We start from the raw sequence: 267,310 nt of genomic DNA on the forward strand, positions 1-267,310 counted from the left end.
TCGCTGACCCTGTGAGCGTGCTGCTCTGCCAGAGAAAATGGGACCTCCAACAAAGGCCCTCCACAACCACAGCCGCCTTCGGTTCATACAAAATGCGGAGCGGAAAATTTATCAAACTACGGATTTTATAAGATTTTGTTAACATTTCACCTCCTATCTTTTTCACACCCCCGCTTGCAACAGTTCTGCACTTCCAATCTCCTGGCCCACCTCCTGAAGAAACTCACTGCACTAAACAACCTTATTCCAACTCTCCCGCTGTCCTCCTCGGGTTGGCTTGTGTTGACTCAACAAGGTCTCCCCGGGTCAACAGAGCCAGAGGTCACACTATCATTGGTAACCCCCTCATATCCAGGCCGTGGCCTCGGCTGCAGGGAGACAGACAGCGCGGGGTCCCGAGGCCACAAAGCACAGATCAACAGGGATGAACGCTACATTTGATCACTTCACAGATCTTTGGCCTGCACACATCAGGGTCAAGCTTTATTCAACCCGGCCTTCAGAGTCCATCACACAGCTATCCTCGGCCTTTACTGGCCACGGGTCATCGCCACAAAGGAGTTGCTTCAGGTTTTAAAAGCATCCCTGAAACTGTCACATGGATCATGGCCGTGACACTGATGTGTGTGAGAGGCATGCGTGAGTGCTTAGTTGAACAGGAAGAAGGTTTAAGATACGGCCCTCCTCCGCTTTGTTGCCGTGAAGTTCAGGCATGATTCTTGTTCGCCAACAGATCCCTGTTTGCTTCACATTACTCCTGCCGCCCGACTTATTAAAGAAGCTAATATGTTGTAATCCCTACTATCGCTCTCACCTTCCCAGTGGCACACCTCTGTTTTGGGTTGTGCGACTGTGTGAACCAGGGGTGCGCAGGCACGGTTGGTCTTTTGCTGACTGCCTGATAATTGAATGAGCGATTATCCCTCCCATTAATAGACAATGATACAGAAAGCACTGCCATATGTACGGAATATTAATGAGTGGCTGCAGCGGCCTAGATAAGAGAAGCGCCATGCAGTTGCTGTAATAGGGGTTAAAACAATTTGCCCCCCCACCATCCTATCCCTCCATGCACACAACACACACACAAACACACACACACACACCCACACACACCAGCTCCCATGCTTTCCACTGAGCTAATCCTCCATCCTCTCACTAACTAAGCAGGCCGCCGCTACCAAACAACAGCCCCCTATGGCCTGGACTTGTGCTTGGCGCTGACCCCAGTGCGAGCTGGGGTCACTCGACAACAGAATGACATGCTAATGATGGGGAGCGGCGGGTGTTTAGTATTTATGTTATGAGACATTTTGCACGAGAGAGCAGGGAAACGCATTCAGCCGTTTTTTTTCCAGAGAATGAAACTCACAACTCTTTTTTTAGCTAGCTTGTTTCACGGCAGAATCTGTCTTCGTCTTCTTTCTGTAACGCAGTAAAGTGTGTGTTTTTCCTGATATTCAGGTAAAGGAAAGATGAAAGAGCCCACAGAGCCACAAAGGTCTATATCCTGCATCACCTTCATCACATTTCTTTAAAAGGTTGCAGAGTCAGGTGGGTGAAACAGTTGGGCCACACTTCTATACAAATCACCATGCCAATCAATATCTAACATCTATTAGCATTGGAAAGCAATATTTCCACTTTTACCTTGCAATAATTGTGCTTAATGCTGTGAAGTACCTTATCATAGGTCTGACGGCGAAAGAAAGGCCAGTTACCATGGCGACTGTGAAAGCCATTGGTTTCCTTTTTAGCAGAATAATGAACTTCTCTCCTCCATGTGTCACTCTTCCACTCCACTCTCAGCCTCTTCGATTAAATTGGAGTCCACGTGTCCTTGAAATCCCTCGTCTCTGCCTTATAATTTGACAAACAACAGAGAGAGAAAAAACGCAGAAAAAATGTTCAAGGCTCAACAAATGCATCACTTTAGGCCGAGGCGGGGGTGTATCTCACAATCAATATAAATGTATTTAAGTTGAGATGTACTGACAGAAATATGTCCTCCCTATTAAAAGCAAATATTTCTATACTTCAGTTTATATTTCATATTTTGATGATGGAATGTTTTACATTTTCCTTTGACTCTGTTTCAGTGACATGTGAGATTATAATAAACCTGTATGCATCCTCTCCGATTAAATAGCTCTAAAACAAGGGGGTTTAAACAGTCAAAAATATGTTTAAGGTCCTTTATAAATCAGCAGCAATTGTTGTTATTTTTTTGATTTAGGGTTGTATGAAAACTGTAAGCTGATGGGAAGCTTGTCAAACGTACTTATCGGACTCTGTCCCATGTAATAATGATGGATGCATGGAGCTGACTTCTCTCAGTCTGAAACGCGCTGCTCAAAGACATGTTATGTGTTTCTATATTTCGATCATAAAAAAATAATAAATAAAAAAAACACCGTGCTTCTCATGCCGTGAATCCAATCATTGATTGCACTCGCTTTCCACAGCGTCCTTGAGCACAGACATCCTCACTGCCCGAGGACATAAAGTGTCTTGTTCAGTGCTGATGTCTGGAAGCTGGTCGATGAAGGGAAGAAAAGAAAAGTCTTGTAACTAAGTCAAGTAAACATGGAGAATAGACGCACACGCAGATCTAAATAAGTCCATCAAATCTTTCTCTTTTTTTCCAAACGACTGCATGGTTGAGATGTTTCAGAGAATAAACGAAATCTACCCCGTCGCGCATTCTTTTGATATTTTTGATGTGATCATTTCACGTAGTTAATTCTTAAAGGGGTTTATTCAGCTACTGTAAAATTAATACATATATCTAATAAGTTATGTAAAAAAAAATATGTAATGTCGTTTTCGATAATAATATTGTTAAACACATTAATACTGCTTTGTCACAATTAAAGCGACAAACACTAAATGTACTAATTAAGATGAAATATCTCCATCCTAAAATTAAAAATAAATGTGTACCTTCATTAACATGTCTCAGTGTCACTTGTATAGACTGTAAACGACAGACTCGGCAATGTAATGCTTCTAATGCGTTTTCACGAAGTAGCAACACATGTAGAACATAAAACGGCAATTAGAGGAAGCTGCTGTCTTACAGGCGTCGAGAGGGGCCGTGGTCACATATACCACTGACTTCTTCTGCACAATCTTAAAACTGAACAAAAGGAAGCATGACAGTCAACTCATATTAGTTCTCTGGTAATCTCAAAATTCCTACTGGATAACATATTGTAGCAAACGAAAAGCACATAGCATCCGTTTAAAATTACATTAAAGTGAAGTTTATCTGCAATGTTTCACTTCGCAATATAATAATTACAGTGAATAAAAAACAATTTCTTATTATCTTTAAGCATTTTGAAGTTTCAAGAGAACAGTTTCTTCAGATTCATAAAGCAATGTGTCTAATCAGACCATACAACGCACACACTTGTGTTCACAACTCCGGACACGCGAGTCACCAACATATCTGACGTCATCATTGTAATTATTTAGATGAATATTTGATTTTATGAAATTATGCCTCCTAATGGACAACCAGACACATACAAATGAAGGTTGTAAATCACAGAATAGCAGTCATGTGGTAAATAAACTGTAGGAAATCAGCCTGATGGCGATGCGTCTTCAGTTTGTCTGAGTGGTTATTAAACTGTTTCAAGAACCCAACACAGGGAGATGTTTCTGAGCTTAGAGAGGGGGACATGTAGCTCAGCATTCGGCGTGACACAAAAACATGAAACATCACGAAAAGATGTAATGTAGCTTAATTATATTATTCAAACCACATCTTCTATTCATCCTTTCAGGATAATTTTAAGACCACCAAACTTTCATCAAAAGGGCAGAAAGCAGGTCAACAATACAAACTGAAAGGATCAAACTGAAAGGATGCAATTTATTTACCCAGAGAGATTATTCGCCATCTTCTTTGCACGATGCACCGAGCAGATCACATGGGTTATCCTGCGAGTGACAAACAAACTAAATACTTTGCAATACCAGGATGTATCTGCTTTTCTGTGTATTTTAATGAGGTTCGCCCTCCCTTTTGACCCTCGTCTGCACTGTGTTGACACCTGCTCTTAAAGTGCAACTTGCAAAGACACTTCCTACTTGGTGTCACCAAGAAGACCGAGCTCATAAGCTGCTGCAGATACGATCAGACACAATAAAAGAGCCTTTACATACACGTTTGCTTTTTGATGCGTGCACGAGCTCTCGCGTTGGCCTCTGCCTCGGGTCTGTGTTTCCAGGGTTAGGTTATATGCAAAATACTTCAAAATCGCAGAAGGGCAGAGAATTTGCTCGGCAGCTTTGCAGGTTTAATATGGCCATCTTACCGTGTGTGTGTCGTTGCGTGCTGCCTTCTTCTGGCCTCGTCCTGTGTCTGTTAGACAGCGCGTAGGGCCTTAAAGCCCACAGAGCACTGTGCACGCACGAAAATTAGATTTCTTGAAAAAAGAAGAAGAAAAAGGACAAAATCTTTTTTGAATTTTATTTACCTGCATAAAGTTTTCCAACTTATTTACTTGAGACAGAAGCTGAGCCGTTGAGCTCCCTGACCTGCTGCTGAGTCAACGTGTCACCACAGGGAGGCGCTCACGAGCTGGCATCCCGGAGAGAAACCGAGGTCAAACGTTGAAAAGGGCACACAGAGCGGACTTCTTCACAAACAGTTTGAAACCTTGGATTCATTTGAATTTGTAACAATGAGATCACGTGTCAAATTAGCAACTTCTTGTCACCTTTATCAGTATTACTTTAACATGCGGGATGCTGGAGCACAAATGGGCCGAGTGTAGGCCTGCTGGTGGAAGGTAACATGTAGATCAATACAGCACTACGGTTCATATTCATTTGTTTGTATTATTATAATTGGAAAACGTTCTCTTTGAATGGTTACAAACTCAAGTTGACAAACTTAGAATTATTTTTAAATGACTGTCAAATATATATATAGACCTATAAGACCTATTAATAATAAAGTGGCGTTTGGGCTTTTTTTTTAAATTGTATTTATTTATTTAACCTTTACTTAACCAGATAAGTCAATTCATAACCAGTTCTCGTTTACCATGACGACCGTGCCAAACCGGCAGCAACAGGAGCTGTGAATAAGCGCTGGAACAAGCTCACATCAGATGTGCATGAGATTGTGTCACTGTCATTGTTGAAGTACTGTGTCGCTTTTTATCATTTTAAAGTGACTTCAGTGATGTGGGGGAAAAAAATAATCAAGATTCAAAGGGTTTATCCTGTTTGGGGGTATACGCATTGCTATTATATGTACAATTGTGTGTAAGACATACTCTGCTTTCACTTCCCAAAATCTCTATTTGGATCACTATTTTGGAACTAGTCTCAAGTCTGGCTGAACACGAGTTGTACAGTTTGTACAAATGACAGAGTTTCATCACTTGACATCACGCTTTTCTTGAGGCTGAGTTGGATAAGAAATTTGAGCTTAATGGTATCGTGGGTGATTTCTCACTGGTATTCATTGGATAATCAGCTGATCATATACATACAGTAAACACAAGTACTCATGATGTAACACTTTATGATACATACCAAACTGCAGTTACAAAAACATCTTCGTGCTCGTACTTATCACAAGAACCATAATACACACAGAGCTTTATGAATACATCGGCTCCAGCATTGGAGGGTGGAGGGACGAATGCTCTGCAGCATTTAGTCAAACTTTCCAACACTGCTTTCACATCTGGAAAAACCATCAAGGAGTTCAACCTAAATTGCTGTTTTAAAAAGGGGCTTTAAATTCCAAGTATCAATCCCAAAGGTAAAACAGTGAAAAGGAAAATCTCCCTTATCCCACTACTGAGGCGTGGGTGGTTTGAAAATATCTCCCTTGTCCCAAGCAGCCGCTTTGCTTTTCTCCAACAGTTTAGCAAAAGACAGCTGTGAATGTTGAAGGACAAAAACAGCTGGGACCCGGCGCTGCACTGGCTATCTGCAGGCATTGTTGATACAACAGGAGGGAGTGCTTCATAATTGCCTCATTTGTGACACAATAGCTAGGCTGTTTGCCATCTCTGATCGGATATGAACTAGAATATTTGGATCAATGAGTGACCACTGACTAAATATTCTATGGATTACTTGAATTAACCTGTGACCGCCAGTGTCAAACTCTGTCACCCAAGTGTCTCAGATTCTGTTCCAATAATGTAAAAGTGAAACTATTCTTCTGCATCGCCACCAAAGAAGAACCGTATACAGCAGTTTGATGTAATCTACCCTTTGTGGTAGGAGACTGTCCACTAACTCTTCCCCTTTTCATCTTACGAACGCAGTATTCTTAAGAAAGTGAGAATTGAAACATGGTCTTCATGCCTGTTGAACACAGGAATTACAGACGTTTGATGGAGTGAAGGCATTTACTGTCAGTGAATGTCACAGTGAACTGATTCTCTTCATAACCTGCTCTCAGTGCAAAAAAAAAGAAAGGTAGGTAGCACTAGGTGCTTCTGCATGTGCTATTAGAACTGTTAGCTTAGCCTGGAGCAGACATATTTAATACATGTGTTTTACTTTAGTATTCTGCAATAGATGTCCCGCTATCTCTTCAAATCTTCACTGGCTGGGTTCTTATAGACCAGCGCGATGTCATGGGGGTTGCTCCTCTGTGTTCGCGCCAGTTCAGGCGCTTGGCTGCTTGCCCTCTGCCTTTTTCCCGTCAGAACAGACATCATTTTGGACCGGTAGTGATCCCCGGCCAGGAAATACAGAATTGGGTCAATGCAGCTGTTGATGCTCGCCAGCGGCCTGGTGATCTTGTAAGTAAAGTTGACGATGTTGAGGAATTCACAGTTGAGGTCTAACACGCGGGAGGTGTAGTAGAGCGTCCGGGTGACGTGAAACGGGACGAAGCTCACAGCAAACACCACCAGCACCACGATGATGAGCTTGATGGACTTCTGACGCGAGGCGCCGCCCTTCTGGACGGCAGATAGCCCCTGTCTGGGCCGGCACAGGGTCCGCGCCATCAAGCAGTAGCACACCACGATGACTAGGAACGGGATGCCAAACAGGAGCACCATGACGACGGAGCTGTAGTCCACGTACTCGTCAAAGGCCTCCTGGCTGGTTGTGTCGTGGCACAGGGTGTCATTGTCCCTCATGGAGGTGGTGACGAAGATGAGGTTGGGCACCAGGCACACGCTCACCACAGCCCACACCATGCCGCACACTAGGTGTGCGTGGCGGGGCTTCACCATGGTCAGCGCCTTGATCGGGTGGCAGATGCCCAGATAGCGGTGCACGCTGATGCAGGTGAGGAAGAGGATGCTGCAGTAGAGGTTGGCATAGAAGAGGAAGCGCACTATTTTGCAGGTGGCCACCCCGAAAGGCCAGTGGCTGCGGTTGGCGTAGTAGTAGATGAGGGTGGGCAGGGAGAGCACGTACAGGAAGTCGGACATGGCGAGGTGGAACATGAAGACCGTGCTGGGGTTCCACGGACGCATCTTTAAGAACAGCCACAGCGCTGTGGCGTTGAGCACCAAGCCGACCACAAACACCAGGCTGTACGACACCGGTAGCAGGATGTATTTGAACTCCTCGTTGAAGCGACAGCTGGAGTTGAAGATCGTGATGAAGGTCGACGACTGGTTGTGCTCGCCAGAGCTGCTGATGATCGTTTCCATAGTGATGCAGGTGACCAAACCTTTAAAGGAAGAAGAAACACTGAGATATGAGACTTTACAGTGTTTAGAAAGAAAACACACACTTAGATTTACTAAAACTGAAAAGATCAGTTGATTAACTGATAAATTAATGAACACCAAATTAATCTGCAATTACACAAAATCATAATTATCAGATTCCTGCTTTTTATCATTATAAACTGACTCTCTTTGGGTTTTTGACTGTGGGTTGGACAACTGATAATGTCACCTTGGGATATAGGAAATGGAAAAAGCCATGTTTCACTTTAGAATCATATAGAAAAAAATATTCATCAAAGATCAATCCGTCTAAGGTCACACATTTAGTTTCTGTGTTGAACAGTGGTGGAAGCCTTTACTTCAGTAAAATAGTGCCACGGTGTAACAATGTGTGTTTCCTACATTTGTCCTGAAGCCGCAGAAATATATACTAAAGCAGTGGTTCTTAACCTGGGTTCGATCGAACCCCAGGGGTTCCGCGAGTCACTCTCAGGGGTTCGGCAGGGGTCAAGACACACACAGTATAGCCCGATTCACACGAGCGCTGACATCTTTGCTCAAGTAGTTGCAGATCTGATTTCAAGCCCAGCAAAATTCAGCTTCCAACTCGACTCCACCGGCGTTTCCAATCTAAGCCAGCTTGTTGCATTTGTGCACTATATGAAAGATGACGAGATAAAGGAAGATTTTTTATTTTTAGTCAATGTGAAGAAACTCATTGATGACTTCAGAGACAATGATCTTTCGTGGAATGTGGTTTCCTGCCCTGCCGCTGGTTTCCTGTGCGGCTGGTTACCTGCCCGGCTGGCTGGTAGACATGAAAACTAAGAAAAGGAACAGACTTTGTTGCGAAAATGATATGAGAGTGCATTTCTGAACTTGTATCTGAAAGGAAACAGCAAAATGCACATTGATTTGCAATAAATATTCATTGAGTTATGTTTTTGTGTGAAATTCATGTTTTGTTGGTTTTGTTCTTTGAACACAGTGGTTTTGTGTGCAACTGATGCATGGTTCATTTTGTGCACTAACACAATATATACCTATGTTTTGAAGAAATCATATTTATTTTTTCCAATTACGAAGGGTTCGGTGAATGCACTGATGAAGCTTGCAGGGTTCAGTACCTCCAATAAGGTTAAGAACCACTGTACTAAAGTATCAAAAGTTAAACTAGTCACAGCAGAAAGACCCCTTTCAGAGTGCTATATGAATACTATATACAGTGTACTATTGGGTTATTAAGGCGTATTAAGGTGGAGCTGCTCAAGGTGGAGCTATTGTAACTGCTATATTTACTGTTGAATAATGCTACATTTAAGTAACTCTGCACTACATAGCTTTAAAATAAATGTAGTGCAGTAAAAAGTTGGCTAAACTGTTTCACTCGGACAAATAGAGGAGCAGAGTTAGTGGAAATACTCCTATCGTAATGCACAAGCAAGGACTCTTTGCAGCACGGTTGTTTTTCTGCAGGTAAACATCGTCGTCCTCGGTCACACGGACATGAAAAGCAGAGTTATCGTGACTGCGGCTACTCACCCCAACCGGGACACTGAAAACAAAACAGCGCTGATGAGCGGCTCTCGATCCCGTCGTCCCCGGGAAGTCGTCTCACTTTGCGGCTGCTCGCCTCACTCACTCACTCACTGCAGCCGGCGCACATTAGACACGCACGGAGAGGAAAGTTGTGTTTCAGTGGAGCAGAGTTGCTGGAGTCCATGGCAGCGCCGCAGAGACGGGCAGCCCCGAGCTGGAGGGCTGAAGTGGGAAGTCTCTCTGCTGAGTAGACACAACTGCCGCCCCAAAACTGTCCTCAGCGTGTAGCTCTCTTTCCAGCTCAGTTACACATTAACACCGTGCACGAGATGCACTCGTTACAACTATGGAATACTATATAAACAGACACACTTTTAAAATACTTCTTTACATGTTAACTAGTGAATAACCACTTCACTTCTCTTCACAACCAGCTGAATAACTGAAATATTGATACTTTTTTATGTATATATTATATTATATATTGTTGTATGAATATTAAGTAATATATGTGAGTGTGTCTTCCACCATTGGTATCATATGACTCGTTGCTCCTCCATTTAGTGAACATCACCCAGTTCAAAGGCTTTTTCTGCTCTGTGGGAGGAAGAAGCTTTGTTGTAAGACCTGGAGTCCAGCATGGATGTGTGATGTCATCACTGTTGTTCAACCTCGACTCCTCAAGGCAAGAAGATGTGATGGACCTTCTGTTCGACCATTGAAGACCTTGACCTCCTCTCACATGTATACGTACACGCATTTGCAAGAAAAGAAACCCGACTCCAGTTCTGTGGACAACAGGTGATGAAGGACAGTAAAACCAGAGTCATGCCCAATCAATACACCAACAATAATAACAAAGGAGCAACAGGTGTTTGGCAACACTGCTCCTTTCACCTAGAAAGCACCATCTACCACGATGAGCCAAGCCAAGGCTGGATCAATACAAACCTTCATGAGACATTTAATTCAGCTGACGCTTTAATCGAAAGCGACTTGGGTGGACTGTAAGAGGTGTTAACCAGAGAAAGGGGGCCTGACTTTAAGCTTTCAAGACAAAGACATTCTGAAAATCAGCAGATCTCTTTGTGCCTGCTGCCGGGCAGGTACCGATCTACGCCGGTCTGCTGCCCGGTGGGGGGCACTGGGTCTCTGTCTCATGGGATGTATTTTGTGTAGTTCTTAGTATGAGTCAGTTTGTAATTGTATTTGCTGTACTTTTTATATAAATCATTTGTGTTATAACTGGAACCATCTATTCGGCTCTATTTCTGTGGACAGATCCCATGGCCAAGGGAGATCTCCTGAGGAAGGCCGAACACAACACCTTTCAACACAAGCCAGCATTCACACACACACACACACACACACACACACACACACACACACACACACACACACACACACACACACACACACACACACACACACACACACACTGGTGGCAGAGGATACCGTACAAGGTGTCACCTGCTAAACATTCACACACATATTTTGGGTTCAGTATCTTTAGCCCCCTGATTTAACTCCGCCCTCTTGTCTAATTGTGGCAGATCTGGTGCACCTGGAGCAGCGGGAGACCACCTGAAATACATCAGGCAATCAGTGGGCTGGTGATATGGACACCCAGATCCAGTGCTCTGTCTCGTCCTCTCTGAGCTGCAAGCGGTCGGACTGGAGCTTGGATGGTGCCAAAGTGCAGGCTACCATTTATGACATTTTGGGGGAAGCTGTGTAGGGGTTCTCTGCCATTTTTGTTGTCACTTATGTTTTCTCCTGTTTTGTGGCTAGCCAGGGACCTCAGTATTGTTGTTCCACGATAGGCAAGAGATACTTTGTTTTCTAGCTAGTATGGGGGGTTTTGTTTGTTGTTTTGGCCTTTGACACCCTGAGGCCTATTGCTTCCATTTTAGTTCTTTTACCTTTTTGTTAGCTGTCAATAAATTATATGTATTGCCGCTTATCTCACCTGCCTTGATATTTCCGTTCCTGGTTCCACCTTTGCCAAAGCTATTTTCCTTTTGTGTGTTGTGTTAGGCCTGTGTACCCCTAGGCACACTAGGCAGGCCGTAACAATCTTGCTCAAGGACACTTTGACATGTAGACTGCAGGGGCCAGGGTTCAAACCAACAACCTTCTGTTTAGTGGAAGTCCGCTCTCTCACTCAGTCAAAGCCACCCCTTGAGGATACATTCCATACTCAAGACACACAGGTGGACCCCACACGGCAAAAGGAAGCCTATAACATGATGCTGGACGACTGAGAAATAACTCCAACTCCGCCGACAGAGCGGTGCAGACGGAAGTCAATCAGGACGCAATGGGGATGAGTGAGCGAGAGTGATCCCCATGACAACACTTAATGGCACTCAATGCTGATATGTTATAGAAGTTAATATTTGCACAGCTGTACAGTATTCTACACAGCATTTGCTCTTTGGGACTGTGAGGGATCCACAGGTGCATCCCTTTAGTAATCTGTGTCATCTCAGGCTTTACTGTCAGATTCACATGATAAGGCGTGGCATTATAAAGCCTGATCGTAAACAAATAAACAGGGGCAATGAGCAATGTGTGTGAAACTGAGGTGAGATGAGGCGGTCACTTAATAAGTTACTATAGAAGCTCAAGTTTGATTGACCCACTCCAACAGCCCAAAGTCTATAAACACATTTAGTTGAAATGACCTTTTTATGATCTACATTGAGATCCATATTGACAATAGAAGGAAAACTGCAACAAAGACATCTACATTTTGAAGGCTAAATCTTGGCAGTATTTGGAAGTTAATTTAATATATATGTTTAGAATAGAATACTTTAAATCCTGATATGGTAAATTAAGTAAGGACGTGTGTGTAGCAGTGCGAGTTTCTGTGTCCGTATTTGGGTTTCTGTGGTAATGGATGTCTGGAATGTGAGTGAGCCACTGACAAAGCATGAACGTCACCAGGAACCCAATCAAAGGACAGTGTCGGTTTGTTTTACAGTGAAAACAAAAGGAAGTGTGCTCAGAGTTTAAATGGTGTCTTGGTTTGTGTCTGAAATGCCATACTAATGTGCTATTTTTTCAGAATTGTGTGCATATTAACTTTTTTTTTACATGTATACAATGGTGAACATTTATAATACAACACTTTTTTTGTCACCACCGACACCCAGTTCTAAATACTGTACATATGTATACATATATAAATTGCAATACGTTCATCCGTGGGCCGTGGACTCAGTTACCAATGGGCTACCTCCTTTCAGCGATATAGGGATTTAACAGACATCTATTTAAATCGGATTATGAACTGATGAACTTTTTTTAATGAAGTTCCCTTCCATTCTAAAATGTGTTTTAATTATTATTTATTCCCTTGGATGTTTGACCTTCACTGTGCAGAATGATATGCAGGAGACGGTACTTTCACGTGCAATATATTGAAATGTCTCAACTGGGTTGCTTGGTCCATTGTGTACTTTTGAAAAGGGTGCTGTGAAGAATTGATTTTTCAGTGAAGTCAGAGCCATTTAAATTAAATTTACTCTTGAAAAGACAGAAGCAATTTTCATACATTCTCATTTTTCAATGAGGGAGGAGGATGTGTAATTTTAAGACTTTTGACAAGGTTATTTTGGAGAAAGAAAAATCTAATTATTATAAAAGATGAGTACTTTGATATCTGGAGGGCATCTTTAGACTTTACTATGTCAACATAATGTATTTACTAAAATTTGCTGCTGAAAAATCACAAACCAACTATGTCAATCTAAAACCTCGTTTCATTAAACACCTGAGGTTTAAGTAAAAAAAAAAATCAAAACTGTCCCACATTTTCTTCTTCTCTTTGCAAGTTGCCAAAAATTCCCAGCAGCCCTTTGGGCAATGGAATCACTACAGTCAGTATATACCTGCTGTCAGAGGACAGAGGGATGTGTTTGGTCATGCCTTAATGAGTAACTACCTCAACTAAATGCTACAAGCAACAGCACAGACACTCACGCAGAGGAATATTGAGTTATTTTAGGTTGGCTGTGGTCTGTGGTCTGTTATTTAACTGAGCTGACAAATGCAGCTTTCACGTGTTTGTTCATGGACTTGGTCATCGTGTTAGTCACCATGTATATTCAAGTATAACTAATGCAATCATATTTATGGAAGTTGTTTAACACTGGCAAAGCATTGATTCTCAGTTATCCAGACCAAAGTTTTTCAACCTTTTTGAGCCGCTGCACATTTTCTACAATGAAAAAATCCCACGGCACACCAACAACCAAAACAAAATGTCACATTGTAGCATAATTCAGCATGTAAGGTAGGTAATTATTGTGCTACGTAATGGCATGGAAGAGTATTTCATTACTTGGCCAGCCACTATATTGCAGGCTCAGTCGCTCAACAATGGAAAATTATTTGCGGCAACTAAATAATATTTCTTTGGACCGATTAAGTGAAATTGGACATTTTCCCACGGCACACCTGGCGATCTCTCACGGCACACTGGTGTGCCACGGCACGGTGGTTGTAAATCACTGATTCAAACTAAGGAAGCTAAAAAACAAGAACAACTTGTTGTAACTTGATCAAAATTATTCTGCGTGACTAAACCTAGCTAGTAACACAAAGTGTGCTGCCACTTGAAGAGTAGAGTCATCTTTTAGCTATGGATATGCAAAGTATTGTAGGAAATAATTGCCCCATGAATTACATTTTTTTTTTTTGGAAAGTATTGTTGCATCTCTGGCTTTACAAACTCTCTCTTCTTTCCACCCATAGGCCCTGCAGTATTAGACCATTAAGTAGTCTGCGCCTCAGTTAGGTGACAATAATCAGCATACAAGCAGCATGGTAGGATTATGTGATGTGAGCACTGAAACAGAACTGACTCAAAGTGATTTCTCTGTTTCCAGCTGCTCGATAGCATGAAATAACACTGATTGCTTGGTGACAGTAAAGACTTGCTTTATGCACTTTACAAAAGGTTGCATAAAACATGCACAGTGGACATTGGTACTGATTAAGTGACATGATAGCAACAGTATGAGACAGTAAACAAAATGAGATATGGCAGGTCCTTCTATACCAACTTTACAGACGCTGTTCCAGTAGATATGTACAGCTATGGATGTTATGCTCCATAGGTTTAATAGTGGGCTTTTACAAGCTCAGATCCAGGCTCAATAATAGCAGAGTAATGGAAAGCACACAGTTGAAGGGATGAAGGTGAACAGTAAACACCAACCTTGAATGAACACTGGGAATTGAAGGACTATATTTTTATAGTCATTTAAAATTCATTAAAACTAAATCAATGAGTCCTTGATACCATAATCAATATTTGTATATTTGTCGTTAACTGCAGATACACATCAAGGTTTTCCATTCATACCAGCCACCGCTTTTATGATCTGTCAAGATGGATAGATGAATGAAGCAGACTGTGGTACGAGTACTTCCTGCGCCATGTTCCCTTTGCTGTGTTGACACAGAGAAACCTTTGTTACAGTATTGATTGAGTAAATGAAAAAGACGGCAGGGCTGTGGTAAAGTTCAGCGGATGGGATTGATATCCAATCAGTCTTTCCACCTTTCAGGTCTCGGTTTGAACAGTTTTTTTCCAGTTGTAACTGATCGGACGACGAGGCTTCGTACCAGCAACGTTTTTCATCTCTGTGAGTCAGTTCCAGTTCCTGGTAAGATTCTCGAGGATCCTGCGTCGGTGCGAAGGGTTCGTCACTCCTGCGGCGCGTAGATCCTCCTCAGTGATGCCACTGTAGAATAGTGCAACAGCGACTATTACGCAGTTTCTAAGGTGTATAACATCATATACATATAAGTACAATTAGTCCCAATGTTATTAACCATAACTTGATTTATTTAAAACTGACATCATGTTTGCAACAGCAGGCTCAGGAGCAGCTTCTTCCCCTCAGCTGTCAACGTACTAACTCTGCACCACTGTGATAGCCCCCATCCCCGGTTACCACCAACTCCCCTCCCACACACACACACACACACACACACACACACACACACACACACACACGACACCTTCCTCCAGTGACTACTTACACACCGTACTGTTTATACCATATATATACTGTTTATATCTTGCATATCTTATCCACTGATCATACTGTTTACAGTATACTGTGTATATTGATTTACTACTTATACTACTCATACTTTTATTTATCCAGCACATTGCACTGCCCTTTTACTGCTTCTTTGCACTTCTGGTCAGATGCTAAAACTGCATTCCGTTGCCCTCGTACTTCTGAATGTGATGTTCAGTCCTCTCATTCAGATTTTATTGCGACTGTGACTTTTATTGCGACTGATTTTATTGCGACTGTCTTATGAACGCTGAGGTTTTCTCTACAGAAAAAATATATCTTTCTCTGTGTCTGTCTAGTAATAGTAGCCATATTATTTGTGTCTGTCAATGAAATGCAGTAACTTGAGCTTTACTAAGTACGGCTTGTGGAACGTGTTATTCAAAATGATTTTACCTGAAGTAATCCAGATCATCCCAGCCATTGAGGCTGAGTCCCAGGGTGTATTTTTGAAGACCCAGAGTACTGAGAAGCTCCCGCACAGTCTCTGGAGCACCTTGGAGTACAGACGCCTGCGTTGAGATAAAGCAGACAGATTTTTTTGTTTTTCTAGAGCACAAGGAGTTGTGCCTTTTTAAAAGTCTTTAAGAGCAGCGTCCTACCTCTTTCTCCCAGCTGTAGCCTCTATCTCCATGCATGGAGGGGCCGTTTCTATAACTTGGCCTGTGGTTGGGTATGGATGGGCCTCTCTGCACTGTCGGGAAGAAGTCCACTTCACTGAGGGACTTGGCCATTTGCAAAGCAGTGAGGGAGTTGTCTCCTGTAGGTCCAGGGGGCTGCAGATCCACCATCCAGGGAACAGATGCCTGAGAATGTGGTAAGTGAGTGGGGATGTAGGGGAAAGGTGACGGGACCTTGGTTGCCCAGAGAAGTTTGGTCCTTTCTGGGAGAAGCTGATGTTGATCCCTTCTGGCTTTTTCCCTGATGATTGCTGAGTGATTCATATACAAGTTCCTCAGGTTCTTCTCGGGCAGTATGGAGTCGTGAACAATTTTTTTAACTTGGTATTTGTCTCTGGGTTGTGAAGTCTGTTCTTGGTACTGTGGCATGGCGTTACTGGAGGGTGGCGGTATGGGAGATGGGGTTTTGGCTGGAAAAAGCTGATAGGAGGAGTTGGTGTGAGTGGAATGAAGGTCATTGGTTGGAGTGCATTGGGGCAGGACGGCTGGAATTTCAATCTCTGTAAAGTCTGATCTGTGACAGGGTCTTCTGTCGAAGCCCTGACGTCCTGAGATTTTCGGGAGCTGCAAGGCCTCATTTCCAGACCAGATCACCGGAGGGTCCCGACGCTGAGGGAGAGGCTCCTCCACCCTGCGAGCCACTGACACGCCTTCAAAGATGAAGTAGGCTGGATTGGTGTAGCTGCTCGGAGTTAGTTTGGGAGGCACTGCAAAGGACCTGCAATGAACAAACATGTTTTGAATGTTAAGTTAGTAAATATGTCCTCAATTCACATTTTCATCCTCACTTCAGAATTCCGTAATGTGTTCAGACCAATATTGGCACTGTGCTAAGGTACAAGGTCTGCATTGATTTGGGCATGTGGCTTCAGCTACCCGTGAGAAGATGAAATGCAATCTAAGGAGTCCAGTTTGAGAAATACACAGCAGCATTGAAAAACCAAGTAATAGTGTTAATGCGTAATAATTATTGGATGCCTGGTGTAGCCTCCAGAAGAACTTAGTTAAACAACTTCTCTCGTTCTCTGAATTTATTTTCCTTGATCACAAGTAAAGTAACAAACGCTGCAATCGCGATAGCAGGGAGTCGTCCAGTCAACACGCAGGTTGACTGTCCAAAAACACCCCGAACAGCCGGAAGTTCAGCTCTTTTATACACGGTTTTCCGTCATGAACATCTAACATTTCTATTGGCTCTAACAATTCTAAAAGGAGGAGAATCGTGTCCTCATCTTTTCTCACAAGACTGGAACGTGCAACGACCAGTCTGCTTCTCTAATGTCAATATACTGATAAACAGGTGTGAGTGTTGTGGTGCAAAGCGTGGAACCTTGAGGAACGTTTCTCACAGAAACACAACCTGAACTCTAGTAGACATAAGAATAATGGAATGCAGAATTTCTACAGAATATAACGATTTATATTACCAATAGCATTAAAAAGTATAAATTGTTTCACTATAATTTAGATCATTTCTACTGTATCACAGTTCCCAGGATTTGGGAAAATAACAGTATGCAATGGAAAGTGGGTCTAATTTTGAGCTTGGATTCATTGAAAAACATATAAGGTGAAATGTCAAAGACATAACAAAACTAAATATTTTTCTTGGAAAGGGTTTAAATTAAAATAAAAAAATTAAAATGTCCTCACCTGTTTATTGGTACCCGTGTAGTAGATGCAGGAGAGATATGTCCCATCCTGGGACCTTTATCATTTTTCTCAAAATGGAACCACTCTGAAAAAGTGAAATCACGGAAAATCAACAGGTGTCCTAATGAGCAAGACTTTCTCAAAGTCATGTGTGTAGATCAAAGGCCATGCCAGTTTGCAATCAAACAGCATAGTGGTGTTTGTGTGTGTTGTTGCAGTGCCTGGTGACATACCACTCATCTGTCCTGTTTCAGTGTCACAGGATGCATCTGGTCAGGGTCAGTCAATGAGGAGCCAAAAGAGGAAGCGGTCGATAGATACTAGCAAGTGTAAAGCCAAGTCAGAGATCATTGAGGAACCAAATAGAGGAAGAAATGTGGGACTCATGGGAGTCAAAGAATGCAGCGACAGTGGAGATGAAAGGTCAGTGGGAAGTGATAGTGCAAGCAAGGCCAAGGGCAAGAGAGGACCAGTTCCGGCTGACCCACCATAGGTCTTCTCTCGAGTCCCTCGTCTGTCCTTGGGCACATGGACCCTGACCCGTCCTCTTATGGAGCCCATCTCCTCGCCTCTGTGACTCAGAAATGTCTCAAACTGCTCCGATGCACCGGTGAGTGAGCGCAGAGCTACAGAGCATTCACCTAAACAAAAATGAAAGGTACATTAAAGGTCAACTGCATTTGATTTTGGAGGAAAATGTATATTTATGACACTAAATTCGGTGCCTTAAAATACAGTAAACCATCCACTTAATTGTGAAAATGTTCTTCCTTTTGGATAGAGATGATCGAATGAAAAAAGTATTTCTCAGCAGAAAATATTTGCCAATAAAAGTGCTTATAAATGTGTCAAAGATACCTTTTTAATGAACATATTTTGAGCTCTAGCAAAAAGCTCCAAAGCACATTAAAACGTAATGAAGCTACCAAGTTTAGCAGAAAGCACATGTACAAATATATTAATTTAAGAAAAAAAGAATAGAAATCCTTTCATATTTCGGATAGAATTTCTCTTTCAGGACACTCATCAGCCAACCCAGAGGAACGTTATGAATGTAGGAGTTAATGTGACCAACCGTAGGACTCAAACCCGTCACATGACTTGACAGACAACAGCAGGTGCTGATCCTGAAGATACTCCATGTCGGACATGATAGGAAGAAGCTATGACAGAAATAAGCATATCACAAGAACTTACTTTAGAATTTGACTTAAAAAAACTTTCAATAATTTCAACCATTTCCAAATGAGCCTCTTTAACCTTCGGCAGTTGTTTGAAGGACCAGCCTAGCTTGAGAAATCTGGGAACATCACAGCCCTGTGAGTCATTCTCACTCGAGCGTCGTGTCTCTGCAAAGAAAGGCGTGAATGAATCTTTGTCATTTGGCTGCATAAAAGCTTTATGTAAAATGTATTTTTTGTGTGGTACCATACCTTCAAGGCAAGACGAATGAAATTCAATAAAGAACTTTGCCTTGCTCGCCGTCTTCACAATGGCCTCGATGCCTTCAAGCTCTATCCAGGCCTTCTCCATGCTTGAATGTATATCTGTGCGAGACAAATGCATAACAATGCTGTTCACTTAATAAGGGGATGTAGTCATATTCCATCTGTTTGTGTCCACAATGACAGCACCTGTTTTGCAATTGAAACGTGATGTCACTCCCACTTGGAACGTGGCAAAAACAGGTGAGTGATCGCTTGTGAAGATGTCATCTGTGCAACCTGGTGAGAGACAAATCCTCCACATTAGTTTCCTATTAGAATTGCATTAACAACGCTAAGTATCTACAGTAGCTAAAAGCATCTTGGCCTATGAGCTGTCGGACATATTTTTCAAGATGTGACAAAAGAGAGATTTTGGAGAAAAAATGTGTTTTGCTACTATGCAAGACAAAAGCTTGGGCAGAAAGAGAAGAAATGACTCTTTTTCTTTATGGACCACAGACCAGGATGTAGGGGTTGACTGTTTTGAAGGCTGCTCTCATTTTGCAGTGGTAAAGAAAAAACCACGGATATCTAATTTGAGATTATGTTAAGGTTTAGGCACTGGCCTCTCTGTGCTGCTCTTATACATTTAGCCTATGCCTCATTTAACTGTTTACTTTGCAACTTTTTTTTGAGTATTTATTTTAATCTCCAGATCCTACCATATGCAGTGCAGATGATGTGCGTCTCTGGGTACGACTTCCACAGAATCCTATCACACCATGATGGAACATTAACTCGCACCTACAGAAAGAGATGCAGGTATAAATCAACAAAGTATTGTACAACAGATCCAAATACCAGATAAACAAACTGTATGCATAGAAGGATTACTTTGTTCCTTTTGTTGTGTGATAACTCTTAACCTCCTATTTTTATCTGCCATGGCAGCTGCTGTCAGTCACCTATCGAACCCTTAAATAGGCTTAAGTTATTTATAAGAATATCTTCAGTCAACTGTATATTTAGAGCGCTTCTAGGCTATGCTCTTTGTAGTTGTGCTTGGCTGATTCAGTATGTGTTTCATATTTAGCATCAGAGCCTAAAATACACAAACGTGCAGGCTGAAAGTATGACAACAATGTAATTCTGGGAAAAATATTGAAGACACAAAATACAACAAAGAGGCACCTTTATGTGAAGGACAATAACACATAAATGAATGCAATGCTGAGTGGCTCCAAAAGGAAACATCTAATACAAGAAACACACATTGTTTGGATCAATTTATCTTCATCTTGAACTTAATATAAACAAGACTAAGAGTCTACAGACATGGAAAAGCTGTCTTTTGAGACTCATGAATAAAGTTGAGGTGGAATAATTGACACATGTGGAAAGTTTGACTCACTGTAAACTCTTGACCTCCATCTCATTGTGTGCCATTGTAAAATAAAAACAGTTTAAATGAGTGTTTAAGTTTTATTTGCACTGCAAATATTTTCCGATGCTTCCCTTTCCCTTATTAGATACAAGTCTTCTTTATTCAATACATTATCCTTTTAAGGGGGTTGTTTTCTAGTACTGCTAATGTATGTTTGTCCCCCATCACATTAGTGTCTACATTGCATATGTTGCCTGTGTCATTTTAAAAGGTACTGATAGAAAAAATACAGCTCAAAGCCATGCTGGTGGCTCTGTGGGGCTGATCTTCAAGGTATTGATGGACTGTTTGTACAAAATGTCTTGGCAAGCCATCCAATAGTTTTCAAGAGCCATGAAGCTTAAAACCTTGATGAAGTCATTGAAATCGTAGTTCTGTGTGTCCAAACATTTTGGGGACATCTACTCAAAAGGTGCAGATGTTTTATGCATACACCATACTGTTTTTCCGAGCTGCTCTTGTGAAACAAGAAATGACTCACTCCCGAAGTCTTGTACTTCTGCCACAGGTAGCAGTCTCTGGAGCCCCGTTCATACCGATAGGTGGGTGGAAATGCAATCTTCTCTTCCTCTTAACCACGATAAGCAAAGAAAGAGTACAGAGTGAAGTCAGCAGAGCCAAATCAAAATTTCATTGCAACTATCTCTATATTTACCATTTATTTTGTTATTGTAAAATGTTAAGATATTACAGCGACCAATAAAGAACTCACTGAAATTGAGAAAGGCCTTCCTCTTTTGTCTCTCTCTGGTCAGCTGGTCTGCACACATGAGCTCTTCAAACTCTCTCTTAGATACATGTTTCAGGATGTCCTGCATCAGTGAGGACCAGAGAGAAGCAATAATTAATGTCTGGATATTTTCTCAAATGTCTTCAAGGGTCCTAAACCAGAGCACTTAAAAAAGACCAACGAACAGTACAGAAGTAGCCCAACCTGAACGTCCAAGTCGAGTCGGTAGTTGAGGTCTCCACACCAGAAGAGGTGGCTGAAGCGCAGGCTGATGTCGAAGGCACCGAGCTGTTTGTCGCCCAGAGAAAGCAGTCTGAGGATGTCCACAAAGTTTTGGTTCCTCCTGAACATGATGTACATTAAGAGACAGTTTTAAATCATTTTAATACTACATAGAAATATAACAGGAGCAGACTGATTTTGTGTTACACATATGTATACACCAAATGTACCTCAGGACCTTTTCACTTCCAGAGGTCAGGTGGCAGTTCACAAACCCAAAAGATGTTCCGTTGAAGAGGAAGGAGACCCCAACAGCTCCCTTGTTTCCTTGAACAACAGAGATACTCAACCTCAAACCTCCAGGTTAATAAACACAAATCTGGTTCTGTTAATCATGCAGTATTATTTCTGGCTTTCAGCCATTATACTCTACGTGTTCTGTAGTTTCTTTGTGTGTATTTGTGGTGGGGAGCCCATGCAGGGCAGCCTACCCAATGTGTTTCCCAAGCCTGTCTTCACACTGGCTGTGGTCACATGGCTGATGCGACTCTCATGCTCCGGCTTCACAAACACAGCCAGCCTCATATTCCACAGAGACTGTACTGCCACCTACAGGACAAAGCTACGCATTACAATAGACAGACGAGAACATATAATTACACATTTCTCAAATGATTTGACCCATTTCAGGAAACCCCAGTAACACAGCCTCTGAAACAGACCAGTTCTACAGCGACATGAAATGTTGCTTTCAATTTGATCCACAACAACATGTGTTTGAAAAAATACTCAAATCAAAATTACAATCTCTCATTGACTGATATTATCCATGTATATATACAGTATATATGAAAGTAGATAATTTTCCTATGATCTGAGACCCTGCTGAAACATTTTCCTTCCAATTCAAAAATATTTGATCCTTCACACTTTTATATACTAAGTTTACTTTCTACCAAATGTAACATGTCAAGGTTTACTTGAGGTTAGACGCCTTTTGAAATGCTCACGTATACAATACTTTAAAAGAAGCACTGATTTAGTTGAGGTTAAAATACAAGCTTTGTAAGTCTAAAATGCAGAATAGACTTGTAACTGTATACTTTAGGTTTATATATTGTAACATATGTATATTCATCTAGTTTGTCCAACAAATTACATAAATAATGTAATAACTGCTCTAAAATATAAGCTTAATGTTTTACCTTTTTTTAGTTTTAAGTTAAACCTCAAAAAAGTTTCCTTGTGATTATATTTCATATTTCAGGCTAGAGGCATTAAAGTCTTTGGGGTTTTACAGTAATATAAGTGTATGTTATACTAGATTATGTAAAGGTCGTATTTGTTTGCAAAACTGCAGATCTGTTTTGACAGCTGGGGGAATGTTTTTAGAACAACATTGATTTGGAGATTTCTGTGAGAAGATTAGTTTTTTCTTTTCTTCTAAGAGTCATATTGGTCCGTGGTGTTCTTGGTTTGCAGCCACAAAAGCTTTATACAAAATGGTTTTACATATGCAGTAGTTTTACTGTAAATCTACTTTGATGTATACCATCAGTGGAGTTCCCCTTTAACAATGTAAACTTGTGATTCTTTCTTCTGTGAAGATATGGTAGCTTTATGGTTAATGCACCCTATATAGACGTAATAATCACCATGAAGAAAACATTGAAAAAGAAGAAGAGAAGAGTTTTTGAGAGAAGAAGATCATTACTTGTTTGAAGTCAATGTGAGTATGACTACGAAGGGTTGCTTTGATATGTTCTGTCCAATCTCTCTCCCCCTGAGGATTCTCCTGAGTCCCCAAGGCGTAGATGTCATGAGGGAGAAAGGCGGTCGAGTCATCAGGGGTGTGCCCCAAACCACAGCAGGTCACCCACGACTGCAGGCTGCGAGGCGGAGGGGAACCACCTGTGCACACAAAACAACACAATCAATATTAATGAATAAATGATCCTTCTAATTCAAATTCTGCTTCCTGGCAGTGGAAGAGACTGTCATCACATTTATGGTTACCCATGTTCCAGGTGCCAACAAACACAGAGATCACGTCTGGCTCCCTCAGCTGAGAGTGCCTGGTTTTCATCATCTGGAGGAGTTGGCAGAAGGCATCACGCTTCTGAAAGAGAGGAGACACACTCAGTGAATTACAGAAAAGAAAACAGTGGATTCCAGTTAATAATAGAGCCAGGTATCTTTCCTTACCCGTGCACTCTCAAACGTCATTTCCCGTGGTGTGTTATGGGGACTGTCGACCACCATGCGTACCTTGGCCGGACTGCTCTGGAACTTGACAATCTGAAGGACTGATACCCAAGAAACATGGCAGCAGATGTATTTATACAATATATATTATGTCTGCAAGCAAGAGAAATGTCATAGGCACTAAAAAGTGAGTATTTTCTTACTTCTGTCATGTGAAACCCGCTCTATACCGAATGAACCAGCCTTCCTGTCAAAGAGCAGCACTCCTGTGTCCACATCTACAGAAACAGTCTGTCTGCCGTACCTCACCATCTTCACCTAGACGCAGCCAGGAAAACAACTGTTAAGATTTAAATATCAGGATACCAGTTGAAAAATGTGTCTTATTTTTCAAAGTCATATTTGATACAAAAATGACATTTGATGTACCTGAAAGGAGTGAACTGGCAGCTGTCTAGCATGGTTCTTGACAGGTGTTACATTGGTGGGTGTTGGTTCAGGAGGGGGTGGGTTCGGCTGCACTGCCAGATTGTGATTGGTCACCGCATCTTGTAATGCTTTTAATACCTTTACGATCAGAGAATTTGCAGTGTTACAATCTTACCACTGTTGTCCATCACGAACTAATTGATCTGTTTTTCAAAACCTCAACATCACTCAATAACCACTGCCACTAAAAGGTGCAAGACTCTGAGCGATAGTATTGCAAGAAATCACTTGTTACAAGGGAATCTTGCCACAATAGAAAACTTTGTGTAAATTCATAAACATACCTTTTTCTCCAACGAAGAAAGGAGGCTGACCAAAGCTGAAATCTTACACAACAGGCTGTCTATATCCATCTCGGGGCCCTTGTTCCAAAAATACAATACATAAAGCGCCATGAGTATATGGATGTGTAAAGGGGTTACCATATTATAAAAGTACAGTAACTTACTGCTCTTCAGAAAGCTTGCTGCACTGTACCTGTTTCTTGATGTGTGTTAAAGAGCAGCTCGGATGGTCGAAGACCTTTGCCAAGGTTTCCAGACTTGAGAGAGTCAGGTCAATTTCACTGTAGATCAGATCAATACAAAACCTTTGTTAATGACCATACATCTGTTTACATATGTTATAGCGCAGAACATAAATTGTGTCCTGTGTCGTATCAGTCTATATGTTTGCAAATTGCTCCTCGTTTTCACATTTGGCTCATCGTTAACAATCAAAGTATGCTAACCTGTTTAAGCCTTGGCACGCAGTACCCAGAGTACGCTTGAGGTGGCATAGAGTTGTTGCCCCTTTGTGCACATTCTCAACGTCAAGAGGCAGCTCACTGAAGAGGTAGTCATTGAGTAGACCGATCAGATCACCCGCAGTACTGTAAACAGGATAAAACAGGCAGAGTTCATTTAAAATGATAGAACAAGCCATTTCTGATCTCTAGATGTTCATTTTGCATGGGTTTGATCTGTTGGCAAAAAACCACAGCACTGTTTATAAATAGGCCCAAAAATAAGTCAAAAGAGGGTTTCACATGTTGCTTTATATATGCTTGATTGCACAGGTGCATATCTAGATGAGAAAATGTTGTGAATATGACAGATGGCTCACATTAACGTGGCTATACATCACCTCAAGTCACGAACCAATAAATAGGCACATATTGTCACACAGAATAAGCAGCTCTCAAATATAAACAGTTTACATGCCAAATAGATAAGCACTATGCAAGGAACGTCTTTAGCCAAACTGTTAACTACTTAGCATTGAAGCTGGATAATCACACCTGGATGTGTTCAGCTCACACAACTTATCCAGGAACAGGGCATGAGGGGTGGGTTTTGCTGGCGGTCCGGTCGAAGGCACCGTGTTGACCGAGGCTGGAACTGGAGGCGGCTTCTCGTCATCTGTGCATGAACGAAACATCAAATCAAACATAATAATACAAACAATAATGCAGCCCTGAAAGGAGCACCGTATTTCACAGGTATGTAATATTTTACTATGAATAATGCACAATATAGACTGTTTGGTGATTGTTTTGATAACAGATAGCGGCCCCACCTGAGCTCTCTTCCCCAGTGTCTGTGTCCCGGGGAACAGCGTAGAGCAGAGGAGTCACCAGGCCCTTGTGGGGATGCTGGTACCCCAACACCAGGTCCTCCAGTGTCCGAAAACAGTTTACCTGGACCCCCTGTGTTGTCTGTGAGACACACACACACACACGTCAAAAAGCAGTGAGTATATGTACTGTAGTAATCCCATAAACATGTATGTGTGTCATTGCTTTAAACATAAACTGGAAAGGCCACATGAGCGTTAAACAAATGCACTGTAGATGTTAAGAGACATTTTTTTTTTTAAAACTTGGTAAGACTACTATGCTAACTGAAAGTCTAAATCTAGCATAATATGAAATAAACTGAACATAAAGTTAAAAAAATGCAATTCTATCTTGCACACTGGTTATTAGCAGATGTTTCCACAATCAAAATATCGCTTGGGAGAACAAAACAGAAGTATTTATATACGCATGACAGAAAAAGCCACATGCAGATGATTTGCTGTGATAAAAATGATCCCGGGGGTCTAGAACACTCTGCCCTTCACCAAACCGGAGAGGTGACATCACTGAAAGCTACTTCCTGGCTGCAGCAGCAGTTGTCTGTCATGTTTCACTGAGTTTCAACATTCCCAGTCAGACTAAAAAGCCTCACATCAAAAAAACTCACAAAAAAAGCATACTCTCAAACTTTCCAACAAAAAACCTGGACAGCTACACTTCAGTGGCTCTCAAAGCAGCACCGGCAAAAGTTAGGATTAAATAAACACACATGCGGTGCACAGGTGCTGTGTGCATACATACTAACAACGCGACAGGTCACATGCATAAAATCAACAGGGTTCGCATTAGACCACAATACCAAGTAAACCCTTTTCCTGTGCCCCCTTTTATAGACGTTTTTGTTTTCATTTTGCGGTCGTTTTGGCTTAAGCTACACGTCTGTTTTGCCAGGAACTCTTTAAATAGTATTTTTTGTACCACAAGGATCTCTTGAAAAGCAATTCAAAAGAAATGACAAGCAATAACAGACAGCAAGAGAGTAGAAAGGGCCCCAAAATATCTCCATGGCCATCTTGGATAAGCAAAAAGGAAAGCCTGTGACGTGTGAGTTAGTGGAGCAAATCCAGTGAGGGAAAATACGTACTGGAGGTTTATACTGATGGCAGTGGAAACACAACTGAAATAGCAACAAGGTTTAAGGTCTTCATTTGAAAGCAGAGGACTTTTCCAAGTCAGGGGCTTAAAAAATGACAGTCAATCATAAATAAACTCGTTATTGGACTTTAATATGCAGACATAGTTTTTAAAAAAAAAGCCACAGATGATTTGCGGTTCAGGCCCTGAAACTGTCTATTTCCCTCACTCTCTCGCTTTATCTCGCCCACTGTCCGCGTATGTTCTTGCAGACTTCTATCATCGATTAATTAGGTCATTTGCTGACCAAATCTGTTCAGAATATCAAAAACAGACTCGTACCATTACTGGCTTAAACTCTTACCACATCCAACCAAACACCCCCGTCCATCCACACAACAAATAAGCACACCCATTGGTCAGTGACCTAGTGTGTGGGTTGAGTAGGAATCTCTGAGACATAAAAACAATTTCTCCTCTGTGCTGCTGCGCTTGTGATACAAGCATGAGGCCACATGGCAGAGATGCCATTCAAGCAACAAAGCTGCTGCCGTCGTCACAGAGCCTGCACAGAGAGGAAACACAAACATGTTCCTGTTCTCCTACAACAGACAATAACAAACCATTGTTTGATCTCTCTAGCTCCCTCTTACCGACCGCGTCTCTCTCTGCGTGTACAGTTTGTGCCAAGACATCCATTGTGTCTTTCCTCTGTTCTTCCTCGTCAGTGTCACACGGCGACGAACACTCACCTGAACCGCTAGAAGGCCGTCCGCGTCGGGAAGAATCCGATAGGTGTGAACATGACGTTGGAACCTTTGGAAACCCAAAAATAACTTTGTTATTAATGCCATGGCAAATTACTACAACACGCTTCTGAGCAAACATTCAAAAGGAAAATGCACTTAAATGTATTGTTTAAATATAGACCAGATGGCTAACTGTAGTTAAAGACACTGTAACTTTCTTTACAAGGCGCCAGTTGTTTTACAGATCACTAATGACGCGTCTTGTTTAGAGTTATAAAATGTGCGAGGGACACTTAGGTCATCATCTCCAGTCATGTGAGAGGAATTTGTTTCAAGGTAGCACGTATTGATGGGGCAATTTTTTTGAATCAGTCAGCTCCTGTGTGTTACCTGAACAAAGGGAAACCATGATAGCAGAATGACTGAATCAAATGTGTGGAGGTATTTAACGAACTAAAAGGGGGAATAATATATTGAGAAAAGAACGGAGGGAAAGAGGGAGCACTGCGAGCGCCCCGGCTCAGCTTTCAGGAATGTATCTGGCTCAGGCGGATGAGCAGTCAGCGTAGTGCGGTCGCTGGAGCTCCCGCCCTCCTTCAGGGGCCCCAGGGAAGAAATAGGGGTAAGAGAGGAAACAGGGAGTCCTGGGCCAGGGTCCGACTAGCTGGACGCTGTTCGGACAGGACAGGGAGACTAGTCTGGAGAGGGTGTGTGTGGGAGGTTGGCGCAGCCTGCACACAGCACTTAAAGTCGGTCTTTGCTGGCTGATGATGGTGAAAGTGATGGATAAGACAGGGGAGGAGTGAAGCCGCTGAAACAATTTACAGATGGGGACATTCTTCCAAAAAGTTGTGTTTATGAATAGTTTCCAACCCCAATTGCCAAGATCTAAACGTTTAACGAGATTAGGTAATTAGATATGGTTTTACATAAAGTAGAACAGTTTCTTCCCAGATCGGGCAGCGTTTACGACTTCAAGACATCCTGAGTGAATCATTCATTAAGTATTTCCAAAGAGGTGGAGCACATCATCAAATTAGACACACAAAGTTCAGTAACTTCTATAAAAAATCTTTCTGGGGAGTGAAGAGAGTCCCGTTCCCTTCCTTTTCTTTTAAGTTTGGATCTACACTTACAAATACATTTATAGAAAAGGTCCACAGCTGCTCTTACCGTCTAAGATAACATAGAAGCTTAAAGTACCGCGGATGGGCAATGTGTGTGTGTGTGTGTGTGTGTGTGTGTGTGTGTGTGTGTGTGTGTGTGTGTGTGTGTGTGTGTGTGTGTGTGTGTGTGTGTGTGTGTGTGTACTCACAGCAGGCACAATGCATAGGCTCCTGGCACAGACTCACTGTCTCTCACTAGGTAGCTGCCATCCCTACCTGCCCGTGCCAGCAAGTCCTCTGCATGCACGCGGCTGATGTCACGATGATACCATGCTGCCGTAGCCATGGCAATCAATATTGCAAGATATGTTCATAAAAATAATCCACATGAGGTGATGAACTTTACGTAACACAAATGTACCGTCGGGCTGGCATTAAGCTGGCGGAGCGCCATTCAAGTTGTCAGCGCCAGAGTGTGTTGAGAGCTCTACTTTAGTGTTTAGAACTTTCCCATGATCCTTTTCTTCATGATCAAAGTGTCAAGCAGACAACCCATCATCTTGTGTATGCCAGCAAGCACTTCCTGGGTCCCTGTTGGTTCCTTCAGGGTCAAACATCCTGTTGCAATGGAGGAATAAAAGAAGAGTCCACTCAAACAACAGGCTGCTCCTCAACAGCAGCTCCAGTCCACCTTTCTGGTAATATCCGTGTGGAGAGAGACCCAGTTTCAGCTTTTGGTTGCAAGTTGCTGCACCCAGGTGGGTGTGTTGCTCAAACAAACACAGACCATCACAGCGGCGCGAGGGAGGGGAGGTAGAGGAAAAACAGCGAGAGGTGCTGCACAGTCTGAATGAAGCAGCCACCCCTAGGCGATGACGGTGCCTCTAGCTTAACCACAAACACAAGCCCTCCTCTGGTCCCAAAACAAAAACCCCACATGCAAACAACAGGAAAAGAAGAACCAAGAATGGCAAAACAAACAAATTGAGCCGCACACACGGCACTCACACACGCATACGGCAGAGACAGAAACATACCAGATGGGACTCGGTCAGCACTAAAACCAGACAGGCATGCAACAGAAACCAGACTAATTCAAATGATTTCCCAGCTCTGTTGCCATATAAGGAAATAGGAACACCCTCCAAAAAGTTCAGCTGATGAATGCAGTTGTCTTTGCTTCGTCCAAGCCCAGATTCCATTGAGAGTGTGTCTTGAGTTGGACGTGGGCTACTCCGGGGGTCTCCCTTTCATGCTGGACGTGTGTGTGCTGGCGTGTGCGTCTTGTCAGGAGCGTCCCGTCCGCCCTGGCCTGGTGTCCAGCGGTTCTTCAGAGTGCTGTCAGAGCAGAGGGAGGGAGCAGAGAGGCAGAGGACAACCCCGTTAGAGCGCCGGGCAGACAGAGGAAGTGACTCGACATTCCAGATGGCGGACATAGCCAGGAGAATTCTTGTGAGGGTCTCAACTCCACCACCAGTGTGTGAAACAGCAGACTGCTTCCTTTTTCTCTCTCTTCTCTCCTCTCTTTATTTATTTCCTCCCTCTCAGCCCCTACCCTCAAATTCCAAACAGAAAGAAGAAGAAAAACAGCTTACCACACAGATGTGAGCTGCCAGGCTAATCCTCAGTTTCCTCCTGTTTAAAAAAAAAAAATCATCTTTATCTTCAGACGTTTCATCCTGTGGCAGGAATATTTACTTTCTTTCCCTGTGTTTTTCTCCTGTCCCAACCTTCTCCTTTTCGTCACTCTTCCTAAACTTTCCTTCCTCTCTTGCACACTCCTTCCCTCTGCAAAAAAAAGCAGCCTCCATATGGTTATGATCATCCTTCGCTTTCTTATTTTTGCCCTCCTAGAACATCGCCCTTTATTCAGCCCTCCTACTTCCCTCCTTTCCTATTAGCTGGAGCGTATAACTCTGTGGGAAGCTGTTTGATCCCATATTTGCTGTTCTGCCTCTCACTACTCAGCAGAAATGTGCCGACCACCAACCGCAGCCCCATAAAACAAATAGACACATGTCCGTCCCAATTTGATGACATATATATTCAACCCACAATCTATAATCAGTACTTCTCAACATTGCTGTGGGCAATCTACAGCACATCATTTAAAGAGATTCCATTGAGGCTGTACAGCAGTGCTTTAAGAAAAGAAATGCTAAAAAAAAAAGTACTAAACACGTGCTGCTGAATGTCATTATTTTGCAGGTATTTGCAGCAAGGCCGAGCTCCTTCTTGTGGCACTAGTGCGTGGCAGTCGTCAGTCAGGTGTCAGGACTGTGGCACCTCTCTGACTTCTGCCCCCCTAGTGGTGGCACCTCTCTGACTTCTGCCCCCCTAGTGGTGGCACCTCTCTGACTTCTGCCCCCCTAGTGGTGGCACCTCTCTGACTTCTGGCCCCCTAGTGGTGGCACCTCTCTGACTTCTGGCCCCCTAGTGGTGGCAAGTCTCTGACTAGCCGTGGCACTCCTGTGACAACTACTACTGGCACTGGCAGCTCGTGGCACCTACCGACACCTAACTACATATAAAGAGAAGTGGACATATTATTCAACTTATATTTATGCAATTTATTTATTTTCATTATTTTAGCGGATGGTTGTAAATTACTATAAAAGTAATTATTTGGAAAGAGTATATTTTGTTCCTTTTTGTTTCAAAACCAGCATAAAATGAATGTTAAACAAAAAAGGACAGGTTGCTCAGTTGACTCAACTAAAATCATAAATATGATTTATAGCAGCTGACCTGTGTAACAACAATGGGTGTTCCCAGGAAATGTGGCTCCCCCCACTTGGCAGCTTCTTTTTTTAATTTGTTATTCTTTATACAACAATTGCAACAATTAATTAATGATATATAGTTCCAGTTTTCTAACAATATTTTTTCACTGCTAATTTTAGGTTTAGTTTTCTATAACAACAAAACATTGACCTGCTTGTGGCTCTATGAGGAAAATCTGGGGATCACCGAGGTAAGTATGGTTCATCCTCTGAGACAATGAATATGTGTACCAAATTTAATGACGAAGGATTTGGTTTGAGCCACTGAAAAATATGCTGTTTAAGCTTCATCATAACAATAACCCAAGTTTTGTCTATATCTCTTGATAACATTTACCTAAACCGCAAAACTTTATCACTGGTAGCGAAATCCCATTCTTTAAAACAGCGGTTCCCAAACTTTTTAGGCCACGCACCCCCTTCTACATCCCGACCGGGTTCACGCACCCCCAATCCCCCACACCTTAAAAAAACAATGCAACAGAGCCTATTTATAGCCGCGTAAAATCGGACCAATGCGAGAACTGTTTGCTCGCGCGTGACGTTTGTTACAAGATTTAGTCCGCTGTATAAATTTCAGTTACACAAGGCGTCACTTTTAAAGAGCAATAAGGATGTCGAGGACACACGCACAGGCTCAGAGGCAGATTGCATTTCACATTTATTTACTTAAACACAGTAAGCCACGTAAATAACAAAGAGTGGCACATGCACAGGCTCAGAAACAGATATAAACAAAAAAGGAGGCGTCCATATGAGGATTTTCATATGCAGCGCAGGTGGCTCAGCCTGCAGAAAGAGAGATAGAGAGGGAGAGGGAGGGGGAGAAAGCTCACGTGAATGAGACTGCAATTGTTTTGGCTGTTTTGTAACTCTTCCAATTTTGATCTAAAAAATGTAAGGGGCTTCTGACTTGCACTGGCATGCTTGGTGTTCAGGTGGCGGCGCAAATAAGAGGCTTCAGACAGCTGTTAGCCAGAACCTCACTGCACAACACGCACTGTGGCTTCGGGCAATCTGCATTGCCAATCCAAGTGAAGCCCAGACCCAGATAATTGTCATCATATTTCCTCTTTTTTTTCCCAGTCTGATGCTCACTCTCGTTTCCTCTTTTTTCACCTTGACTCCGCGATGGGCCTCTGTGCTCCCGGTTTGTCTGTGATATCCCTTCCTCCTTCTCGGTCTCCTCCGTCTCCTCTTTCTTCGAATCCCGGTCGATTTCTTCTCCCGGTCTCTCCCCAACGCACCTCTCCGTTTCTTTCGCCTCCGGTTCCTCCCTCTCTCTCTGTCCCTTTCCTCTTTTATTACTGATAGCTTCAGATGTCCCACCTGACAGCTTCCCCGATTTCAGCCAGTGTAACATATTTTCATGGATGTTGCTGAATGAATGAAATGACGTTAGGTGCACAAGCTAGGCTAGCTAGTGTGTACGTAAAAGACAGTCTAAATTGTACGTTTTTAATTTTAAATTTAAATCTTACAAAGGGAATTTTTATAATTAAAAAATCCTACTTAATTTTTTTTAAATTATGTTTAATATTAATTATTACACCATTAGACCACCATTACATTTTTCCTCTCGCGCACCCCTTAGAGGCAGCTCGCGCACCCCCACACTTTGGGAATCCCTGCTTTAGAGAAAGATTATTCCTCTCTCTTCTCCATTCAGATCTAAATGCTGCTTATGCAAGCAGTGGTTTGGGCAGAATACTGAGAAAGACACTGAGACAAGATGTACTCCATTTCTAGGAACCGCCTGCTCACCTTCATCTTCCAGGAAGGCTGTGAGATCGTTTTTTGAATTTACTTAGCATTGTTTTAGACACCGGATGACAGAGAGGCTTGAGCAGCTGGAAAGAGCTGGAAAGAGACAACATTACTCTATATTATATAATCAAGGCCAGGCAGGAAGCCAGGACTTGATCACATAATATGCGAGCCAACAGTAAAGAGTATTGGAGCTTTCTATTCAGTTTCATTAAAAGCCTCCACCAGAGGACAACAAAACATTCCAATAATATTAGAATATGAAAAACTATTTATTTAGTTATACAATTATTAACCACACAATCCAGCGAGCCACGTAATGAATGAGAAATAGGTTGTGAATACGTGCTCTGGCTGTGCTCATAACAGATATGCATCTTTCCAACTGATGGCGACAACAACATTTTGAAGTTACAGACTTGCTTGAATATCAGCAGCAAAAAAGAAAGTTGGCTAAAGGTCATATTGGAGTTTCAGTGCTTCACTGACAGAAAGCTAACAGGTAATCTCCTTGTCTCACTGGCTTCATCCTTGTGTGTGTGTGTGTGTGTGTGTGTGTGTGTGTGTGTGTGTGTGTGTGTGTGTGTGTGTGTGTTAAAAGTGCATTTAGCATTTAAATCAGTAATGTTGACTTTAGTACTGTAGAACAACATAGTGACAGCACTTACTACCAGACCACAGTTCACCATCGGTCCCATCTGAGTGTGTCCCTGTTAACTACAAAAACAGCCTCACTGCCCCAATTTAGCAACACGCTAAAGACTGCGTTGTTAAGAAGTGGTAATACCATGGTAATGTAATGCACTGGGACTAGTCAGCAGTCCATTTGTGGGACGATGTTGACAGTCTATATAAAGAGCTTGCCAAAAGTGGCACCAGATTAAGTGTAAGGGGCTTATGTGGATGTATGTAACCTCACAGACCAAACTGGAAACAGAAAATCCAAGAGAGAGAAAATGAGATTAACCTTATTTTTTTGTGTGTTTAGTTTGGATAGCATCAAGTGTAAAACGAAAATACAGACTACACCATATAACAAACAGTGCATCACAATGATGATCAGAAATGTTGGTGATCGGGGTGAATTAAACTTCTGACTTCACATCATAAAAATACAGCGTATAAAAGACTGGTCAATACATTCATTCAACAATTACACCAACCTTAAACCTGTCTTTACCCTAAGAGACCTGAATAAATACATCGTCAGTATTGATTGTCTTTAGCATTAACAGAACGTGTCAGTTCACACGGCAAATCAATTGAGGTGTAAAGTTTCAGGCAAAGCTGTTTCCCCCAGATGTGGTTTTGTTTGCCCAGTGAAGCGCAGAGAGGCTGTGTCAGAATGACTGTTGATGCCAATAATAGAATAGACAGAATAGAAGAAGATAAAGCATTCAGGTTATCTATTAGATAAAAACAAAACAATTTGGTAACTTGATTACAGAGCAGCCAGAGAAGCTGTTGCTCCTGATCTTCAACAGAACTTGCATGGACAGGCCTCACATGTATTGACTCTATTATCTTGTTATGACCCGACACATCAGCTGAGAGCCCAGATAGGAATGAGGTTAAGTTATGTGATTATTAATATCTATGGACACACCTTTAACAATCGATATTCAAAGCTATATGATATTGTTTTTTAACAAAATAAATGCAAGTCTCAGGATCATTATAGACTCACACACAAGTACCAGTAACACATATGTCATCCAACTAATATTAGAAAATATGGGGTTTTCAAACTGTTTTTAAGACTGCTTTTTTTCTTTTAAACTTTTGCTGTTTTAAAATGTGGGATTATAAGTGTTGGACTTGAAAAGCCTGACCACGGTCAGTTTTCAGTTTGGGAGGCCATTTTTCTGCCCAAACTGTGGCTATGAGTTTTACATAAAAGCCTCATATTTTACATACAGATACCACTGCTTCCACAAATCACCAGTCACCAAAAGCAATTGTTTGCATAAATTCTTACAGTGACATCGGAAATACTACAGCAGTGTAAAGCATGCTGCCCACAGGTCCTTAGCTGTTCTGGATTTCATTATATTAGATTCATACATATAGGAGGGAATATGCATGTAATCTGTAGAGCACTCATGCAGAATGGTTAGCGGAGCCCCTTTAGTGTATTAAACGCATTCATGTTATATTGGCTGTGAACTCAGATGATCTAGCAGGGTAGCGTACAGCAGTTCTGTCCTGTCTGGGCAGCTTTAAAGAGATCTCAAACCGTGCCCTCCTATGACAGTTGAATGGAGTCCAACACACACATCCAACGATCTCATTCATTACCTTCAACTGTTGAGGTGTGACAAGCCCTCCATAAAACCCTTCATCCAGCTCCCTCATTAATCAATCACTTACAGCTGACTGAGGAGGTGAGAAGATCCTCCACCAATCCATCGGATTGACCTCATAGCGCTCTGTGTGTCAGTGGATCTTCTAAAGGTCACTGACAATGAACGTGGGTCCTTTGAAGGCCACTAAACCTGTGCCTCCGACCCAAAAGACAAACTTAAACAGTGGAAATGATCGGCGTGATGACCTTTTTACAAGTTGTGAAGCCTTGCTGCTTTCACAGCAATAAGTCGGCAGGTCACTCAGATTTCTGTAAACCTGCCACAAGCACAGATTGCACAAAGCTTGGTAAGCCATCTGTCGCCCAGGCTACCAACCAAAGTCCAACTAATACCACTCGACTCCTGTCTAAGCTATAAGAGAGGAAGTCCTTGAAACATTCACAAGTAATCCATCCTCAAGACAATCCTCTCACCTTAGTGAGGCTGAAATAGCATCCCACACCTTGGCGCAAAGAAGTTAAATACGTATTGCATCACTGAGCTATGCAAAAAAAGCAATATTTCAACCAAGTTTGAACAATCATAACCTTTGAAAAACATTTGCCCACCTTTTCCGCACAGTTATTCAATAATTAGGCTTCCAAAAAAAAAGTATTTTACTTACAGTGATATTAAAAACTGTATAGAGCCGGCTGGTGTTTGGTCATGATCTGGGGAGGCTGAGTTCATTCATTTGAATATGGAGGACAGTACGTGAAAAATGTTTAGTTCACAATGTTGTTCACATGCTGCTGCACATGAACATGTTGAAAACAATTAAATTAAATAAAAACAGACAAAGACCAACATAGTTTCACCCCATGGCCTGTTAATTACACTGTTTTCATCCCACCCACAAAACTGCCTGAGTCTCTGAGCTTTCAAAGTCACATACACTACATTATTTTGACCCACGTCCTGCACCTAAATAGTAGAAGTCTAATGAATTGATCAGATTTACTCGAAAACATGCCTCTTTGTCTGTCTGGGTAAGCTGCGGGGAGGGCTCCAGGGTTGGGAGGTCATCGTATAAAAGCAAACGGGACGCAATGATTGGCACTAACTCACACGGCACGCCGTCAGTCAGCAGTGACGGATTACAGAAGACAGCAGGGAAGACTGAGGGCACAGTAAGGGACTCATTGATTGTCTTACCACAACAATAATAAGGGAACTTCATTCGAGGTCTTTAGGACTAACTTTTTTTTTTAAAGAGTAAACGTTCTTCTCACGTAGATTCATCAATGTTTTGATAACTCTGCCTTTTCATCTTTTTTATTTGCAGACTGGATCCATAACTTTGCTATCAAAATGTCAAAGTGAGTATTCAGAGTTTTGACTCATTTGCTTATTAATTCAACAGTTTAGGACAAATGGTAACTGGTTTACATTAGAGGTTAAAATTCACACCTTTTCCAATTGATTAGGGCATTAACATGTCACAAAAAAAGACTGAGTCCTCTCAAACTGCAACAGTGAAATGAAATACCAAACGTTAATCCTTTAATTCTTGTAACTTAAGTTGAATTCAAGGCACTACTTTGATATTGTGTTGTAATAAACTGATTTGTGAAACTCGACTCATTCAACAAAAAGAAGAAAGGCACTGTGCCCGCACAGAGATTTAGTCAATAGTAACTTTACAAGAAAGAAGCCCAGTGGCTTATAAGTAACACTTGTCAGACGTGAAAGAATCTCTGAGACTCCTCTAACACTCGAGTCCTCCAGCATATGGATAATTCCTGATTAAGGTGGATTGTGTGGCTGGGATCTTAGAAGAGAGATTCACAAGACAAAGTAAAAGTTTACATTTTTTTAAAGGATTATTTGGAACACATTGAAAGAAGCAAACACCTCGTTTTTGTTTATGTCTCAAAGGGACCGCACTTGTAAGACTATGTAGGGCCAGGAATCTGTAGGGAGATGATAATTGGAAAATTGATATTGAGAATTCCACACGTTTGCCAAGAAATATTCACCATTTAATGTTACAGGTCTATTCTCCGCAATATTGATTTTCGAAAACACATTTATGTTGAATTTCCAAATGCAACCCCTTTCCATATTGAGCACGAACCCGAAGGGTGGGGGTGCTATCCTGTAATTGGAAATGGCAACCATGTGGTGGGCACAATGCCTTTTGTCTGAAGAATAAAATAAGTTATTGTAAGGAAGAAAAAATGACCAGATTTCTGACGTCTTGTGTCTTTATCAAATGCACTCAGTGAGAGAAGAATTAACCCTCTAACCCCACACCCTAACCCTAATAACCCTAACCCTAACCCCTAATCCTATTTATTGTTTAAGTTGTGTTTAGAGGTTGTACATCAGGATTATATATTATTGTAGCCCTGATTTTTATGTTTAATTTGATACCTAACATGTTTTTTTTAGGGCTGAACAGATTACATAATTCACTGCTTTTTTCTTCTCTTTTCAGGGTATTTAAGAAGACCAGCGGCAACGGGCATGTAAGTGGAAGTGGCCTCTATATAGTCATTATAAAGCAACCCCTTGGTCATAGGGAGGAGTGCATTTTGTGTGTAGCTATTCCAACTCCCAGAAATAACTTCGGAACTCTTGTAACCTTGGCCGAGGAGTAACTGTTTCCTTTTCTCCGTCTCTCTCAGATTGCCCTGTACTTGGGGAAAAGAGACTTTGTGGACAACGTGGAGTCAGTGGAAGTAGTGGGTGCGTGGCACAATATCTGTTTACACATCCTCCAATCAAAACATACAGTGCATGTGCCTCTTTGTGATCGAATGCTCATGGCTATTTCTCTCATTTGCAGACGGTGTTATTAAAGTGGACCCTGCTGGTCTTAATGGCAGAAAAGGTATTTCCATCTCATTCACTGTCAATGAAAAAAAGTAATAGTTCCTAAACTCAAAGACTACACTGAATATGTATCTTTCCATTGCAGTATTTGTCTACCTTGCTTGTGCCTTCCGCTATGGAAGCGATGACTTGGATGTTATTGGGCTGTCCTTCAGGAGAGACATCTGGATACAGCGCGTTCAGGTGTATCCACCTACAGGTGCAAGCGCAGCCAAAACACCAATGCAGGAATCCCTCATGAAGAAAATTGGAGAGCAAGGATGTCCCTTTTCCTTCCAGGTGAGGGATTATACCTCACTCCATTTTCATATAACATATTAACAGTTCTTCAGACAAACATTAGATTGATCAACCTAATATCTTTACTTCACCTTTACTAATGGTATTTATCAATGTGTTTCTACTTGTTTCAGATGCCACCAAATCTCCCATGCTCAGTCTCCCTACAGCCTGGGGACAATGACTCTGGCAAGGTACTACTGTCCATTTCCATGATCCCTTTTCACTCTTATATACTACTCTAAATGCTTGACAAACAACTTATTTATTCGGGTCTTCTTCTGTTGTAGGCTTGTGGTGTGGACTTTGAGGTTAAAGGATACATTTCCGACATAGCAGACAGCCCAAATGAAATAGAAAAAAAGTATGTTTGCCCAACGTGAAACCATTGATTCAGCCCAATCTTGTGTTGCATAAAAGAACACATAGAAGGGTTAAACTGACTCTCTTTCCCTGTGTTTTTTGTGGTGTTAGGGACACGTGCCGTCTGATGATTCGCAAAATACAATTTGCACCAGCTAACAACAAGCCTGGACCCAAGGCTGATATAGCAAAGCAGTTTATGATGAGTGACAAACCTGTTAACTTGGAAGCCTCCCTTGAAAAAGAGGTACATTGAAGTGTACATACTATATTTTGGCACAACATATATAAATAACTATTGCCATAATTATTCCAATTAAAATAATTCTTGTATTTAGACTTATTACCATGGAGATCCAATCACCGTCAATGTAAAAATCAACAACGAAACCACAAAGGTTGTGAAGAAAATCCAAATTACTGGTGAGCAGCAAGGAAAAGATAAACGCTTGACTGAAGTTAAATTCCTAAAAAATGTTGTCTGTGTTATAAGAGCGGGAGAAGAGAAAAAGAACATGAGTATGGGTGAAAGTATTTGTGTAAAGTGTGTGTGTGTGTGTGTGTGTGTGTGTGTGTGTGTGTGTGTGTGTGTGTGTGTGTGTGTGTGTGTGTGTGTGTGTGTGTGTGTGTGTGTTATACATTTGGAAGGATCATTCTCACAAAGCTATTTCTTCTTTTAGTTGAGCAGCTCACAAGTGTGGTGCTCTACTCATCTGATAAATACACCAAGGCGGTCTGCTCCGAGGAGTTTGGGTAAGACGGTCTATCAAAAGAGGCTCATTAGAAGGATTTGAGATCACATTTCATGAATTCATACATTTGCATTTTTTGATAAATTAGATATTTGAAAATCCTAGTAAAAAATGCAGTCTCACCTCCAATTGAATAAATTCCAAATAGCTTTTACTGAAAAATATGTTTTGTCTGAGTTTGGATTGAGGAAAAAAGTTAAACATGTGTTATTATGTATTTATTTTTATATTTCACTGCTAAATACAGGGAGACAATTGATGCCAACTCTACATTCGAGAAGTCCTTCCAAATAACCCCCCTGCTGGCCAACAACAAAGAGAAGCGGGGTCTTTCAGTGGACGGACGGCTAAAAGACGGGGACACCAACCTAGCATCCACTACCCTGTAAGCCCCAAGTCTCTCATCCATGAGCTTACTGTGAGACCAGGACTTTTTTCCATCCTCTTATGGAGAGGTGGCGATACAGCTCTACATTGTGTCATCCACTTATGGTGTCTTAGACCAAGTCCTCAAGCTCCGAAAGCTTAACTATTCCCGTCTTTTCACAGGAGTCAAGGAGAAAAGGAGATGCAGGGAATCCTCGTCTCCTATAAAGTCAAGGTCAATCTAATGCTGGCCGGCGGAGGGTAAGGCTCAACTGAATATTGAATAGCTACGTATAATACTTCAAATTGTGCAGACTAATGGTTTATTTTATTGTTCTCTCTCTCTCTCTCTCTCTCTCTCTCAAAAAGTCTGCTGGGTGGCTTAACAGGAAGGTAAATATTGATTGTCTTTCATCTGTGGTCACATGGTACTAGTGTGCATAATATATAAATTACTGTTTTATTTTTAATGATAAAACTTCCCATTTTCAGCGATGTCACTGTGGAGCTTCCTCTGACTCTGATGTCCCCAAAACCTGCAGGTGAGTGCAGTCTTTTTGCATGTAATTGCCATTTAAATATTTCCGGAAATATTCCACTTGAACAAAAAAGACGGCATTGATTAACTATTGTCTATGTTAAATGTCATGTCCTCTCCTTCTCTCCATTTACTGCATGTCATCGCTGTATCCTGAGCAGAAGTGTAAGTATAAACTAGTCTCTATGAATGTATTGTGGCTGTGATGTTGGTTACATGCTGCTTATATTTTTCTCCTCTGTGTGTTTGTGTTAAATTACCCACAGACAAATGGATTAAAGCCCTCATTCGTTTAGGAGAGGTCGCATCCAATTCAGTGCATTTTACAATGTTCACTTCTTCAAGGGCTACAACTCATCTGAAACCTGTGTTGTTAGATTAATATAAATCTTAATATATATTAATATATCGACAAAACAATGAAATTATTGTTTAATTTGTTAGCATAAGACATGATGGCCCTTGAATTGAGCGTTTCCTCCTAGAACCTTATTGCATTTGAACCCTTGTTGCTCCACCTCCAATTGCATTATGTTGTCAAGAATTCACAAATGCAGTTGCTGTATATAAAAGTTATCTTGTAATGTAATGTTGGACTCACAGAATCGGCTGTTTGTCCGTTTCATGCTGACAGGACAGAAATCTCACTTGAGGCCGTGGAGGGTTGAGATGACCAGCGGAGGAAAATCACCTATCTAACAGATAATACAGAACAAAAAGGAACTCAATACCAATGAAGACAAGCACAAAGTGTAATTCAATCACTACAATGTGTTTTCCTCCCTGTACATATACATGTTCATGAGGCATTACCACGAGAGCTGAAAAACAGTTGAAGATTGTTGTGACATTTCTCTAATTGCCATTATAGCAATGAATAGAAAAAAATAAGTATTGTATATGTTTCTTTGTCAAAAGAAATGTTTTGTAGACTTTTCTTTCCATGTGATATATTAAGATTGAATGTGCATAAACATCCCCAAAAACCTCCTACTTGTGTCACTATCTTTTGACAAGAAAAGTTAATAAACTCATTGTTTCCCCTCAATTATTCGATTGTTTGTTTATTTTTGCTCAGTATTTTGATTTCAAAGCTTTTTTTTTTTTAATAATATTTGTTCCAACAAAAGAATAGCCTCATAAAGGCCTTTTGTCTCCAACTGTGTTTAATACAATAGTTTCACTTTTATTTGAATGCTAGATGTGTATTTTATTTGAGGATTAAAATGAACAACCACTGACACAAACATTTCTCTGAAAAGTTGCAGAAAACTAGAAATAGAAGAAGCTATAAAATTAGCTATCTTTTTGCTACACATTGATGCGCTTTAATGGCCCAGTTGCTCCAAAACTGTGACCCAAATAGAAAACCAACCACTAGTTTAGAGAACCTTCCTCTTCACCTGCTTCTTCCTCTTCCATTTGCACCAAACATGCACCAAACACACCTTGTTACAGAGCTTAGTAAAGTGCCACAACAACAATATAACTTAATAATTCCAAAGTGAGATATTTGGTAATGTGCTTTTGGCGTGCAGGGAGCACTCCTGAAGTCCTTCTTCGACTCTGTGGTGGCATCAGCCATCTTCTATGGAGTGGTCTTCTGGTGCTGCAGCATCACGACAGCTGACAGGACTGAACAGAGACTGAACAAACTGGTAAAGAAGGCCAGCAGTGTGCTGGGGTGTCCTCTGGATACTGTGGAGGTGGTGGGGGACAGGAGAATGATGGCTAAGCATCATCCCTGATGAACAACACCTCCCACCCCATGCAGGACACCCTGGCAGCTCTGCACAGCTCCTTCAGCCACCGGCTGATTCATCCCCGGTATCTGAAGAAGAGGTACCACAAGTCCTTCCTTCCTGCTGCTGTCAGGCTGCATAACAAACTGAGCTCGCAGTAGACCACAAAGCACTTAATAACACTTAAATCACTTTGGCCACTTTAATCCGTTCAACTGGTGGACTTAATATCTCAATTTGCTATCTCATACTAATGACTTAGTATCTCATAATGACTTAATAGATCAACTTACTATCTCAAAATAATGACTTGGTATCCAATAATTATTACTTAATATCTCAACATGATGACTTAATACCTCAACTTACTATCTCATCATAGTGACTTAGTATCTCATAAGTATGACTTAACATCTCATAATTATGATTTACAGGATCTTAATTTTTTCGTCAGTGTAAATGGGCTTCCATAAGAAATAGTAACGCATCCAAACGTAAATATGGACATGCAATAGGTTTTACCATCGTGTGTTGCCTCTTGGTTGCGCTGTTTTCCTTCCGTGCGGTTAAGAAAACAACAGCGCGAGCTCGCTCGGGATAAAGATACTCGCTCTTCTCCGGTCTAGACGACACATCAGCAGCCAAGTCGGCTAGTTAGCAGTTTATCTTTTGGACAAAATGTCAACCACGACCGGCGGCGGAGAGTTTGGCAACCCTCTACGAAAGTTCAAGCTCGTCTTTCTGGGCGAACAGAGCGGTGAGTGAGGGACCGGCCGAGCCTTCGTCTGCTCGGATGTGGGGATTATTTGAGAAGAAGTGTGCTCAGATTAACCTGACGTTAGCTTGCTAGCTAGCAAGCTAGCTCCTCCTGCTAGTCGGCTGCTGGCGAGTAGGATAAAGTTATCCGCCGCCGATGAGACAAAGAGTCGTGTTATTATTCCAGTATTGGCCTAGTATTCAAGAGAAATGACGAAAAATAGTGTTCATATAGCTTTTTCTCATCGCTGGCGATGATGTCATTGTGTAGTTAGCTAGCTAGCTAATGCTAACTGTGAGCTACCCAAAACACCTAAGCGTTACACGCTCACAATACATTTGACATAACGTGACTGTTGGTGATTTAGCTAAACATGTGTGTATTGCCTGATTTTTAAACTAGTGATCACTGTCCTTCCAGTGGCCACTAGTTTGGGATGCAGCCTCTAAGCAGTGGACGCTAGCTGTGCTAGATTTAAATACTTCATCAGTATCGTTCACTACTTAATTAAAGCCCCGGTGTGGCTTTCGGGACTTTAAGAACCGTCGCCTCCCAACACGAGACTCCCGCATACATTAAAATAATTCGTTGAATTGATCCGTATGTCTGTTATTGTAGCGCTTTTTCAACTCCCTGCCGCTAACGTAGCTGTTAGCTTCTGACGGCAGCAGCTCGCGGAGCCACGTCGGCCAGTGGGGTCGAGACCAGTCGGCCTTTTACCCGTTAACGTCAGCTCACGGGGACACTGCCATTATGATACGTTGTTATTTTATAGGGAGGGGGGGGGGGGGGGGGGGGTGTCTCACATAGCAGTGACGGTCTCTGTTCACGAAACAAATATAAGAAGTCGAGCCGTTTTTTATTTCCCAAAATGTTGTGGCTCCACCCATATTGCCAGCTCAGCGTGTGGGTTCAGCGGTCCACAACGATTACAGCTCTTTACTCACCGTGTGTTGTCACGGATGCATTGATATATTTTATTTTTGTCATCATATAATACAAAATGAGATGTGATATTATATGGTATTTAATCTTTGGTGTTTTGTATTGGAATGCATGGTATTTGATCACCAGGATCAAGTCTTAACATGTCTGTTGCTGTGTTTTGCAGTTGGGAAGACCTCACTCATCACCAGGTTTATGTATGACAGTTTCGACAACACTTATCAGGTAAAAACACATGTTGCACAGTGTGATGCATAATCTGTGTCTATATGGCCTGTTCCAAAAGATAATTGTTATATGACTTGTTCAGCACAAGTGTAATCAATAACGTATACATTAATCATGACTGTTGATCGTCCAGCTCCACATCCTTTGCTAGTGTGCATGATGACATTGTTAATGATTTTAGCTTCACCTGTGCTGTTCATACTATGACATATAATGTGTATATATGTAATGCATTATCAATATTGTGCCTATAATTTTTTTTAATGCAGTGATTATCTTACAGGCAACAATTGGGATTGACTTTTTGTCAAAAACCATGTACCTAGAAGATCGTACGGTAAGCCCTATATTATTTTATTGTAATTCTCATCATTCCCATTGGCATAGTTTAAAAACGTCTAGAAAAGCTTAAATCATGCATTTGCTTTTTATGTAATAGCCATCATGTATTCCCCTTTCACCATTTCACATTGTTTTCACATTGTCCTAGATTTTACTATTCATTTTGTTCGGCATGCGATCATGTTTCTAGCTTCCATCGTTATTTTAAGTTTTTGTTTTCCTTCCATCCCCTGACTGGGCATGAAATGCCCCCCACCCCCTTCCCACATTCATTTCACGGCTGGCCACAGATTCGGCTGCAGCTCTGGGATACGGCCGGACAGGAGCGTTTCCGCAGCCTCATCCCCAGTTACATCCGCGACTCAGCCGCTGCTGTGGTGGTTTATGACATAGCCAGTAGGTATCATGGCCTCACTTCCTTGTCCTTTCGCTTAGAATGTGAAAGGGCAAAAAAAAAGAGCATTTACTAGCTGGGAAATCCCACTGGACAGCATGAGAGTATATTCCAGAGTGTGTGCATCAGCTAGAGTGATACTAATGCATTTCTCCGGCACTGTGCATCGGGGTGTGTGCTTTCTTAAATGCTGTTCCATATGAGGCTGATTTAAGGAATAACAAAACACTGTCTTCAGATGTCACCTCATGGGCAGAGATCCTCTGAAACAGCCTAATAATGATTCACCAGGGCGTACTTATACATGTCTTATCAGCATAACGCTGGTCATCTCTGACCCTTCTGCATTTGGATGATTCTCCCCATTCCTCCATAAATGGCCATTTTCATCTCTGCTGCTTGGCTTGCAGTTCCTTTATGACTGTCCTATTCTCCACTTTCTTGTTCTGCCTTCCCCCTCTTTATCTCCTTGTCCTTTTCTTTCCCTCCGTTCCAATCCTCAGGTCCGACTCCAGCTTTGGGACACTGCTGGACAGGAGCGTTTTCGTAGCCTAATTCCCAGCTACATCCGTGACTCTACCATTGCCGTGGTTGTTTATGACATCACCAGTGAGTCAGGGCTGTACTCTAACCTTTCTGTAGGGGTCTACAGCAGTTTGAAGGAAGCTATCTTGGCATAGTTGCTCCTTTATGTGCTTCTGCTAATAACCTTTAGTTTATTTTCCTTCTTCAAGCTTCTCCTCTTAATACTTTTTCTTACTAACACAACTACTCTACAAGCTTTTCTTTCATAAAATGCACTGCCTTTTTAATGAAGAATAATAGCTGCTTGAGCACACTTTTAACTATAGCTAAAATATCAAATGTTTATGTCTTTTAGGGCAACATGTGGTTGATGTGTGTACAGTAATTATGTGTTTTTGTTTTTTCATCCACAGATCTGAATTCATTCCAGCAAACCTCAAAGTGGATTGATGATGTTAGAACAGAGAGGGGAAGTGATGTCATTATCATGCTTGTTGGGAACAAAACAGACTTGGCGGACAAAAGGTACATGGTTGTCTGAGATGTGTGAAAGATTGTAATTATTTTATTATTCTAGTTACAATGGTTGATGAATAGACTGTACTTTTATATATTTACTACAATTTGAAAATTCATAGCATTAAGTATTTTAGTATATAAACTGCCAAAGCCTGGAATCCCACTTTTCTTCCCTTCAGTGCATCTCATCCAAATTTTACTTTTATCATCCCATAGCATTTAACATACATGCAGCCTTTTTTAGTAGAGATTTTAGTGATTTTTTATTTGTAATTTCTTATGATTTTACTATATTTCTGTTCTGCCTTTTTTCTTTTCTTTACTTTTTCGTTTCCTTTCCTGCTCTGTTCTCTCCATGTCATTTTGATTTTTTTTTTTTTGTGTGTGTTTCCCTCAACACCACACTCCACACCACTCCCTCCCCCTCCCTTCCCGGGACCATGGCAGGCAAGTTTCTGTTGAGGCGGCAGAGAGGAAAGCTCGAGAACTCAATGTGATGTACATAGAGACCAGTGCCAAGGCTGGCTATAACGTCAAACAGGTTGGTGTCCAGCAACAGCAAGTAGTAATACTGACAAATAGTCATGGCAGTCATAATGTCTTTTAGGTTAGGGAGACCTACCTGTGCCACCTGGGATGTACAACTCATCCATGTGTTCACTATATGGATCAGAGTGTGGCTGATGAATGAATGAGTGATCTCTGAGTCGTTTCCCCGCTGCTTCATCTTTACTCAGCACAGCAGCTTCTTTCCCTTCGTCTTCTTCTCCGTCTGTCCGTGTTATAACTAAACTAACCTCTCTCTCTCCCTCACAAAAAAAAGATTCTGTGTTGAGCTTCTTTGTTCTCTCTCTCCCTCTCTATCTCCATCTCTTCCCTCTCCTTTTGGCCTGTCCTCTTTGCGATGTTTCTTTCCATGTCTGTCTGTTCGTCCATATCCCCTTTCTACTTCTACCTGAGCAGACAGATCACCACGGAGGAGGGTGAGCAGAGAGCTAAGGAACTGAATGTCATGTTCATTGAAACCAGCGCAAAGACTGGCTACAATGTCAAACAGGTAGAGATTCTGCTCTCAAGGTAGTTTCTGCCCTCAAAGTCTACACTTAACTCTTTCTGCCTTCTTTTCCCCTCTTGTGACTCACCTTGATTTGTCTTGGTATTCCTAGTACCTACTGTATCAGTTGTCTCCCCCCCTCCCAATGAGCTTTGCTTTTAGATATTTCTATATTCACTTGGTCTGCCCAGGTTTTACTTCCACTGTGCTTACTTGTTCCTCTTTTTGTCTGATCCACTAAAACTTCTGCAGCTTTCAAAATGTGTCTTTTAATGGGTTTGCTCAGTGGAGGAGTTTAGCACGCCGACCTTCAGTTTCATGCTGTTATCTCAACTAGCAATTATAATCACATTTTGTATCGTTGCTTGAACGTCTTGTGCCTGTTATTCAATGAAATTCATTATTGAGGAATGACTACTTTGATCACTTTCTGTCTCTACTGTAGACAGCCCATGTGACAGGTGGGTGATGACTATGTATATGCTATATATTGTGAGGCAATCCCATGTTTCTGTTTATACTGGGGGAACTATTCCTTCAATATTGCTGGTTGTATTGGGCTCTTGTGGGAAATGAAGCCAATGACTGAGTATGATTGCATTATGGGAAAACTGGGATTATTAGGATTGTTTCATCAATGTAAAAAAAACTAATTTTAACCCAGGATTAGCCACAAATGGACATTACTGACTGATGATTTTTTGTATCTGCCATTTCTCAGTTTAATTGTTTGAACATTTACTATGCCATAATATAAGTAGATACACTGTGCTAGACGTTTTTATCCAAACCACTCACCCCTATTTAATATAATTTGTCTTTTTCTACAGCTTTTACAAATGTGTTTAATTGTTGAATCTTCTGACTTGTTTTACAGCTGTTCCGTCGTGTCGCCGCTGCATTGCCTGGGATGGATAGCACACCGGAGAAAAGCAAAGAGGACAGTATCCTTTTTAATGCTGCGTTCAACAGAAGTTATTATTATTGTTATTATTGCCACCATCAGAATCTGAATCATTTATTGGTCAAGTACGTCGCACATACAAGTAATTTGGCTCTGTAAAAGGTGCATCACAATAAACATAGACATAGAATAAACAATACAAATATAATAAAAGCAATACACATAAATTGATAAACAACAAACATTCCAGTACTTTCGCACTGTAAAATAGAAAAGCTGGTAACAAAAATCTCTGTAGAAAGTGTTCACTGAGAAGAAGACTGCAACCAGATAGCGCTGCAGAAAATACTGAAGTGAAATTTGCAAACTCATTGACGATGTTACTTAACACACAGTGATCGACATACAACTGGAGAAACAGCCAGAGATGACCGTCACCGAGAGCAGCTGCTCATGCTAGTACACCTCGCCCGGCCCGTCTCCTCCCCACCAACAGCTTGTCTCTCAGTGGCCACTGTCTCCACCCTTGGCACGCTGCCACTGGGACGGAGGACCTGTCTTTTTCATTTTTTTCCCCTTTTCAACTCAGTGACTTTTCAGAGTAACCGTGTGGATGTGCATTACTGTATTGAAACTGATAATCTGGGGGGGAAATGGTTCAAAAGTAAACATTTAAAACAAGGAATAAGTTAAATGATATGATTTTCCTCCAGTTGCATGGCATTATATAGGATTGCAGACTGACATAGCTAACCGCTCATGAGTTATTGCACAGTTCGGATTCTTAGTGCTGTTACTCTTGTCATTGTTGTAAAGTAAAACTACTTGGGATTATTTAAATGACTCTGCAAGGTTGAGTTCTCAACCCTTTCGTATTTTAGTTTTTTTATTTTTAATGGAGAGTTTGCCTACAACTATTCTAGCTCTCAGATGACTGATTATTTCTTGATTTTGTCTTATTTTGAGGAAGTAGAGACAGGATCTTACCAGTGAATTGACATCATTGCTAACCATCATTTTACCGCATTAGGCTCAAATGAAAGAGGGTCCTTCATTGGGTATTATTTATACCGAACACATCTTAAACTGCCAAATACAACCGTGTGTTAGCAGACCAAATATACATCATTTGAGACCTTATTTAAAACAGGGCAAAAGGGACGTGTAACCAAACAATGAGGTAATAGATCATCAAAGGAAACTGTCCCAAGTTCACTTGAATGGCTACTAACCTGAAGCTGTGTCTGCATTAAAACTAAAGTAACTGTCTTTCCCAATTGTTAAATTAGCTACACGTATACTAACATGTCTGAGGAGGAGTTTTCCTTTATTAGATGCACCTAAAAAAAGAAAAAGCCAGTGTTGAGTATTTCCACGCTGATGGAAAGTTGTCACTTTGGTTGCTATGATGTACCCACCATCTCATTGATAATTTGTGTTGTGTTGATTACACTATTGCAAGAACGTGAAGCATGCTCACCATGCAGGATTTATATGGATAAGAACACAGATGCCTTGCTTGTTTGTTCACCAACGTTGTGCACTGACTCAAGCCACAATATTGTAAAGTATAAAAGAGGCCTGCTGACTGGTTCATGGCTTCAATAGTTGTTTTGTAGAGCTGGTAGATAAGCGTTTGTCCTCAGATACAGCTAATGCTTACTAACACCCTTGCTGTAATACAAAAAAAAAGTGCAGAGAAGTTAGTCGCAGTATCCTTTGCTGTAATGCTATCGCCTGTGTAGGACCGTTGGTGTTATGTGTTTATTTATTTTGTTACTTGGACATACAGATAACATTGTATGCTTGACCAAAAGTACAGAATTTTACACGCATGTTGAAAATGTTTTTATTTTATTTATTGTTTATCATTTCTGCCGAGACTCCATCTAAAGGCGACACTTGGGCCTGATTAATGTTTTTCCCTGTCTCACACTATGTGTGTGTGGGGACAGTAGCTTGGTTTACAGTCGAGGGTAAAGGCTGCACTGTCTCCAGACACACACATACACAGTTTAACATAAACCAACTAATTAGCCATAGCACAACAAAAGACACTGGTCATTTGCTGAAGCTTGTTTTGAAATGTCAACGTTTTAAAATGGATTAAACACTTTATGTAACTGATTATATCAAACGACCATTTTAACATGAGCAGCTCTTCTATTACTTGTCACTGACTAAATACTCAGCTTTGTGCTATTCTGAATCGTGTCTGTCCATTTGAAATATGCTGTCTATTCGTCTTTAGCAATGTTTGTGTGAATAATGTACTATTACTATGTGATGTATAAAAAGGAGAGTTAATGAAACACAAGTGTAGGCCTATCACATGGAATAAAATAAAGATATTTCACCAAAATGTAACATCTGTGATCCTATTTTTCTGAAGCGCGTGCACGAGTCTCCTTTCCAATGCTGTGGATCCACAAACATTAGTGCTCTGTACATCCAGTCTATGAGCGAAACTACAATTCGTCAGTTGAATGTGAGAAACCTGTTGTGTCACAGGTCGCCGAAGTAGACTGAAACTCATTTGGCAATACATCAGAAGCATGTCGTGTAACCGGAAGGTGTGGCTAGTTATGGACGTGAGATTGCATAACACACTTGTTACTTTCTTGATGTACATCTTTGCCCAAAATATATTGAAAGCATGTGAAAAAACTGAATGTATGAACTGGGGTTTAATTAGTCTATTTACCAATATGCATACACACTGGCCTGTGTTCCACTGTGATCATTTTCAATGTCTCTTCAGTCCTGCACTCTCTTTTTTTTTTTAAGTATACAAGTATTAACATCAATATATTAAAGTACCAAAAGTAAAATCAGTTATGCAGAATGGCCCCATTTCAGAATAATAGAGTTTTTGAATTATTGATGCATCAATATGTATCACTTTAATGTTGAAGATGGTAAAGGTAGAGCTAGTTCAGTATTTCAGAAAACCAGCGTGTCATAAATTCCCAAGAGAGGCTTCCTCTGCATCACAGTCATCTTTTGAAGCAAGCAGATGCTTAAACTAACTGTAGACCCAGTCATTATTGCACCCTGGTGTTTTGTTCGTGTGCTTTTATTGTTTAACATTTACAGTCGTGATGTTACTCTGTATTCATCAACACTGAGCAATTCGCACCACCCACTCCCCTGAGCAGCCCACGGCGCTCTGCCTACCTACTATATGTAGCCTTTTGTGTATCTGTCACACTTTCTGACAACTACACACCACAACACTGCTCTTTGTAATGGACTGCTTTATTTAATTGGTGTTCCTCTGGTGCCCGCGCTCACCTGCTGTAGCGGTGTGGTCGTGTAAAAGTTACTTACTTTAGAAACTTTACAGCCTTTCTCGTCGTTACTTTGCGGTACCTGCGTCGCACACCTGGATTCCGGAAGGGCTGTGACGTCAGTGGGAGAGGTGCCTGGTGCTATGACTCAGGAATTCAACACACACGCACACACATAAAAATCCTGCTTGACTGGATTGGTGACCGGCTCGCATATAATCGGGTCGCCGGAGTCACAGAGCCGCAGAAACTCCGCACGTTGTTGTTTGTCAGATTTATTTTCAGAAAGAAAGTTATTTTTTTTGTTGCTGTTAACTAAAATATGTCTATTTTACCCGACAATGCGGCCTTTGCTGACTTCAGGAAGCAATGTCTATCAACGGAGAATTGGTCCAACAAGTATGATAAGCGCGGGATGCAAGTGTGGGTCGAAGGCTCGCTTGCAAATAAAGGAAACAACGTCCCGAAAGTGCACAAAATCAAGGTAAGTTCCTTTTTAATAACCGCAACTTCAGAAAAGTACCTGTCAGGACGTCACACGTGTCTCTGTGGACTCTAACACCTGCATGTGTGTGTGTGTTTTTTTTTTTTAGTGTAAAATGACAATTAAAGATGTATCCGCTGCCACCATGTACGACGTGCTTCACGACGGCTCGTACCGTAAGCAGTGGGACCCCGCCATGTTGGACAGCTTTGACATTGCCCGGCTCTCTGTGAACGCTGATGTGGGCTACTACTCATGTGAGGACTCTCTGCTGCACCTTGTCACTTTGTTCTGTGAGCGCGAGTCCCGGAGTTCAGGCGCAGTCTTTCCACTTGTTAGATAAACTCACTGACAAGGGAAAGTGAGTGTTTTAGGTTTTGATATTCTGCCTTTTCTACTGGAAGAATAGTGTTATTCCACTAGACAGTTCATGATTCAAAATCAGTGCTGATTTATTTATTTTTAAGATTTGAGTTGTTGTAATGTTTTATTTATAATGCACTTTTCAAACATCTACATTACAAATGCAGCAGAATGAAACAGTCAAGTCATAAATCATCAGTTTCAAAGAAAACAAAAAAAGGAAGAATAGGAAAAACAAACCTCTTTTTTTTAAAGGAATTAAAACACTGTTCAACGTACATGTAAAACTAAAATCAGGAAAGGCTCTCCAATATAAATAACATAATATATGTTTTTAAGAAGGGACTTAAAGGAGATCCTTCGTTTAAGCATTGTGTGTTCTTTTCGCTGAGTCATGGTGAAATATAAACGATGCTCCCATTATTCCCCTGTCAGCAATCACTTCTGTCCATATTTACATACTCAAACTAGATTTGTTTTTCTTTCAGTGCAATGCAGTGCTGTCTCCTATTTTCTTCTTTTTTTGACTTCTTCCTTTTCAAATTCACTAGAATCAGTTTCTTCCATTGACACGCTTGTCAGCTGCTGAAGCCCTCGGGGTTCCAGCTCAAGCGCCCTTCTTGTCCCACTGGTGTATTTATTGTCATAACAAGGGTGCACTTGTTGAACCTAAGGTTGTTTACAGTGAAGCAGTTAATGAAGGAACGCAACATAACCAGATTTTTGTCTTTTTCTTCTGCAGGGCTTTGTGCAAGTCCCATAAAGAACAGAGATGTGGTATCTCTGCGTTCGTGGCAGGTGATGGACGACGAGTACACCATCATCAACTTCTCAGTGAAACACCCAGTACGCCACCTCCTCCACACTCTCCCACTGTCCTCGAACGAGTCATTACCACAACTCTCTGACACCTATTGACTTAGTGTTTTGTGTGCATTGAGTTTTTTCTACACACACTTTTTTTCTTAAATAAGGTGGTGTCACATGTCCACATCGCATTATTTGTTCAATGACTTAAAGAGGTGTTTGTAGTTAAAACGGGTTAGTTTTTCTCATAAAACAGTTTTGATTCATTCCAGAAATACCCTCCTCGCAGTGATCTCGTGAGGGCCATCTCAATCATCACTGGATATTTGATCAAGCCCACAGGACCCAACAGCTGCACTTTCACATACCTTTCACAAGCCGACCCCAAAGGTACGACCACGACCAACACGCGCACTGTTCTTTTTTTAAATTGGGAATTCCTGCCAGGTGTTTTTAGAGCTGTTGTTTTATAAGTTTTGTCTCTTTTTCCTCCAGGTTCTCTTCCCAAGTGGGTGGTCAAACGAGCTTCTCAAGTTTTAGCTCCACGGGTAAGTGACGCAACAAACAAAGAAATATTTCGATAATATCTAGTAGCAGCACTGCCGCTAATGGTAGAAATGCATGAACTGTATTACTGTGTGGGTGTGTGTCCATGAGGTGATTTTAAAAAGCGTGTAGTAGGTGTGTGCCCGCATGAAGGAGTGAGGGTTTCATGTGTCTTTTAAAGGACAAAGGTAACCATAGAAACCCAATTTAAGGGCCTGTCCTGGTTAGGTTGCTGACAAAGGAGTCTCAACTCGAGCTGTCGGTCTCTCTTTCTGCAGAACTTGTTCCCCAGGTTTCATATCCTCCGCAGATTGATACTATTTAGAGCAAAGTGTACAAACGTGTGAAAGAAGCTGTCGTTGAGACTTTTACTAAGAAGAAACATCGACTTTCTAAAGACTTGAGGCAATAGCTCACAACTTGGTCTAGTAAGCGGCGAGTGAGCAGAGAATGACAATAATGTAATCCTTAGTTGGAGATCACTTTTAATCATTTCAGAAGAGTAAATAAAACAACAATATAAAACCAACAGTAAAAAGGATCAAATCTCAGAAGGTCAGAGACAAAAAGTAATGTAAAAGATGATACTGTTTCAGGCAGGTTGTGCTCTAATAAGGAACAGCAATGAACAAAACGCATCTAACAACGTGCACTTAAGCAGGAGTGCTTGCTTACTAAGAGACTGTAGTGCTGCAAACTATATTCACTGTGGATTAATGTGATGATTATTTTCTGCATTAATCATTTGTCTGTAAAGCGTCTGAACAAAGTTAAAAATGTCCACCCTTATTTCTCACCACCATCCCAGAAGGCAAAAACCTGTTCATTGTACTTATAAAACTCCTAAAATTATCAATATATTGTCAAAATGGTTGCTGAAAGAATTGTTTCAGCTATAGATCAGAGAACTACTGAGAGAAGATATAAGAATATAAATGACCTGCACTGTCAAACCCACATAGCAGCTCATACTGTAGACAGTTAAACAGTGAAGGACATCAACTTAGTCTACACAGCAGAACAAACGATGATGATGATGATGATCATAATAAATATAAAAACAGAAATAATAAACAAACTAAAATGTCATAAAACAACAAAAAGATCATAGAAAGCCTATTCTAAAAAAAGTGGGATTTTAAAAAGAGAAGATGGCGACGCAGGCCTTTCACCTTTGCCCAACAAGGAGCAACACATTCGAGGATCTCGCCTCTCGGCGCTGTTTAAGTAATCAATATATGTCTTAATATAAATTCTACAAAAGCAGAATTGTGCCTAATTTACATTTAAAGCAGAAGATTTGTGTAGCAAAACGTACGTGCAGTTTTGGTTGCCATCTGTTTGAAGTCAAGAATATCTGTCCCTGTAATGGCAAAGGCAAGATAGCCATGGTTTGAATATTACTTTACCATTAAGATAATATCTTTAGTTTTTGTTGTGTAACATTTCACATTTTTATAGGCTGTCTAGAGCTGTAAATAGTGAGATTATGTGGCAAGCGGATACACAAGTCGGTTACTCAGTACTTGGTGAGCCGCTTTATCATCCGCTCCGTTGACTGAGAATGAAGGTGTGGTATGCCTCTCATTGTCTCACTGCACTCTCTGATTGTGGTCTCCTCTAGGTGTTGGAGTGTATATACAAGGCGGGAAAGAACTACCCGGAATGGAAGCAGCAGAACTCTCCCGATCAGAAGCCCTGGTTGTACCCGGAGCAGAGCACCCTGGCCATGATGGACCCCAGCGAGTTGTCGATACAAAGAGCCGACTCGCTAGAAAACGTGGATGAGAGTTTCAAAGTGGCCGCTCAGGACAGCGAGGACAGCAGCTAAATCGCATCAAAGTGATGGGTGGGTGAAGGGTAGAATGAAGAGGGTGACATTGGAGGATAGGCTGTGTGTATATACTCACAAATTGAATATGACTTGAGACCTCCGACTCTCTGCGATGTTGCCCCGAATGCTCGTGAATACATCCGTTTTTTCCGAAGCCGTGTGCCTTTTGGGAGGAACAAGAGCATGAAGTGTTTACAGCTGTTTTAGCAGACGGAAATTAGCACAGATCAAATTCACCATGTTGAAGTAAGCTAAACGTCTCTCCAGTATTGGCCGACGTACTTTAAAACTCTTTATTTTTGTACTTGTAGGTGTCAGGGTTTAAATGTGTCATGGCCACAGCACTACACTTACAATGGGTTGTCTTCTCAGGCCTTTTTTAGTTGTAAAAACACATGAACACATTTTCAATGAAGCGTGGTTGTCCACTTTGCCTTTACAAGTGACTGTGAATGGAAATTACATTAGTTACTGCCAGTGGCGAGAGTAGAGTGAAATTTGTTATTTTTCTTTGTTGAATGTCAGCTCAAAAGCATCTGAGCCTCATAGTTTAGATACTTTTTATTCTGTTATATCACATTGAATGGCTGTTTGCAGTTGAAACATTCTTGTTAACAGGAAACCTATTTTGAGAGGTTTCGGGTTTGTGCAGCCACTCTGGGCATCGACCTTGAATGTGTTTTTTTACAGGAAGTTTTTAGGCTTATTGCAAAACAATTCACTGTCACTTTTTATTGGTAAGCATTAAGTGTATTTAGTTATGATTAGTCAGCAACTATGTTGTTTCTTTCTTTAATGTTTAATGCAGAAAGACTGTTTGAAGGTTCAATGTATTTATGTGACATGTTGTGCAATCAAAGGTTTTATGTAATTCTTTTAAGTTATACAGATGCTAGACTAGTAAATCAGTTGTTGATCTCTTAGAATGAAAATCTGGTTATGATGTATTCTAGCAAGTTTGCATTTTGTCAGTTGAATGACTTTACCTGAAGGATTGGAATGACCATAAAGGATATCTTTTATTTATTGAAGTTTCTGTAACCTCAGATGAAGTTATGATGGAGGAAAAGCCCTGGAATGAAGCTTTGCAGGCTGAGCTTAAGTTTTTCTTCTTAAGATAATTTATGTGGAATGTTTCATGGTCTTGACTTAAAAAAAGAAAAAAACTAACCAACGTAATTACTGTCATTGACTGCATACTTCTTAAGATGACACTCAAGCCTCGGGAGAAACCAACCTAGAACGTGGAACACGTTTGGCTACTTTAACCAGAGCTAACCGGTCCATTTCCAGCTGGTTACGGCTCTTCGAGTACAAAGAAAAGGTTACCAGGGTTCAAAAGGTTTTATTTATTTTTACCACGTCATTGTGGCGCTGAAAGACCACTTTAAGATAATCAGATGGAACACCAAAAGCATTATATTTGATCAAAGTAGTAGTGTACAAAATAATGAAGACGCTGTTGCGATAAAACAAAACCTACTGTTGCTAGCACACTGCAAGAACATGTTTTCTATCATGTTCCAATGTTTACTATACTTCCAGAACTTGGATCCATCTCAAAAAGCTAAAAGTACCCGACAGTCTTCAGTTGGACTTGAATGCTAACATAAGTCACCTGATTACGGCTTTTACTATACTAATAGGCGGGTGCAATGTTTAGCTGTCTGGCACGGTAATATCAGGCATTATAGTTGTCAACAGTTTGGCACCTCATATATACAGTTCATACATTAAATTATTAAAATATTCAGCCCAGAAGCAGGTTATGTAAAATGAACATGTATGAAACATGAGCAAAGGTTAGACAGTATTTAAGTAACAATAGCAGTCACTGAACTATATTTACACAACTTAATATTCATTAAACAATTAAACTGTTCAATATTTAAAAACTGGACGTACAGTATATTCACAGTGATATTAAGATCAGTGATATTTACCAGAAGTCTTGCACCATCATTTGCTCTTAAAATATGTCTCTGTAGCGTGTGTGTCAGTGCGTCCTGAAATATGCACATTTATTTTACATATATTTACCAGTAAAAAACAAACATAAGAACCATGATATGCTTTTAAAAGCTCCAGGAAAAGCTAGTAAGTGAGTTTAAATGATTCCAAACTGTTTTAAACTGAACATTAAACATTTCATGGCGGTAGGATTTATATCCAGGCTGATGCATTAGTTTTAGCCTAATTTACCTAATAAATAAGCAACTAAGCATGTGAATCTACTTCATATCTTTGTCATGAAGGCAGATGTGTACAGAACACACAAGTGCTACTCTGTACTTGATCCAAATATGTCTAAGACTACAGTAGTAACATTAATTATAGGGCTTGAGGAAAAGCAAATGCAGGGTCTATAAATGTTATGCTTGACTAAAAAAAAAAATGCATCAGTTACATAATTTATAATGTGAAATGTCCATCAAGCGTCTGCTTATACCGTAACGTCCTTCACTTCCTGTAAATACATCCTGATCGAGTAGAAATCGCCATGTATTCCAGTAGATTAGGGAGTGCTCAGGTAACTGGGCAACAGAGGAAACCGAGTATATAAACAGTAGATATTGTCCGTACATGGAGGACTTCGAATGAGGCTGTTAGTCATACATCAGTCATCTTGGGGCTGAGACAGCATGGAGGCCAGAGTCTGTAGGAGTAGGATGATGACGAGCAGTGACACAGCTGTCCAACCTCTCTCTCTCTCCCTCTCTCTGCTGCCACCTAATGTACAGTCCTCTCCTTCTGCCTTTGGTAGTCTGATAGAAGAAAACACACAACATTATAGTATGTCATTCTACCAGTATGATATAATGCAGTGAGATCAGCCAGATAGTTTTATCTTGGTTGATCTCCGCTGCTGACAGCTAAGTGCTGACGTGCTTCATTTTCCTGAGGTTTGGTCCCCAAGAAGGAGCTATGCTCTTAAAGCTTTTCTCTCTCTTTTTTTAGTCATTTTGAAAATGCATGTACTGTAGTATTGGCATTCTGGAGGATGATAACAGGCACAATTCATGTTAAAGATTTCCGCTATCACACTACTTATCTTATCATCTTACAGTTTTCTCAGTCGCTTTAGTACACAAACATAGTTACATTATCTAGTCACATGTGCACATCGTAAAAGCAATTTCTCATTATTTTAAACAAGTTGCAAATGCTTTGGCACATTCATTAAATTATTATGTGTAACTGTTGTTTCGCACATTATCAATTGCATGTTAATCAACATGTATTATAGTGGTTCAGGCATTAGTTCATTACATAAGTCATTACATGCACAATGGTTGAACCAGTTGTCATAATTTGTCAAGCATAAAGTATATACAATTCTATTCAACCGTTTTTTGTAAATGCATAGTAAATTGATAGTGAATCTTGACTTCCACAAATGAAGAGAATTGTGTGAGCCTTAGTTCACACAAAATAGCATAAAGGTATATCTCATGAACCTTCAATTGGCATGAAATATAGACAGAGCACACAGAGTGTATTACGGTATCTCCTTTGTGTCATGCAGAGCAATCTTATAATATTCTTATAATAAGATAATTATCTTATATAAGCAATCTCCCTCTATGTGTGTGCACATGTTGAGATGCGTCGAGAAATAGAAAAATGTACCTAAGTGACTTAGAGAAACTGTAATAGTAACACCAGACAACTAGTCAATCTTAACTTCTTTTTGTTTTCTGTTTAAGTTTTTTTTATATCAATAACTTTTTATAAACAAAGCAAGAAAGCAGGACTATATTTCATCAGTCAAGAAAAACCCAATTGGCTAATCTTACAATTTAAGTTAAACACGTCAATAACTGTACATAAATTCAGAAGTTATTCAGAAGTCACAAAATAGCGATTGGGTCATCAAAGACAAAAGAGTGCAGTGCAGACTCTCTTGATGAGAGTTAGAGATTGTTGTCATTTTCACGTTTGATATGATTTTGCAGAGTAAGACTTACTGTACGGAAAGAAGCGAACCCTCATCAGTATCTCTCGCGCAGTCTTCAGAATGTCCACAGCCTTAAGAAGAAGAAGGGATGAACTTAATGCAATGTAATGAAAACGATATAAAAAGCTGTTCAACTTATTGAGGCATTTTATAAATATTATTTACATATTTAAATGGAAATTAAAATATGTAACTAGCCCGTTCTAAAATAAAGGCTAATTTCACACATCTTGACTACACTGAAGACTTAGTAGATACTGTATAATAATGTGTTAATTAATATCTGTATGAATCTCAAGGTGAAAGTACTGCTCTTACTTACTCTTGAGTGCTCTATGTCTTGGAAATCAACCTCATTCACAGAAAGAACCTGGTCTCCCTCTTGCAGACCTGCTCGGTGGGCATCCGAGTCTGGAACCACCTGCCAGCACATTACACACAAATCAGAAATCAAAATGTGGAAACAATTAGACAGCAGCACCACAAGCATTAATGCCAGTAAAAGCTGTACCAACCCCAGGGCTACACACACACACACACACACACACACACACACCTTGGATATAAAGATTCCCAACTGTGATGCCTTGCCCCCACGGATGTTGAAGCCCAGCTGAGCTCCTGGAGGTTTCTTCAGTACTATAGTACGAGGCAGGAACTGGGTGAGCTCATTGTTGTAGTCAGGGTGATGAATCCGCTAAAAATGTACAAAGAAAAAGAAAAGCTGACAAAATACAACGAGAACAGTGGCATGATATCCCTTGATTTGAGAGAAATCTGATAACCTGCAGTTATGTTATAGGACATCACAAACCAGAGGATTGGGAACATACTCAGCTCCACACATTAATCTGAATTAATATATATACACTTAGTGTGAAAGTTAAATTACAAACATATATACAGTTCCTATACATTGGAACTCTTTGGAACAGTACAATCTTAGACAACAATCTTAATTCAAGATCCAATTATTTGCTTTTTTCAGAGCTTTCAGCTGCATCCCATAATCTTCACAGATGTGAAAGCGTCCTCGGTTAATCTTTTCGGTCATGATCTCATCCCAAAATACAAGCAGCTGTCATCATGTGACTGAAGTTCCACACTAAGGTCCTGTGATGACATCAGTGCAGTCTCCATGACTGAGAAACTGAAAAACACCCACCCATCCCCTAATAAAGACCTGAAGATGCAGTTGAAAGCTTAAGAAAACGGAACCCCTGTGGACCTTGAGTTCACTTTTTCTCTGTCAGAGATATATATACAGTATATATGTAAGCACCAAGTGTGGTTATAATACTATGTTGCATACCTCCTGTGGGGCTATCCATGCTGGTGGGTTCTCGTATGAAGGCAGGAATACCACTGGGAGCTGGTAGTCATCATATGGGATTTTCTGATCCATTGTTTATGAAAACCCCTAAAGACAAAAAAATGTACATTGTTATGAAAAGCTCTTCTTTAAAATGTAAAGTACTGCTTGTTATGAAAAAAAAATGCTAGCTAGCTCAAGCTAAAGCTAACTTAGCTTACTAGTGAACTCCGACACGAGCCTGCTCCGCTATCTTCATCACACTTTAACTAACATTCACTGTTACCATCATGTCGACTATAACGACGAATACAGTGCGTAACCTCTGGAGGAAAAAGTGCAGAGTGACAGCCATAAAACAACAAAGTGTCTCACCTGCCAGTCTGAACTCTGAAGGCGAGCAGGAAGCCCTTTTTCTTGTTTGAACTGCGGTTTCCAGTGAACTACCGCCACCTACTGGCAGGGAGGAGTAACTGCAAATGCTTTAACAATCGTTTCTATAATGGAAAATAAATATTAGATATGAGGAATGTTTACAACTTTGCAGGGTAAGTAGTTAAATTATATCCACCTTTACCAGCTGCAACATTAAACTCATGTAAAATGTAAATACATTATTACTGTAAGAGCCATTTTGTTTGTTTTGTTTGGTTGGAACTCCCACCACTTGGGGGCGCAGGGCCGCTGTCAATTGGGCAAGAGGTAAATGTAATCAGGAGGATGACTTGGCCAGGTGTTGCTAGATTGGCAGGCGCACGCATTTTTTGATCTCGTGATAGCGATTTATTTTATTTTATGGTTAAGACAAATGGGTTATGACAGAGCACCTGGATATCTTCTGTTTGTGTTGGAACATGTACAATTGTCAGAAATAAATTACCTTTATGTTGGAAACTGGACGTATCTCGCACACATCTAAACTAAGCAAACAGAAAACGTAGTGGCCTTTTTTTATAGGCAACGGGGTCACTACAATTACATTATGCTAAACTGTAATATTCTGCATAATACGTACTTTTACTTTGGGTATTTTAAGTATTTTATTATGCTAATACCTCTGAATGCATTAGATTTACACCCCAAATATAAGACACTGCCTTTATTATTATTTCAGTCACATTGTTGTTATAAAGTAATTCAGTTATTAAGACTGATTGGTGTGACAAGTCTGCACTGCTGTCCGCAATACAAAAGTAAATCAGACATGCTGTTCACTGTGTTGGAGCGTTATAAAGCATGTTTAATGTCTCTGCAAGTATCTGGTTTAACTAATACTATCATTAAGGTATTGTTATACATTACATATATGTTATGTATAGATATTCTGATCAGTGTTGGAGCAAGCAGTCAGATCTTACTTCTATAAAAGTAACAATACAATGTAAAAAATATTATCATTCAAGATAAGGTTCTCTATTAACAATTTAATAAAAATGAAAGTACAACTCTTACTAGAAATCATAACCCGATCAATCAAGATAATCCATAGACAACTGTTGTGAGCAGTTTCATGTAGGATGTATGGTTGAAATAAAATAGATCCTGCATAAAACTACTCACAACAAGGTTTGCGGATTATTTAGAGTGACCCGACGCCTGTACTTCAAAAGGAGTTCAACATACCTTGGATATCTTTTTATTATCTGACTTAACAAACCCTAACAACCGTGATCACATTAAGCAGTCCTACAACGGGGATTATCAACCCATGGGCTTCTAATATGGCCATGAACACATTATGTTTTGTGATAGGATTTATGCCGTTAGGAGCCAAAGTATCTGTTTAGACTATTTGTTGCAGAGGAACTGTCAGTGTACACATTCAGTTTTCTTCCTTTAAGCTACACATTTCTCTCTGAAGCCTACTTGACTTGAACTGTTTGAATCCTCCCTCTCTGTTTGGGCTACACCCCTTCATCCCTTCATCCATTCATGTGGGACCATTGTCATTCAGTTCACGGGTGCACACCGAAGTGGAAAGGATGCCAGACAAGAGTGGATGTTAACAGGGTGGTTTTCCCACCGACTGTGTTTCAGTGCCAGTACAGAGAAATTTAACAACACAGTGGGATTTATGGTGAGTCTCGTTTGTTTAATTGGATAGATAGATAGATAGATAGATAGATAGATAGATAGATAGATAGATAGATAGATAGATAGATAGATAGATAGATAGATAGATAGATAGAAACCGTTTTGAACCACTGTTCCTGCTGTGTAATAAATATAAAATTACAAGAGAGTTAAAAACTAAAACAACAAACATAATACACAATATGTGGGTGTGTGGGTATTAAGTGATCTAGAAGGTTGAGATGATTATACAGTTACTATTATTAAATATTTCTGTTAAAGTGTAGACAAAAAAGATCTTTGATTTCAATGCTGTTTAAAGCAGTCGCTGAGAGCTTGTGAAATTGACTCATGCAGTTGTGAGTGTTTTGCTAATTCTTTTCTGGATTACAAACTAAAGACGGAAACTGAAAAGTAAAGTTGGAGGAAAAACGAGTTATGTTACTGTAACTAAGAAAGTCCCAGCAGAGCAGAATGTTTTCTTGTTGACGTTGAGTGTGAGGTGTGATTACCCTGTCATAAACATCACTCATTTTAAGAATATTTGATTAAATACTTCTATCTCTCATCAGTTTTTATTGCACCTACTAATTACAGTCTAAGTGACCAACCAGCATAGATTGATAACACAAAAATGTGCAGTGAAACAAGGCGCCTTGTGTTTCACATCAGTGACACTTACACCTGTGGGCCTGTGCAAACATGCACGCATTAAATGATGAGCTCCTAATTTCTTTTTAGAAAAATATTACTTAGAGGTCATTTTATTCTATACTGTAGAGAAAACATAAGACTGATTTTTGATTGTTAAGTTTCATCTCAGCTGTATCTGTTTGATCTGTTTAAAGCCAAGTCCATAACCTTGAACTTGCTTCATGATTTGAAGGCTGTGAAAGTGAGAACAAAAGGAGCATCGAAGTGGGGCAATAGCTGGCAAAACCTCAAGTCAAATCAAGTAAAACAAGAAACAGTTGGTCATGTTAAACCGTTTTCCCACGAGAAACCTTTACTCCTCACTGTGTCTCTTTGGTGGGTGACAAATAAGAGGTGCTCGAAACTTGGCACAACAGTTAGTTTATAAGCCCCAACACGTTTTATAGCATCTTGCTTTGCTCTATTTCAGGTTACATATCAACATGGAAGTTCCAATATAAACTATTTTAAACTAAACATTTATGAAGTCGCTATCTATGTCCAAAAAGTGTCCTTCACTATAAGTAATGTTTATTCTTTACAGTTTATTTCCTCCACCCCCTCTCTGTGCGTGCATGTGCCTGTCACTGTGGCTGTTTGTGTTGCGAAGGCTCCAACACTGTGATGTCACTGTGAGGCCAGTCTGTGCACTATACTCTCAATACCCCATGGTGCTGGCCATTGTGAGTGCTGCCAGTGGCGATACCCCATCTTGCACATAGGCTCTATTGAGGCTTATTGAGCAGGGATTGCCTTGATACCCCCTCCCTCATTTGTTTTCTGTCACAGTTGTCTTCTTTCCCTCCTACACTTCATAGGTCTAAAGGGGTGAATCAGGTCGGGCCTCTCCTCGGCATCCAGAGAAAGCGCTCTCTGGGCTCCCTCCATCCTTCAGGTGGTATCAGGTGTCCAGGTGAACAGGAGCTGCACTTACCTACACTGTGAATGAGGAGGAGAAGGGATGTCTCGAGACGATAGCTGTGGCAGAGTTTGCAGCAGGGGCTTATATAGCTGCCACTGGAAGCAAAAGAGTAAACCGGAGAGAAAAGTGAGTATTTGTGTTTGTGTTTTCAAATATAAATATATTTTAATATGACCATTAGGGAGATACGTCTCTTCACACAGCTCTCTATTATACGTTGGTTTGTGATGTTGATGAAATAATTGTCCCCATCTATTTCAGCCCGCAGGTTCCTTGTACTTCCACTGAGCATAACCTTTACAAATCCTTGTAATCATGAATTAACATTCCACCGGACTGAATTCAGCAATATCCAATGATTGTTCATTGGATATGAAAACATATCCAATGAACAGTTTTGCTTTGTGAATCCCGTGGTTTAAATGCATTTTAAATTGAACTGGATACCTTTTACTAGAGAAAGCTAATCGGATAATCGTAAGAAACACATGTAATGATGATGATGATGACAATTGCCTGCCAAGAAAAATAAGTGAACTCACAGGTCCTAACAGGCTTGTTTTGGAACAGGTTTATAAAGGGGAGGGGTTATCATTTTGTACAAAAATGAGAGGGTGGAGAGGTGTGTTGTTGATAGTGAAAGAGCATGAAGTGTTTGTGCACAAAACCAACATTGTCTTATCACCCTCTACTTTCACTTTCACGCACACACAGCATACCAAAATATCTTGATTATTATTTGAACCCTCAAACGCAGAAAATGAATAATATTTCACCTGCTCTTTTCATTTTAGCAAGCATTCTGTTGGTTCTCGGTTGTCACCCTGGTCTCGCTGCTCTCCTTGTGCTGGATGTACATCGGTCTGGTTACGTTTAATGACCGAGACGATGTTAACTGGTGAGTGATCACAAACATGCAGACAAATGGGCCACGTTGGATCTCTCACAAAAGCCCAGATTCCTTTCTTTTCTTTTCTTTCCATTTTTCGGGACCTTTATTCTGCTGACCCTGTGCTGCCCTCTTTTGTTCTATTATCAGGGAGGGCTTCACAAATCTGAAACTATGGGTGAATTGGTTCATGGTGCTGATCATCATTTCTGCAGTGCTAACCAGCTACTGTGTTCTGCTCCTGGTGAGTATACAGTGTTGATTCTGTGATGTTGAAAACTTATGGTTGGCAAGCACTGACTGCAGAATAAGGAGTGGTTCATTACTGGCCTGAGGTTAGATCTTCAGAAGTCTAGCTAAATAACAAACATAAGATAGTTTTACTGTACTATATAACCAGATATTATGGAAGCTTAAATTATTCTTTAAACATAGTATTAAGCCATAGTTGCATTTTATAACTCCGTACCGTTCATTACAGCTCTTTGCATTGGTCCACGTTGCCTTAGGGGAGCCGCTCAACTTACACTGGTTACACAAGGTAAACAATTTACCACACAACTTTTTCCCCCCAAATATGCATCATCAATTCAAGTTGTTTAAATTGTTGAGTGTCCTATTTGTATGTAATTTTTTTTACACAGATCTTCTTATTTTTTGGCGTGATATTCATCGCTATTGGAGTCACAGGAATTTACCTCAAGTGGCAAAGAGAATGGCCGACTGTTCCTCTGTCACTGCAGGTACAGTGAGGCTCTCGTGTCAAGCACTGACATGTTTTTGGGATCGATGACGGGTTTTTTTGTTTAGTTTCCTTGTTTACCTCATGCATTTCTGATCATGTCGGCCTCCTGGCAGGCCACAGCTCCTTTCTTGCAGTTTGGTGCCGTTGCAGCGTTGACCCTGCTGAGCTTGTTTGTCTTCCAGGGCTTCCACATGGCTGAGGGAAAATGTATGTCATCAGATGTCATTTAAAATCACACTTTAATCAGCTTCACATGATATCACATATGTATTTTAACAAATGGCTGTTGCTTTACGAAGTTATAAGTGTACAGAACTATTCATGTGTCGATATATGCAAGGGAATAAGGATAAAAGGACTGATGAAAGACATTCATGCTACAACCACAGTGCAAACACTGTTTGTTATTTACTCGCACTATAAGAGAGCTCTGTACAGGCCTCTCTTCAGACTCACCCACAGTGTAAACAGCTGAAGAGAATGATCTTATTGTTGGCCGTTTGTTGTCACTAGGGTCTAAGTTCCTGATTGCAGTAACATTTGTGGTGCTGTCAGCAGCCATCTTCCTGTGTCCTCTGAGCATCCAGTCTCCTTGTCTGATAGAGCCGACCAAATTACCTGAAAAACCAAAGCTTTTTGGTCACCGCGGCGCACCCATGGTGAGCATCCTGTTTTACTTGACAACACCCTAAAGGTACACACATGGTCTACCTTGCATTGTGTTGTGCTTCTTTTCAACTTTCATTTTGAACTTTGCTTTTCAACTTTAACTTTATTGTGCTCAAGGGGAAATTTGTCCTGCAGCCAGGTAACATAGAACCACAATATACCAAACGAAACCTAAATTATCACCAGCTGAGTCAGCACTACATTTGGTGGCCTGAGAGATGTTTATAGTCAGATGATAGCTGTTTCCTACTGCTTTCAGTCTTTATGCTAAGCCAACAGTCTCCTGGCTGTATCTTATTATTTAATGAACAGACATGAATGTCAATCTCCTCATCTGTACTATTGGCAAGAAAGCAAAAAGCAAAAACAAAGTTTATTTCCCAAAATGTCAAACTAATCATTTGTAAGCCAACCCAATATAAAAATCGACTGCTGCATCCATGCAAATATTTTACACAACACATAATGCTCTGTTGTCAGTATATTATAGTGTGTTATTTGATTTGTGAAATAATTTTTCAGTTCCACTTATTCACGTTACAGCTGGCTCAGCTGTGAACAAATGTCCGATCATGTGAGGGCCTTATATGCTGTGCTGTCCTCGCTAGTTTGCTGTGCTTCTTGAGTCCCCAATAAACTCGGCTTAACACGGTTGTGTGTGTTCATTTAGCTTTAGGCTAGTTTGTCAGCCAAAGCACATGAGTTTTTCTCCTCCATCTGTCTTCACTGTGTTCAGCTGGCCCCGGAGAACACCATGATGTCATTCAACATGAGCATCGCATGCGGCGTGACAGCCTTTGAGACCGACGTACAGCTCAGGTATGTGAACTTCAGTGAACACGGTGTGATCTTTACAGACCTATCGCACTGGCTGACTGTTAGTTGTAACTAATTGTAATTGTAGCACAGACTTTTCTGGTTGAAATGAAAACTGAATCAATTGGGACTTTCTACATTGTCATAAAATTTGACCCTCTTTCTCAAATTTCCGCAACACAGAGGATTGTGGGTCAGAACAACCAGAAAAGCGTGTTGGTGGTGCCCAACTATGACCAGAAGCAGTCGGACTTCTTGGTATTTTTATGTATCCTGCATTTTACATATTATGTATAGGGACGTGGTGAATGTTTTTCTGGAATACTAAATATGTGGGTGTGGGTATTGGAATGTACACCATGTCTGGCTGCCTTTTTTTAAAATGAGAACCCTAAATATTGCCACAATATAATGCTTAAAGACTCAATGCCGCAAGTCCCAGACAAAGTCAGCATCCTTACCAGCTGATTATCCATGTACAAGACTTGGAAAAAGGGGTGACTTTGAATGACAACATCCTCATCGGGGAAGGGCCTATGATCAGCTACTTCTCTCTGATCCTTTCTAATGCGGGCCACAAATTACGTAATGCACCTTTTAAATTTGGATGGTTTCGGCCTCACAGATGATATTTCTTCCTGTTTTCTAACCCAGTGAAGACAGAATTCCCTTCTTAATGCATGACCATAACTATGGGTTCTTGCGGCGAACGACAAATGTCAAAGAGAAGTTTCCCAAAAAAGACTTCAGCCACAGCACCAACCTGACCTGGGAGGAATTACAGAGTCTGAATGCAGGTGAATGGTTCCTGAAGGTGAGGGCGGCGCTTTGACACATACTTGCCCGCACACTGACTCATAAACATGTATGTGCCATCATGTTGCATGCCACAGTTGCAAGTGTTGTCTGGCTTTCCAGACAGATCCTTTCTGTTCAGTGTCCAAGCTCTCAGAAGAGGAAATGGAAACCGCCAGAAATCAGACCATTCCCTCCTTGCTTCAGCTCCTTAACCTCGCCAAGCAGCACAACATCTCAGTGATGTTTGACCTATATAGCCCCAACCAAGAAAATGACACAGTGGACATAGTCAACACCATCTTGAGTTCTGGCATTGACCAACACCTGGTAAGTCTGATATATTTAATTCTAATCAAATTTCAGATCGCTCATGATAAGGCATATCTTATTACAGTGCTTTTTTCTTTTCTTTTTACAGGTCCTCTGGCTACCTCCAGCAGAAAGAGAATATGTAATTAAGACTGCTCCAGGCTTCACCCAGGTCTATGACAACGAAAGTGCAATGCTGGACGAAGGGGGGCACCACCTGAATGTGAAATACAGCAAGTTTAGTTCAGAAGAAATCAGGTATAGGAATACATATGAAACTAAACACACCCAAGAGGCATGCACAGCAGTGTGTTCATTAAAAGTGTGTGTGTGTGTGGCATGCTAAGACTAGGTGCTGGCACTGAATATAGAGGCGCTGGATCGGCCTCCAGGGATTCAAATAATGTTCCAACCCAGGAGTGCTGCTCCATGGACGAGCAAACAAACCATTAGAAATAAAGAATGACAAACATGAAATGCAGTGCAGCAACATGTTTTGTGAAATACAAACTACATACAAATGAATCACTGGGCAGCACAGGTTAGCACTGTTTTTAAATCAACATATGTAATGGTATAACCTTTGATCACATGCATTAGTCATAACGAAATGGTGTGTGGGATGAATGTGTCTGGTCAGGGATCATGATGCTTGTGATGGCAGGGTGGGTGTATGCATGTAAGTATGTATCCCCTTATCCGTGTCCATCCATGCAAGCGTAAATACTGTATGTTTTTCATATGATTTATACATTCTATTAATTATGGGTTTCAAACCAATGCAAAAATAGTCTAATAAGGAAAGCATGATAACATTTCTAATGAAAAAAAAAGGAAAAAAGAAGAAAAGAAGAAAAAAAATACCTGCAGGAGCATAGTATGTACATTTGCATGCACATACATTCATACTTAGACACACTTATAAACACAGATATATTAAGGGTATAGACCTGCATACACACATAACTGCTGTCCTGCTTTCCATTGATTCCTGTCTTCCGATAAACTTCTGTCTTCATTTATCTGCATTGTAATCTCAACAAAGTTCTACACTTCAGATCCTGTGTTTGTATCTGACAGGGATCACCAGAGCAGGAATGTTACGGTGAACCTGTGGGTGGTTAATGAGCGCTGGCTGTTCTCTCTGCTGTGGTGTGCGGGGGCTAGCTCTGTGACCACCAACTCCTGCCACCTGCTCAAAGACATGGACGGGCCCGACTGGGTTATGGTGAGCAGTGCATACAGCTGCACGAACATCACCGCACGCTTTACTTCCCTTTCTGATTACCTCAGTAACGCCACATGTTTGTGTGTCACAGGCGCCTCTTACTTACAAAATAATATGGATTACAGCGGACATTGTATCTATTCTGATAATGACGGGACTCTTCATCTTTAAGTGGTAAGCAGTGCACACATTTGTGTCTTTTGTATGTAAATGTTGATGAAAGTGAATAGACTGACTCATCCACGTCACTGTTTCTGACAGGAAAACACGTTTCTGTAACAGCAAAGGTACTGGACGATTTCAATATGTTAAGGGTTGCAACTGATGATTGCTTTTATTATTGATCTATGCACAAATTATTGTCACAATTAATCCTTAAGTCTATGAAGATAATACAAATCAACTGAAAATCAACAAATCTGGATCCAGGAAAGGTTTTGGCCGTTTGGCTTGAAAAATGACTTAAGCGATTAATTGATTATCATTATTAGTAATATGTAATATTTTCTGTTGATGGACTAACTTATTAACCAACTAACTGTTTCAGCCCTATAGTTACCTTGATTACATTAATGATACTAAAAAAGACTTCTGGTATTTACAGTATTAACATTTGGGTGTTTCAGATAGCAACTTATATTTATATTTTGAAGTGTGTTCACCTATCTTTGAAAATCATTGCTATCCATGAATTCATCTTTCTAATACTTTTTTTTAAAGTATTGATATCAATCCAATACTTTGGGTTTGACATAATAATGTGTTAATAATGGGTTAAACAACGATGGCAAAATTTACTTAAAAAATGTGTGTCTGTATTCTTCTTTATAAAATGTTATAATGCAAGCTAATGAACAAGAGTTATTATTGTTCATATATTATTTACTGAAGCCTGATTGATCAGTTAGGACATCAATATCACATGTTCGATTGCCAGGTTGTAAAACAACATTTTTACGTGGACTGCTAGATCACTTACTTGGATCAATTTATTAACAACTTGTCAACATTTACATTATTGTTTCCAAAAAAAATGAAGACTTGAAAGATTAAAATATTTATTAACAAAGTTGTGTAGACAGTGAGAAACACATTTGAAATGGTTCAATGGATTAGGAATATTATAATGTCATCACTATAATAACAGAAAGTGACAAAAAAAAAGCTGGTTACGCAAATGTTGTTCTTATTAATAGTTTACAACTGATCTAGAAATTATAATAACATTATTGATCAACTATAAACAAACTTATAGCAATTAAAAATGTATCAATTTGTCTGTTGTTATAGCTGTTTTGTGTGACTACACAGGGACAGAGAGGCAAGAAGAAGAAAACGTTCCCCTTCGTTTTACCAATCCTTAGTAATTAAGGAGCAGTGTGCTGGTGAGGCGCCCGGGGAGCAACTGGGGGTTCAGTGTATTGCTCAAGGACACTTTGACATGCAAACTATGTGGAAACCAGGAAACAAACCGGCTACCTTGTGGGGTCAGGATGACCTCTCCATGAGCTACAGCCGCCCCAAAAGAAACAATACTTCAGCCTGGAAGGAGAAAGAACTGTCTCCCTTCTTATCCACCGGGTAGTTTGCCCGCCTCCAGTGGGACATTTTTCTGCCCTAGAATTGATCTTTTTCTGCACCACCACAATGTGTTGGACCTCAACCAGGAAGAAAGCAAGTTAATGCGAATAATTATACACTGTATTTTATCCTCAACTACATACATATTTGTGTTTCTTTATGTTATGATTCCATATTTTTTAAACAAATTTCTGTCTTTGTATTCTGGTTTTCTTTTGTTTTTTTAAACAACAGTCAAATTTGTCTACATTCTACCTTTTCAATAGAAATGCAGAAATACATAGCACAGCACATTTTACCTGCCCAATGTGTCGTAGGCCTACTATTACTTTTTAAAAAACTTTTTGCTGATAATAGTTCTACTTGGATAAATATTGAAAGCAGCACTTTTACTTGTATTGGAGTACTTTTACATTGTGGCATTTGTACTTTACTTGAGTAAATAAATAAATGAATGAATATCAACACTGAGATGATAAATGGTGAAATCTATGTGTTCCCTCCACAAAAGGCAGTCGTTCCCACTTTCCTTCACCTTCTGACTCATCTGAAACATGTCAAAAGATATTTCCATGTGTAAAAGAAAATCAGTCTCTGCAATTTTATGGACAATAAAACATAATCAAAATGTGTGCAGCATGATCAGAGATAAACGTCTGGTGCCGACATTACCCATGGTGCAACTCGACCTGGAGCTGCTGGCCTACATCCGAGATGAGGAGCGGTCTACAGGGTCTGGTAAATCTAACTCCACACCCAAGCTTACATTTTTGGCCATGCCCAAACTTGTAGTCCTCAACCCAAACCGACTCTGGTTCACTTGAGGCAATTTATGAGAGTCCTCATAGCTCCCTCTGGAGTCTCGAAACTTTAACAACATGTGTTTCCCTCCTTTAATTATGCTGTAAGCTAGCTCTCCTTGAACCTGTGATTTCCAAGCCCGGTCCCACTGCACCACTAGATGGCATACAACGCAAACATTTGGAAAATAGGCTCCTTAAGGCAGCAGATGAGTGAAAAATGTAACCCTGAATAAGATGTTTCTCTGAGAGATTATTAACAAATGATGACGTCATGCTATAGATAAGCTAAGCTAACTGCAGGAAGTGTATTAACATTTATATTACTCAATGAGGCTGAGAGCCACGGGGACGTTTTCAAAGGAGGCGAGGCGTGTGTGCGTGTGCGTGTGTGTGTGTGTGTGTGTGTGTGTGTGTGTGTGTGTGTGTGTGCGTGTGTGTGTGTGTGTGTGTTAGTGTGTGTGTGTGAGGGGAGGAGGAACATGTCACGCTGCGAGGCCGTTTTCCCAAAAACTTGTGGAAAGTTAACATGAAGTAAAGCGTTTCCTCTTGTCCCTTCGCGTGGGAGTGGACCGTTGCTCACAGACCAACGGGTGTTTCTCTCGACTGGATTTTAAACTCAACATCTCACTCGTTTGTGAAGAAGGAGGCGACAGTTACGGTTGTATAATTACCCGGGACTATCACTGTAATTATTTTTTTCTCTCCTAAAACCCCCACACTCAAAACCGTTATTTACATGTCTTTTTTTGGAGGTGGTGCCATGGTGCATAAATATGGTGAGTAACCGTGAACATAAAGTAACGTATGTCAACGGCTTGTAGTGAGCTTTAGGTTCACGTCACGCAGTAGTTCAGGGAAGTTTTTGCACGACTTTTCACTGTTCACTGTTCTCTTTTCAAATGTTCAGGTTCAGGTAGGGAGCTGTGAAGTTGTAGATTTACCTCCGTGATGTGCATCATCATCTCTGTGCTGTTTTCCTCCCCACTCACCAGGTTCAACAACCAGCTGGACAGTCGTGTTTGCAAGAGAAAATACCTTTCATGTTCTCTGCAAGGGGAATGTAACAAACATCAGTGCTGCATTTGACTATAAATCACATTTAAATGTTTATTATTATAATATTTGAATCCCATATTTGCTAAATTGTATAATGGTATTTATTTTTGCGGGACACCTTTATTAGTTTTTAGTAGTGCTGCATTCTTTGATTGTATAAACATCTGCTATTCTCTATAGATTTGAGAGATAATTAGCGAATTAGTGGATTGGCAGAAATGTATTCTTCAACAATTGTGTTAATCGATAAACTGTCAATTTTTCAAATCAAAATGGCCCAAATTCTCTGGGTAATGCGCTGGCTGTATAGTCATTGTATGACTATTTAAAAGTTTTAGACTGTTGGTTGGAGAAAACAATATATTATAGCAAGCCACTGCCTCTGGAAAAGTGCAATTCAAATTTGCCCCAATTTTCTCTAGAGCAAACTATAGATCAGAAAAAGGATCTGTGGAATAGTTGATAATAACAATAATCACAAGTTGCAGCCTTAACAGTAAGAAGAGGTGGTATCTGATCACATTTTTATATTCTATCCTTGGATTAACTTACTTTTAAGAGCAATACAATAAATATAAATTATAACCCAAATTCATGGGAATAATAATAACCCTGTCAACAATGAATGCCAACATGTGTAGGTTCTTTGCTCCTGTTTCCCTGAGTCATGTATTTTGTGAGGCAGACACAGAGCGAGCAGTGGGGCTGCTCAGATGCTACCAGGCCAACCTGACCAGTCCGGAGGAGCAGACTCTGAAGAACAGTGTGGGCAAAGTCTCTTCCATCCTGGGCAGTCAGCTGTTCCATGCCCTTCTTGGTAAGAAAAACACTGTAAAACCACTTATTTTCCAGAAGGGAGTCTTTCAAAACTCTGGCCATTAGCTTAAATTACATCAGAGTTTTTTTCAATGTGCACTTTCTAAAAAAAGTTCCCTGCTCACACCCTCCTCTTTCTGAGTAAAAGAGAGGATTACCAACTTTTTTATATTTTGCTTCACTTTAGCTAGTTAGGGTAGCTTATATAGTCCAATATATGTTGTCATGTGATTGGCTGCAGTTAGACACAGGATGTAGACGGGGTCAGGTTGTATTAATTTGTACGAGAAGTTAACTGGGTCTAAATGTTTCCCAATTAAGTCTTATGAAAGAGGCCTTTCAGCCTGCCTCACAAAGGTTTCCTCTGTAACATACTCACATTGTAATGAAATCCCAATAAAGCCAACCGCAACACAGTCTATGTATAGACTGAGTTGTTATAAGCTCACACTTGTCACACTGTGAAAGCACAATTCTTCCCTTGAATTTGACAAAATTGCCTCTTTTGTACCATGTTTCTCATAAATGTTTTATGTTATTAATCATTGAAAATAAAACGGTTGATTCACCATTACCTCAAGGTCATAGTCATCTACTAAAGTTGCTGCTGACTAAACTTATATAACTATTCCTAAAAGCATTCTGAAGTGTGTGTAGCTTCTAATGAGACACGGAAGAGTCAGTATTATTATTATTATGTGTAACCAGCTATATCTTCAAGTCTGGTGTTTTTTAAAAGAGCTCAGGAAAGCCAATGTTAATCGGAGTTCCTTTTAAAGCAGATAAAGCACATTACTTCAGTTTAACCAACGGTTGAGTGGTCTTTCTAATACCACAGACATGTTATAATGATGTTTGCCCTTGGGTCTGCTGTTGCTACTGCTGACCCACTGCTGGGGAGCTATGGGGGAGGGCCTGCTCAGGCAGCACTTAAAGAAATACAGTATGACAGTTTTTACCAGTGATGTATCTGAAGCAATAGTGAACCCCCTTTTTTTGTGTTTGTTTGTTTGTCTGATGCGTACCAATTTTCTAGAATAAATCAAAGTGATATACATCCATAGTTTGTAGTGCAATGAAGACAGGCTCTCTTACTCTCTTTGCTTGTTCTCCCCCACCGTGAAGTTAGTGGTAGGGACTAATTTGTTGTATTCCATTGTTCAAAGTCTATCTTTCAAGACCCAATATGGCTCAGCGTTCCAACAAGTCCCATCTCAAAGGCTTCTTCAAATGCAGCAAAGATAAGCAGCCTTTATTTGGCCAATCCGGAAGATATAACTGGTGCATCTTTGTTGGACCTTAGTATCTAGTGATCCATTGTTTAGACCTTCTTCGTCAACATGTAAAGTCAAGAAATATCATGAGACCACATGGTATTTATCTGTAGGCGGTTATCAGCTGCTAGTAAATACATGAAATGGTCCCACAAAAAGCCTCTGCAGGGAGTGAATGATGGAAGATAAAACATACCATGACTTGTTCTTGTTAGCAGCCTGGGATTTTAATAATTGTTAATATCCGTAATCAAAAACATTTGAAGATATATGTATCTTGATCTTTAAAGCTAGGGTTGCTAATGTTCTTCAAAAAGATTGTTTTCATTATGTTTGTTGAAATTCTCTTTACAAATTGACAGCAATCAAATAATCTTGACAAAAACTATTTTTTCTGGTTGGATCATCATCAAAATCTAGTCTACTCTTGTTGGTTTGTCAAGATGACCAAACCTCGCTCTAAATTGGTGATTATTTCCTTTATACTAAATGGCATCATAGATAGACCATATATTTAGTAAATTCTACACATACACTACTATATGATAATACAGCATAAATCAATATTGCTTCTGGAATTGGGGGATCTGCAGACATGGATGTCCTTTTAAGTGTCCAAGGATGTTTTTAGCCATGCTAGCAGTGTACTTGGCTCTAGGGATGGCAAGGTTGGTCGCTTCACTACTTTAATCCAGACTGAAATATCTGAATATCCTGCAAAACTAATGACAGTCCCATCAACCTTAGCTGTGCTTTTGGTTGAATACTAATTAGCAGATGTTAGCATGCTAAACTAAGATGAGGAACATGATAGTCACTCTAAATGGACTTGCTAAACATTAGCCTGCTAGTTCATTGAACGCATGGTAGCATTAGGATTTTAGCACAGCTGTGCCTATGTACAGTCTCACAGCTTCTAGCATGTCTGCAGACTCAGTCTTGTTATAGCTCCGTTATTTACTGACCTATAATCACTCTGTCACTCAGCTAAAAGCAACATTTTGAAGAAGCTTCTTTTTGCATCTACTATACAGACCTTTTGTTCACTCTTTGTCCCAATTTCATCAGTATTTTCACCAGGTTTACCTGGACTCAAGGATGAAGTAATTTTGGAGGTCTAATATCAAGATATCAAGGTCACTGTGATTATTCTTGTCACTGTGATTATTCTTGTGAACGCAATAAATCATGAACACCTTCAGTGATTTGGCAGAAATGTCCTCTTGCACTCAAGGTTGAACTGAAAACTATTGTCAAAGGTCACTATGAAAACACATTTCTGGCCAAAAACAAGAATGAATATGCTAATTTTGACAATTTTATACAAGTATTTAATAGGATAAAATAAAGAATTGATAACATTTTGGACAGACATGGATGTAAACTGCAACATGTTGACAGAGGCATACATCCGCAAGGTATTACATGTCGGTAGGAGAGTAAAAAAGAATACATTTATACACCATGCAGAAAACTGCTTGGTGTTTGGCCCCAAACTGCATGTGATGAGAAGAAAGTGGGCATGTCTGTAAAGGGGAGCGTCGTGGTTACTTGCATATACCTTTTTCATTAATATCTTGAGGTAAGAGGTCAAGGGACCCCTTTTGAAAATGCCAGTTTTCCTTTGCCAAAATATAGCATCATTTAGGAGCGTTCAGCCTGCTTCCTGACAAGCTCACATGATATCTTTGGCACCAATGGATTCATTAAGTCATATAGTTTCATATGCTATCTTCACTGTAGCTATGAGATTGAGCTCGCTACAGCTGGTCTCGTAGAACTACGATTGAGTCATGCTGATGTGTCCTCGAGCAAAGCACTGGTTACCTTCTATCCCTCGAGGGATTTCAACTAGTGTCTGTCTCTGAAGGGGGCAAAGCCATAAAGTATGGGCACTGTTTCACATCAAATGTTGTCATTTGATTGAACAATTGCATTAAGCAATATTCATGTACCTAAATAGAAATCATTGAAAAATAATATATAATAGCTTAATGCTGAGATGCTAATATATTTTTGTTATTTTGTTAAGTGAGGGCAACTCAGAGAGGATTTGCTTTCTAAATTAGGATTCCAAACATTCCTCACGAAGAATGTTCAGTTAGGGCTGCCGATCCAAAGCCCGACAGGAAAATAAACTGCTCTCGGCCATCATGCCAAGCCTCTTCCTCAACTCTCCTGGCTCTCCGGATCATCTGCGCACAGTGTGAGGATGGAGGCAGAGAAGGCCTGTGGTCGGTGTGTCTCAGGTGCAGGGCTTCGTTGAACATGTGGTTCTCATCAGGGAAGGCAAAGCGGAGGAGCAGCCGGTTCACAGCACTAATAGGAATACAGTGCTGTATAAACATTACTCATCCTCTTATCCTCTCCGGTTGTGTTTGCCTTGGCATGCTCAGGGCCATGTAAAGCAATTCTGTTCCGACCATTTTGTGGCGCTTTTGTGGAGAGCTTTCTGAGCGGAGCTGACGATGCTGTAAACTTTTTGGGCTCTGACGAAAATGTACAAAACAAGAACGTTTTGCGAGCAAGATTTATGGCTTTGATGCACTGTGGGAAGCAAAGCGCCGTTTGATGCAGTGTGGGAAGGTTCAGGCCTGGCCACTTGATTGGATGTCTGCATGGTTGCACAGTCACGAACAAAGGTTGCCTTAACTGTGCGTCCACCCTTTTGTTCCAGCATACAAACATGCAGTGGGAGGCATGGGGGTGCTGCAGGGAGTTGGGGCACAGATACAGACAGCCGCACGTTAAATTACAGAAGACCCTAAATGTCTGGGGAATATTTGATCGAGGCAGTGACAAGGGAGTGAATTGTTTGCCCTGCCTTGAAATTGTGACCTAGTTTTCTGTGAATGTGTTATTCTAGTGAGCTGTGACTTGCTCATCATCATGTAAAGAACCAGGGGCACATTATTTTTTGTTGTTGTTGTATGATTCACCCAGGCAGGCAATACAGCGATGACTTCAGTCCAATTGAATAGGTACATGACAAATAGGAGAGGCCTATAACACCACACAAGCACACTGATCTGCATGCAGAGTCTTTGTATGACGGGGAGAAGGTGCGGGAACCCCCCTATGACTGTGACAAAATGGCTTAGAGCTCTGACCAGGCCATCCTAAAATAGTCCCTGCATCAAAAAGAGATCTGGGAATAAGTCCTGTGAAAAAGACTTCTGGCTTGGATTATGTATTTTGTTCCATGGCCAGGAATTTATGTGGTCAAAGTTTCTTTAGAAAGTCACAGTTGTAAAACCAAAAACTCTCTGTACTTTGTGTGACTGTGAATCTGGATCTCAAAACACTTCAAGACCTGATTGAGCAATTTTCTCAGTTTTGTTACCTCTGCCAGGAATAGATGCAAACAATGTAATTAGAAGCGTTAGATGTGTGAAAGCAAGCCAGGTGTCCGGGATGCAGCTGAAGAGCAAATCTTCCAAGACTTAGCTGATGCAACATTCTCAAGACTTATTTAAAGTATAACTATCCAGGTTATTTTATAGGAACAATGAGTCAAATGACTCAATATATGTAAACATTGTGACTCGCAGGGATGAACCCTCAGATAATTATGGCCTGGTTCTACAATTCCCCTCAGCTTTAGATCGCTTTTTACTGTCTTAAAGTCATTGTTTTGGTTTCCTAGCCATCAACTTTAGCATTTATCAGCTTTGATAAACCCACTGTACACTAAATGCTCAGAGACTGACATAGTGGAGCATTTCTTTATCTGCTTAAGAGCCAAGTATTTTCCCAAACCAGACCTAAAAGATGAGTGAATATTAGAACAACATATATAAAATGAACTGCAAATAAATGCAACCACCTGCACTTAATACAAATATTTTGAGTATGTAGGAAGGAAAAAAACTCTTTTTGTTCTCGTTGCTCAAAACATTTAAGTTGTATAAGCAATTTCACATTCCCTACTGTATTTAAACCATGTTTGAGTGTCATTGTGAGTATTTGAGTGTATGCCTGTGCCTGTATGTAAGTGTGTACAGGTAGGCCCCACAGCATGTGTGTGTGTCTGTGTATGTGTGTCTGCATGCCGATAAGAGTTTGTGTGAGGGAGATTGCTCTTTAGTCAGCTGGGAATCAAACTCCTCTGCCCACACATGGCTTCACTCCTCCACATTCAGACACAGTTATGAGTCACATGCTCCATTCTTACACTTTTGTTCTCACAGTATCTTGTTGGGACATACTGACTCGTATCTCTCCGTCACACACACACACATAGAGAACAGAACTTTCTTTGCGTCTGCTGCTACAAAAGGTTCACAGTAATTCAATTAATAGGAAAAAACAAGACGTTTTAAATGTATAAAGTTTTCTTCGATTTGTCCATCTCAAATGTGTTGCGGAGGACGCCTTGTCCTGACATTGAACTTTGGGAAGTTGAGGAACTCTCCAACCTCTTTATGTCAACAGTGCAGTAACCAGTCCTGTGTGTGACATCAGCAAAATTGTCCCAGTGCATTCTCATCAAACGGCTGCCACTCAATAGGTGACCACAGGACATGGGCGTACAATGAGCCTGGAGTTGATGAGTGGAGATGAGAAGGGAGCAGAAAAGAGTTGAGCCTGAAAAGAAAAGCAAAACTTCAAAAGACACGCTGATATGTAAACGCTAATAATGTTCTTCTCGTAGCGTTATGTGGTACTTTAACAGAGTCCTAAACTAAGATGGTGTACATGATAAACCGTATACCTGCTAAACAAACACCGGCATGTTATGATTGTCTTTTTGAGCATTTTAGCATGCTGACGTTAGCATTTAGCTCACCAACCGTGCAGCCGGGCAGAGCTGCTGGCATGGCAGGAGACTCCTTATCTGGCTTCATCGGTGATATATTGTTTCTGCTTTTACACCCGTAGATTTATAATATGGTGTGTTAACTTCCCTTTCTACTGCACTCAAATCCCAGCATGTACCAGGGTATGAATTGCCCACTACTCAACTAGGGGGCAGTGTCTACATGTATTCAACATGTGTAGTATCTCATGTACCCTCACCCTAAAATAGAGCTTTAAAGCAACGAGACTGGAAATGACCTTTGGTGTATCTGATCGATGATGACGTTAAAAATAAAAGAATCAAAAAGTAGAGAAATGATGCATGTTGTTCAGGTAGCATGAAATATTATAACGTGGGTCTCGTTGACACTGAGTTGATGATTTACTCAGTCACTACCTGAGTCATAGAGTTCAGCAACAAGATAAGAAGAGCACTTGCAATTGTAGAGCCATAACTTCCATGTAAACAGACGACTCTCACCCACACGTTTTCACCCAGTTCACCGCTGAGGAAAACAACTCCCAATGTGTCGGTGATTGATCGCTGGATTCTTTTTCTCAGCCAAAGCAGTGTACTTTTTAGAAGGCTGCGAGGATTTGAACAGAAATAAGTATTACAGAGTAGAAAAAAAGCATAAACATCTGTTTGTAAAGAACGAAGACGTTCATTGTTGTTTGTTTTTCTCACAGATATTCAAGAGTGTTACGAGGTGACCTTGCAACTGAACACAGAACAAACTGTTGCGAAAGAAGACAGCCGGAAAGATGCTTTGGAGGTAATTTTCCTTCTTCACGTTGTAGATTGGAGAAAATATGCATCATGTTTACGTCGTATCTGGCGTCACACATGCAGCCGAATGCCATGTCACTACCTGTGTCCCTCGCACTCCTACGTGGAGAAAATGTTATCATGAGTCATGACTGTTAGTTTGACTTGAACCTGGTGAGTGAGTGTCAGGCGGGGGAAAAGTTGGCAGAGGAAGAGGAAATTAGTCAAAAGAGCACCGAATACCATTTGCTCATCAGTGGATCGCTCTCATGAAGTCAGCCAGTCCTTTCATTATAACAAATGTTTGCAGTGACACTGTTATTCCAAATATTTTCAGTAGAGGACACAAAACACAGCAACTGAAGAGAATGAAACAAAGCTACATTTTGTGTAGATTTAAACCATATTCAGACGTAAACTGAGGATACCACACAGTGGTTAACAATATGGATAATTTAGTTTGTAGTTCCACGTCACTGATCTCCAAATAGTCTTCGGATGGGTAGGAACCCCTGGCTTCCTGTCACTTCCATGATTTAATATTGCCTCATAACTTTCTTCATCTATGCCAAAATGTTAATGAAATTGATCTTTGGCGGACTTCTATAGCCCATTAACTGAATGATCTCTGGCCTGCTTTTGAGCAGAGATTAGAAAAACGGTATAGCTTCTGCTTAATGTGTGTGTGTATCTGGTTATTTGGTTGCACTCAGTCACGCAACGTTAGCCTACATGCGGTACATGGGGGTACACATATTCCGAAAACCCAAAAAACTGATTTCAATTTTAGCAACATTTTAAACATTATAAAATGCCATTTTTAGAACTGAATTTAAGGCACAATGCCCACTTTGATCCCTTTGAATCTGTTAACTGGATTCTTCCACTGAAACATCAAACTCATTTAATCAAATGATGTGGGCCTGACAGAAGCCTCAAAAAACCCTATTCCATACTGAGAAAGGCAACAGGCGATTTTCTAACACTTACTGTTCTCATGTATTATCACAAAGAAAACAACTGTAATGTGACTGGTTAATGTGCTCAATAAAACTGAGTGTACTGGACTGTATTACATTTATTTACAGGCGTGCCAGTGTGCAATAGTTTATTAAAATAATTATATTATCAGTTCCGTTCAAATATACTGTTACACCACAGAAATGAGAATGGATCCATACCTTGCCTTTAGAGAGTTTGAGTCTTGGGTAGTGTTGGAAGACAACCATTCACTGTTAACTCCAAAATACTCAGAGCTGGAAAGAGCCCACTTGAAACTGGTTTTAAAGCTTTTCTCAGTTCTAATGCTTCACAAAAGCTCTTCAGGGAGCTGAAATGCATCTAGAAACATAAACCACGCTGATTGAGTCTCTAAAAATTGGATAAAAGAAAAAAGATAACCATATGAAAAAAAAAAATGGACAAATCTACAATATCACACTATTAGCATTAGCCTTCATGTTAATATTTACAGTAGAGAGACAGTCAGGAAACATGGGGAGAAACGCAGGGCCCCCGGCCCCGGCCCCCGGCCCCGGCCCCCGGCCCCGGCCCCCTGCGGTTATATGGTACTCGTCTTAGACCAGGGGGCCACCATGACACCCCAGGTGGTTTTCTTTGTTTAAGTTCAAGGGTCAGGAAAAGTTTGGTTCAGTTGTCCACTGAATGTATTCTTCTACTTAGCTGTGAATGAGAGGACACTGCCACGAGATAAACTATTACTTACCCACTCATACCAGTTTATCCTCAGTAGATGTCTTTATCTTTTTTTAATTTATTTTTTACGGTAATCTGCTGAATCGTTTGATTGTAAAGTTGATTCACTATTCACTACAGTCCCACATTTCCAAGTGTATGTCAATACAATGCTTTTATGCCCATATGTGAGTGAGACCAATGAAGTGGGTATGTTCCAATGTGTTGTCTCAAATCTGTTTGGTCATTTGGGACCTCCTGATTAGTTATTAGTTACTAATAACCAGTTACCATTAGTTAGTCAGGAACGGCCTCGCTTTCTGATCCACTTTTCTGTGAACGGTGCTAAACATGGAGCAGGATTTTGGATTTGATTGAGCTATCCTGCATGTTTGGTTGATGGGAACTATACTGGATTTCATATGTAGCTTATAAAAATAGAGTTTTGCATATATGCAAGTGTAAGTCATGCAAGGTGCAAACCCGTTTTCAGTGGTTTTTAGGCCTCTAATATAAAGGTGATATTGAAATTACGCAATTCAGTGCTCACATGAGACAAGAACTTTTAATCTAACATTATTCCTTCGTGCTTAGCAGCCCCTCCATTCAGTCAATCACTTAATGGAAATATGTTTTTGAAATTCATGTGCTAAGTCTGAACTGGATTATGTATGGTCAGTTGAACAGGGGAACTACAATAAACTAGTCATTTACTAGACTGTATTAAATGTCTCGTCCACGACTGCCCCTAAACACGTGAAGCTCAAGCGAGTGACATTGTTTTCAACAGAAAGGATTCTTGGTGTTATTATTATTATTATTATTATACAAGTAAATATATATTTCTTTTAATAGATTTTTTTAAAGTTAAATACTGTTATCCTGAGGATAGTCTTGCTTAAATACTTTTGTTATGTCAGTCTGATCAAGTTTGCATTTGCACAACAAATTGGAGTGGAGGAAACTGATTCTTTTAGACAGTTTTTAGCATTTTTAACCATGTATCCATCACCTTAGTCCTCAAGTAACATAGTTACTTGATATATTTCAACCAGTTATCCATTGCTAATAAATGTAACCTTTTATCTATACATGTTTTATTGATCCGTGATGATCTGATTTGATGATGTTTTCTTTCAGATCTGTCATTCCTTCCAATGTATATTATAAAACTCGTCATATATTTGATGAAATGCAGGACCCACAGCAGATGTCAACACATAACATGATATAGTCCTTCCTGTGTAGACAGGAAAGCAAGAGACAAAATATAGGCCGCCGCACTTCTTTGATGCTGAAACACATAAAGTAAATTGCAGTGCCAGATGTTCATCATCTGTCACTCCCATAGGAAAAAACATATGACAATGGTTTGAACTTTATTCTGCCGTCCTAAGCTCCTTTTAGTGTATTCTGTGATCCACCCTGTCGAGCTTCTAATTCAGTGCAGCATGGCTCCTGATCCTTCCCTACATCCTCCCTTCTCTGGATCCCAGCTGCTTGTGGGGCCCAGGCACAGTCCTGGAGAGAGAAGGGGAAGTTTGAGAGGGAGAGAGAGCTGCTTAATGGACACCCAGTGAAGTGCTCATTAGTATTCCAGCTATGTTGTCACCTGAGTGGAGGATGGGATGGAAACTAAATGAGTCTGCAAATTCCCTGATTTGGTGCAGAGTAGCAGGTGAGAGTGGAGAATAGCTCCTATGGAAAATAAATGAAAGAAACCATAAGAGAAGAAGCTGTTTTTTTCTTGTCTAGTTGATTTCAGAATCAGAAAGTTATTAGTGTTTTCATTGCAAAACCCTTTTTGTTGTTGTGTAATAATCCTGGAATAACTACGAAAGTAACAGCCAAGAAGGAACTGAAACATTTCATACATTTTAAATATTGTATGACTTCAAATTATTAATTGATGGACTCATTTCAAATGTGTCTGCACAATTTAGTAAGTGCATGTGTGTTTGTGAGTCTGTAAGTGTGTGTGCACAGTGCAAAGGGCTTAGTTGCCACTATTCTACAAAGCGGGCAGTGTCAGTTGACCTGCCTGTCAGGGCTGCCATGTGGGAATGGAGCCGTCAGAGAGAAACTCACAAAAAACACACATATCTGATCCATACCAGTGCAACAACAAAGACAAAACATTGTGTTTTTGCAACAACCAGTCAGTTGCATTGATGCCAGGTACAGCAGCACTTGTCTGTTAAAGTTGAGCAGCTTTCATTTTAATTGGAGGAATCGGCTGAGACAGAGGACATCTTTGTGTTTGGAAAATGTTTTGCTGTAACTTAAATAAACCCAACTTTGCACCAGGGATGGCCGGCTCTAAAGGCTGCGTCCGTTGACGTTCTGTGTGGTCTTTTACTGGGAACGGTCTCAATGAATTTCAGGTCCTGTAGACTCTGTGTATAACTGTCCACAGTCAGTCGGCACAAGTACTGCCAAAGTGCTGTCAGAGCTAACAGTATATTCACCTCAGGGGGAACCGGAGGGTGGGTGCTATGCTCCCGCGACTGCGGCTTAGGTCAGGACGGCTGTAACTGCCATATGAGCAGCAGCCGTGAGCTAGAGCCAGTGGGGCTTGCTCACGTGCACAAACACGCACTAAAAGCACGCAAAGCCGACCCGGCAATGTCAACAAAGCAAGGAGAAGCTTTGATAAAAACAAAGAGGGAGGGCGACTTCATTCTCTGCTCAGGTCGACGTTAGTCCACTATATCTTTATGTAAACAACGGTTGTTTACTGCTCTATCAATGCCATGGACCTGCTATATTGCACCTTTTAAAGACTCTTACAACCAACTGGATTCAAAACATATTCTGTTTGCTACACGAAAAAAAAGAAGGCAAATGAGCCAATTTCCAAAAATGTTAACACACGCCATAAAATATGTTGGTGATGAAAGTCTCTACATCTTCCGCTGCAAACAAAAAACATAATTTCCGACTAAATATACCTTGAATAAAGAAAGTAGCACTTGGATGCCACTTGCTTATAGCACTTTGTAGTTTTGCTTTCTTGAAGAAATTGTAGTTTTGCTTTCTTGTTGTTCTGAGTTTGTATTCATGGTCGAATGCACTTATTGTAAGTCGCTTTGGATAAAAGCGTCAGCTAAATGAAATGTAATTTAATGTAATGTAATGATGATTGTAGTCTTCAATATCCACAAGCATGTCCTGATCATTCTGTTCCGCAGGACCCGGAGGAAGAGGAAGTGTCTCGGGTGCAAGTGACCAGCAGGAGGAGCCCTCACAAAGTGGAGCGAGTTTCTGGCTTGGTGACTCTATCCCATGTCGAAGTGCCAAAGGTCAGTAAAGCAAAGCAAAAAGCAGTTTCTGAGAGGTTTTCTGAACACAACTTCTCCTCACTGGTTCTAAACAGGCTTCAGAAAAGGCAGCTGCTGCTAATAGAAGCAGATACTAATGAACCTGATGATGTGATGATTACGCATTCACCATGACAGTTTAGTGAGGCGTCACAAAAGTGCCCTAGCAACATGAAACATCTGTTACGATTCATAAAGGATGATGACCTTTGAAACATTTTATTGATGTTGAGGTGTGACCGCTAAATCACAAAGCAGTCCAAGGAGTTTTTCAAGGAGAATTTATTTCTAGGCATTTGTTTGATCAGTTTGAGTGGATATAATCTGTGTTGTTTATTGTGATGTTAATATTTCATGCTAAAAATAAATTATATAAATTAATATTCTCTTCAGCATTTTCACCTACAATCATAATTTGCATCCATTATGCTCATGCAGATCACAGTAATTAATAGTATTGAGGACAGTAATGGCCCAGACATTTTGTAAATATTTTGTCATCACTCTCTTCACCTGCAGCTGTAAAACACCTCAATCCTAAAGTATTGTTGTTGTTTTTTTAACCATGGTGTTGCTCTCGCCGCCGCCCTGTGCTAATACCAAAGATTTAAATTAATAAGAAAAAAGTATTGGAGAAGACTGATAACAATCTCGTATCTGTCCATTCAAAAACAAAACTAGCAGCAGTTGGTTAGTTTAGCTTAGCATAAAGACTGGAAATAAGGGCAAACAGCTAACTTTGCTCTGTCTAAAGGAAACAAAATCCATAACATTAGCACCTCTAAAGCTCACAAATTCACACACTACATCTATTTGATGTGTAAGAACGACAATGTGTGGTTTATGATAGATTATGTGTTCTTTTATATATTTTTTTAATTATTTTTTTGTTTGGAAAAAACTAACCAGATAAAATGTGTTAATTAGTGATCTTTAAAGGTGTTTTAATCAGATTTTGTTACAATTGGCTTGCTGTGTTCCCATTTCCAGTCTTTATGCTAAACTAAGCTAAGCTATCCCCTGCTGGCTCTAGCCTCCTATTTAACACAGACACATGAGTGGTATCTAGCTATCATTTAAGTCTTGGCAAGAAAGTAAATGGCCATATTTCCCAAAATGTCAAACAATTTCTAAGAGTTGTGGTCAACCTGCTGCTTATATGAGCAACAGTCATGATAAAGATATGTCTCATAGGCTAGCCGTGTTCCTCAGTATTATTAAAAGCCCTTGTGTTCACATGCCTTCCCCATTACAACACAGCCAGCGGCACATGGCAGCACAGTGGCCTCAGGCGTTGGCTTTTCAGCTGAGCCCGGAACTAGTGCAATGGATGGGGGGTGGGGGCATGAGGCATGAGGATCAGGGGGAGATGCACGCTGTAAGCACATGGATTCAATGTGTTCGTATGATAATGTCTGCATAAAGATACAGTGACAGCACAGGTTGACGCTGGATAATATGGAGGGGTGTGTGTGTCTGTGTGTGTGTGTGTGTGTGTGTGTGTGTGTGTGTGTGTGTGTGTGTGTGTGTGTGTGTGTGTGTGTGACTCTATCACATGAAGGAGGGAGGTGAGGGAGCTAAGGAGTCGCAGGGAACGTGAGGGAGGGATTGAAGGAGATGGTGGGGGGGTTTAGAGAGAAAGATATAGTGGGGGAGGCTGGAGAGAGAGAGAGAGAGAGAGAGAAAGAGAGAGAGAGAGAGAGAGAGAGAGAGAGAGAGAGAATACAAGGCGGATGAGAGGCGAGGGCCGGTGCAGTGCAGAGCTGGAACGGACACCCAGAGCTCAGCCTTCCTCGGGTTGCCATGGAAACCACATTCCTCCCCCGCCTGCATCCCTACAGACTGCTCTGACTCTATCTCTCTCCTCGCTTCTCTGTTTTTCATCCTGTCTTTTTCATTCCCCTTTTAATTTGTGTCTTTGTTTTTTGTTTTTTCTCTCTCTGTCTCTCTTTCTGCTCTGCTTTTTTACACCATCCAGGCATTGAGCACAATCGTGATGATGCACACTCAGCAAGCACATTGATTTCATACGCATTGCTCTCTGTGACAAGGTGAATGGGTAATTACACAGGGTTTATTTTGCATTCCCATGCACTGATGGACACATAAGAACTTTGTTGTTTTCTCTGCATCTCTCTATTTTCTTCTCTCTATTTTTACTCCCACTTCTGTTCAGCACCATGCTTCAATAATGCCCCCTCTAGTCATTGCATTTCTGCCCACACATAGGGCACCGTAGCTTCGTTTCTCTTCAGTTATGGTGTCTGTCGTGGACCGACAGCACCTTCCATCATGTTTTATCAGCAGCGTTCACCCTCCTCGGTTTCCAGCTCATCTCTTAACCCTCTACTTGCACCCCATTTCATAGCTCTCTTTCTCTCTGCCTTTGTCTTTTTATGCATGCACAACATCTATGCCAAACACTGTTCCTCAGCCATGTTGCTCTGATACAATCTCCCACTCTTGCCATCTTGTGTTCCTCATTTCCCTCCACTCCTCATGTTGGTCCATGTGTATGCTTCTCTCTCTCATTATTCCATCAGTTGGAGGTGCTGTGTTTGGTGTGTGTGGTGGAGCAGCTGTTCTCTGCCACTGAGGCCTATTAATAGGAGTCTTAGCCATGTAGCTTTTGTTTTCTGCGTCTGCACTGGCGGGAGAGCATCATGGAGGCTCCTCGGCAGGTTAAGTTGGCTTTTAGTACAAAACTGATGAGTATCTTTCATTCTCTTAGTCTGACTGGCTTTCTGTCTTGGGGTCTCTGTCCCTTTGCTCCATATACACATAACAAAGCCACAATTCATTAAGCAGCTAAAGCATTAACTGTAAAGATTCTCTGAAATATTTATTCCTTTCGGTATCGGCTTGTAGGCAAGAAAAGTGGATTCTGCTAAGATGCAATGATGCTTGGGAGATACTTTTAAGACCTGCTTCCCAACCCCCCTCTTGCAGTTAGTTAAGGCTACAGTAGAGCAGCTTAGTACGTGTTGATATGGAGCTGCCTCTTTAAGACTGCCTCACTACCGACTGTCCTTTTATGGAGCTGCATCCGGTCAGGTGATGAAGGAGTAGTCACAAAGCTTCTCTGAGAAATGCTTAGAAATGACTGAAAAGCTCAATACATGGTGTGTGCTCTGGTTGGGGGGTTGTAATGCTCATTACGATAACGTGCGTGCGTGTGTGTGCACGTGTGTGTGCACGTGTGTGCAAGTGTGTGCGCGTGCGTGCATGTGTGTGTTAGAGGGTGTCCAGGTTGGTTTATGTAATAAAGGCTGTGCAGGCTGATGCTGAGCTGATAGTGTTGGGGGAGCTGCAAGGTGGGATGCGGAAAAGCATCTCTGTTCAAAAGCACAGGATCATTTCCTCGTTTATGGCATAAATCACAGTTCCTTTTTTTTTCATTTGTCAACAGAAGGTCAGAGGTTACTCCTTTCATTTCACAAGATAAATGACCTGACGCTGTTGATCCTCTCCTTTTCAGTCTAAGCTGTTTAATTGGGCACAATATTTATCAAGGACTGCACACACACAAACCCCACTTATGCATGCATGCATACCTATATGTGTTATAGGTGAATGTGTTTTAAAAAATATATTTGATAATGCTATGAGTCCTACAAAAGTGCTAGTCTTCTGGGTATTCGAAAGCCAAGTTGTTCTTATTGTATTTTCTAGGACAGTTATTACATTTGGATAGTTATTACATTTGGCCCAAGTCACATCATAATCGTGTGTCAATATGTCGTTTCAGTCATTTAAAAAAAAAAAGGTGTATCCCTATTCTTTGAAAGTGTTTTCGTGTTTGAACATGTTTGAAGAAAAAATAAAAGATTGCTACATTTCTTTGACGGTTTTGCATTGTTCCATCTCTAGTATTATTTATGTTTAGCCACTGAAGAAATGCCAGTAACTGAATATTGCTTTTTCTGTTTGGCAATGTGTCACAAATGGCAAAATAATCTTATGTAGGTGACAGCTTTATTACATTATAAACTGCTGATTAAATTTGACAATATCGTGTAATCCAATACAAGGACGCTGCGAACGACAACCTGAAAAATAATAGTGTAATTGAGTCCAATGAAAACTTAGGGTTCACAACCGCAACAACAATCTGCACACACTTTGTATTTATTGCCAGGCTACGGTTTTTGATTTCACTACATTGCACTATGTGGGTTTTATGCCACCTGGATAAGGTTGCAATTGGCTAGAATTTACATTATCAAAACTGCTGAAATGTTTACTCTTCCAGAAGCAGAAGTGAGCAGCATTACACTATATTAGTGATTAAAACACAAAGGATATGTTTTGTCTTCATCCACAAAATTGGGTTGGAAAATTAGATGTCTTACACGACATACACACCAACACTACATTAACCTTCAAGACCCTTTATTTTCTGTGATAGCTGTAATGTGATTAGTGCATATTATCTCCCTGTATTCCACTTCCTGCTATCATACAGAGATTCGCTCTAAACGGCCAACCAAATTCTTGATTATATTTGATATTATGTAATATTTAAAGGGAGAGGTTTCTTTCCCCCAGAGGTACTAAATATGTCTACTTAGCCAGTTTATATCACAGATCTGTGTGTGTGTGCGTGTGTGTGTGTGTGTGTGTGTGTCGATGCCTATGTGTGCGCCCACCCATACAGATGACATATCTGTCTTCGTTCAGCACAGGGGATCTTTCTTTTTCTGTCTGTCCTGCCTTTATTATGTGTATCTTGCCTGCCATTCCTTCATTTTGTGTGCCGTACAACGTGTGTGTGCGTGTGCGTGTGTGTTTGTGTTTGTTTTATACTGCAAACCCTCTGTGGTAAATGCGATGTGGACAGTTCATAAGAGAGACAGCGAGGCTAGGGAAGGATAGTTGCAACATGTGCTCGGTCATGTGTGCTGTGATCGATATACTTACATCGTCCTTTCAAGCCGCTGCCTTGAAGCCCCGCCTCACTGCTCTGATTGGCTTCAGATGGGTTTGTGGCTGCATCCGACAATTTAACTTGAGACATTCAGGGGTTTTTGGTCTCTGTTTAAAAGATGGCCAAATTTCTCCTCTTTTTGTTTGCTGCTTGGCAAATCTCTGTAGGTTCCAGTGAAAGAATGTCATCATAATGAAGTGAGTTAGTGTTGCATGTAATTTAATGTCACTGAGCCTGCTGTGTGTGCCTCCTGGTAGGGCTGCAACACAATGCAGTGTGCCCTCTCCAGAAAATGTTTCTCAATTTAACATGAGGGTTGCACATATACAAATCAATTTACATCCAGTTTAAAGGCACTATGTCTTATGTTTGAGTCTAAACAATGAAGCGGCATTCATGTATGAGCACTGTAGTATGCAGACTCTGTACAAATGTACTCTTCCCCCATGCAGACACACCCAGCTCTGTTCCCCGTCACATTTCATTAATAATGCATATATGCAGTGCTTTAATGGCAACACTGTAACATTCTCTCTTAGGTCTCTAAAAAAATAAACCATCACCCTCAGTGTCAGGCTGTTTTATATCTAGCTGTGATCAACCCACAAATTCATAAGCATGCAAAACTGTTCACAGGCAGTCCAATCGCATTACTGAAAATATAACTGCCACACATACATGAAAGCATATAGTCTCTCCTTCTCTCTTTTTTTTCCCCTCACACATTCTCACTCTCAATCTCTTCCTCCACCCACTCAAAAGCCCAAGCGTGTAATCTTGTTGGTTTCGTACACATGTGTTGATGTCATCATTGTGAACATAAAATATTTCCCTTATGGTTCTTAAACGAGGCATCGGGAGTGCAGTTTTCTCTCACTGTGCTTATTTTGACCCAATACTGCACATGGGCAGGATTTAGCGATACAATTATTTCAACTTCAGTGCTGCTTTGCCAGTAATATTACTTAAAAAGGAAGAGGGGTAGAGAGTGATGTAAAGTAACGCAGCGTGATTCAAATGCATCACTGCTGAGAGGCAGGTTTAGTGAAACCCAGGAGAAAGGAAAGGATTTTCATCTGCTGCACCTGCTTCCATTGTGCGATTATTTACGGATGTGTGTTGGAACACAGAGCCTGAGGTTGCCAATCACTTGCACGAGAAAGCTGTTCAATCTGCGGCTGAACTAGAGATGACCGTGGAGGTGACCAGTTACCACTCACCAGTCGGAGGTACAGAGGGGCTCACTGTAAGTTGGTTTTTGGCTGCATTGGTCTGATGAAAAACATGGATTAGACTCACAATCAGCGGATCGGGGTCACGCGTCGGCATTGACAGACCGCAGACTACAACTTCCTGACCTTTTTATTGAGAAAATGTACAAATACAATATTGTCATTGTGCCTTGATTTGTGAAGCAGTACCTTTTCACCCAAGGCAGGCAGCAGTGAGGTTTAGTTGTTGCGGCCCCTTTAAGAGCAGCTAGCGAAGCGCTCAGTCCTGTTGGTGCTGCTGCTGCTGATGGCAGCGCTGCCAGTTGATTGGTTGTGGCTGTCAGGGCTGAGGTGCTGGAGGGATGCTGCTACGTATCTCTCCCCTGCCTCTCTCTCTCTCTCTCTCTCTCTCTCTCTGTCTCTGTCTCTGTCTCTCTCTCTGTCTCTCTCGCTCCATCTCCCTCTTGCTTGCTTGCATCCCTCTGAATAATCCACATCTAGGGCAAGCTGGCTGAGAGGCGATCCAGTGCTCAGCTCCTCTCTGCAGGCTGAGAAAAGAGACAGAGAGAGAAAGACTACGATTTTCAACGCAGGAGGAAAACCGTGAGATTTTGACAGACCGGGGAAGATACCAAGAACAGAAGAAGATTTTCATCTGCGGATATTATTTATTTATACATATTGTTTATATATCTATATATATATTTGTACACACACATATAGATATTTATATATATATACATTTATCCCTGTACATAACCGTATTTGTGCTTGTCTGTTTATATTAATATTTTTATATGTATTTGTGTGTGTAAATATATATGATATATACACAAAAGAATATATATATATATATCTATGAATTTATATGCGTATCACTGTGAACCAAGAGAAGCAAGAGGAAATTTCTACCATCGGGGCTGGTCTCTGATTGTGTGGTCGTATACAATATTTTGAATTTTTCCTTTGATCTTCTACGTCAAGAGGACAAAGACTACGTGCCCATTTTGTATTTTTGTTTTCCTGTTGCTGCTTCTCGTCCCTCCTTGATCTTTTTTTTTCTACATCCGAGAGGAATAAAGCGGAGAGTGACAGGATTTGAAAAAAAGGGAAAATCTGTAGAAATTCCTGTGATTAGTGTTATTTCCGTCGGCAGTAGCGCTCTGTGAGCCGATCACAGCGTGCTGTGTGAGATCTGAGGCGGCAGCAGAGACAGAGTGCCACGCCGCTCAGCTCAGCGTCAGTCCAGCCAGCGCAGCCAGCATGCACAAACACCACCACTGCTGCAAGTGCCCAGAATGTTATGAGGTGACCCGTATGGCCGCCCTGCGTAGGATGGACGCCCCGTCGTATGGAGGAGACTGGCAGGCCGAGCCCTATGGATACCCGCCTGGGTACGGGGGAGGCCAGACCTTACCCCCTCCGGCCTCAGGGGGAGGTGGAAGCATGGGAGGAGGAGGGGGCACTTTGGGGAGAAGTAAGGGCAAGATTATGTCTGGTGGGGGCCCTGGAGGCCCCAACCCAAAGGGCCATCATTCCAAGTGTGGCCCCAAAGTAAACGGCAACAACTCCACTGGACAAGCAGGATGGTGGCCCGAGTGCACCTGTACCAACCGGGAGTGGTATGACCAGGTAACTCGTCTTTCTCATTCTGTTAGATAGCTCCGATAGTCCTACCCAGTCAGGCCTGTGGGGCCTGACTGGGTAGGACTGGGATCAGATGAGCTGCTGCTGTAGTAAAACGGAGACCATCATGTATCAGCTGTCGATTTATAGAAGAGAATTCATATTTAGTATTCATCTCAAGCCCTCCGTTTCCCATTTGTTGACTGTGGTTCCTCTATTGGAAGCAGAGTAAGGAGAAGAGAACAGGACTGATCCAGTTCCTCTGCACACACATATGGATGATCTTCATGTTTGGATTTGATGCAGATGACTAATGCTTATACATTTAACACACCTAGTGTACGTCGTCAAAGGCTTACGGCGATGCAGTTACCATAGGCCAAAAATGGTGCATTTTCCTTCACTGAAGCAGCACTTGACTGCAGTTTGCAATTATTTTAAGTTATCTCTTAAGCCGATAACGCCGACATTAACGACTGACTTTGTACATTAGATGTAAGAAATAGATTTCTCAGAGATCAACTAATTGTACGATTGTGTCTCATTAGCTCAGAGTAGAGAAAGATATGATGAAATCAAGCTCTGATACCACTTCCATTTCTTATTTGGCCTCCATTTTTTGAGCAAGCAATGTTGCTCAAAAGAATACCATATAAAATGAACGTGGTGTCGGAGAAGGAACAGGGAATCAGCAGTAATCTGTGCCCAAGCGCTGCCTGTCATACATGCCGCACAGTGTGAATGAAACTGCCTCTTTACGTGTGCCCATTTCGTCTCTATTATCCCCATTTATTTACATGTATTTATAAATCACAGTTGATAAAAGGTCATAACAGCTTCAGAAGCGCAGTCTTTAATTAAGGAAGGCGTATGGATGTGAGCATGAGAGCGAGCTTGGGTGGGGGAAGGGTAGCTCGGTGAGCATGAGATTCAAGGAATGGTTCTAGCTGTGCATGAGTATGTGTCTATGTAGTCTCGTATTTGCGGCAAGTGAAGCCGCTGCATCATTTTTAGTCCCTCCGTTTATGTCCGATCGCGTTTTGAGCAAGAAATGTGATGCCATGGGAGGAAGGAAGGTGAGAAGAAGCACAGGGGTAAAATGGAGGCTGAAATTTCAGTGGCAGAGTGCAAAAGATCCCCCTGAGCTGAGTCCACATATGAACCGCAACCTGACTGATATTAGCGTTTTACTACAACCAAGGGGAGGTTTGAGGATGCAAAAAGAGATTGACACTTTCTCTTGGTTCATGTGAAATCTATTGGGAGCCTTTTTCTTCCAGACCAATCAGGCTTATTTCATGTTTCACACATTCCAAAGCTTATAGCAAATGTGATTATGTAAGCCTTTATTGCTTACATGGAGCATTTTACTATCCGACAGTATTACCACCTAATTGTTCTACTGCTCATTTGCAGCATTCCGTATTCAACTTACAATGAAGCAATGTATTATCTAAATAGGTTTCTTCGTGATTTGTGTTGGCATCTTATGTTGTTGAAGCAGCACGGTTAATAGATGAACCACTCTGTAGAATCCTATCAGGTCCTGTCCTTTTCAAAGGATCCGTGCTCCCTTGCTGTAACATGTGAATGTGCAACACACACAAACTATGGAGAAAATATCCAACCGAGCATTTCTACTCTCAGTCCAGGAGCATCTACGTTGGAATAAAAAAAAGAATGAATCAGCGATGGGATGATGGTGGGGAAAAGCAGCAGTCAGTGGGGTGAAAATGCTAGGGTTGAAAAAGAGAGAAATAAGCCAATAAAGGCAGGCAGTGGGCCTGGAGAGGGGGAGGGGGTTATGTAAGAGGAGGCAGTTGGTGGTGCTGTCAGAGAGAGAACGCCAGCAAGCCCTGACACTGTGGACAAGCATCTGTCCCTCCATCTCTTAAAACAGGCATGCAAGCGGCCAGTGCGCTTCCTATGAACGGGCCGTAGCTCACCCACCACCTTCCTCGGCTTTCCTCAGTCACCATTGCTCATCCTTGGGTGGGAAATGTGAATGCTACCCCTCCCCCACTACCTATACACAGTCGGAAAGCAGGGCAGTCATCACACACGCCCAACCACGCAACGTCTATTATCTTATAGCTTTCATAACAATTGTGTATTTGGATGCTAGCACGATGAAAAGCAATAACCTTACAAAGCCATTCAGAATGATCCAAGTTGGCTTTTTTCATAGCTGGGTCATTGACATTTCCAGATGGCTTCTGTAGCCATGAACATTTCATGTATGTGTGAGGAAATCATTGCACGACCCCAAGACATGATGATGCCAAATTCTTCCCCCCCCTCTGTCATCTATTTATGAAACAATTGTGCTGCTTTTGTCAAGAGCTTGCTAGGTTAATTATGGATGATACCAGTTGGGATTATAAGAACATTCTTTAAAACAAGAGCTTTTGAATTTAAATCTGAGAAAAGTAGAGACCTCAGTCTACTGGGAGCTTCACTCCGAAAGCTCCATCTCCCCCACCCCCGGGCTTCAATATGGCTTTGTGTGTTCTCCAGCTCTGTGGCTATGATTAGCTTAAAATATTAATTGGATTTTACTTTATTTATTAGCATCAAGATTTGGTCCAGAATTCTTTGCCAGGCCCGTTGTTTATAGCAGGCCTCTGTGGTGGCTGTGGTGTTTTAAATGAATGCACAGGCACGGTGGGCGTTGCATTTCAAACACTCCCAACGGTGATTACGACTCGAAAGCCTTCGGGCCGCGATCATAAATGTTTGTGCATGTGTGTGTATGTATGTGTTTCTCTTATAGTCACATTGATTTATTGGTATCATTGGTTTGTACATCCGTCTGATGAGATTTAGTTTGGGCCGGATTTGATTTGCCATTCCTGTAAGAGCAACCCAGAGAGTATTAACGGATGGGATTTACATGTGCTCCATGTCCGAATGGCTTGAGCTGGATCCCCTGCTGTTATCTTGAAAGGCTCCTTCTAAAACCTGTAGTATTCTCATCAGATCAATAGAGATTTATACGAGCTTGTCTTGGAATAAAAAAAGGCAAGACATTGTGTGATCTGATTGAAATTGCATGCACTCAGCACACGTTTTCTTTAGAAATCGAATGTGAACGCCTAGATGGACATTTTCGTTAAACCTGCAGGGGCAGTTCATTTCGATACATTCGGTCCAATGTTACACATAATGCATACTGCACTTTTGTTTTTCTAGTCTCAAGTAAGAGAAGTAAGTTTACATATATTGTGTATATATTACACATCCGTATTTCTTTCCTCTGATCGATATACGTCAGAAAGAAAGCAGATTCCCTACCTGGTGTTAATCCTTATGACGTTGGGTAGGAAGTAGGAAGAAAGCGGAGAGCTGCTAGAAAATGATGTTACAGAAATGCTTATGATCCAAGAACATTTTTCTCAAGTGTCCGTCTTCCCCCGACTCTTCGTACTCATGAAAGGAGGACTCCTCATAAGGACAGACCACTTTGACCTCGAGAAACAAGGACATCTTGAAAGCATTGCTTTGTTGTGAGCCTTTTCTTATTATTAGACACACAACATGTGTTTGTTTTTACTGTCACACTTTTGGTTGTAGATCTCGTTACGTCACAGGCGCTGGTGTGAAATGGGCTGCCATTTGGTCATTTTTTATGTGTGTCAGGATGATGACTTCTGTTGCGGCCTGGCGGACAACATTCCAGGTGTGGGAGAAGCTTTTTCAACCCCAGATTGCGGTCCACTTGCTGCATTCATGCTTCTTTCTTTAATGGAGCAGTGGTCCTTGTTGTTCGATGTGACCGATCTTTGTGGTTCTCCTTCTTGCAGTAATCCAAGTAATAATCCCAAATAATTGGTTGTTCTATTCACATTTCATTATTGATTTGATCGTATTGGTTTGATGATGTATGATATGGTATTTAGGTCGGCTTTCTCTTTATCTGAGCATCAAGTGAAAATTGTACATGATATTCAATGCTTATCATTTTAATAATTCTAAAAGAAATGACACAATACAGCACCAAAAAGGATCATTATTGTCTAGTACAGTCCCACCAGTGATGTCACCTTTTAAGTTTCAACATTGCACTGGTGTCAGATTGCTCCCCATGCTGTCCCTCCCTCTCAACCTAACAAGCATTTTTTTTCATGAGTGGGAGGGGAAAACAGGCTGAAACTGTGTAATTGCCCTTTGAGATCTATCCATACTTCAGCTCAAACCCTGTATTCATTTTCACAATGTGACATGTTTTGAAACCTGTTACAGACAAGTGCTCCAAATTTCTTGTTCTTGATTTTGTCGTGAATTATTGCATCTGCTATAAACTAACATAATGTCTGATTTACCTACCAGCAAGTTGTTAAAGCTCAAAGAGTTTGATATCAATAAACTAAATGTTTAGCCGTCCAGCCAAACAGTGATTACTTCAGACTAAAGGATACAAAAGAACTTAAAAAATCTCAGGTTGGTACCTCCAACTTCCTCACGATGCACCATGCTGTTCATAAGACAGCTTGTTGATGAGCTGTCGCAAAAAAACACCATAATTATATTTGGGCAAACAGGGTAGATCTTTCTTAGTTAGCAGGAGATGCTTTTCTCTTCTGCTTTGTTGGTGTTGAAACATACCTCTGTGCTTAAACGAACTGAAAGATAGTATGATATAATGTTGCCATTTATTGTAAGTGTTCTTGCAAACTGTGCACAGCAATTGAGAAGTGTTTTCATCACAGTGAGCTCTGATTTTAACAACATGAACAGCTCGGCAGTAGTTTTATGAACTGCGGTTGCTCCAGTGAGAATGTAGAACAGCTACAGTCGTCTGAGATTCAAGATTCAAGATATTTTTATTGTCATATGTGCAGTTAACAGACTCTGTACAATGAAAAACTTACTTTGCTAGGTCCTCCTTCCACACAGAATTACAATAACTTAAAATTTAAGGCTTAAGGTAAACATTGGAATTAAAATTAAGAATTAAGAATACAAAAAAGTACTATAAATGCTAATAGTAGAAGAAAATATATAAAATAAGGCACAGAAATATGAGAACAGTATTGCACATTCAGTTTCACTGAGTGTGTAAAGTGCACTATGCATTGTTGCAAATATTTCAAGTACAGTCGTGTCATGAAGTCCCAGCAGCCGGCTAACAGAGAGGTCCACCACCTTTACTCTTGTGTGACGATTCAGGCAATAAGAACCAATACTTCTTATATACAATCTATGTTACAGTGTATTTTCTCAATAATATGAATGACGGTCAACCATTTTCAACCATTTTTAAGAGCTACCTTTGTTTAAGATTATATAAGCCATTACTGTTTAACTGAAAATAGTTTCAAAATGGAATGTAACAAATGTGCAAGTTTGGCATTACAAATCTACAATCTGTTGCACAAAACTTTTACCTTTTGTCGAATTTGGGTACAAGAACTAAACAGCAGCAGTTAACTCAATACGTTTTGATTACTTAGACGTTTGGTGCATCCGAGAAAATCATTGCATCTCTTTGCACTCAATGCTTTGGTTATTGTACTGCAGAAAACATTACATTTGTAACATTTTCAATAACACCGAAACAGGTTTTTGCTGAATTAAATTATGATTGAGATTCCAATATCCCATTTTAATTGATAGCACACCATTTAATTGTAGTTGTCTGCTAGCAAACCACCATACATCATATCTTCCGTTCTGCACTTGTTTCCCCACCCCCCCACATCTCACACGCGCACACACACACACACACACACACACACACACACACACACACACACACACACACACACACACACACACACACACACATACACACACATACATACACACCCATGCTCGAGACAGACCTGTACCCAAAAACAAAGTGTTCTTTACCCATGAAAAGTTTGGGGTTATGAGAGGATGGTGAATCATGGGAAATGCACTAAGAAACAAGAGAGACATGGTGCACTGCAATATTTATGTGCACTTTGACAAAAGTTTGCTTTTTATACGCTGCGAGAGGGGGTAGGGACGGAACGCCTGAAAAAGAGGCCGGTCAGACGTTGACGTGAGCGCGTGCAAGGAAGACAAGCGAGCCACCATTATGAGAGCTGACGCGGTCAATCTGTGACGGGGAGCTGCTGGAGCTGTGACCCAGGACCTCAGCTGGGTTCAATCCCACCTCCTCCACTTCTCTTAAAAGCCTGTGTTGCTTTACCTTCGCACTGCGTTTACAGACCGACTCTGCTCTTATTCAACATGGAGGTCCTCTGTGAAATGCAGAATTCGCACGCATGTGTTAAATGCTCATCAAGTGGTTTATACATTACTGCAGTTTGACTCCAGCTATGTGATGCATATATAGGCTGTTGTACCTTTTACAGGTGCAGGTGCCTGAAGCTGCAGATTGTGTGTGTAGAAGTGCGCGTTCTGCTGCAAGCTGAGGCTACCATGCCCCTGTGATCCATATGGTCATTGTCAGAGGCCCTGCCAGGGCTCAGCCCCATATCAGCTCGCCTGTTCCCCTCTCCGGCTCTCGCTGCCAGCCAGGGGAGGAGAGAAGAAAAGAGAAGGGAGGGGAACGCTGTTTGTTTGCTTGCCTGCTTTGTTTTATTTAGGGTTTTTTGCTGATCACAGTAGCGACTGGCCTAGAAATGTGACTGTGCTGTGCGGGGCAGAGTGGACTCCTGATTCAGCGATGGAAGCATCAGATTTTCTGTTCGACAGGGAAGCGAGAGACACAGGGCCTTTGATAAAATGAGATGGCAGCGTTAAGCGCTGCCATCGCTGTTGCTGTTAATTAAAAGAATCAGACGTCAGTGTGTGATAGATTGTATGTACAGATATGAAAGCAATTTTTTCCCTTCAATGCTTCCCTCACTTTTAGCAAGAACGTGCTAGCCTTCTCAGCAAGGTGCACCAGCTCCATCACCCACATGCTGCCGTGGAATATGTGTATATCCAATCAATACCAGAGAAGAGCTGGTCCCTAAGCCTTCTGACTCCTCTTCATTTTTGTGGGGGTGTGTGGGTGCTTTCAACAGCGCTTGTGCTTTCATGGCTTTTACTCATCATCATATCAGCTGTTATTTTGGTAACACTTTACAATGAGGTACACAAACTCCTGAGTAGTACAGTACCGTATTAACAGGAGCTAACTGCTAAATAAGGCATACCCATAACTAATAATTAGGTTCCAAATGATTTTAAATCAGTGATTAAACAGTAGATAATCCTACGGTACCAGAGAAAAGAAAGTAAATATTGTGTTTGTACACATTTGTGAATCTGCATACTGACCACATTCTGATTTTCTTTAACGTACATTCACTAACAGGCTAAGGCTTTTTAGAATTATTCCCAGTTGTATATATTTTTATCAGAAGCCTTCCTTTTTTCTGATCTGCTCCCATGCTAGTTTGCTTTAGAAGAAACGTAAGGCTTCTTCCATGTTTTCCTGTTGTCTTGATAAATTCATGCATTTAACACAGCACTTATTCAATCCGCACAGCAATATAATCATGTATCACTCACCCATCTTCTCTTGCAGAAATACTATTTTCATTCAGTGATTACCAAGTCGCCTCCATTTTGCCATTTTTTAAATTGCTTTTAAGACAGTGTCAATGAAACCCAACACTTCCTGCTCAGATGTTTCACATTAAGAGCGAACCTTGGTTCAAAAGGCATAATATCTCCCATTCTAGGTAGGCTTTAAACTTGAGACATCTGCAGGAAGTATTGAGTTATGTTTATAGTAATTTACCATGGCTTGATAAGAAATGACTGAGCAGAAATGATTAAGTTTCCAGTTCCTGGTATCGTGCATTCTGTCTCCTTGTCACTGAAATAAAACAGCCATCGTTGGGAATTTGATGACTTTCAAAAGGTTCTCACCATTTCGACACAGATACATTTCTGTTGTTAACAAAAAAGTATTGAGGTCCAATATTCAGCCCTGGTTGTGAGCAGCAGAGGAACATTGTGCAGCATTTAAGGAGATCTATTGGCAGAAATAGAGGATTATATTCACAAGTATGTTGTCTTTTGTCTATAATCACCTAAAAATAACATATGTGGTGTTTTCGTGACCTTTTATATCTACATACAGAGCAGGTCCTCTTCACGGAGGTCGCCGCCAGGTTTCTACAGTAGCCCAGAACGGACAAACTAAACACTGGCTCTAGAAAGGACTATTAGCGTTTTTGAGTTTTGCGTCGTCCCACCGCACTTCTCCTACACACTTGGCGCACGGCACACGGTAGAAGCCTTCCGGCTAGAAGCGGCCAATTCCTACACACTGCACTAAGGTCAATCACTCCCAAAATGTGAAAAGGAAAGTCAAAGGAAACAGCTTTACAGTTGGAATTTAGTCTAACTCAGTACAATGCTAAATCTACACATATGCATGTCTTTAAAGGTAAACTAATTATTTATCTGAGTTATCAGGAACTACTTGTTCCTCATTTATTGGTAACTGCTCAGGAATGTATTCACCTTATTTAAAAGTGTTACCATTGCTTTTTTTGCTATTTCACACACTAGACGGCATGTATACATGACATACAAAAGAAGCCCAACAGATATCATTTATCATAGCACTGACAGTACGAACACAGGTGGAATATGAATCCTGAAATTATTTGAGCTCCATTAAGCGAACCAATGTTCACATTTTTAAATCATCACACAGAAAACTGAATGTTTTTTCCCCATCCATTTTCTGGGAACGTGTGTGTGTGTGTGTGTGTGTGTGTGTGTGTGTGTGTGTGTGTGTGTGTGTGTGTGTGTGTGTGTGTGTGTGTGTGTGTGTGAAGGACATTTGGCGACGCAGTGCATTTCTTACCATGTGTAGCTGCTCTGAGTGCCATCTCTGTCTAATGCATTATCCAAGCAGCCCTTCAGCCATTTGGTCTGGTCTCTCATTTTTGTATGTGCGTTGTTTTTTCAGCGTTCATCATTTCTATCATCCCCCTCCTGTCTTCCACTGCCCTTCTCCTCCTCCGCTCTTTCTTTTTTTTCATACATAGTGCGAATCAAAGCCTTCATTTTCGGGCGTGGAGCAGTATTCAGAGGACGCTGCCGCAGCCAACTATCAGTAGGATTAGTGTGGTTTAGTATGTACAGGAACACCACATCTACGCCTTGTCACTCGATGTTTAGAGCTGACTGAGCTCGGGAAGAATTGTATGTCGTAGCAGGATCTCTGGTGCATATTTGAGTGAAACATAATTGTACTTTATATGTGATGGAGATTTTGATCACACGTCAAAATCTGGTTGAATTCTTAACCAAGAAGCCTTCAACTGTTCATATGACATTAGTGTTCACTATATATCCAACTCAATCCTCTATTCTAACCTAAATGTGAACAATAACATTGTATTTACTGGCTCACATATGCTATGAGTTGTTGGGACTGGAGTTCGCAGTGTAAAGTGAGCAAGATCAAGCCCCCAGTTTTTCAAACATCTCTTTTACCCAGATTATCCAATCAAGTTTTCTAATATTTAGTGAAAACAAAGCTGCACACAACCACAATTTTACTTGCCCTCTATCATTATTTTTCGTGCTTTAATTTAATACCATACTTTTATTATTTTTAATGTAAATTTAGTTGCACAATAAGGTGGTTAAACATCAGATTATTGTTTTGATTGATGCTCCATATTGGCCAGCATGAATCATTTTCAATAATCATGATGAATTTGGTCAAATCTGGACACATAAACTGTATCGAGGGTATTCAAGGTGACTTGTTTTAAGATAAAGTATAGGAAAAATGGAGCTGTAGATTAGCTTGACGTTATTACATTAAACCTCTCTTTTGTTTCAGAAAGAAATTGGGCAAATATTTGGGAGACTGTAAGTGCTTCTTGCCTCTTTGCACTTTGGTCGCAGTCCTGGATTAGCATAAGCATCAATGTTTGAATACATTTCCTTCTTCCCCTGGGACCTATGTATATGTATAAGCTGCGTTTTGTACTGCAGCTTCTCGTTATGTGATCAGTATATATATAGACAGACATATATGATGTGACAGCATTTGTTTGGCTCACGTGGACTTCCTGTTTTCCCATTGAGCTAACAAGATGAGAAGACAGCAAACATTTTCCAGGCATGTGTCTGTTGTATGTGCACAGAACCACAGATGATCCTTTAACTGGTCTTTCTCGTTTATTATCAGTCATTATTTTCTATTAGTGAGAATAGACTCCACCTACACGCTGAGTTTAAAAAACAGAAACGCACATCTCAATCTCAGAGAGAAAGAGAGAGAGAGAGAGAGAGAGAGAGAGAGAGAGATAAAGAGAGAGCATGACCTCGCCCTGTCACGGATATAAACAATACAAGCAATCCCAGCTTAATATCATACATCTTATTACACTGTTGATGGTGCATCTCTGCCTTGAAATTGCTTTTATGGATTTATTACTTTTTGTTTCCCTCTGTGTGTCTGTGCATTTCTTTTTTTAAATATGTATCCACAATGTAACAAAACCTTTCCCAAAGCAGGCCAAATCCAAATTCTTCCTCATACCATCACCTTTAGATTACAATTTTAAATGGTGTTATGTACTTTAGAGCAATATGGGCATGATGTCGCCGATAGCTTTACGGATGAATGATTTTTCCTGGCTGGATTTTGGGTTTATGGTTTGCTGCCACCTTGCCAGTGGTTTGGAAAGCGGCGACCACCACAGCTAGGTGTCATAGGCTGAGCCACCTGACAATCTAGTCAGCCTCACAGTAATTTGTCCAAATCACCAGCAGGACACATGCTAACGATGGTGACATTTTTAGACTCTAATTTCAGTTCCATACAAGCTGAGGTTTCTGTTTTCTTAGATCACCTTACACATATTAGAGGAACCTCCATACTGTTTTCAACAGAAATTAAATATATATAAAGTATTTCTGTTGGTTCATTCAGTCTGCCACTTCTCCTGCTCACCTGTTTATGTTCATCACAGGAAATCTACTTAAAACACCGGATTTCCATGTTTGTCAACTTTTATCTGACCGAGCAGGTGGAGATCAAAACTGATTCTTACAGTGATAGCAATGTAAACGATAGATACCCATGTCTGCAGTATGGAGGGTCAAATTTAAGTATAATAGTTATCCTAAATGTTTCAGCGTATAGCAAGTGGTTAGCAGGCAGTGGTCCAACCTTGGCAGCTACATTCTTACTTCTGTACAGTAATAATCACTTCATTCATGGCGGATTATATTTGTTTTTTAGTCCATCAGCTTTACGTGTTGGCTTTGTGATTGTCTCGGCTCGCAGTCACAGATGTTTTGTATAATTGAGTTTGTTTTATCACTAAATGAAGGCATCACACCACATGTATATTTATGGTGAATGTCTTTGTGGTAAATGTTTCATTAGAAATTGAAGTAATATTTGATATTGCATGTCTATTCTGAGAATCTTTTAACGTATGAAATAATTATCCTATTAAATATGGAGATAGATATATTATCCCCTTTGAGGGAAAAAAGAAAATGCCCTAGTTGATCAGATAGTCTGAACCAGCCAAATAGCACAGGTTAGGCACTGAGCCAATTGGCAGATGTCAAAGCAAGGCCAGATGGATTTTATAGAAAAGTTTCAGCAAAATTCACACTTCATCACAGATAACACCCATTAAGTACAGTATGACACAAGCTAACATATCAGTCTTTCATGAGAATAGGAATAATCAATTTGCATTTGGGTCATTTTCCATTCCCAATACCTGATTACTCTAAACTTCTCTCCCACTGCTGTAAAACCTTTACATGGAAGAATAATTGCCCAAATGCTTATTTAAAAAAACAACTAAATTCTTTAATCAGATGCTGTATACTACCATAACTTTATAGACATACTATGGGATTATGTTCTGTTATCATAAACAGTGGTATTAAAGACCAACTGCTGCCATTCAACATTAACAGATAGAGTTGTCTTTAAGAACCAAGCAGACGTTTGTGACCCACATGTTTCTTCATGATCACACCGATGAAGGGTTAATCCCATTGCACTTCATAAATAAATGTCTGTTGAGGGACCTGACAAAAATGTATTGATATTTTGTAAGAGAGAAAATACAAGCGTAGTTGTATTGTACGGTTGCATGAGATTAATAACTTAATAACTTAATTTGAGTCAATGGTGAAGGCATTGTCATTGATATAGCAACTTTTCAAATCTATATTTGTTAATTATTTGCTTGGCAAATTGCAAAAACCTTTTGGAGAAAAAAATGTCCTTTTTGTTTTACTTTCTGTGGCAATATTGTTTTCAATCCAGGAAATATTATGTTTTTATATTGCACAAAGATTACAGAGAGGCTTTTGGATGAACATGTGCAAAGCACCAAACTAAATAAATAAACTAAAAAGATCAGGGCTAGGATACCTGTTTCCAGTCTTTAAACTAAGTAAATCTTCTCCCGCATCTCACTTCTTATTGAGCGTACAGACAAGAAAGGGGTACCACTCTTCTTATCTAACTCTCGGAAAGAAAGTGAGTAAGTGTAAATGTAAATTTCTTTCATCATATCTTCGGTGGCAGTAGTTGATATTTTTGACAAAACAGTAAGGAATACATAGTGTTGAAAGTAAATATTGAGCCGATTATTCATTTTGAACATTTAGCATTGGCAGTGAAGAGCTTGCAGATACATTACATACACACATTTTGTTGTTATTTAGATTATTTTATTTTTTTTAAGATGTAATCCAGCTGGCGTTATGTTTCCTAAATGTGGATTGATGGCAATTTACAAATCTCCTGTGTTCTCAATGCAGTGGAAAGCGGCAATGCCGAGCCCTCCTCCAATGTGAACCAGTGAGTGTCTTTTCAGTTGTCAGTTTGGGCTGTGATGATGCGAGAGAGGAGGGGATGCAGGGGTGAGAGGAGAATGGCAGGGAGGGAGGAGGGATGGGCAAGGGGAGAAAAGAGGTGAAGAAATGAGAGGTGTGACGTAAAGACAGGGACGAGAGAAGTAGAAGCCAGTAAGGAAGAGGAGGAGGTGGTATGAGCATGTGCTCAGACGCAGCCCCGTGTGTTGCCATGGTGCCGGCTCAGTCAGAGCTGCACAGTAGCTTTGCTGCTCAGCTAGCTAATTACCCACAGACTGCAATGTTGATACGCAGGCGGCTGAAGCCTTTTGATTGCCGCACTGACACTAGATTACAAGTAAAGGAACAATCTATTTAGTTGTGGGTAAATGTATCTAAAATGACCCGACAAAATAAAAATGCATTCTGAATGTGCGGCATTTATGAACATTGTAGTGGTGCTCTGCTGTGTCATCCATGCCACTTGTGTGATAGACAGAGCTCTTAGCTCAGAGCTTCATTGTCCGTATATTGCCGCTGCTTACTGTGAGCCTGCAGATCCTGATCAGCCTGCTTATTAAAACCCAATACGGGCCATTGTGGATTAATATTCACCATTAAAATGTTCAATTATGTAATCAGCCAAATCCAAGCTCTGCACATGCAAGAATATCTCAGCAGGCAGGAATGAGGGGGGTCTGAATGAGAGGAATGATGCAACTTTACCTAAAATGTTTAAGTTCGAACAAAGATCTTTTTTACCACAACAATGTTTAGTGTGCCCAGTTTCAAATGAAAATTCTATCTACGTCTAAAGGTAGATTCCTTTGCAAAGAACACGTTGCAATTTATTTTCTACAAGCACTGATATACGGCTTGTCAAAGCATCTGTCAGTACATGTTTATGAACCCTATTTTATCCTGTGGAACAATTTGACTAAGTGATAAGCAATTTTGATTGTTAACAGTGGAGACAAATCCTCCTTGAAACACAAACAATATTTTAATCTCATGATGTTGTTTGTTCATAATTAATCTCAACACAATACTGATACGCTTTTTGATTTAATTGTCAAGGAGCTGCTTTGCTATCAAATAAATCCGACTGGTTGTATTCATACAATTCTAATTTGTTGAGTTTAAAGACGCATTGAGAAATGGTTTGACATATTACATTACAAATTCATTAAGATCATTTTGTAATTCCTGTTTTGTTACAGAACTGCTCACACTGGATGATTGTTGCAAGATTATGAAGTTTAAATCATTAGTAAATTCATCAATTAGGTGTTAGACAGGAAATTAATCGTGAAGGAAACCTAAAGATGTTAAATTGACTATGATCAAACAACACAAGTCACTCTGTGGTTGACAAATATATTAAACGGTCAAGTGATTATCAAAAATCTAAATTTTTTATCGATCAACAAATCTATGATTGAACACATTTTTTCAGCACTACAACTCGATCAGGATTGATGTTTCAGTTTCTAGGAGGATATTCATTTTTGCATTTTATATTGATGCATTGTGAAACTCACAACTACTGTTTATCTCACTGCATTTAAATTGTATTTATACATATATTTTCCCCAAATATTCTGTCCAACAGAGCAGGTTTTGACAGCCAGCTGGTATTAAGTCTGTAATCACACTCTGTTAAAAGCACTTCATATCAGTGTTTGTGCTATCTCTTCGTTTCATTAATCACGCGTTCTTCATGGGACGCTGCGAATCCTGAACACAACCCGAGGTGGGCAGAGAAGAAGGGTAAATCTGGACCCTCGACAGGAGGCAGATTGATTTGGCAATCGCCGAAGTGCTACAAACGTTAAAAACAATGCCCTGTTTTTTTTTTCCTCTGCTGTTTGGCGCTAAATACATAAGCATATGGATAAATGTGCTCATGTATTCATAACTATCACAGAGAAACTTGTTTCTGTTGCCTCGCCCGTTGTCCTACTTACTGTAATTCTTCATCACTTTCAACACCTACACTTATTGTGAGCCAAAACTCAGGCCAGTGTAGTGAATGGAGATATGTGAATGTGTGGGCGTTCCCATGTGGAGCTTATAGAACAGCATGAAAACTCAACCATGACAGGAGGATCTCTGCTGCTGTATGTTAGACGTACAGCAGCAGAGATCCTCCCCCTGGGAGGTGGGGATGAATGGGTTTAATTGGCTGAAGGTCAAAGTTAGCCTTGTTATGTTCACTATAGTATTTATTTTTTTACAGTGGAGCTGTAAGTGCTCTGTATTTGTTGTCAGTAGTTTTATCGCTGTCTCATGATTTTGATTTGTGAACCAGTATCAGCCGAGGAGCCGTAGTTTTTATTTGTTTCGGTCGACAATAGTAACGTCACATTTAAAGACAAAGAAAAACTAAGAATGACTGAGTGAAGGCTTATGGTGGAAAAGGCCTTAAAAGGAAATGAGAAACAAATCTCCCCTCATGTTTTTGCATCAGATGGGTTTAAGGACCATCGTGGCCTGAGGGGAGAGTGTTTCTTACATCGTTGGGTTCATGAAGCAGAATCACAGTCCAATGTTCCCAATTAAAAGAAACGAAAAAGCCTAAAATTGGAAGGGACTAATTGCAGCTCAGAAGATTGTGTTCTGGGGTGCTCAGGAAATGAATGAGAGAAATGAAGGTGACAAAAGTGAATCAGAGCAGAGTGAAACAGATTAGAGAGCTCTCTTTGTAAAAGTACAGAGCATTGTGGACCATCAGGTGTGTTTTCTGTTCGTAAATCGTTTCAGATTGTTAATTTTTATGTGCATCCCTTTTAGCTGATGTGAGACACCTTTCTGAGAGCTCCTGTAGACAATAGGTTCAAACTGCAAGGAGAAAGTTAAGACTGATGGAGGCAGCTTAACGTCTTATTAAAGAAACCCTTTGACATTTTGAGAAATTTGCTTTCTGGCAGAGATGAGAAGATTGATACCTTGTACATATATATATATATATATATATATATATATATATATATATATATATATATATATATATATATATATACACCTTAGCACACAGACTGAAACAGCTGGCCTCTGTCCCCGAATAAAATCTGCCTGGACCAGAATCTCTAAAGCTCATTAGTTAGAATGTTTGGTTTGTTTAATTTTTGCAAAAAGTAAAGAATGTACAATAAGGGGTTGCAAGGGGTCATGTTGTATAATTTATTCTAAGATAAGAACCCCATCATAACCTATTGGTTTATGCACAAACTATACAAATGATAAATTACATTTAAATTATTGAGCTTTAGAGGCGTTACCCTGCGGCAAAGCAAGGCTAGCTTTTCCATTTGCAGTCTTTATGCTAAGCTATGCTAAATGTTTTCTCGCGGTGGTATCGTTCCTCTCCTCTAACTCTGTTCAGCAGATAATCTGATTTCATGTCCAAGTATTGCTTCAATGCAGTTTAATTTGTGATAAGAATACGTCCAGGTAAAATTCACAGATGCGGTGAAATGTGCAGGTAGATAAAGTGCTGGATGCATGTGTCACCTGTTTGTTTGTTTATGTCAAACTAAGACCATTACCTCAGCAACAGCATCAGCATCTTAAAGGCGTCACACAGACCACTCAAGCTAAACAGAAAACAAAAAATTAAAATCAATCAATCAAAAGAATTTACTTCTCCACCGTGACACCACAGCAGCTGAGTATTTTTAATACACCATTGTTGTTGTTGTTGTTGTTGTTGACTGAGGTGGCAATGTGACAGTGGTGAAAGCATCAAAATGGAAGCGCTCACAGTTGTGTGGTTTAGGCTGTCACCGGTACTCAGCGCAGGATCCAAAACACCAGAGACGAACAAGCTTAGCAGCTCTCTCAGCTTAGCAACAAGGGATAGCAACTAGTCAAGAGCTGTGAGGTAACACGCTGCAGTGACCTCTGATGTAGAGGAATCAGTGGGGGCGGGACCAGGGGAAGCATACTGATGACACTCGCACATGAGAGGCTTCCTTCATCATGGAGCCTTTCCAATTGGAAACTTTCACCATGGCTGTTACTTTGTGATGGAGCCTCCTGGTGTTGGCATGGGTGATATGAGACCAGCCATTGATTTCTATTAGCCATACGGTGACTGACAATACAGTGTATCTGAGTTTTTTTGATTGACAATGAGGAAATCATTGTATTTTGGTCACCTCACTCATTAGCAGCAACATTGGAAAAGGCAGGGATAACTCGATCAGAGAAATAACACTGGGGCATCACTTCATACGTACAGTGCTGAACTGGGTCGTCACAAGTACACATGTCCACATACTGGACACTAATGGACATCAAAGTTAAAGCACACATGCACAGAGACACTGCCATGTTCAAACCTGATCAATTGTCAGCAGACTTGTAGAGGGCCTTCTCCAGCAACACTGTTATGAATATTCATTACGCTAAGTACATTTCCCTCTGTGGCTGCACTTGTGAAGGTCAAACTAGCCAGCTCTCATTTGGAGCTGCTCAGCATGACAGAGAGGTAAGCCAGAGCATGCTTTTGTAATATTACATAAAGATGAGGAGGGAGCGCTGCTGACAGCTGTGACGGGCTATTAATTATGGTTTCATGAATGTGCGTCTCCGGTGTGTGTTGGAGGGGGGGATAAGGGAGGGTGGGGTGGGGGAGGGGGTTAGGGGACGGGGCCAACACAGTCACAATGCTCAATCATAGCCATCAAATCAGAAAACTTTTAGCTTTAATGGGGCCATTTTATGGGTGAGCTAATTAATTTCCTTGTGGCTGCCTTATTGAAATAAATGCCTGAATTCAGCTGGCGTTGTAGCAGGAGAAGGGAGCAGTTGACCTTTGCCGCTTTGGGATTTTCTTTATTACATCTCGTTATTCCGCCTTTGTCCCCGACAAAGAATGCAACATTGAGCTTCGACGGCGTCCGCGAGTAAGACATCCCTCGCTGTCATGTGCCATCAATCTGTCACTTCTTCTCTCACCTTGCCGCTCTCCTTCCCTCTTCCCTCTGGCACGGGGGCCACAGCGTGAATGAGATGTTGGGTGCATGGTAATTGAGTAGGTATTGATTGGATTGCAGCGTGGCCTACCAGAGGCCAATGAGAGCCAGGGGATCAGAGCAGCACCACTGACTGCGTCTCTCATCCCACATTCTGCAGGAAAACATAAACGCAGTGCCACCAGAGGCATCAGAAAACAGAGCAACATTACACTTTGAGATAACATAAGCACGCCTTGTTGTCCTACATGTACCTGCAATGAGCTCTGACTTAAGGCAGAGGAAGAGCTTCCTTCAGCATCGGCTGTATCATTTTACTGACTGGGTGCATCATCTGAGCACGGCTGACTGTCATATTTCACTGCGATGTCACCACTGGAGACTGAGCTGCCATGTCGGTGTTCCTGGCCAGAGAGGAACTGATGTGGAAATGTTTCCTAAGGAGGAAGGGGCTAGTGCACTGTCAGCATGCCGTCGCATCTGCACACGTGAATCCTCTTGTTCTTCCCCTCCAATCCACCTGCGAGGGGAGGGTTTAAAATAAAAGTAATGGTGACAGGTGAAGAAGAAAGCCAGGGTTTAACTTTCCTAAGATAGGGTATTATTGTCATCAACAGCGTGTGTACACATCATGCATTTAAAATTAGATCTTTCAGATTTAGATAGCTAGCCTGAATCTGCCCAAAGGTAACAACGTAAATGCTTTTCTTTTTTTATGGATCAAACACACAAGATATAAAGTGCTAGTATTAGTGAGCTTGAGAGTTGCCGGTAGGGGAAGGTTTAGACCCCGTGCCTCTAATTATTAGGCTACATTATGTTAGCCGACAGCTGATGGTAGCTTCATATTTACGACACAGACGTTAAATATAAATATGGATAAAGATAAATATACGATATATATATATATATATATATATGTGTGTGTGTATGTATATATAACTATAAGCTCCAGTATGGTCCGATTAAATCAAAATGCATTTGTGTGTCAAATTTGTAATAGAAGTGTTTGTTTCCTGACTCCATTGCAGCCATAACGTCATTTTTGACTCATGACGTGTGGATTTAAGGTGTGTGTGTGTGTGTGTGCGCGCGTGCATGTGCGTGCGTGCGTGTGTGTGTGAGAGAGAGAGAGAGAGAGAGAGAGAGAGAGAGATGTGTACAGGCAGCAGTGAAGGCAGTCAGGCACATCCAGCCCATGGCCGAGCATGTGTGAGCACAGAGCCGCATAAACTGCAGTGAGAGAGCCCTGAGAGGTGAAGCAGGGGGAGGTGGCTATGCGGGCTCGCAGGCCAATACCGTGCAAGCACCGGTTACCATGACAACACATTGATTATTTAACAATTTGGACGAAGCCTGTGTCCTGCACTTGCCAAGGTTCAGTGGGAGTATCTGTGGCTTTACTGTCCCGAGGGGCTGCAGCCAAGTCAGTGTTGTGTGGTGCAATGCCACCGGGACATGAAGCACGTCCACTGTGATGCTGAGAGACAAGAGACAGACACACAACCTCAACTGATAGAAGAGCAAGATGATAGATTGATGAATAAGAAGCCATTATGAACAGATGGGTGGATGAGACGAGGGAGTGAGAGAAAGAAAGAAAGCACTTCAGCAAGTGAATTTTCTTCTCTCCTGGTGATTAGTCGGGACTTGTTGTAATGATCTCATGCTGTGGAAGCAGTCTGGACTCATTGTCATTGTGCGTATGAGCTCTTTGTGTCCAGTATGCTCACTTGTTCCATGTCTGTGCCTACATGTATGGATGTCCATGTAGTGCCAAAGATATTGTCGCCCTGAACACTGTATTGCAGGTGGGCAGAAGTAAAGTATAACCGTCTGTGAAAACAGTTTAGAATGATTGAATTAAAAGGAAATATGGAGATTTTATGATAACCATGATTTGGTTCATTCCGGCCATATCTGTCAGTCCCACACAACAGAGCTGCTTTTACTCTCAAGACAACTCTGTTTACACCTGACCTTTACGTGCGATCTGTATCTTGATAAGGACAAACACTTTTATGGGATCAAAACGGGACAAGTGTAAATATTATCCATATCGCATCAAGAATCTAGTTGGAAGGTCACCTTACTCCTTCTCTTTCTGCTTCAGGAACACCTGGCAAAATCTACAGGTATTAGCAATAGCTAGCAAGTCTCCCTTTTATAAAAAAGTGATGAAAATGAATGATGCCCATCCATGGCATCGCTTTCTTTGACCCGGTACATCCACCAGCCCTGCCAAACTGAACAGGTGTGAGTGCAAAGGACTGTGGATGATCAGATGTCATTATCTAGAAATTAAATCAAGAGACGGATCACATGTTAATACCAGGTGCAAAATGAGGCCTTCTTGTCAAATTCTCAAAGTCTAGTCCAGGTCAAGTGACAGGTCTTCAGAGACAAATAAGTCTTTCAGGTCTTTGAGTTCTGATCATTATGGCGTTTGTTTGAACATTTTCCTTTCAAAACTGATAATAGTGCTCAATGTCCTCTCAATGTAGAGGCCGTGTGGATTAAAATCCCCCACTTTGTGGTCATGTACGGCCTGTCGTTGTCTTCTATATCTTTGGACCACATCTGCAATCTTTTTCTGCCTCATCCACTGAATCTCTTTGAGTCATATGACCCATATTCACATGCAACACAGCGAAAGACATTTCCATCCCTTTATATCCTACATCAATCTGGAAGAGGCTGCGTTTGTCTTCACCTCTGTGATCTTCAACCAAATATTTAAAAAAAAATTCAAGTTAGGGTTCGTCCCCTGCCCGTCCTTTGAGGGCCCTTTATAGCACACAGAGAGATCCTATCTCTCGTATGTGTCATAAACGTCAGTGCCGGTCAGATTTTACGGTTTTTAATCTGCTGTTTTCCTCCTTTGGGCAGCAGGTTAGCGTAGAAGTAAAATAAATGTACCAACAGCCCCAAGGAGGGAGGTGTAATCCATCCTAATCCAAGTTACCTGAGTAAATTGCTAAATGTTAAACAAACTCATGTTGAGATTAATCATGTTGAGATTATCTTCCATTATTCCTTTTTGTTTGCTTGTTATGTGAAATTCAGATAGAGGGATTACGTACCAATCCCAGGCCAGGATAATACTGCTGTTTTATACGACTGATGGGTTTATTGTTTATCAGATGGACTTGGAGGTTCAGTGATCCCATTGAGCGGCATTGGTCCGCTATGATACTTATGATAAGCACCGCAGGCATTATACTGTAACAGGTGTGTTTTGTCACATGTGGCCTCGGTAGTGGATTCAGTCGCTCAGTCTGTCAGTCAGCAAGGGACAATAGTAACGATGTATTCCCCTGTGTTGTCCTCAGGCCGTGCTTCATCAGTTCTTGCTGTATGTGCTGTGGTTTCATTCACAATAGACTGTCACTAACATGGCTGCTGTGAGCGTTGCACTCATAATACAAATGTATTTCCTATTAAACCCTTTGCTGGATTTAGGTTGTGTGTTATGAGTTGGGGTCGAAGATGAAGGGGGACAAGACAAAAGCGCAAAACATTGTGCAAACACAAGCACAGACGCGAGCATCTGTTAGTCCATATGCAGATTACAACGGAGGTCTGATTGTGCTGACTGGGGGGGGTTTGCAGTCACAGCTGTCCAGAGTCATAGCACATCATCACCGAGTGGAGCCGGTCAAATCTACAGCTCCAGTTTATCTGGAGAGAAACCTTCATGACCAGGAACTCACTCATTGAGAAGGGGGAAGAATTGGAGAAAGGAAATGACACCTGCACACAGCTTGTGAGGGATGAATGGTTTTGAATCAAGGATCAGATCTATTTATGAGTTTTTTCAAGCTTGTGTCGTGTGTTGCAGCCAACTTGATTAAAAACCCTTCAGTGCTTTTTAAATACTGCTTGAGTAGTATAATCGTAGACGTTTCTGAACGTGTTTGTGTCTTTAAGAGCTGAAAGTAAATTGTTCAGGGAACTAGATGTTGGCAATGTGATAGTTAAGGTTGGATTTGTTACTGTCAAAGATCTTGACATTCTATACCATGGAAGCAATTCATTTAGTATCTCTGGATTTATTATACCATGATAGGACATTTTGTACTTCACTGGGCAGAACTGTGTTTAGGTAGTTTTATCTTATCAGTGTGGCAACATAGCTTGACTTGTCAGATTACATCTGCTGTGTTTGCCAAAGATAGACTTTTCAGTCCTTTTTATTTTAACCAAAAAAAAAGTAAAATTCTAAATGCTATACACGATTGTCCCTATAGTGCTCATTATATAGTAGATGTAGTGATTTGTATTGGGATATACAGTAGTACAGTTTTTTGGATATATATATATATATATTTTAGTTAATCATTTATAATGAAATAACCAAATGGGATTGAGCACATGGTGATTGGTAATTGTGATATTTTTAAACAAATACCTGAATATCAATATATTTCAATCTAAAGTGGGGCTCACCGCTGGAGCATTTGAAACACTTAAAAAATAATTTGTAATGAGCATATAATGAAAGTACAATAATTCTGTCTTCATTTCATTAAGCTGGAACATTCAAATAATGCAGGAAAATTTAACCAATAAACTGAAAAGCAGCCTTAAAGCCTTTGCAAACCAAATCCACAATTATATTGAATCTTATATCATATTATATTGATTGATTGTCCAGCTCTACATCTATTTAATATTGAACTACAGACAGACACTCTTTCATAGATATCTTTGCATGTCGTTCCATAATAAACAAGCAAAAAGCACAATAGTACAGGTAATACATATTCATATTTGCTATGTGATGAATCAGGAAGAAAATCACGATTAGCTCCTTGGACACAGACACTATCTGCATATATCAAGACAGAGCTGAGAGGGTGAGATTTGGGGATGTGGGGGAGGGGTAAGATAGGCAGCTAGTGATTTTCTCCTCAGTGTCAGACCTCGGGAAGTGTAATGTCCCCAAGCAGCGGCGTCAGCATCCCGTCACCCACTCGGCTCAATCAAATCAATAAAAAGTAGACAGCCAGTGTGCTGAACTAGAAGACAGCCATCAGGCTGCTCCTAAACCAAGTGAGGACCCCTCCTTCACTCTTCTTCTCTGTTTCCACTCTGGCAGCTTCTTTGATCGCTCTGCAGTCCTCGGATGGAAATAGAAACACCAGGTGGCACAATAGAGCTGAGCTGCAGAGCTAATAGAACTGTGAAACGTAATATGTAGCTCTTGTGTTTGGGTTCAACTGGGTCTTCAAGGCGTATTATGTTACTGTGCATCGATGTGTAGCCAATAGGTCAGCTGCACTTTACATTTCACCCTTTTCATGTGCCCCAAGAAAGAAATGAAGAGGAATCGATGTTTTCCATAAAGTAGCATTCATGCCACAGAGGGGAGCATCAAAAATAACATTTAGGGTCAAGAAAACACTGCTGAAATCCATATTGATAATGTATTTTAGTTGACAACCTAAGTAAGTGGCAGAAGAAAGATCAAAGTATATTAGCCGAGGAATTCAAACTTTAAACAATCATTATTTATTGTAGTTGTCTTTCCAACTCATAGTAAAATAAATAATTGGGACACAAGTCAACACAATTTCCAAGACCCCAATATCTGTTTTGTCCGACTAACAGTCCATAATCCAAAAATTTTTAATTTACAGGGATGTAAAACCGAGAAAAGCAGCAAAAGCTAAAATTTTGAGAAGCTGAAAACATGAAATGTTTTGCCCTTTCCCTTGATACTTGATTTCATGAGAATAATTGTTTTGTTAATTTAAGATTAATTGGTTCATTATTTTCGCCTTATTTGCCAGGATAACTAATTAATTCCACAATAAACTGATATTTAACAAGTGTACATTTTTCATTTGTATTAATTGACGAACAGATAAGCTTGTAAAATATCAGAAAATAGTGAAAAATGCCCAGGGCGACAAGCATTATATTTGAGAAACAGGAACCAATATTTGTATACCTGCTTGATGAATGGCTTAAACAAGAAATTCATTATCAAAATTGTTGTTAGTTAATTATGTCTAATCGATTAATCAGCTAAACATTTCAGCATTACACATATATAATAAACACAATTATAGAATAAAATAAAATAATTTAGAGATTTCTTACATCCCTCTAGTATTCTTACAGTTTTACATATAGTCAATTGAACTGAATGATGAAGGAGCCATGAAATCAAGCATTTTGTATGTGATTCTACGTGGTGTAATTTCTGTGTGAAACGAAAGTGAAAAGGATGTGTGGGATAAACATATTGTCCCAACGGCTGGAACCACAAGCCGGTTTCTTTTTTTTACGAGATGACCGCAGGACGTCCGGCTGTGGCGGTTAATAAGCAGCGGGCTCTCTGCCCCAGTCCTCATTCTCAGTCCTCACACCTTTCCAACATCCCCACACACACACACACACACACACACACACACACACACACACACACAGTCTCATCCCCAAAGAGATTCACTGACTGTTCCCATGGCATCCGTTCACTTTGCTCCCAAGTGATAGTGTGTGTACCGCATTACGTCTGTGTGCTGCCAGCCTCACACACTGAGATAATGTGTATCTCTTCATATTCACAGGCCAACCCTCCCCCCATCATCGTCAACGCAGACTCACTAGATGCAGGCCCTTATGTAAGTATCTGTTCTCTCTCTCTCTGTACAGTATATATCTCTCTCATTCACACTCCCTCTGTGCATGATGAGCGCGCGTGTGTGTGTGTGTGTGTGTGTGTGTGTGTGTGTGTGTGTGTGTGTGTGTGTGTGTGTGTGTGTGTGTGTGTGTGTGTGTGTGTGTGTGTGTGTGTGTGTGTGTGTGGATGGATGAAAAGGCCTCCTCCTGGTAGCAACATGCTGTTTGCCATGTGGACCAACATCCAATATCCTTTTGACCCAGCCAGTTTATGGTGAATGTGCATTCTGCAGTTGCACATTTACTGTCTCATTGTATGTGCATTTTAAGAGAAAAAGACACTTTTGATTGCAACAAATCAGAAATGTTTAGTTAGTAAAACCATCTGGTGAATGTATCTGTATATTTTGTCAACAAACCTATTATCCATGGTTCTCTTACTCTATGCATCAAATCTACTCTGTATTATATGGTGAAGGATTTAGCTGAAACATTTGCTTGCATCTCTTTTTTTTCTGACTATATTTCTAGAAAATGACATAATTCAGCCTCGGTGACGTAACTAACCACTATGCTTTTTTCATGTTGACAGGTAAATGGCAGTGATGGGATGTACAAATATGAAGAAATCATTCTGGAGAGGGTGAGATTTACCAGTTGCTCGTTACATTTCCTACCACACTTTACAATTTCCTCTTTAATGCATTTTCTGCATGATAGATTGATTTCTCCCCACTAGGTGGTAGTAAGCAGCTCATTCTTCACACAGTGAGTTTAAAGAACATGAAAACCAGAGAAAGGTCCTAATTACTGTACTTTATGAGAATCATATGTGATACTGCGTGTTAGTGAAGTTGTAGCTGTTACATCACTGCAGAAAGAAACGTCTCATGTGAGTATGAGCACAGAATAACGGCAGTGAGGCATATCTTTTTACATAATCCTGATGCACATGTCAACAGCAGACGGCAGAAATGTAAAGTGCTCTCCTGTTCAATTGTTCAGCAGTCACCGCTGCACTTGTCGGCGGCGGTTCAGCTTGTAGTGGCAGAGCTTTATGTTTCTACTCTCATTATTCAGCCCACATATAGATGCAACTCCAATCCCACCATAGATGCACACCGTCTCTCTGCCCTTTCCACTCTAAGTGGCATTTCTGCATGCGGAAAGCTTAAATAAGCTATGCAAAGTCACACATTAAAAGGTCTGTGGGTGTGTAACATTTGTTGGTAAGGCCCAGTCTACTCCTCTCGGCTCCAGAGCAGCACACTGGGAGGCCTCAGCCTCCCTCCGTCCAAATTTGTTGTGACTGTTGCTCATTAATTATAGAAAATAATAAAGTGAAGTCTTTTCTCAGCTGTCTTGTTTGCTGCCTGTCTCTGTGGCCACGGCTGTCAGATGCAGCAGTGCGCTTCGACCCACTGGATCCAAAGGGTTCCTTTGTCATTTCAGGGACAGGAGTGACGGGAGGTGGTAGCGTCTATCTCTTGCAGAGAGCGAGAAGCATCATCTCTATTGCATGATACAGAGCGTATCATGCAATAGAAATGATGCTTCTCAGCTCATCTTTACTTTAGTTCATAAATCAACCTTTCTGTGAACACAGGGCATTTCTAACACTGATGCATCTATGTGGGTTGATTGAATAACTGTGACATTTTGAATGGAGGGCCCTGTTCTAATGAAACACGTGTCATTATCATTTGTTACATGCAAGGACACACGCACGCACACACACACACACACACACACACACACACACACACACACACACACACACACACACACACACACATTACCGTGAAAATGGACATCAGAAATGCCTGGTGAAATCCCTGGAGCAGTATGCATCGATCACGTGTTCTTCTGAGGTACCAATACACTTAAGAGCCACATTGCACTGACCCTGAGCCCACATTGGGTCATCACTTACAGCTAAGTGTGTGTGTGTGTGTGTGTGTGTGTGTGTGTGTGTGTGTGTGTGTGTGTGTGTGTGTGTGTGTGTGTGTGTGTGTGTGTGTGTCGTTTATGGTACCCCACTGAAAATGCCAATCATAACCTGTGTGCAGGGGAACTCTGGCCTGGGCTTTAGCATTGCTGGAGGAATAGACAATCCCCATATTCCTGATGATCCGGGGATCTTCATCACCAAGATTATTCCTGGAGGAGCAGCTGCTATGGATGGAAGGCTGGGGTAAGTTCTCTTCTCGTGCACTTAAAAATGCTTCACAGATGACTGACAAGCAGATAATAAGATGAAGAAACAACAGAACAGACAAAAGCAATTCAACAATTTACGTGAAACAATAAAATCATAATTTAAAATAGTAATAAAATAGATTAAAAGCTATAATTAAAGCTGTAATTTTAGTAAAATAGTGTGAAATACAATCTAGACTAGATATCACCCTCCCTCCTCACCTCACTCTCTTCCTCTTTTCAAGCTCCTCTGCACCTTCTGTCCTCTCTCTACTCTAACCTCCCTAGTCTCTTCTTTAAAGCTCACCCCCACCGTGTCCCGCCAGGCAGTGCTGTGTGGGAGGCAGACTCTCTTCAGTCCTCTGCCCCCAGGCTCTATGTGTTTCCTCAAAGTTATGATTCACTGAAAAAGCAAAGCCTGAAACATGCCAAAGTTATGATATGGAGTGCTTTTCTTTTTATGTGCATCGGCCAACTGACAGGGTGATGTGTGTGATATACGTATATTAAAACGTTTCCCTCTGCAGGGTGAATGACTGCGTGCTACGTGTGAACGATGTGGACGTGTCTGAGGTGGTTCACAGTCGGGCGGTGGAAGCCCTGAAGGAGGCGGGGCCAGTGGTGCGGCTGCTGGTCCGACGGAGGCAGGCACCACCCGAGACGATTCTGGAAGTCAACCTGCTGAAAGGGCCCAAAGGTCAGGGGCACATCCCTGTTATCGCACACTAAGATAGATAAATGTTTATTGTCACGCAAGCTTCTCGCAATAATGCTGAATGACCACTACACAGTTTTGAGGTTGATGAAAGTTACATCTGTTGGAATAGGTGTGGCGTTAGCTGACTTTTAAGGGATTGTGGGCATTCTATTTGGAAACTCAGGCAAAGTATTCAGTAGAGAGGAAGCCGATCTAGACATGGAATACATCTAAAAATGTATGAAAGCAGAGGTGATTCTTTGTATACCTATAGACGTACCTGACTGTGTGTATTACTCAACCAGGGCTTGGATTCAGCATCGCTGGAGGGATCGGCAACCAACATATCCCAGGAGACAACAGCATCTATATTACCAAGATCATAGAAGGAGGAGCTGCCCAAAAAGATGGACGGCTGCAGACTGGAGACCGCCTGCTTGCTGTACGAGCCTCCCTCTGACTCAGTCACATATTGAGTATTCAAATCAAAGAGAACTTATTTAGCATGCAGTAGTTCACTGGCGAGTTGAACACAAATTCAGCTGTAGTTGTTATTTGTACTTATATAAATAGTAGGAAGATGATAATCAAATACAAACACATCATTGTGGCAGTGAAATGGAAGCTCAAGACAGAAACAGCAAGCTGTTGCTACTCTGAGAAATACAGAGATATTTATTATGTCTTACTTTATTAAATGACATTTACATACTGGAAAGACCACAGAGAGACATGTCAGTCCTACTGTCTGTTAAAAACATGGAGAGTGTCATTTGTGAATGTACTGTATATTATCAACTATACTTATTGGAGTGATCAATATCAAATCTCAAACATTTATCATTTACACAAACTGTACTGTGAGTTATTTACAAAGAGCATGTTGCTTAATATAAAATATGAGGTGTTCAGAAACTTTTGACTGACAGTATATTTCCATGGAATGTTTTCTTAAAAGACAAAATGCAGAATTTCAGAGCATCTTGAGAACCTCTACCTACTGCTTTTGACCTCTGTTAACGCTGCGCAGCACACCAACCTTTCACTCTGCTGCTGAAATGTACTGAAATCTCATAATACCTCCAAGCTGTGATTCATTATTGTGCTGGCTGGTGTGATTGCTGTTGTGATGCGTGATGTTGTCACAGTGCAGCAAAGACACTTGGTGTTCCAAGTGTTGATTTTTCTCTTCTCTTTTCACGACAATCATCACATTCAGGTGAACAACATCGTGCTACAGGACGTGCGTCATGAGGAGGCCGTGGCTGCGCTGAAGAACACCTCCGATATGGTTTACCTCAAGGTGGCCAAGCCAGGACCTGTGCACCTCAACGACATGTACGCACCTCCAGACTACTCCAGCAGTACGTATCTACCTCTTCTCGTTGCTGGTCATGGTGGAAACACCGTTAACACACTCTACGAGGCACAAACCACATGTTATACTCGCCTGAGCAGCCAGCTCCAAAACAAGAGCAGGTTAATTCATATAAACTCTGTGACGGAAGGGTAAGGGTGATTTATTAGTCAAGGTCCGTGTAAGAGCGCTTTACACTAGGAATCGTCTTTTTATCTTTATCAAAGATGTTCGTGTTGTATCACTGTTCTCTCCCCAAAACTGCTATGCCCAGACACCCACATAGTGAACGTAGGGAATGCACACACACACACACACACACACACACACACACACACACACACACACACACACACGCACGCACGCACACACATAATTCTACCCACAGCATCAACAAGCGCAGTTCTCTGCCTCCCACTGAGTGTGGATGGTTTCTCACATCCCACCTGCTCATGAGAGCCCACGATCTCGAGCTGCAGCTTCTCAAATTTCCACAGAACAGTGACTTTGTGTGAGAGGGGGCTATTGAGGACTTTTTTGTATGTTCTAAATGTTTGCAGTTAGGGTTTGCAAGTGTTTAAGCACACCCTTAATGCAGACTTAACCCCGCTCTGACAGCATTACCCGTGGTCAGATGATCTGGATTTGAAACGCTTGTTTTATCATGCTCAGCTTCATCCATCAAGAATGAAAAATCAGGGGGAAAGTGATCTGTCTTTTGCATGCACGCACCAGTACTTCTCCAACTTTTCTGAAAAGAAATTCCCACTTTTTTCTCTTAGTTGAGAAGAGGATTGATAGATTTAAAACATCAAATCGAGATTACTGAAACATCTCTGTTAATACTGCACATTAGTCAGTGCTGGTTGCCTATTGTGTAATAATAAGCACAGATGGAGAACAGAGACAAGACATGATAACTGTATAAAAAGCCAATTTCCTAAATGTCATTTGAATTCTGGGTCCTATTTTTGTAGTTTTGGCCACCGTTCAGGAATATTGCTAATAATAATAATTGTGAAGATCTAGGAACGCAAAGACATTGCTAAAGAGTAAGAAACACAAGCAGATAATGAAGACAAATTCATGCATTTGTTTTGTTTTTTGTTTTGTTTTGTCTCCAAATAGAGTGGTTTAGAAAATCTGGCTAAGCTGTTGCCTCTTATACAGTTTGTCTGCATCTTCTCCAGCGCTGCTTTTGTGCCTGTGTTTTAATCATTTTCTCTTTCCTCCTACTGGCATGGCCCTTCCTCCAGCCTTCCCCACCATGGTGGACAACCACGTCGGCCACAACTACATGGCGGCCATGGAGCCCAAGCCAGTGTACCCGCCACCCCAGGTCACCCCGTCCAGGTACTCGCCAGTTCCCCGCCACATGCTGGGGGAGGAAGACTTCACGAGGTATGTTCCAGACCGGTACCTTCATGATTGACTCTGCTCTCGTACATTACACTCATACAGGCTCATAAAGGCTCAGTGTAAATGACAATGATTACTTGTGGAAATCCACTAAAGATTTGCTGTTGTAGTAGTAAGTGAAGACTAATTGCTGTGGAGCTAAATTGTGTAAGATTTAATGTCTTGGTCTTTGAATCAATAATTTTTTTCATCATTCATAATTTCTTTGCCTCCATTTTGTTGCGGTTTTAAGGGTGTGGTTCATGGTGTGGTATGTTTAAACGATGCAGCTACATACAGCAATTTCAATTGCACTCATGAAGTGTTTCATGAAGCAAAACAATGCTTTGTTTACAATTTTGTCAGCTCATCCGGGCCCTGGTGGTGCATACTGTATTATAGCTTGGTAGTGTGTGGTGGCTGTGTGCTGACCAAATACTTTGCAGAGAGGCCTCTTGTCACTTCTTGTACTTGTTATGACTGTGTTTTAACCTTTGACTTCATATCCAAGTACTGGATCAAAAGTAGCATTCATAGAGGCTTGATTGGAGTGCCCCACAAGGCCTTGAGTCATCTTAACCCACAGCTCGGGGGGGAGAGAAGGCTGTATTCTCTCTGTGTGTGCATGACTGCATGCAGGCGTTTATGAGTGTCTGTGTGCTGTGGAGTGAATGTGTTACTGGATGAGTGTTTGTTATGTGGCTCTGTAATGTCCTTGTACAAGCTGTCTACATGACTTGTATGTGCATGTGTCGCATCTTTGTTGGTATGTGTGCTTTATTTGTGTCCTGCACTTGTCCCGTTCACTGTGATTCCTGTACCCCACAGCAGGGCTGAACCTATTTACAGTGTCATCCACAAACCTGGGGACATCAAGGTGCCCCAGGCCCTCTACAGAGGCTTCTGTCCTTCCCCTGCTCCCTTGTGCCAAGGTCCACTCCCCTTCTCTGGCAGGTACTAACCTAGTCCATCACGCCTCGCTTAGCTAACCTCCTCTATATAGCTGAGCACCTGGAGCCGGCATCAGACAGGAGTAGGGCCAAAGGGAGACCACAACCTCACCAGTGGTATATTTTGCCACACAAGCAGAAGAAATAGACAGAGAGGAGAAAGATGGCAAATTACTTATTTTAGCTTTCTGTGTCTCTGTGTTTGCATGTTTGTATGTTTTCTCACCTCACATCTTTGCTGCTTTGTATGTTGTTACGCCAAGTATGTTGCTGCTTTTTTTATGTTTGGATGAAACACTTTTGACTCATATCCCACTCACATGAATTGTACTGAGAAACAAAACACTTTAAAAGCAAATTGACTGTAGAGCTGAAACATTTTATAATACATTAGCTTATTATTTCATGTCCTTTGTGTGTTTGTTTGTTTTTTTTACATCCTTTTTTAAATATATATATTTTTTTATCTGCCCCGCAGTTGTTATTTGTCCATCAATTTACGACTAATCTGCTAACATCTATGAATCTAAAACAATAGGGCCCTGTTTATCGCAGTTTAAAATGGAGTCGTACCTGCTCCTCACAAACACATCTCCACGGGAGTGCAGCCGAAAGGGCTTCACGCTCCCACAAGCTGCTCAATTCCATCTGTCAGGAGGCATCGACAAAACTAAGCCTCTATCTCGGGCCAAGCTACTTTCACTTGTGGTTACTGCTGGGGACAATAATATACATGAAATTTATGGCAATGTGTTTGGCATTACCAAATGGGCAAAAGGCCTCCTGTTTGTTGATTTAGTTTAGCTTATTTGTTTCTCATATTTATTACATTACATCCACACTCTTGCCCATTGTGCTTCACCTCATTGATGAATGCCCTGGTGTTTCTGTGTGTGAACCATTGCTTTTGTGTAGTGTGTTTGTTTTGAAAGTAGCTTATGCTGTGTGCCATTTATGCAATCTTTTTGCCAATATGTGTTTTCCTGCGTGTGCGTGTGTGTGTGTGTGTGTGTGTGTGTGTGTGTGTGTGTGTGAGAGAGAGAGAGAGAGAGAGAGAGAGAGAGAGAGAGAGAGAGAGAGAGAGAAAGAGAGAGAGAGAGAGAGAAGGACAGATTACGGTGTTGCTGATTGGCTCTAACTAAAGGCCGGTTGACGTGGACAGTACAGGATGATGGGGTGGCTGACTGGAGCCACCCAACACAAATATTCGTTGGAATGTTTTGCCTGCTGCTCTAAGTGTGTCAATATAAACACCAAGCCTGGCTGTTACGATAAATGTAATGGGGGAGTAAGAGCCTGATCTGTTCGAGCCAGCGGACCAGTAGCAGCAGACAGTCCTGCAGCTGTCATGATTCATCTGCACACTGGGAAAACCAAGCCATGCACTCAGGTCTTACCCCTCTCACCCCCAATGCTGCCAGCACCAATCACACACACATACTGTACACTGAGACATTTGCTCCTAACGCGCTAACACATAGGCGCACACATGCAGACGCACGCGCTTTACATGCAATGCACAATGATGACACGGACACATACCTATGGGTATACATCCTGCACACCGGACAGCTAGTAAATCAGCAGGGCAAATTAAAACGGCCTACATACTGTGACCATGCGAGTACCTTTTTGTCCCTAGTGGGTTTGTGTGTCATGTTCGCTGCAAAATCTGAAAAGAATGTCTCGGAGGACATCATGGCCGACAACCGACTTGATCCCAATCACAGCAGATGAGCATCCAGCTCCATCACACTGACAGACAGATAGCAGACAACTCCCTCCAGCTCCAGCAAGCTTCCCCATTGGCTCCAACTGGGAGGGGTTATTTTAGATGGATGCTGTAGTAAGCACAGGCTTCCGCAGAAATGGAGCAGGCTGGTTGTGAGGAATGAGTCGGAGCTTGTATCGGCCCTGTGCCCATCCGCACATCCCCCTCAGTGGTGTCATCACAGACACATGCTCCCCCTTCTCCATCTGATATTACCCCCTTCTTCTGGAGATATGTCAGTACTCTAAATCCTTGCCACGTGATGAGAGATAAAAACCTCTGCGTTTAAATATGCATGTTGGGTGTAAACATACTTGTGTGCAGTGGTGACAGTGTGCACAATCCCTGAAAAAGCAGCTCCCCTCTGCTGGTCCTATCAGGGCTGATGTTGTTAGATATACACAACAATGCTTTTAGTTAGGCTGATTTGTTCGGGCACAGCTTACGTAAATACAGAAGCCTGTGGACTGCAGCAGCAGGTGAGCTAATCAGTAACTTTGTGGGTCTGATGCACACACACAAATGAAAACCTTGGATTCAGTCATCAATAACGAGGAAGTATTTTTAAAACCTACAAAAGCAAAAAGGGGAGTTTTAAATAAATGAAATCACAGCAGATTCAGCAGAGTACTCATCTTAGGTGTTAATCAATCATCGCTCCATTTTATTCTTACTCACAGTGAGAGGCATGAAATATCTTAAACTGTCTATCACCTTAGCAGTGAATAATTTTTTCCCTATGTCAAATGAGAAGAAAATAGCAGGCCATGAAGAGGCGCCAGCCACAGAAAATACATGGGTTAAATTTAAGCAGTGAAAAGGAAGATGGAGACAAAGCATGATTTTAATTTTCATCAGTACACGCTTCTATTCATCAGCTGATGTGATCCATTTGGGGGAAAGGGAGAGATAAAGTGCCGCGAGAGGTAGTGCCTGTCTGTGGAAAATGGCGTCCATCTGCAGTGTCCACCATTAATCAGCCAAGCAGAGCCAATTACAGGACTGAGTCCAGGGCAGCATGACCCGCTGAACCCCACAGTCCAGATATCCATTCACAGCTTTAGGATTGAGCTGCGACCAACCCTGAAGCAGACAGGGGGGAAATAACGGGTAGGGGGGGTGGGGGGTGGGGGGGGGGTTGAATTAGAGAAAATAGTCACAGGAGAAATGGCTGGGCAGAGAGAAAAGGTTTTTTACCGCTCTAACTGTTTACATTCCTAGCATGGATGAAAAGGCAAAGAGGGGGAAGGGAGGGAGGACTTGATCCCTGCATTTCAAACTGTAGGTATTCGCTCCCATTTTTCATGAGAATGGCCCGGCAGTTCACATCCTATGGACAAACAGTGTCTGCAGAAACACACTCATGCATACTGCACCGACTGTAAGATGATAGAAAGTTGCTGGCCTTATGTGTTCCAATATTCCACAGTAGTCTGCACATTATTTTCCTGTGAGCCAGGTCACAGAATATGGCGCAGTCAAATCAAAGGCCCAAAAGTCAGTTCATGAGCTCCTCAGTTTGTTGACACTCACAAATTAGCAAGGAGCTTCTGGGAATCTGTCTCCATGGGACCAGGGCTGACGGACAGGAATGTTTGTGTGCTGTATTAGAAAGGGGGGGGGGGGGGGGGCATGTTGTGAGCATCAGAGACGAGGGGACGGCATGTTGTGAAAGGGGATCAAACTTGGATAACCAGTTCGACACAGTCCTGATGCTCCAGTCCTAGTTATTCCAGATATGAGTGAGGGGGGACTTTTGGCCTCTTCTCTTCGAATGGAACGCAGATTATTTGCATGGGAGTGTTAGGGTTAAATGTTCAGTCTTGCCTTCCTGGTGATGAAGAGGAGAGAGTGTTTGTGACAGCCCAAAGAGGGGCTGCTTCCCATCACAGCACACATGGATGAGATAGGGAACACCAAGAGCGTCTAAAATTGTGGCCCCTCTCTCAGTGGAGGGCCAGACAGGGAGAAGGAAGTAAGGGTGATGGGCCATAGCCACCATGTTCACGGTCAACATCTCATCTTCCATGTTGCTGGTGAGGAGCCTGCCTGAACGCACTGTTAGGAAATGCTCTTTCCGAAGCAAGCACCATTTCCGGATCCTAAGGTAACCATGGAGATCTGTGTGCCTCGTCGAGATGGGATGAAAAGCTCACGATGGAAAGCGAGGTTATTTTAAGCTTGACTGGTTTGAAGGCAAGTCAGTTGTTTTAGCATATTTCAAGGCGTTTGCCACTTGTCTTTTTTATTTTTATTTTAGCTTTTCATCTCGTATACAAAAGAGATCTAAAAGGCTTTCCAAAAAAAAAAAGCAAGAATGTTTGAAGCTTTGTCAGTACGATCAGATTGAATCTGTCCCTGATTCTGCCTAAAAACAGCAGATTCACTATGTTGCTTTTGATCTTATCTCGTGGTCTTACAAAATATCATCTGCATTTAAGTGCAGTTACTTTCAAATGAACACACTTTAACAGTCTGGTTAAACTTCCTGGAGTCTTTCTGGAGGGTTTACTATTTGGGGCTTTCCGATGCTTTTAATTTCTTTTAGTGGAGTAATCAACGCTTTTAGTTTTTCCAGTCAGTAAAGGGTATGATTCTGAAAGTCTGGAATGCTCTCTCGGCTGCCGTCAATGGGAAAATGATCTTAACAGCAAAGTTAGAGCGCAGCCCATAGGGATTGAGTAGGAATTGTTCCTGTACACTGCAGGCTGAGTACTGCAAGAAAAGACCACTAATGGGAACCATGCAGTGTTTTCTGTTAAAGAGTGGAAATTGTGTGTGTGTGTGTCTGTGTGTCTGTGTGTGTCTGTGTGTGTATGCCTAAGTACGTGAGTGCATGTAGGTTTATGTGTGCATTTATAAATAAAGTGTGCGTGTGTGTGTGTGTGTGTGTGTGTGTGTGTGTGTGTGTGTGTGTGTGTGTGTGTGTGTGTGTGTGTGTGTGTGTGTGCGGCCAACGCTGGGCTTCCTAGAGTTTGTGTGTTTGCACTCGTGTGAAGTGTGTTCTCAGAGGGCTTTTGCTGGACCATTGCAGCGGTTTGGCTTCTCTCGAATCTTAAAACTGAGGCAGTCTGAATAGCACGCTGAAGGATGAGTCATAGTGGCTAAAGCTAAAGTAGAGTGGGTCTGTTGAGCAGGAGGTGGCTCATTGTGTCTGCGCACATTAATATGAGTGGGTGTTTAAATGTGTACACGTGTGCACATTTCCATGAGATTGCCCTGCAAAGCAGAAAGTTCTATAACCAGCAGATGATGTGCATTTGGATCAATCGTGCTGCTGCTTGTTTTATTGCATTCATTGTATCTGGCAAAACTCTTTGCAGTGTTGTCAATGTAATCCACATTATCCATGTTAGCATTGCGATTACTACACGTTTACTACATTGTTAATCATTGTGTTCTACTGGTGAGTGGTCCTGTAGATTCATCATTTAAAGGTTATATTTAAAGCACTCACTTTTAAATATATGCAGAGTGTATCTACAAAAAGATCTACAGGCCTACGCCTTGCAGCCGTCGACATTTTGGGATCATACACAATATAAGATGGCTGTTGCCTCTGAATACGCCTCTCTTGGTGCTGTTCCTATTTCCATTTTTGCTCATATCTCTCTATCTGCCCATCTCTTCTATGCTCTCTGTCCTGCCCTTCACCCTGACGCTGTCGCTCTGTTTGGCAGGGAGCCAAGGAAGGTGTTGCTGCACAAAGGCTCCACAGGCCTGGGCTTCAACATCGTTGGCGGGGAGGACGGAGAAGGTATCTTCGTCTCCTTCATCCTGGCAGGAGGGCCGGCTGACCTGAGCGGCGAGCTGAGGAGGGGCGACCGGATTCTCTCGGTCAGTATCTCAACCTCAAGCCAGAATCTGCTCTGCTGGAATGTCCTTGAGCAAAACAACTCAGGGAGCTGAGCTGTGCTTCGCCAGACAAGAGAATTCTGTCAATCAATAAAGTATTCATTGAATTACATATTTATATCCCTTGATTAATATTTCATAACTCTTAACCTTTTCAGAACCCAGTGTTGCTCTAACTGTGTGTTTTATTTTAACGCTGCTTGTGTTCTGAAAATCCACTGAGGCACATTATATTAAAAAGAAGCCATTCAAGTTGTTCTAAGCGTGAATAAATGTTTTAACTGCAACACTGACTGTGTGATTGTGAGGGTTATTCAAAATGAGTAGTCTTGTGTTTCAGAAAGTCATATCATTTTCAACCAAACCTATAATCTGGTCATATTTATTGAGGGCAGATAATATCTCCACAAACTGGAATTAAGCCATCCAGCTTGAGGTTAAACTCTGCTCCATCCAGCTAGACTTGTTTCTCCTTCACAACTACACAATTAGACAAGCCGCACACCTTTAGTATCTACACTGGGTTTTCTTGCTTAAAGGTTTTGTTGTCTGCCTGGTTTTATGCAGGTGAATGGAGTGAACCTAAGGAATGCCACACATGAGCAGGCGGCTGCAGCACTGAAGAGAGCTGGACAGACTGTCACCATCATAGCTCAGTACAGGCCTGAAGGTGAGGCCATGCTGTCTCATATCACACATTAATATGACTTGCCAAAATGGATCTTGAAAGCAGTGATTGGCGGTTTTGGAAAGTGTAATCGTCAAACAACCAAAAATATTCTTGAGCCAGATTAGCCTGTTAGGATTGTTTGCTATTTGGCCCCAAATGACCACCATCTATTGCTATCTGTGCAACGTCGCCTCCAAGTTCCAACCTGTACTTCTATGCTTAAATAATACTTAATTTATTTTAGTTTGTGGTCATTTTATTCAACAATTTTATTTGAATGTGAGCAAAATATGAACTAACAATATTACAGTTCTTAGAACTCAACTTTGATACAAATGCCAAACCAATTAATCAAATCACCAAAACCAACTGACTGACCTTCAGTGACCCTGGTCTACAGTTGCCCTCTTTGCCTGGTTGGTAATCCAGTCTTATTCTTGAGACATATTAAAGAGACAGTATGCTGATTTTATCAAAATCTGAGGGAAATTAGGTAGCTTTCTATGGTCTGAAATAATTACCTAGATGATGTCATCAGGGTTATTGCTTGGGCTTGGAGACCGTACATGTATGACATAACAGTTTAAAGGACGTGTTTATTTTTCAGAGTCAAATGAGACCATCGACAGCACTCTTCCGTCTGTACAGTAAATATTTAAGGCACTGGAGCTCCATGCAACCTCACATTGACAACAAGATTCCAGCACATTGTCTGGCACATAACACCCTGTAAAACCAGACACGTACGAATTAAACAAACAAGATAGCGTGCGTTACATTTAGAGTCACTAGCAGGAAGATTGTTGTAGTCTTTGGCCAGAGCCAGGCTAGCTGTTTCCACTAATCGGCTGCTGGAGTGGTAACAATCCTCTCTTGGAGCTCTCTCCTTTCTTACTTTCGGACATTGAGCAAATACCGGTATTCCTTTAAAAGCAAAACATGGGTAGCGTCAATTGCATTGTGGGAAATATAGTATCCAGCGCTTAGCTTATTGGCTCACATCAGGCAATACGAGTCTGGATTTCTCCGCTGCTTTTAATTAACACATTCAAAACAACACCTTTAAGAAAGAGCAGCACTAAATCACAGGACTGCCGCTTTAATGTTGCCATGAAACGTCAGCTCCACCTGGGTTTGGCGGCGGTTGCCCGGCCAGCGCTGGCTGCAAATGAGGGCAACGCTCCAGCAAGGCTCCCTGTAGGAAGTATTCAGGTTCAGGGGCGGCACTTGTGTTAGCAGCGTTGTGGTCTAGCAGGCTGAAGCGTGAGCCAAGGCGGGCAAACGAGCCGCGGTCGTCCTTCCTGTTTAAACTCCGAGCCGCGCTGTTCGTGGACACACAAACCCCAGGACAGCAATGGAAAGAGGACTCTAAGCCGAAAGTGCGAGCTACGACGCCGAAGGAAAGTTTAGAAAGACTTTAAAACGAAAGGTGGAAAACTGGGGAGGGGGGGGAGAAGAAAAAAAAACTTCCAACTGTTATCTGTCTACCAGCTTGTTGGATGGGGGATGGGCTCGACTACAACAGCAGCAGAGCAGAAGCCGCATGAACACGCCAATGACTGGGTGAAGAAACCGGCGAAATATTAGCCCACGGTTTCATTTAATTGAGGAGGGACGAGGAAGAAGCACCGCGGAGACTATTGACACACTGGAGCAGGAGCGAGCTGTGAGGTAACAGGTTCATGTTGGCTGCTAACGCTACTGTACCGAGGCGCCGTCGGTGTGTGGCTCTCGCTGTAAACTGTGGTTTTAACGTCACAGTATTACAAAGTGAGTTTACGTTTCTCTCTGAGGAAGTTACAGTTGTGGCAACACGGGCTTCAGGGTCTTTTTAATCAGCATGGACATGAAAGTGAGTACCGTGATATTCATGTGAATGCCTCACCCCGACTGTACTTCTGAGAAAACTCCTCCATTACCTGAAATCAGCGATTGGCTTTTTATTTATTTATTAATTTAATGTCCTACTTGAGGCCAGTGGGACGTTGTGTTGTAAGTTATATGCAGCAGGATGTATACGTTTAAACAGTTCCTTTACTGTTTTTATGTAACACACCTTTAGGTGGGTCACAGGTGTGTTCAAACAGGTGTTTGTCAGCTTGGTGGTGGCGTTTTTAAAGGGTGACTTCATCTGTGAACATCTGTTTGCTACACTAGACTTTGGACTCGTTGACTACAAGTAATTTTTTTATGCTGACTATAGCAGAATGTATTTGTTGGCTAGCCGGTGAGTTTCTTCATAACTTGAACAGAGTGTATTTCACAAAAGGGCACCACTCCTTCTTTGTAATTGTAAATGTGCATTACAGCTACTTTGGCAGCTGCGTTTTTCCTCAGTGTTATTGTAATTCCTTGCATGTGTACTTGAGCTTGCTGCAGTAATGCTGTAACAACAATGGAAAGGATATTGTGAGCTTTAGATTGAGGCTGAGTTCTCAGGTTGGACTATGACAGGAATGTGAAGGGGCATAAGTTGTAGCATGCGCTCACTCTATATTCCACTCCCTTTTAATAAAGGCCTTAAATGTCCAATAACTCTCCCAAGGTCATTGAAATTGCGGTGGTACAGGATCAGTGAATTGGCACCGGGCTAAGTTAAGCAAAGACACAGGCTTAAATCAAAGTTGACAGGATGGCTGTATGGGTTTTCCTTCTGCAGCAGAATACTGATTATTATGCTTCATTCTTGCCCATGTGAATTCATGTTGTCCTGCATGCCAGACCAATCAGGCAGCATCTTGAATAACGATGTGGTTAGCTGAAGGGAACCTTTTGTTTTCCATCCCAAATCATGCTTTCAGCTATGCGCCCCCTTTGTAACACAGTAAAGGACACTTATCTGTTTGTGTACAATGCTTAACTACTCAAAACACACGAGCCGAGCGCTGGCAAATGATTGACTTCCTGCATCTCTACTGGTGACCTGAGATCTGTCGCCAGTAATTCTGCTGGCATCCTAAAGCGGTGTGTGACATGTCATTCGTTTGAGTTTGGAGCAGGAGGAACCCCCCGTGAGATGTACAAGGACAGTCAGTCAGGGGGAGGAAGTGGAGGGTGAATGCTGGTTTATGCAGGGCAAACTGCCTGCAGAGTATTCTCAGGGGCCGGGGCCTGGGCGTCTAAACATCTCTGATGGAAGGCCAGCACTGAAGACGACAAGAAGCCCCAACAGAGCTCACAGGCTGCAGCATGAGGCCGCCTTGTCTCTCAGTGGCTTACTGGATCATCACCAAGTCTTTAACTCACATTCAGCTGGAAGGAATGGAAGTGAAGGGTGTATATCCACACACTGCCTTGCCTCACTGTCAAGGAGCGTAATTACACAAAAATCTTTGCTTGTAGGAAATGGGAGGAGAACCGTGGAGGAAACGTTAAACTCAATGGCCCCTCAGCAAACTCACACCCGTCTGCATTACAGAAATAGTTAAGCCAGGGTCTACATGTTCCTCCTGCAGTATATTATTGGGGAGGGGGTGTGTGTCTGCACTGGCTCGACTATCCCCAAGAACATAACACACTCTCACATTACAAGTACATGCCTGCTGTGTTGCATAACTGGATCAAAAGAGAAGCGGCTGCCCCCCAAAATAAAAAATCTGTACGACTAATGAGGACACGCAGTGGGAGTGAGTGATACAGAATAGACCCAGTTTCTATTAGCTGTCTTTTCTTCCGGTGGGTCACTCCTAAAAATAAAGGCTAGCTCTTGTGTATTTAGTGCTTTAAGAGACAGAGTAGTAACATTAACTATTGTGGACTCCCGGTCTCCTGTATTTCAGCGGTTTGCTTGTGAGTAGTGATGTTAATGAATAATTGATGTTTGGTTGATCCATATAAAGACTCGGATTAGTCAAGAATGTAATAATAATAATAATAATTGCAAATATGGCTGATTCCTAACCAGGTAGATAGTATTATGTTCTTATAACAATCAGTAACACTTGCTGTAAGTGGCATTAGACAATTTGGCTTATTTCTGCTGTAAGCTACAGCCCTCATCGTTGATACAAGAATGGGTAAATATTTTAGTGTTCTGCATGTCCATCCAATATATGTTCGATTCAATACAAGTTGTGTAGGATTATGTTTTTACTGTCTCAGCGATTTGTTAAATAATGGCAGGCAGAGTGGGAGCAGCAATTTGAATTGCTGGCACTACTTCCTTTTTTTTGTAATTTTTATTTTATGACTCAAATAATTTACAGGAGTCAAAGTATTTTTCAAACCTTTATTTATAAAACAGCAATAAGATGAATAAATGGAGAAAGAGACAAGAAAAGTGACTTAACAGTTTTCCTCCCTACTTGAGTGTGATTTGAGGTTTAAATGCTGCTGTTACTGGATTTGTATCAGTTCAGGCACATATATGAAAGCTTTATTTTCATTACTGTTACTCTATGTGCTTGATATTTGAGACAAGACAAAAGGTCAATACAGAACTTAGGTTTCAGTACACTGTTTTGATCTCCTGTGGCTCTGTTGTGATTCTCCAGTATCGCAGTGCTCTCTGTTTACGTACTGGGAGTATCCTTACTTTTCTGTGTAACAGGTGTTAACTTCCTTTACTGTTCCATGTCGTTGTAAATGACTGGAAACTGAAAGCACTTCATTATAAAGGAAGTCAGTGCTGCAGAGATTGATTAGTGTGTTTTCCTGCTCTGTTACAGTGTGGTGTACTGCATATAGGTGATTGTGTTGCAGAAATGCATGTATGCTGATGTTGTCATTAACAACGGGGCGTGGTAGCAATTTATGGTTTAGCTTATGATTCCCACCACTCCCAACAGAGGCTTAGAGTCGGTTGTAGTTTGGCGCTCCTCCTCTCTTCTTGAATGTGTGAGATTAATCATTTGGACATTAGGAAACAAGCAAAGCGGTTAGCTCTTCCACCCGCGCTACTCGTAGTGCAACATCAACGGTCCAGCTCCCAGCCAGCCCTTCAGGTTGGTGTTGTTGTGAAGCCGGGCATTAAGACGCTCTCTCTCCTTAACTACTCATTATATTGTCCCTAAAGCCCCTGCTCTCCCAAGCTGCCATTCTCTCATGTCTCCTGTGCCTGAGAGCCAAGTGGACTTGTCTGAATGTCTGTTTCCGCTTGTGCTGTCGCTGTGCTAGGAGTGCTTGGACGTTGCTCGTGGTTACAGGCAGTCAGGCGGTGTCTGGTTACCTCACCTTTGCAGCGTCACCCTGTTGTATTGTTAACCCTTTGAGCAGAGACCAGGGTGGAGAGCTGGCACTCGGCCCGGGGCAGGATGTGTGTTAGCTTTGAATCCTTTAGGTTTCAGCAGGTGGTTGGTCTTCAGCGACCTAGAGATTGTTGTTGCACCTGTTCTGAATTTTTTTCGGGAGATTGAACTGTCTTCTGCTTCTGCTAGGCATGGGCGTTTGTTTTTCAAGGCTACTTGTAGGCTTGGTCTACATAATCTGGACTTTGATCTCTGGTTGTTCATGTTACAGGAAGTGTTGCCAGCTATGGATGATTAAACTGTAAGGTAGGAGTCGACCCCTGAAGGCACGGCAGTAAAAAGAGATATCTAGATGGAATAAATGTGAACGATATTCTCTCTCACTGGTTCTTTTTATAGGCTAATTATGATCAAGACATAGATACGTTGTCATTAGAAGACGTGATTCTAGTTTTTCAAATGCAGCTGTACAACATGAAACATAAACACTTATTCATTCTAACTGCGATTAATTTCATCAGCAGTGTAAATCGTGTTTTAAGATTTATATATGGCAATGTTGGTTGCTCACACTGCTGCTTTTATGTGGTCCCAACACGTCCTTTGTGTGATCACATGAGCGACCTAGTCTACTTGTTTTTCTCGCTGCATCTGCCGGTTTGTTTATCTAACTGTGTGCCGTGTGGTGCGGTAGCCTACCTTGTTCCAGCAGCCTGGGCACAGCTCGCCGCGCACAGCAGGCTAATGAGAGCATTCTTAATGAGGAGGCCCAGGTGGATTCATATATCATCTCTGTGCTCCAGAGCGGCAACTGGATTTACACACCTATGACAAATGGTCATGCATTGGAAATTGTTGGAGGCCTTCCCTTTTTTTTCCACACTAAAGAGCCCATGTTGAACTTAATTAATTTGTGTAATTAATGACCTGACATGAGACATTACTGGATGTGTAAGGCAGATCTGTGATAAACCATCTGTTCCTGGGGTCATTAATCAGCCTAAGGATTCGCTGAACCTTTCCTCTATTCACTCCAGCTCACCGCAGCGCCAACTGAGACACCGAGATCTCAAACAGTTTTCCAGTGAAACGAGAGCAGGGCCCCAACACTCTTTTGGCCTCTTCAATACCACCTTCACCTCAGGTGTATCAACTCGTTTGACACGGTGTGTTTTGTTTGTTCCCTCCAATGCAGAGTATAGTCGCTTTGAGTCCAAGATCCACGACCTGAGGGAGCAGATGATGAACAGCAGCATGAGCTCAGGATCAGGCTCCCTGCGCACCAGTGAGAAACGCTCCCTCTATGTCAGGTAATGCTGCAGTGCACACAGACACATCAACACACATGGTGATGCTTGCACTCACAACATGTTAAGTTCTGTAGTCAAAATAGCTACTCTGGCATCATGAACTTCTACCTGCCTGTGGGGGAGAATAAAGCCTGAAAGCACATGTTGTCAATAAGCAGACCCACTGTCAGAGTTCAGCAGCATGACGTATGATGACGAAAAACATGATTCTTCACACTGAGCTTTTTGTAGGGTGACATATAATTTAGGCCACTGGGTTGATACAGTTCATCACCATCATGAAGTTGATGGACGGGCATCCCCTGTTGTTGTTTTGATGCCACATATGACATTGACTCTACTTTGCGTAATGCAGATTGATAGTGGGGCTGACCTGTGTTATGACACTTTGGGCCGGTTGCCAATCTGGATGGACACTCATTTAGGAATTAAAACAGGAGACATCGCTCTGCTCACATAAAAGCAGCGAGTCACAAAGGGCTTACAAGGGTCAAGGTGAAAAGGACTGTGTGATGTAACTCCACAGTCCAAGTACTTGACCATATTTCTGCTGAAGCACTAATGCGCTTCACTTAACCTAAGCCTAATAGCTACATTACTAGATTGATTTAGGCTAAGTTCAACAGCAATGGACCTTACTCGGATATCAAAAGTATTTAGGTGTTATCTCATTGGAGCCCCACTATAGAGCGAGGAGTATTAACCATCTGAGTCATGCCTCTCTTATAGACGGGATCCTATGAGGCATGTAGAGCCTAGCCTGCTCCTGTGCGGGTGACTAAGCCCACAGTTATGTTGGAAAAGCTGTTTAGCTAGCCGGCTGATGCAGGAGCCGCCATGTTCTCCCAGCCCAGACTCAGGAATGCGGAGGCGTTAAACCTCTCTCCGGTGTTCTCATAAAATGAAACAAAATAAAACGGTGTCACATGTGCTTACACTCTCTCTGAAACGTCACGGTGCAAAGAAATTGTCAAAGTTAGGAATCTGAGGTAACTTTCCCTAGCTAAGCCTGTCACAATAATTACGTTATCGACTTGTCGTGTGATATATCGAAGTGGCCTCTGCCATTCTTGCTGCCCTCGATATTACCCGTTGTGTTGACATGCGTGTTTGTTTACATAAGAATGTCGCCAACATTTTCGCCAACATGATTCTCGCATAAACAGCAGGGTTTTTCCCTGCCATTCTAAGACTTTGGCAATGCACAAACATGCATTATTTTTGTTAACTAAGCCTGAGAGAGCATTTTGATAATTATCTTGGCTGTGTTTTTTAATTTTTTATTGACAATATTTTTCACATTCCAATTCCATTGTCTGAATATACTTAAGAACTATAAGTTAATTGCTCTTTTGAAAGGGTGTACTTGCATCATATCAGTGGCATAAAATGGACTTAAAATGACACAATGTTGTTTATTCTAATTATTCGTGGGACCATTTATCGTCCAACTAAAGCAGTTATGGCGACAGGTCGAGCATTAGTTTCCCTGTCGAGCGCAGCAGCAGATAAGATTCCACTAGATTGCATAATGAATATTTCAGTTGTTAGAAATGCTTAAGCCAAAAACTTTAACCTTGATACTGGACCATTGTGTATATATCCTGTACATTTACTGTAAGCTTGTGGGTCAAGTAAACTAAGATACCTAGAAATGACTGGGTTTACCTGTCTGACAAGATAGTGACGCACTCAGGCAGACAATACACACTGGATGTCTGTAGTGGAAAGTATTTGGCAACAGCAGTTAGAAATGTCACCTGGAAATTCATGAATGGCATGCTTTATTTTATGTGTTGCCGTGCCTGACCTTGCTCTAACCATCTCCCATGTGTTTTTATTGTAACATTATTGTTGATAACTCAAGTCACAGCCCACATGCAAGCAATGTCAAACTAATAAAGTGATGCAGGAAATACAAAGCTGCCATTTTGTGCCAAGTGTGGAGTAACTTGATCTTAGTGAATCTGGAATCTCTTCACGCATATTCAAGATAAAAGGAAGGAGTGTAACCTCAGCCTTTGTTTTATTTTGCAGAGCTTTGTTTGACTATGATCGAACGAGGGACAGCTGCCTGCCCAGCCAAGGCCTGAGCTTTTCTTATGGGGATATCCTCCATGTCATAAATGCTTCTGATGACGAGTGGTGGCAGGCGAGACTGGTCACACCACATGGAGAGAGCGAGCAGATTGGGGTCATTCCGAGCAAGAAAAGGTACACTCGCTCTGCTAATACCAGACAAAGCTAATGCGACTACTACCATTCATGCCCATTCTAACCGTATTCCCCTTTTTTTTTTCTGCCCCAGAGTGGAGAAGAAAGAGCGAGCCAGGTTAAAAACAGTCAAGTTCCACGCCAGGACAGGCATGATTGAGTCCAACAGGGTAAGTGTAGAGGGCCAGCTGCTCCCTGCCCTGGTGCCAGCGAGGCTGTCTTCAGAGCTGCTGCTGGGCTCCCAGGGAGATGGCCTACTTCCCCCTGAGTGTGGGAAAGAGACCAGCACCTGCTCACTGAAGCGGGCACAAAAAGCGCTCATATTACTGTATGGATTACACAGAAACTCCGTGGAGAGGAGAGGTCCCCTAACCTCCACAGCTCATGCACTCAGTGATATTAAGAAATGTGCACTTAGAAAATGTCTGCACGTTTGTCAGAGGCTGATCCGTCAGATGTAATTTGCAGAAGTATAAATCAGCTGTAATGTTGTCTGTATCATCTATAATGCAAGCAGATTCAGCTTAATGAAAATGGTACATGTTTAAGTTGGTAAACAGAAGCCTGTTTCCTTCACATTGATGTGCCATTCATTTTCACCCATTACCTGCTTCTCATTTTCATTATTTGATGTGAATTGTTTGTTTACATTTCATTTGTTTTTTTGCATGGGTGTCGAGTACCCTCATTGAAACCCATTCTGTTTTTGTTTTCACCCTCTCGTTGCCCTCCCCTCCCCCCCTTCTCACCCACACATCGACAAGCAGCCAGTCAAAGTAAAGCGCAAAAAAAGCTTCAACCTCTCGCGCAAGTTCCCGTTTTACAAGAGCAAGGAGAATATTGTGCAGGAGTTGGGGGAATCTGAACGTGAGTACCAGCTGTGTGATCGAGGGGGGTGGTGTTGTTTTTCGTCCTATCCCCTTCATGCTTCAGTTCTGTCTCTCAACTTTCATCTTTCCGCTCACCTCCAGGGATGGTTTGTGTGACGGCACCGCTCTCATCCCTTTCTCACTGTCCCAGAGAGATACCCCACATGCTGAGCCGGCATCAGGCTGGAGATGTGGGGTCCTCTCCGGTGTGTCTGTGCATCTGTCTATGGGCTCCAGAGGAGTGTGTGCTGCCGCCTGTGTGTGTGTGCGTGGGGGCTTCACTGCATTAACACACAGGCCTTCTAACACAGTGATGCTACTCCTTGTATGAGCCCTGATCAATTCTCCAGTCAGTCACTGACCCACAACAAGAATCTCATTAACTGGACTGAAGCTTTAACACTTAACAGGTCAAAATCCCATTTTAATGGGATTGGGCTTGTGTAATTGAAAGACCGTGGCTTACTATGGGGCTCAGGCTTAATGAGCACAGCACAACACCATGTGTCAGTGAGCCTGGCGAGCACTCCTCTCCCTCTCTGCCCCAACTCTCACTAACCTCTCTTCTTCTTCCTGTCTGCTCTCTTCTCTTGGTTTCTGCTCTCACCTGTCGGGACATCTAGGACTTCCCAGGGTTAAGCGATGACTTTTATGGATCAAAGAGTTTGAGTAAGTGTGTGGTTGTACTGTGTCAAGCAAGTGTCCCCTGAGCTCAGAGAAAAAATGCTTTGTCACTGCAGACCCAGCTGGGAATGCTAAACCACACACATTTAGTTTAGAGTGACACACACAGACCTACGTGCCTGCTTACACACACAACACACACGCGCCTACTCAGATTCACAGTACATATAAAATATGCATTCCCAAGGGAGGCTGAGTGAGCGTTACATTTATTCTGAACGTCTCATGGGGTCTTTACGATAAATGTTTATCAGAGTTTTGTCAGATAAGGTCACACAGAGCTGGAATATATCTGTCACCAGAGCAGTGTGTTGCTATGCCTGGTTGGAAATACTTTTCCCTTCCAGTTCCCCCGAGTCAGCCAGCTCCTGCCTCCCTCCTGTGGACGGCGCAACGCCTGTATGTTTTCTTTGTCTTTTCCCTGAAATGAGATCCGCTGCCACAGGCACAGATCTAGCAATAGGAAACATTGGCCAGGGATTTCAGGTCATTTGGGATATTGTCACAGGAAACACTTAATTTCCTATTGCTTGCCCCTAAAACCACTTCCCTAATATTGCGAGAGCATGGCTGCCGACCCATACAATACTTCTCCTTTCTTTATCTCTTTTTTTTTTTTTTTTAAATGGCCTAGATGTTGAAAAACGGGGGTCTTTTTTTCTAAGGCCGGTTTTTAAATGATCTGTAACTCGTTCTTGTGCTTTTGCAGAATGCCTGACATCCAACACAAGTGACAGTGAAAGCAGTTCGAGTGAGTCACCTTAATGTCTCATGGTTTTGTTTTACACTGCCCACATGGATGAATTAATAACATGGTAGATGTTCTGAAATCTACCGGTGAAATTACATCTGTAAATTAATGTTCCTCTTGTTTTATCAGCCATGATGCCTGTTTTTTCTTTTTTTTTCTTTAAATGAGATGTAAAGTTCTGATGATTGTGTTTTGTTGCTACAGAGGGACAGGAGGACACGATTCTTTCCTATGAGCCCGTCATTCGACAGGAAAGTGAGTGATTCACCTCTACTCGATATATAACAGTCAAACTATAAATTGTAAGTTTCAACATGCATCCTCACCCCACCTTCATCTCCAATGCAGTCCACTACACAAGGCCTGTGATCATACTGGGCCCAATGAAGGACAGAGTAAACGATGACCTCATCTCTGAATTTCCCCACAAGTTTGGCTCCTGTGTACCCCGTGAGTTTACAGCAATGCACAGATCCAGGCAGTCCAACTGAGCATAGCAGCAGTGATTTAAATTGGATTTGTTTAATTTCCTTCTGCAGATACGACTCGTCCGAGGCGAGAGAACGAGATGGACGGCCAGGACTACCACTTTGTGGGCTCGCGAGAGCAAATGGAGAAGGACATTCAGGATAATAAGTTCATTGAGGCTGGCCAGTTCAATGAGAACCTCTACGGGACGAGCATCTTGTCTGTCAGAACTGTGGCTGAGCGGGTAGGCGCCTTAGGTTGCTTGTGTTTCTCTGTACGATGCGGGTACCAGATTTAAGATGTAACTAGAGGCACGTTGGGTTTCCTGCTCAATCCAAAAGCATATTTAATTAATGGTGAACCAAATGTTTTGTTGGTCGTAGTTACGTTGAAGCGTTACAATAACCAAAATCAATCCTTCATTAATATGCGTACAAAAATCTAAAAGTGTCTGGTATTCTGTAACAATATGTTTCTCTACCTGACAGCAAGGGAAGCACTGCATTCTGGATGTGTCGGGGAATGCCATTAAACGACTGCAGCAAGCACAACTTTATCCGATTGCCATCTTTATTAAACCAAAATCCATTGAAGCCCTAATGTAAGTTTGAGCTTTTCTTCCGCTCTACTTAACATTCGAGTGAATAGAGCTGTGTCTGCGATACTAATCACAGCTATTTGTCTGTTTCAGGGAAATGAATAAAAGGCAGACGTACGAGCAGGCCAATAAAGTCTTTGACAAGGCGGTTAAGCTGGAGCAAGACTTTGGAGAGTTTTTCACAGGTTGGTCTCACTGCCCTTCTGCTTTGGGTCACCGATACATATCAGTAGCTGGTTTAATCTGTTAATAATACTCTCGATTACTTAGTTAATAAAAGACAATTGAGGAACAACACAAATATATTCAGTGTACTGTTGTCTGGTCACAGAGACAACAGAGATATTTAAAAACAAATGACTAATTTACTGTCAATCAAATACCCTAATTAATCGACTTATCTTTTCAATGGATCTGGTTTATTTGTATATCAATGATTTACTTCATGAAATGTCACAAGAATAAAACAGTGAAGTGAAGATTACGTCGTCGGTGCAATTACAAACAGGCTCGGTAGTGAATATTATTATACTATTTGTAGATTTAGATTCCAGTGGTGGCTGCTGAAGATAGGTATAATCATCCAAAATTAAAAAATGTTCTTCTTTAATCAATATTTGTTTACGTTTCGCCTTTCAAAAACTACATTGAGGAATCACTTCATACAAATTGAGGATTTCTTTGAGTACCTCAACAACAGTTTTAAAGCAGCCCTCTTTATCATGCAAAAACACATTTTAATTTAATGAATTGATTATAAAAGATGTTGCTGATGAATGCTTTATTGACTGATTGATAAGTTGCCCTATTGTTTTAACTCCAGTTCTTTGTGTTTGTGTCTCCAGCTATTGTACAGGGTGACTCACTAGAGGAGATCTACAACAAAATCAAGCTAATCATCGAGGAGCAATCTGGTCCCTACATCTGGATCCCCTCCTCAGAGAAGCTTTGAGCTCCCTGCCGTCCCCTCTGCGTCGGTGCAGAGCTCCCCTCCTGCCTCCCAGAGACCCCACCCAAGCCCAAATAGCCCCCCTCCTCACTTCCTTTTTGCAGATATGTTTCATATCAAGTTTTAGTGTCATCATTATGTTACTCTCTAAATGAAAAAGAAGTCTTATCACCATTACTGTGACTGTGCACACCCCTGCATGAGTTTCTCAAGAAATCCATTCAAGACTGGAAATGCCATTCCAAAGGAATTTGTCAAATGAAAACAAAAGGGAAAAGGAATAAATCCTTTTGTGAACTGGGACTGACTGAAGATCAGAATGTTACAGGAGTCTGGAAAGAGGAGTTGGGATTCAAAAAGAAGTTGCAGGGAAACAGAGACAAATCATACCAAGTTGGAACACTTTGTAAATGTTCATCAAATCACATTTAAAAAGACGTGCAAGATGAGAAGTGAAGACCAATTAAGGTTTGTTTTTTCTTTTTCTAAAAAGACTGGATAAAATCGAGCCCTGCTGATGGTATTGTTCAAGGAGTCATCTCTCGTGTTTATAAAGACTGAGGAAATTAGTGGAGCCTACAAACTGGTGATCTATTTATCACAAACCAGCTTGCTGTTTGGTCGTCTGCCAGTTGTCTGTGCTGCAGCTGATAAAGACATCTCGGGAGGCAGATCAAGAGGAAGAACCGCGTTGTGAATCTACATTTATATTATAAAATCACAAGATAAATGATAAAATCCCACTGAGATTTTACTACATATTAAAAACACACATTTTACACTTCACTAGAATTGTCAATTTGGAGGGCTGTTAGATTTCTTTTTTTTTTCTTCTTTCTTTGTGGGATTATTTGCTTGTGGTTTTTAGCTGCTCTGTGTAAAGGATGGAGGTAGAGAAGTGTAACTGGGCTCTCTGCAAAACACCAAACTGCCTTACATCAACTACAAATTCAGTTTTGTGACTACCTGTTGTCTGTGAGGGAGGCTGCACACAATTTACAATGAAAAGAGGAAATATTCTCATCTTTTCTTACTTTTTTTTTGTGTCCTCCGACTGCCAGGAGGCCTGACTTGAGTGCAATAGTTAAAACAAAGTCTCACCTCTGCAATAGATGAAATAAAGTCTCACCTCTGTGGGCGCCTTTTTTCTCCCCTGTATTTTAACCTTCCTTCCTATTTAATAATAAAAAAATTGGCCATCTAATTACAATTTGAACAGCCAGAACCTCCTAACTCCTGTTGAGCAGCAGACCACCCGATTACACTCTCTGCCTTCCTAGAGGATTCTCTTCTGATTGAATGGTCACATGGTACTGTCCTATCTGCCGCCATGACGGTGGCCTTAAAACGGGTAGAACAAGACAATAATTGTATTGGATGTCCTAACAATTAAAGAGTAAATTTAACCTGTTTTGGATTGTCCCCCTTTCCCCCTACCAAAAATATCACTAAAGTTGGGTTTGATTAAAAAAAAAAAACTACATGCCTTGTGCATCTATACACGTATGAATTCTTAATGAATCTGTTGTTGAACCACTGTGTTGAGCTCTTAGTGTGTCTGGGGTGAGCTAGACCGGCTCAGGAATCTTTGAACGTACAGATGCCATTTCCCCTGCGACTGAAAGTTCACGCGTGGGCGACGACGGAGCTCACAGCCGTCAGATGTGAACGCACAAGTACCGATGGTACAGTCGCGTAGTTAAAGGCGTTTTCAACCTAGCAGTGTAATCAGGCTGTATTATGTGTCTTCTCTTTTTCGCGAGGCGGGGAGCTTGTTCAAGCACGGCAGTATGGTAACCTTTTTTTAGTTGGCTGTATGGCATCGACGGGATTGAAACTAGCTGCCCCACCCACCCTCCCATGCAGATCTTGGCCCTGTGTGTTAATGTGTGCATGTGATCCTGTGAACGTTCTCGCTTTCCTCCTCAGCTTTTTGACGAGTGCAAAGGATTTCTTTTTCCTTTTTTTTTTTTTCCTCCTTTTTCTCAGAGAGCCAGACCCAACAGGAAGTGGTAAACTAGACCTCTGGGTCCCCTGCTCTCGCCCACCCACAGAGCACCTGTACCTGCAGGCATTTTCTGAACAGGTGTGCCCACCTGCCAGGCACCACTGCTAAACCAGCTGTCATTACCTGTGTCAAAACCAGAGTTCAGGGAATAACCGAAGGGAACAGAGCCATTAATAAACTGCTTGCAGACTGTTTCAAAGGGTGTGGTAGCTGTACAATGTAAATACGCCCCCAGCAGATCGCCCTCACCTGTGCTTCATGCATGTGTGAATCAAACTGGGACATGTTTTATAGACCACAAATGTCAGGTAAGTAAAGTTTGAGCTACTCTTGAGATATAATTTCCATACAAATGTGCTGTATTGTTGGTATTTCTCTTCAAATGCCTATTGGAAAACTTACCTAGTCAGTTGGGAATTCAATTCCCCCAAGTAGGGCCTGTCTACATGTGATTTCTTGTGGAACGTGTCTGGGTGTATAGATTATTTAAAAAAATATATTGTAAAATAAATAATTAAAGAGATGCAGGCAGAAACCTACACTATCACAGAAACCCGGAGCATTGATCAATACATCATTAGAAGTTTAGAATTGGTCCTCTGGTGTTTAGTTGAAATACAGCTGACTGTTAACGATGTGTGTGGTATTCATACCTCAGTCAGCCATATCAAAGCCCAAAGAACTTGATTTCATTTTACTCTTTCCATTGAGGTTGTGGTATATATCGAGATGGAACCTGAATGCCTCTGTGTGTGTATAATTGACGAGGGGTCTTTGTTCTGATGAGAGAAATGATGACATATATGCTTTTATTTTTTGGGTGGGGGGGTCAGGGTTCTTGTTTGTACTTTTGGGTGATGTTTATGTTATAGCACATCTGTGCAGTAAGTGCTTGCAAACATGAACCCTTTGATTGTACAGTAGTTTCCTTCCTGTCACTGCAGGTGGTACAAGCCTATCGGGACACTTGGCCTCATGGTCTTCCTTGTCCTAGTCATGAGGGAACACAGTCCTGCAACTTTTGTTTGGGTTTTATTTTGGGACTTGACAAGAGTTTATTTGTTTGGAAATAAAATATGTGACTCAGTTATGATTTTGATCTGCTTGTCATTGAGCTTAAAACAACTCTGCGGCTTTGGAAATAATAGAATTAGACTGCTTTTTTTTCAGAGATTATTCTTTGGTATTTTAGCCTTTATTGACCAAACCCGGATAGAACATTATATTGTGTTTCTTAAACCACTCGCAGGACATTCCACAATTACACAGATTCAAAGCATCACTTTATCAAACTGGATTATCTGATTAACATTTTACCACAACATCAATAACATTTAACTGCAACAAACTGTTGGAACTGAATCAATTTAAGTGAGAACAGGTTAACACCGAGCTGAGAGCGCTGACTGGTCCCAGTTCAGTTATTCCTCCATGACGAGGTTCTTCTTGGCTTTGTCCAACCTGTCCAGGACTTCACTGTAGAGACTAGACATCTGTGGGGACACAAGCAAAACCGGTACAGTTATAAAGGTATTGGCTCTGAGGGGCCTAAAATGATGGTTATATACTTGATTTAGCACAAGACGTGTGTTGCTGTGGCCAAAGCCTCTGTCAGGTTCACCTAACCAGCAGGATAATTCATTTCATATCATGCTCCACTGCTACAACCGCCCCCAGTCTGCTTCATTCCCTCCCTCCCTCTCCACCAGGCCTGTACCTGTGTCTCGTAGCTCTCCTGCAGTGATCCAAGGTGGCGGATGAAGCCCATGGCGAGGCCACACCACTTCTCAGCCTCGAGGTACTGAGCCAGGCTGTACAGCAATATCCCCATGTTCCAAGCCCGAGTCAGCAGCCACAGGGTCTCCATCTCTGGGAAGACGTCGGGCTACAGAGAAGAGCAGGAGGATGTTCAAACAGCCATTAAACGGAGGCCACCTGGGTGACTTGATTGCGCCAAGTGTATGGAAAGGAAATCTTTTTTTATTTTTTATTGGGTGAAACCTGTGAGTAACTTTCATCCAATCCTGTTCTACTGTATGTTAACCTTTACTAATGCTTTGAAGTCTTAAACAGACTGTAAACAAACGGGAAGTTCTTATCAATCCTAAAGTTTCGCACCACTTTAATCTTGGGCTTTCACTTTGATCCAAAGAATTCCACAGCTTTTGAGTAATAACTCAAAATGAAAGGGGAAATATGCACTGCCTCTGAAGCAGTGCAAAGTCTCAATAATTTGATGCCTCTTTCAGAGCTGCAGCTCACCGGCAGTACGATGACTTGTACAGCACATTAACATTCAAATTGGCAGGAAGGAGGTAGTGAATGGAAGCATCTGCTAATTGAAGTGCGGCTGAAAGCCCATTGATAAAAAGAAGAAAAAAAGAAGCTTCTATAACAGCATGCAGGCACGGAGTGGAAGAGAGGGGGTTAATTATACAGCAGGCAGCAGTCCTGTTGGACTGAACAGGAGGTGGGTGCCAAGGGATGGCCATGTGTGATTGGCGCTGACTCACTGCGGCTGCAATGATGGACAGCGCCTCCTCATAGTAGTCCCACACCTCCTCGAGCACATGGGCCTCCACCTCTGACACACCGCTTGGGAGGGACAGCTTGATCAGGCTGTGAACACACTTGCTACGACAGAGAAACACAAACAGGCATTATCACTAATGAAATATCGTGGGTATTTGGGGTTTTTATGTCGAGTCGTGGTGGGTTTGCCTGCAGCAAGCCGGGTCAGCCTGTGGTTGTTTCTTGTGCAGAGAGAGAGCAACCCTCAAGGCCTTCTTGCAAAGCAGAGGGAAGTGGGCTGGAGGCTCTATGGCTAAGGCTACGTGTAGAAGAAGAGAAGAAAAAAAAGATGACAAAATACTACAATGTGTCCGTTTCTTTTCATGTGTCAGCAGAGATTAGAGGAACAATACAGCTCTTTGTCTTTGTCTTTACCTGCGATCGTCTCCAGCACCTTGGTTTCAACATTTTCAAGCTCCAAGACGGACTCCAGTACCGTCTCGAGCTTGGGGTCGTTCAGCTTAGCTCGAGCCTCAAATTCATACAGCAGCAGCAGCGTGTCTGTGGGGTCCATTGGGGAGCTTCCTACAAGTACATGGTGAGAATACATTCCTTTAGTTCCATTTTTATTAGACATGCAAATAAATATTATAAACATGGCTGTTATTCGGGTAGCGAAGCTGCTTAAGGTACCTGACGCTTTCAGAGTTTTCCAGACCACCCAACAGATCTGAATGTACTCCAGAGCCTGAGTGAGCTGCTCAGTCTGTGAACCAAACAGAAACACATAACAAGCATTCTGGATTCCTCATCGCCATCTAGTGTTCACTTCCTCTTCAAAGGCAGAGGGATTAAAAATGAAACGCCTACGCTAGCACCAATAATGTGGTTAGTCATCTCTCTTCTCCACTGGACTTGGTACATTTCCATCCATGTGGCTGGAGAGCGTGCTAAATGTAGGAGATGGGCAGAGGGAGTGGGTGGCACACCTGGGCAGAGTGAAGAGACTTCCTGCAGAGCTCCAGAGAGGCAGCGGCCGCCATTAGCAGACACGTCTTCTGGCCCATGAGCAGTGTGCGATCAGAAGGGCACAGCTGGGAGAGCTACGGGTTCATGCAGATGTCATGTTTTCATTTTGGTTGCAATAACCCACAGGCAAACTGGCTGGTTCAGAATAAGAGAAACACGGTGGCTTGTGATCTGAAGGTGTTTTTGAGACCATTGCAAACTGGAAAGGTTGTGGTACGAAGGAATTAAAAAAGATATTCTCTCCACATTCAACAACTACTTCTGATGATAAAGTACTTCATCTCAGTTTCTCTGGGACATCACCTCAACATCCAAAAGTAGAAGCTTATAACTGTAGACAGCAGGGGTGTTCTCATATATGAATGCATGTGTACTCAGTCAGCATCTCACGGAGAAATACAGATTATAAATACACTTGCAACTCCAGGTATTCTGCTGAATGTACAGTCACAAAGTCAGAGGACAGAGGGGTCACTGTGATTCTTTATTTTAAACTGATATGTTTATCTTTCAAAAGCGATGTTAAAGCCCTGTTCAGGTGTTATTGATCTACACCCTTGTACTGTAGATATTGATTAATTCACCTGACAAAGCTAATAAGGGCACTTGCCTGGTAAGAGAGCACAAAGAAATCCCTCATTCTGTCAGGGCTGCTCTCGCACTGCAGAGCCGAGTTCCACGCTGTAACAAGCACACACACACACACACACACACACACACACACACACACACACACACACACACACACACACACACACACACAGGCAAAATGACGGTGCTGCAAGATTTTTAAGCGATAGCATACCATGTCAGATTGAAGTGACGAGTAGAGAAAGAGTCTTTGTACCAATCTTCCTGAACCAGTTAGCTTCCTCTGTGCGTTGCTCAACACTCATGCGAGTCTGGTGTGAAACTTTCTGCAGAGCTGCAAACAAAACATTACAGCAGAGTCTGTAGTTGAGACATTTCTTCTCAAATATGCAGTTCAACCCCTGCTGCATATGTACTCACCCATTTTTAAATATGGCAGCAGGACATCTAGATTCCCATTTCTATAAGAGTAATGTAAGGTAGTGGATGTAAACCTGTGCTTTTGATGTGTTGAGAGCCGCATCAATAATACTATATAATCACACTTCCCCCTCACCTCATCTCATCACTTGATCTTTCTATTGTGGAGAGCACAAGTCGAACCAAACACCTATAAGAAGATGAATGGAGAAACTGGTGTTGACCTCCTTTCTTTCACCTACTAACTGTATTATAGAGACACACTTTCAGTGGAGAAGAAAAGGAATATAGGTCAGTGGATCATAGAGGTGTATGGAACGCTAACAGACTCACTACAATCTCTCAGCAGCACATAAGGCAAAATGTTGTCACTTTATGTGTGAAACTCTACCATCATGTTTTTTTCACATAATCTCAACACATGAATGCTGAATGCTTTAAAATAAGCAAAATATAGATATAATATTCTAAAAGCAAACTGTAAGCAAACTACTACTGCAGCATGGAAAACAAAAGTCAATGAAAAAAGAGAAGGTAACCAACCTATAACTGAAAAAGACCCCTTGATGAAATGCATGTCTGTAGTGCTTTGTGAAGTGATGGGACTTATGTGTGTGAGTCTGTCTTCCTTCTCTTTCTAGCTTTCATGTGAGAGATATTTTATTTATTTTTTAGAACAGATTATGGTTTTTCATGCAGACATATAATTGATGTTGGTATTTAACTCTTCATTTGTATGTTGCAGTTGCCACAGACCTGAGGGCCGTCAGAACCTGAGCTTCATCTTCTGAGTTTTCACACAAGCTCTCCAGCGCCTTCATGGCAGTTTCCTGCTGTTCATTCTGTCACAGGGGAACAAACATCCTCCTCATTTATTCCACCGCCCACCAGTCATATTCATCACAATCATGCAGCAGAGTAAAAATAGGATTAATTTTTTTGACTTTACCCTCACTAATTGCTAATGGCTGGTTGCTGTCCAGTGTGTTTGCTGATTGTAGCTCAGGGAAGGGAACATGCACTGATCAGGTTTCTTTTTCTAAATTAAATGAAATAGGCCTGGGGAGGTGACAGCAATGCTCTATCTCTGATAGCCGATTGTTTTTACCCAACGATGAGGAGCTTTCCCTAGAAAGATGCAACATGCCCAAACATCTGATATCATGCTTTCTCCCCAGATCAGTGCAGTGGCGAGGACACGATCCCTTACTGGCTTTCCACCCACGAGCTGCAAGTACCTCTTTTGAGGACAAAACCCAACTAATTATTTTCCCATTGAATCCACCATTCTTCACAACTAGTTTACAGAGACGAGTAATGAGTCCTTTGATGAGTCCTACCTCCAAAGCAATCTGAGCAGCCAGACTGAGGAGGTTGGAAGCAGCATTCTCCGATACCAGCAGCCTGTCCTCACTGGCAACAGAACTCCTGGACAGAAGTCCCATCGCATTCACTGCCTCTACAGCTGGTACAAATCAACAACCTCATCACCACAGAGAATATACAGAAAATGTGGCTGTATGGAAATTGCAACACTACTACCGTAACATATTTCACTCTACATGTATCACACAATGAATGTTTTGTAGATACCTTTCTTCACATTCTTCTCCTGCACTGCAATCTTGTAAACACTGAACTGAGTGAAAATGTTGTCAGGATCACATCTTTCTGCTTCATTAATCGCCTCTTTGGCCTGAAAACCACAAGTTTTAAAATACATGCAAACACACATCACATACATAAACTGTAAAAATGCAGCAGGAGCATTTGCCATAGTGGCTGGTGACAAACTACTGAAACACACCACCTACTGTACAACCCGTTTACTTCCCTGACTTACTGTTTCGGTGGCTCAAGTTTGCTTACTTTTTCCAGTTGCTTCAGTTGCAGGAAACAGGAAGCTCTGTTCCTCTGCAGTTTGGCTGAGTTGGGCTCCATTTGACCTGCCTTGAAGAAACTCAAGGAGTAGTTATACCACTGAAGAGCCTCAGAGTAGTTTCTGGCCTGTGAAGAACGATGGTGTGTTGTTATCCTTTGTTTATCCCTGTGTGGAATTTAAACCTTTGCATTGAACCTGTACTAACTAGTTAAGAACAGTGGGCAGTGTGTGGGTGTGTTGCTATGACACAACAGTGCTGATCACTAAGCCCCCATGCTGATAACTATACATGGGTATACACACTATAACAATATCTTGTGAATTAAGGAATAACATGGCTATGTTTAGCATACCTCAAAGTGTTTGGACGCTTTATCCCACAGCATGACATGGAGACTTGTGAGGGCCTGTGGAGACAGCTGTTTTCCTGTATAGTGGCCTGTGTGGGCGAAAAACATTGTAATACTAATACAGAAGCACATCTACAGTGTATTCCTTGCATTATTATACAATTAACCACGTTAACCATCCTTTGGAAAAAATTTAAATCAATGTTTACTAGAAATGGAATGCAAAACTGAAGTACCGGTGATGATATCCTCTATCTTCTGTTTGGCCAACAGCTCCTTGCCTCTCTGCAGCAGTAGCTCAATGTGCAAGACAAGAGCAGTTCCCAGGTCAGGGGACGTCTCAAAGTGCTGACACACACGCTTCAAATACTCAAATACCAGCGCTTCTCTAGAAAAATCAAAACAGACAGAGTTAAATAGCTGAGCATTTGTTAAAAAGAAAATGTGCACATGTGCATGCGAGGCTATGTGTGTGTTTTCATAAAGAGACAAGTGAGAGTAAATATGCTAACGTTTGTACCTGTCTTCAGACATGAGTAGTTTCACTGTGCTCAGACACAGTTCAAGAGAAACCTTCGATTCCAGCATGTCATTAAGACCTGAAAACACATTTTTATGACCTGCTTTTAATTTTGCATTTAACACTGTGCAAGTCATCCATATACACACAGGAACATACTAAGCACAAGCAGCTCTACTGGTACACCGGACATATCTTGTAAATCCTAGGGAGTAGTTACATCATTGTAGACACTTAGACTATTTCTGGGGTATTTAAACTCATCAGTAGTCATATTGAGTTTTTACAAATCCACTTTTCTTTCCAGTCACCTCAGAGAATCAAACTAGCAACATTTCCTCCTTGAATCGACTTCTCTAACCTCTCAGCTACTGACACCCCACTGCTGCTGCTTGGTTAATGAAGTTCTGTATAAATAATTCAATGAGGTTTGAGTAATAACTAACCTGCTCTGATATGGTCGTCTGAGGCCCCAGATCTCAGGAGTATTCTGATCTTTAAGTACAGCCCAGAGGCACTCTCACATTCCTGTCAAATTGCAGTACAATTGGGTACAGAGCATCTTGTTTTGGGGTAAGTGCATGTTTCAAAATGCATATGTGAATAAAATTCAATTTTTAAATGATTTCTCATATCCCACCTTGTTGGCTAAGCTGACAGCATTAAGAGCCTTCTCCTGAAACCTTTGACAGTCCCACTCTAAATAAACAGTGGCGAGGAACCTCAAAACCTTGGCCTAGTGTGCGGGAAATTAAAGACAGATAATAAAAAAGAAATAACTGTTTTAATTTGTACTCGTTGCCTGTACTGAACTTTGTATAGCACTGTATTACCTGTACTTCAGATTGAGGGGCATATTTCACATTCATTTTCCCAATTTCATAGCTTTGGCTGAGAGAGAAGAAGAACAAATTACTTTACCACTGGATCGTTTCTCAGCAACCTTCTGGAGAAATTAAACATTATATTTACCTCAGCCAAAATACACTGTCCTCAAACTTTCCCAGATTGTACGTGTCTATTCCAAAGTTGTAGCACATAAGGGAGAGGTACGTTGTCTGCATTGAGTAAATATAGTTAACATCCCCACTTTCAATAGCAATATGTTGTTATAATGATAACAGAGGTTTCCTTTTACATCTTTTGGTAGCCGCAGAAGCATGTCTTTACAGCGCTGCATATAGACCACAGCCTCATGGTTATTCCCTTGACTTATGGCCTGCAAACAAGAGACTTGAACTTACTGTTAAATGTCAGGAAACAATATAACATTCCTCATTGGCACAGAATGAGATTTCCCCCTCTCATTGTTTCTCAGTTCGCATTTTAGCTGTCTTACACTTCACACTTCAAGTCTGTCAGAATAGCACTTCCTCAGCTGCCAAATATCACAAGAACAAATATTCACGTCGAAGGTGTTGAACATCACATGCGCAACAGCTCACCGATTCTGCCTGACATGAGAGAATTCGAAGCAAATCCTTCTCTACATCCCCCTTGGATGAAGAGTTGTCAGCTGGTCCGTTACCTCTGGATGTTAGTTGGCCATAGAGAGTTTCCAGGCTCTAGGGAAATTTTATGTTATATAATTTGTAAAGACACCATATTACTGTATGCTCTAAACTACACTCTCTCAATTTGACTGTTAACTCTTTTTTTTTCACCTTGACAGCAAATCTTAAGAAGTTATCTGCCATCTGGGGATTCTTGCAGTCCAGCCAGGTTCTCCCTGTTTTGCTGGCCATCTGTAAAGATTACACACTGACAAACAGACTTTGTCCCCCTGAAATATTGAGCACTCACAGAGGGTGCCTACAGTATTGCATACCAGGATCTGCTTACGGATGATGCCCTCTGTTGGATTCTCAGGCTCACAGCAGCACAGCAGACTGCATGCGACATGACGCACTGTGAGGATAGTGAGAACGTTTGACTATGGCGAGACACAACCCAGACTAACACTGCTTGTAATCCTCACATTGTGACAACATTTCAGGTGATAAGTCTGGTCATTTCAACTGTCATGATCATCTTTAGAATGTAAATAAATGTAAATAAATACTGCAAGTACCTTTTGCTTTCTGATTTGTACTTATAGTGCTGCCCACATTCTTAGTAACTGCCCAGTTCCACAGCTGGATGGCACACTCCTCAAGCTGTAATAGGAGTAAGAAAATGAAATGTGCATACAACTCATATTTCTGCCAAGTTATAGCCATATAAAGGTGATATAATGCTTTAGAAAAAAAATAAACTTTGACTAAACTTTAAAACTTAGTTACAGAGGTAATTTAAATTAAAGTAAAATCAGACTGATGACTTACACTAAATAAAAAAATGCTACCAACTACAAAAAGGCTGGTTGGTGTTACATTATGGAAGGTCCTGCTTTGCAAGAGTGACATTTTAGATTTTACTGCTAATAATTCAATATTAGTTGTTTATGCTGCTTTAACAACTAGACACTAACAAACGTGTGTCTACCTGTGGATCTGGTATTTTGGGGAAATCCTCCAGACCAGACACCTCAGAGAAGAGTTTCTCTATCACCTCATCATAATCTGTCGGCTCTTTGTGCAGCAGATTATCTGTGAGACCTGTGAAGGAACGAAAGAAAATCAAGACACGTTGACAAAATACAAATTTAAATATTTTCATGAAAAAGGTCAAAAGTTTCCCCAAAAATAGTTAGTGCTGCAATGGCTAGTTTTACTTCTAATGTGTGTCTTTTTGCCATTTTAAAAATTATTCGGTAATTTAGTTGTAGCTTTCTTTTAACAAAATGACAAATTACGGTAATCTGTTAACGTGGACCGTTGATTGTTCAATTATGTATTCTAGTTCTTTAGTCTAAAATCACAAGTGCAACAGTTTCCAATCCAGTATATGATAATCTGAAATAAAGACACATTAACTCTTCAAAAGTTCTGAAGCCGTAACCAGTAACGTTAACTAAACGTGTGGTTTTTTAACTTAATAAATTACATTCATTTTTAACAATTGTATATTGAAATTTCCATTGGTTTCGATTTTCTTCTCCTTGATACTATTATAACTAACTACTAGCTAGGTTAACTAGGCTAGCTAGGCGATTTGATTGAGTCACAATTGGGTTAATAAAGCATCATTTTTAATATTTAGGTAACTTAGGTCAAGTTAAAGTTGATTGTATCAAAGGAGGCTTGTTATTTAGTCATATTAATGTCCCATATACACATTCATTTTGCTGAAGTGAAAGGCATAAGCCAAGGCAGAGGGGACATTAGCTTAAACATAAACCAGCTAACCTAGCTAGCAGTTGAACTCTGAACTCTATGGTTCCCTAGACAACAGTTACTGGCTCACTGCCCGGATAAACTGGAGGTCTCGTCTATAAAACTACTGTATCTACAAACAACGCTTGAGTTAGTAGTTAGACCGGCTGAAAGGGAGAGTTACTCACATTTAACAGTGGAAACAAACCGCTCCATGTTTTAGGTTTCTCTGCTGTGAAATGATCCGTCGGCAGATGTTGGCGCCGTTCGTTTGATTGACAGCTGCCACAAATGCCGCGAAGTTTGTCCAGGAAGAGCTTGAAAGTGAGTTTAACAAAATTGACGTTTAGCTAGTTAGTGTGAATTCTCCAAGACTCTATGTGCATTAATATCCTATTTTTACACTGCGACTGCATGGTTAATATTGTCCAGAATATATAGCGCACACTTTCAATGATTATTTTACCTTTAGCTTAACTGGCATTCCAGTGTAGAGACATAACGTTACCCAGATGGAGCTAACCTACTAGCTTAATGTTGGGGAGAGCAATCATAAGGGCAAGTTATGTTCCACCTGCTTGTGGAAGTGGCTTTACTGGTTCTGATTATCTTAGAAATTTATATAATTCTGCATTAAAGCATGACGAAAACCTCCTCAGTTGCTGCTGTTATTTATTATTATTCTGCAATGAAAGGCCCTTGGCTGGGGATGATGGGGAGTGTGTCTCCTCATGTCCGAGCTAACCTATATGTTCCCTATCTCAATATCCTCTTAGTTGTTCTCAGCAATGCTTTTTCCCTTGGTTAAATGTTCAATGTATGTTTCCCTGGCTCGACCTGTGGAAATCACCCATCTGGAGCTTATGGCATACTGACGTTATCGTCACTCAAATTTGACAGACAGAATTCTCACATTAAACCGACAATAGCAATTTCACATTGACCAGTTTGTCTTTACAGCTGCAGCAATAAATCTTAATTATGGATGCACTAAATTAGTGTCAGTACCTGCTGGAAAGATTGCACAGCCCGAAACTGTCAATGCAACATTACCAACATATACCTTTTTTGGAAAAATTGAAAAAAACATGATCCCATCATATTAACAATGAGATATTTTACTCTCTTCAAGATATACTAAAGTTTCTTCTCTAAAAAGTGGAGCTAGTCTCGCATATTAAATGCAGAACCAAACAAAACTGATGGCTGATGGGGACTTGAATGCATTTCACTGTCTTGCAGGTCTAGATTTGCAACGTGTACCACATGCGCTCCACTACTTTAGGAATCCAATACCCTGTTTTTATTCAGCCATAACAGGCCCATTTAACAAAAGTAACCAGATAGTTTGGCCAACATGACTGAGACCTTTCCACTTTTAAAACAGCATGCACATGTACTCTGTTAAGAGAGAGCTGTTGTTCTAAAACAAGATATTCAGCGTACATTAAACTTGACAGCTAATTCTGCTAATATGGTACATTTTCAAAAACGTTTCTATGTTTTTATTGGATTCCCTTTTGAATTGATGTATTTTTATTTCATATGACCTTTTTCCAAATCGTTGATATCACGTGTTATTTATAATCCAACAATGGGGATGTTGAACTTAAAATATGACTGTAAAGTATATTATAGTTGTATAATCTTTTGGAGAGAGCATCAGATCTGTGTTTACATGCATGACAAATTGTATGCATGATTGTTGGTTTTCGGATTGTTTTAGGCTTTCCAACTAGTGCAGACCTCTGGACCCTGGCTTAAAAATAAAACAATCTATAACATTGTTCACATGAAATAAATTGTTTTGTTAATATCGTGGCCTATCAATCTTATTTTTCCACCAACATTTACTCCGTAAAATGATATGCCCTGCTTCCAAGGCTGCAGTATGAATGGGGTCTGGAGACTATGGCATTGTTTCAACTCGAGACTGACAGTCATTTGATCAGCAGGCAGGCAGGCAGACCCCCTTTACCCCTCTGCAGAAAAACAACAACTTTGTTTCTATCGGGGTTATTCACTGAAGAAGACTTTGCTGTTGGGGCGAAAGGAAGAGAACATGCTGTGTGTTTAGAACCAGTTAGTCCCCCATAGTGTGTTTTGAACACGAGATTTTAAAATAATACACTTCAAACCCACCCCATCAGCTAGCAACTTCCACCAATTGTTCATCAGGAGATGTATCTGCTGCCCTCTTGGCCAAGTGGGAATGTCTCCTTTACTGAAGACTGAAATGTGAACACACACTAAGAAGATTGTTGAAATAGACAAGGCAGTTTCTTGCAAACCTCAGCTCTTATTTTTATATTTAGTGAGTTTCCTTTTCTTCAAAGGTGTAAGCCTATAGCATATAATCTTTACTATTATGTCACCATTCAGACCTGAGAGCCCATGTCTTGTCGCCATTTTCTTGAGAATAATACTGTTTGACAGTCTTGTTAATTTTATGCCACGTTAAGCTAATTCCCAAGTCTACAAAGTGAGAAGGGTGTCTTTAATGTTTTTTCACTACCAGATTGTGATAGTGAGGGTCCACTGTCAAAATGTGAACAAAGTAGCATTAGAACAAAGTAACGAGACGCACAACAATCTGATATGGACCCCTTTATTGGATTAAACCACACAGAAGAGAGCTTTTTGTGTGCTCGTTGCACCAAATATGGACCTACTTTTTCATATCCTTGAGTTATTTTGTGCAGAGGCAAATGTTTGAATTATTGACTTGTGACTTGGTCTCTGAATCCCAGAATGCAAAAGGATTCCAATGACCGAGATGTTATAACTTGTTTTTTTCTCATATGGCTTTTCACTGTTTTCCTGCTCCAGGAATGGAAGAGTGGCGCTCATCACATTGCACCACTTGTGCTGTGCTTAATCCCCGCGCTCAAGATCCAGTCCCCAAAATGGTGGCTGTTCAGTGTGTGGGCGGAAAGGTGAGGGCAGGATGTTCTTATTTACAATGCCTGCTACTGTGACCTGCAGCAGCAGAGCGATTGTTGTGGTGATAAAAGAAAACAGTCTGCAGCACATCCACACACTGCAGGGTACTGCTGGACAAAAGAAGATTATTTACATTGATATAAAAAGCAGTGTGTCCTGTTTTTGAAGTTAAAAATAAATTCAGCAAATATTTATTTTAAACACTTGAACAGATAGATTCGATCTGATATTGCAATGATTGCTAACGTTTTACTCTATTTCCCCGTAAAACAAGATTACTGCTGTTACCTTTAACCTCGTTTTTTTTATTATCAAAGGCAGTTTACACACAAAGGTCAGATGAAAAAAGTGTAATGATCTACTTCTACTAATTTAACTTCAAACAGTCATTTAGAAACATATTCTGACCACAGATCAATGAGCTGGTATTAATCATGATTGAAACAATGCTGTGATAAACCCATGTTAGGGTCATTTCAGTTGCCTTTCAAGTGGAGTTTTCAACTGAACATAAATAAAATTACTGTGATTTTCAATTGCAAATGTTTATGTTTAATGGTGTACCCCTGTACCATTTGTAGGAGTCACACATCACGTTGTGTACACAATGTGTTGCACGATTAGCATAGATAATCATGATTGCTCATGAGGTTATCGCCTCCTCAGGAGCCTGAAGGAAGGAGTCTGTCCCCCCCAAAAGAGTGACGTTGCGTCCTTCCTCCGTGTCTCCATAAAACGTGCCTCACGCATGGACTGTAAGTGTTGCACAGAGGCGAAAGGGAGGAGAAATTGTCCAAGGCGCGCATGAAAAGCAGTGAGCAGATTAATCTGGTTTTTGTAGTCAGACCACTCACTCAACTTTTATTTTTCGCAAACCCCTAAATTTAATTCATCTTACTTTTTGTGGGGTGTTCGAGAGCACCTGCCTCGAGGATACAGCGGTACATCCGTCTCCTCTTTGCCGGATCGGGAGTTGGACCCAGCTGCGCAGGAGCTCCCCTGCGAAACGCGCCATGGGAAACGGGAGAACCACTGCCGCTTTTTGCATGTACACCTGAGGGGTTTTGTGGATAAACAACACGTTTTAAAAAAAGAAAAAAGACGCATCTTTGATTTGCTCTTTGAGACTTTGTTCAGTCACGCGGAATCATAAGCTCCTGCCAAGGACTCTTATTACTTTATTTCTAACACCACGGTGTGGATTTCGGTGAAGAGCCGCCAGGATGGTCTCATCCGACTGTTTCAGATTGTTCGTTGTCATCTTGTGTGGTTCATCATTCACAAATGGTAAGACGTCATTCATGCTCATACAAATCCATTATTAACGCGTTGTATCGTTTTATGCATGAAAGAAGAGAGTTTTAAGATCGCACTGTTTGACTTTTAGATTCATTTCAATGAATGGATGAAAGCATGTTGTTTAACAGATAATTGACCAAATCAGCTGTCATTGATCAGAAGAAGTAAGTCGAGTGGCTTTTTTATTCATATTAATGATAATCTTATTCTTACTAACTTTAAGCTGCTACCAATAGTTAATTATTGTATACTTACATTTGTGGAAGATGTTTTTATTGTTTATAGATATTTCAGTGTTTTATATTTCAGTAGAATATCCAATTTGAATGTTTTAGGAAAATGATGTGCCCAGGCTGTCATTGGAACTGCAGTTCTCACTTTAGCCGCCAGAGGTAGTCTCGTCCCGTTGTAATTGGGTGATTATTCATGTCAATACAATGTGTTGACTAACAGATGAGGAGACTATATTTAACATCATACTCATTTTATTGATGACATTTTGATTCGTTTGACTTGTATTTTTTCCCAGACAGTCTGATATTTCAAATCAGCCCGAGCTATATATTATAGAAAAACATCTATCCAGCAATTGTTATCTGTGAGTGAACAGGATGGGAAGGGAGAGCCTGTTTCTTCAGAGAGCACAATCAGCTTCATTGTCTCAGTGTCACTGCACAAAAACAAGATAGATAGATAAACGGTGGATGTTCTTCCACCTTGTGCCAGGTCTGGTGTGCCACTGAGATACACACGAAGCCTTCCTCACCATTCCCAAATAAACAGTCTTTCCAAACAAAGGAAATGCCCCCCCTCGTCACACACACATACGTACATGCTTTTAGCCTATGAAGCTTTGTCTACGATGTTTTTAAGTAGATTTCCTTCACTGTCCACACACAAAGCGTGGGAAAGACACAAGGAGGAAGCGGACGTAGGGGCAAGAGGCAGCTTGGAATTGTTCTGGCGAGTAAAGGTCACGGAAATGTGACACGCTACCTGAGCAAAGATTTCTTCCCGGAGCTCCTTGTGCTTGTATTGAGCGATGTCAAACTGCATCCACATGACAATGGCAGGGAGGACAGGAGGGTATTGTTCCTGCAGGGGAGCTACTGGCTGGTAGAGCCATTGGTGGTGCATCAACATCTTTCTATTGAGGTGTGTAACCGATGCATGTGTAAAGTAAGCACACAGCTGCATAGCAAAAAATAATTTATGCTTAACCGCAAATATTTAAGACCCATGCTGCACCCTGTCCGTGTCATACTATTAAAGTTATTAATAGTATGACACGTATGAGATACAGTTTGACAGTCTTCTATTTTTTACATTTTCACTCAAGCAGAAAAGGTAAACTATGTCTAAAAGATAATCTTTGGTATTTTGTTAATAATTAACTTGTAGCTGCTTATAATTGAAAAGTGAGCACAGGTCAAGTGTGTTGCTTAGTGACCTTTTGACACCAATTTAAATGAAGCGTAACGGCTCAGACTGAGAGAGGGAACCTTTTTTGCAGCTCTCTGCAACACGATGCTTGCATTTTAGATTTATTTCAGTCGGCCTGTTTAATGGTCAATGACTTTCAAGCCTTCTGCAAATCACTTGGGGTATGATGCATGTATTATTGATTCAGTGAACTGTGTCTGTGAAGTTCATAGATTGCATGCTATATCCAGGTCGTTAACTACAATTATGTATTGTGTTATACTAGATCAATCTTCTAAGAAAAGAGTTATATTTGTACATTTACATGGTTTTAGTCAGTGGTGTTTTAGGGTACAGGCCAAATCCTGGAAAAACAAAGTGATGATTGGAAGAAATAGTGATTGAAGGGATGATTGAATTTGACCCTGGAAGCTGCGTTGTTATTTTATTGTCCTAAATTCCATTCACTCATCATGGTCGTAATTCCTTTTTATTAGTCTACATTATGTTGTATTAGTCAAACATCTGTTTTTCTAAGATGATGACAGTGTTTGTTTGTTTCTTTAAGTCGTCTTTCTAGCAGCGTGAGTTGATGTGTCAAATTAGTTTGGGAGTTTTTTTCTTTCTTTCCTGCTATGACACTTGAGATGGAGTGGAAAATGGGAGAGATGAGAGGTCAACCAAGTTCAGGGGGGGCTCAATGCTCAGTGGCGGTACGTCTAGGTCCGCACAGGCAGCACAAGAAAAACACATCCATGCACGCAAACACACTCACAGACACTCACTCACCTGGATTGAGGGTTTTACCAGCAGATCAGAAAAAGCCATGCCCTTTCACAGGGATTTAACTAACAAATTGCTTCGTGTAGCTGTTCTTATGTGATTGCAGCATCTGGTCCATAGTAGGCATATCCATCCTGAGCCAGCAATATATTTTCTTTGAATCTTGCATGAGATTTCAATTTCAAGGAGCTTCTGTCTGCCAACTAGTCTTAATCATATGTTATGGAACAGGAATCCTCTGGTTTTACCATTTTGCAGTCTCATGCAGGCAATTCCTGTTTGTTGGCACTACTCAACTTTATATAACCTAGAATGGCCACCCATCATGGCCAGATGTTCATTTATTTTGCTTTTTTAAGAGCAGTCTGGGGAATTTTTGCCTCCTAATCTCCAATGGCTAATATACGGCTAATAAAAAAGGCACTCTCCCTAACTGTTGTCTTAACCTTGCAGTTGGCAAAGTGGACGGGAGAGAGAATACAGACCACAAAGACCATGTAGCAATGGTAGTTACTACTTATTTTGGCAGGTGGTCTCAAGTCTTGTCAAGGTTTCATCTTTGTGTTGTCATTTTGTTGTTTTTCTTGAAAATCTCAACCTAAAGGCCACTTTACATGAAACATCACAGGCACAAAACACCAAGCAGGGTCGTTCACAAGTGAAATAATAACTTCAATAATTAAGATAACTATTTTGTGTGTATAATTATTAGACCATCAAAAGGCTAAACAGATCGCGTGCTATACATCTACACTTCAGGACAGGAAGTTCAACCCAGTGGCCGTTGCAGATGGACAACCTTTTGCTACTGTTTCGCTGCTATCACCACAGCTGCTTTACAGCTAAGATGACTCACCATTAGTGACCCTGCACTCTTTTGTGAGGCTGTAATTCACGCTCCACCCTTTCAATGTCTTTCATTGTCACAGGAGTACATGGAATAAATTGGCACGGTTAAATGAGGGAAATATCATGCTATATTGTTACTTTTGCCTTGAACACACCAAAAACAGATCGACTGTGAAGATAGTCGTGTTGTTTCATGACGGCACAGGAAGTTGGGGAGATGAAGTGTACTCTCTGCAAAAGAAAAGGGAATTCAGCACATTATTTCCTGCACTTAAAGGCATGCGACTTGGGGTTTCCCGTCATATTTAGTACATTAATCTCATACAGTAGTAGTTTTTTATTATGCAACACCAGGCATGATCTACTGATGACATGATGCAACAGCAAGGATGGTGACATCTTACCAACAGTTATGCCAGCTCACAATGTCCTTTCTTCTCACATTTTACCTCAGCTTTCTTATTCTTATTCACATATTACTCTATTTGTTGTATGTTCAACCTATAGTTCTGTAACGTTGTAGTAAAATGATAACTCTGTGCAGTTATTGGATTGAAGTATCAAAATAGTAGGCGGCAAATCAGTCCAGAATTATTAGAAATAAATATCAACAAGATGTATAATAATAAAACAATTAGGACTGACCCCACTTTTAATGCTTGTTCATGCTGAATTATGTATTTTTATAATACACATCTCTCATAAACACAATATTAAAAATGATGCATTTGCACGATTCTTTGTGGAGAAACTACATTTTACAGATAAACCAATCAACAATAGATTAGTTTACTAAATGAAATCAACTAAGAATGTCTTTGGTCAAGGACAGCCCAAAATAGTATAGCTAGCAGGAGCACTTCACTCAGATCATCTTACCAGAGCGGTGTAAACTATATTGTCACCAGGTAAATAAATTTGACACAAAACAATTTTTCTAGTTGTATATTTTGACATTTGATGAAAGGTAAGCATAAAAGCGTCTTGGGTCAACAATTTCTGCTGAACCTCTGGCTTACATTTGTTGAACATTTTTGTCATTGTCTGGCTGTTGTTTGAGACTAAATATTTAAATGGCATTGGACTTCAAACATTTCAGAACAGTGTCCTGGAATCCTACAATGTTTGAATTGTGTGTCTTTATTTTCTGTGAACCTACCACAAATGTTTTCCAAACACCGTGTCCTGTGCCACTTCTCCTCGTCAATGCCAAGTCAGGACAAGGACATACAAATATGGATCTGGTCTAATGTTAACTTGGCCCTGAGACAATAATCAGTTAGATGTTGTGTGACTCAAGACCCCATCATCATTGAAACAGAACCATAAGTCACAGCCTCTGTCTCTGTCTCTGTCTCTCTCTTTCTCTCTCTCTCTCTCTCTCTCTCTCTCTCTCTCTCTCTCTCTCTCTCTCTCTTTCTCTTTCTCTCTCTCTTTCTCTCTCTCTCCCTCATTGTGTTTGTTCCGTGCCTGTCCTCTCCTTAATAACTCTTAATGAGAACCAGCTTCAGGGCTCTTTGAACCAACACAGTAAGCACAATTTCTGGCATTTTTGAGGCTCTCTGCTGGAGGAATGCGGCACACAGCTGTTCCGGGGGGTTAGGGGTGTCTGGACGCTTGCTGAGGTCAGCTTTGGGCAGGCAGTGGGGCAGGTGGGAGTTTTGACGGTGTGGGTATTGAGAGACGGCCGTGGGATGTTTGTTTTTTTCCTCTTTCAGTGGGTTGCTGGAGGCCCCTGCTGATTCATCCATCTGTAGTGTGTTACTGAGGAGAAAATTGTCCAGTTTTAAGAGATGAGCTTCATGTCAGTCCAATTCAAGGTCAGGAAGCTGTTTTTGTTGTTGTTGGTGCTGGTGTTATGTGTTCAAGCAGATGACAACATTCTTACATTGGTTGCTTTTGTATCACAACATCCAAAATGCAGACAGCCCATGACGTCTTGTGCTTTTTATATTGCCGATTTGTATTTATCAGATCCCAGGGATCAAATTCAGTTTGATTCATTATTTGCAAAGTTATCATTGCCAGCAAATTATTCAGTTATATGACTCGCTGCCAATTCACGGATGTGAGGTCAGAAAATACAAACTAGAACATTCTCAAAGGAAATGTGTGTGACCTTTCAGGCGAAATCAACAACAGATAGTTATTAACTTGGGATTTGTAAATTCTGGGATTGTTTATTAAGCTCAGGAAGCTTGAGTTGTATTAATATAATATACAGCTGAACAGAGCGTGATATCCCAGCATGAAAGAGCGTGAGCCACATCCCTTCCCCTCTGTGTAACCTTGGACAATAAAACAATGATGTGCTAATATTCTGTGAGGAAGTCAATATTGAGCACTACTGCCAACACTGGCATCGTCAGCTCATTCTGAGCCCAACAGCTGGTCTGAATAATGGACAAATACTAGCAGCGTTTGTGTTTTTTTATATGTGTGTTTTCATCTGTAAATGCAGGTGTACTTGTATATGTGTGTGCATATACATATGTATCCATCGTGTGTCAGCATGTCAGTAAGCTGTTGTGTAACTCCATTGTCTTTCTTGATTCTGGCTACAAATAATGGTTTCCCTGAAGACTTAATAAACTTGTTTTCAAACCATAATGACAAGCTGTTCAGGGAGCTCAGTGAAAAGAAGGAAATCACATGTGGGACAGCCTCCTGGACAGCAGTGAGAATCAGTGTTTCCAGTGTTGATCACTGTTAATAGGGACCTCTCAACAGTTACAGCTGGCTAGAGGCCACCTTTGATTCAAACATCTCGACCTCGGCTTTCCCCCATGATAGTGCTATTACAATACAGTAATAGCACTTAGAGTGCAAGGGCGATGGTCAATGACAAACTTACTTGTTCCTAAAAGAGAGGAAGGGAACACCCATGAAAGGAGGTTGAGCGGTTAATTTAGAGGAAATGCGTGAAAAGACACTCGACAAGGTCTAACATGCTCCCGGTATCCTCCCTCCCTCTTTTCCACCTTTCTTTTTTTCTGCTCATCCCAGACCACTATTCATTCTACAACTTCCCCTCCCAGCAGTGGAAACACCCCCAGTGTTCTCACAGCGGTCCATCACTTGCATAAGAGGCAGGAGCATGTCGGCGCAAAGTGAACCCACATGCACAGTGCTCAAGTGATTCATGGGGGATTTCCTACAATGTTTTTTGTTGTTTAGTGTAGTGTGTTTAGTAACATTAATGTGATGCTGTCAATGAGCAGGTTTGCAGGCCTTTCTCACTAATAGTGGTCTATGTGTGTGTGTTCAACAGGATATTTGGAGAAAGACCACTCGCCCAAGATTCTGCCCTCTGACAATCCCCTCATTCGACCTAAGGACGAGTCGTTGAACCTAATATGCAGGTATGTAACACACCTATTTGTGTCAATGCCAAGTGAACCAAAAAATTACATTTAAATATGATCGTTACATTCAGTTACGTTAAATCAGTGTTCAATGTCATATTTAGCTAATAACCCACTGAAGGGAGGCACGGGAGAACCAGAACCAGGACTGTGCAGGGAAGACTGTCTGACCCTGCTGCAGTAAAATGGGAGGTTTTCTAAAAGGACACCGGTGCTCGGAAACAACACCACTTTTGGACACAGGGACCGTTAAAATCAACACAAAATGAATATTCCTTGTAGTAGCTTTAAGTACATTTTGTTTGTTACTTTTACTTACCATAACGTAACATTTTCAATGAGAGACTTTTACTTAATTTTGAGGTATTTTTGCAATAGCTTAAATTATCTGAATACTTATTCCACCACTGCATGTATATTTATATGAATATGTAAATCCTAAATCCTAAAAAAAAAAAGTCAGTGTTTGCAATAATTAAAGAAGTGCCCTTTCTTGGTCACTTATCAGAGGTCAGTCGGGAGGAGAGGAGTCAGTGTCTGAACTGTCACTGCAGCCATAAAGTTCAGACTGTTGTCCTATTACATGACAGAAAGGCCAGAGGGGAAATAAACAGCACATGCCTGGGCCTCAGAACACTTGCTGGCTACAAAGATGCTGGGACAATCCTTGTCAGGAACGAGTGTTGGACCACATTTATCAGCCTGTTGCAACTTCCTTTTGGGATGGTGGGACCAAAGTGTGCTGCCTTCACATTTGTTAAGAATTTAGAGAGCCCTGCTTCATTTTGTAGGCCCGCAAGGAATGTTCAGGAACTCATATATATATATAATGTAATGCTTCCCTATAAGGACATATGCTAAGAGGCCTGGCCCATACCGCACCGTCTTGTTTTCTGTCACTGGACGAGAGCTGGAGGTTGCTTGACCCAACATTCTGCAGTCAAAGGCAGTGGTATGCAAGACATGCTTGATGTTCCTCTGGGATCTCTTTATTGAGAGTTTTAAAATGGATGCTGTGTGGAAAGAATGTGTCAGCTGAGCACATCGTTCAGGAGAAGCATGTTCCCATGTGAAAGTTCAAGTAACTGAATGACTTGAGATTAACTCAAAATAAACTTGAAATGAACTTCAAGTCAGAAAGTTCCAAGGGGAGAACATCCGCTGCCTAAATTAAAAAGCTTGTTAGTTGCCAACTATGACACTTTTTCTCGAAATGGATCAGACTTTTTTTTCTCCAATTCTTTGTTTCCAGAGAACAGATCAACTGTAATGCGAAAAATAACATATTTGATAGTACATATTGTTTAAAATATTCTACACAAAGTAGTCATCAAACGGTAAGGAATATTCTCTTTGTATTCATCTAATATTGTCCCTCTTCTGTCTCCTGTCAGAGGTCATGGGCTGCTGCACTGGACACTTGGTGATCCCAGTCGATTGAACTCAGAGGGCGTGAAGGTGGAGCAGTGTGATTCCAGAGGACACTCTCACTCACACTGCAGCAAACTGACAGTCACAAACTTAATTGTAAATGACACAGGAAGCTACAGCTGTAATTACTCCAAGAAGGGCTTAGAACACATCAGCTCGATCTACGTCTACGTCACAGGTGAGACCTGCAAAGTGGTCTGACCACTTCAGATTATCTGTCTTTTTTATCAAATGCAGTAAATGAACCAGTGGGAATAAGAGAACATCAGAGAAACCTGTGCAGTCTCTGATAGATGTATGACACTGACTTTTTACCCTCCAGTTAAGAATCTACATCATTTTCTAGAATGCGAAAAAGAGAATGTAATTTTGTTTAGAAATACAAAGAATTGTTCTATAAACTAAACCCCAGATGAGAGGGATTTGTTGTTTTTCTTCAATCTAAGATTTAACTATTTGTTTTTATGAAAGTCAGGACAGTTTTTCACAGGGTGATTGTCATCTGCTGACGCCAGTGGCAGCCAAACAGTGGCTCATAAGGGACAGAATAAGAAGGCTAATCTGATATTTCCCGCAAGATACGAGAGCTGGGAAAAAATTGTCAGCGAGAACGGAAGAGAAAGCAAAAGAAAAAAGTTGAAAAGGGGAAGAAAGTGTCAAAGAAAGAAAGAAGGAAGGATATACAGAAAAGACAACATTTTGCAATTGTACACACTTTGCATGACTCAAAGTGAGTTATTGAGTTATTCTTGGAAACTGACTTTAATCTAAATGCATTCAGATTATAATGTCACAGCTCTCCTTCTCAGAAAGAGAGAGATGAGGTGGTTTCTTTGCTACTATGCTCTCTTCTTGAGGTGGAAGGGTGAGTGTGATCACACAGGAAGTCCTGGTCATTTCCGGCTCCAGCTACTGTTTTCAGAAGTCTCCGCTAAAGTGTCACATGACACCAGTTACAGTTACAGGATCATTGAAATGGAGATTGGTGTTGGCATAAGGAGAGACAATTTTGAGTGTCAAGTCAACCTCAGCCCATTTTAGCTGTGTGCTTTTTGACATTTATTATAATATATATAAAGAAATTAAATAAAGATAAAATCATGAAATATTGGTCTAAGGGTTGTGCAATAGCTGTAGACAATGGCTAAACTACATGCTGGATGCACTTTGTTCCCTCTCTGTGAATGTGGTTCCCAGGCCGCCTGCTGTGCCTGTGTTTAGTCTAACGCTTTCTTTTCAAAGCCCTTCAGCTGTTTATTACATCATTTTCCATGCTTACTTTTCAAATAATGGTTCCTTTATCACACCACTACTGCTTGACCTCACACCAATTGCAGACTATTTGTGTAGTCGTACATTTCCCACAGCGGGCGTGTGATGCCTGGCTGCCCAGAAGGAACACACCACTAGCCTGATTACTCTATCTGTGCTCTGCTGCCTTATCCGGTTAGAATGAACTGATCCGAGATATGTTCTCTGTGTTGGATGCCCTGACATTACCCTGATTCGATTGCACAGCTAAACTCAGCTCTAGCGTTCAGGACAACAGCTGTGAATGTGCTACAAAACGTGGCCACATCTGCTTAGAAAATGCGATTTCTGACTGACCAGTATTTTAGATTTCACTTATTTTATTTTATTTTTTTTTGTCTTTCAGATCCCGAGCAACCATTTGTGGAGCCCTATCATCAGACATTTAAAGTCTTGTTCTTCTACAGGCATGAGACCAGCCTGGTGGTTCCCTGCCGGACGTCCTCTCCCGATGCTGTTGTTACACTCACAGGGGTAAGGTGTCTCAGAGACGAAACACTTTACACCTTCTGCTCATGATTTGGCTGAATTTAGTAATACACTGTATGTGCTCCATAGTTGCACATTGATTTAGAAGTAAATCACTCAGTACGTCATCTCAGAAAGCCAGATTGCTATTAATACCACAGCAGGGTATCCTTATTGTATCCTTGGCGTCTTTGGCACTCTGTGCTTCAGGCATCTTGCTGGTTCTCACACCCTTTGTGTGTTAAATCACTTTAGCATACAGAAACAGACCAGAGACAGTGGCTTGTCTGAGTGAAGCTCAGGGGCGGCGATGGGAGTCATTCTGTCTGCTTCCTGTAAGAGCAGGAAGGTGTTCCAAGAGTGTTTTTCCCAGAATAGACCCTCAGACTAAATTTAGCTTCCCTTCTCTTACAAACATCAGGAAATCCAGTAGAAAAAGAGTACACACTGTCTCCAGTTACAGGAAACAACAGCCAACTTATCATGAGGGTCGTAACGTTTGATACCAGAATGCAGCTAAATATGTCAGTGGAGAAGAGCTCCCTCAGTGATGTGGTTTGCACAGGGCTTTTTGTCTTTCTGTCAAACGTAAGGACCTGGTCGTGGTCACCAAAGACAGAATGAAAACCATCTTGACAGAGTTACCATGCCAACCACAAAGCATGCGCTTTAATATGATTATTTGTAGTGATGGGTATCGTTTTTTCATTTTTTTCGATATCGGTGCTAAAACTATACTTTTAAAACGATACCAGTGCCTAAACGATGCCTGAACCGATACTTAAAAAAACCTTTTATTTATTGCCAAGGGACATTTTTTCTTCAAATTGAACAATATATTAACTGTTTAAAGTATACTGTAGATATAAATAAATACAGACTTCCAACTATAGCTTCAAACCTTTTAACTTCAAACTATGAACAATATATTAACTGTTAACAACAGTTTACAGTATACCTAAATAAATACAACACACACACACACATTCTGTACACAGCTTCAAACTTCAGCAATTCTTTTGCAGCACAAGCATCAGGTGGCTTGATAGGGACCGTGTGCAACAGAACTCCACTCAGAAACTGTTGGATACTACAAACTCTGCTGCTTTACTGGAGTCATCATTAATATTAACTGGGAGAACTTTTCTGAACCAGACGGAGCTGCTCTTGAATTCGACAAACACCAAATGAACCGAGGAACAAACACGTCTCCTAACAATCTCACTTTGTGTCGCGGCTTGGCGTACACGCCTTTCGGCATTTTCTCTGTTAAAAGGTTGATGGCTAGCTAGCTGATGTAGCTATACAAACGATAGGATATCGATACCTGCTGCCATTTCAATCGGCTCAGGCACCGAAATTAAGCACCGAAATCTGCGTTGCGTTTCGGTCTGGTAGGCACCGGTCGTATAGGAAACCGGTGCCATATTAGCAGATTTTCGGTACCCAATCCTAATCATATGACACAGTGGCTGCCGTGCACAGACATATCTGACTCAGATGGCACAGATAGTGGTTGTGTGACCTTCCTGCTGTATGTAAATCTATGGCACTCCTCCTTTCTGCTCATTTTCCTTCCTTCCCTTCCCTTGTCTCCTCTCCCAGCCTAACTTCTGGCCTGAGAACAAACAGCAGCATGCACGTACATCCTTTTTCCGAGTCAACACTGTTTTGTGCTCCATTGCAGAAATGATTACAGAGGTTGTACTCCACAAAACAATACAAACTAATTGTCAGTCCCCAGCTGAGCCCTGTACAGCACACGTTACATGCTAAATGAAGTTGAGTGCATTACACTTCAGTCTGTCTGGCTCAGTGTTCTTTAACGAACATCACAAATGTCACCAAATATATACGGTACTAACAAACTCTCTATACTCTCTTGATTGCAGCCCCAACCTTTCCCAGAGAAGGTCATTAAGGAAATGGTCTGGGATCCGAAGGTTGGATTTGAGATTCCCTACGATCCCAACACTGAGTATAGCACGCTCACCTGTAAAACCGTGGTCAACGGTCGAGAGTTCAAGTCGATGTACATCCCTATGAGAAGGAGTTTGAGTGAGTTTGTTGTCTTTCTAGCCATCTTGCTCATCGGAAAATATAAATGTGTGTTGATTTCTCTGTTTCTTGAGCATTACACAGTCTTCTTATATTTGTCACCATTTTTACAGATCTTGTTCTAAATAATGTGATGATAACCCCAGAGCGTGTCAGACTGTTGGTTGGAGACACCCTCGTACTCAACTGTACTGGTGAGACCACCTTTGGTGGAAGAATCAACTTCACATGGGATTTTCCAAAGAAGAGCGTAAGTTCAGGATTTACTTTTGACATAATACTGCTATGTGTTAAACGCACCCTCGCAGGTTGTAGCAGTGGAGTTTATAGTTCCTCTTTTATCTTCAGGAAAATCGACACCATACGGAGAAGACGCTAGTCCGCCCGGCTTGGAGATTTGTGATGAGCAAGGCTTTATTTTTGCCAAACATTACCATGGAGGATAAGGGGGTGTACCGCTGCAACGCTGAGATTGAACCCACGAAAAGCAAGAACATCCCAGCAAGAGTCCTTGTCTTTGGTGAGTATGCTTTGGATGAATTCAAAATCAGGTGACGACTTCCATGAGCTACAAAGTTTATTACAAAGCATAAAAACACAATAAAACTGTCAGACACATTTCAACTTCTAAATAATTCTCACTGTGGTGATTCTACAATGATGGTAACTTTTCTTTTTGATGGATTCTAATGTCTGTCATTCATCTTTTGTTCCAGAGCACCCATTTCTCAATGTCTCCTACAAGCATGATCGACATAGTAAGGTGACTGTTAAAGAAGGTAGAAATAAGCTTGGGTTTGACCCCAAGGTCAACGCTCTGCCACCACCAGACATGTTAGCATGGTAAGTAATGGGTTACAGTCCAAATAGAAACTGCAGATTATGTATTGAATGGACAAGCACCTTTATGAGTCAACTTTCCATTCACTTCTTTCATTGATTCTTACTCTTTATTCATGGTTTAAACACGTTTCAATGCCTCTAATTTGTAGGTATAAGGATGGGGTCCCTATCCTCAAGAATTCCACCTGTTACAATATGTCTGGTTACAACTTGACCATCAAGGATGTGCAGGAGAAGCATGCTGGGGTCTTCACCATAAGCCTGGGCAACCAAGTGAATGGCTTGTACAGAAATCTGAGCTACACGCTGGTTGTCAACGGTAAGCTGCTGCCATGAACCTGATAATGACTGCTGATCCTAAGGAAATGAAGCAGTGCGTTGGATTCCCCGGCACCGTAGCTGCTTTCAGCGCAGTTCACTGGACGGCAGGTAGCAACTCTAGTATGAGAGGAATTTGGGGGCTTGTTGATTCCAGGGCTGGATTGACGTAGCCGGGGCAGCTGTTGTTGATTATTGGGGCTCTTTTGGGGGGCTTAGGCAGTGTGGAAATGTCCTGGGCTCTATTCTGCACGCAGATTCCAGGCGCTCCAGACCCCCCTCGTCCCCAGCATTTATTTGCATCCTCACCATGTGTATATACAGTGCAGCTCATATAAACAACATGTTCCATGCAATATGTATACAGCTTGAGGAAAACAAGGACTGAGCATGTAATTGATTGTTTTAACTGAATACTACTGATAACAGTTAACAATAGAGGTTTTAAATGTTTTAGTATGTTAGGTGGAAACTTGGATGAAGTCTGCCTACTCTAGAGAACAGAGAAGTGTGCCTCAGCTACTTTAAGCTTGTCATGGGGGCAACGCGATATTAATTATATTCTTTAAACATAGCAATTCCAATAGTGTGCCAAAAAGTGCAAAATCAGCCCCCCTGTGGTTTGTATCAACTTTATTTATTATCCTTAACTCTCGGGCTTCACAACACTTTGATTTATTGGAATGACAAAACAGACTAACTAAACACAGGGAAAAGAAATTCCTGGGATCAATTATAGCACTATTTCATCAGTTGTTTAGGGCTGTCAGAGTGCTCCAGATTATGAATGTGTCCTATGTCATGGAGTGTGCGTGGTGGGATGCAGGTTTTGTGGTTTGCCTAGCTATGTCACTGTGTGTAGCCTGACTATTTCAGCTTTTCCACATGGAGAGAATAGCTAAGTGATGTGGACCGGCATAAGGATCTTCGTCTGTTGTTCATGGCTGATACACTGATGGGCATGGGCCACTGTGGGGTCACTCTTTGACCTACAGCCCCGGGCTTTCCAATCATCCTGTCATTCTTCTTCTACACAACGTGCAAAGGACAACCGGAGTGCACCTTTTTCATGGCTATCCATCATGACTGTCGGCCCTCATTATAAAGACATTATGAGATTCCACAGTTGGCTGGAGTGGCGGATAGTTGATCTAACCTGTTGTCGCTCTCTTTATCTCGCTCTCCTGTGTTTTTGTGTTTGTGTGTCTGTGTACTTATGTGTGTTTATGTGCACTTCTCTCTCACAGTGAAACCAACTATTTCCGAGGCAGAGCTTGCCACCGCGCACGTGCAGCCCTACATGTTTGGCAAACAGCATCAGCTAACCTGCACTGCTTTTGGGATACCCTTGCCAAACATCCTTTGGTTCTGGCAACCGTGTTACTCAGACCCTGCGCTTACAAAGTGAGTCCCCATCTTACTATATTCACAAAAATGTGATTTTCTGTAAACTTCCTCCAATCTTGAAAAATTAAAAACACATCAAAAGGATAGATTGCCATGATGTCATGAATATCCAACATAATCAGATTCAAAATCAATTACATACCACTAGCTACCACATAGTGGTCCTCCTGTATTGAGTGTGGTGTTTTATTCAGTTACAGGTATACTGTATGTTCAGATTTAGCTTGCAGTTTACAGGATATTAAAAGATTTGATTGAAGTCACTTTTAACCCCTGAAGTTTCTCTCGCTCCAGAAAACACAGTTTGTATGTTTATTATCTGTACGGCTGAACAAAGATGGTAAATCGTGTAAATGTGTCTACTGCTGTAAATATATTGCACAGCATTTACACAAATTTGCACAGCTGTGTTGGAGGTAATAGACTTAAGTACCACCACATACTGTTATATTCACAAATGCACAGGAAAACAGCATCACAGGCTTAACAGTGCATACGTATAGGGTCCAGACCCACCAGACTAGCCCGGGGATCCCACTGTCAAACAGATCTACATTGACTGAATTGACTCTGGCCCAGAATACGACACATTAATCAAAGAAATGCTGCCCTCGGGAGCTGCCCTCTCGTTTGTGGTCAGTGGCTGTGTAGGCCGAAGGAGAAACTCAGGGGAGGTGTATTAAGCTCAGATTCGCAGAGCTGTTACACACCCGAACGGAACTGAGTGTGTGAGTGACTGTGCATGAATACCGGCCTGGTAGTGAACCCACAAACAAGATGAACATTCCCAGAGATCCTGGCTCGTCAATGGCAGCAGGAGACCTGCGACTCGTAAGATCAGGAAAACAATGGATCATTACCCCTGGGTTATCAGGCATCAACACCATTACCAAAAACAACATTGTGGACCACTGCACAAGAAAGAGAGAAACTTATGTTACATACTCAATGGTGTTAATCCACCAGTGCCTCTATTGTTTTAGTTATTAAATGATCTCTAAAACCCACTTGTACTTGCCAGATTTATGATACATTATAGCTGGGCGTTGAGGCAAAGCAACTCTTTCTGCCTGGCCTAAAGATAATCAGGTTTGGCACCATGAACAGTGGCAGGCAGCTAATGAGACAAAGGAACAGCTATAGCCTGGTGGGAGGCCAATTGTGCAAAATGTTTGTTTTATACAGCCCTGACCCTGTAAAGTACCTGTCACTGTACATCTAGCGTGTAGCCCTTCAAGATCATATCTCATCTAAATCTTTGGGAGTTTGGAGGGTGACACGCAGAGGGTGGGGAGGGTTTAGAGGTGAGGGAAGCTTACTATATTGGATGTGGAATGAGGCTAATAGTGTAGGGGGCAGAAATATGGGGTGTCTTTATCACCAGGTTGAGAAGTTATCAGCAGTCCTTTGTTGAACGCCAAGGTCTTAGGATCAACCTTATCTCCTCTGGCCAGAACGTGTGTGGGGGGGGGGGGGTTCCTGTACGAGGTGACGCATAGCACAGCCCTTCCTGCCGCTGTTGCTGTTTCCTCCTCTGCCTCTCCTATCATCAAGCTGATTGTTCCCCACCACGGGCGGTAAAGGGTTTGGGGGTGGTGGTCAAATTAATGCTTTCTCTTGGTTTTAGAACCCAGACAAGCTGGTCTAGACCTGGTCTCGGCCCAGATCATTCTCAGTGGCCTTTTAAAATACCCATTAGCCTTTCAGAATTATGGCTATTAAAGTAAGATGGCTCAATGTACTTTATAATCGTGTGATGTACACAGGATATGTATTAACGTAACATCAAGATTCCCAATTTAAACAAAATGAGAGTCCTTTTTCTTCTGTGTTGTATTGTTTAAGGTCTAACATATCTGCAGTTGTCTCTACATACACTGACTGCATGACTAGATAGTCTTATTCAATGTTTTATTTCCTGCAGTTGCATTGTTTATACCAAGACACACCCGGTCAACATTGATGACAGGGGAAATTACTCCCACAACTGGATTAAGAGCATAAACGTCAAGCCTGAGCTGATTAAAGGAAAAAACAAGGTATGTGGTTGAACTTTATTTGTACCGTTGCACAACGTTAAATGTGGTAGACAAATATCAGTGACCAACTCAACAATAACATTTATATGAGAATTGGATCAAGAAGAATTCTAAAGAACAAGGGAATAAATAGTACAAAAGCTGGGTCAGATTCAAGTAGAAACGTCTTGTGAATGGGCTTAAAAGTCAGATACATACATCTGAAATGCATAAATCCTGACAATGTTCCTGCCTAATATTCCTTCCTAATATTGGCAGTGATGATGTACTATTTTTCACTGAAAGGGATTCATTTTGTCCACATTAGTTTTGACTGAAGTATCTGTGACCAAAGCCCACGAAAAAGCCCTGAGCAGTCCCTTTTGAAATCAGTCTTGTTTTTCATTGTTGCTCTTAAAAAGTCTTGATTTATTCTTGGAATAAACAACCAGGAAAATATGTTTAAATCTATTTTTTTCCCATGTATGATGTGTTGCATCTGCAAAGAAAGATGCTAGATTGATAAATAATAGACCTTTAACTTGTATAGCGCTTTTCTAGTCTTCCAACCACTCAAAGCACTTTAACACTACATAACATCATTCACCCATTCTTACACTGATGGGAGGAGCCACCTGCCCATCAGGACTATCTAACATTCACACACCGTAGGCACAGCTAGGGAGCAATTTGGGGGGTTAAGTGTCTTGCCCAAGGACACATCGACATGTGCTAGCGGAGCCGGGGATCGAACCTCCAATCCTCTGATTGAAGGTCGACCCACAGTCGTAATGTACATTTACAACACAAATGTAACATACTTGGATAACTAACTGCATTGGTTTTCCTACCTATAATGAGCAAGATCAGTTGAAAGGGTGAACCCATAACTTCTAGAAACAGTTCATTTTCCTCTAATGGAATGACATACACCTCCACTTCACATTTTTTCATATGAAGAAGGCCTGTAAATGAAGCAGCTGCAGATTCATCCTGGGCCTTGCCAAAGAAACATATTTTATTCTGACATCAGTTGATCTTTTCTGATGTTTAGACTCACTTGTAAACAGTGCAAAAGCTATATGGCTTAAGCCCTGCGTGTGCCAAGAGCTTTGAACAGACTTTTATAGATTCTACCCTTAACCTTTACACGTGAAGAAGAGCCACTACACACACTGAAAAACTGCTGGAACTGGTTACTTTTGTTATGTAAGCATGTTCTGCTGTAATTTGATCATGAAAACAGTGCATTTAAGCAGATAGAAATAGTCTGTCACAACAATACATTAAGCACATTTAGTTGTCTTACACCTCAATCATTTTTTCCTACAAAATCAGCACTCAGGTGTGAATGTGGGATCTAACAGTCCATCAGCTTTTCTTAGAAAACATCAAACACATGTTTTTATGTAAACCTAAATACAATACGGAAACTGTAGATAAATGTCCTGTGGGAGCCGTTGACTAAAAATCTTCACCCCAAACATAATTAAGAACAGGCCTCAGTTTTCTCACAAGTGTCTTTCTATAGGATTAGGTTAAAGAAACCTATTACAGCAGGATGGGCCAAGTAAGGCACATATTCGCTGGCGAAAGAATCCGTGATCATTTCTGGTTCATAAGTAGGTTAATTGTCTCATACTCTCTGATTAAAGCACAAAATGAAACTCACAATCATATAATAATTGTAAATTTGGCAATTTTCATAGATCATCAGTTATGATATGTCTCTGACATAAATAGGGAGGCAGCACTTATTTACAAGTACTTGTGCCCAAACGCTGGTGCTTTATGAGGGTGAGGACTAAGGGTCAATGATAACAAGCAGAAGTTTAAAAGAACAGCGATTTGTTGAAAGTAAATTCCTCTCTGTCACCGGACATAAATCGTTTTGGCCTGTGAATAAGAACGTAGTCAGGACTGGGCCTTTCAGTGCCTCCCCTGAAGGCCCAGTAGAGAGCGAGACTGGCCCGGGCCATAATATAAGGAAAATACCGGGGGGTACAGAGGTCACAGTGCGTCTGGTCAGGTCACCTCTTAGGGACTGTGCACAATTGTTTAAATGACTGTGTTCGAGCTTGGGTTACATTATGGTGAGTAATAGCCGTAACATAATACCATAAGGCCACTCCATCACTGTTTTGACAAGTGTCAGAGCAGCATGAATTGGAAAATATGATATAACTTTTAAACACATATTCTGTCCCTGCCTGAGTGTTTGTAACGTGAGCATTAGTACAGGGACGCTGACATTGTTTCATGGCTAGAGCTGTGTGTCTTGAGAGTCAGCACAATAGCTCCTACAAGCCCAGGAAGTTTAGGCCAGCATACACCCAGACAATACACACACATCACTCACTCTCTTTGATGTAACTAACTGGCCCCCAAAAAACAGATGTCCGCCTGAACACTAAACAGAGCCCCACACATTCTGGCCCTCATCCAAGTCTCACTTATTATTTTGTCTATTTAAGCCATTAAAAGGTTGTACTGGTGCAATGATAAAATTGAGAATGGCGTTAGAAGTGCTTTCCAGGAAATGTACGTTGAGCCCCGGCTAAAGGAGTCTGAAGGAGACTCAGCGGGTTTTAAACTCCAGATGTATCCTCTCATTATTATTACGCATTATTATTACGCTCTGGAGAGTATAGAACAATTCACGCTCTGGACCTCTTACCTACCTGGTAACAGCGTTTCGCTCCTCTGATGGTGATTGAACCTCAAGGATAAGTCACACTGGAAGTTCAAGTCAAAGCGGAATTCTGAATTGTGATATGAAGCATTTGCTGTTTATCTCAACATTTTTTTCTGTTTGGAACAATCAGTAATAATTGCCCCATTTGTCCCAATTAGACTGTGAGCACCCTGGTGATAGGAGAGGCTATCATGTCAGGAAAGTACTCATGTGTGGCCCAGAATAAAGTTGGCAGCAGCATGAGGACGGTCCCTTTCTACGTTGATGGTAAGTGGGTCACCAGAATATGAGAGGTGAAATATTTAAATCTGAACTGCTCAGCTGAATACAATAATAGCAAAGTGCACTATACTGTGCGCTGGATTCTTTCAAATGATCTACACGTACAGTACACGTTGTAAAGAATTGCAAGAACAGCGAAGGAATGTGCAGATTGCATTGTGCAATAAAGAAACCAGAGGGGGGCATTAATTGAAACCATCTTCCACTGTAGCTGAGCTGCTTCAGGGTGGAAGAGAGGCAAACATGTCCTGAGCCATATGGAGTGCTATAATGGCACGCTTTTAAAAATAACTATGAATAACTGCATTCCTGCTCCGGTGCCAGCAGGTCATTCCTCTTTCTCTGTTAGCCTTCTGCTATGAGAATTCACTTTTTGAATGTGCATCTGAGCATTTACAAATGTTCCCATCATAAATATCCATTAAGACAGTCATGTAGTAATCGTGGGAATGAGGTGTCACTGCACACAAGCACAGTTAACTTTGCAATAAAGTGAATCACAATTCTTTAAAAGCTGAGTGAATCACATCTCCTGAGGGGTGACGGATTGCTTTTGTAGAGGGATGTATGCGGGTGAACCAAAGCTTGAGAGGATGCCAAATCCCAAAAGCGTGTCTCCCAGTGTGAGAGAATTCTCAAGAGGAATTCAGCTCTCTTCCAGAGGTGAGGAAGACGGAGAAAGATGGAGAATACTGCAAAACAAGAAGACACAAATGTAATAACAGCTGTCTTCTTTTACGGAACACAGAATGCTTTCCAGCAATCTGAATAAACAAGCTCAGTCTGGTTCCCCTGGGGCCCAGACTCAGCTTCTCTCCAATTACATTCCAAGTGCAGCAGCGCTGTCAGCCGTGCAGTCCAGCGGCAACGTGCTTTCAATTAACAGTGATGAAACAGGAAATAACTGCACATTTGACATTCCTGGCATTGCAACAAGCACCTTTGTGTCCAAAAAAGTATTGTCCAACACAGGATCTCGGGCCAGCAGGATACGTGTCTGTGTTCATGTAAAACAGATGAGGTGGACTCCTGTTAAATGCTCTTTATTCATAATTAGTAACTGTTGTTGACCCAATCTGATCGTTTGAAGGTATCTGGAACTGAGGAGGATTTAACATCATTGAAATCCATTGTCACACTAGATCACCCTGAGGAACTCACCATCGAACCTCGGTCAGCCATCGAGGGGGATGACGTCACTCTGACCTGTCGGGCAGCTCGCTACCTTTACAAAGACCTACAGTGGTTGGATTCCAGGAATCAAACCATCACTTCCAACGTGTCCAGTCTCCATATCAGCAACTACTCCATTTCTCTTTCTCTCCGTCGGCATAACGTGTCCCAAACCAGCACTTCAGGTTACAAGTGCCAAGCATACAAGCTCCACAAGAAGGTTGAACTCAAGACCGCTGCACTTTTTGTGGATGGTGAGTAAGAGGAGGATATGAGAAACTGATTGATCAACAAGACAATAATAGAGAAACAGCAACTTTATTGACAAATTATGTTTTGTTTTTTTGTGCAGTGAGAAAAAGCCCCTGGCTGAGTCAAAATCTGACGAATCAAGATGTGAACAGTAGCAGCACCCTGATGCTGGCCTGCTTTGCTCTGGGAGTTCCTCGTCCGTACATCATGTGGTACAAAAATGGTGTTCAGGTGGAGGAAGGACCAGGTAACCTGAGAATGCTATTCCATGTGCTATGATTATCATATGATATGATGCAATTTTATAATATTGGTGATCAGTGGCACTGGCACACGTGCAATCCTGCTGCAGAACTGGATTAAAGAGAAAGAATACATTTTGTTATTAGTAAGATGTCATCCGCTTTGAAAGCTGCTGACAGTTTCTCAATGTGTCAAAGACCAGGCCAGCATTTACATTTGTTCATTGTAGTGCATATTTGCTCGAGGCACAAGTAAACAACATTTCTGATTCAATCTGCGGATGATGCCATTTCTTAGGTTGAATTTATATTTCCAAAACCCCTAAAATTCCATAATCTATGCATACTGAAGACATTTGTGCAGTTAAGCTGCACTCGCGATTGCAATCGTTGTATCATTACGGCCTGTTGGTAGAGTAAAGGTTGCATTCAGTGGTATTCAGCACACAATAATACCACTACTTCAAATACTGTGAGAAGAAAAATATGCTAAATCCCTTTTAGGTAATTGCATAACCTGAGCTCCCACAGAAAATATTATTTCTGGCTCATGGTGTATAAAACATCCTGAGTGGAAATTAAATTATTCTGCATAAACACAACCTGAGCTGCGGTTAGAGCGGGTTACTTTCCAGACACAATTTGTATACGCTCAAGTGCATGAAGATGCATTGTGGCATTCCATCTGCTTTTGCACTACTGCCGGCCTGCACTTGCACAAAAGATTGAGTCCGAAATGATGAATGCCACGGTTTTTAAACTTCATCAGTTTGACTGAGAAATTGTGTGTTGCAGGTATCACTCTGGGAGAGGACGGAGTTCTGACCATCGAGAGGGTGAAGAAAGATGATGAGGGTCTCTATGAGTGTATAGCCAGCAATGTTGAGGGTATTGTGAAAACCAGTGCTGTTGTTACTGTGTTAGGTAAGTCACTCAGACACCTTGAGGTATTAACTAACGAACCATCAAAAAAGATCCGACACTCACCAGCAACTTGCTGCATTGTCAGTGGAGTGTTGTGTGCTGCAGTCAGTCGGGCTACACATCACATCAAATACACTAATCATCTATCTATTACTGTGAAGTCATTGCATATTCTGCATGTCCAATCAAAATGTCTCAGAGGCCCTCTTGTTTTCTTGTCACTACGACAAATAGCTCTGGTCGGACTTCATTATGAAAAGTTTCCCCTGACAGAAAATCTGTGGCTGCCAGGAATGCCAAGTGAATTCCTTCGAGGGTTTTATGATCGAGGCTCTGGCTGAGAGTCCTTACCTTGAGGACATGACCTCTGTGAAGTGTTAAGAGGTCCACTAATGAGTGCAAAGAGATTGACTGCTACAACAGCCAAGGGACTGGAAACACAGTAGATAATTGGAGTAGCATGTCTCTTAACGTGTGTGTGCCTGTGTACCTTTACGTGTAAATTAATTGATGTGAAGGTCAAGATGGCAGTGTAGGTGAGATTTCATGCATGTAGCTTTTTTCAAATTGATTCTAAATAAGCGGAACTTAAATTTCTCTTGAAAGTGTTACCAATGTTATCTACACCACAACAATATATGGTCTATATGTTCTGCTTAGCTGTTTAGTCAAAGATTTCATGATATGAACCAGATAAAGTATGGTATGCATTTCCCAAACAAACCAGAAATAAACACTAAAGCATGTTTCCATTTATTTTTTGAGAAGATGAACAAAGAAAAAAATAAACAAAAGACAGACACATTTGTAAGAGAATGTTTTCTTTTGATCCCAATTCTCAACAAATCCTTTTCAATATTATATGACAATTTATGAGATCATGCAAGTACAGAGTGGTGTCTTTGCTGATGAGGTCTGGTAGTTGACAGTAGCTTTTTCTCTTTCCAGGAGAGGAAGGGAAGCCAAACGTTGAGGTTATCATTTTGGTGTGTACGGGAGCTGCAGCCACGTTCCTCTGGCTCATGCTTATCCTCTTCATCCGCAAGTTAAGGAAGGTAAGACGTTATGGTACTTCAGAAAGTATATAAGATTAGCATTTGCCAAGATGTGTGAAGTTCAAGTGTCATGGCATTTGCCTTTTTTTTGTGGTTCCTGTTTCAACTAATTCGACTCCAATAATTTTGTAGAAGCGACATCTTGCGAAATACAGTTAAATGGAAAGACAAATTTAGCCAGTGTTCATGATTTCCACATTTCCTTCCATGAGTCAGAAATGCTTAGCTCATGTTTGTATGTTCAGACAAAGGAGACCATAATGTACTCATGCAAATAAAACAAAAAGGAAATGGATGCACCATTGATCTGGCCAAGTATGCGTCGAGCAAGAACGTTTTAAGTAAATTAAAAAACATTTACTGCTTACTGATCACTTCAAATGAAACAAAAGTTCAAAACTCTGCGTTGTGTCGTGGTTGTCATTGTCAAAAACATATTCGATAATTCATATTTTGTCATCTAACACCCTCAGCAACCACAATATAAGATGGGTCCGTCTATCATCATTGACCCTGACGAGTGTCCCCTCGAAGAGCAGCATGATCTTCTTCAGTACGACAGCAGTAAATGGGAGTTTCCCCGTGACCGACTGCGACTAGGTGAGATTTCAATGTGCAGGAAAATGTAAAAAATATGATTTTCATATGTTAAGGGAAACTTTCGACACAGTTTCTGGACAGTTAGTTTCTTTTAAATCTGTTAATCGCAAAGCTGAAATATATAACTTGAGTTGTTAAGATGATGTTTCATCAATAACAGAATATCCAGAGCCACACTTGGGATATCTCACAATATTAGTGTGTGTAAATAGCTTGCTAGCTGGATGAATGAAAACCCAGCAGGTAATGCCGCTGATGATTCATTATTTTAACTTTCATTTACATTACTGTTTAAGAAGTCCAATCACAAAAGGTTAAAGGTGTTTCATGTTGAGAATATACACAGCCACATTAAGGTACATGGAATAGGTGTCCACCCTATCTGCAGCTGTTGTGTAGGGTTATTACTTATCAGTGACTTGCGCTGTCATCCAGTCTTAAGTGAGCCATAAATTCTCTAGAAAAGACGCCTGGCGTGTGCTGTTTTAATTATAGACCTGAGGGACAGGAAACTCTAATGTTGTTGAATACCTTCTTTCTTTGCCAGGCAAAACTCTTGGCCATGGAGCGTTTGGAAAAGTGGTGGATGCTTCTGCCTTTGGGATTGACAAGCTCTCAACCTGCAAGACTGTTGCTGTCAAAATGTTGAAAGGTAAGATGTTAAAAAATTCGTTTTCTTCTCTACTGGAAATTATAAACATTTGTTTTGACAGAACCACTTGTTCTTTTTCACATAAGTAGTTGTGGCATCATCCTGGTGGTGCCACCACTCATGGCCGACAGGCTAGCATTATTGTCACAATATCTACTGTTGTATGGGTAGCAGATGACTAATAAATGGCATTTCTGTAGAAGATTTATTTCTTGCGCACATTTCGGACTCAAGAGCTGCAGCATAACATGTGCCTGCAGTTAATGTTTGTATGGCGTATCGGTTCAAAAAAATCATGCAATGTCTGTTCCTCGCAAGTGCAGTTAGAGGTCAAGGTTAGGACCTCTAATCCGGTTCTTGATAAAGAGACACAGATCTGACAGCTCAGATCAGAATGTCCAAAATCTGCAGGTGAAGAAGAGTTCAAAAAATCTACAAGCTGAAAAGTCAAGTTCATTATTATTACTAGAGAAGCAAACTGCAGAACCATCAGTAATCAGAGATATGGGGATGATGTATCATACAAATATGGCTTATAGAGATGTATTGGTCCCTGTTATAGCATTAATCATGTCTCCGCATAAATCACAGACTCTCGGTGAGGAACAGACTCTGGCTGTTGTTAGTCGAAGGTCAAACTAAATGTAAAGCAGCAGGCCTCCTCAAATTGTCCGTGGTTTAGCGAGAGACTCCCTGGCTGCTTTGGCCTCAAGCTCATATATATCAGGTCGGTCAAAGCAACATAAAACAACCCTTAAATCTTGGTTAAATCATTGTTTAAACTTATCAAAGTTGGGTATTTAATGTGAGCATCTCCCATTTTATTTTTCAAATTTTGTTGGCATTCATCTTTGAGGATGTCCTTCATCAAGAAAGACTCTTCATAGCGCTGGGCCTAAAGCAATGTTATTTTTCCATCATATTTAATGAACTCTCAAAATGTAATTCCCCAGTAATCCATCTAACAAGGTTTTCCCCACATTCTCGCTAGACAAGCAAACTAAGACAGGATTTAATCTTGCAATGCAAGACGAGGCATCATCTGTATGTTCAGATTTTGTATACATTTTAGTATATGCCTGTTGTATATTATTGTCCCCATGCATCCAACGGTTGAGTTTGCAGTTCCAAAAAATATTAAACTTGAAGGAAACATGTTCACCACTATTGAAATATTGATTCCATGTTGTGTGTTTGAGTGTTTATATAACGTTTGTTCCCTCCTGTGTATAAAAATATCTTTCAACAGACCTGCATAGACTTGCTTCTTTTTCATAGAAGTTATCTTTGCATATGAGCTAAACTGAATCATCGGGTGAGGTGGTCTCATTTTGTTTAATCTCTTCCATCTTAACTTTATAAAATTGAAAATCTGTTTCTTATTTTTTCAATGACTTTGGAGTCCAAGCGTTCATTTTGTTGAACAGAACATTGTTGGAGATCATAAAACAAAATGAAAGGACAATGAAACACAATGAAAATCAAATATATTGTGAAAATGTATATCCTTTAAGTCAGGATATTTAATACACCAACCGATAACAAGTTCTTATTGTGTTTGCATTGTTACAGGAGGCGCTACGTCGAATGAGCGGAAAGCTCTGATGTCAGAGTTGAAGATTCTCATCCACATCGGCCATCACCTGAACGTGGTCAACCTGCTGGGAGCCTGCACGAAGCCTGGAGGTGAGCTTTACTACTGAGGTCCGAAAAAGGGAGCCCACTGTTTTAATATTTGGGTCTAGAAAATATAATATATAAGAAAAAACTGTCAGTTTAATTTTAAAGTAAAAATTGACATTTCTGAACTATCACATGATGAGTAGGAATAATCATGAGATATATACAATTTTAACAGGCCCATTGATGATGATAGTGGAGTTCTGCAAATACGGCAACTTGTCCAACTATTTGAGAGGCAAGAGAGATGACTTCCTCGTCTACAAGGTGAGTCACGAGCTGCATGATTTAGACTTTTCAACATTCTTGCTTTCTCATCATTCTGGCTGACTGTTTTGACAACCATATAGAGAAGCCCCGTGCATGTCAGCAGCATGGGGCTGTCATCGTATTTTAAATGATATATGTGTGTGTGTGCTGCTCAGAGCCAGGACGGTAAGGTGGTGTCATCAGGATCGGGCTGTGAGCTGAGCGAGCTGATGAAACGCCGCCTGGAGAGCGTGGCCAGCAACGGAAGCTCAGCCAGCTCTGGCTTCATCGAAGATAAGAGCTACTGCGACTCAGAGGAAGAGGAAGAAGGTAAAGGCCAAGCACGTCTTGCTTCCTGTCAACCCCCCTGTTTATCCCTCCTGCTGTCCCTCCCCCCGCCATCCTCTCACCTCTGCTCCACTCCTCCCGCCCAGAAATGAAAGCTCCCCTCAGATTGTTTTCTACCCTGAGTCTGAGAGGACATTTCCTCCTCCTGTTCAGCAGTACAATCACTGCAGCAGGAGCCACTGTCACCCCACTGAGTCGGGGAGGCGTCTGTTTATTTCCTGTCCTGACCTGAGTGTTGCTCTGCTCTGTGGCTCCAGCTCGGACACGGCACGTCAGCCATGTTGTTCCTGATGTGTTATTTCTGGTTTGATTAGCTGTTTACTCAGGTGGGCCAGTGGAAGGACTCCTTGTGAGTTCCTCTTTCAGACCCCCGACCAGCGCGCCGGGCCCATAACCACACGTTTCACCTGACATTTGAAAAATAGGAGGAATCGTAATTTGTTTTCATTTCTCGTCTGTAAAGGAAGTTTTCAAGACAGTGTGGAGAAGGAGACACGTACGTGACAGGACGTATTGTTAAGATTATGTGTATTAGTTTGTTATTGATTCATCTTAGATGATTTATCTGACAGAGAGCGGCTGATCACAATTAAAAAAAACACCTTGATGATTTGGATTATTGTCCTTAACGTAAATGCCATATGTATCCAATCGGAAAAATCGGTCTCATTGAGAAAACGTTGTGTTCTTTTGTTTCACAGAATCTGAGGATTTATATAAGAGAGTCCTGACATTGGAGGATTTAATTTGCTACAGTTTCCAAGTTGCAAAAGGCATGGAGTTCTTGGCTTCACGCAAGGTATTTTCTTCACATAAATCACTACAGGACATCCATCAAGACATTTTATTTTAAACAGCTGCCTATAAATTGTATTATTGATAGTTTATGTGTTGTGCTTTTTATTTAAATATCATGTTATTTTGATATGTATTATCAAATAGGAATAATTATGATCATTTGGACACATTTGACTCAGTATAGTGAAGGATCGCCATGCTCCCCCTTGTTTACTGCAACTGGAAGTCAACAGTGTCCAAGTAGAGGCCAAATGGTTCAGAGTAGTCAAATCTTTCAAAGTTGTAGTTACATGCAGTTTAAACAAAATGTTCCTGCATTGTAAATAAATAAATATGCAGCAAAAGACCATTTAAAGGATTTTAATTCTCTTAAATTTAAGTGGAACCCATTTTGCCTCTATTATGACTGTTACTCCAGTGTTTCTCAAAGTTATCAGTCTAAATATCATTCATTGTTCAAGTCATTCATAATTTTGGGGAGACCGGATGGGACTGATTGAATGAATTGAATGAGAATGAAGCCATTGTTGTAGATAATCTGTTACGGACTGTTTCTTAGCCTGGATATAGAACACTTCATCTCCTATTGTAATGCCACTGATGACTTGACCATATGCTGCTATGCAAGAAGCTGTGCTTTATAGCACGCAGAGAACCGCTACGTCAATTACATGCAGAAAACTTGCATTGAATACGGTTTTGTTGCTTTCTGTTTTTCATTAGTGCATCCATCGTGATTTGGCTGCACGGAACATCCTGCTATCTGAGAATAATGTTGTGAAGATTTGTGATTTTGGACTTGCCAGAGACATCTACAAAGACCCGGATTATGTGCGCAAAGGAGATGTAAGTTTATTTAAATCCAGTCAAGTCTTTTTCCAGCTCTCTGGTTTTTATTGTCTTATAAAAAAAATATTTAAAGCATTTTTATGAATAGATAACATGCAAAACGGTAAGCTACCACTGACTTGTAAGCTGCCTATGAGTTCTTGGAAATCTCACAAGAAATGATTGAGATCAGTGTGCTTATTTGAATACTAGATTATGAAACCAAATAAGTCTTAGCTAAATCAAAAGCAGTAGCTGCTCACACACTTCAAACCAACTGGCTCTCCACTTATGTGTAATGAGTGAGATGTCCACGCCACTGAGATAAGAGGTAAAATGATTTCTTATCTTAATATCTGCACAGGCCAGACTGCCGCTCAAGTGGATGGCACCTGAGGCCATTTTTGACAAGATCTACACGACTCAGAGTGACGTTTGGTCCTTTGGTGTTCTCATATGGGAGATCTTCTCTCTGGGTAAGTGTCATGGCTCAGTATTTGTATAGTTCACACCCTGCTGACAAACATCACACATAGTTCTTGATACATTACTGGAATAACCCTTCAGGCACAGCTAATGATTTTCACTATATACATGCTACATTCAGGAACTTTTTCATCATGGCATCTTTCCACATGCCATGGCAATGCTCGAACAGATCGGGTAAGGTACAGTACAGCATTGGCACTTATGTAACACTTATGGTTGCCAACTGCCGTAAAACTCAACAGAAGAAGATGATCTGCATGTACCCGGCCGAAGACGTCTCTTATTATTTCCGGGAACACGGCGTGGAGCTGTTTTTGGCGTAAATGCTAAACCGTAAACATGTCTTGGATTTAAATGTCATCAGCAGATTATTGTGATTGCTTCGGTCGCTGCCTATCAGATAGATGTGACCCTTTACATGCTTGTCCCTGCAGCATTACCGTTTCATTCACAACACAGCGATTACCTAGGAATGGTATGAGGTCTTGAGGTGGGTCAAAAATATTGACATTAATTTCACATAAGCATAAAGCCTGTTAGGTTCTGTTAGAAGAGAGCTCTACTAGCTTGGTGGACTCACTCGGTGCCCCCAGCTTTACAGCCTCACCAGATGCCTTTTTCTTCTTCTTCCGTGTAATTGTGCCCTGAGGACAATAGGGTCTGAGCTTACATTGTCAGCCTGAGAAAGCTATTGTCATGCCACTCAAGCATTAGTGAAGTTCGTCTGTGATTTTTAGTACAGTCATGGGACATTAAAAGGAGAGAACACCTCCCAGCTGGCAACACAAACTCATTGTAACCAGGCAGCCAGATCAGTGTAAAAGTGTTCCCCTGCTGTGAAAGCACTGCCGTGTTTAAGACAGCATTGTGTGCCGGCCCGTGATTGCCTGTGCGCCGTGGCACAGAGCTCACCACACGTTTCTATAGCAAGACTCAACGTGAAATATTTTATGTTTAAATGGCACCATGGGAAGTAGTAGAAACATAAGAGGAAGTGCAACCAAAGTTGGATGTATTGCTTTTCTTTTCGTTTTGACTGCACTGCTTTTGAATCACCGCCATACGGTGTCGTCACCCACTGCAGTTGAAAGAAAAGTGTGTCAAATTGCATATTCTTTTAAATGTAAAGCGCACTGACGTCATTATGATACTTTCCCTTTTGTGTTTTCATTCTTTTTCTTGGTTTCTTTCTCCCTCTTTTTCACATTCTCACCACATTTTTTCCGTTAAAGAAACACTTGCACATCTGGGTACTGTTAGCGGGGCCTCAGAAAAATAAATCAGGAAACAAGGATACAAAATGACCAGGAAAAATGGCAAAGAAGTGAGCTTTGCAGCCTGATCATGTTCAAAGGTCAAAAGTTTCAGGGTAACCAAAGCGGGATTTTCAGACCTATCTGTGAAGCAAAATTGAGTCAGTTGCGTATTCTGGGTTTAAAAATCCCAAAACTGGTTTGAATAGTGTTCACCAGGGGTGAACCAGGCCTGAGTGGTGTTTGTCATGCGAGATATACATCATTCTCAGGATGAGATGGCCTTTATTTAGAGAAGAGATGAGAGAATATTCTGTCTCGTCATAAAAGACAGGAGTGAAACAATAATTTATTACACTTTGGCGAAGGGATGCCACTGTGACATAGTATGCTATTGTTTGGCTGCACTATAGAACGCAGATAATACATCAAATGTAAAGTAAATTAAATATTCAAAGTACATGTTCTAAAAACTACAAGAGATGGTTAAGTAAAAGTTTAGAATTTAAAATTTTAGATTGATTTGGGAACATAAAGGGATAGGTTTTTTTAAGTTGGCTTGCACAAGGTACATCAATAGTCAGTGTATCACAGGAGAAGGCTGTCAACACGCCCTCAGTTTGGAGAAACAGAAAGTAGCAATGTACTGCTGTGGACGGGAGCAGCAGTAAAAAGTACAATATTGTGCTATATTTAGAATATATTAGAATATATTCACCGCTTTACCTTCCGATGGGGAACTGAAGCTGTTATCTACAGACGGGAACTGAAGCTGTTATCTACAGACGGCCCTTTCCGACAAGGTACTGAGTCCTTTCGCTATGCTCTCTTCAAATCCAAAAGACTCGTTTGACAAAACGAGTAATTTAACCTTGCAGAACAAGGCAGTTGGTTGTCTACTGCTGCCTCAATCGGTTAGTTTGTTTGTTGTATTGCGTTCTTTGATAAATCCAATCTAACCCTTAAAAACACCAAAGTCACACAATAACAAACCATCTGATTGAGGCAGCAGGAGACCATCAACTGCCTTGTTTTGCAAGGTACAAATACAGTTGTTATGGTATGGTGGCTTTGAAGAGAGCATAGGGAAAGGACTCAGTTCCCTGTCGGAAAGGTAAATCTGTGATAATATTCTAAAGACAGTGTACATTTAAAAAGATATCGATTTTTTAGGTGGCCACTTTTTTATTTGGCTAAAATGCTCGCATCAACAGTCGTACACTGCTTTGCTCCAGTGTCCGTACTCCTGTCTTCTAGGCAAACAAATCACTTTGTAGTAAGAACAATCATTTTTAAAGTTGTTCAAACACAATTTGTTCATCTGTGGTTTAACTATACATTTGAGTTTTATATTGTACGTGGGGTTTCAAGCAAACACAATTATTATGCATGACTCATGAAATTGTATTGATAACATAGAAGGGCCGTTATTTTCCAAAACCAACACAATTGGATATTGGATTTTGTTTTCCAGCGAGTGGATGTTATTGAATCTGCAAGAGCTTTCAAACAAATCAGCGAGATGTTTGCATGTAGAATATTGGAGTTGGAAAGCTGCAGTGGTTGTGACCAGAAAAGGGACTTTAATGTTCCCACTAGGGAATCAAGAATGCAACACAATCTTCGCAGGTGTTGTCTTTGTAACTTTACTGCAGGATAAGAATATTAGTTGGGAAGAATCATTTATTTTTCTACTCACAGCCCAAGACTTGGTGTTGATGTTATATTCAGTCATTTTACCGGATATTTTGAGTCTTTCAATGTACAACTACGATTACTCAAATAATTTGCTTGTGGTGCTGTTGAACTGTGTTGTGTTATGCAGAGAGGTATTTCTGTTATTTAGCCTACCCTCATATTGATTGATATACATAAGGTGGACAGAGTAATAGAAACACCTAATGTATATGCATAAGTGCAACTGGGTGTAATTGTATTACACAATTCGTAAATTTGATGTATTAAGTGCGCCTTTCACCATTTTCTTCAATCTTCTATTATTTATGCAATGTGTGTTTGAAATGAACCAGAACCATCTTTATGTATAATAGCACCCTAAGGATTTACTTTAGGGACTTTCAAATACCTCAACAGTTTATCCAAATATCAACATTATGGAAAACACTATAGTGTTGAGACTAATAACTTCACTGTTTTAAAGATATTCTTACATTTGGATTTCACAATGTCAATATCATGTAACTTCCCATAATAATGTAAGTGACAGCATCCATCATACAGTACCACCAAGTTTTCCATCACAAATGTCAATTCACATAAATATGTGCACTGTATGGCCTTTTTCAAATAACGTAATGAGCCTCTCCCCCTCTTTCCTCTCCCAGGTGCCTCCCCGTACCCTGGCGTCCAAATTGACGAAGAATTCTGCTGCAGGCTGAAAGAAGGGACCAGGATGAGAGCACCAGAATACTCTTCTTCTGAAATGTAAGACAATGTCTTCAGTAAACAAATGAAAGTAACAACGTATATGCCTTAATAGAGCAGTGAAATGGACTGTGTTTGGCATCATTTACTTAGTATACTGTGTTTCTGTCTCAGCCTGGGAATCTGTCTTTTAAAACTGTAGGGTTGTAAACATTGTATTGTTTGAACAATCATAATATTTTAATCGTAATAACGTTCATCTTATATATCTGGAGACGTCGTGTGTATCACAGCCAGCTCATATTCCAAGCTGTATGGTCTCCTCAAAGATTTCAAGAAAGTATAGGCAGCAAGTAAAAGCCTTCCATATCGATATACACCTAAGAGGAGGCATTGTGTCTTTCTCCCTCTTTGCGGTTGCACCAGGAGGTCAGGGGTGCCTGATAAGAATCATGGGTAATCCTGCCATGAATGTAGCAGGAGGAAACATTAGCTACTGATTAGCTCTGAAGCGGCGACCTTGAAGCTCTGTAGCATTTTCTGACTGACAGTGGCGCAGATGTAATTGAGCACCACGTTTAAATGTGATGTCTAGAATTCTGGAGAAACTGGAGGTTTTTTTTTTAGTAAGGGATGTTAGATGGTGCTGGACATAAATATCTGTGGGAGAAAAGAGGGTACTCTTCTGTGGTATTGTTGCTGTCAGTCAGTGATGCAGCTGGGAGAACTATTTATGTAACGAGAATACTTCAACTTGTATGTCCAATGTACAGCCGATTCCAGCGACAGTCTCCGCTCTGAGTCTCATGTGTGCCGACTTTTTGTCTGGTTTTCATTGTAAAATCACTCATGTAGTACACAAATCATATTTGTTTTGAAAGCATAATACGGCACTTCTGCTTAATAATGATGTGATATCCAAAGGTTCAGAGTTTTAAAGCAGCGTGTGCCAAGTAAAGCTAACTGAATGAATTTATCAGCTTTGCAAAGAAGACAGTGATTGCAAATGATCGACGAAATCTAATCCAGACTGTTGTTCAGAACAGAGGATCTGTAGATGCAGATGCCAAGAATCTCTTGTACTTTCCATCTCGGAAAAAATGGAACGGCCAGATTATATATTTTGTGAGTATGGCTGAGAGGCCTGCGTCTAGTTTAAAGCTGAGATAAAAACATGCTGATATCTGTGTAAATGAAAGTCAGTGTGGTGAATTCCGCTGATTCCCTGGACGGGTCTGCAGTTCACTTAAGTCTGTAAACCCAGATTTTGAAACCATGACCCTCACCCCAAACTTGTAATTTATGAATGATGCACATGAGGTTGTAGGCAGGGTTCAGCAAATAAGTTGTACCACTGCAGCAGGAATGTTGTCTTCCATCTGTGAATAAGATCCCCCGTCCTGATGCATTGCAGAGGAATTTAGCGGATACTGCTCAGAGAGTGGGAGGTCAATAAATAGGATGCTCACTTCCCATCCCACCACAGTTGCCCAACCGGACAAAGTAGCTCAGTTCTACAAAATATCTACAGATTAAAACACACACACACACACACACACACACACACACACACACACACACACACACACACACCCTCAAGCAAGCCGGGGAAGGCTATTTATTCTCATTGTGGACCAGGCAGGAAATGTGGTTTAAATTGTGCAGTCATACAATGTGTCTACTTCCCCTCATCAATGATATGCATAAAGGCTGTGATCAAGCTTCCCACATCCTGTCACCATTAGGAGGGCTCCCACCTGGTCGAGTACACTCTAACAAACACTCTACACAAACACAGATGGAGAGAAGGGGGGGGGGATTAATAAAGCACCAACAGACCATCTGCTTTTCCAAGTCCTCAAACTTGGGATTGACCGATATGATGCCAAAATATCACAATTGTTGTATTCACATCAAGCTTAAAGCATCTGTCAGGAAGTATTGGTTGCTGTAACAGAAACCGAGGGATCCATCACCCCCATCATTCCCAATCAGTAACAGGCTGTAATTTAAACAGCAGCCATGGTGCTCTGTTTCTAAATTTCTCCACAAAATGAGACCGGTCACTGTGATGGAAACTCACATTAAGGCTCAGAGTCTTCCCACATGGGCAGAGACGCTGACAGCCTGTCAGAGACCTAAGCAGGGCTGTGTGCTCTCACACCCAAGACCAACAGAGAATCAGATACACCCTCGAGGCTCAGGGTCACCTGAGAATAGGAAACAGGGTGTGTATGAATACGTCTAGATGACAGTCGATTTAGAGGTGGACCAGATGTGGTCGCTCAATGCAACAAGGTTTCTTTATTGGACGACCAACCCTGAGGATAGTTATTATGCTTTTTTAATGTGCTTCGTCACAGTTACAATACATCAACCCAAATATACTATATGTTGTTCGTTGTTCATTACAGCATTTAGAATCTATCCAATATGCTGAAGGCTAGCATGTGTGCATCTTGCAGTCTGTGTTCAGTGTTTGCGTTCTTTGCTCTTAGATATCAGACCATGTTGGACTGCTGGCATGGGGAGCCACAGCAGCGACCGACCTTCACTGAGCTGGTGGAACATCTGGGAGATCTGCTGCAGGCCAGCGTGCAACAGGTATGGTCGACAAGACAGAGTGTGCACTGTTTGAACTCTACATATTATGTGTCATAGGATTGTTTCAACAGTAGCAGGAATCATCAGGTTATGATCAGCAGCTGTTGCTCTGGAGCTCTGGTGTGAACTCAAACTGAAAGTTAAAGGAGACTCGCCAAAGAGATGTATGGAAGTGTTTTCTCAGTAAATAACAAATACTGCAGCAAAATTTAAATTTTTCTAAATCCCCACCAAAGGAATCGTGATCATACTGCGCCTCCACAAAAACACTAGTTCTGCATAATGAGTCACAAACACTGCAAATATTTAGGAAACAGCGTTGCTGTGTAGTCCTGCCGCTGAAAAAAGATTCAAAGCGGCGTCTCGCCCAGGGGGGTGCTCAGAGTAACTGAGCGGGGAAGTAACATTCAACAGAAACACTTGGCTCTCTTTGATATGGCAACATCAGTCTTATGAGAGGAACCACACTTCAAAACACATGGACAAACAATGTAATTATTAGTGTGACGCAAGATAACATTGTCTCGTATGACTGTTGTGAAAGGTTGGAAGTTTGTAGATTTTACAAGGCTGTCAGAAGGATTTATAACTGTTAGCTGTTACAAATATGCACTGCATAAATAAATCTGCATTGGATTATTATGAAAACATATTCCACTGAAAGGAAATTACACCTTTACCAATAAACATTTTTAAAGAAGACATTTTGACTGAACAGACATTTTTCCATGATAGTAAAGGTGTCACTCGTAAGACAAAAAATGGCTCTGATCGATCCAAGTGTCCCAGTAAGCCGCAGCAATGTTCAATACCAGGATGCTGAAATTGAAGCGGATAGATGGAAATTAGCTGCCATTCATTTTATTCATTACACCTTTGCTTTTAAAGAAAAAACTAATGAGGTTTGGTTAGGTTTTCCATAGGATCAGATGGACATCTGTAAGCCTATTCTCCATTCAAATTAATTTAAACAATGCACTTGACGCTTTCGCCATCACCTCCCGAGAGCACAGAATAGGTTAAACAAAAGGGAAACTTAAAATGTTGCATTACAAATGAGTCTGTGAAAGCTCTCCTCATGAGAAAAGGTTCAAGCTGGACAGAGTAAACAGTGGAGGGGTTTGAATCTTATTAATAAAGGTATTGTTACAGTGCAGGAAGGCTGATCACAGACTTTGCTGCCTCCACCAACTCCATGAACAAAGTATATTGTACTGGATATATGAGGCATGACCTCAGTTTCTTTGGCTGCTCGCCACAAGCTGTGGATGCGTGTCTCTGTATAGCGTACACACAGCATCGACCCACAAGCCTCTCTTCTCTTTATAATTTGCGTCACAGAAGCGTACGGCCGCTCTCTTTGATATTCTGTGTCTGTTTGGTTGATTTAGGAGGGGAAGCACTACATACCCATCAACACTGCCCTGCTGGGGAAGCTGGGCGACCCGTCCGCCACAGTGCTGTCAGAGGAGACGGCCACACGACCCGTCTCCCACCGCAACTCGGGGAGCACATGGTGAGAACATGGATCATGTATTCATTGGCTGCTTAATTTGAAACTGAAAGTCTAGTGTACTTAATCCATTCTTCATAGTGCTGTGTAGCTATTTAACTAGCCGAGTGACAATGTGTGTCAATGTGGGTCAATGTGTCTGTTACTGACTGAAATATCTAAAAAACTACCGGATTCATTGTCCCCAGTGTATGAATCCTTTCGACTGTGTAATCCCCTAATATTTCCTTGAGCGGCACCATTCATTTCATATGTGTGGTTTTGAGTGAGATATCTCTAACTGTTGGATGGTTTGACATGACATTTTGTGCAGACATTCATGTTGCTTTCAAGATGAATTGTAGTAACTTGCTACTGGTGCTCCCTTAACTTTTCATCCAACACCATCATCAGATCAAAATATTAATTTATCCAAAACCTTTTTTGACCAAGTACCTACCAAACTACTGAAATTCTCATCCGCCTCTGCTGTACTTTGTGTTTAATGCGAACACATGTTAGCTAAAGTAAGAGGGTCACCATGATACACTTTATATGTTAATATATATATATATATATATGTTAAACAGGGCTACTGTGGCTCAGTGGTGAGCAGGGTCGTCCTCCAATCAGAGGATCGGCGGTTAGATCTCCTGTCGATGTGTCCTTGAGCAAGACACTTAACCCTAAATTGCTCCCGTAGCTGCGCCTACGGTGTATGAATGGTTAATAATCTGATGTGGCACCTTGCATGGTAGCTCCTCTCATCAGTGTGTGAATGGGTGAATGATGTCATGTAGTGTTAAAGTGCTTTGAGTGGTCCTAAGACTAGAAAAGCGCTATACAAGTACAGGTCCATAAACATCAGCCTATCAGCATGCTGATGTTAGCATACAGCTCAAAACACAGCTATGCCTCAGTACATCCTCCTATAGATTTCCCTTTTGTATCAAATCTACACTCGCCTATGAACTTTTTCAAAGTAAATAAATCTTCTTATCTTAAAAACATGTTACCTATCCTTAGACTGTTAACGGCAAACAGCGCTGACTCTGTTTTGTGACGGAAATGACTAAACCATTAGTTTGCACTAAATAATATTCCAAACAATTCTTGTTCCTGTCACACTCAAACTAAACCCAACCAGGAGAACATGTAGGTCTGACCTGAGGACAATGAGTCCTGATTGACTCGTGATAAGAAATGTACACACAGCAGCTCGACGGCCAGAGAGCTTTCAGTATTGTTGCTCCTGTGAGGAATTTCCCCCAAAGCCATTGAGCCAGCTTCAAAATGTCCACTCAGAATAATATTTGTCGAGCTCTTGGTTTTCACAGGTCCTCCAAGCGTGTTTATTGATGAGGTGTTGAAAAGCAGTAATGACAGTTAGCCTTTAAGCTAAATTAAGCAGTCGTTTTAGCCTCTGAGTGTTGAAACGCAAAGTCAACAAGGTGTGTTTTCAAAGTACAGCGTCACAGATGCTGCACGTTATTGTTTTAAGTGATTAAGTTCCTGTGGTTTTGTTGCTAGACTTTCCCTCTCGCCTCCAGTGTAATCAAAGAGAACATTTTATGAACATTTTGAGACTTACCCTGGAAACTTTTTCTCACCAGGAACATCAAGATCCGTCCTGCTAGTGTGAAAACATTTGACGAGGTTACCATGGAGGATGGGACGGATGGGAACCACGAGGTGAATTATTCATTCTGGACTAAAACTAGGAACAGACGCACAATCGATAAACTCTATGAGAGTATATAACATTATTTTATTTATTCAGGGTGAATTTTAAAATGGATTTATACCTTTCAAAAGGAGTGTTCAAAGCTGATAGCTGTTGGTATTTTTTATTTCCATCCAATGTAAAAGACCCACAAGGCTCTATATTTGGACCAATTTTATTACGTTTATTTCTGCCACCATTTGGTCATATTATTCGTTACTTCAACAAAGAATAATAATCTTTATGTAATCTTATTAAGCCAAAAAAAATCATCACAATCTGGCTTCTCTGCACTGCTGTAACTTCCAAACACTTTGGGACAAAGTCTCCCTCACTATCAAATGAGATGAGTCACTGAGCTTGACATGGTTGCATCCTCTAGCAATGCTAGAGTTTTGCATAATTTTGGTGCAAAAGCTCCTACAAGCATGGATTTTACGTTGTTGCTTATTATTTCACGGTGTTTGACCATTACTTTAGATTTGTGTTACATATTATTGTATTTATTATGCACTTCAAGTCTAGTTCTATATAAATAAAGTTAACTACCTTTCTTACATTTAGAAGTTATTTGTTATTTGTTCACCTCAAAAAAGGGGTTTTAATTATTCTGTCTCTGCATCATCATCAGGGCGGTCAGTCCGACAGCGGGATGGGCCTGTCGTCTGACAACATGGAGACGCTGCGGCGCCTCGAATCACTGGCTGGCCGACCGCTGAGCATCATGGCTCTGGCGTACGTACACCACACCACACAGCACCCCTTCAACATGCCCTGCAAGTGACAAATCAGCACACACAAGAAGACGCTGCAAAATACCTGCTTGGAAACCTCCCCACTGTGCCGGAATGTAGACGCTATAACTGTCATACACTCACACAAACACAAGCTTCTTCTGCCTTCAAAACAAGTCAGGGGTTAGTTTCTCTTTTGTCTGGAAAAGAAGCCATGTGGGAGAGACTGTGGCACAAAGGAGAAGTGGGAGGGGGAAAGCTTGAAGGTGACAAACTGAAGGACTGAGCACAAAAGCTGAGTGGATGCATCACTTGAGGTTTTTAAGAGCGCACACTAAAACCCCTTTGTTTTCACCAAAAGAGTCCTGAATGAGATACCTCCCAGTCTGATTTAACTTATTATGAGTCATGGCTGTTTGGTAAATGCAATGCTAGGTAACAGATGATCTCAAAGGAGTGACATTGGCGTTAAGTCTATACACCATATCCAGTGGATCGCTTGATGGCTTTAAGATGTGGATCCCGCCAGGGCAAGGGACAATGTGTTCTCTCTTTGTGGGCTATTTGAGGATAAAGTCAAATATCAGTGAGATTTCTGTAAATCTTTTTCTTATGGGGGTCTCTGTTGGTGCCTAGGCTTACATCTTAAGTTTACTACAGCTCAGTGACGGGGTTAATTTACAGGGTCAAACCTCTGAACTCAGTAATTACACTTTAAACCTTTTGCTATTATTCTGCTGTCTCTACATAGTGTGGCTTCCACTTAAAAATTTTAAAGAAGGATTATTAATAAAGTACATTCTGTGTCCCAAATCTTTGTTCAGTTGAAGGTGATTGAGTGTAAAGGGCATACAAGTTCTTACACATTATTAAGAGGAAACGTGTTAAACAACTGACTCATCACAGGCCTGTTGGTGTCACCGGGCCTCGGCGTGGCAGAGAATCAGCCTGGGCATGCAGAGACTGGTCCTCCTAGCTGGGCAACTGCTCAATCACTGCCACCTTTGAACTCAGGATGGTTTACAAGGGCCTCCCCTGTTAGCTATAGCCCTGTGCTGCTTTTGTTAAGCTGAAGTCCACCTGTTGCTCCCTCGGCCTTCACCTCTAATCGAGCCTGACTTCTTTTAAACAGTAGCACACAGCGCAGCTTTTAATAGATTGAACAATATTGCCAAGGAAGTTGCCTCAAACTTTTAATCTGCTAATTGTTTCTGGTCAGAGTTTCCAGTTGTACTCTAACTTGTGCCTGGTGTAGGCACGGCAATACTGTACTATTGTGAAGTATTTTTGATGGCTAATTTATCAGGTAATTATTCACACGGCCAACATTCCAGTACGGCTGCGTCACTGCCCCCGCTGGGCGCCGACCCTTTGGCCTCGAGAGAGGAGCCCTGGAAGCCCTTAGCAACCGCCAAAGACAATAAGAGGCAATTACTCATATTCTGAGGCTCAAATGAAGCAGAAAGAATGATTGATGACATCATATATGAATAAGGACAGGTTTGTCTGATCGTACAGCTCAAAGGGGAATTTCTGGAATCAAAGAATATCAAAACAGACCTCTATTGTGAGAGCGATCCAGTCAAGAAGTTTTGGGAACAAAATGTGATATTATTCACAATAAGTTACACAGCTGGTAGTTTACCCATTGACTGCAGTCATTGTCTGCTTTTTTGTGTCATTGTCTGATTATTTCAACACATACAAATCTACTTCAGCTTAATTTAGCAGCTGCTCTAATAATATTTTTAAGTATATGCATTGAATGTTTTGTGAAGCACATACTGATGACACAAGATTTGGGTCCTGTGTCATTTCCTGCTCAGCATGTCACCGATTTGTTGTCTGTTGTATTTTTCTTTCTCTGTTTTTGTTTATTGTACAAAGCCTAATTCTCTCAGACAGTTTAAGTGCAGCCTCCCTAATGGAGAAAGCACAGTCACCTTTAGTCTTGAGCCTGGCTCGTGGAACGACCAAGAGACTTTCCTGAGGATCAAAGGCTGCGTTTCGCCTCATAAAGAGTTAAAGGGTCAGCAATAAAGATAGGTGCTCGGCCTTTCTGTGCTTTAAAAACAAACAGTAAAATCTTAAAATATGGTGATATGTGGTCTCTGTGTTTAGTTCCTGTTAAAATGATAGTTGCACCATTTTGAACAAACTGGAGACATGAGATTGATTTCTGAACGAGTCGTGATTAGAGGAAGTGGCAACAGTCCAAGCGAGAAGAAATTAAAAAATTAATAAAAATCCCTTTGAACTTCCATTTCTAAATCAGCATGAGAGAAAGTGACTGAGGTGAAGGAAGCAGGACTGCACAACTCTCTTTCCATAGGATGCATTTTGAGTTGAATTTAATTGTGTAGTAGCGGTCTTATTATTACTTTCCTTTTATATTCATGTCGTGTCTCTTTGTGTTTTTAGGATGAAGGCAGTGAGTAAGAGTAAAGAGTCTGTGCTCAGTGACTTAGAGAAGGAGAAGTTCCTCCCCAGCATTCCCTCTCTGGACTTCAGTCTGGACGACTCGGCCCTGGACGCTGGTCTGGAGTGTCACAGCCCGCCGCCTGACTACAACTACGTGGTGCGCTACTCCACGCCGCCTGTGTGAGCTCCTGCTCCGGCACTGGAGGATCTGAGCGCCAGCCTGGAGCTCTCTGCTCTGCCCGGCTCTGTTTTGACTCTCGTCTCTGGACTGTAACAAAGTTTGAGAGGAAAACGCATGAGATTCCCTCTTAAAGTGTTTAGACAGAACGTTCTGAAATGAACCATGAATCTACCCAACTGTAACTTCCCACTTCAAGGGCGTCTGCTGAGCAGCAAAAGGAAATCTGTAGACGGTTGATTCCGTTCCAGTTTTCAGAAGCAGGCCGACGTTAATGCTGCCGGTCCGTTCCACATTCACTGTGATATGTCAAACAGCTGGAAACAGCCTCAGGTATTTCTGTCATCTACTGTGAAAACGAACCACAATGACTCCCACTTTTCTCCAGATCTGATCAAACTGCAGCCTTTGATGATGAAGAACAACATCCAGAACCGAAAAGACAGCAAGATAGCTCAGGCTTTTCAAGTTTATATTGAAACTTCTTTTTTTATTGTTTGAATTGTATTTAAAAAGTGAGAACTGGAAAGTAATTTGTGCACACAAAAAAAGAGAAAATGTTTTTGTTTTGTAGCTACATCCACTTATATTCAGATTTTGAAAAAGCAGATGGACCACAATATAACATTGATTATGAATTATGAACAAGTCTCTTATTTGAGGTGTCATTGCTCTTTTAATTTGATACAACTAACTCAGGTGGACCCAGAGGGACTCGTCATGTATCGGTGGATGTTTTTTAAAACTCTCTGGGTTTTGTAAAATCACAGGTTAATGGGGGTTAATGGAGGAACCGGGGCAGAGCTGAGAGTGAGAGCAGGAGGCTTCAGATTTAGCATTACAGCAACATTAAAGCATTTAAGTGAAGAGTTTCTGTAAATGTAGATTCCTCCTTTTCCCTCCATCTGGTGTCAAAGAAAATCTGATTATGTATGTGTATTTATTTAGATTGTGAACACTGTCACTTAGTAATCCAGTTCTGTTTATTACTTTAGATTCATAGTGCAAAGTTAACCAAATGATTTCCCAGCTCAGTCTTCCTCATATCAACATATAGTATCCCAACACTTCACTCCAGATGTATATGCTGTTTGTGCTGCTGTATTCACTTTTAGTAAAGCTGAGGGAACCTTGTCTTTCGTCTCGTGCTACGTGTTACTAAAGCTTGCGGGGCGGGCTACCAAAACTCTCCATGTGTGAAGTGAGCACCAGTTGTATTACTTAACATGTCAAATCAAGCCTTTTGTTTCTAATACGGCATGTATCGAAAGTACTATGGACCAAACGTAGTACACACGCCCTGCATGCAGCTCGCTCGTGCTTGTTGACCACTAAAGAAAACAGTATTTGTCGGTGAGTAAACTGTAAACTATAAAACCGACATTTTGAACCCCTGTGTATTTCCAAATCCAATGTTTTGTGTTTATGTGGAGAGGAAGTGATTATGCACTGATACTTTATATCAAGTATAATTTTTTTATTCTAAAGGTATATTATTGTGAAACAGTGTTGAGGCTCACATGTTACGAAGATTTCCAATTTATTTTTTGTTTTTATTTAACTCTTAACTTTAGTGCCTAGTAGGAAATTAACATTTGCAATATTTGTTATATTATGTTCACTTGTTGTATTTTTGTCTTAAATGTCATGCTTGGTTTCTATTATTTTAATTACTGCTATCAAATAACATTCTATGGATTTTATTGCATTTTTTCATACATAACCATGAGTATTAAAACCTCCTATCTATTTCTGTTAGTTGATGAAAGTATTGTTAACACTGTTAACTGAGCATATGAAGCAAATAAATGAATAAAGATCTATATATTTATACTTTACTTGCAGCCTCGACTCATAACTGCTTGAAATATTAATGCAGGTATTAAGCTGACGTTCATGACTCCCAGAGGATGAATCCTACTGACTTCGATGATCCCTTCACTACTTTTTTTCTAGCGGCCCCTAGAGCTGCCAATGTTGCTGCAGAATCTTAGTTGTGTGACAATATGACCATGTTTTAGCTATTTCGCTAGATTTGATCAAACATATTTTTGAAAATTACTACAATGCAGCTAAATAGTACTGTTTTTGATTAGTTTTGTTTTTAATTAAGGGATTCAAATAATTTGACTGGATCATTTTTAAGTACTATAATGATCCAGTAGCTCACTATTTTAATTAAAATATATATAAAGTAAAGTGGGAAAATAAAAAATAAGTTGTTTTGTCAAAATACTTTATTTTATTTCCTGTAAATCATCTCAGATTTCCCCTCCCACCCCTGAGAGGATCCCATCCCCCTCACAGGTTGTGAACCCCGGCTCTAACCGATGTGAAGAGAGATTTCAAACTATTTTTAATTCCAAACAAGTTGATTCCCAAAAATATAATGCTCCTTGATTCTCCTTAATGAAAAGGTCTGTTTAGATGGGATCAGCCATCAGCCCCTCTGCTGCTCCCGGGACTGTGAGAGACTCACTTCCTCCTCCAGGACGACCCGTCTGCTCACCGGGACAATGCCTCTCCGAACAGGAAGGGAAGGAACCGTTAATCATCCTGGTCACGACCGGAGGACGCCACGCACGGGGCTTCCTATGGGAGCCCCGGTTACCGCCACTGGGTGTGTCCGAGGAGAACACACGCCACAGGACAGGTTGGGCCCTGGACTGTCTCCGCTTGTTGACTGCAGGGTGAGCGTCCAACATCACAACCAAACACACACCAACAACCCCCGACCATTCCCAGAATATGAGCAACAAACAAACAAGGGAAGGATGTGAGGGGGGTTCTTGACTGTCAGGTTTGTGTATCTGCATATACACACAGTGTATACTACACAGTGTTTTTCCAGACAGACAGAAGTAGGAGGGTTGAACTCTTTTGGGCAGTGAAAACTGTTAAATTAATACAATAAAATCAAAGATTTCAATTAGTTTGATGTTATGTTTGGTATTAATTGTCTAGATACAAAAAGTAACCTATAGCGGAGTAAAAAGTGCAATATTTCCCTCTTAACTGTCGTAAAGTATACAGTAATATAACACTGAAACACTCAGGTAACTAAACATGTTCCATATGTGCAGCACTTGAGTTTTGTTCTAATTTGTCTTTCCAGTTTTCTTAACGCAAAGATGGCACATAAAATCCAACAATGCGGTTTTTACATCACTTCTGCTTGTATTTTCCCCCTTATTAATCAACTAATCTCTGCTGCTGTACTTAGGTCATTATTATTAGTATTATTGGTATTATTGATATTATAATAATACAAATACCAATACCAATAATACTATTATTGGTATTATTGGTATTGGCAGCAGTAAGATGAGATGAATGATATGAAACCCATGCAGAATATACAGTATATTAAAAAAAAAGATTGTCACATGAGAAATAGAAGGACAAAAAATGTAATACTGTACACAAAGATTTGTTATCACTTTTTTGATAATTCAATAAAATTCAAGACGATATCCTCTTGACTTGTCTAGTTCAGACCACTGAAGCCTTTATATATTTCGACATAGGCCAAAATAATGTGAACCTATTCTCTAATTGTGTTATTGTAAAAAAAAAACACCCGTTGGGAAATCGACACCACTGAACAATAAAATTACAATAACATGACAAATAACTTTATAACTTCATCATTGTTCTGTGATCAGAAGTACTAATAAAAAACTGTGGAAGCATAAATCTTTCAGCTGATCAGGATGTGAGTCAAGATAGTTACCGAAAGATACTCTGCATCATAATCAGAAATGTTTTGCGTCATCCACTGTGCAGACTGTTGTCATTAAGCAGGGAGCTTAATAATTGTGTGTAGGAACAAGACTTCTCCGTCCTTGAACTCTTCCACAGCCTCTTCTCAAGAACTGCAAAACACTCTTTCCATTAATCATTAAAAAAAGAGGTGTTCATGAATTAACTTCTGATACTACACCAAAAAACATCCGGTATCATACACGGATTTGGGGCCATCGACCAAACAGTAAAAAAAAAAAAACTCCCCCTTCCATATATAAGCAGCTGCACAATGCTTTTCCCAGACCCCTGCCCAAGAAGGTGAATGGTGGGTAGGCCACATCCGCGCCTCTCACCTAAATGCAAAACAATGAGCCGGATGCAGCCTCCGTAAGATACCTAACTGCAGTTCACCTTTAATGAGTATAAGTCTAAATCTAAGCCAACAACACAAACAGCTAAATAAAGACTCTCTATATCTCTACATGTTGGGCTTTAGCGCCACTGTGGTTCAAAGGGCAAAGAGGAAAAAAACAAGCACATCAGCAACAAGTTCATATAATATGTTTAATATGTGAAGTAGTGTGAATATCTGCCATCATGACAAAAAGTGTGATTCAAATATTTCAAATAAAAGATCAAAACCTATCTATGTAACAAGGCAACAAATATAATCTGCATGCTGTTTTTTGTACTTATCTACAGTGAGTCAAATATTAACCGGGGCATCCAGGTGGTCAACATGCTGTGGAATGCTACGATGCTTACACCATCTAATAATATAATGTCTAACATGTGTATCATGATTTAGCATGTGAACATTTGCTACAAACAAACTGCAGCTGAGGATGATGGGAATGTCATTAGTTTTTAAGGTATTGATTATAAACCAAGGCACACTTTCAAATGAAATGCCTGCGTTAGTGCATCCCACAGCTGTTGAGACATTTTACTGAAAACCTCAAATGACAATCTCATGGCGGCGTGAGAGAAAAGGTCAGAAGGTCACCAAAGTCAGTAGGATTCATCCTCTGGGGATGTGGATGTCACATAATTCAACGTGAGGAACCCCAGGTGACTCCACCTGTGAACTCCCATGTGGATGTGTGATGTTGCTGACGCAGCAGAACTTCAGAATCACTTCAGGAAATCAGAAAGTGGCATTTAATTCTGTTTGAGCAACTCATGTGTTGTGAATTAGAGAGAACAATCAAACGTAATCAAACATGTTTCTTGATCTCTTAAAAACACTTTCTACCAACAACAACAGAAAGCTTGTATTGTCAACCTGAACGTAAAAGTCCCCGACTTGCATGTTTGTGGAGTAAAAAAAAAGAAGAGAATTGATATTTCACAATGTTTACTTTATTCATAGCATGTGTTCCCTCCCGTTTGTTTACTGATGACAGAAAACAGATAAACTCAGTGCGTCTGATCACCTCCTGCAGCTCAGAACCAACAAATATCTGCCTTCTGATAGTTTCCAGAGCACTGCAACACAGCTCTGTCAGCCCTGCACCCTCGGGAGTCTTCAGATTCATCAATGCCCATTCAAAGGCTAAAGTGCAGTGAAACCAGCTCACCCACTTGCCCCTTTGTTTACCTCCCAGGCGTGGGGGTGAGTGGTGTATAGAGGGCTCATGCGCCAGGAGGGCCTGGGAAAAGGGCTGTTCACAGTGGCATAATGTGAACATGGAGGGGTTATTTTGGGACTCTGATGCAATTTTATTTTTGCGTAAGTCATTTTCGGTGAAAAGCTGCAGCTTCGTTGCTACTTTTGGTGAACTGAAACTGTGAACCGGCTGTTGGACATCAACCTCTTGTTGGCAAATGTGCGCCGTCTCGTCAGTGCATCTCTGCAAACATTTACAGAGGCATTCAATGGCTGAGGTTACAACTCATCATATATGAATGAAGATAGTTGGTTTGTTCAGTTTTGGTTCTTTTCTTTTGAAATGTTTTTAGGCACAAGATTGTAAATCTGTCAGTTGGTTCAAAACTTTGGTCCAGATTGAAATATCTCAACAAATATTGGATGGATTGCTGTGGAATCAGGCACAGGTCTAGATGGTGCCCAGAGGATAAATCCTCCTGACTTTGATGATCCTCTGACATTTCCTCTTCCGCACCATGACTTTTACATTTGTGGCTTAATGTGAAATGTCCAAACAACCATTGAATAGAATGCAAACGGATTGCCGTGACATTTTTTACACACATGCATGTTCCCTTCACTCAGGATCAATTTTAATCACTTTGCTGATCCCCTGACTTCTCATCTGCTTTGAATCAGTATGCTAGCAATGTCATTTTGAGCATGTTAGCATGCCTACGTCGAGTCTTCACAATACAAGTGAACTTCCTGTGTGAATGTTTATTCATGTTTCTTTATCTCTCAGCATCAAATGATTCAAATGCTCTCGTTTCAAACTAAAACAAATTAAAAAGTATAATATATATTCTTAACCTGTTTTCAGCCAAGTACCCCCTAACCAGCGCAAAGCATTTGTTGTTGAAAAAAAAAAAGTAATACACAGCACTGTGCCATCAGTGTCTGATTTAATATAGAATGTATACAATTCAGTTTAAGAACTAACACTTATATTATTGAATAACTATTTTTAAATATATATTTTGTAAATCTCAAGTACCCACTGGGGGGTACTTGAAGGCACCCCCATTTGAGAACCACTGTTCTACATCCATGCCCCAGGATGTGGAAAATGTTTTCTCTTTAAAAATGTAAAACAATAATAGCTCATAAACAGAAACATTTTTCACAATCTTGCCTGCATCATATCCTGAAAGAATCAATCAAGACACTCAAACATGGCTTGTGTTTGCAGTATCCTGCTTCGCATGTGTTTTACATTACAGATGACAAACTAAGGATCGTGCCTGTGTGTCAGCCATGCAGGCAGTTTCTCTAAAAATAGTAGCAGATGGTCCTGTTTTTACCTCCCTTCCTGCAGAGAAACGCTGTGGCCACTTTAATAACATCAATGAAGTTATGCAACAAACTGAATTCTTATGTTGACTATCACTGACCTGCTGCATGCACACGATGCTGAGCTCGCAGAAAGAAGGAGCGCTTGTTTCTTTGTATTTTCAAAAGAAATTTGAGTGAGTGAGACACTGAGTTCACGTCTCTCCACCACATGTTGAAGTATGCATGTATGCAAATGTAATCCCTGCAGTTATTCTAATTAAAGTCCTCTTTTCTTGTGTCTTGTTCTACTTCCTGCCTGCCTGATTGTCTTCCCGCCCTGATGAGTTTCACCTGTTGCTTGTCAGCCCTGCTGCCACCTGTCCCTCGTTATCTCCCTCCTGTCCTTGAGTATTTCGGCTCTTGTCTTGGTTGCATCACGATGTGATGAGTTTTGTTTGCTTTGTGATCTGCTGGCTTTATACCTGGCTTTCAGACTTTTGGTTTGATAAAAATGCCTTACATCCTTATGGCAGGGACATAAATCTGTCTGTATAAAAGGTTCAGTAAGATAAATACTGACAGGTACACATATGTGGACATTGTGGTGAGAATTAATTAAGTTTGAAACACACAAAATGGGTGAGTAATTGCTTTAAAAAATAAAAAATGTGAACAACTATACACATTCAACAATGATTACTTTTGATGCAGCTATAGGATTGTGCTCTTTCAGAGTTTATACATTTTGCAGTGCCGTTTGGTCTGAAACAGAAAACCCAGCATGACCCTTAACAACATTCTGGACCCTCACAGTCATCTTGTCAATCGTTTTCAAAGCACTCTGTAAGCGCTTAATATATTGAGCTGTACATTTGTCTCGGTTGAATCTGAGGACAAAAAAACGAATCCATCTATCCATGAGAAGACCAGAAACAGCTCATAACTAACTCAATTGCTCCATCTAGTGGATTCCCATGCAGTCTGATCATGAGTGTGTTTAATGTGTTCCAGCCAAATGTACCACACATCTGATTTTACTTTAAAACACCAAATAAAAAAGCAAAGACTGGACTGACATAAATAATGAACTTGTTATCTGAGAAGCGAAAAACATAATTTGATATCCAAAACATATTTTAGGACTTTATGTCCTTTAGGATCTGATGCCAGAGACATTGCTAGAATATCAGAATGCACACAAATTGAACTTCACACTGAAAACTTCACATAGAAAATCAAGTGAAAGCCACCATGACTCTGCTATTCAGGTGAAACTATAAATGTCAGGTATATGTTTCATTCCATTCACCTTTGAACAAGTCTGTTCTTGTTGAACATCCGACTGTAATGAAGGTGTCAGTGACTGGAGCTGCTCTGAGCTATACGACAGCACTGCCATGATGGGACATGAGCGTATTTTCTGAATCACAGCTGCGTACTTGCGTTCAGATGGTGTGAGATACCAAACAAAAGGTCACTCAAAAGGTCACTCAATAAATCGCTTCACCCATAGAGTTTCATCAAATAGTTTATCCTCAAACTTCCTCTGATGATGTTACTCATCAGGATGTTACAAGAAACATCTGACTAGATTACGCACTCTTCGTCACAGATTTCCAGAATAATGGTCAATGAAGCAACATTAAGATAACTGCACTGTCATAAGAAAGTTACGCAAACTCAAGTGGTTTCTCTTTCATTTGTATGCTTGTAAGTTCAATGAAAGGTCTATGAGCAACTAAATATTGTTTGGATGGCAAAATAATAGAAAGAGTAAATAAATATCACGTATGAGTAAATTAGCCCGTATAATAAATATTGTTGTGCTGTGACTGTGGTGTACGATACGGTGAACATCTTTAATGTTTTTGTTGGTGGAGGCTGCCCTCGAGGTCAACAGTCCAGTGAGTGGTGAGCTGTGAGAAAAGCAACAATACCACAGTGTAGAAATACTCTGTTACAAGTAATATTAGCATCACAATATACCAAAAGTACCAAAAGAAAAAAATGCTCATAAATCAGAATGACCCATTTCAGAATGATGTTATTGAATTAAATATATATCGCCTTAATGTTGCAGTTTGTAACAGTGTAAAGGGGGAATTTGAATTACTTCATACGCTGCATGTGGCCCCAGCTTGTGTACTTGTTGATGATATTTCGTATTTTAAAGTAACTAGTATCTAATATTATTGGCTCAATGTCGAGGAGTAAAAAGACAATATTTGCCTCTGAACTGTGGAGTAGAAGTATTGAGTATTTCAGAATAGAAATACTCAATTACCTCAAAGTTGTACTTAAGGACTATATTGAGTAAATTTAGTTAGTTAGTTAGTTAGTTAGTTAGTTAGTTAGTTAGTTAGTTAGTTAGTTAGTTAGTTAGTTGTGTTCAGACAGATTCAAAAGCAGCTGTTGTTCTGCATAAATCCACATGAGGGCAGCAATGAATGTGAATACTCAACACTAGAAACTACAAGGCAGAACAAGAACCTGAGTGTAAATGAAGCAATTAGGGATGTAACTTAGTCTACAGTGCATACCAATTGACTGGGAAAAATAATAAAAGATTAAAAATCCAGTCCGCATGAAAGCCATGAAGGAAGTCAATAAGTGAATTCTTCCGAAAAGGCCTGACGTCCCCTTTACTAACATGGATCTGCATGAAGTGTCACACATTATCCTGACATGCGTTTTTTAAACATGTTTATAGTTGGCCACGTGATTGTGACAGTTGCAAACTGTGAAGTCATCAAAAAGCCAGGAAAACAAATGAAAGCATGTCATACTTGGCTTCTCCATTAAACAGACAGCTAACCTACAACCAGGACGCTGAATTATGTACAAGTCACAGAAGTGACTGTCAGAGGCCAACTCGATTAGACTGTCTCATAAATATTTTGTGGTCAATAAACAGATACTTCAGGGACATCCATCAGCATGTATGACGTATAGACAAGCCAATTAGGCAGGCTGCTAAAGAGGCCTTGAGACACCTGTCAAATTAATCACAAACATACTGAGAAATGGCCAAAAAAATACGAGAAGAACAAGACGAAGAACAAGATGGTGTACCACGATCAAAAGGTGCACAGTACTCAGACTGAAATTAAATAGAGACAAGGTGCTTTGGGGAAATCGCATTAAACGTGTAAGGCCTTTTCAGATCTGTGCTCATTGTAATGCTGACACATGCATTTACTTTCCTGCGCATGTTTGCAGCAAACAATATCAATATAAAGTATAAACTTCATCGGAACTGAGTGTTTCTAAGCATGTTCCTTTTCAAACTCCAATTTTATTCGGGCAGTTAACTGCAGTTCCGTGCGATTCGTGACACGCAGGAGACACGAACACTGAAAAATAAATTCTCTGTACTTTTAGGAGACGGCGGTGACTGATGTGTGGAGGGCCGCTGTTTGTCACAGAGGGGGTTGTTGAAGTTTCCTTGTAACCGGAATTAGCTGTGAAGTGCGACCTTGAGGTGTGAACAAGGAATATGAAAGGTCCTGCTTGCTTCAAGAGAAAGTCTCTCACGTCGCACCTATAGTTTGCAAGTGAATCTCTGAACAAATACAAGAGGATCTAAGTGTGAAGCGTGGTTGGAAACTGTTAAATTCCCATAATAACAACAGAATAAACCCATGTCTTGGATGTTCTGGATTTAGTTTGGAGAGATAAAACTATTGAGCTAATATGAAAAATAAGTTGCTGTCTGTTTCTGCTATAGTGTAAACAATGTTCTAGCGTAATTATTTGCCTCTAGTAAATGAATGCTTCAAACATTTCCAATGTAATACAATATATCTCCGCGCAATTACGCACAGGCCTTTTTGGCTTGGCGCATTTGTGGACGTGTTGCCTCGGTTTATTGCCGGCATGTGCAGCTGATAGGCCGTGGTGTTGATTTATTCATGGCGTGGAGGCCTCCTGCTCCGGATAGGCCCACTGTCAGGTGATGACGCGATGCAGGACAGACGCAAGGGGACAGCTGGGCCTGCCGCACCACTCACTCTCATTTTAATGCAAATCTCCAAGAGTTTAGGAGTTGGCTAACGTCAAGAAGGCCTTAGTACCTTTACCGTCTTGTCAACAGAGACAGATCATGTGAGACTGGAGACAGACTGGAACTACGTCGCCTTTCACACTGGGAACCCATTTGGACTAAAAGAGCAGAAGGATTGTGTTTTTTTTTAAACAGTTTCAGGGTAACAATGTCGCCTTAAAATAGGCTACATTATTCCCTCTGCTGTTTCAATAAATTTCATCGTTTTTTGTTTTTTTTTACAAATCATGTATGTGGGATACATTCTGGATAAAGAAAGCGGCATGTATCACCAGGGTCCAGTAAGAAGAACGGGCATCAATCTGCCTCCACAGAACTTTGTTTCTACACCTCAGTACGCCGACTTTACCGGATACCATCATGTGCCAAACATGGATACGCACGCACAGTCTTCGGGGAGTTGGGGACCCACGTACGGCGCTCAGAGGGAAGACTGGGGTGCATACAGTCTGGGACCACCTAATACTGTTCCTACACCTATGAACAACTCCTCTCCTGCACAAGTTCCTTACTGCTCCTCTGAGTACAGTCATATGCATCCTCCAGGATCTGCGGTGTTACAGCCGCCGCCGGAGAACGTTAACATTGCACAACTTTCTCCTGATAGAGAAAGGCGCAATTCATTCCAGTGGATGAGTAAAAATGCACAGGCATCTTCTACAGGTGAGACCATCATCTTAAACATTGTGCCAAAAATTATGTTATACAATTTCCTTGGTCTTACGACATTAGTCTTGTGCATCGTTTGTGTTTCCTGCTTATTTCTGGCAGCTCCATGTCATTTAATAAAATAGTATCGAATTGCTTTGATTAAAAACAAAGGACAAACATGAAGACATATTGAAAGGAAATGTCAAAAGAAGTAGACCGCCTCATGCAGGTTGCTTACATTTGGGCTAACAGTTTAAAATGTAAATAAAATGAGAATGTGAAGTCTAGAATCGCATAGGCCTTTATTAAATAATAATAATAATGAATTGCATAAGATTGGCAGCAGAGAGAGTCAGTCAAACGTGTCCATAAAACATTTCCATATCTCATAATTCTGCTGGGAAAATGGACTGAAGGCCAACAGCCCGGTCTACATGTATTCTCTCCTGTGGTGTATATGAAACAAAGTGTGAGGAATCGGCGCCAGGCCCAGTTGTGATGGTAATGTCATTATTCCTGGAGATGTGAGGTCGACTTCCCTGTCATGTTGGGTGTTTTGAGTGTTATCCGTCATATCCAGGCGGTGGCCTTTGCTTTCATCACCTCTTCACTTTGATATGCGCCAACCTCCCTTCCTCTCCGAGAGTTATATTGCCGGAAAGAGGGACTCTTTTCACAGCCTGTGTCTCAAAAGTGGAGTAGTACGAACTAGACCTTTACAGAGGCGTACATTACTGTTTCAAATCGAATATTTATTGTATCAAGTTAATTTACCTCCGAGATATTGTGGGGAACTACTTTAAAAAAGAAAATCGGCCGCCATTTGTTATCAAACTTGCTTAAAGTAAAAGTTAACATGCACTATAACAGGTCTGTAAAAATTGTATCCAACGGTGCATCAACTCCCACCGATGTGTGTCCTATCTCCTGTGTTTCTTTTTAACTTGTCAGTAGAGGATCTGGTTGTCGGCTGTTTGAAACTCACTGTACTGCAGCTGTCATCAAAGCGAGATGAAAAAGCTCAATTTGCGTATCTGTAGAGAAAGCAGAGATGTGGATTTAAGAGGCAGCTAATAAAGATGCTATGTGCAGATAGGCCGGTCCTGGCATGCAGCCTCCTCTGTGTACATCTTCCAGTTCAACCGCCTGGCTGCTAAGTACAATAACAATGCTGTTGTTTCCCTTCTTGTCGCCTTCGCAGGTAAAACAAGAACGAAGGAGAAATACAGGGTAGTTTACACAGACCATCAGAGGCTGGAGCTGGAGAAGGAGTTTCATTTCAACAGATACATCACCATCAGGAGGAAATCTGAACTGGCTCTCAACCTCGGTCTGTCAGAAAGACAGGTATGTCTAAACAGAATTCTGCCTGGGATATTTTCACTGTAGAAAAAGTCAATACGACATTTAAATATACACATAGAGAATAAATGTAGGAGCATGAATGGAAACCTCATTACAATATTTTCTCACCTGCAACTTACAAAATGAGGCCTGTAGAAAACATGTAAATTTCAACATCAAAATAAATAATGGTTATTCTGCGTATTTGCATTTATGAATACATTTGCATTGGATATATTTAAAGACACCTCAGCTCCTGATACATTGTCTGTAGTTATTTTCTATTAATTATGTATCATATGCTTGATAATAAAATCCTAAGAATAGAAACAAGTTATCGATCATTTGTTCCTATAGAATCTTATATTTTCATCCTTTTGAAATTACAGCAAAATTCATTCTACTTATATGTATTATTGTTATTTTCTAATGTCTAATTTTATTTTGGTAAAGACATATCTTTTAATTTAATTTGATTAAAAAAATATAGGGCTGGCATGGAGATCAAACAAGCTATTACGACCTAATAAATTGTATTATTATATTATAATTACCATGTTTTTAATGTGCATTATTTGTTTCCTATCCAGGAATATATTTATGCATTCTGTTTATTTTCATTATTTTGGATTAAGTGTTGCATGGAAAGTGGGATGCAGCCTGCACCCAATGATATTAATCATTTCCTTATCTTTGCGCCACTTCAGGTTAAAATCTGGTTTCAGAACCGCAGAGCCAAAGAGAGGAAGCTGATCAAGAAGAAGCTGGGTCAGTCTGACGGCAGCGGGGGATCCGTGCACAGTGACCCGGGGTCGGTGAGCCCTCTGCCGGTGCCGGGGTCTCTCAGTCCCTCAGACATCCACAACTCTATGTACCCTCCACAGGGAATGAACACCTTGCCATCTATCAGGAATATACAGCAGGTGACTGTGACTCAGTGAGCCGTTCACCCTGCGGACCATCTAATAACTGAGCACTCCGACACGCTGACAGGACACTCGGTAGCAGCAGAGGATCTGAACGCACGTCCTGAAGCACAAAGCTGTGGATAAAGATCGCATTTATAGCAACAAAATGGAGGCTCTTGACATATTGCTTTTTTATAGAATAGTTCTAATAACGTGGGGATTTAAAAGAAAAAAAAGAAAATATCGACGTGTTTCAAACTTAAAAGCTTTTAATTGTTTGTGAGTTAATAAGATATAAATATCTTTTTTTTTTGTATGTGATGAAGTGTATGTGAATAAAACGATAATTCAGGGACATTTTAATTAAGTTTTAAACTGGATTGTATGTAGCGCGCGCCACACAAACTGCTTTGACTGGACAAATCATTTACAAAAGTATAAAGCAGGGTGTTAATGATACGGGTCGTGTGATGGCAAAATGTAAATAAAATGTTGTTGTTTTTGCAGTAAGCCTGTAATTTTTGTTATTTCTGAGTATTTGCAACGCTTGGATAAGTTTTGTATTCGAAATGCTTTTATGTTTACCAGTACAGATATACAGCATGTAAGCGTATCTTCCTCTATTGGCTACGGATAATACACAGTTACATAACAGTTTAAGCCTTTCAGAAATTAACATCTCAAAGTAACTGTATGGCTTTTATTCTTATGCTTGTCTGAAATGTGTATTCACCATGCTCCTAAAGATGATCTTAAAAATATATTATTCCCATTACAATCAGCAGAGATCTTTTGACAAAAATAAAATATGTTTGGACCTGTAACAATAGGCTATTTCTCTCCAGAGTTAGATACAGAAATGTTCATTCAATGCATCTATTTCATTTCCACAAAGGGCTCATTTCCACAGCAAAATAACAAAACTTGTTCTCACATTAACTCTGAAAGTGCCTCACTAGTGACTTAAAACCAACCAGTAAGTGCCAACAATTGAGATTATATTTTTGTTTTGTTCATTTTTAAATATAATGGGATTTCTGTTCGCATTTTAACATGTATAAAACAGTAGTATGTCATCAGCAGGTGCTCTTTCATTTAGTATTCAATGCCAGAGTATTTATTATCATTATTATATATATATATATATATATATATATATATATATATATATATATATATATATATATATATATTATCGGTGTATTATCGGTGTAAATATTGTAACACATCTTTAAGCTCCACTCTTGAACCTTTAGGTTGTGAGGCAGGTTCAGGCTTATGGGTTCACAGTGTATGTTCATGTTTCACTCGTTAAAGGCGTGTTAATTGTCATGTGGCTAGACTGACTATTTGGGCTGGACTTTCCTGACTTTTCCCCATGTCCATGTCTGAGGAAATTAATTCCCTAATGCAAACTGCAGGAATATATATATATAATTTCAGCATATTATAAACAGACGACAGGTCATTAGATTACTATGATCTATTTCGGCCATGTCTCACTGATGTCAGATTCAAAGTGCTCATCTCTGGTCCCCCTAAACACAGAGGGGCGATAATCGCTCTTCGCAGACTTCGGCTCCGCGCGCCAGCTCGTGCGTCAGTGCGCAGCCCCGCTGCAGACGTCATGAGCGTCTTACTACCCAACATGGCGGATTTTGATACCATTTATGAGTTGGAAGACGAAGAGTATGAGCACGTAGTGAGTGAGGAACACCTGCCCAGGTACTGTCCGGATCCCGTGGTGCTGCGAGGGGCCGGGCACATCACAGTGTAAGCAGAGTCGTGTTTGTCGCTCGTGTCTGTTCCCGCGTCGCTTTGTCGCTTTGTTGTCCTCATCCTTTAGCCCGTTAGCATGACGCTAGCCTGCTAGCTGACGCTACATACAACTCCCAGTTAGCCGTTCGGTCCGTCACGGGGACCGTTGGTTTCACCGTGAACGTAACTAATCATTAAACGGACGTTAACGGTTCTTTATCACCGTGGCAACAGCGAACGTGGTCCACTATCAACCGTTATTCGTTGGGAGGCAAGTTTACATGTGATGTTTTTGTTCGCTATAAGAGTTTTTTTATCGGACGGTCTTGCGCATCTTCACCAGACATTTTAAAGTGAATGTTCTCTTCACAATGTCACCGGCGCAATTATAGCCCCGAAGCGTTGTTTTTTTTTACTGCGAGTTTCATAATTGTTTTACACGGGGTGTCAGCTCCTCAGCTGCATTTTATGGTACTTCATCAGTTCGTGCGTTAAGCACGCCAGTCCCCCAAAGTGACGTCATGTAGGCACAGTAGAGAGGTGAGTTTTATTTAGGGAAACATTTTCATCACTGTCGTCATACTCAGATCCTCCCTCACCGTCACCATAATATGAGCCTGACCAGCAGATGCTGATTCCCAGCTGGTGACCTTTTCTGAGCATCTGATTTCTCATTAGACCAAAAATATTGAGGATGTCCATTTTTTTAAACTCAATGGTTACTTTTCACAGTACTATATAGTAACTATAACTTGTTTCTATAGAGCACTGACCTTTCCAGGAGAAACATGCAAACATGAGCAAGTTTCTAGTGAAGCCAAATACAAGTAACAGCAATATTGTCCACTTTAATTACTAGGATCAATCACACAAAATCCATGTGAATGTCACATCAAGTCACTGGCCGCAGCTGTAAAATAAAGCAGCAATGGCTTATGGAAAGTTTGGAACAGTTAGTCCTGCCATTCATTTTAATTTATTTATTGGGATGTGTGACTTGAAGGGATTTTACCGATAATAATCTATTGTATTGGTTTGTTGGTAATATGAAGTGTAGTCATCTGGACCTCTGCATGTTTAGACTGTCTTTTAGAAGAAAACTGCCTTTACTGTGCCATCCTTTAGATGTGTGTGGGATGTAATGCCCCCTGTCTTGTAATGTCAACTGAACTAAACTTTAAACACTTCTTGTTTGTCTTTTTCCAGGTTTGGACTGAGCAACAGATTTGACACAGAATTTCCCTCTGTTCTCACGGGAAAGGTACAGTTGCTTTTTAGTTTTCCTGCACTTCATTCTTGCGAGCAGCTTTCTGTTCAATTCCAAGTGAGAAGAATTAAGCAATTAAAGCCACAGCGAATCAGTTGTTCTTTTGGGCCTTTAATAGCCCCTACTTCCCCAAACCATCCCATTCAAACCTTTCTGAGAGGTTTTGATCTGGTGGAGCTGCATTTCAAGTAACGCACCACAGTGTATAGAAAAGAGTCTGAATGTGCTGCTGTCCAGCTCTGTAAATGAGTAAGCCGTCTATGGGGCTCAGTTGGCGGGGACCCCAGTGTTTTTGAGGGTCCAGCTCCCGGTGATAAAATAATGAAATGAAGACTCTGCTGTAGACAAGAAAGGAAAGCTTCCTGGGTCGGACGCAGAAACACAAAAAGGCTGCAGGGGTAAGAGCAGGCCGAGGGAAGTGTGGGGCAATAAAAGGTACCTTCAGTATTGTGACCCAGGGTGACATGTGATGGATGAGGTCACAATTATGATGATTGAAGGGTGCAGATCAGGCCCTGCTGGGCTTTATTCCTAGGTCTTTGGCTGTTTGCAAAGAGACCTTTGCATCCTGTCATAAAAGATTACGACCCCTGTTTTATGGCGTACAGACTCAGCGAGGAATGAGCATCCATTCAAGTTGTTTGGTCGGCGCTGCCACAGGCTCTGTGCTTATCTCTCCTTTGAGCCCCTCTTTGCCTTGAACAGTCTAGAGCTTGGTTAGCAAATCAGAGGCATGCTATTTAGAGATCTCATCTCATCTCTGGACAACATCTGCAATTATCTACCTGTTGTTTTCTCTGAAGCGCTTTGATCTTTGTGCCCAATTATGAGCAATTAAGAATATTTCATGTCAGCACCACCTACAAACACTTGAATTGTCTCTTCCTCCTCTCGTGCTTAGTAATTTGGTTATTGCTTCAATTTTCCGATAATTCCCTCCACTACATTGGAGCTGTTTATTTTGGTATACGCACATCCATCCTTTCTCTCTTTTCTTCTAGGTAGCACCAGAAGAATTCAAAACCAGCATCAGCAGGCTGAATGCTTGTTTGAAGAAGAACTTGCCTGTGAATGTGAAGTGGCTCCTTTGCGGCTGTCTGTGCTGCTGTTGTACAGTAGGCTGCAGTCTATGGCCTGTTATCTGCCTCAACAAGAGAGTAAGTTCCACACCTCTTGTGACAAGCGTTGGACAGTTTAACTCTCCCTTACATCAGCGCTGATTACTCAGGGGCTGTTATAGCAATTCAGCCGCATTGGTCTAAGTGTAGAGGGTAATAACAACTTGTGTTCAATTAGTGGCTCTGTGTAGAAATGACGCATCACGCTGCATAGCGCCTATCCTGCCCAGCGCAAGGGTGTGTCATTTGAAGGTGGCATTACCACTCAGAATTGATGGCAACAAAGTGGAAATTACTAGCTGGTAAATTCAGAGTTCAGTCCATAAATCCTAACACTGTGGCTGTTTACTGTTACCTGTTAACGTAATGAGTATTCTCCTGCCTGCATTAATGTACATGCATTTGTTTTCTATTCCAACAGACAAGGCGGTCCATTCATAAATTGTTAGAGTGGGAAAATAATCGATTATACCACAAGGTAAGAATGACAAATTGCAGATTAGCACCTGTGTGAAAGTGCCTATTTGTCTGTGCCACTGTGCAGTGCAAGTTGAGTATCATCGTGATGGATAATGACAATTAATCTGTCTTGTAAACTCAAACCTGCCACACAAGTTCCTTAAAGCTGAGTCAGATCTGTTGCACGGGGTCTGAGAGGACCGTGAGGTCAGCAGTAAAATGCTGTGTTAATTTAGTTTTGTCTCTCAGCAACAAATTACAGCTAGTAGCTGTCCAAAGGTATAAAGGAAGCTCTTCAGGGTGTCTGGCCACAGTTTGACCCCAGCGAGACCAGACAGTCCTGCTCCTAAATTCCCCCGACACTGAAGGGGAGATTTCAGACAGATTTTTCTTTGTTTGTTTGTTTGTTTGTGTGTGCGTGTGTGTGTGTGCGCGTGTCTTTGTGTCTGTTTGAGCGTGGGAGAGATGATCATTCATTGTGTCTGTGTCTTATCTTTCAGCTGGGGCTGCACTGGAAACTCAGTAAAAGAAAATGTGAAAGCAGTAATATGATGGAATATGTAAGTAGGCAAAATAAAACAAAATAACTATGAATGATTGGATTATTGCACAACTCTATAAACCTTTTGATAGTATTCATTATTAGCAATTCATCTGCAGATTATTTTCTTGACTAATCGATCAATCGTGTTATAAAATGGTAAAGAATGCCCATTATATTTCCCAAAGCCCAAGGTAATTGTTTTGTATGACCAACAGTCCAAAACACAATCTATTTAGTTTACTATCATTTACTTATTGCAAAGAAATACAACAAATGCTCATATTTGGGACGCTAAAGCCATTTGTGCTTGAAAAATTACTTAAACAATCAGTGATCAAAATAGTTGCAGATGCGGTCTTCATTACGTTTCCTTCAAAGGCTAAAGCCTGTTGCAAATGAGTTGGATATAAACATTAGTTCTAGGAGACAGTATTACCCAATTTCATGGTTCTTTTTAGGTTATTAATTAATAATAATTAAGGACAGCACTCGGAGAATAAAGCATTACCATTATGTTTAAACATCTTGCAGTTGTTTTAAATAATCATTTGTTTTGTATTTTTCTCTCTGTAGGTCATTCTTATAGATTTCTTACAGAAATATCCTATATTCCGACCAGACTGAGGAGGCTGTCAAAGACTGGATGTGTGGCCCTTGAATCTTATCCTTAGTGCCTTGTATATACAGTATGTTGGAATAAGGGTCTGCACCGTTGTCTCTCATGGCGACCCAGTACATCTCCCAGTACCTTGTACATTAGAATTTGCAACACTGTCACTTTGCTTTAGAGCAGATTTTGCACATTTTCCCGACAGAACTAGACATGTCCCCTTTGTTGCACTCGGATGTGTTTTTTTTGTTACATGTGACAAAGAAGTGAAACTCTCAAAGTGCATTTACCCCAAAGAACCATCAATGTATCCCATAACCGTAATCCCTTGCAAAGAATGTGATGCCTCCACCTTCCTTAACTACCCTTGCCTTATGTATGATTTTTTTTTTTAAATAACTTTACATGTAGGAGAAGGAAGGCACTAAAGGTGAAGGTAATTCAACAAGTCTTTAGAGTTTAAAAGCTGCTTGTTGGCTTTACTCTCTTTGAATCCAGTTCTTTGCAAGTAGATGGGATGGTTGAAATTGCCTAACGTACAGTACGTCATCTAACTGTTATTTCTTTACATCGGACCCTCTGTACATGGGAACTAGCTAGTAAAATAACTTGACCTGTAAATACCATGTTAGGATAAGCTGTACAGTGGTTTACCATTGTTTACATAAAGTTACTTAGCTATTTACTTTTTTTGCCAATATATTGCTGTACCATAGTTTTGATTAATGAAAGATGTCTATGTACCTTTCTAGTTTATATGGACCTGTTTACCTTGTAAGCCATATAGTTACAATGTACACGATGCCAGAGTTCGGACCAGTTATTGCACTTAAACCCCATTAGAAAGTCAGGATTTCAGACGATAATGCATCCTGAAGATTCCTCCTCAGCAGTGCATGTTACCATGTGGTGTTTGCCAATAAAGATGATATTCAATCGGTCGTCATCCATTAAACCGTAACTTGGAAATGGTCGCAACCCTGATCTGCAGTTGGAAGAGAATGATTTAAAACTCTGCACTTCCAGAGTGCAGAGTTTTAAATCATTTATATTTAAAAAAAAAAAAAAAATCATTTCATCCCAACTTTGCATTTTATAGTTTTGTACTTTTTCTTTCCTGTGCTGCGTTTGCTCCTGCTGATGTGTGTGGAAGCACAAACGTCTTCGGTCTTGAGCAGATGGTTCTTTTGTTCCAGTCATCTTGTCCAGTGTTAGTATTATTTCCCTGAATGTTGGTCAAGCGATTGCTGCCTTGCGTTGCATTAGAGAGCCTCTGGAGAAGCTGGTGAAGCACAGAGAAGACCGGTTGAAATATATGTTCTCTTGTACAAAGGAGATTTTAAATCCTCCTCCCAGTATTGTCCCTGTTACAATTCTAGTAAATGTCCGTCATGGTGACCTAATCCCTACAGAAAGAGAAAATAAATTGTTGATTTTAAATTTTCTTTGCTTCCTTTTTTCATTTGAAACCATTTTGTCATTTACTGTCACACTCGATGAATGATGTGTCATCTTAGTAAAAACAGATCATCGAGCAAAGCCTGCTGCCCGCCACAGAAATCTGTCTATTTGTCATGTTTAACAAGGGGTTGAATCGTTAACTTTAACAAGACAGTCTGCAATTAGTCGACACATTTGTAAGACTCAGGAATGCCATTAATATAACCTGCTGCTACTTTCTAAAGTTATGGATCAGCGGTCGGAGAATACTGGACCATGTCTTTACTTTATCTCTGCACAACCCCCGAATACTGAAGTGCTGGGCTTGACTTCAGTCTGGCTGGTTTTATGGTCCTTTGTTTTCTCTGATTAGCTTTCAGTAACCATTTACTGCACTAGTGCTCCAATGGTTTTAAGCCACCACCACTGGTTTTAGTTAATTTAGTAGAATTAATTGTGGTGAAAGTTCAATTGAAATATATTAAGATTCAACCAAGCAGTTCATTTTAATTCATTCCAGCTTTCATCTGAAGAACTTCTCAAATTATTGTTTATTTTTGAGAGACTTGTGAACAAAAAGGTACTTGCCTCAAATTTTACTTGAGTATTTACAATTTATGGATCTTTACTTTTACTTCTCTACATCTCAGAAATAAGTGCTTACTCCACAAAATTCATCTTAAGTTAGTAGCTCCTTATGAGTTATGAGTTCTCCTGTCAGAATGATACAGTTGTAACGTGTCCTACAAGAAGAAGAATTATTTTGCTTTGTATATTTTGTCTAATACATATGTACTTTTACTTAGGTACTACCCTAAATGTACGACTTTTACTTTGGGAGAGGATCTGCGTGCTGCATGAGACGCTAAGAGTGTCTGTTTGACTTTCATCTGTACATTTTGCATTTGTAGAAGGTTGGGCTGGTCTTGTTTGTTTGTATGCTCAAACTCGTGCGTGTGGCCATTTTACATTTTGCATGTACATATGATGACTGCTGAACAAAAGTTGAATTTGGAAAAAACTAATTTCAGAGAGACTAAATTTGGCAAAAACCTGAGTCACTTCTGTATCTATACAGATTGTGTCCACTAGGTGTCAGACTGAGCCATGAACAGACTGTACAGTTTATTAGACATTTCTGACTGGGGTAAATTGGTTTAATCATTTGCACATTCATTAAATAAATATGTATTTTATCAGGGAACATGGCATAGCTAAAAAAACTCCTCTGATCTCCATGCCCATTACGATTGGAACCAATGGCAGCTTGTGAAGTCCAGAAACATTTACATTCAACATGTTTCTTTACCATTTTACGGACACTTGAGGATTTATTTTTGTATCAAGGACAAATTGTGACTGAAATGTTTTCTCTTATACCCCACAATAAACAGAAGAACAGCATGATTTGTTATGATTTTATTGAACATAATAAAACAGTGGACGGGCTAATACACACATTCTGTATACATTGTATTCCACTGCCAATCTCAAAAACAAATTCTGAGTTATTCAATAAGTCTTGGTCTCAATTGATGCACAAGAAAGGCCACTGGGAACGTGTTGACACAAAAAAGAACGAGGGAACACAAATGGATCTGAACAAAGCAGTTCTCCTTTTGAAATTCAGTATATAATGTGAGGAAATAATGATGGGAAACACATTTTGGTATAGTGGAAATTTAAGGCAAATATACATTCTGGTTTGTCCTTCAATGTCTACAAGGCACACGCTTATCAAAGTCATTCGGTATTATATAATGCTTCTATAGACCAGCTCACAGTTTTAAACAACAATATAAAAGTTTATTTTTCTGTTGCAGAATTCGCTAATATCAACGGCGAACAGAAAAGAAACCCAGGCCAAAGCTGTTTCCTACCAATATAATTCAGACTAAATGCTCTGCAGGTTTCCTCCCCGTTAAAACCAAAGTCTCCTTTTGTAGCTGCAGCTGTTGATTTTGACCCTTATTGTCACTTTGACTCAATTTAACTGAATTTACGTCATTGCTTCATCATTCTGATACACGTTTTGTGAGTGTAAATTAAGTTGATAAAATCACACTGGTGGTACAAAAGCTACAGGACAGGATGATTTTTCTGTCTTTGGCATGAGTCTATACATCAGCAACCATTTGTGTTATATGTGGTCGACATAGACATGTATATATATATATATATATATATATATATATATATATATATATATATATATATACACACATATATATATATATATATATACAACTGTCTAAATATATTGTAAGCACTACATTTCATCTTCAGATGTTGTTTATGTGAATCACTCCAATAATGGCATTATTTAACAGGAAAGCAAAATGATGTATTCAGAAAAAGTTGTTAAAAACAACAACAAGCATCCTTCCAGTTTGTCCACAGAATATAATTCACTGATTGTCATCATTTTTGCACCCTGATTAATCCCATTTTGTGCAAACATCTGCCCTTTGAGTGTGAGAGGACACTGAAACAAACAGAACGTGCTTGAGAAAGTGATTTCTATTGTACACAGGATGGCTCTTTAGCGAACATGTTCTGTATTACACAGATTGAACATCAATGTAACCTAACAATGAGTTACATGTGGAAGCGACAGTGAGTGGCCCAGTCAAGAATGCAGCTGAACAGGGCGAAGATCTGTGTGTGCGGTCAACAATTAACGAGGGTGACAGAAAGAAAAGAGAGTGAGGTGCAGGTGTGTTTTGCTACACAAGACTCCCGGGCCAGGACACCACAGTCAGTGTGACTTTATTCTTCTGCAGCTTGAGCATGGGGATGAGAGAGGAGTTGTTCATTCCCACTGTTGTGGCTCCATTCACCGCCACGATCTCATCACCACACCTGGAGGGAAGCACAGACCATTAATGTTGAGAGGGATGAAAGGATGCTGATTACACGTCACGTGGGAGTCGAAGTGGGCGTCACTTACTTGAGGCGTCCGTCAAAGTGAGCAGGTGTACCAGGCACAATGGTTTTGATGAAGAAAGGCTGCTGGCCGTGGCTCTCCTCGTAGCCGCCGACGATACTGAAGCCCCAGCTCTCGTTGTTGGTCTTCTGCAGGACGATGTCCCGGCACCAGTGCATGGGACTGAGACAAACAAAAAGGCAAAGTCAGAGTCTTTCACACCCAGATGAACTGAATGCACTTGAAGTGGCGGAACAGAATACAGGCTCTACCTTGGTAATCCCAGCCAGCGAGTCCACAGGGGAGTCCAGTTGAAGGCGTCGTCTCGTGGGTCGTCCACAGTGTCCAGTTCGTCCTTATTGGCAGCATCGGCGTCCTCCTCCGAGTCCTCTGAGAGGGTCTGGATGACACGGAGCGCCACCTGGGACTGAGCTGTCTGAGTCTTCAGCACAGAAACTGCCTCGTTGTAGGTCAACTGGGTCAGATCGACACCGTTGATGCTCAGCAGAACGTCGCCTGAGGAAACACAGACACATTGTATTTAAGAGGATCTCTGTTGTAGAAACATCAAAATCAAGCTGTATATGTCGGAAAAAGACATATTCCGTGTAAAAAAAAACATTTTGGGAGGAACGAAATGCTGTTACTCTTGACGGAGGAATGAAATGGAGACAAAAGGATGCAATTACAAATTTAAGGAGCTTAATGTTGACGTACTCTAAGACGAAGAATGGTTTCCCATTCTTGCGGAGTTTGAAAACTAATTTGAAAACTAATTTGAAAACTAATTGTTTGAGTAATTTTTTAGAATAAAAATACCACGGTTCAAGCTTCTCACATGTGACGAGTATTGTGAATATCTTTGGTCATGCGAAAATATACAAAAGATTAACGACAAAAGACTAAACATAGCGGACATTTTTCACAATTTTATGTCATTCTAAAGACTAATTGTTAAATAAAAATAAAACAGATAATGAAAATAATAATTAGATGTAGTCCTTGGCACAAATAATAAAACTATGAAGACAAGCTGCAAAGTATACAACTTTGAGTACAAATTCCTTCTTGAACATCAAAATCACACATCACCAGATGCTGCTTTGTACCTCTTTTGATGGTTCCATCTCGGTGAAGACAGCCGACAGGCTGCACACTCGTGATGTAAACGGGGAGACGGCTGCGACAGTCCCTTCCCCCGGCGATGGTGATGCCCAGGGAGAGCCGAGGCTCCTTCTTCAGACTCACTATCTTCTCCTGGCTGGAAAACCCGCCTGGAGGATCCTTTAGGAACAATTAACAAATTAGTACTAAGCAATGACAAACACACCGTATGGAGTTTTGAGGTCATGCTGGCCTTGTTCAGGAGTCCATGTTTCACTTATTTTGTTTGACAAAACACACACACACACACTTGAGCCCCTCCAGGATCCTTTGACTTAATTGATTCCTCTCACAAAACCACTCGTAGAAACAAATGTGAAACATTTGAGAAGGAGCTGAGAGGTAAGGGTGGACGTAACGTGTGAGGATCAACACTAAGCTCTCGTAGTGGAAAAAATGTGTGGGAAATGACAGCTTCGACCAGCCTCCTTGTTTCTCTGTGGAGTCTGTAAACCATCAGAGGGGAAGCTGGGGGAGGAAGGAGTCTTCCTCCCCCAGCAGGGAACCCATCCCCCCCAGCAAGACGAAGAGGCTCGGCTCTGCAGGCGAAAGCTAACTGTTACCAGCTTTGATCCTCTGCCACCCAAAGAAACAACCAAAAAACAACAAGACAGTGGCCCCGTAGCGGCAGAATGAGCAGCACCCCAGGCCTTTTGATCAGGACAGAGGGAGGCCTGGAGAAGAGCTTTCATCTCCGCTCACCGATGCAGGTGTCTGCTCTCAAAGCTTCTCACCCCTAACTGGGGGTGGGGGGTGCTATTCTTTTTACTGACAGTGTATGGTACAACTGAGTGAGACTGACAAAGGAGCGATTGTCACAACTACACTGTGTAAACAGAAACATATAAAGTTTGTAAGATACTGTGAACCTGGTGGTTAGTGGTGTGAAAAGGAAGTTAGAATTCCAGCGGCAAACAGCTGGCAAGAACCAAAGTAAATGTGGATGAAAATATTTTATTAAAAAAGTAGTTGGCGTATTAGTTAGTGTGGAAGTTTTGTGTATTACCTTCATGTAGGTGGACCGGCGCCTGAAGTACTGCAGCTCAGGCGCCCTCCTGGTTGCTCTGCTGTGTTGTCCCTCTCTGCTGCTTCCTCCTTCTTCCTGAGCGTCTGCAGGTCTCATCACCACAAAGTTCACACGCACCTCACTCGCCTAAATGCACACACAAAAAGAAATGAATGCCACAGCAAATACATACAAAACAATCGATTACGAATTGTATTGTCACTGATTGAGGTTTTTAATGTTTTGCGTTGTCAACACCAGATCCTTTATATTACTAGCGATCATTTTCCAAGCTATAATCATTGAGTTGTCAGATTGACAATTGGCTACTTTCCTATCAGCTTTTGGTTCATAATATATTTGAGATACGATTTACACACTATTTTAAACACTATTTTTACCCTGCTGGCAGTGGAGTCTATGGCAATATAGACCCATCTTTCACTTCTTCTTTTGAGCAACCTACCAGGACCAGAACTATGCAAAAGCCACGACATCTTCTGTGGATTTTCATGTCCACAGCGGATTGTTTTAGTGAATTTGGTGACCCTGTGACGTCTCCCTTTACTGCCACTATCAGGACAATAAATCTTATAATTGGCATATTTGTTGGGTAAACCCATGCTTTTACAGTATGTTACATCATTGCAAAAGTATTCAAAAGCAGTGACTGTTCTGAAAGTCTTGCTTTCAAGTGCTTGTGGGAAACCCAAACAACTGACTCATCTTTTTATGATTTAACTACACTCCTTTTCCGAATGTCCATGTTTATATATTGTTTGTTTTCTTCGTTTCTCAGCCTTGGTTTGATTGAACAAAGTTAATAAAAAAAAGTTAATTAGTATCATCAACCAAAATATGTCTGTAATTCTTAAAATGTACCAAACCAGATGAGTTCAAACTAGTTCATGCTAACAACTACATAACCGCAGTAACTACATGTTCAACATAACCAAATAGCCTCAGCCTGAAAGGAAAGGAATCAGTCTTTAAACATATGGCATGCTTTAGAAAATGGTCTTTGCTACTGTAGACTGTCACTTGTCGTTAACGGGCTTAATGTACCTGTATGATCTGGGCAGCGCTCTCAGGTGTACCGTGCCTCAGGTCATGTCCATTGATGGCCAACACCTTGTCATTGTTCCTCAGTTTTCCATCTTTGGCCGCTAAACCACCCGACAGCAGGTCCAGGATGAAAACCCCGCTCTCATCCGATTTGCGTATGAGTTTGATGCCGAGCGGTTCGATGCGCTGGCTCTTCATTAGCGTCACCTGCAGGACCGTGCCGGGGTTGTGATTGGAGGTAGCGTTGCCATGGGGACTGGAAGAGGGCTGGGAGGCAGTGGAAGTGGTGCAAGGCGAAGCGTGATGATCAGACCGTGGATCCCTCGTCTTAAAACCTTTCTCCTGCATAACAGTGAGCCGGAGGAGGAGAGGCTGGCGAAGCACAGAGATGGCTCGGGCGTGGGGGACTGAAGCCAGGCTGACATCGTTCACCTGGAGACGCCACAGAGAGAAGAAACAGCAGTCAGCGCTGCAGCAGCCTAACAATCACTGCAGCACATGCTGTGAGTAGATGCTGCTACTATAGAAAGTTATTATGTTTTTTGTTGAGCAGAGAAACAGGATGAACACATTTTGTTAGCTTTCTACCAAGATAATTCCATTCACATCATATGGAAGCCCATTTCCGCAGTAAAATAAAATGGAAATTATGAGATAAAAAGCCATAATTATGAGATGGAAAGTCAAGATTATGAGATAGTAAGTGCGCATGCGCTTCAGTGGCGCACTTATTATCTTATAATTTCGACATTTTAGCTTATAATTTCGACTTTCTATCTCATAATTATGACTTTTTTTTTTTTACTGGCAGAAATGGGTTTCCATAACATCATGTGTGACTTGATGTTGTTAAAATTAAAAGCTCCGTTTCAATTTGTGCCATCCTACATGTCTGACTTTTATATAAATACTTTTATAAAACTAACTATTTCTTGCATCAGAATAATCACAACTCGAGCAGATTGCCCTTTCGGTTTAAAATAAGATCCTGTCAAAGTGATATTTGCCTGACAAATCTGACGTGAAATCATCGATTCAAGAGAAGGAGTAAGAATGAGTCACTGTATCTCTTTACATCCACCAGCTTTCCACAAAGCCCAAAAAACTGCAGCTAATGTTTCACATCCCGAAGGCAGCGTGTTGAACGGCAGGTTTTTGTTTTCATCTCCAGGTTTGGGATTGGCTGGCTTTGGAGGAAAAGCAACATTTTGGAGGACACACTGAAGCAGTAATGCCAGAGCCAAAGCTGAAATGTTCTATCAGCTCGGTTTACAGCGGTACCACATTCCAGAAGAACCGGAGGGTAGAAACACAAGGAGGAGGACAATGTTGGAAAAGAGGAGACCTAAATTTATTAAAATCTTTAGTTCCATTCTGCACTTCAAATCTCCTCTGAGGAGATCAAAAGTGTTAGATTAGGAACATTTGATGACTCCAGGTTCTTACTTTTTAAACTGAAGATTTGTGGGTTTTGACAAAACAACACGTCACAATGGGCTCATGGATATGGGAATAAAAACTGAAAAACTACAGGCCAGATTTTCATGAAACTTGGTGGAAGGGTGCTTAATTATGAATCCCAAAGCATTTATTGGCAAGATGTAGCTGGTTGAGGCAAACTGGTTAAGGTTAAGCATTGACCTCAAGTAGTTAGGGTCAGGGCAGAGGACCTGAACAAATCAGGTTACCAATACTGTGGCGAGCATGGAAACCAGGCTAATCCTAGTGCCTGAATGCTACTCTGGGCGGGTCTTGCAAAGAAAGGCAGTGGGATCCATAACAATGATGGACGGGTGGAGCAAGCAAGTAAGGGCCAAGGAAGAACCCATTCAATTCAGCGGATCTGAATCAGAGGACAGATACAGATTACACTTCTCACTTAAGTAAAAGGTGTTGGCGGAGGTGTGCCCTCTCCTTCTAGCTTATTAATAACTCATTCAAAAACATCGGATTAAGTCCCCTTCCTGTTTCAACACTGGCCCTCTCAAACAGAAAGGTGCTAAATCAATGCGTGACAACAACCAGGTAAAGCAGCTTACGTTGACACGTTGGGCCGGGGATATTTACCACGCCTTGTTTCCATGAAGCTAAAACTTGTTTATCTTGAATATCTACTTTCCCATGCCCTGCTGCAAAGCACTGTGTTTACAACAATATGCTTAAATGAACACTGTCACGCTATGCCACCATGACACGTCTGAATTGCTGATGAAGAAAAGATGAACACTTAAAGATGAACACTTGGCTCTACTCGTTGAATTTCGGAGTCACTCTCACCTCTAAGATGTGGTCCCCTGGGGCCAGTCTGCCATCACGAGCTGCTAGCGAGTCTCGGACAATCTCCTGGATGACTATGTTCCCCAGTGGTGTGTCTTTCCCCCCGACGATGCGAAGGCCCAGCTCCTCCTCTTCCTCCTCTCTGAACAGCTCCACCACAATGGCCTCGGCCACCAGACTGGACCGCAGGGGGGTGTTGTCTGGAGGGAATAAATATAGCTTTTTATTCCTGTTTATGAACAAAATCATCCCACTCCTCAGCTCTCATTGGCTGCTTGCTCTAACCATCACTATAGAAGTTACACAAAAATAAATAGCCATGATCGCTCAGTCAACATTCTTATAGTTTACAGACAAACTACCAGTTCAACTTTGTCCAGCGACGGATTATCTCAGACATTCACATTCACTAACCAAATAAAGTGGCTCATCTGGCATATTATATATGATATATGTGTGTTTCTCTGGCCCTAAAACAGCAAAGTACTTACAGAAACTCTGGAGTACAACTTTACCAGTAGAGACATGCACACAATACTGTGTGAACCAATAACCAGTTTTTGAATTTGAGGTACTTTTGTTTTTACGGTACACAGTTAACAGCAACACTAAACAAGAAACAAGAGTCCTAACACAGTGTTAGTATCTTTTTAGTCCCACAAAAAGTACAACGGCATGACTTCAGGATATAGTTCAATCTGGATGCAGTAACCTGCTGCAATTTCTATACAGAAAAAATATATTATTTCAACAATCAATTAACATAAATCTTATTTACACAATTTACAAGTGTAAACTCATTGTATTTTCCTTTCAGATTTTAACAGCATACAGCAGTAATCTGATTAAAACACAGATTATGATGACACCGAAAAACTTCCCTGCGGACACTGTTTACCAGTTGCCTGGCAACTATGTTTTATTGGAATTTTGCCACTGGTTCTGGCTTGCAGGAGATGAGACCGTCTGGTTACCACATCTGTGACCTAGTACACAATCCTCCAACCTGGCTGATGATTCACCTGTGACAGACTCAGAATCCAAACCTCGAGGCTAAAAACATCACCAATTCCCGTCTGTGTGTCTCGACGCTCACCCACACAAGGATTTAGGTTTTCTGCAATCACTATTTCCGTTCAACCTAGAAACTTCTATAAACATCATTTAGCGTCAAAGAGTTTACCAACCTCCTATTGCAAATAATTTCCATAGAAGTTGTGGTTTTAATGATCATGTTTGTGTGTACTTGGGTTCAAAGAAAACAGAAAAGGTCCCCGTTCTTGTGCTGTTGTTTGTACAGAAAACAGAGAGTGGCTGATACAGTGATAAGATAAAATGACTCCATACCATCCTCACTTTCTTCATAGGCGGGATTAATGAGCCCGGGCTCGGGCGGATCTCTGGTGGGATTTCGGGACTGTGTTGATGAATGTTTAGCATCACCAGAAGACTCCCCGTCACTCTTACGTCCCTTTAGTTCGTTCCACGAGGGCCTCTTCCTCTTCTCTGCTTCCTCCCTCAGTCTTCTAAAAACAGGACATCTGAGGAAAGATAGGAACATGGAGGAAACTGGTAGAGCGAATGATACGGCTGACAATCGACCAGTGATTTTAAACACACAATCTTCATGATGAAATTAGAAGATTGTGTGTTAAATGTTTCAGGCTACTACGGAGTGCCAGAGATGAATAGACATACACAAATGGAGGTTAAAAAGTGTTTTGAGGAGGAAAAGAGGAGACAAAAAGAGAGTATTTATGCACAGGATTCAGAAGAGAAGCACAATGCAGATGAGTGGACAGTTTTACTGCATTGCAGGGTATCTGGGGGAGACAGGTTGAGTCTGATTAAGTCAGTCAGAGTGCTGGGACTGCTGCTTGTTCCTCATGCCTGAACTTTGTCTCCTCGTTGTTTGCACAGAGAGGCTGCAGCAGGACTATCTGCCACCCACAACTGACTGCGTCATGGCTGGCCAGCAGGATGATAAGCACAACACCGGCCATGTGAAAAACAAGATGACTGACCCGCACATCCCCTTGAGCTCAATAATTAGCAGTTTCTGTATCCATAGAGGGACTGAGGTACTAGGATTACAGCTTCAAACAGAGGAAAACACAGCCTTTGACAGGGCATGAAGACAGTTATTTTACATTGTTGAGGAGTATACAAATTAGTGTGATGACTGAAACGTTAAGATCTTATGTTTACTTTAAAGTGGAGAGGTGTGCGTGCATACTGTATATGGGGTATGAGAAGTTTAATACACTGTAAATGTCAAACTATTCCCTTAATGACCAGTCAGTGAGATTGGTTTTCAGTGGATAGTAGGAAGGCTCAGTTCACAACCTTAGAGACAATTCAACCCTGTCACTGCCATCTTTTCTTTATACAATCATGCTATGAATTATTACGCTGTGCTCACAGTTTAAATACATTGAACAGACTGTCATGATATTGTGAACACCCGTTTTTTTATATAAAGACAGTTGATATTGGGGTTGCATTCTCGTCTAAAATAACACACCTCGTGACCAATCATTTCAGCCATGTAAAGGTTTACCAATATCCACCAATACTGCTGTCATGACCGGTCAACATCCCCTCCAGAGTCTTACCTGTTGTGCAGGTGAGGCTGCAGCTCACAGCGCTGCATCTGCAGCTGACACTCTGCAGAGTGGGGACACATCACAGTCAGCTTGTCCAGCAGGTTCCTGACCAGCAGGCTGGAGGGACGACATTGATGTAACTGCAGCCGTAGGCGGTCCACGGGGCAGAAGTCCTGCTCTTTCAAAAAGTTGTTCAGACAATGAAAGCAATATGTGTGGCCACAAGGGGTGTCCATAGGTCTGAGGAGGGGCTGCAGGCAGATGTGGCAAACCAGTTCATCGTCCACCTCATCCTGGTACTCATACAGGTGGCAGTCCGAGCCCTCGTGCTGCTGGCCACACTCCTTACACACCCGCGCCCAGGAAAGACCCGCGGTGCTAACGCTGCCTGCAACTTTGGTTTCTGTTGTAGCCATTGGCTGAAGAAGATCAGTCCAAACTTCTCTGGAAATGATTAGCAGCCTCTTATATCCTTAAAACAGTGTCTGGTCGTACATCTATGTCTGCATGTCCAAAGCTAAAAATCCATTCAAACTGTGAAAATGAAACGATGATCCAGAGTCAACGATGTTATCTTCATGTCTTCATTTTGATTTTCTGTTGGGAGAAAAACAGTTAGGTTTACTGCAGAAGTTGGATTGTTCCTCCTCATACTGGCCAGCTCCACAGGAAATGACAAATCCACAGAGCAGCAGCAATATGGCAGCAAGCTGCAGCTGCTTCCTCTCAGCTAGTTTCCTGAAGGACAAAAGGAATTCTCATCTCAGCTAAAAGTAAGCGTGCTTCACACTGAAAGAGCTAAACTCTGTGAAATGAGGCAAGAGAAAAACTGGCTGAAGTCAAACCCTGCTAATGTGAAGGAACAAAGGCATGGCACTACACCAGAGTAAGAATTTCAAATGAACTGGGCAGAAATGCAACCCCCATCACTAATGACCCCTTGCACCCAATCGGCAGTAGTCTCCATCCCTTTGTGCGGCTCCTAATCTCCTTTAATTCTCTCATAAGGAGAAAACTGATTAGGATCACATTCTTTTAGAGAAACTTTTGGCCACAATCATGAACAAATATATCAAATAAATTGACACATCATAAATTACGACCAAAAGAAAGCTAAGAAATCTAGCTTTTAAGATGAATCCATTAAAACAGCTTGTGTGTGGATTTATTAACATCTCACTATGGTTAGAAGCAAAAAGTGCCTTTAAATTGCAGTTAGTAGCTTTCGTACGACAGGTTCTATGTGCCTCTATCGAAGGAGTTTTGTGCTGAACACTTTCACAGGCATCATTTCAGAAGACGTAATGCTGCCTGAGTGGCACAAAGATCAACAAAACACCATCAAATTCCACCTTGAGATGTATGACTTTGTCCTAAAAACACAAAGGAGCACAGAAAGAGATTCTCTTGCACATTACCACATACACTACAATGAACTCACTACATTTAATTTCCTCTCTCTGTGACCCCAGTACAAGATGTCAGGCACAAAAAGACGACTTTATCTTGAATGTTATTGCCTTAGAGCGACTCACCCGAGCAGATATCTTTGTTGTCAAGCGCCTAGTAGCCACTGCACACAAACACGAGACTCTAACCTCGCAGCTGCCTGAAGCCTGAATGAAACCAGAGCCCTGCCTCTCCAGCAGCACACCGTCGGAATAATGTCTGTGTGCGTGTGTGTGTGCGTGCGTGTGTGTGATGACACATATTTGTGTGCATGAGCGGGGATGTGTATGAGCTCTGACTGCACCGGTGTGAGTAATGCAGTGGGGAATTGGTGTAACTAGGCAGAGTGAAAGGAAAGTGTTCCTTCTGCCTGCGTGTGTGTGTACATGTGAATGTTTGGGTGTGTGTTTGGTTGGGGGCTCAGACTGCTGATGTTGCACTATTACAGGTAAAGTACTCTCAGTAGCTGGAGGACTGATAGCATGCAAACACACAAGACCGTCTAGAAATATGTGTGTGCACGCCTTTCAACATACGTGCTCACTGGGTGAGGTGACGCAGGCCTTCTTTCTCTCTTTGTCTTTACTTTGTACAAGTGATACCTCGTCCTGTAATGGATAGGTGTCATGGATCCTGTAGCTCAGTGAGGAAAGCACAGGACAAACCAGGCTGTGCTCCATTTATTTGGAAATCAAATGATGTGGTGCAAACGATAAACTATGCAATGCACTTCCCTTAAATACACCATGCTGCCCTACAGCAAAGGGTTCGGCTGGTTCTCTTGTCAATAAGACGTTCCCAGTTTCATATCGCTTCATACCCAAGGTGTTTTATTTGCTTTGTGATAAAGGGACGTGCACTAGCTGGGTGTCACAGAGAGCACCCAATGGGTTCCACTGAGGATGAAGCATGTCTCCATTAGAGCAGAGGTCATCTTCACAGGAAGACATACATCCAGCGACCCTGGAGAAGACGGGTCCCTTCCTGCTCATTGTGTCTGAAGATGGCTGTCTCTGACACTATCTATCACTGTCCACCCCTTCCACACTGACACAGCAGTATATATCTCTGTGGTTCTCAAGGATAAGGCAAGACATCAATAAACGGTGCTTGTCTTTCTCGAGATCCTTCACGTGAGATGGGGACTCAGATTAGACGATTGATTGATTAGTCGGAGAATCGATCAGTTGATTTATTATTGACAGGCCTTAAAATGCAAGCTTTGTTTCTTTTATATCAAGGGAATATTTTTAGGTTTTTGGAATGTGGGTCAGGCACATTTTTAACTATTTTCGGAAATTCTATAGGTCAATTATTATCATTATTTGCAGCCCTAGAAAACAGTAAAAGAACATTTTCAGTTCAGTCATCTACTGTCTCAAGAAAAATCCTATAGTCTTGAGTTTCCCTGAGAAAGTTTGAATCTACATCACCATCAATCTACCTCAAGATCACAAGTACATGTATCCAGTTTAATCCTAATCCTACACTGGAGCGAGAAAATTATTTCACAGGAATCCCACACTTAAAGAAACATTTTAGACTATTGTCAAAGTGCATGTGTGTGAAACCAACACAAGACAGCTTTACAATAGGCAGCTGAAATATGTTTTTACAGGTTTAGAGCCAACCAAAGCGGCTCAATACGACCAGCCTTAATGAGGGAACGCCTTATCCAACTCAAATGCCTTGTAATCATGTGACAGCCTAAGCATTTGCGGGAAATACCTGTGGCCCTACGGTGTCCTCTAGTCTCCCAGAGGATTACAGGAGGTGGCGTTCCCTCAGAGCTGAGCCGAAATCACTCGCTTTGATGATTGACATGGGTGAGTCACATGGGCGGCCTGCCACACCCTCAGTGAACGCAGGTGAAGCCCAGCTAGACAAATAATTTCTCCATGAGACCATCAGACAGGAGGTGTGTCTCGTCACCAATGTCTACTACCATGAATAAATACAGCACATGAAAGGGAAAGTTCATCAAATTGCTACCCAGACGTGAATGAGACTTAATCATCAGTTTTTGAGTATTACGTAATGAAGTGAAAAGCTCCAAAACATCTAAAATTAAACTTGTACGGCTGCATGAATTAAACATTATTTATCATTAAAGTTATAGACATTTTCTCTGATTAATAATTAAAATAGAATACCATGTATTTATCTATTTAGAGCGCTGTTTGAACATTATGTATAGCAACAACATGCTAAGTATCCTGCTTTAAATACAAAGAACAATATTTGCATTGTAAATCTGTATGCAGGTCATCTGAGGGACATTAAAACCTTTATTTACAAAGAGTTTCCCAGTCCAACTTCATCCCAGTTTGTACTTTCGTACAACTAAACCATCTGGATTCTCAGCCTCGCTGCAGACTTACGCGTGGTCTGGTACGAGTGTCTCGCTGACAACGTCACACACGGAGGTTCAGCTTATCTTTATGGGCTGTTGAGCCTCCCACTGTACAACGGCATGCCTGCACATACCAAACAAACACCACCCTATTAACTTATCAGCCATGGATGTTGCCTTCGTATTCAGCATGAAGGGAAGAAGGCAACAGTAATAAGTGATTCAGCTGATGATTGATTTGACGCAAACAAGGCTGGTTTGTAGTTGGATTTTCCAGACCACAAAAAAACGTATTTATCTTCACATTGTATTAATTACATTAAAACAATTCATCTTAAAAACTTCTGTCTCCATACTTGGAACAGCTGGTTCAGATGTGGCACAAATACTAGAATACTTTGGTAACACAGAAGGGGAATTTGACTTGGGCTCCAAGCTGCTGCATCACACTACACCCTTTCCAACAACATACTGAATGACCCTGAGCAGGCCTCCCCCTGACACAGCCGGGTGGGTGGAGTCGGGTCATCAGGGAGATTCAACTCACCTGGTCTGGCTGCTTGTCTATATAAGCTGGTGTCAGTCAGTCAGTCAGTCATTCTCTTCCCCTGGCTTGTTTTGTTACATCTAGTTTAGCCCCACACTAGTTTCCCCTTATAGTTACGTAAACTAAAATTCTTTTTAGCTGCAACTCATGTGTGGTCGCCCCTCCTTTGTTCAGCCTTGAGCTGTGTTGTGACAAATTGGAGGCTTGTTCGGGATCAAATGAACCACTTTAGTAAGATGAAGTCCAGGCGTTCTGGTAATTTGGACTGATGTGGTTTGTGGTGTCGCTACCTCCTGTGACTGTGGGGGTTTGTTAACTTGTATGTAGAGATTTGGGCTCAAAATTGCAGACTTGACCTACTTGTTGAAATGCAAAATGTGGGGCGTATCATGCATGGGTTTTGGTTTCCTATGAGGCGGCGCAATATTCTAATCTTGTCCTGTCTTTTTGTTAAACGTTGCTCCATTGTGCATTCTGGTTTGCTGTGTCTTTTTGGTTACTGAAATTCTCCCCCATTTAGTTTGTTGCAACTTGATCTCTTAAAGTGGCAGTAAAAGCCGGTCGAGCTACATACTCTGGATCACGTCCGTGGCTTTCTGTGGATAACTGTACTGCATGGTCATTCTGGACCCACTGGTTTCCAGTGAATAAGAGTCCACCCATTAGTAAATACCAGGGCTGGGATTATATAGTTGGCAGTATGTCAGAGGGTCTAGGTTTGGGAACCTGCTTTTTTAGTTTTGTTAATGCAGCAATTTAGATTTGTTTTATATCAGATTTGGTTAGTGGTACGTGTTAGTTTAATGCCTTCATGTGGTTGGCCTTGACACTCACTATGGTCTTGGGCATAGCCCCACACATCTGGTTTTGCTATGCTTTTTATCGCACCCACTATAAACATGATTGTCTCCCACTCGTTTCAAAGATGCTTCCTCCGATACCAATGTCACAGATATGTGAGGGTGGACAACCTGAAGGTAAGAAGTTGGTTTTAAAGGGGCCTTTTGTCCAGCCGGCTTGTCCAGCCGGCTATGCAAGGACCTTGCATACTGTGCTTTAAATTCCCATGTTTAGTGTGAGACGGTAGTTCTTCAACATTAAATAAATAGTACTTTTGCAAGCAGCCATTGAGTTCAGAATGTGTATTTAGTTGTTCAGAATAGCCATGAGGACAGAGCTTTAATATAAAGGCTAAAGATAGTTATGAGACTTGACTAAAATAGTACAGACTACACTTGTCAAACAACTGAAGTACAAAAGTGACCCATTTCATGACTAATCTTTGAAGTAACTGCTGCTGCACATAATCAAAAATAGATGTGGCCAATTTTAACATTTGTGCCTAATTTTGTAGCTACTCCAATACTAAAGTAAAAGCATTAGGTATGCAGAACGTCTCCTTGACAACACACTAATATACAAGCAGCATTGTACAATTAAAGCTGGTCAAGGTGAAAAAAATCTAACTTTTACTGTTTAGTATACAATAAAAGGATGATATATATATATATATTAGTACCTTTATATAATATACAATATTGCATTTGTTATATTGCTGTATATTTCATGTCAATAAACACACCCTAGTATCATTACTTAATCATAATAGTCTGACGTGCGATGTTTTCATTAATAAACTTGAATTTTTCTGCCATTAGTCGACTCGCATCACTATTTTCTTCAAATTTTGTCCTCAGTTTGTATGACTTTACTATTTATTTACCCATCAAGCAATCAATACAGACTTATAAACTGATGTTTATGTAAAAGCTTTTTTTTCAGTAACTACAGCATTCATACTTCATACAGTAAAGTGAAACATAGCTTTCCTGCTGATATGTGTTGAAGTATAAAGTAGCATTGAATGGAAAGACTCAAAGTACACATCACTGTACTTTGCTCCTCTACGCTGTCACCATGTTAAAATGAATATGCCCAGGTACTGGGAGCAGATACTCCACACATGAAAAAGCCCTCGATAACAGTAACGAGGACATGTGTAACCACCTCGCCTGGATGTGTGCGTGTCTCCGGGACCATAAATAACTCGCTGCCCCCCCTCTTGTCAGCTCACGACCGCTGGGTTTGGTCCTAATCAGTCCGGCCCGATGTGACGGATGGCCATGACAGGAGCGGTGATGACGGTCAGCCCTCGCAGGTATCGGTCAGGCGGACCGTCTCGCGCTAACAGCCGTTACCCGACAGGGCTTCACCTTCAGCTCAACCTGCTTCAGCGCTAACCGCTACGCACCTTGAGCACGGTGCCCCACTTTAACGAGTCAACGTGTGCCCCCAAACACGTCCACGTTCAGCCATTAAACACCGGATTAAAACACCCATAACATGAGAAGACAGCCGTGTGTGTGTCTGCGGACGCAGAGGGACAGCATTAGCTGAACGGGAGACCGAAACTCTCCTTACCTGTGACGGTTGTGTTCCGGAAGCAGCTAGCCGACGGTAACGTCTCGCTAGCGTGAACAAAGAGCCCACTGTGAACTCACTGTATTTAAAACAATCACGATAATATAAAAACACCGGGCAGCTTCTTCACTGACGAGGATATCTGACTTTACTTTTCTTTTTACCGCATTGCTGCCGTTGCCTTCTCCCCGCCTCACGTCCCCCAGGTGTAGTTCAACCTACCGGCGAGGACTGGGCGACTTTCCCAGTTTCGAGCAAACATACTTGGAAGCCAAAAAGCTGCACAGGAAGAAGTCAATGCAGGTGAACACAGTACTGTCGTTACTGGAAGTATCCAAAATGGGGGTTTCAGTCATTTATAACATTTCTCGCCCGCCTATAAGTAATACATAACAAAGATAACCTTTCCTTGCAGAATTGTACATCACAACAAGTGACAGAATAAAACATGCAACAGAATTTTGCATGTTTTATTCTGCTTAGCCCAAGATCATGAAGCAATTTCTTCAGGTAGAAGTATTCATCCTTAATAAATGGAAATACCACAGTATAAACAACACTACCCCATTACAAGCTATGAAAGTAAAATGTTACTTAAGTAACAGTACAGTATTTAGTATCAGCTAGGCTACTTAAAATGTCAAAAGTATTGGATTATAATCAATGGCGCATACATTACATTCACGTTGCAGCTGGTAAATTGATTGAAGTTGTCTGGTTGTTTTAACCTATAATGTATAATAATTGGAAAGTTGAATTATATTAATAATTCAAATGTGCAAAGTAACTAAAGCGATGATATGTAGTAGAGTAAAAAGTACAACAGTTTGAGGTACTTTACTTTAAGTTTTTCTCTACTCCACAACAAATAGTGGAGTAGAGAAAAACTTAAAGTAAAGTACAAGCACCTCAGACTTGTACTTCAGTACAGTGCTTGTATGTAAATGTACTTGGTTGTTTCCCCCGCTGCTTAAATGACTGAAGTGCTGATTATACTGACTAATATTAAATGTTAAACTGGTTAGTTAATAATAAAGCACTGCATCTATTTACAGCAACACTTGACTTGTTGTTTTTTATATTTATGTATGCACCACCAACTTGTATGAACATAATAGTTCCGTATTTATTTTTGTACCCGTCTGTTCTGGTTTGTTTCTCTTTTTATCAGCTATACTATCTTCCTGTAAATTGTATGAAAAATCTTACCCTGGAAAAAAGTAACAAAATGCCGTCAAATAAATGTACATTATTTATTGCTAGACTAAACTAGTTATTCAGTCATGCAATAAAATAGGAGCTTTTGAAATGGAAAACGACAAATAAGAGTGATATACTGGAGTTGTTTGTGACAATACTTTGTATATACTTTTTATATATTAACAGTGTTCGAAATGATTATCATCCAAAGCTGGTTTCATACAGAGTGAATAAATCATATTATATTTAGTAAATGGCAGACATACGGCCCAAAACAAGTTTAGAAAATGACATTTTGACACTAGACAGGGCCTCGATATCCATCAATAAACCAGTAGGACCTTCATCATTCAGTTAAGTGCTTTAGCTGTGATAATTCTGAAACAAGTTTGGGGGGAGGGGGGTGTTTTTCTGACTAATTGTAATCGGCTCTTCTGTCAATTAAGCAGTGGTGGGATGTACATTTACCAAAGTACTATACTTAAGTAAAAGTTTGAGGTACTTGAGTATAATTCTTTTATGCTATATTTATGCCACGACAGGTTGGAGGCAAATAATTGTTTTTATTTACTCCACCTTTATTTGAAAACTTTAGTTTGTTACTTTGCAGATTGTATACTTATTTGACAGGAGGGAGCTTGGAGTCGAGTCGCTGCTCCTTCGTGTCGAAAGGAGTCAGCTGAGGTGGTTCGGGCATCTAGTCAGGATGCCTCCTGGACGCCTCCCATTAGAGGTTTTCCAGGCACGTCCAACTGGTAGGAGACCCCGGGGAAGACCGAGGACACGCTGGAGGGATTATATCTCCCGGCTGGCCTTGGAACGCCTCGGGATCCCCCAGAATGAGCTGGAAAGTGTTGCGGGTGAGAGGGAAGCCTGGGTCGGCCTGCTGAACCTGCTGCCACCGCGACCCGACCCCGGATAAGCGGCTGATAATGGATGGATGGATACTTATTTGATTATGTAAAGTAATTAGATATATATAACCCCACATTTACCAGCTGCAACATTAGAGGGATGAACACATTATTGCACCACTAATTATCATCCAGTGATATAACACTTGATTCTGAAATTGACCATTCTGCATATTGAGTACTTCTAGTTACACCACTTTAAGTAAAGTGATCTGAATACTTCCAGTACTTTTACTTGAGCAATCTGTTGAATGCAGAGCTGTAACAGTGTATGTCCACACTGCAATATTGCCACTTTTACTTCAATAAAAGATCTGAATTATTCTTCCTCCACTGCATTTAAGTCCCAGTAAACATAGTTGAAAACTATCTGAAATAGTCATACGTATCTTTGCTTAATACAAGCCGTTTCAAACGACCTGTCTTATCAAAACATCTGTGAGTGAACACCTGGATGATGCTGAATAGAAACCTCTATAGTTTTGGGACAGTGCAAGTTGAAAGGACAGTGACACGCGAACACACGGTGTAAAGCACCATACCCCCCGCAGAATAGAAGGGAAGTCTCTCTGCCATAAAACTTCTCTGTGAAAGCCTGTTTCCCAGGATTTATAACGGTGGTACCCTCAATACAAAGTGACATTTGCTGAAACAAGCTCACAGAATGAAACACTCCATTGTGGCAACACAGATGTCAATTGGTCTGCATTTCATAATACAGACACGAATTTCAGATGTTTTCCTATCAGTATTAACTGAATTATAGAATTAATGGGAAGGGAACTATTAGCCTCCTGCCTGAATAAAACAGTAATTTACACAAACAGTATTCATTGATCATCAGACCACAAATAATTTCCCGAAGATGTATTTTTCGTAACAGAACAGTGAAAAGATTTCAGACAATACTAAATGCCAAATTTGCCTCAGTGGGTTTTACAACATGTGACGCATTCAATTCTGATACAGAAAAACTTTTGCATACTGTACATCATTCTGTTTGTATGCCAATAACACTGTTTTCAACAAGTTGACAGCTCAATGGTTCCTGATAGATGTGGATTGGATGTGAGGATGTCCTCTAACTTCTATCAGCATAGATGAGAGAGTGACACCGTGTGTTCAGATGCGGTATCATATCTGAGATGCTTGAAATGTTCAGTAATGTAAGCGTTTAATGGCAATTTGCTGTGGATTGATTTTACATGGCAGAGTGAATGAATGAATTGATTATGAGACTGAAGTTAAGCTTTCACTTATCGTAACATCAGAAATTATAATAACTTTGCCGACTGAAGATGTTTTGTAGACGTCTTCTGTGTGTAACTGCCTTTTGGTTTGTCTTGGCTGCCTTTTTGTGTAATTTTAATTCACAGTTGTTGATTTTGGTCGTCTTCTGATGGGAAACTTGGAAGTGGGATGAAAACACAAGAGACAAGATAAACACTGACCTACAATACAATACATCCTGCAGCTCTGTCTCTCACACACACTGTTTGAGCTGCGGTACCAACAAACAAGAAAGAGGCTGTTTGTCTTTCCTGGGATCAGTAAACATCCTCAACACAAACAAGTTCTTCTGGAGTGAGAAAGGAGAAACTCACACCGTCCGGGCAGCTGCACTCTCACTCCACCACGGCCTTTGATGTCCTTCAGAGAGAGCTGATAATGAAGGCCCCTTACATCTTAATTCTTTTAATTGGAGCGTGGATGTAACAGGTTGCTGATAGTTTCTGTCGTTGTCTTGGCTTGATGTGAACTAAAGATGAAAAAAATCATATTTTGATTTTCAAGTTGTGAGGAGAAACTTGGTTCAAGTTGTCTAAAGAATGATACCTCTCCTGCTGGCACTTACTAAAACTGAAAATAATCCAATTTATGTATCCAATATTATAGTTATCGTCAACACATCCCACAAAAAGGCCAAAACCAACTGTTATTTAGTCTGTCTGATTTTTTTTGTTTCCAGACAATTTGTTCACTAATGTATACTTTCATTCTTAAAAAGGGTTCAATAATTTCCTAAAACCGCTGGGCAGTGTGGTTTATAGTGAACATCACTCTAACAGGAGTAAATAGTGCATTTATTTAGGGACTACTTTCAGCTGCAGAGTGCGACACATTTGGTGAGTATTTACTGCAGCAGGAAGATGTTCCAGGGGATTGACTCTAAATAAAGTCATTGTGATGAAGGATGTCAGCCAGTGTAACTGTGTGGCTCGTTGAGGTTTTTTATTAGCTTTTGGACAACAATGGAGGTTTATGGCACAGCAGGTTTTAGATACTAAGACGATACTTCAATTTAGGTCTTTCATGAGATTTATTGAGAAATAAAAAATATTGTATAATATAATCCAACTTGTCCTTAAACTTAAACACTGAGCTGAGCTGTGTTTAGTGAAAGAGCGTGAGGCTTTAGATACAATTACATATGTGTCAGCTCTTGTTTTTAACTGTTGCTAAGAAACCAAGGACACTTAAACGCTGCAGCAGCTTGCTAACCTCCCCTCTGGCCGCACTGGGCTAAAAAAAATCCCTCCTCCGTTTTGCCCTGGGTGAGACAGCAAGGCATTTGGTTCAGGCCACAGCTTGCACTGCAGCCTCAGGTCCTGTCTGGCCTCCACATGGCGACTTTAATCAGTGACTTCTGAGACAAAAACACACAAACCACACTGACATTTACGCTTCTCTTCAGAGGGCTCAGAGTCAGTTGTTGATTTTGAATATAATGCCAAATCGTGACCTTAACATAAAAACAGATTTAGGGGATTGGCATGAGTAGAAATAAGGCATTATTTGAGCTTTCTGGTTGAAAAAAAAGAAGCCAAATGTGTAAAGAATGCTCCTATAGCGTGAAGTCCTGAGGACAACAGGTTTTTGTGTTTGAGTGTGTGCATCGGTCGAGTCTTTTCAGTCTTCCCTGTGTCAATATGCTTTAGCCCCAGACGATCTTCAAGGGCTCGCTTGTTTGTACCTGCCGTGTAGTTCTGCTCGTCCGCCCAGCATGACACCCTCTAGCCCAGGATCAGCCCCTCCGAGATCAAAAGACCTTGGTGATTCTTATCAGATAATATTCTTGTCCACCTTCCCTCCCCTTTGAATCCAGCCTCCTCACACTGTTGACCTGAACCATGCACACTGTTCCTTACGGCCCTTTGGCCTTTCCTCTTCTTATCACCATGATGGCCAGGCCGTGATAAGGCAGGTCCAGCCTCGGGATAGAAGGAGGTTACTGTCCACTCTTCTAAAACTTCATAGTTGCGTAACTCGGACACTTCAGGGCAGTAAAGAGGTTATCTCAGCTCCGTCTCTGCGGTACTGTGTTTCATCTCTCGCCATGCAAATGATATAAACCACAAATGTGTTCTGATTTGCACATTGCAGATTGTTTTAAGTGTCTCTGCAGAAAAAAAGAACGATGTTAGTGATGGTTTGATATTGTATTTTGAGTGTTGAAGGTATCATTTTGGTGTCATGCTTCTGTGAATTTGAATCAGGACGACATCTGGTCTTCTTGCTCTCATCCTCTTGGTTCCAAAAGGATGAAACTTGCCCCAACACACTGACCTGCGCATCCGTCTCAGTGTTGGATGCATTTATGAGTATGCAGGCCGAGCAGACAGACAGGGAAGACTGGTGTCCAAAGTCACGACCCTGCCCTGACCTGGATGAAGGAAATGGTCACGCTGCTCGAGACAAAGCAGGGCAAAGGAGAGTCTGAGGGGCTGGCTGGTCAGCCTCCAACAATGGGTCCGTGCTCTAAGACCGCGGGCCACACAAAGGCCAGAGAAACCCCCTCCTTTGCACTCCCACATTGCAATAGAGCTGGCATTTCACACTGGCCTGTGAACAGCCATTCAATCAAACTACTGTTTAACCTGACCCCTGGTCTACACAGAAATCCAAATGAGTCTGACGGGATGTATTTAGGAAACTGACCTCTCCGGCCTTACTCCGAGACAGTTGTCAGTTACCACACAACTCTGTGTTTACTGGTAATATTGTATTCATTCTAATCTTTAAATGCAAGATGTTTCCTATTTTCTATGCTGCTCCAAATTACCGTGAATATTCCTTAAAAGCGTGTAATCAATAGGCCACCCAATAAATAGTGTGTCCAGTCATTGGTGTAAGGGGCAATAGCTCCCTGGGGAACAAGAGACACCACAAGACCCTTCGTCTGGGTCAACTACCCTCGAGCCAGGGCTGAGAGAAGCGGCCACATGACCCTCTCACTTCTCAATGGACTGCTCCTCCCCTCTACCTGTACATGGCTCGGATCAAGGTGTGGGGGCTGCATATCAAACAGACTGAGGCCTTTGATGTGGATGGAAACACAAACACTGAAATGAGCAGAGTCGTAACAGCTTATTTGTTCCCTTTAGTCATTCATTGAGCTGCTTGTTGAATGTGTATGTCTTCAAAGGGTTGCAGCATGCACCAGTGGTACAGTAGCCGAGGAGGCCCTGAGAGCGCCCTGGCCTGGTGGTTTGTGGGAAGGCCATCTGGCTTCCTGTTCCTTAGATTTGATATTGATTTATTGGCTGTACATGGGAAGATAAGGGGGCACCAGCTGCCAGAAGTTCTCCTCTGCATCCTCACAGACAATGGACCTCCTGGTCATCTACATCCTGACTAAATAGGTGATGCATCATTCCTTGTTAAGTTATTACAAAATAAATATAAATCACACAAAATAATGACAATTTTGTACAAATTCCAAATTAAATTGTTTTTATTAAATACATGATTTTCCCTTACATGATTTTTTGGGAATCCCCACAGCTGCTCTTAAAAAAGAAAGCAACAACAAATGCACAACTCTTTTGAAAATGTCACTGCACATGGGGTAATATTAATCCCACATAAGTATAATAATTTATGGATCATCACTTGAAACACAAATTAACTCCTTAAGGATACATACTTTTTAACACTTTATATGTTGTATTTAAGCACATTTACTGATAGGGCTGACCTAACAGAAGTTGCAGTGTTTGTTGTATTAAAGACTGTTCCCAGTAATGAGGTGCAACATTGCATTTACTATTCCTAACAAACACTGACAACTTTTCACAGTTTAACCCATCACAGAAACCATTAATTCAAAATTAGGCTCATATGCATAACAAGTCTCCCATCCCTGTGAAGTGAGCTGGGGAGTGCAGCAGTTTGGCCTCCGCCTTGTTGGCAGAGGTGTCAACATGGTGCCACAGTGAATTGTACTTATGCCTGATTTTTCTCACCAACACACCCCCCGCCCTTAAAAAAAAGACACACTCACATACAGACAGACTCTGGTGTCACCCACCCCAGCCTGTTCCCCACCCCCACGCTTTCTTCCCTTTCCCCTCCCCTGCCAACACAAGCCTGTGATGTGACTGTCTCAGATAATGAGGTGAGATTTTTATTGCACCAGTCTGTGGGGATGACAGCGGCTCGGGCCTCCCTGGTATCGGGCGCCCTCTGCTGTGGGCTCGCAGACTGCTCTCAGTCTCCTCCAGCAGTGCACTTCAAAGTGGGAGATCAAGGGTTGACTTGCGCATGACATCCAGCGAATGACAATGCCTCAGCCAGCCTACACCTACTGCTACGTGCCGGTCCTCGAAGACACAAAGACATGCAGGCTGCTCCCGCACTACTTTGCTGCATGGAGGAAGTTCTCATTCAGGAGGGGGGGCATACATACAGGAAGAGGGCAGTGCTCTATGTGTATTCTCTATGAATACTGGTGGGTAAAGGGCAGAGGAAGGACAGCAGAGGAGACAGAGTGGCAACAGCATCTTGGTGCTGTCCTGTTTGATTGCTGAAGCAATAATTGATAAGATACAGCATCAGACCACTTATCTTTAAAGGGAGACATCTCATTATCTCGAGTATCACAAACCACGTATGACAGTGGGATCAAAGAATTGCTCAAGCTATTTTAATGTGAGCTCTTCTATTGCTCTGACGAGGAAAAGATTACTTTGGTATTCCTGTGTTGGGCCACAGTTATGACATAGCTCTCCAGCTTATTATCTTGGCTCCTAAGAATGTATTGATTTACCTTACTAACACGATTCAAATACCCCTCAAATTTGAATTTGAGTAGTATAATATTAATTATAAATGTATTGTACGCACATCTAGTAAGTCTAATAAGTTCTTAGCCGTCAGTCCAATTACACACATTGGTTCTTGAGTTTTCAGAAGTGAAAGCCATATACCCTACTCAAACACACACACACACACACACACACACACACACACGCGCACACACACACACACACACACACACACACACACACACACACACACACACACACACACACACACACACACACACACACCTTTCCCCACCCCCAGTAGGCAGCTAGAGGGGGAGTGAGGTCTTGTGATCAGGCTGTCATTTCCTCTAGTTGGCTCTGTTATTCCAGATAGCCTTTGTGAAGGAGCCAAGTGGTCCAGCCGCAGACAGAAGGTGGGCTCCTCGCATGCCTCTGAGGTTGTCAGCCCGGCAGGGGAGGGAGTCACTCGTGGTGGGCCAAGACGAGGACAAAAACAAACATGGTGCTGAACCAAGACAGCCACAACAAATCCCTGATGATGAAAACAGTAAGACTGTAAATCAGACCGGACGTTACAACAGAGGATATTACATTTGTTTTTGCATTAAACTAACCCTCCATCCCAAAACCACTTCGGACTTTCACTCAGAGCCTCACTGAATAAGAGGCTGGATGTGCTGTTTAAAATAATGTCATGCCAAAAGACATACAGTATTTGCCTCTCATTTGAACCATTATTAAAAAAAGAAATTCCTTTGAGTAGCCTTCACAAAACATGCTTGTATACTTTTAGTTGTGCAGTTTATAGTCTAACCTTTGGTTCTTCTGATAGTTATTTTACCACATGTTGCCATGTGGACACAACGTTGGAGTATTGCGCCACCTATAGAGACAAAGTCCCCAAAATAAGTGGTCACCAAAGAAGTCCTCAAGTGCACCAGTCAAGTGGTCGCCTGAAAATATGAGGAACGGTTTAATGCAACAACTTCACTGTTTCCTATTTAAGTTAGACAGGGACATAAACATAACATAATAACTGCACTAAATCACAGGTTTAAATAATAACACAGTACATAATATACTATATTCCCTTGAAATTATGTAGTATAGTCTTATAAAATGTCAACAATCAATGTGCCATTGCTACAACAATTTTTTAAGTGAGATACTTGAGTAAATATAGTTATTTAAAAAAACTAAACCTAAAATAAATTCTAAAAAATCATACTTTCACATACACCTTCAGTACACTTGTTTATAGTACTGTTACCTGTTTGTCTGTGCACTTTATTTTATATTCTATTGTAAATTGAATATGTTTATATTTCTTGCACTGTGATGATTGTTGTTGTTTGTTTAATTAATGTATGCACCACCCGCCAAGACAAATTCCTCTTATGTGTAACAAACTTGGCAAATAAATGGTTCTGATTCTGATTGAAAACCAGACAAAATGATTTAGTGATGCATCTCTGGCCCAATAATAACAAAGAATAGTAATACTGATCTACTGACTTAACTTCTCTGGACGTTTGGTATTCCCTTTTAAACTACATAACTGCTACAGTTCATGGGGTCACGTGTGTCTCAGATTAATAATAAATGATTTACTTCGCTGTGCTCTATGCGTCAAAACCAGGTCCCAGAGCGCCCCCTAGTGTGACTGAGACACAACTGCAGCACCGGTCAGAGTGACGTGTGTGTTGTCCCATAACATCGCTGGTCAGGGCAGGGCACGGATACCTTCTCTACAGTTAGATGTCTAACTTGCATAAACAAATCCTCTCCTTTCTCTCGGAGAAGACTGAAGTCATCGCAGGAAGCAGAGAGCAGTGATGGCCTCAGTTAAAAAAGATGACAGACTGACGAGTTCTCAGGGCTTCATGTGCGTCGGTTTCGCCGGTATTTTCAGTAAAACCGTCACGTCGCCGTTGGAGGTGGTTAAAATTAAGAGTCAGGTGGGCACTTTTCACTGTAAAAGGGGTTTCTGGCAAAGTTTTTTCGTCGTCTACCAGAATGAGGGACTTCGAGGGTTTTGGAAAGGAAACCTCGCCTCTTGTCTGCGGTTGTTCCCTTACACCGCAGTTCATCTCGCAACATACAAAAAGTAAGTAAAGTTGGATCTAGATTGTTTTTTCTCGCATTGTATCGACCTAAAGCATTTATTGTAGGTGTTTTTCTTCGATGTTTTGCTCAATGTTTATGCTATATTAGCTTGTTAGCCATCTTGGTCAGCTGACGTCGACTTTGTAAGTTTGTGTGGCGTAAAAAAAAAAAGAGTAGAGTGACTTTAGTAGAATAATGAGGGATCACCGTGTTCTCTTTTTTTAATGGTTTGAAACGATACAATCACGTCAAAGGGTTCATTTAAAAGATCTGTTTACTTTCATCGGAGCAGCCAAATATGTACTTCCGCTTTTACTGGTCTGAGTCGCACCTTCTCTTTTCAACCAATCAGAAGGCTGTATTTGCTCAGTCGATACTTAAAAGCAGGGTGTTTTTCCTGCCCTGTGTTTTGTCTCACAGGTCGGTTGTTTTGTTCTACTCAAAACAATCTGAACTGATTTTTTTTTTTTCAACGATTGGTAAATTAGTCAATAGATAGAACATTTATTGGTAACTATTTTTCGATCAATCTGCCAATTATTTGCTTGATTAATCGCTATAAATTTGGAAAATTGTGAAAAATTCATGAAGCCCAATATGACACATTCAGATGTCTTGATTTATCTTAACGGCAGCCCAGATCCAAAGATAGTCAGTTTAATATGACTAGAAGTCAAAGAGATCGAGCAAATAAGCACAGTAATAGACATAATAATCAATAGTAGCTGCATGTTTTTAATCCATACATTGTTGAGTTCTAATTTTGAAGTGTCTAACCATTTAAGTAAGTTCGTTTAAGCAAAAATGTTAAGAGTTAGCTGGTTCCATATTCTCAAATGTAAATGATTTGCTGGGTATCTTTGTTTTCTATGATAGTAAAATGTTTCTTGACTGTCAGTCGGTTGCCTGTGAGGCTAAATGCGGGGCATCTAGTTGGTTTTCTAGTTCCCTCAGGTTACTACAGGACAAACATGCCGGTAGCATGTCTGACGCATAAACATGCGGACCAGTGAGCAGCAGTGAGCAGCGTGAAGTCATAAATATCTACTGATAGCTAAGCTGCCGCAGTCATGTGGTTTCAGCCCGCGCGCTTGGTGTCGCTGGTGCATGTAAACACCGCCTCCTGACTAGTACTGTACAATGTACACCGTGTTCCAGGAACATAAAGCCACTTCCTCTTACACACACACACACACACACACACACACACACACACACACACACACACACACACACACTGGCGTATGTGTTAGTTAGTTATATAATTATCATTTTTTTTAAATAATGTATTATTAATTTATTTTATAAAACGGTAATAAATTCTCATCACATTTTTCCTGAACACAAGGTGACATCTTAAAATGTATTTTTCGAATGTTCAAACATGCTTAACCCAAACATTTTAAATTTAAGGCTAAAATCAATATGCTGGTTTGATAATAAACTAACTAAATGATGAAGCAATATAGTGTAAACATCATTGACACATTAAGAGATCATGAAGATTCAAACACAACAAATCAGCACATTTTCATTTGATTAGCTGAACCAGAAAATGTTTGTTAATTTGCTTTATAATTTACTTTTCTGAGTTCTGCTGCTAGAACAATCTGGTTTAAAATAGGTGTGAAATGACGATAAAAACACTGACAACCAATTACGCTTCAAATACAGAAGCAGAATGAGTGCACTGAAACACCTCCATCTGTTAAATAACGCTGGCAAGCTTCCCAAGACAAATGACGGAACCATTCACTTTCTAATCAATGCAATCCAAACAAGGAAGTGTGATTCATTTTGACTTTGTCTCTCCAGGATCGTCCACCTTCACATGGATGAACTGGGCTTCATCTCTCAGTGGAGAGCCATATTCGCCGGTGGACTGGCTGGCTTTGCTGCTGCCATGATGACGTACCCACTGGAGGTGGCAGAAACCCGGCTCATCGCTCAGAGCTGCAGACAGCCCACCTACATCGGTGTTGTTCACACTCTCTCGAAGATCTACGGGAATGAAGGGCTGCCTGCTCTCTACAGGGGCTTTTCTCTCACTCTGTTGGGTGTGTTTGCATATTCACTGCATGTAACTCTGGTGGTCCAGAATATTGAATAGCTACCCTTTATTAAAGGCATTCCTCTTCCTCCAGATGAAGACAAAAGTCTTCTACAGTTCATTTGAACACACGTTTCATCGATGAGGCATTAGAGAGACTGTAACTTATAGCACATTTCATTTGTCTACAGGTGCATTTCCCTTTTCTATTGGTTGCTATGCAGTGTACATGAACTTGGACAAGCTATGGCAGGAGCCTCCTTTCCGCTTCACTCCCCTCCAGAACTTCATCAATGGCTGCCTCGCAGCGGGAGTGGCCCAAACCCTTTCCTACCCTTTTGAAACTGTAAAGAGGAAGATGCAGGTAATTTACCACCAGAACACTTCACTTTCTCTATATAGGTTATATTTTTTTAGGAGGACTAGATACACTAAATAAATGGTCTTTTAAAGGGAAACATTAATTGGCAAGATTTGTAGAGATCTCTCTACATGACTATTTGTTAATAATGACTCTTTATTGATAATACTGAAAATAATTGAATATATCTTTCAAATACATCCTCTTCAACTGTATTTTCTATGACTCTTTATAAATTCTTATTTTATTATTATTTATACCTGAAAGAAGGAAAGAAAGAGAGAAATAAATAATATTTATATTTAACCATAAACAAAACAAGTTTGCTGTATTTCAGGTCATGTACAGTATACTTGGCTGTGTTACAACATTCAGTCCACAAGGGGGTAGTCGGCATTTACCTAAAATATGTTTAGCCTTTCTTGGCCACTCAATGTTTTCAAACATGGAAAGTTTAAATTCTTAAATCCAAATAATCTTAGTAGTATGTTTTAAAAACAACCTTGGTCACAGGAAGGCACGTTGGTCTGCACCACTTTCCTCTGAAATGATGCTCGAAGATATCTTGTATGTTCCCCTGCATGTCAGGGAGGACACATGAGGAACTGTAATACTACATCCGGTTGTATGATCCTATTATTAGCTACCACAAGGTTCAACAGCAGCTGGGAATGCGAACGTGTCCCGGGCCTGCAGAAGCTATAGATACGTTCTCTAAACATAGTCAGTCACTATCAGGCAGCAGGCAAGGTGAGAGTTGTGTATGTCCAGTCCACTAAACCATCACAACAATGTCACCTGAACATAAAGAGCCACGTTAAATAATGATTTGAACAATAAAAAGCAGACAGAATAGATGATAGAAAACAGCTGAGGGTGTTTGCAGAAGTTACATATTGTTGTACTCTCTGGTTAGCTTAATGTTTCCTCGACAAATGAAGCTGTTTGAACAGTCTCATACCCGTATGGCTGCGTGTCCCCTGAGGGACCTTGAAACTCCTCAAGCAGTGATCGTCGACTGGCGGCTCGCAGAATATTAACACATTCAGAAAATGTGACGAGGGAAAAAATGTGTTCTGCAATTTGGGATGTCCAGCATTTCCTTCCTATATAGAAGAAACTCCTAAAACAATTGAGATGGAAATACTTTTATTAGGTATTTACCAACCAATAAGTGCGTTCTACCCGTGAATGGGTATCGTCATGCAAGCATTGGGACAAACTCACAGCACTTTTGATCATTTAGTTAGTTAGTTTTAATCACTGCTTTTTAAATAAAAGCTTTTGTGTAAGAAAGTGAAAATATTCAACAATAATGTTCTTATTTGAAGTCCAATCTTGACAGTGTCTACTAATATATATTCTGGCCATTGGAGAAATGTAGTGGATGACCTCTGTTCTAAAGATACTGTCACGCGACATTCCCCCTGTACAGTTGTCAACGTGACACACACGCACACACACGCACACGCACACGCACACACACTCACACGAGGCAGTGTGACTAAGTCTGGTGAGCTTGAATATACTACTGTCCACTTGCATTATTACATAACTATTCTCAAAGCTTCCTCTGCTGCTAACTGGCTTTGCTCCCAAGTTCAGCAGCCATAATGTACCCTCTAAAGGACAACGTTGTGCTTATTATATGCTACTCTTGTCCATGTATTTAGTTTTGTAATAGCGTTGCGAGTAGTAGATATAGACAGTTGATGGCTTTGCAAACAAAAAGCATATTACTTCATTAACCATTCGATCTTCCCCCAAATTTTCAATAAATTCTACCTGTCTTGTCATGTTTCTCCTGGCCTTTCTGGTTATTACTTTACAGACATATCATGGCATTTGAATGATTCACTGCTTTTCATTTTCACTTTTATTCTTTTCTCAGGCGCAGAGTGCCCGTCTTCCCCATTTTGGTGGAGTCGACGTCCATTTCAGTGGAATGATTGACTGTTTTGTTCAGGTTGTAAAAAGCAAGGGCATCCTCTCACTGTGGAATGGCCTTACGGCCAACACTATAAAGGTACCATATCACTCATATAATATAATTATTAGTTATATCTCAGCCATATTGTACTCTCTATCAATTATATGGATTGAGCACTGGTCTCCTTCATCTTGTGTTTGGAACTGAAATAACTGCACATGCTCAGGAACATGAGTGACTTTATGACGCAAAAGGGAGAGGGAGGATGAGGGAGGGGGGGCATGGAAAGCAATGTTTGGTGTGTAAATCATAGCTTGAAAATCACGAGCAAGGTGAGCAAAGTCTCTCTCTCAAGAACAGCATGCTCCACTCTCCTATTTCAGCTGCAAATGTCATGAACAAATGTGAGACACAACAGCAAACATGATGCCTTGTCATGAGCAGCTTTTCTTTTACAAAGAGGTCAACCTGAATGAAAATGAGTTAAAGACACATTAAGCCCACTTTAGGTGATAATCAAACCAGACCACAACCTTCTCTGTGTGGATTCATGGTCAGTTTCATCACAAGAAGTGCTTGGCGTCCCACTGACAGACACTCATCTCTGTCTCCTTCCCTCACAGATCGTTCCCTACTTTGGCCTTCTTTTCACCTGCTTCGAGATGTGTAAGCAGGTCTGCCTTTACCGCAACGGCTACATCGTCTCGCCCATGAGCTACAAACTTGCACCGGGCGTCGACCAGAGTCTCGGGCCGTACGAGCTGCAGGAGGCGAAGCGCTACTTGAAAAACAGGAGCTTCCGGTCAGGGGAGCCCTCTCTCGGAAACCGCTGGTGAAACTTCACATGAGAAGAGGTCTGACTGCTGACCACACTTGAACAGCAACATTAGATACTTCGGAGAGGCGTTTGTCTGTAATAATGGCATAACATTTCAGGCTTCATGTCTTCATAGAAGGTGCTAACATGCATTTGCATTATGTCCAGTCAGCAACAGTCTACCTCTTTCAGAAACCTTTTTTATTTGTTTATCTGACAGTATTATTTGTTCATCTACCCATCATGTCTCTCCATGTTTTTAACGTAATATTATGTTCCTTAAGCATTAGCTATTTATTTTGGGGCTTATTTCAGTTACTCACATCAAATAGTGCCATACTGTAGTTTATCCAAATGGCTTGTAAAATCTCTTTCACTCCATGATAGATTATATATTTAATGTGCAATTAATGTAAAAATATTGATGCTTTATTAGTTTGAGTAGGTTATGATCAATCATGTAAATGTAATAACATGGACTGTGCTGGAAGAAATACGTTTAAATCATTAAACATTTCTCCTTTTTACATTTGAAGTGTTCTTTTGTACGTTTTGGGATATTTTTTTAGATTTCCTCTGTCTGTCTTCTATTTTTTTTCCTTTTAATTTTGACATTTTGGTTCAATGAATGACTCCATTTTGTCTTACTACTACTGCAACTTGTTCTTCTGTTTAGTGATCATTTATGATAACAGGCAACATTTCTGATGAGATTTCAATCAGTCTGACTGGACTAACTGATAGGTTAGTTAGTTATTATGATCGAATCAGTGAGCTGAGTAAAGCATGTCCTCCTCCACTGTAGGACACTAGGTGACAGTCAAAGGACATTAGCAGATGGGATGACCTTTACCCACCATTAGCCTCCAGTCCTCAGCTGCTTGTAAATGACATTTTGACTTTGAGCCAAATCTGATTCAGAAAACTTGAAATAATCAATTCTGCTGAGATGTCTTTCAATCAGAATATATATATATACATTTAAGATGGTAATAGTGAAACGTTTCGGTGTTTTAGTGATGCGAGAGCGCTGTAAAGGTTATAGGTTGACCACGCCCACCGGCTCCACGGCTGACCAATCAGACGCGACAGTCGAAGTTCACCGTATCTCTCGCGCTGAGTCTCCTTTAAATCCCTTCTCTTCCAGACTGCAGTCGGCCATTTCAACTCCACCGGCAACCTTCACAGACATCAAGTAACGGGACGGTGTCTGAGTAACATCTGAAGATGAGTGAGACCGCAATTTCCTTCGCCAAGGACTTCTTGGCTGGTGGCATCGCCGCTGCCATCTCCAAGACAGCGGCAGCCCCCATTGAGAGAGTGAAGCTTCTTCTCCAAGTGAGTGTCAACGTACTTATTTATCATGGCGCTGTAATTTATCGCTGTCTGCTCGTGTGTGCGACACAACACAACTGGTGCTGTTAATTTCCAGCGCAGTGTGGTCATTTCTACGTGATGGAAGGTGAATCTAGCGAGATTGTAGCTCGTGACGTGCGGTGGTAAAGTACATGATGTCGAGATGCTGCTGTCGAGAGTAGAAGCTGGAGTCTCAACATGGCGAATCCGAACAGCCGTTGAAGAGAGATTGCTGCGGGCAAAGATGAGGAAAGAGCAGAATGGAGGCGCATCAGCCCGGTTACGTAATGCAGCGGCAAGCAGGCTGCTGGCTTACAATGCGCTTTCAAGGCCATGTCCTGGTTAAAACGACCTCGTCTTCCAATGACAGCTCTTCTATTTGACTGCACAACATACTACCAAGGTCACAGCAAGGTACAGGCTTTATGTTCGACTGCATAACATACAACCAAGGTCACAGCAAGGTACAGGTCTTCCGTTTGACTGCACCACACAACCAAGGTCACAGCAAGGGCTGCGCCATAGCGGTGCTGCGCCGGGCCTGTGCTCGGCAGCAGCAGCAGCAGCATGCAGGAGGGGCTGGGCGGGGATTTGCTGAATGGATGCCATCAGAGTTGTACTCTGGCACGTTGATGCAAATGTGTCACATGGGAGTCATGCTAAGACAAGTTAGAGGGTTAGGTTAAATGTTCATTCACATTGATGAAGAAATGTCAGCCATGCCGAGTTCCTCCTTGTGACACTGGCAAGCCTGTGGCAGGTGGCAAGCCTGTGGCACCTCTCTGACTACTGGCCCCCTAGTGGTGGCACCTCTGACTACTTGTGGCACTCCTGTGACAACTACTACTGACACTGGCAGCTCGTGGCACCTAACTACATATTAGTGGCGATATTATTCGGCTTGTATTTAAAAACGTTTTGATAAATAGATTTAAATGGTGTTAAAAATAATTATTTATTTTATGCGATTGTTGTAAACGGCTATTACAGTATTTATTTGGAAAGAGTGTTTTTTTTGTTTCAAAACCAGTGAAATCATACATAAATAAAATTAATGATAAACAAAAGTACAGGGAGGTTGCTCGAAGGATGTATACAGACTCAAGTTGACTCAACTAAATTGCACTCGCTGTCTCTTAGAAATGTGTCGTCCTTTTTGTTATCTCTAATGCGCTGTTGTGTATCTCCTTCGATTGCAGGTCCAACATGCCAGCAAACAGATCACAGCTGACATGCAGTACAAGGGCATCGTCGACTGCATTGTGCGCATCCCCAAGGAGCAGGGCTTCCTCGCGTTCTGGAGAGGCAATCTGGCCAACGTCATCCGTTACTTCCCCACTCAGGCCCTCAACTTTGCTTTCAAGGACAAGTACAAGAAGGTTTTCCTTGACGGGGTTGACAAGCACAAGCAGTTCTGGAGATACTTCGCAGGTAACTTGGCATCTGGTGGCGCCGCCGGAGCCACGTCCCTCTGTTTCGTCTACCCCCTCGACTTCGCCAGAACACGTCTGGGTGCTGATGTCGGCAAAGCCGGACAGACGCGGGAGTTCAAAGGCCTGGCCGACTGCTTGGTGAAGATCTCCAAGTCTGATGGCATCAAGGGTCTGTACCAGGGCTTCAGCGTGTCAGTGCAGGGTATTATCATCTACAGAGCTGCTTACTTTGGCGTCTATGACACAGCGAAGGGTGAGTTTTCATCAAAAAGCTTTGCAAAGCGCGATGTATCGCTCTGTGCCTGGCCGTCTGAGACTTTTAGTTCCCCTTCCTGATTGACGTTTCTCTCCACAGGCATGCTCCCAGACCCCAAGAACACACCCATTGTTGTCAGCTGGATGATCGCTCAGTCTGTGACAGCAGTCGCTGGTCTTGTGTCCTATCCCTTCGACACTGTCCGTCGTCGTATGATGATGCAGTCTGGACGCAAAGGAGGTAATAACCGCAACATAGAAAGTACAACTTTCAGTTTTTTTTCCTGTTGTGTTGGTAGAATAAACGCGTGACGTCTTCTGTAATTCTGTATTCCCCCTCAGCCGACATCATGTACTCTGGCACCATTGACTGCTGGAAGAAGATCGCACGTGACGAGGGCCCCAAGGCCTTCTTCAAGGGGGCCTTGTCCAACGTGCTCCGAGGCATGGGAGGTGCCTTTGTGCTTGTCTTGTATGATGAGCTGAAGAAAGTCATTTAAGTTGTTTTTGTAAATCCACTGTTCATGTTGTGAAGTTTAACTGTAACATATATTGTACATTTGGAAGGACTTAAATGCCACACTATATTTATAGGGACCAACTAGTATGTTCTACTAGTTGTACTGGGGGAATCTGTTCTGCGCTATTCTCTTGGCCCCATGTTTTTTCTTCTGTTTTTGTTTTTATCTCTCACCAGAATGTCATTCCCTGAACCCAGGAACTTTTCCTGAAAAACGAGAAATAAACACAACCTACCGAGTGAATCTCCTGTCTGGTTTTGTGACCGTGTGATGTATGAAGGGTGCCAGTAGAGACGGAGTGACTGAGCTCCGTTGCATGGCTTCAGGAAGCAGTTTGGCTGCCTGCTGTGTGAAATGTAAGCTTAGCGCTGCAGAGGTCTCCCAGGTTGTACTTGGGGGCGAGCCAAAATCAGCTGAGAAAGTCGACCTGCTTACAATATTTCATCCAAGGCATGCTTGGAGAAAAATGATTTGTCAGAGGCCTTACCAGCACATTTCACATATATTGTTAGTTCAGAATAGAATATTTGCACAAGTGATTTCTGAAAAGCAACCAGGATTTCCTGTCGTGAGGTGGATTAATGCAACCTTCTAAATATACTTTATCTCCTGCCATGTCTCTTTTGACTAACTGGTGTGACCTGAGGACTTTCCCCTTGAGCTGTTTGACTATTGACCAGTACGACACCTTTTCAGTGATATATTATCCTGGTCATGTGATCTATAGATTTGTCAATTAAAGTGCATAAAAAACTGAATTCTAGCTAAGTATCACAGAAAAGGGACCAAGAGCAGACATTTTAGTCTAGTGTTGGTGTGTATTTTTAGGGCTGCCACACACTGAATTCCTCCTGATACATGATCTTGTCCTCTGTAAAGAAGCAGGACATTGTGTACTTCTTGGTGTCCCTAACCAAGGTGTGTACTGGTCATTCAAATGATGGACATTGTAATCTTTATCCCAGTGATCCCTGTCTGAATGTGGGACAGTTGTATCAGCACAACTCATAAATGGTTTCCTCTATTTGACACAGAGTGTCTGCAACGCAGCACATTTAAACCATCTGGAAACATTATCTCACTAACATAGTGTCACTTTGACACTTGGCAGCTTTGATCAGTCTTCAGCCATTACAATCGATTACAGAGCTGCTGTCCCCTCAAAGTATTCTTTATCCCTAAAAAAAAAAAAAAATGAACACGCTGTTTCAATTATGAAGCTATTAGACATTCATGGTCTGACATTCTTATCAGCAATGGCTTAAAAAATGGCACTACACTTTAGTGTCTGCTGCAGACTTAACTTCACAGAAATCCTCTACATGAGTTTTCAGTCACGGCATCTGTAATTACTTTTAGTGAAAGTGTGGCTACATAAATGGAGTTTATAGAAGTAAGTTATATTGGGCCTAAAATATTAGACCAGCTGAATCATTATTCACTCTTGCAGTTCATCAAAAGTTTAATTGTGTCTTGTGTTGTCTGCATGTGACTCTTCACTTATGAATCAAATGAAATGTCCAAAAGGATTACGACAATACTAATGAATCTTTCTCTCTGTATTTGGTGTAATATTTGATTAAATTTAGTCTACTTAAGAGTAAAATGGCAGAAAAAAATAACAATTTATTATGATACATTGACTGAACGTGGTCCTGTGAACTTCAAAAGCACCCGGCGTTGTAAGTAGTTTGTAGACACAATATCTGTCTTGGACACTCAACCCAGACTGATCTTGAATCGAGGTCGTACCTTAATTTTAGCAACACTATCAGATTACTTGATTTACACAGCTGGAGGGAGTGTAATCTCCTTTCAGTGATTCAGAAAGTCTTGGACGTAATCAGAATCAGAATCAGAAACCGTTTATTTGTCAGAAATGTTTACACAAACGAGGAATTTTTCTAGGCGGAAGGTGCATACATTAGACATGAGACGCTAGACGAGACAAACAACAATCAACGACAACGACAGTGCAATGGGTATTAAATCAAGTATAAGATAAATTACTCAGACAAACAGATAACGTTAATGTAAGTGTATGTTAAAGTGACGTGTGTTTAAATATGAAGTGTGCGGGGGAGTGACCGGTAAGAAGAAAGAAAAGAAAGAGGAAAGAAAAGAAAGAAGAAATAGTCCGAAAAATAGTCCGAAAAATAGTTCTACCCACTCGGTTGTTTACGGTAAAAAAAGAAATAAAGATTGTAGCCGATTGATGATATGATACCATGATCATATTCATTTGAAAGTCATAAGGAAAAAGTATGTGCATCACTAAACAGTCAATCTCTGCAATCAACATTAAATATTAAACTTTTTCCAGCTAGGTCACAGGGGTCTATGAGTTCAGGTGGTCTCCATAGCTTATGAGTTTTTTAGATGCTTTCACTACTGTAAATAGCTATTGAAAGGTGAGAGAGGTCAAGTCCCAACCACTAACCCAGAGAAATTAGTTTTAATACTGTTTTGACCACTCCATCACCAAAAGGCCCTCTCAGCAGGTAGCCTCTTTCTACTGCTCCATTACAACTTTAACAAGGATTAGTGAGTAGGGATCACAGCCATTCACACACTGTCTGTCTGGTTGGCTTTAGATAAGCCGGGCCTCCTCAAGGTCAAGTCACGGACACAAGTGTCGTCTTTTCAGGTCAGGGAGAGTTTGATTCACAAATTAACATGATGAAAAATATTCTGATTAATTAAGCCATTAAAGTAAACGTTTAAGCTTGAGATTCACCAATACAGATACTGATATCGGTTAACTTAATAATATTTCAGTGAATGTACTGTCTTGAAATACTGATACTGATAAATACTGATACTTAAAGTATAAAATGTAGAAATATTATATTATAATAAAAAAATTACAAATCTATAAAACTAATTGTTATTTTATTAACTCGTCGTTTTTAAGCAACAATAACTCAAAAAAATCAAGTAAAAAGTACAAAATGTCCCTCTGAATGGTAATGAAATAACACTAAGGTAAAGTATATCGTACATAAGTAGTGTGAATAAACTACTTATGTAATCAACCTCTGAACAGGGGGTTATAGTCCGTGTGTGTATCCACGTGGAGGTCTGTGTATCAGTGGAGCTGCAGCCCTTCACAATAAAAGCCTTCTGTCAGGCAGACGGTTGCTTCATTCCAGCTGTTGACTGAATTACGTCATAAATCCACCGGGTCATGACCTCAGTGATTTCCACGCATGAGGAATAAACACAGTTTTTTAGTTAGTACTTAAAAGGGTTTTAAAATGTCATGCAGTAACATGAAGCCTTTTATAGCTTAAGTGTTTTTTATGTTAGAGTGTTATTAGTATACAAGCCGTTCTGCTTCATAGTTTAACTCATTATGTTGAGAGCATCGTATCATTTAATAAAGGCTTGTCTTCAGTTTCAAGTTTTTCGCCTCATGCATGAATAATCTCTAGCAATTGTTGAACTATTTCTCACGTGTATTTACTGTCATTCTTATTGTGTATTTCTCTTGTAAAAATCCAAAAACTGTTTTCTCACTTCTTGGTTCTTGTCTGTTGTTTAGTTGAAGAGCAGTGTTAGCGCCACCTTGTGGCATTTGTATGTCTACTTCTACCTTAAATCAGAATCAGAATCCGACGTCACAAATAATGTTCCATATACAATTAATTTGCCTTTGTGTTTTGGTGCAAAACATATACATGTATAGTAAGAAGAAGAAAAACCTAAAGACAAGAATCATGAATAGAAAATAGAAAAAAGTTAAATATATCTGTTTTTTAAATTAAGCTTTACATTATTTGAAAAAAGAGGGTTGAATGTGCAAAAGTTCACAGTATAAAGTATAAAAAACATGCGCAATAATTATAATCCATATCTATACAGAACATGAGAGCTCTGCATATTTTCTCAAATAGCTTCAGTGACGCTCAGCTGAAAACTCATTTTTGCTTTAATATGACTACTTTATACTTTTCATCTCCACCAGTTTGTATTATTTTGAAGGCAACAATTAGTCATTAAAGCAGATTGTATGTAATACATATATCTAAGGTATGTATGTATTCATTTATTTGTCTGCCTATTAATTACTCTTAATTAATTGTCTATAGTAGATAATGTCTGACAATTATTCTGACAATAAAACGTGAAAAGTAAATCTGGAGTGTGATTTCTGTTCTCAGTTGTTCACGGTAAAAAAAGAAATATAGATTGTAGTCGACTGATGATATGATGCCATGTTATATTCATTTGGAAGTCATGAGGAAAAAGTATGTGCATCACTAAACATTCAATCTCTGCAATCAACATTAAATATTAAACCTTTTCCAGCTAGGTCCAGGGGTCTATGAGTTCAGATGATCTCTATAGATTGTGAGTGAAAACCTTTTTAGATGCTTCCACTACTGTAAGTACTATTGAAAGGTGAGAGAGGTCAAGTCCCAAATTATTAGAAAAATTATTATATATATATATATATATATATCCTCAGAGTAACCTCTAGATGGCGTCCTGTCATAATCAACAACAGGCACGCGGACATTTCCTTCAGCCAATCACAGCACCGCTATGGCCAGGTTAATAAAGTTGGCTTTTTTCCGCCGCGTCAGTTCGTGTTTCGAGGAAGCAGCGGCTTTTTCCTCGCTGCTAAAGATGTAGATGAACAAACCCGCTCCGGCTATGTGCAGCACACATGAGCTCAAAGTGAGATACGCGAGCAGAAAGAGCCGCTTGGAGGAAAGGAAGATGTCTCTGTCGCGCCTCTCCATCGCCGTAACTCTCGGCTTGCTGTGGTATTTTGCAGACTGCGGCCACACTCTGACACAATACATTATTTGTTTCCTCTTTTGTTTTTCTACCCCCCTGTTATTCGTTAACGGGGGACGAGAGAGCAGCACTCAAACTGACGAAGAGACGAAGGAACATCCACTCCGGGTATTAAATACATGTAGTTGTTGCTTTGTCTTTTAGTGCAGGAAGTGGTTTCTTATACGAGCGTTATTGTTGCAAATAATGTTGCAAAGTCCTGTTTTAATGCGTTACATGTTAGTTTATGTGAGCGTAAAGTGCATTGTTAGATTATTTGATGCCACTTTAAACAACATTATGTGTTTAAATAAATGAGTTAAGTCTTTTAATTAATGTAATAATAATACTATGTAAATTAGGATGCCTTGAAATAACTTGTTTTCACAGTTTTCAGGCTAAGTTACACATTTAGCTGAGCGGTGAGATAATACAATACTCCAATTGAAGAATGCTCATTCATAGCCTGAGGTGCTTTTTTTTCTATACTGAGGACTGAAGAACTTGTTTTCACACATCACATAGCTCGCTGTCAGAGTTCAGCACTTATGGATGCTAAAGTTTTCTCTATGCTCTGAATGTAATCGATTCCTAGCATGTGGCTGAATAGTTTTGTGTTTTCCAGGAAACAGTCGGGGGAGACTTGACAGATGGAGAAAGCAGCCAGCAGACTGAACCACTGCAGTCTCAGTATCCACATGCAAAGACGTCTCTACAACGAGGTGAGACATGTCTCATACAGCAGAATAAAATGTGTTTAAGTGGCTTGAACACATCTGACTTTACAGTTCAGAAACACTTCTCATGAAGATGTGAACAAATGTTTAAAACACAAACCAAAATTAAGGTTCTGCTCTTGACTTCAAGGTGTTTTGCAAGCAAATATTAACGTCTGTTTTGACTTGACACAGTTGAAAAGGACAGTTTTATATAGGCACAGCTGCAGCTGAGTCTCATGTTACATGAGGCGAGGAGGGGCTTAACAGAAAGGAAGAAAAGGATGAAAAACACCCCCTCAATAGATGGGTTGGCTGAGATGCAATACACAGGAAATATAATAACTGGGTGTAATGCCTCATTATCAGCAGTGTTTGCTTTCTGTCTATTTGTGCATCGTTTATTAAATTGATTTGTGTTGGGCTTTAATATTGGCATCACAGCTCTGAGCTCAGTTTCCTTGGCCTTTTGAACATGTATTTAATGTTTTCTACATTTACAATGGTTCTTGATTCAAGTCAGACCTTGACAAACTGTGGAATTGAAAAAGCAAAATAAGCTTTTTGTAATAATTTGATCATGAAAGCACTTCTAGTCTAGCATTATTATGGTTCATTACAGCTAACTATGTATTCCTTCTTTTATCTTTGCACATTTTTAAACCATACCTCACATACATTATAACCCATTTTCCAGCACAAATGCCATCAGAGTCTTTCTTCTAATTTTGTCAATTGAACAAAGTATAAAGCTGCTTGTGTAGTTTATACACACACGCACAACACAAGGGAATAGTACAAAAAAAATCACTCGAAATATAATTATAGAACAGTTTATGGTTGTAAGAAATGTTTTTGCACTATTTTCACACACATATTATATATAAAATGTATATTTATATGTAGAGTGCTTTTGTTCCAACTTGTTTTTGTGCTTTGTTCATTGAAAGTCAATGTGTGCTTCTAAATAATTGAAAAAATGAATAATTCATAGTTTTTATTAAACTCTCATGGTCTACAGACATCTCAGCTTTTCTCTACATGACATATAAATAACATTATGTTCCTGTAAATAAAAAATGCTTTCCAGAGGGACTCGTTTTCATCGGGTTCAGAGTGAAATCCTGTCATATTTGTGCTGCGTTTTGAATTGAATTGTTTGGACAGGAACTCTGCACCGAGGTGTGAGATAAAAACACAGCTTTAAATTCACTAAACGGGCTTCTGAGTCTCTCCTCGAGTTTGATGTTCAGGAGGAGAGTGTAGGAGTTTGGTGTGAATGTGATTTTTCTTTTTTTCTTTGTGGCTGCTGTCCTCAGTGTTCGAGTGCGCCTACGCCCAGCTGGTCCTGCCTTGGTATGGCGTCCCCGAGCCGCGCGAGCACCAGCCTCTGCACCAGGTGCTCAGCAGGGAGTTTGACTTCATAATCGACCGGATCATTGAGAGAGCCAAAGACTTTGATGTTCGCCAGGCGGTCGTGGGCTCTGTTCGTATTTTGACTCAGCACTTGCATAATGCGAAGCAGTCTGACAGGTGAAACTTTCTCTTAGAATTCATGCAGCTTCAGTTACTCTTTGCACTCAGTTAAGTGTCTGAACACTATAAATGCCTGCATATTTTGTATAACCTATAAATAATTTACCGTACCTTTTACAAGATCATACCGGCAGTGACATCCTAATGGTGTTGTTATGCTGCTGAGTGGTGGAACAGATTTATATCCAATGATTGTCAGACAGTGGTGATAATCATTTATGATCCAGGACACTTCCTGTCATAATCACATCTTGTTTTCTTTCCGTTTCAGAGAGCTCTTGTTCAGCTCCAGAGCAGAGGAGATCGCAGTTCTCCGAAAGTTTTCTGACGCTCTAGTACGTAACCTTTTCCCCGACTCTCTCAGGGGCCAAGAGGTCAACCGCTGTGTCTTAAATG

General features: G+C 41.1%; 15 protein-coding genes across 19 annotated transcripts; 10 read left to right on the forward strand and 5 right to left on the reverse strand.

Annotated features, from left to right (window-relative positions):
* Nucleotides 1-5,551: 5,551 nt before the first annotated feature.
* LOC306745523 (P2Y purinoceptor 4) lies at nucleotides 5,552-7,655 on the reverse strand (the record flags this gene model as incomplete). The annotated part of the gene is made up of 1 exon (XM_079228328.1): nucleotides 5,552-7,655. The coding sequence occupies one exon, from the start codon at nucleotides 7,653-7,655 to the stop codon at nucleotides 6,570-6,572; it is 1,086 nt and encodes a 361-aa protein (XP_079084454.1). The 3' UTR covers nucleotides 5,552-6,569.
* Nucleotides 7,656-14,152: 6,497 nt separating this feature from the next.
* inppl1b (inositol polyphosphate phosphatase-like 1b) lies at nucleotides 14,153-29,062 on the reverse strand (the record flags this gene model as incomplete). The annotated part of the gene is made up of 27 exons (XM_079228221.1): nucleotides 14,153-14,974; nucleotides 15,716-15,831; nucleotides 15,922-16,717; nucleotides 17,653-17,737; nucleotides 18,141-18,293; nucleotides 18,728-18,815; nucleotides 18,913-19,001; nucleotides 19,086-19,199; nucleotides 19,287-19,376; nucleotides 19,802-19,883; nucleotides 21,005-21,093; nucleotides 21,236-21,335; nucleotides 21,458-21,596; nucleotides 21,706-21,802; nucleotides 21,967-22,084; nucleotides 23,190-23,386; nucleotides 23,492-23,594; nucleotides 23,681-23,781; nucleotides 23,884-23,998; nucleotides 24,110-24,247; nucleotides 24,454-24,531; nucleotides 24,647-24,734; nucleotides 24,900-25,040; nucleotides 25,449-25,569; nucleotides 25,727-25,865; nucleotides 27,614-27,677; nucleotides 28,926-29,062. 27 exons carry the CDS (start codon nucleotides 29,060-29,062, stop codon nucleotides 14,881-14,883), a joined length of 3,672 nt encoding a protein of 1,223 aa, XP_079084347.1. The 3' UTR covers nucleotides 14,153-14,880.
* Nucleotides 29,063-37,730: 8,668 nt separating this feature from the next.
* On the forward strand, nucleotides 37,731-42,377 carry arr3b (arrestin 3b, retinal (X-arrestin); the record flags this gene model as incomplete). The annotated part of the gene is made up of 15 exons (XM_079228628.1): nucleotides 37,731-37,735; nucleotides 38,052-38,082; nucleotides 38,242-38,302; nucleotides 38,403-38,447; nucleotides 38,535-38,728; nucleotides 38,863-38,922; nucleotides 39,019-39,092; nucleotides 39,203-39,338; nucleotides 39,430-39,514; nucleotides 39,772-39,844; nucleotides 40,091-40,228; nucleotides 40,393-40,470; nucleotides 40,579-40,602; nucleotides 40,702-40,751; nucleotides 42,286-42,377. 15 exons carry the CDS (start codon nucleotides 37,731-37,733, stop codon nucleotides 42,375-42,377), a joined length of 1,146 nt encoding a protein of 381 aa, XP_079084754.1.
* Nucleotides 42,378-43,109: 732 nt separating this feature from the next.
* rab41 (RAB41, member RAS oncogene family) lies at nucleotides 43,110-50,509 on the forward strand. Its single transcript, XM_079228490.1, has 8 exons — nucleotides 43,110-43,246; nucleotides 44,358-44,416; nucleotides 44,703-44,756; nucleotides 45,052-45,157; nucleotides 46,094-46,205; nucleotides 46,647-46,740; nucleotides 48,131-48,197; nucleotides 48,553-50,509. The coding sequence occupies exons 1-8, from the start codon at nucleotides 43,168-43,170 to the stop codon at nucleotides 48,615-48,617; spliced, it is 636 nt and encodes a 211-aa protein (XP_079084616.1). The 5' UTR covers nucleotides 43,110-43,167; the 3' UTR covers nucleotides 48,618-50,509.
* A 1,201-nt stretch (nucleotides 50,510-51,710) lies between these two features.
* On the forward strand, nucleotides 51,711-56,503 carry stard14 (START domain containing 14). Its single transcript, XM_079228300.1, has 6 exons — nucleotides 51,711-51,931; nucleotides 52,041-52,188; nucleotides 53,037-53,140; nucleotides 53,374-53,491; nucleotides 53,597-53,649; nucleotides 55,272-56,503. Exons 1-6 carry the CDS (start codon nucleotides 51,770-51,772, stop codon nucleotides 55,476-55,478), a joined length of 792 nt encoding a protein of 263 aa, XP_079084426.1. The 5' UTR covers nucleotides 51,711-51,769; the 3' UTR covers nucleotides 55,479-56,503.
* Nucleotides 56,159-60,844, reverse strand: pdzd11 (PDZ domain containing 11; the record flags this gene model as incomplete). The annotated part of the gene is made up of 5 exons (XM_079228301.1): nucleotides 56,159-58,246; nucleotides 59,450-59,510; nucleotides 59,762-59,860; nucleotides 59,996-60,136; nucleotides 60,752-60,844. The coding sequence occupies 5 exons, from the start codon at nucleotides 60,842-60,844 to the stop codon at nucleotides 58,212-58,214; spliced, it is 429 nt and encodes a 142-aa protein (XP_079084427.1). The 3' UTR covers nucleotides 56,159-58,211.
* A 1,891-nt stretch (nucleotides 60,845-62,735) lies between these two features.
* gdpd2 (glycerophosphodiester phosphodiesterase domain containing 2) lies at nucleotides 62,736-71,939 on the forward strand. Of its 2 annotated transcripts, XM_079229098.1 has the most exons (16): nucleotides 62,736-62,828; nucleotides 64,336-64,565; nucleotides 65,234-65,337; nucleotides 65,479-65,572; nucleotides 65,810-65,869; nucleotides 65,973-66,071; nucleotides 66,187-66,280; nucleotides 66,587-66,732; nucleotides 67,479-67,561; nucleotides 68,213-68,372; nucleotides 68,477-68,683; nucleotides 68,775-68,923; nucleotides 69,746-69,893; nucleotides 69,985-70,067; nucleotides 70,155-70,180; nucleotides 71,205-71,402. In XM_079229098.1, exons 2-16 carry the CDS (start codon nucleotides 64,479-64,481, stop codon nucleotides 71,255-71,257), a joined length of 1,593 nt encoding a protein of 530 aa, XP_079085224.1. In that variant the 5' UTR covers nucleotides 62,736-62,828; nucleotides 64,336-64,478; the 3' UTR covers nucleotides 71,258-71,402. The 2 variants fall into 2 exon arrangements, with proteins under 2 accessions (XP_079085224.1, XP_079085223.1); XM_079229097.1 differs by lacking the exon at nucleotides 70,155-70,180 and having other exon boundaries at nucleotides 71,205-71,939.
* A 21,469-nt stretch (nucleotides 71,940-93,408) lies between these two features.
* dlg3 (discs, large homolog 3) lies at nucleotides 93,409-145,934 on the forward strand (the record flags this gene model as incomplete). 4 transcript variants are annotated; one of them, XM_079229166.1, is made up of 22 exons in its annotated part: nucleotides 93,409-93,777; nucleotides 118,121-118,174; nucleotides 118,765-118,815; nucleotides 120,242-120,366; nucleotides 120,899-121,068; nucleotides 121,374-121,510; nucleotides 122,288-122,432; nucleotides 123,682-123,826; nucleotides 124,652-124,777; nucleotides 130,225-130,381; nucleotides 130,967-131,069; nucleotides 137,451-137,565; nucleotides 139,603-139,779; nucleotides 139,874-139,949; nucleotides 140,547-140,646; nucleotides 142,042-142,083; nucleotides 142,288-142,338; nucleotides 142,432-142,533; nucleotides 142,623-142,795; nucleotides 143,040-143,152; nucleotides 143,243-143,334; nucleotides 143,995-145,934. In XM_079229166.1, the coding sequence occupies 22 exons, from the start codon at nucleotides 93,409-93,411 to the stop codon at nucleotides 144,099-144,101; spliced, it is 2,730 nt and encodes a 909-aa protein (XP_079085292.1). In that variant the 3' UTR covers nucleotides 144,102-145,934. The 4 variants fall into 4 exon arrangements, with proteins under 4 accessions (XP_079085292.1, XP_079085293.1, XP_079085294.1 ...); XM_079229167.1 differs by lacking the exon at nucleotides 124,652-124,777 and having other exon boundaries at nucleotides 123,616-123,826; nucleotides 130,186-130,381; nucleotides 143,043-143,152; XM_079229168.1 differs by lacking the exon at nucleotides 124,652-124,777 and having other exon boundaries at nucleotides 130,186-130,381; nucleotides 143,043-143,152.
* Nucleotides 145,935-147,527: 1,593 nt separating this feature from the next.
* On the reverse strand, nucleotides 147,528-156,879 carry tex11 (testis expressed 11; the record flags this gene model as incomplete). Its single annotated transcript, XM_079228460.1, has 29 exons — nucleotides 147,528-147,599; nucleotides 147,824-147,991; nucleotides 148,620-148,740; nucleotides 148,828-148,936; nucleotides 149,053-149,202; nucleotides 149,311-149,383; nucleotides 149,607-149,720; nucleotides 150,257-150,327; nucleotides 150,494-150,571; nucleotides 150,658-150,698; nucleotides 150,794-150,847; nucleotides 151,414-151,499; nucleotides 151,998-152,122; nucleotides 152,251-152,353; nucleotides 152,527-152,664; nucleotides 152,893-152,978; nucleotides 153,126-153,277; nucleotides 153,410-153,488; nucleotides 153,856-153,937; nucleotides 154,050-154,145; nucleotides 154,243-154,300; nucleotides 154,382-154,467; nucleotides 154,548-154,628; nucleotides 154,855-154,974; nucleotides 155,074-155,154; nucleotides 155,238-155,317; nucleotides 155,481-155,565; nucleotides 155,894-156,006; nucleotides 156,852-156,879. The coding sequence occupies 29 exons, from the start codon at nucleotides 156,877-156,879 to the stop codon at nucleotides 147,528-147,530; spliced, it is 2,730 nt and encodes a 909-aa protein (XP_079084586.1).
* Nucleotides 156,880-160,829: 3,950 nt separating this feature from the next.
* On the forward strand, nucleotides 160,830-202,306 carry kdrl (kinase insert domain receptor like; the record flags this gene model as incomplete). The annotated part of the gene is made up of 30 exons (XM_079228437.1): nucleotides 160,830-160,893; nucleotides 167,231-167,321; nucleotides 168,719-168,933; nucleotides 170,413-170,540; nucleotides 172,427-172,592; nucleotides 172,706-172,842; nucleotides 172,941-173,112; nucleotides 173,309-173,435; nucleotides 173,585-173,754; nucleotides 175,001-175,157; nucleotides 177,085-177,199; nucleotides 180,032-180,140; nucleotides 181,298-181,582; nucleotides 181,681-181,827; nucleotides 182,618-182,746; nucleotides 183,695-183,801; nucleotides 184,275-184,401; nucleotides 184,949-185,053; nucleotides 186,626-186,739; nucleotides 186,912-187,000; nucleotides 187,159-187,312; nucleotides 188,032-188,129; nucleotides 188,852-188,974; nucleotides 189,321-189,432; nucleotides 193,044-193,143; nucleotides 195,582-195,687; nucleotides 197,079-197,203; nucleotides 198,793-198,871; nucleotides 199,534-199,637; nucleotides 202,058-202,306. 30 exons carry the CDS (start codon nucleotides 160,830-160,832, stop codon nucleotides 202,239-202,241), a joined length of 3,939 nt encoding a protein of 1,312 aa, XP_079084563.1. The 3' UTR covers nucleotides 202,242-202,306.
* Nucleotides 202,307-213,198: 10,892 nt separating this feature from the next.
* On the forward strand, nucleotides 213,199-215,907 carry cdx4 (caudal type homeobox 4; the record flags this gene model as incomplete). The annotated part of the gene is made up of 3 exons (XM_079229109.1): nucleotides 213,199-213,634; nucleotides 214,824-214,969; nucleotides 215,674-215,907. 3 exons carry the CDS (start codon nucleotides 213,199-213,201, stop codon nucleotides 215,905-215,907), a joined length of 816 nt encoding a protein of 271 aa, XP_079085235.1.
* Nucleotides 215,908-217,501: 1,594 nt separating this feature from the next.
* chic1 (cysteine-rich hydrophobic domain 1) lies at nucleotides 217,502-223,027 on the forward strand (the record flags this gene model as incomplete). The annotated part of the gene is made up of 6 exons (XM_079229151.1): nucleotides 217,502-217,647; nucleotides 218,839-218,893; nucleotides 219,901-220,056; nucleotides 220,439-220,495; nucleotides 220,977-221,036; nucleotides 221,594-223,027. 6 exons carry the CDS (start codon nucleotides 217,502-217,504, stop codon nucleotides 221,642-221,644), a joined length of 525 nt encoding a protein of 174 aa, XP_079085277.1. The 3' UTR covers nucleotides 221,645-223,027.
* A 2,315-nt stretch (nucleotides 223,028-225,342) lies between these two features.
* On the reverse strand, nucleotides 225,343-234,530 carry lnx2b (ligand of numb-protein X 2b; the record flags this gene model as incomplete). The annotated part of the gene is made up of 9 exons (XM_079229094.1): nucleotides 225,343-225,932; nucleotides 226,021-226,179; nucleotides 226,269-226,512; nucleotides 227,106-227,280; nucleotides 228,167-228,313; nucleotides 229,232-229,663; nucleotides 231,509-231,708; nucleotides 232,856-233,049; nucleotides 234,124-234,530. 9 exons carry the CDS (start codon nucleotides 234,528-234,530, stop codon nucleotides 225,797-225,799), a joined length of 2,094 nt encoding a protein of 697 aa, XP_079085220.1. The 3' UTR covers nucleotides 225,343-225,796.
* A 16,336-nt stretch (nucleotides 234,531-250,866) lies between these two features.
* Nucleotides 250,867-256,841, forward strand: slc25a43 (solute carrier family 25 member 43). Its single transcript, XM_079229228.1, has 5 exons — nucleotides 250,867-251,155; nucleotides 252,970-253,211; nucleotides 253,396-253,568; nucleotides 255,457-255,591; nucleotides 256,119-256,841. The coding sequence occupies exons 1-5, from the start codon at nucleotides 250,884-250,886 to the stop codon at nucleotides 256,329-256,331; spliced, it is 1,035 nt and encodes a 344-aa protein (XP_079085354.1). The 5' UTR covers nucleotides 250,867-250,883; the 3' UTR covers nucleotides 256,332-256,841.
* Nucleotides 256,842-257,478: 637 nt separating this feature from the next.
* slc25a5 (solute carrier family 25 member 5) lies at nucleotides 257,479-260,115 on the forward strand. Its single transcript, XM_079229238.1, has 4 exons — nucleotides 257,479-257,650; nucleotides 258,868-259,354; nucleotides 259,457-259,597; nucleotides 259,699-260,115. The coding sequence occupies exons 1-4, from the start codon at nucleotides 257,540-257,542 to the stop codon at nucleotides 259,854-259,856; spliced, it is 897 nt and encodes a 298-aa protein (XP_079085364.1). The 5' UTR covers nucleotides 257,479-257,539; the 3' UTR covers nucleotides 259,857-260,115.
* Nucleotides 260,116-267,310: the final 7,195 nt, after the last annotated feature.

The sequence above is a fragment of the Taurulus bubalis genome (genome assembly GCF_910589615.1).
Source record: "Taurulus bubalis genome assembly, chromosome: 13".
Lineage (NCBI taxonomy): Eukaryota > Metazoa > Chordata > Actinopteri > Perciformes > Cottidae > Taurulus > Taurulus bubalis.

Coding starts and splice junctions, on each gene's coding strand:
- gdpd2 (XM_079229097.1), top strand. CDS start 64,479: ATGTCTCGAGACGATAGCTGTGGCAGAGTTTGCAGCAGGGGCTTATAT. Junction 67,562..68,212: donor GAGACCGACGTACAGCTCAG/GTATGTGAACTT, acceptor TTTCTAACCCAG/TGAAGACAGAATTCCCTTCT. Junction 68,373..68,476: donor CAGGTGAATGGTTCCTGAAG/GTGAGGGCGGCG, acceptor CTGGCTTTCCAG/ACAGATCCTTTCTGTTCAGT.
- rab41 (XM_079228490.1), top strand. CDS start 43,168: ATGTCAACCACGACCGGCGGCGGAGAGTTTGGCAACCCTCTACGAAAG. Junction 45,158..46,093: donor GGTGGTTTATGACATAGCCA/GTAGGTATCATG, acceptor TTTCATCCACAG/ATCTGAATTCATTCCAGCAA. Junction 46,206..46,646: donor ACAGACTTGGCGGACAAAAG/GTACATGGTTGT, acceptor GGACCATGGCAG/GCAAGTTTCTGTTGAGGCGG.
- slc25a43 (XM_079229228.1), top strand. CDS start 250,884: ATGGCCTCAGTTAAAAAAGATGACAGACTGACGAGTTCTCAGGGCTTC. Junction 253,212..253,395: donor CTTTTCTCTCACTCTGTTGG/GTGTGTTTGCAT, acceptor ATTTGTCTACAG/GTGCATTTCCCTTTTCTATT. Junction 255,592..256,118: donor TTACGGCCAACACTATAAAG/GTACCATATCAC, acceptor CTTCCCTCACAG/ATCGTTCCCTACTTTGGCCT.
- slc25a5 (XM_079229238.1), top strand. CDS start 257,540: ATGAGTGAGACCGCAATTTCCTTCGCCAAGGACTTCTTGGCTGGTGGC. Junction 259,355..259,456: donor CGTCTATGACACAGCGAAGG/GTGAGTTTTCAT, acceptor TTCTCTCCACAG/GCATGCTCCCAGACCCCAAG. Junction 259,598..259,698: donor GCAGTCTGGACGCAAAGGAG/GTAATAACCGCA, acceptor ATTCCCCCTCAG/CCGACATCATGTACTCTGGC.
- stard14 (XM_079228300.1), top strand. CDS start 51,770: ATGTCTATTTTACCCGACAATGCGGCCTTTGCTGACTTCAGGAAGCAA. Junction 51,932..52,040: donor CGAAAGTGCACAAAATCAAG/GTAAGTTCCTTT, acceptor TTTTTTTTTTAG/TGTAAAATGACAATTAAAGA. Junction 53,492..53,596: donor TTCACAAGCCGACCCCAAAG/GTACGACCACGA, acceptor TTTTTCCTCCAG/GTTCTCTTCCCAAGTGGGTG.